The sequence below is a fragment of the Panthera leo genome, chromosome A1 (assembly GCF_018350215.1).
Source record: "Panthera leo isolate Ple1 chromosome A1, P.leo_Ple1_pat1.1, whole genome shotgun sequence".
Lineage (NCBI taxonomy): Eukaryota > Metazoa > Chordata > Mammalia > Carnivora > Felidae > Panthera > Panthera leo.
This window is the reverse complement of record NC_056679.1, coordinates 80,029,157-80,317,514: the sequence shown is the minus strand read 5'-3', so window position 1 is coordinate 80,317,514 and position 288,358 is coordinate 80,029,157. Positions and strand designations below refer to the sequence as shown.

General features: G+C 50.8%; 3 protein-coding genes and 3 long non-coding RNA genes across 11 annotated transcripts; 2 read left to right on the top strand and 4 right to left on the bottom strand.

Annotated features, from left to right (window-relative positions):
• Positions 1 to 21,795: 21,795 nt before the first annotated feature.
• LOC122215263 lies at positions 21,796 to 27,075 on the bottom strand. The gene is made up of 3 exons (XR_006200310.1): positions 26,920 to 27,075; positions 23,560 to 23,640; positions 21,796 to 21,964 (listed from the first exon to the last, which is right to left on the bottom strand). It is a non-coding gene; the product is annotated as an uncharacterized LOC122215263 (long non-coding RNA).
• Positions 27,076 to 61,625: 34,550 nt separating this feature from the next.
• Positions 61,626 to 80,114, bottom strand: TEX29 (testis expressed 29). Of its 2 annotated transcripts, none has more exons than XM_042930311.1 (6): positions 79,972 to 80,114; positions 78,084 to 78,176; positions 74,398 to 74,508; positions 63,320 to 63,389; positions 62,464 to 62,633; positions 61,626 to 61,795 (listed from the first exon to the last, which is right to left on the bottom strand). In XM_042930311.1, the coding sequence occupies exons 2-6, from the start codon at positions 78,139 to 78,141 to the stop codon at positions 61,755 to 61,757; spliced, it is 450 nt and encodes a 149-aa protein (XP_042786245.1). In that variant the 5' UTR covers positions 78,142 to 78,176; positions 79,972 to 80,114; the 3' UTR covers positions 61,626 to 61,754. The 2 variants fall into 2 exon arrangements, with proteins under 2 accessions (XP_042786245.1, XP_042786238.1); XM_042930304.1 differs by lacking the exon at positions 79,972 to 80,114 and adding an exon at positions 78,284 to 78,442.
• On the top strand, positions 78,469 to 81,835 carry LOC122215207. Its single transcript, XR_006200307.1, has 2 exons — positions 78,469 to 78,795; positions 80,962 to 81,835. It is a non-coding gene; the product is annotated as an uncharacterized LOC122215207 (long non-coding RNA).
• Positions 81,836 to 83,418: 1,583 nt separating this feature from the next.
• On the bottom strand, positions 83,419 to 217,779 carry ARHGEF7 (Rho guanine nucleotide exchange factor 7). 5 transcript variants are annotated; one of them, XM_042930302.1, is made up of 22 exons: positions 217,343 to 217,779; positions 188,524 to 188,610; positions 160,170 to 160,254; positions 156,483 to 156,613; positions 147,177 to 147,378; positions 136,613 to 136,701; positions 123,849 to 123,943; positions 123,539 to 123,634; positions 120,922 to 121,044; positions 111,999 to 112,137; positions 110,965 to 111,024; positions 110,185 to 110,331; positions 109,258 to 109,344; positions 107,492 to 107,570; positions 107,161 to 107,300; positions 103,922 to 104,146; positions 101,760 to 101,853; positions 98,432 to 98,521; positions 95,411 to 95,587; positions 87,307 to 87,406; positions 86,992 to 87,046; positions 83,419 to 85,948 (listed from the first exon to the last, which is right to left on the bottom strand). In XM_042930302.1, the coding sequence occupies exons 1-22, from the start codon at positions 217,505 to 217,507 to the stop codon at positions 85,826 to 85,828; spliced, it is 2,589 nt and encodes an 862-aa protein (XP_042786236.1). In that variant the 5' UTR covers positions 217,508 to 217,779; the 3' UTR covers positions 83,419 to 85,825. The 5 variants fall into 5 exon arrangements, with proteins under 5 accessions (XP_042786236.1, XP_042786223.1, XP_042786230.1 ...); XM_042930289.1 differs by lacking the exon at positions 95,411 to 95,587 and having other exon boundaries at positions 217,343 to 217,602; XM_042930296.1 differs by lacking the exons at positions 95,411 to 95,587; positions 188,524 to 188,610; positions 217,343 to 217,779 and adding an exon at positions 162,425 to 162,510.
• A 34,048-nt stretch (positions 217,780 to 251,827) lies between these two features.
• Positions 251,828 to 267,867, bottom strand: LOC122215140. Its single transcript, XR_006200262.1, has 3 exons — positions 267,816 to 267,867; positions 256,051 to 256,242; positions 251,828 to 251,894 (listed from the first exon to the last, which is right to left on the bottom strand). It is a non-coding gene; the product is annotated as an uncharacterized LOC122215140 (long non-coding RNA).
• Positions 267,850 to 286,962, top strand: LOC122215128 (sperm acrosome-associated protein 7-like). The gene is made up of 6 exons (XM_042930281.1): positions 267,850 to 268,049; positions 271,548 to 271,610; positions 273,019 to 273,117; positions 273,993 to 274,088; positions 284,228 to 284,308; positions 286,741 to 286,962. The coding sequence occupies exons 1-6, from the start codon at positions 267,890 to 267,892 to the stop codon at positions 286,812 to 286,814; spliced, it is 573 nt and encodes a 190-aa protein (XP_042786215.1). The 5' UTR covers positions 267,850 to 267,889; the 3' UTR covers positions 286,815 to 286,962.
• Positions 286,963 to 288,358: the final 1,396 nt, after the last annotated feature.

Here is a 288,358-nt window from a genome sequence, read left to right as displayed (position 1 = left end):
AAATGGGGAATTTGTTCATAATTGACAATTAATACAGGCTTGTGATGCTAATCCAAAGTTAGGAGGTGACCAGAATTGCCTCTAATGACTTGTAATTGGGTTAATTTGAGGCTGTTGGTTCACGTCCCATAGAGCAGGATGCCATCGGTGGGGGTAGTGCGCGTTGCACACACGTTAGGGACCTGCCACCTTAGGGACAGAGGACAGGAGAGGGGGATGGGCTCACGCTATCGTGACTTCGGCCAACAGTTCAGTGGCCCTCTCAGAGCTAGGGCTCAGCTCAGGACAGAGCCTCCACCACTCCGCTTGCAGCAACAGCCCACAGAGCCCACCACGTGTCAGGGGCAAACGGGCTTGGAATCACAAGACCGCAGACAGGTAATTACGTGAGAGGCACCGGGGACTGCAGGTAAGCGTTGTCATTTTCTGCAAACCACCTCTCATGGTGTCGAGTTCACTGAAGTCATTGGTTCAACTGACTAACATCTGCAGGTGTCCCAAACACACCTGCACAGGTGCCTGCACAGACCGTCCACACAGATGTCAACAGCATGTAGCCTTCACTCTGGGCTGACTGCGCCAAGCATTCAGTGACCCCTCACGTACCCACCTTACCATCTGCTCAGCAGCCCTACGGAGGCGGCCTGCAGTTCTCACCTTTGGAACATGAGGGAGACAAGGTCTGCCCAGTCTCAGAGCTGGTCAGTGTCTGAGCCAGGATGGCCTAGCACTTGACCTTTGAGCCTCCCCTACCTAGAAAGCAACCACCTCCAGCAGGTGGCACCGTGGTCCCCCTCTATTTGTGTTGCAACAGCAGGCTTCGGAGGAATCAGGGCATCAAAGAATGAAGTTAAGTCACACTCAGCTCAGACTGCAGGTTTCAGAACGTTCTGCTGAACAGCCAGAAGGCAGTAGGAATACAGATCTAAGCATAGCAAAGAAGGAAGTCCAGTACTAAAGGTTTCAGGGTGAACTAAGGTACAAATTGTAGTTGAAGACACAAGAATGTAAAGAAAAAATGAAGAAGACTGAAGACAGAACGTGAATGCTTGTTTAAATGCTCGCCATAGTCCCACCCCAAGGTCAACTGGTCCCTGAATAAACTAACCTGTGCGCTCTTTCTTCTAGTAATACAGATCCTTGTGTTTGCAGTCCTAGAGAAGTGGCATTTTTCCTGCTCAAATCCCAGATTTTGAAAAGAAAATAATGGGAGGAAGGCAAATTGTCATCTTTATTTTTTTTCTTTTTTAAATTTATTTATTTAAATTCAAGTTAGCTAACATACTGTGTAGTATTGGTTTCCAGAGTAGAACCCAGTGATTCATCACTTACATATAACACCCAGCGCTCATCCCAACAAGTGACCTTAGTATCCATCACCCATTTAGCCCATCCCCCCCCATCCATCTCCCCTCCAGCAACCCTCAGTTTGTTCTCTGTATTCAAGAATCTCTCATGGTTCGCCTCCCTCTCTATTTTTATCTTATTTTTCCTTCCCTTCCCCTCATTTTGTTTCTTCAATTCCACGAGTGAAATCATATGATATTTATCCTTCTCTGACACACTAGCTCCATCCATGTTGTTGCAAATGGCAAGATTTCATTCTTTTTAATCACCGAGTAATATTCCTGTGTGTGTGTGTGTGTGTGTGTGTGTGTGTGTGTGTGTGTGTGTGTACACCATATCTTCTTTATCCATTAGTCAGTCAATGGACATTTGGGCTCTTTCCATAATTTGGCTATTGTGGATAGCACTGCTCTAAACATTGGGGTGCATGTGCCCCTTCAAATCAGCATTTTTTAGTCATTTGGATAAATACCTAGTAGTGTAATTGCTGGGTTGTAGGGTAGTTTTCTATTTTTAATTTTTTGAGGAACCTCCATACTGTTTTCCAGAGTGGCTGCAGCAGTTTGCATTCCCACCAACAGTGCAAAAGTGTTCCCCTTTCTCTGCATCCTCCCCAACATCCATTGTTGCCTGAGTTGTTAATTTTCACCATTCTGACAGGTGTGAGGTGGTATCTCATTATGGTTTTAATTTGTATTTCCCTGATGATGAGTGATGTTGAGCCTCTTTTCATGTGTCAGTTAGCTATCTGGATGTCTTCTTTGGAAAAGTTCTGTTCATGTCTTCTGCCCATTTCTTAACTGGACTTGTTTTTGGGGTGTTGAGTTTGAGACGTTCTTTATAGATTTTGGATACTAACCCCTCATGCAATATGTCATTTCCAAATATCTTCTCCCATTCCATCAGTTGCCTTGTAGTTTTGTTGATTGTTTCCTCTGCTGTGCAGAAACTTTTTATCTTGATGAGGTCCCAACAATTCATTTTTGCTTTTGTTTCCCTTGCCTCTGGAGATGAGTCTAGTAAGAAGTTGTTATGGCCAAAGTCAAAAAGGTTGCTGCCTGTTTTCTCCTGTAGGATTTTGATGATTTCCTGTCTCACATCTAGGTCTTTCACCATTTTGAATTTATTTTTGTGTCTGGTGTAAGAAAGTGGTCCAGTTTTATTCTGCATGTCGCTGTCCAGTTTTTGCAGCACCACTTACTGAAAGAGACTATCTTTTTTCCATTGGATACTCTTTCCTGCTTTGTCAAAGATTAGTTGGCCATACGTTTGTGGGTCCATTTCTGGGTTGTCTATTCTCTTCCACTGATCTACATGTCTGCTTTTGTGCCAGTACCATACTGTCATCTTTAAAACAAGAACTTTTAGAATCTAGGATTATGTTTTAAAAAAAAAAAAAAAAGCAATGGTATACTTATAACATCTCCTCTGGGATCACTGGAAAAGATCAAATAAAGACTTCCAGGCAAACAGAGAGAAGGCACAAAGGACACCACCACAGCTCACCTGCCACTGGACAGGAAGTGATGCCAATCTCACACCCCGTCCACATGGTGATCAGCAGACATCGTGTACTAGGAGTTAGGGGAGGAGCCCCAGCATGGAAAATGAGGTCACAATGCCTGAGCATTTAAGAAAAAGGGAGAACTCCAAGCTGTTAACTCCCTGCCACAAACATTAGATGTCACAAAAGTCACGGCTAGAGTCACCAACAGTCCCCTTGCCATTACAGCCAGCAGCCTCTCTGCAGACCCAGCCCGGCTCCCAACAGCGTTTCACACTTCATGTGTCTCTTCAGTTCTGGCTGCTCCTGTCACCTCCCACCTCCACACTGGTGTCCACAGGGCTTGTTACACATTGTCTCATATTCTCACTCCTCATGCCCTCCCTGGCTGAGGAAGCTGCTCCTGACTCTGCCTCCATCACTCGGTCTCCCCCACACTCAGCCAATCACCACATCCTGTCAATTTTGGTTCCTAAACATTCCCAAATATCCCTTTTCCCCATCCCAACTGTTCGCCCACATCAGATCACCAACATACCTTATCTGATTCTGCAGAAGACTCCTCACTAATCTTCTCCTCCATCCTGGAGGCACCATACCCCACCTCACTGTCCCTCCATCCAAGTATGCATCCACCCATCCACCCATCCACCCACTTGCCCTTCTACCCACCCACCCCCCCCCATCCATCCACCAGCCTATCCACCCACCCACCCATCCCTCCATCCATCTATTCTGTTGGAGAACAAGAAGCCGGAGGCACCAAAAGAATGTCCTGAAAGAAAGGGACAGAGCAGCGAGAAACTGAAAGAAGCTTCATTCCCAGGACAGAAGACCACCAGGACTGCTCGTTCTTTCCAGAAGGACATCATACGGGTGCCAGGCCTGGGGATAAGAACGTTTTGTCTGGGGCCAGATGTACTCATGACCCAGTCAGTATGGAATACGCTGCAGGTGCAAGACCTGTCAAGATGCCAAATACTATGTTGCACGTGCTTGCTGTCATCAATTTGCAAAAATAAAAGAGTCTTGAGCCAGGGGACTGATGCTTTAGCTCCTGGAGAGTCTCGGCCCCCTGCTTTCCAGTGTCTCATCACCACACCTTTAGGACCTGTCTCTCTACACTATTCCCCCATCCATCTGTCACCCACCCATCCACCCACCTATCCACACACCCATCCATCTATCCACGATCCGTCCACCCATCCAACCACCCACCCATAGATCCACCCGCCCATACACTTTTCCATCAATCTACCTATCCCTCAGTCCATTCACCTATCCACCCACCCACACATCCATCTCCCTATCTACACATCCCCCTACCCATCCACCAATCCTTCCATATGATGGTCATACCACAGTCACTGTGCGCCACCTAAAGAGAAGTCTTATCTTTTCCTACAGTGGCTCCTCACTGCTCATGAAGTAAAAACTTCTCAAAGTGATAGACAAGGTCCTTCATTATCACTTCTTGCTTACTGTCCTGACAGCATTTCTTGCTATCTTCCACCCTTGCTCTCCAAGCGCTGCACAAGGAGTTCATCTCATTCTCAAGCAGGTGCTCCAAGTCTCTCACTTTTGTCCAGTGCTCAGCACAACCTGTCACAAGGTGCTGTCTTGACCACTCTAGGCCCTTCCAAGTCAGCTTTCAGGTCTTAGCCAAGCTGTGACTTTCTTGGAGAACACCCACCCCTCCCGACCCTACTCCAAGTCTAGAGCAGTAACAGTGTCAACCTCAGAGCATTTTTGTGGGCATCAAATGAGATTATGCCTGTCAAGCACTCAACACAGGTCAAAACCTGGGAATGTTCAAAACCTGCCAGCTACCGTAACTGTGCTTTGAGTTCCTCCATGAAACCAAATATCCCACCGATGCAACCTCTCCTAAACCCACAAGATGGGCTTCCTTAGAATCTATTCATACCCCTGCCACAGGTCCTCTCACACTACAGATGTTTTATCTCTTTTTAATCTGCATCTCCCTCCCACTAACTTGAGTCCCTCAAGAACAAGGGCTGGCGCAACTCCTGCCTGGAACGTAGGCGTCAATGCACATGATGAGAACCCATCTGCGTACTGTTACCACCGTCTCCTTCCAGAGGCGGCAACAGGCTTGGAAAAGTTACGAAACTAACCCAAACTCACCTTGTAATTAAATAAAATTCACCTTCTGACAAACTGCAGTGCACAATGCACTTCCCACGAGTAAGAGTTTGCTAAAATAGAAAGAATAAAGGGGTATTCCAGCCCCCAAAAAGGCACGTGAAAAGTGCAGAGCCTTGAAAGGGCAGGGTGGGGGGGACACAGGGTGAAAGTGCACAGCTGGAGTGAAGAGAGCACCTGGGTGAGGTGAGGGAGGCAAGCCCAGGAGTGGCGTGGCATCTGAGTGAAGGGTCTTTGTCCACTGGCTTCTTCCTGCATACAACTGGGGGCCAACAGAGCCACGAAGAAGAAACTGGAAAGAGGAGGGTCTTGCAGGGAGACCAGTGGCTGACAGGGTTGACTGTGATGAGGAGCTAGCGCGGGGGTGATGCGGCATCTGATTTAGAGACACAGAGATGTGGGCTGCGGGAGGGGAGGGCAAAGCTGGTGGAATCAAGGGCAACGTGACGCCACAGGGTGGGAGAGGCGACGAAAAGACACCATCAGATGGAAACGACCAGAGTGGGAGACAGAGGACGAGGACAGCTCTCCTACGTCAGGTCTGAGTGCCGGGAAAACTCCCAAGCAGAGGTACCTAGCAGGACGTAGGTTCTGGGCCTCGAGAGGTGTCTGGCTCGGTGTCCGTCTCAGGAGTCACCAGTGCCTGGATGGACAAACATCCTCCAACAACAATGTGAACCAGAGGAGGGAAAGAGCAGAGGAGGTGGGGCTCACGCAGGGCACGTGTGTGCATAAGGAGCTGGTCGGCAAATAGCAAGAAAGGGAGAGAGGGAGAGAAATCTCAAGGTCAGACTGAAGATGTCCTTGAATGTTAAACTCAGGAAGTTGTATCATTTTTAAGTGAGCTACCTAAACCTTATTTTTGTCATTCCAGACATCTATGCTGCTTTTTCTGATAAGGAACAGTTTGTTAGAATGAGGGTACACACGACAACTTTCAACATATACACTGGTGTCAAGTGCGTTTGTGTGGAGCGATGGCACATATACAAGGAGGAAGTTCGGGAAGTTTATGGCCACTCATTTCTGACCAGCTTTGGAAGCTTCCCGGATCATGACGCAAGGCACCATGGAAGATGCACCTGTTCAGAGGAGTGAGTGAACGAATAAAAGCACTTCCATCTGTGCCAGATGCTCTTTTGCACAAAATTTCACCCAGGAACACAATAAAGAGAACACCAGCTACACGCTTTTTCCTTTTTGACATTCCCAAAGCAGAACTCACTTGCACATCCTGACTGTAGTGTGACGTCAAAATGTGTGGTGTTGCCACTGGCAGAGAGTGATGACGAATGTGCTCTGTCTGGACAGATGCGAGACCTAACAGAGGTCAGAATCAAAGTGTAATCAAAGGTTTGGGGAGAGGGCAGAAAGGGCAGAGAGCAGTGGCTGGTTCACAGAAAGGAAAAGCTTGGCCTAGGGGTGGCTGTTGGGCAATGGGAATGCCAGGCAGAAGGGGGCGGGGGAGCCCTGGACGGCAGCCCAAAAAGAAGCAGTAAGCGGGCAGGGTATGCTACATGGGGGACGGTAAATACTGGAAGGTGACAGATCATGGGGGCATTTGAAAGAGCAAAAGCGATGGGGCTGCCAGGACCAGTGGGGAGTCATGGATGTCAACCCAAACAAGCCAGCACGCACCAGGTGGAAAGACACTAAACAGTTCCCAAGAGAGGCACAGAGTAGGCAGGTTTACGTTGGCTGCAGTCACGCTGGGGTCGGTGAGGGCTGCATACCAGGCTCAGCGACACAACCCAGGAGACCAGTGGAACTGCCTCAGCTAGAGGGCAGCTCTTCCCACAGGATGGGGACAGCTGTGAAACACAGTGACAACACAGGGAATGGATGGGGTGCAGCTAACCTTGACTTTGGTTTTTAACAGAACTAGTCTGCAAAAGCCACAAGGTTTTGTGTTGCAAAGAGGTGCTTAAGGATAAGGGGCGACAAGATCATGATACACAAAAGAGAAACAGAGAGAGGCTTGGGGGAACCAAAACTATTGCGTTAATTATCCCAATGTAGATCAGTAAAATCTAGCTCTGATAAAGGTAATCTTTAATTAAAATAACTCTATTTCTACAATAAAGATTTTAAGAAAAATAGACTTCTAAATGGAACATTTTTCTCCAGGTTACACCTCAGCATTTTATAACTAGTAAAACAGGACTTTCAACAACTGTAGGAAAATACTTGCTCTTCTTCCTAAACACAGTGATAAACTCAGCTTCATGATAAAAGATACACAATGCATACAATTTTAACTTGGATTTTTAAAGTAATGGTCCTGTAAATATTCACTGGCTTATTCTTTATCTCCCTAACAAGACACAATGGCTATCCCAAGATTTGTTCTCTCAGAGCAATGGTTTTCTGTTGTTTCAAACTTCAATTTAGAATTATAACTTCTATTCGGCACTGCATTAAAGATTCTGGGACTTTTGGTTACTAGACTATAATGATATGCCTACAATATTAGACAACAGTTGAAGGAAAGGAAAGCACCTGGGGTGACTCTGGCTTGGGTAACAGGCAAATGGCAGCAGCATTATCTGTGACAGCAGGTCAAAGAGGAACATTAAGTTGGGCAGAGAACAATCAGGTTAGGTGCTCATGGACACTGCAGTGGAGGTAGGTAAGCCGCTCTGACATCCAGCCTGGAGTTTGGGAAATTGTGCTTATAATTCTTTGGAAGATATGAACCTCGCAGCAGCAACCAAAGTCATGGACGTTAACGAGGGAGCCAGGGTGTAGGCACTATGGGAACAGAGAGGGCTCACTTATCCAGGACTTTAAACAGGGGCCAGCTGTTCAAGGGACATCCCTAAGGAGAGCAGGAAAGCAGCAGTGAGAAGTAGAACCAGAGGAAGTGGTACCACGGAGGCCAAGGGGGTAGGGGGAGTTTCAAGGAGGGTGTTGTCAATGGGGTTGAATGCTCTAGAGGGGCACAAGCAAGGGAAATAGAAAGTCTCCGTCGGATATAGCGGTTAGGGGGACGTTTGTGACCACAGCAACACACTTATAGTTTTAGTCACCAAAATATCCTTTCCTGAGGTCAAGTTCCAGGATTGTGGGGAGGTGATCAAAACTTTCAGAACCTCAGCCTCTCATGACCACAAGGTCATACAACAATAATGTAAGTTTCATGCTCCCACCCCCCCCCCCGCCCCCAGTGACTGGTCAACTCTGGAACATCATTTTGAACAAGATAAAAAATGATGGTGATGGGTTATAACCCACTGAATAAATAAAAATTAAAGAATCTGTACAGATATAAATAAATAATAAATGGGGTAGGGGGAGAGAAAGCTCTTCCTTACAGTGGAATGCCCATGTTTGTCTCTGCAAGACATACGTTTTGTCATGTTGTGTTATATCACATTACATCAATAAAAAATACCTAAGTAATAAACCTACAAGAAATGAGGGGTTAGAAAATCACCAAAAGGTGCTAAAATTGTGGATAAAAGTTGAATGAGGTACAGAGTATGTCCAAATGTATGTGTCAACAAATTACTAATATGGTAAAATGTAACTGCACAGTAACGAATCCTGAGAGGCACCACCTTAACCAAATGCTCAGAGCCAACATGCCCAGGGTTAGAGCAACCAACCTCAGGCCTCCCGGAGGGAGACAAGGTGCTTGAACAACAGCCCTGCCCCATGGCAGAAGCACCTGACAAATCCAAAAAATGGGCTATCTTCGAAAACATCAAGGTCAAGAAAGCCCAGGAAAAGCTACAGAACTGTTCTGGATTGAAGAACACGAAAGAAACAAGCCACCTATATCCACTTACTGGCCGTGGGTCAGAGCTGGATAGGAGAAATAGCTGTATTCGATGTTCCTGGGCCAAGTAGTGGCATCTGAACGTTGCCTGTGCGTTAGACTTATGGTACTAAATCCCTCGCCATGTCTGAATCCCAGGAAAGCCTGGCAAAGCTTGCTGACCAGCTCCCTCCCCCCAGAGTTTCTGATTCAGCAGGTCTGGGGTGGGGGGTGGGTGCAAATACACATTTCCAACATGTTCCTAGGAGATGGTGACGCTGCTGACCCAGGGACCTCACCTGGTGAACCACTGATAAACGTTAAGTTTCCCAGTGTTGCTAAGTACAGTCTGTGTGTGTGGAGGAATGTCTCGTTCATAGTAAGTGCACACTGGGGTAGCGGGGCTTGACTTAATCTCAAATGGTTCCAATTGTGCATGTGTGTGTGGAGAGAAAATGATGAGTGGTACAAAACATAAAGGATGAACCTAGCTAAAGGGCATATGCAAGGCTACTGGACTGGTGCAGGTTTTAAGTCTGCAACTACATCCGAATTGGCCAAAATTATCTAAAAGTAAAATTCACCCCTTCTACAGTTCTTCCCAATCATGACAGCTGAATGCTCTCTCTGATTCCACTAACAGGAATTCCAATGCCTGCAAGGGAGAGAACAGAATGTGCTCTTGCATTTCTCAGCACCGCAGCTCAAGTGTTCCATGGTACGGAAGAACCCCAGTGAGTCTAAGAACGCCTCAATTTGTAAGCTCTGGGGTGTGTGCGTACCTTTTTCTGGAGAGAGGATCGCTAGTTTTCAATGAAGAATACTAACTATAGTATATACCAAAAAAAATGGTTTAATGCAGAACATAAGATACCGGGGACTCAAAGCAAAAAGAAAGCCCCTCTTGCACTCTCAACTCGATTCAGCGAACCCTGGCTGCAAAGCTGACAATGACCCAGGAAACCGCTGTACAGATGCTCACCGTGGCCATCCTTCCTGGCCAGTGGGTTCCCAGGCCCTACTGGTTGTGAAAAATTTAGACTAACAACCCATCATATAACGTGTAACTGTACGCCCGAGGAAAAGAGCAAAGGACTTCCTCTCTGTACAAGAAAGTCTAAGTAACTCAGCAAACGTTGGTTCATTACAAGTACACAGACACAAAGCGGGACTCTGCTGACCCAGTGGACTTAGGTGGCTGCAAAGTCTGAACACAAGGATGGTTTTCAAAGTCCTCTCTCTGAGGTTATCTTGGCCATAGCTTGGACAGGAAAGGACAAACCTGTCACTAGTGCCTCTGTGTTCACATGTCCTCAGGCAGATGCGTAGAGCAGACCGTCCTGTAATCGCTGAGACCTGCCCAAAAGACTCCGTTCTCCAACACCTCCCTCAACCCCCAGCGCAGCATGTTATAAAAGCGCTCACAAAACACAAAGCCCTTCTGTGTAAAGAATTGCACATCACAGCGGCTGCCTTCCTGACTGGGCACCTGCAGGCACAGGTAACACAAGGAGGCGTGGAGCAGTCCCATTTCCACAGTGAGGCCATGGTCAGCCGGGAGTGCCTGGTGGCTTGAAAGCAGGTGGAGTGGACCCTTGGGGAGCAGGGGGGTAGTTCTCAGTCTAGCATCGACTTCCACATTAACTCCCTGTAATCACATGACACCGTTAATTACCTGCTCCCTTATTCTGCTGGCAACACATGAGGAGAAATCTTGCTACTGTCCTGTGAACACACTGCCGGGTCCCCATTCCCCACAGGGCAGTAAATTCTGCCACTTTCTGCTACGAATATCAAAGAGGCCCGGAGCAGCCTGAGACAGACCTTTAATTCACCAAGGGGAGATTTATGGCAGTAATGGCGGCATGGCGAACTCTGTACGAACACCAGGTGGAATGAAAGCTGGGGGTGAGTGGCAGCCAAGGGCTGCAGGGTCCGGGCTGGAAGCTTCCAGGCATTGCCATCCTTAGAAAACCTGAGGGATGTTCTAAGGCCTTCTCCATCTTGAGCAGGGCCGCCCTCCAACAATGCAGCCGTCCTTGGTCGGGTTCTCTGAGCCCTGCCTCCAGCACCCACAGGTTACGTGTCACAGGGTCTTCTCGTGGACACTTTTCCACAGCTTGTTAGATTGACGACGGAAGAGAAAGTCTGGAGTTGAGAAAACTTTTTTTCCAAAATGTCTCCTTCCTATGACGGTGGGGGGAATACAAGCTTTAAGAAAGTATGATTTTGGAGCCCGAAGGGGAGCCACTGGCTAGAGCACATCACACTCACTTTAATCGGAAGACCCCATGGGACCCGGTGTCACACCTGATGGTGGAACCGCAGCCAACTTTGGGGTCTCCCTCGGCCACCGTCTCCTCACCCACAAAACAAGGTGACCACAGCACCTTCTTCCCCGGTCACTTGTACAGATCAAAGGAAACAGTATTTAGCAAAGCACCAGGTGCACACGAAACATTCAGTAAATGCCAGCCATCTTCTCTCATACGCCAGGCAAGACCGCTCACACAGCTCTCTATCCCTTACCGACCGCGGCCACATCTCCTTCCATGGAGCAGCCAGGTGACATGCCCCACGGCAACCAGAAGGCTGTCTACCTACAACGCCCACCTCTGATGGAGTCTCTACTTCCCTTGGTCAAAAAGTCTCCAATCTTGGGGCACTTGGGGGGCTCAGTCGGTTGAGCGTCTGACTTCAGCTCAGGTCATGATCTCACACTCCGTGAGTTCGAGCCCCGCGTCGGGCTCTGTGCCAACAGCTCAGAGCCTGGAGCCTGCTTCAGATTCTGTGATTCCCCCTCTGTCTGCCCCTCCCCTGCTCATGCTCTGTCTCTCTCTGTCTCAAAAATAAATTTAAGGGGCGCCTGGGTGGCGCAGTCGGTTAAGCGTCCGACTTCAGCCAGGTCACGATCTCGCGGTCCGTGAGTTCGAGCCCCGCATCAGGCTCTGGGCTGATGGCTCGGAGCCTGGAGCCTGTTTCCGATTCTGTGTCTCCCTCTCTCTCTGCCCCTCCCCCGTTCATGCTCTGTCTCTCTCTGTCCCAAAAATAAATAAAAAATGTTGAAAAAAAAATTAAAAAAAAAAAAAAAAATAAATAAATAAATAAATAAATTTAAAAAAAAATTTTTTTAAAGTCTCTAATCTTAACAACAGAGGCTCCATTTGGAGTACAAGAGTTCATTTTCAAATGCCACTGTAGGGAGCGAGGTGCCTGTGGGTTCTGAGTGGTCTTGGGGCAGGGAGGACGTGGACCCCGGGGGCTGCAGGACTTGAGAGGGGGGCCCAGAAGAAAATGCCCATCAGCGGGTACCACGGACATTCAGATGCCTGAGCCTCCTTGGGAACTATGGGAAAGAGTCGTTGGGTGTCAGAGAAAATTGTTGAACAATTGGGGACACTCCTCACACACTGAACCTCCACCGTACTCTCCCATCCGTGAGGAGTCCCGCCTGGCTCCCACTTGTTCTGAGTCCATAACCCACCATTTGTGTTAGGTCACACAGTCTCGGGAGGTTTGGGATGAGTGACTGAGGCCCACAATGCAAGGTAACCAGAGAACCTTTGCCAAGGACTAGACCTTCCCAATATGGCAGCCACCAGCCAGGTGTGGCAAGTTAAACTTGAATTGAAATTAAAAATTCAGCTCCTTGGTCACACTAGCCACATTGCAAGTGCCTGACAGCCAGCACCAGACAGCAGTCGGCACATATAAGACCATCTTCATCAGCACAGAAAGTTCTATCAGATAGCACTCCTCCAAATCCATAAAATTACACAAAACCGTGTGTGAAATGGTGCCCACCTAGAGCGACTGGGGGTAACTGCCAAAATTAGGAGATATGGAAGCAGAGTAACGGTTGTTTCAACTTTTCTTTTCCTTTTTCTTCTTTTCCCAGCTCTTCTCCCCTCAGAATATAATTTGATTCTACACGTTTATTTCTGTAAGATCAGAAAAATAGTGGAACATAAAGGAATCTTTGAAGGGTCTACCACAGGTCAGGAGCTGGTGCTGATTGTCATTTGCAGTAGCTCTGTGGGTGTGTGTTTAACGTTTATTCATTTTTGAGAAAGAGAGAGAGACAGAGTGTGAGCCGGGAAGGGGCAGAGAGAGAGGGAGACATAGGATCCGAAGCAGGTGCGAGGCTCCAAGCTGTCAGCACAGAGCTGGACGGGAGGCCTGAACCCACGAACCGTGAGATCATGACCTGAGCTGAAGTCAGACACTCAGCCGACGGAGCCACCCGGACGCCCCATGGTAGCTGTGTTCTATGAAGCTGCCCTGAAAACTGAATTAGTGAATGCTATACCACTACCCCTGGGGCAGCACAGGGTTGGGTTCCTGAGAACCTCAGGTCACAACATTTTGGTCAGGATATCAATAGGTGACCATCCTTTATGTGTGTTTCTGTTTAAAGACACTGTGATGATTAACTTCATGTGCCAACTTGACTGGGCCACCAAGCAGGCAGATATGTGGCCCGACATTACTCCGGTTGCGTCTGCCAGAGCATTTCTGAGTGAGGTTAACATGTGGGCTGGTGGGCTGAGTAAAGCGGCTCATGCTCCCTGGGGTGGGTGGGCCACGCCTCATCAGATGAAGGCCTGCACAGCACGAAAAGGCTGGGAGAGAGGGAAGCCCTCCCCGGCTGCCTGACGAGCTGGGAGGCTGGTGTTTTGCAGGCTTCAAACGCGAACCGGAATACCGGCTCATCCTGGGTGCCTGTGCTCTCACAGCGGAACACGCCACGGGTGCGCCTGTGCCTCAACCCGCTGCCCAGAAATCCTGGGGCTTCTCGGCCTCCACCCGGCGGCGAGCGGATGTCTCTGCTGACACGTGCAGGCTACGCGCGCTGCTTCTCCGCCACCCGGCCGCTCCTGACACGCCGCGCCTGCGCGAGGCTCGCCGACACTTTTCTCGTGGACGCTCGGCCGGCTCCGCGGGCTTGGAGACCCCTCGGGGACGCGAGGCCCGGGGCCAAGTGAGTGTCCGAGTCCCAGAGAAAATCGCACCCTCGTGCATGTGAACCCCGCGTCCTTCCCTCCGCTGATGCCGACACAATCGTTTGCCCTTTTTAATGCTGATTTATTTTGGGAGAGACACAGAGCATTGGGGGGGAAGGGGAGGAGGAGGCGCAGAGAGGCGGGGAGAGGATCCCAAGCAGGCTCCACTCCCAGCGCAGAGCCCGATGCCGGGGCTCGACCCCCCCCCGAACCCCAAAATCGGGGCCTGAGCCGAGATCAAGAGTCCACGCTCACGGACCGTGCCCCCCGGCAGCCCGTCCGCTCTTTCCCTGCCCGGACGGGGAACTTCACTCTGGGTCACCCGTCTGCCGAGTGGCCCCGCTTCCGGAAAAGTCCCGCCAACGGGGGCACCCCGCGCACACCCCGCGCCTCACCCGCCGCGCCTTTCCCGCCACGTGCACCGGCGCCACCATGCCCACCTGCGCCCGCCGTCCTCCCCGCGCCCCGGGACTGGCGTCCGTCTGCCCACACGTGCCCCCCGCCGCGCGCGCGGCCCCTCCTCACGGCCTGTCCTACTCACCCCTCTCCGCACACCGTGCGGGTCCCACGCACGGCAGCGTGCTCCCGCCTGGCAAGCCTGCTCAGCCCGCCTCCCCGACGCCAGCCCTCGGGACACCTGCCTCCTCTGGTCTCAAGTTCGCCCCCACGGCCCCGCCCCCTCACGCCCTCACGCACAGCCTCCCACGCCCGCCTCCTCACGCTGACATCTCCGTACCCGTCACGCCCTCCGCCTCGCGCCCACTGCAAAGGCCCGCCGTGGTGGGGACCTGAGGGACTCCACGAGGCTGTCCTCAAACAGGGCCCCCAGGTGGGAGAGGGAAGCCGCGTGAGAGGCTTCTGGCTGAGGCAGCTCCTGGGTCAGCCGGGGTCACGACCTCTCGGTGACCTCCACCACCACCCACCACCCCCCCCCCCCGCCCCCAGCCGCAGGTCCCCCTCGCTCACCCCTTACCCCAGAGCTGCTCCTGCCGCGAGCAGGTGAGCGTCACAAGGCCAACACAAGCTCTAGCAACTTGGACGCGGAGTGGCAGTGTTGTGCCAAAGGAGTAAAGCTCTAAATGTGGAATTTCAGCTCGGCAGAAAAGGCGAGAGGACGCGTTTCCCGATGCACCGGGAAGGGAAGGGTCCCTGCGTCAGAAGCCCCCGCCGGGGACAGTCCGCTCGCCGAGGACGGTCCCCTGTGTATCGCACACCAGCGCCTCAAGACATCCGGGCGGGAGGACATCCAAACCCGCTACCTACCGAACCTTTTTGTTTTTCTCCTGCGAACGCAGAGACTTTGGGCCAAAACCTTCCCGTAGATGGCGAGAAGAGTACAAAGACGGCAAGGATTAAAAGCAGACCTGGAGAGCATGACACCGAGTGAAGTAAGTCAGAAACGGGAACGCCTTAGGACTGCATTACATGTGGCATCTAAGAGAACGGTGGCCGGGGGTGAGGGCGGATGGGTGACACAGGTAAGGGAGTTAGGGTACAGATTTGCAGGGATAAAACAGGTAAGTCAGGGGGGTAGAGAGTAAGCATGGGACACAGTCAATACTGTCACAGTAACTGTGCAGTGACAGATGGGAACCACGCTTGTGAATATTTCATAATGTGTATAATTATGAAACCGCCATGCTGCACGCCTGAAACTAACCTATTATGTTACTGTCCTTCATCTAAAAATGTTTTAAAAAGTAATTTTAAAAGCAAAATAAGGTTGGGGCGCCTGGGTGACTCAGTGGGTTAAGCATCTGACTTTGGCTCAGGTCATGATCTCACAGTTTGTGGGTCCGAGCCCCACGTCGGGTTCTGTGCTGACAGCTCGGAGCCTGGAGCCTGCTTCGGATTCTATGTCTCCGTCTCTCTCTCTCTCTCTCTCTCTCTCTCTCTCTGCCCCTCCCCTGCTTATGCTCTGTCTCAAAAATAAACATTAAAAAATAAATTAAAAAAAAAAATAAGATTGATTCAAATGGCTGTAAATCTACCTATGAAGTGAAAAAAAAAAAAAAAAACAGTTGCCTTTGGGTGATTTTTACTTTCTTTTTAGCATTTTTACATTTATTCTAATCAGCTTAGAGAAAACTAAACTTTTGAAATTTAATGATTACAAGGTGGATTTTATATAAGCAACGAAAGTTTTAATGGCAGTTTCAAAGCATATAGAAACAGTAAGGTAACCGCTAACTTAAAAAAAGGCCATCACAATGAAACTGCTGATTTTACTTTTTTTTTTTTTTTTGCTTGGGTCCAAACCTGAATTGTTTTCTTATTACGTTGGTAATTTGATTTGAATAAATACCCGTTTCTGTAGAGGTGAGTCAATTATGTGTCTGAGAAGATCTAACAGGAACTTTCAGAATGCCATCAGCTCCAGATGACAGACCCTGTCTACATTTGATCTTGGATAGAATTGCCAGGTGGGGGGTGGGGGTTCTCAGAACTTCCCCAGCCCCCGCCATCTGCTCGTACCTCCCCCCCACCCCCCAGAATGGCTTGCAGTGCATAGAGGGAACAGGGCCCGGCCCTTTCTGTGTTTGTTCAGCTGACATCAGACACAGTTGTTGCTTTTCTTAATTTTTTTTAATCTTTATTTTTGAAAGAGAGAGACACAGAGCGTGAGCAGGGAAGGAACAGGGAGAGACGGAGACAGAATCCGAAGCAGGCTCCAGGCTCTGAGCTGTCAGCACAGAGCCCAATGCGGGGCTCGAACCCACAAACCGTGAGATCATGACCTGAGCCAAAGTCGGAGGCTCAACCGACTGAGCCACCCAGGTGCCCCACAGACACAGTTTATTAAGCCCTAAATCTATTCTATTTGAATTCACTTTACTTCATCTTTTGTTACCTGTTTTGGAGGGTTGTTTTTAATGAGCCGCATGCTGGGTGTCCTCTCCCCTCTGTCTGGGCCCCTGGAGAAGCTGCTGGCCATACCCTCCACCACCTGGTTCTCCTGTTGCTGTTGGTTCTTGCCCATGAGAGACATTCACAGAAAATTAGAACATTCCAGAATTTATTAAGACCACAGTTTCTGGCAGTCCACAACTGCTCCCCCCACCCCGTGGCCCTCAGGTCCTCAGTGCCACCAGCCCTGGGGGTGCCTTCCCATCACTCCTCAGGCCCCTGGGCACTGCCCACCTCTGTCCAGAAAATTATTTTCCTAAAATCTCTCTCACCTGTCCCTTTTGAACGTGCTGTTTCCTGCCAGGACCCTGTCGTCTAAATGTGCACCGTCCATTAAAACAGCAATACCTGGGGCGCCTGGGTGGCTCAGTCGGTTAAGCGCCCAACTTAGGCCCAGGTCATGATCTCGCGGTCTGTGAGTTTGAGCCCCGTGTCGGGCCCTGTGCTGACAGCTCAGAGCCTGGAGCCTGCTTCAGATTCTGTGTCTCCCTCTTTCTCTCTCCTCCCCCGCTCATGCTCTCTCTCTCTCTCTCTTCTCAAAAATAAATAAATGTTTTAAAAAAATTTGTTTTTAATTTAGAACAGCAATACCTGAGTTATTTATAAGATAAATGTGCGTATGTCGGGACAGCATGCAAATCCTTCTCCTGCTGAGACCACTGCTCCTTCTCAATCGGTATTAACGGAAGTGCCCCTCTGAGGGTTTCCTGACCAAGTGACCCCGAAAGCTTTCTACGTATGTGAAAATAAGAAAGAACGGGAGAGCACACAGACAACCTGGGGTGCAGGGAAGAGGTGGAGAAGTAAACAGTCTGCCCACGTCCTCCAGGTGACCTTCCCAACATCCGAGAGCCTTGGGTGTCCCCAGCCTCCGCCTTTCACATCGGATACGGCCCCAGCAAGGAGCAGCCCCGCGGCCTAGCCAGCATCCCAGGCCACACCATCTCCCCCAGTATTAATAAGGTGGCACCGTTCTCTTTTCTCAGGTACTGGTCGCAAAGCACCCATTCATTATTTTCTGCAAAACTCATCTTTTGGAGCCTCATCAGTACAGAACCTGGATCTTTGGAGGGAAGGAGCCAGGTTCCCGGACGGTGCCAGGGGGGCAGGAGCAGAAACCAGATGGGCCGTGTAAGGTGTGAACGCGGCACTTCTAGTCACGCCGAGGAAGAGCCTGCGGGCCGTGGGAGTGCTGCTTTGAAGGATTTAGCACTCGGGGAGCCCTCACACAAAATGAGGTGCACGTGAAAGGCTGCCCTGCAGGTGTGGCCTGGGCTGTCAGTGTGTTTGGAAGTGACTCAGGACACAAGGCCTCTTACAAAACACTAATGGGAAAGGAGATGCTTCTGAGCCAGATCAGAATACAGCTGACCTCCTTCTGAGAGAAGAGTGGAAGATTTCAAGTCAATTATCTTCTTTTCTGTAAAGTCTGTTTGTGCCTGGGATGTAAGACAAAACGATTTGTCCCTTTCAAAATAGAGCAATTTGTGTCTTTCTGAACATCAAATGTTCTGGTGACGATTGTGTGGCTTAATGCTTCAAGATGCTGTTTGTTCTACGTCTCAGTTCTAAAGACTGACCATTGTAAATCTCGGCATTAACTCTGGTTCCTCTTTACCTGAGAATTTGAGGGAAATGGATTCCAGAAGACAGACTTTCAACAATAACTAATTCATATATCCTTCCCTTCTCAGATTAAGGAAGTCATTCATCGTGGAAGTCTCTGTCCGACTGATTACTGCACTTCACCAAACCTAAGCTATTACAGTAGAGATATCCCAATTTCAAAGACATTAAAATGTAAGAAAGGTCATGCTAGAATCGATGAGCTACAACCATGACAATGGTCAACATTTATTGAGAGCTTATCGCAGGCTGTGATGCCAAGTACTTTGCAGGTCTCCTCTGATCTCCCCCCTAGCACAGCCCTGTAAGTTAGATCTTATTACCCTCCCAATTGCACACATGTGGGAAGCTGAGCTCAGAGGTGAAGGTGGTAGAGCCAGGAGAGATCCAGGCAGCTGGCCTCCAGGTGCACCTGTCCATTAGCCCCGCTGCCAACTGAAGGGATGTCGCTCTCTAGGGGCAGCGTTCATGCTCAAATTCCAGCATCTAGTTAAGCTTGAACAAAGTCCAATTGTCTGCTAAATGAAACAAATACCATTTTAAAGACAAATAGCCTTTAATGATAACAGTACTTGCCAAGAGTTGAGTAAATACACTATAATATTAAGACCTCATTGCCCAGGAGAGATGCCGCCCATGGGTTCTATAATCTGAACCATTTTCTGGAAAATCGCACAACCAGAGACCACAGATTACTCTGTCCATAGACCAGGGGCAGAGAGCGGTTCCCACTCTGCCCCCCACCACACCCCACCCCAACGGACAGGAGACCAACCAACCAAGGAGACATGCTCACCGTTTGCGTCCCCATGCCACACGAGAGGTGCCAGGACCTCTGTATTCTCTGTGCACATGGACAAAAGCCCCCTTCCTGGACCTGCACAGACCATTTCCCAAACTCATCTTCCCAGTGAGGGATTCGGAGGCAGCTGCATATGGCCACAGACATAGCCTGTGCCAAGTCCTGGAAGGTGGAATTCGACATTTAGGCCCTTGGGTTATCATGGAGGCTTGAGTCAAGGTAAGAGGGGAAGCCCACATGTTTTGCTTGGTTTGTGTCTGATACTGAGACAAGACATCAGCTCTAAAGGATATTCAGAACCAGGATGTAGGAAACAGATATTTTCCGTGTTGGAAATACACACTATTTCTAGAATGATAGCAGTCCTACAACGAAATCCTTTCTCCTAGGGATCAGGAATTTCAATGTCACAGTTACATCCTAAAACATCATTTTAACCTTTCAAAAAGAAAAGACATGACACACACACAAAGAAATGATATTTTGAGAATATCAAAATATCTCCATTACCTCCCTAAGAATGCTAGCATAATTTTTTTTTCACTTTTTGAGATAAAACATCCCAGATACAAAAGTAAAACTGAGGTATAATTTATAATTGTGTGTTTTCCGGCTTGTGTTCCAGTAACCTGTAATTTTTCAGAAACAGTTGAAGGAAGATTCAGCCATTAGATTTATGAAATGTGTGCCTGGGGTGAAATACAAAATAAGGTGAGATTCGCAAACCTTATGGGCTGGCGGGTGCAGGAAGCAACCTTCTGTAAATAAACTCTTAATTTCAGCGGCTCAGGGCCCAAGGAAGTGGTCAAAGTCATGGCAGGCTTTGAACTGGATCTCTGCACTTTGGAGATTCGATTTGCACACAGCAGTAGAAAAGCATTTAACCTGACCCCCAGTTTCAGGAGAGTCCGTCAAGTGGTGCAGGTTAAAACAGAAATAAACACAGAAACACAGTGAGCCAATTTTTGACAGATAATTATCTGCATAACATCCTTTGCAGTTGTTGACATGTGCTTTTATTTTAAAAACTGCCTATTTTGTACCCAATTTTTATATCGAAATTTTTTCTAATAATCAAAAAGTCTGTAGTTTTAATCTATGTTCTGATTCCCTAAAAAGTAAAAAATATGCATTCAAACATCCCTGTTACGTTGTTAACGTACTTCCCTGTCTTGAAGAAAACCTAGCCAAGCCAAGCTAACCACAGATCACTTGGTAATCAAGGTGAAGATTGAAATGACTTTAATGGGAGGATAGAGGTTCTGTAAAACGAAATAATGAAGAGTCTTTGACCTCACTGACATTCGTCTTAGCATAAAGTCCTGCTCTTTGCCCTTTGGGTTACAAAGGGTCTGGTTCACCTTGTGTCTGCCATATGAGTAAGGCCAGAAGAGTCACAATGGAATATTTCAGTGTTTTCCTGTGTGGATTTTTACCCCTTTTTCTTTATTTCCCCCTCCTTCACCTTGATAGTCCATGTTACAGTTAAACCATTAGAGGACACTAAGCCAGTCATGACCCATCTGCCGGAAGCCTCAGGAGCAGGGCCCTGGCCAGCCCTTACCGCCTGGGGCACCTGCCACAGTGCACCTGCCGGACTCACAGGTGGGTCTGTCTCCCTGACTCCACAGGACCCAGACAGTGCGGGCTCCTGCGGGACCAGCGGAACAGGCCCCCGGCTGGAGCTCACGCCTGCCCATCCTGTGGCCACCATGATGCACAGCGGTAGGTTCTGGAGGAGTGCTTCACTTGGATCACCCTGCACCTGCTCCCCAGACCCCGCTTGGTCCTGGTGTCCACCCCACCACCCACCAGAGGCCCCGAGCCCCTGGCGTCCCACCCTTGCCTGCCCATCCTCCCTCCCCAAGTCTTCAGAAAGAAAAGAGCAACTCCTCTTGCAAGGAGGTGGCCACCCATTGCGGGTAGGGAGGACACGAGGGCGCACAGAGTCTGCCTGTGGGGGGTTGGTGGAGAGGGGAGGGTGCCGTTCCGTCCTCCTGTCTGCCTCAGGACACTCGGTAGACAATCTGGGCGGCAGGAGACTTGCCTCCCATACAACACCCAGTCTTGGGTTCCAGCCTGAAGGCTGCTTGGGTGGCAGGCCCCGCGCTCCTAAATGCCTGCCATGCTCTGCGCCAGACAGAGGGCCGCTTGTGACCAGTAGTGCCTCGCCTGTAACCCCCTAGGCCATGACACGGCCCCACTGCTGAGTGGCATGCAGGAGAAAAGGCAGTTGGCCCTCTAAATTAGGGGACAGTAAGTGCAGCTTGCTTTTATCTTTTTTTCAGTAACTAGAGAGGAAAACCAGGCACAAGACCAGAGTCCCAAGCACCCACCTTCTTCTTTCCAATCACCTGTCCCCCACCTGGGCTGGTGCTCCCGGGATCGCCCAGTGCCACCCACCCAACAGAACCCTGTGTTCCTCCCTCTCTTTGCCCTACACATCGCAGGTGCCAAGAGGCAAAGCCACTGCACTTTAAAACAGGAAGTATTAAGAGGAGAACTTTTCATCGAGACCACCAAATAGCTACAGAAAATTACAATTTTCTGGTTGGAAGTGTGCTGTGATACCTGTCCATGGTTTCCACAGCGAACGAAGTCTATTTCCCCATCGTTTCCTCCACAGTGAAAACTCTCCAGAACTTTGTTTACCATTTCCTTTACAGGAAGTTGAAAAGCTAATTCTCTGACAATTAGCAATCTTTTCTTTCACGTTGATTCAACCTTAGCATAAGAATAAAGCCTCCAGCAATGCAGCTCTGTCAGCAGGAAAAGGAAGAACTTGTCGGGGGGCTTTTCTGACAAAGTACATAATGAAAGCCAACAGAATCCTGGCTTTTATTTTTCACCTGAAAATGAATATGAAATAGATTTTAAAATCGGAATTTGAGGTGCTCGCGATATTGAAAGCACAGACTAACTGCAGCAGAGTAAAATATATACAATTAGAATCCTAGTTCTGAAAGACTTCAGTGGAAGTAACATTCGTTGGCATTGAAAACACACAGAGGTGTGTTAAGTAAAGCATAAAAACATACACTGGTGTAAACTAATTGGATAATGACATATAATACCACAACTGTCAGCTTCCACTGTGCCTTAAAAGTTCTTTTGTGAAGCACGCAATTTCATTGTTAAAATTCCAAAACAACACACAGAAATACCTGCTGGCCAGCATCAGCCCCGCACACACCCCTGCCACATCTGGGTGCAGGTAAACACTGCTGCTACCCCCTCACCCCTGCTTTCTCAGGTCCACGGTGGGGGGAGGGGGGGGAGGGGGCGAGCTGTCAACGGATTCAGCGTCTCTGAAACTGTCCAAGTTCGCTGGTTTAAAATTGCACACTCTGGTCTTCATCTCAAGTTCATTCTCCAATTCTGAACCGAGGACAGGTTTTGCAAAGCCCTGAGCGTAAGCCAGGAGAGCACATTATTCCGTGGGACCTTTACAAAAAAGGTACCCCTGAGTGAGACTACCAGTGACGATGAAAGGACCGAGTCCGCCAAACAATCAAAATCCAGCAGGAATGACATTCTTCCGACCGGTGCTAACACTGCCCACGCCATCCTCTACATTTCTCAGCAGGCAAAAGGGTTTTCCTTTCTCCACCGCCCCCCCTTCTTGCTTCCTTTCTTTCTTTCCTTCCTTCCTTGCTTCCTTCCTTTCTTTTCCATTGAATGATGTTCAGAGCCAAGAAAATGGAACTTCAAAGGCAGCCAAAACTGATTCCCAAACAGCTAGAGCATTCTATCAGAAAGAACCTTCTTTCTATGTTTGCAATCTCAATAATCTAGACAGATTAGAGCTTCATTCTTTCAACTCTGTGTTTGATGCAACAGAAAGTGACCTTTATCTCAGTGGCCCTGGCCCCTCGATCTGGGTCCAGGAACACCACGGCTATTTTCACAATCCAACATGAAGGTAGAGCTGCCACACATTTTTGCGATTGCCAAAACATAACTTTTTACCAACTTGAGAGAGAGAACAAAAGTCACTGTTGCCCAAGTAGCAACAGTCGGGGAAACATCGTTAGTGGCAGTTCCAGCCCCATCTGACTCCCAACGGCATCACTCCTGCACAGGCAGCTGCCAAGCTCAGGTCAGCACACACACGTCTCAGCAGGACAGACAGTCTTTCCACCTATGGGTCACACAGTACCCTGCACCCAGGTGCCACCAGGTCCTAGAGGACGGCCGGGTGGCCGCACACACACACCCCCTCAAAAGGGTCCTGCACCGGCTCGAGGGCAGAGCCGCCTGTGGGCTCCACCTGTGATCCGGTTGGAAGTCACCACAATTCAGACGACCAGACGCTCTCCCCCTGCGGACCTCCGACCACTTAGCAGAAAAAGCACAGCAGGCTGTGCCCCCACCACCTCACCCCTCTCCCCTAAGGGAGACCAAGGACGCCCCCTCCTCCTGCAGGGGACACCCAGCAGCCTACCTCCTGTGCCCCGCGTGCAGCTGCCTGTCGGGTCCAGGGCTCCGGGACGCTCCTGTCCTCGTGGGCGCCGAGAGCCTGCTCCTGTGAATGACAACGTCCTGTGGCAGCCGGCTGGGGCTCCGGCAGCCGCGGCGGCCGTGGCAGTGACGAGCACAGCTTGAGACCATCGCAATTAACCAAATATCGTAGGGCAGCGACAAATCAACAACGAAAACCAGAGCACAGATCCAGGCAAAGTCCCATTTCAGAGGGATGCTGAAAGCCAAAGTCACCGAACGCCACGTTTCTTCTTCAAGATCATTCCAGCCAGCCCCTTCAGCTATTTTTACTGTACCATAATGCACTAGGTCTGGCTTTTACCCTATTGAAAGAACATGAATATATTATTACCCACACAAAAGAGCGGGTTATTGTTTATGAATTACCAGCCTTCCCAGCAACAAAGGCTATTTTCATAAGAAAACTCAATTTCATTTTAGCTCCAATTTGATTACCAGCTGAAGAAAAGAAGCCCTGCCCTAACCCTCAAAGGATTTTTATTCATACCATTGAATGGGCTTTATTGCTTCCTTTTCAAAACTGACGTAGAAAGCTTTTAGAGTAAAACATTGACAAAAAATTATTGCGCTGCTATTTTGTGCAATAACAGAGCTGAAGAGGGCAATGATTTCTCCGCCATCCTTCACTGTACTTCAGAATAGCGAGGGCTGGAATTAATGACAGACCGGAGGGAGGGCGCAAGCTAGGGTCTCACAATGCACGTCAAATCTAAATGATCACTATACATTGAAAAGCCCCCAAAAAAGCCCACAGCTGATTGATTCGCGGCTTTCACAAGAAAGACAGGCTTGAAGAGCTTACTGCTCTACAATTTACTCGGAATTATCATAAAAATGAATGTAGAGGCTGAATGTCACCCGGGCAAGCTCCAAAACACACACCCAGGGACAAAGTTCACGCAGGAGCCGACACCTCTCGCGGCCACATCTGAGGGCTATCAGGTGCCTGTGGTCGGGTTTGGCTCGCCGTTGTCACACGGGCCAGGCTTGACACAGGCTCCACGGAGGAGAATCTTCCCCCACGCTGGAATAGCCTTCCATTGGAAGTGGGAAAATCCACAGCTGCAAACAATGGCCCGGTGTCCCGGATGCTGGCCCAGCTAGCCTTGCACCTGCACCGGCTGTCCCGGACCCGCCCTGAGGCTGCGTGCCTGTGGCTTGTTCGTTGTCATTTGCCCAAGGGAGCCATAAGTTTGCAACGACTGGATTGCTCACAAAACCAGCTTGGGGGTAAATATTTAAATGATACAGGTGGCCGTCGCTAAAATGGCTTTCCCCGCATGCATGGTACTTCTCTTGTCATTAATATTTGAGCAAGAATGGGTAAGCTAGCAGGGTTGCCAAAGAAACCCGCACTTGATATTATGCAAATAGGGTCTACGGTGTAATAACTTGGCTTTCCAGGTGCCCCCGCCAATGGCCTGCTCACGTAGATGCCTCAGGCAAGATGGGACCAACCAAGACTTCCGGGAGGATGCCCTTAAAAATCTCCTTATTAGTGGGGCAATGCCTCTCCTATCTTACCAAATGGCACCACTGGGATTTATAAGTGAAGAATGAGTCATCTTCAACGTTTCAGTAGGAAAGCAGTATTTATACTTGAAAACAAACAGACCAAAGATCGGTGAAGCTACTTTGGTTGGCCATTACACTTCATAAAGGGTGTCAAATTCAAATGTCAAATGCTGGTGTTTCCTGGCATCTCTGTCAGTCAGGCAATCGGAGTGTCACTGTTTAGTAGGAAACAAGATGATGTCTGGTCGTAATAGGTCATTTCCAATGATGTGACCCCTCTTTGCTCCGGAGCAGACCCACCATCCTGTAACCACCAACACCACATGTTGACAATGTCAAAGCTGATATTTAAAAAGCCAAACTCCCCCCCAAGCATTCACATGCTTACAGTTAAGCATTCGGCATTGGGTAGATAACAATAAGCCAACTAAAGCACGTCTCTTACATCTGAGGGCTTCTCAGCATTCTGGAAACTGCCTGTTCAATTCATAAAATACAGACCATTCCACATTTGAATATCCTTCAAATACTTATGGCAGTGATGTTTTATAAAGTCACCGTGAACACTGAATTAGCAAACACCAAGCCATTGTTCTCAGGGGAAACGCAGGGGTAGGTGACTACAAGCCTCTGGTTATGACATTTTCAACCAACCGATCAATCGGTAGTTTTGTTTTATGTGTGTTTCCGTCTAAAGATGCTTTAATGTATATTGTTTTGTTAACATTGAACTCATGGCCAACAGCACATAACTTAGAGCTGAACGAGGCTTCTCTGACCCGCACATTTTCTCCATGAGGCTCATCACCACTTTGTACTTAGGAGCACCAGGCAGCGCTTCAGCACTATGCGTGGGGCCCGCTTAAAACAGCAAAACCACACCAAAAAAGCGCAAAAAGCTGAAAACGTGGCACTAAGCCCATAAAAAGGATGTGTTTTTAAAGCACAAGGACCGGGGCGCCTGGGTGGTTCAGTCAGTTGAGCGTCTGACATCAGCTCAGGTCATGATCTCACGATTCGTGAGTTCCAGCCCTGCGTCGGGCTCTGCTCTGACAGCTCGGAGCCTGGAGCCTGCTTCGGATTCTGTGTCTCCTTCTCTCTCTGACCCTCCCCAGCTCGTGCACTTTGTCTCTCGAACATAAATAAAAATTAAAAAAAAAAAAGCAGAAGGACAAAAACAAGAAGTAGGGGTACCGTATTGTTCTACCTTAGCCAGGAATGGGCACAGCACTCGACTCAATTTTTTGACGCACTGTGAAAAACTTGGGGTTACAAATAAATTTTAGTAAGCAGGAGAATTCACAGATACGGGAGCTGGGAACAATGAGAATCAACCTCTTTTTCGGACTTATGGCACCCGCAGTTGTGCCCAGAACGCCCTTATGGACAGAACTGTGGCCTCCCGTAAAGCACACATTGAAGCCCTAACCAGCAGCATGACTCTTCATGGAGACACGGACTTCCAGGGGCAACGGAGGTCAAAAGAAGTCCTAAGGGTGAGGTCCTCATCTCACAGGATTAGCAGCCTTCCACAAAGAAGAGCACCTCTCTCCGCACCAAGGAAAGGCTGTGCGCAGGCCACAAGTAGGGCTCTCACTAGACACCAGCCTTGCTGGCGCCTTGGTCTCGGACTTCCAGCCTCCAGAACCATGAGCATTAAAGTCTGTTACGTCAGCTGCCCTGCCTGTGGTATTATGGCGGCCCACGCTTAGGCAGAAGCAAAGAGTGGAACGGAGATGTGGCTCCATCAACCAGTAAACACGAGTCAACACCTACTGCCTATCACCTGGCATCTGTGAGGCACAGGGCAGGAGCTGACGGGAAGGTTGCAGAAAGAGCCCACGCGTGGCTTCATCCGTGGGGAACACGAGCTTGCATCCCAGGGAAAGCTGACCCGCGAGGCTGGTGGAGGAGGCAGCACCGAGTCAGGAGGGACAGCAGTTCCCAGGTGGCAGGTAGGCCTGGCGAAGCAGGGGGCGGGGACACCAGGCTGCAGGTGTCGCTGGGCGCCCGCCAAACAGAGGGGCAAGTGTTCCAAACATGGGCCTTGCTCACATCACAATCACCTGGGGAGTTTATGAGAAGCAGAAGTCTCTGGGTCCGCCTGGTTGTGAGGCCCTAGAAACCTGCTTTCTAACACACCGCCCCCCGCGGCCCCGAATCCTCCTCAAGCTAGAAAAGCACTGCTATCAGTTGAGCGGGTAAGAGCCACCCAACCTAGAGAAGTTGACCAGGATTGAACGAAACCACCACACCCGACAGGTAAGCTGTGGGGGCTTGAAACCAGCCTCCCCCCAGAGAGTAGCCGCTCGTCCCTCACCTGGCGGTGGCGACCGCCCCCCAGTGGTGGCCGACCTGCAGCCAGGTGGCGTCTCAGCTACCTCAGTGTGTGTGGTGCGGGCTTACGAAGCAAGGGCCTGCTTGGCCTTTAAGACATCTTAACTTGAGGGGACGCAGCAATGCACAAACTAGGTGAGAAGCGCACCTCTCATCATGACTTTACGTTCACAATAAGTACACAGGGAAAGCCAAAAAGGAAAGGGAGCCTTCCTGCAAACCATTGTGGTGTCCACAGAGCCACAAAGTTCTGCCCCGCGGGACTTGCGACTTGCCTGTAGGTAGATCAGAGCCTCCTGGTTAAATATGAGCTCCTGGAGGACGGGGAGCCCCACTCACTTGTCTCTGGATTTACAGAGCCTGGCACATAATAGCTGCTCAATAAAACTATTAGCATGAAATGTCTTCAGACAGTACAGACTAGCCATCTAAGAAAGCTAAAACTCTGAATGTGGCACAATTAACAAAATTAGGCAACATGAGCATGAATGCAAATGTTACGAATTTGTTTATGTTAAAAAAAAGAAAACAAAGCGATCTTTAAAACCACGAGGTTTGGGGGCACCTGGGTGGCTCAGTTGGTTGAGCCTCCGACTTTGGCTCAGGTCATGATCTCATGGTTTGTGGGTTCAAGCCCCACGTCGGGCTCTGTGCTGACAGCTTGGAGCCTGGAGCCTGCTTCAGATCCTGTGTCTTCCTCTCTCTCTGCCCCTCCCCCACTCATGCTCTGTCTCCCTCTGTCTCAAAAATAAACAAACATTAAAAATAAAAATAAAACCAGGTTTCACTTACATTTTCAGACAATTCAGAACTTCTTTCGGTCCCCCTGAGGTGGTCTCCCTGTCCCGGCCCAGATCCCAGGCGGCTGAGAACTGTCACTTGCCTTTCAGCATCCGGAAGCGAAGGAGCAGAAGCATTGATCAACAAAGAAAACCTTTTATTCCATCAGTAGTTCCTCAACCGTCTGAAATCAGGAACCATATAACCTGGGCTCCTAAAAGTCCGATCAGGTCATCAGGAGGCTCAGAATGTCTTACACTTTTGTCCTGATGTTTCAGCCCTCCGTGCAAATTGAGCCCCCATGACACATCTCACCGTGTCCTCCGAGCAGCCGGGCTGCCTTGGAGGACGTGATACGAGGCACTCAACAGTCACAAGACATTTGTGAGGCACGTGACTCTGTCCTTAAACTTGTTACTCATCTGCTGTCTGAGCGGCACATCTCAAAATTACACCAGGATAAAATCACTTCCAATTTTTTATTCATTGTCCAGTTTTATCTCTGTCTTTCAAAACTCTGCCTTGACGCTTTGACTCTGTGATTTGATTGAGTACCTGCTTCTTCTCCATTCTCTTCTCTTACCCCCGAGAGAGAGAACGCTGGCCCCTTGCAGCTGACTCACAGGCTCCTGAAATAAGTGCACATCTGGAAGCTGGGGTCCAGACAGGACCGCATACGCAGCAGGAAGAAATGAGCCACACTCAACCCAAAGTATAAAGAACCTCCCTTAGAAGATTTCTATTTCAAATCCTTCTTCTGGATTTCGACAAGCTCATCCCGAATGGGCCCAGTGATGTGGTTCCGGTGACAGGAGCTCTGTCTCCCGAGCCTTCAGGCGGTACTTGGGACAAGGCACGGCCATCGGACCCAGCACCTGTGTACATCCTGAAGGGAGACCCATGCCGCAAACGTGCCCCAGACCTGCCCTTGTGCTCCCTCCCCCTGGAAAATGCATCCAAACCACCTAGAGGATGGCACTAAGTGACCCCCCCCCCCCACCACCACTCACACCACCAGCAGCCTCCCCGCTGTGAGCTAACACCTGGCTGGACCTGCCTAGGGGTTCGGGGCAGACCTGTTCATATGGGCAGACCCATATAATGAACACACATGGCTTTGGGACGAGAAGCACAGGCTATTCAGGAGCCCGGGGGGCAGGTGGACCTTTCCCCATATGCTGTCCCCTAGTTTTCAGCTGCCGAATCCCTGTCTTCTCATTCGATCCATTTCTGACACTAACTTCCCAGTTGGCTCAGTCCCACAAGACAGCTAGCCCTTTCCGAGGCTAGTCCCAAGGTCCGGGTCCCTAGACCTCCAGCACTGTGCTCCACTAGGGACAAATTTGGGAGTCCGTTCAGGTTCGGTGACCCACTAGAACAGCTCCTGTAACTCGGGAAAACACTGTTTAGGATTACTGCGTTGTTATAAAGGATACAAATAAATAGCCAGATGAAAATGCACCCTCAGTGGCAAGGTCAGGGGACAGTGGGCACGCGTGCTGTTGCCGGGCAGGCCGCCCTCCCGAACCATCAACACATCCACTGCCAGGCAGCTCTCAGAACTTCAGGTCCAGGGTTTCTATCTGGAGTTTGATCGACTGGCCTCAATCTCCAACCCCGTCCCCTCCCAGGAGTTCAGGGGGGAAGCTGAAGTCCCAACCCTTCCACAGGCCAGTTGCTTCCAGGGGACAGGAATCAGCTCATAAACTCAAGTGTGGCGAGGGCTCGTAATGAATAACAAACGACCTCCGGGGGAAATTCTAGCGTGTTAGGATTTCTATGCCAGGCCCTGGGGGCAAAGACCAAATGCGTACCCACTATACCCCACTAGGGCAGCATGCCCGGCACCGCCCACCAGTCACAGGGTTGCTTTGCAGCCTCTCTGCGATGTTGGCAAGGCTGGCCTCGCCTGGAACTTTCAGGAGTGTGAGGCTGAGGGCGGGAGGAGCAGAGGTAGCTCAAGCAGACGAGTCAGGGGAGGAGCCGCTTTGCGTTGGGGTTATTTCTCACGGCCTGTCCTCTCCTGTGTGGGGGCCTGCCTCGTCACCACCTCCAGACCCAGTATGGCTGACCCAGGGCCACCTGCCTACGTCCCTCTTCCAGGTCACACCGTGGTCGTCACGATGAGGCCTGGCCTGTATGATAAGTATGGGGCCTGAGACTAGATCCCCTCTAAATGCAAACACTGGCTGGCACGTCCCCCACTTGGTGGTCATTCCCATCACATATTGGCTGGAAAGGACTGAGGCGCCCCGGCTGGGCAGGTGAGTGGGAGCTAAGGCCACGGTGGTAGTGCCCATCACGTGCAGAGGTGAGCCCTAGCAAGTACCGGTCGAGTTTCTCCAGAACCAACAGGACAGAGACAGAGACTTGTCCCAAGGTCTCAGCTCACACCACTATGGAGGCTGAGGTCCGCCCCCGACCCGCCTTCTGCAGGCTGGAGCCCCGGGAGAGCCCGCAGTGCAGGTCTGAGGCCTGGGAGGAAGCAGGGCTGAGGCAGGGGGAGACACATGTCCTGGCTCCACCGTCAGCAGAGGGAAGGTGCGAGCTGCCGTCCTATTGGCGCCAGGCAGACCCCGTATAGCTGCCTCACTCGCGCAGTCCCAACGCTCCCATCCTGTCAGGATGTCCAGAAACACCCTCCCGGGCGCACTCAGAGCACCGTCACCGGGGATCTTGGCACCCTATGCTGTGGGAGCTGTTTGTGTCTCAGCCCTTGGCTCCCACAGCGACTCTGCAGAGTCGGGGCCACCGTTCCCCCATTTCAGAGAAGGGGGTCTGAGCAAGGAGGGCTTGCGTGGCCACTGAAATGTGGCAGCCGGGAGATTCCCGAGAGAGTCACCCCAAAACCTGCCCGGGTGCAGGCTCTGCCTTAGAAATCCCCAGCCTTGGCAGCCAGGTCGCTCCCTCCCCTCCCCTTTCCTCCCCTCCTCCCACCGCACTAACCTCTGATGCCTGGGCAGGCACTCCCCACACTCACACCTGAGGAAGCTGAGAGGGAGACCCGGCTCCCCACTGCCCAGACCTTCCGGTGCGTGATGCTATCACTCCACGCAGATGGGACCACAGTCTAGCTCGGGATAAGCGAACTGTCCTGACAAGGCCTCTTCTGGTAAGCGTGGGAGCCCAGAGTCGTGGACCAGGACTGTCACCAAGCCACATGCTCCCTCCGGACGTGGAGGTACCTAAGTTGCCTTTGTACATTTATACCTGTTTGAACCGTGCAGACCAGACCCCTAAGTGGAATGCGTTATTTCAGGAAAGGGCCTGGAGACCTCACACTCCTTCCAGTAAAGTCCTCCGAGGATTTGTATCCTGCACGGTCTCGAGCCTTCCAGAGTGTGCCCAGATCATCGGTGGAGCTTCACTGGGCCTCCAGAGGGGGGAGCAGGGCAGGTGTGGCAATGTGACCTCACCTTGGGTCCACCTGGCCCTGTGAGTCACACCTGAGTGCAGATTCTGCCTGAATGCGAGTCCACTGTGCCTGCTGGGCCAGTACACCAGGAGCGGCACGGGCATTCGGAAGGAGAAGGGCAAAGGGAAATAAAGGTCCGATATAAGAAAGCGAGAGAACCAGAGCTTCCCTGAAGGCCAGAGAAAGACCGAGGGGCTCCCGGCGGCTGAGGGCCAAGGAGAGCGGCCGAAGTCAGCTGAGCACATAGCATGCTGGTCCCTTAAAGGACGTGTGTGGTACAAAAAGTCCAGCCAGCAGAGAAGACAGGGCTCCAAAATGAAAACATCTTTCCTCTTATAGAAATCAAAGTATTACCCCCCAAAGTCAAAGCCACCCTCATAAGCCAGACTTGGCACAAGAAATGCCGTGAGTTAACTGTTAGCTGGTGCAGAATCGCTAGAACGACGTGTGGACACCAAGTTCATTTTCGTCACGCACGCACACACACGCACCCACCTGCCCTCACACGCGGTTAGGAAGGAAGTCTCAGAGCTGTTCTGTGTTCTGTGTTCGTGCCCAAATCAAGGCAAGCGAATCAATAGTGCTGAAGGGTTTTCGATGGGAAGGCAGAGCTCTCAGCTAGAGTGCAAGGTCGGGAAGCCCCTTCACAACGTGGACAAAAGAGACGCCGTCAGAGGGAGGAATATTCTAGAGGGAAAACAGGGAAGAAAACAGCAAAGGGCAGTTGGCTCACAGGAAGGCTGCAGCCGGGGACTGTCTGAAGGGGGTGGGCACCATGGACAGCGCCTCCAGGAGTAAGGACAGAAGATGTCTGGCTTCCCCAGAGTCTGGCCTCAAAGCAGCGGTAGAGAGGACGCCACGGAGCCCACCCACAGGTGCGGTTCTGGACAGCTGGGAGAGAACCAAACGGTCGGCCAACGCATCTCACGGTCTCCTCCGTCCACAGAGACATCAGGGCTGAGCCCAGGTCCCAGCCCAGGCCTCCCTCTGTGCCATTCAGCAGGAGCGGAGCATCTACCAGCTGAGCCCAGCACCCCAGTCACGAGTCACTGAACCATCATCCCCATTTCACAGGCGAGGAAACCGAGGACTCCCACACGCAAGCCAGCAGCGTGACTCCGACTGGGATGTCCAAACCCCACGCCCAACCCAAGAGACCTCCCGTGAAGCCCTGTCCTGCACCCTCCTGGCCCCACTAGATTTGAGAGGCTTTCTCTAGGGCATGGTGACCACGTCCTTGTCTCCCGAGTAGGAGACTACTAATAATCATATCAGGTTACAGGTATGAGCCAGGATTGGCCTGGGGACAGGACCTGTGTTGACCCCACCCGGCCCAGCTGCCTCAGCCCCAACAGAAACAGGCATTTCCCTCACTGGCCTCTACGAAGTGCTGAGCTCGTGTTCCACCGGGCTTGGGAAGCAGGGTGATGGGGCTTGGGAGGCGCCAGAGGCTGAGGGCACAGCCCAGCGGTCCACAATGGCGGGGGCGATGCTCAGAATACTTAACAAGGGCACAGACCAATCAAATCAGGGAGACGATGGGCCCAATGTGGGGCCTGGGAGCCTGCTCTCTGGTTCTTACTCCTCCAGCTGCCCCAGGAGGTCCTAGGTGGTATGATGGCAGACCAGTGGGGACCCATTACCCGCCTCCATGGGAGCATGTCAGCGAACCCCACTCACTGTCCCCGGTAAACCAAGCACACAGAGGGCGGCCTGTCACCCTCAGGTTCTGCTGAATAACAAAGCCCGCCCGACACAACATCTGCCTTTTAGGCTCTGCTTCTGTGGGTCCGCGGCCCGAGCGAGGCAGGGCCCCACGACACCTGCAGTCCGAGGCCACCAGCGAGCTCTGGCGTGCAGGTTGGCTGCTCGAGGCAGGGCCCCGCGTCTCAGGCTCCAGCGGGCGAGCCTGGGCCTGTTCCCAGGGCCAGCCGTGTCCTGGGAGGGGAGGACGGCCATGACTCCCTGAGGCAGGGACTCAGGGCGGGGACAGGGATGGCCCCACCTGGTTCTGGCAGCCACAGCAAACCACGGGCACAGCCCAGGTGCACACCACAGACAGAGCCGCGCACCGGCTCTGGTTAAAAGGGTGTTGCAGCGGGAGGAGAAGACCCCTTTTCAATCTGCCACGAATGCTGTAAACGGAGGACCCCCACAGCCTCTAGGCTGAGTGGGGCTGCAGGGAGGGCGGAGGGCAGGGCCCGGTGTGGAGAGCTGCTCGACGGGCAGTGTGCGGTGATGGAGGCAGCAGAGAGGAGGTGGGGGTCTCTTCTGGATGTTCTTGCCTATAAACCGGGAATAAAAGCTCAGGCCAGTGGGGTCGATTTTTGTTTTATGCATTTAAGTTATTTTTTTTTCTTTTACTTATTTATGAAATCAACAGAGTCTGGGAGTAATTTTCCTCCGGGTTTTCAAAGAAGGCTTTAAAAGGTTGGCTTTGCATTTTCCTGGCAGAGCCGCTGAGCACAGCTTTGTAGACAATTGAGGGAGGATGTATTTATATTTAATGCAGTCGCATTTGATGGGTATTTGGGTGAAGGTTTTTTAAATAGAAAAAAGGGACTGGGTATACAAAAGATCAGAAGGGACATGCCAGCAAAGGCTGAGTGAGGCACAAAGGAGGCTCGGGACCCCACGTTTATTCTTCAAGTGCATTAAGCCCATTATGGCAGAAGGAAGGGGTTTTACAGCTTTCTGTCCAAACTAATGAAACCAGAAACTCTCAACAGTAGACAAAGCTTTTTTTTTTTTCCTCAGATAAAACAAAAGTTCTTCCATTAAATCTCTTTTGCATTAAAACTGAATACATCAGATATTTTAGAATGCATCTGGTATGACGAAAGGTTCACTGTTTTGCAGAGAGAAAAGTCGAGGGCAGCCAGGATCCTGTTCGCACTCCAGAGATGAGGGGTTTTAGTTGCATCTGAGTGATACTCATGAAAGACTACGGCACCTCCAAATCGCAAAGCAGAGTGAGAATACCAGAGAAGTCCCCGAAGCCCAGAAAACACCCTGGCTGGTGCAGCCCGCAGGCAGGACCCACGCACGCCGTACCTGCTCCCGTCAGCTCTCCGCCCGCTTCCCGGGTGACTTCAGACGCGGCATCTGCAACCAGCATGGTAAATACAACCACGGTTCACTTGGGCAAAGTGCCCCAAGCACAGTCTGGTTCCATGAGATGATGTCACGAGTTCCATCTGGGCTGGTTATGTGTGGACAGACGGCGTTCTGCCCAGAAAGGGGGAGTGTGTGCCGGCCGCTGGGCCCAGGAGCCTACACTTGAGGGAGGGACCCTGCTGCAGGCCAGCACCCAGCAGACGTGGCTCCCAGCGTTCTCCAGCCTTGCCAAGGACACGCTGCAGATCCAGTTCAGAGGAAGTCATGGCCTTGATCGGATGGGCCCACAGTCTTGATCGGATGAGGAACCAGCAGAAAACTCGCTCTCAATCCCATTGCCCCACCATTCTCCTCCCAGGACACCAGTGCCCATCTTGACCCCCTTCTTGCAAAATCATTAGACATAGTCAAACACAGTCACAGCTCTCTAAGGGCTTGTCTTAGACTCCAGAGCTGACAGGGAAATGGCTGGGTCCAGCACCCACTCCCATCTGGGCGGGGGCTCTGCTCAGACCTCCTTCTCGGTTTCTCGAGCACGTGTCCCCCACAGAACACTGCGTCCACTTGCCTCGGCCACCAGCCCCACCCCCAACTGGGGGGATTCAGAGACACACACCCAGTGGTGTCTTTCCGACCAGTCTGGCCTCAGGCAGAGCGGCAGAGAGGGTGGGTCATGGAGACGGTGGAATAGGAATCCTGAACTGTGTGGCCGTGGTGAACTGTGTGGCCGTGGGGAAGTCTCTTAGCCTCTCTGTTCCTTCTGGTTCACACTGGGAGGTGAGGGTGACAGGCTGTACTATCTCGGGGGCTGGTCAGAGGATTAATGAAATAATAAAGGGGTCTGGCATCGAGGCCACGCTGGTCCGGTCTCAGCTGCCAACAAGGAAGTCGGTGAAGCTCACGCGGGGCCTTCGGTCTCCCCGCCCACACGTCCTCTGTGACCTCACCGCTGCATTCATCAGGAATCACCGTCCTGTTCAGCTTCTTTTGCACCCAAGTCACATGGCACAGCTTCAGTCCAGCCGGTGCTGGATGTCCTGTGTCCAATTCTGATGCAGCCACAGAGGCGAGCGGAACGCATCCTAACTTCATGTCCCGAATTTTCCATCTGTGAAAGCAGCATGACTCCTGCCAAATACCTCTCCTCTCAGGGACCGGGCCAGAGTGACACGTGTCTGGTGTCATACAGCAGCTCGACATTTGGGAAGGAAGAGAGCCACAGAGGCAGAAAGGATTGTTTTCACATGTGATGGGCATGTTCATTCTCCCCAGGACGGATGTAACCTGCAGCGACAGTGAGAACGGCAGCCTTTTCGCACCACCTTGTCCCCAGGGGAGAGCCCTAGCCCGACCCTAGCCTCATGCGCCTTCTGTGGTCCGGGCTGGGGCGCCCCCTGTCCTGCCGACTGGAGCCTGGCCCTGGCCCTGCCAGCGGCTCTCGGCAGAGAGGCAGGTGGAGTGACACAAGGAAGGCGGTCCAAGTACCACCCCACCGTCAGCAACCCTGAAGCGTCTCTCTCTCTCTCTCACACACACACACACACACACACACACAGCACAGCCACATTTCAGCATCTCGCACAGCACACACCCTGAAATCCACAGTCCTGGGCATTTCCTATTACAGACTCAGCGCTGAGCATATTGCAAACTCGTCTTCTGAGAGGCAGAAAAGGTCAAGTGAGCAGCCTCGGTTCTCTAGAGATAGAAACACATTGGGGGGGGGGGGGGTGGGCGCTGGCATCTGGGTTTAGCAAGAGCAAGGCAATTTCCAATTTGAGAGCCTCTGCCTTCACCAGGCACCCTCTCAAAATGCATGCAGATTCAGGGCACCTGGGTGGCTCAGTCGGTTAAGCATCTGACTTCGGCTCAGGTCATGATCTCACAGTTCGTGGGTTCGAGCCCCGCATTGGGCTCCGTAATGACAGCTCAGAGCCTGGAGCCGGCTTCAGACTCTGCCCCTCCCCTGCTCTCTCTCAAAAATAAAACATTAAAAAAACTTTTTAATGCATGCAGATTCTAGGTGCTGGAGAATGTCTCTCCAGGACACCTGCTCCGCTGTCTGCAATCACCTGTCGTTCTTCCTGCACAGAAGGCAGCTGCTTTAAGCAGGCCACAAGCAGGATGAGCAAGCCTCCAACAAGCCCCTTCCTCGCTTTTCATCGACGTGCAGCTCCCTGGGCAATGCCCCTGGGCCCCGGGAAAGTGGAGAAGGCTCACTCCCATTTGTAAAGCACCGCCACCACGGTGCTCCACGGCTGTCAGTCCTGCAACGACCACACTATCACACTTGAATGAAAACCGATTCATCAGTGCTTCCGTGGGTCAGCATGATCGTACAAAGAAAAGGCTAAACTGCTTTCCAGGGACCTTCCCAGGAGCAGGCACAGAACACAGAGAGGCGCACCCTGGTTTCTGGAGCCACAGCACCTGCCCTGCCCAGCGGCGCCCCAGCGGACAGCCTGGCGACCTTGGGCTTCTATTAGCTTGTGCAGTGCTGTCCGCCAGCAGGGAGCCCTCACGCACATTCCCGGAGGGAGTATTAACCCGGTTTTCCCTTCTCCACTTACACTCGTCCTGAATAAAATACTAGGACAAGGAAGGAAGCAGACAGGACGAGGCTTCTCCCCCGACCTGGGGCTGACACGTTCCCATTTCTGTACAAAGCAGCAGCCCTGTCCCCACAGAGCTGCCTGGCTCCACACTGGCCACTGGGCTGTCTCATGTGGCTGTCACTGTCCCTCAGGGGCACAGGGGCTCCTCACTGGGGCCTGGGCAGCCTGTCCCCTTATACCCAGCGTGCTGCCCTTCCTGCCCACCGGGTCCAGAGTCTGACCCCAGAGCGCGGCCACCATGGGGAGCTCCGGGGGGGTGGGAGTGCACCTCCCTCTCTGTACTCGAACTGCGTCCTTACGAGGCAGCTGCCGGCCACACCCCCTTCTGCCCCAGCTCTTAGAAGCTGGGTTCCCCAAGCGGGCTGGGCTGTCTGGTCTACCCTCTTCCTGGGAGCCGGGCTCCCCGCCCCATCTAGAGGGAGTAGGCTGCTTCTCGGGCTTTCCCAGCCTGGCACATCTGTAGCTCTGCCAGGAACACGTCACAGAGCACTGGCCTCACCTGCTCCAGATGTGACATCCAGCGACAGGACGAGGCAGAAGCCAGGGGGCCAGCACTGGGGACCACTGGTGGCTCACATGTGCGGAACCTGGCACATTGGGTGTCCTGCTCTGCTCCTGGTGACTCTCCCACACCTCCTGTGGAAACGAGGACTGAGCACTGTCTTCCACTCAGGACGCCTCCCCTGCTGTCCTCCCGGGGGGGAACAGGTGCCCGGAACAGGTGCACAGACACCAAGGCCTCCTGTGGCCGGCTCAGCTTTCCGAGAGAAACCAGCTCTCGCACCGGGAAAACCGTATCCTGCACCAGAGCGAGCAGAGAAGGAACCCAGGGCCTCGAGGGCACCCGGCCCCCAGCAGACCTCCCGACTGCACCCCCCCACAACCCACTCACCTCTCCTCCAACTGGGCCACAGACCTCCCTCCGCAGTGTCCCGTCTGTGCCTGCGTCCTGGGTCCTCGTGCTCCTGCTGGGCCGGGCCTGACCCCGTGAGTGACTCCTTCCTGCACACATGCGCTGCCCCCCCCGACACGCTCACACTGGTGCACACACATACACACTCACGTGCACGCTCGGACACACGTACACACACACACCGACACTCAAAGACCCACGTACACGTGTGCTCACACTGCTACACATGCACACACGCTCAGGCACACACACACACACACGCTCTCCTCACGGGCACCTCAGGGTAAATGACGGCCTCGCACAGAAGAGAACACCTTCTGCATGTCTGTCTGCAACATCAAGGTAATGGATGGAGGGCGTGCGGGGAGCCGCGAGGGACGGTCCCTCCGCGTGAGGTGTGTTCACACAGGAGAGGGATGGAATGACCTCAGTCCCCTAGGGGAGGCGCTGCGACCGAGAGAGAAGCGTGAGGCAGCCTTTTGGTTCCCGTGCCCACTGCATTCACGTGACCGGCACCCACTGTGTGTGGCAGACCCGGGCTGGGTGTGGGGACAGAAAGGAGGCCAGGCAGGGGGATGCCTGTGGTGGGGCACTAAACAATCGTCACAAGCCGTGACGTGTGCACAGCCTCTGAGCGACGAAGAAAAACCAAGAGCAGCTACAAGTGTGCAACGGAACCCGACCCAACCTCGGGTCAGGACCTGTGGTCCCTGATCGAGCAGACTGATCTCCACTGCACCCGGGACAGGGGTGTCTGAGGCCGCGTGAGGAGTGCGGTGGAGATGGGCAGCAGAAGTAATCCAGACCCCACAAGGGGGCCTCGACAATCCAGCCAGTGATGAGGCCCTCTTGGGTCAGGACCTGGGGGCAGAGGTGGAAGGAAGCAGGGGGCCCCAGAGCTTCTTTCTCCACTGCAAATACGGACAAAGGAAAGTAGGAAACACACGGTCTCCTAAGAAAACTGAGGACACACGTGTAGTGTTTCTGGTTGTTCTAAAACAGAACTGTGGAATCGGAGTGTTTTATGGAACGTCTGGGTGGCTCTCCGCCAACTGACCGAAGTGGCAGCGGCCCCTGTACTGTTCCAAAGCGAAAGGTATGGACGCAGCGTCTTTCTACTTCTAAGTTTCAACATGCAGAGAACGGTAACTACAACGTAAATCAGAAATACGAGCAACGCACAGTAAGGTAACGTGTACGCCCAGACCCAGTGCGCAGAAGACGCGAGGCGATCGCAGCGAGCCCGCGTGGAAGGACGGTGTGCCCACGCGGCCAGGCCCCGCTCACGTTCTGCAGCGGGTCCCGGGAAATCCCAGACGCGAGCAAGGACACAGTCTCCTCAGTCTCCTTTGCAGCTTCACCCTCAGGGAGAAAATAAGTGACACTGATGGTGTGCAGAAACGCACCGCGTGCGCACGGAGGCTGGGGCAGCCTCAGGACCCACCATCTTCCCGCCTACGTGGATGTCCAGCAGGACGCTCAAAAGGCGTGAGGGACGCAGACCGGATCTGGTTTTCAGTACAACTCCACACGCCGTGCGGGGCTTGGCACCACGGAGCTCAACCCGCCTGACGCCAGTTCAGTTCACCCCACCATCATCAGGACCCTCAAACGCTCCCTCTCTTCACACCTCCACTGACGCGTGAGGACGTGGACGCCCAGAAAGTGAGTGGTGTGTCTAGGGATGGGACACATGATGTCAGTGGCAGAGCTGGGACAGGGAAGCAGATCGGCCTCCCCCAGACTCCAGGAGACTCCAGCATCTCCGCGATGGTGCTCCAGCAAGCGCGCTGCGGACAGGAGGAGCTCCCCAATGGCAAAAGGGAAAACGTCCAGCGCCCAAACGTATCACCGCTGAACACGATCCCGGAGGTACCAAGAGTCGGGTGGTTTTCACACAGATTTGGAACTCAAGGTTTTTAAAAAACATATTTTGTTGTATTATTTCTCCATTGAAAAATACAGCATGTTCATTGAAAAAACAATTAGGAAATGTAAATATACAGAAAAGAAAAATCACACAGAAATAAGCATTGCTGTATTTCCTTTCAGTCGTACATATATAGTGATAATTTCACGTGTCAATTTGGCTAGGCCAAGGGGCCCAGATGTTTGGTCAAAAGTCAGTCTGGAAATCTCAATGAAATTACTTTTTAGGTGTGGTTAACATTTAAATCAGTGACTGAGTGAAGGAGATTACCCTCCGTAATTGGGGGGGGGGGGGGGCTCATCCAATCAGGCAAAGGCTAAGACTGAGGTCTCCCTAAGAAGAGGGGATTGTGCCCGACGGCCTTTGGCATTGAACCACAACACTAGTTCGTCAGAATCTCCAGGCTGCCTGTGCATCTGAGACTCACCAGCCCCACAGTCATGTGAGCAAATTCCTTAAATCTGTCTCTCAAACACACATATATAATATACATATATGTCTATTTAACTGTAGACACACATGCCTTCTGTTGGTTCTGTTTTCTTCAGGAAACTAGAGAAAATGAGTCCAACCCATATATACACATTTTTAATAAAAATAAGATTTTCTTTTCATCCTGGAGTAGAACGTGCTTTATTCGTGAGAGTAAAGCAGGCACATGTGTCCATCGGGAGAGGCTCTCACATTCTGCCTGGCCAGCGGCTGCACGGAATTCGACCGTACAGGTATGCCAGTTGTTCAGCCGCAGATTTGCCAAGTTTCCCGATGAGGCTGCTCTCCTGCTCTTGTCCAGCATTTCTTACAAACTTGTCCCAAAGGTGACAGAGAACCACCCTCGGCCCCGGGTGAATCAGCCTCCGTGCCTCCTGGTGCCGAGGGTCACGGGGTCCCGGGGCTCCCGGACCTTCATGGGCTTTGGGGGCACACGACATGGAGGGGGGGGTCTGTTGGGCCCCGGGCTGCCCCTCACGAAGCCCTTAGGGACCACAGCCTGATGCAGCCTCGCAGGTGAGCGGTGTGTGTCCCGACCGCCGTCTACACCTGGGCTGCTCCCTCATCGATAATGTAATTATCAGGAGAGTCATATTGCTACACACACAGCGTTTTCAACCATTTATCACAATGTTGATCTTTATTTTAAATATAAATCAGGCCATCATTTATGTCTTTTATATTCTTTGTATTTATTCAAGAATATTTAACTGTAGACAAAAGGTGACTTATTCATTATTCATCCTGAACAAGGCAAGTATGGTAATTTGAAAAGGCTGACATTTGAGCTTTTTGCCAACACTAGCAAAATTATATCCTTCCCATTGTAAATCAATGAAGTAGAATCATCGTGCACAAAGGAATTAAATCGCCTTGTCACTTTAATAAGGCCACCTTATATACAACCTTCAACCAACGCCATTGTGCAGAGAATGCTTCCTCCCCGTCCTCAGCCGCCTCAGATCTCAGCTGGCTTTCCAATTACACGGGCGTCCTCTGTGTCCTTCCCTTTCCTGAGAGACAGTGTCAGAATGCCACGGGCCCAACTTGCTATCGGTGGCCTGCACGCATCGCGGCAAATTAGCACTCCCGCTCCAGCCTTGTTGGCGTTTTGTAAACCTGTTTAGTGGGTCTCCCTCCACGTGGAGCCCTCCCCTCTCATTCTGTCTCTTGCTTCTCGTGCCCACCCACCCCCCCCACACACACACACTCGCACGCACACACACGTGGTCACATGTGCACGAGCGGTCACACGCACCTTAATTCTGTTAACTCATGTTTGCTTTCATTGAGAGAGTTCCACATTCTCCAGGCAGGAAGCATCTTTGTAACAAGAAGTGACAATCTTTCACATTTAGCCCTCTTAGGTAGACATCAAGAAAGGAACAGGTTGGGTTGGGGAGCAAACTCTAACACGAAGAAACAGCTTAACAGCAGCACAGAAGGCAGTTTTCGCTTACATCAGCAGGTTGAACACCGCTCTCCCTGGCGTTACATTCGTCACAACAGGGAAGATGTGCCCCACGGGATGCAGCCAACAAGCCTCCTCTATGCAAACAGAGCATCCTGACAGATGTCCAGGGCCAAGAATCTCCAGGTAGTGCACAAAATCCCCAACAAGAAACCCAGAGGTGGAAAGATAGGAAAGAAAAGAAATTAACAAAGAGGAAAGAGAAAGAATAAAGCAGCAGAGGGAACTTGCTTAGGAAGTTAGTTATCAATGGGATAATAGATGCTGGTTTTATCCACAAGAGGAGGATGCCACAAAAGACCTATCCTTCATTCAGAAAACACAAAATAGGAGCCTTTTTTCCGATTTGATCAGCAGGATGTAGAGAAAGTCATCCGGAAAGGGAAACGAAGACAGTGATGGAAATTCAGAGAAAGAAGTTTCAAGGATTAATCCAGCAATTTTGAAAATAGATTTCCAATGGAATTTCAGACATTGTCGCTGTCCCAGAGAGGCCAGTTGTGCCCTGCGACCCCCATGTGGTGGCCCGAGGCATCTGCATTCCTCCTCTGGGCCCTGGGTGTCTCATGTTGAGGCCGGGGGCAGAGTGCAGCTCTCGCTCCCTCCAGGGGGGCAGCCACACACCCTGGAGAGAACCTTACCCTAGAGCAGCAGAGGGCACAGAACAGTTTCCTTGGAGAACCGGGCCACCCAGGTGTGGGGGAAGGGTCGAGTTACATCTGCCGTTCAGGTGAGCTTGCTCTGGGACACAAAGTGACTTGCCCACATGACCCAGTAGGCCTCCCCGTAAAGAACTGGATTCAGACCCAGGTCTGCTGGACTCCAAGCCTCAACTCTGTCTCTCCTGCACTTCAGAGATGGCTGCTGGCTCTGTGCAGGTGTGTGAGGTCTGCTTCTTGATGGGCCACACGTTCCCTGCTCTGCAATGATGGCTTTGCTACTGGAAAGGGGCAGGAGGCCCTGGGGCCCCCTCACTTGCAAGTGCCCCCCTCATTTCTTCTACCGGTAAGTGTTCATGGAGTTGATGCCTACTGTGTGCGGGGCCAGCTGCCCACACACACCTGCACCTGTATCACTGCAGCTTGGCTGGTCATTTCACCAAATTCGACACTCACAGCCATGTTCCAGTAAGAGAGCTGGCCAAGGAGTGAGTGGGTGCTTGCAAGACACCCTCGTGGGTTTTCCTGGGCAGGACCCTGCCGGTGTTCGAGCCCCCTGCGAGAGCCGTCAGCAGGCTGGCATACTATGCAGTTTGGAAAAACCAACAAAAGACCTCAGTCTTTTAAATCTCCCCTGAATTCCTCTTGCCATGAGATGCTTGAATGAGGAAACCAAGATGAAAATCACTAAAAAGGATCCACAGCCAACTTTCATGGCAGCTAAATGAGAAAATAGCACCACGTTTTTTTGTTCACTGACAGACGCTGTGCCAAGTTTTCATTTCTTTTTCAGTTCTTTGAGTCTTCTAATAGCATGTATTTAGTAAATATATATTTAAAGAGGAAAAAGGGAAGTGAGATTATCCAAAAAATAATACAAGAAAACTTGCTAGAACTGAAAGATGGGACTTTCCAGATTAACAGACCCCCGTGAAGTGGCCAGCACGGTAACCACACAAGGGCTGGGACCCCATTACTTCTCTGTGAAGCCAAGGGCACACCACGTCCCTCCACCATGACCTGGAGACAGAACAAACGTGCAAAACCCAGGAGCCACACCAGGAGCACGACCAGAGCAGCTCCACTCTGCCAGGCAGGGGAAGGGGAGCTCTGAGCAAGAACAGACAAAACCATGACAGAAACAGGCCCACCTTCCCAAAGGGAAACCTAGTGGATCAAAAAAATAGCTCCCGGGGGTGCTGGACACCCCACAGCAGGAGCACATCCAGCCCCAGCCCCTGGCTTCTGAATCATCCCCAGGAAACGGAGCCGGGACTCCCTGGAGAAGCCTCCAGGCCAGGCAGGGAAACTATAAGATGTACCTCGACTGTCTCGTGGAAACACAAAGTGAGAAACTGCTCAAAATATGAACAAACAGGATGCATGCATGTCAGGAGGGCATGGCAATCAACCAGAGGCACCCATACAAGTCAAGTGTGGGGCAGTATGAGCAACCTAACAAATTATGAGTGTGGGATCACAACCCTCAAAGTAAGATAAATATTCATGAGCCCATACTGATGGAAATAAATAACTGAATATGGAAGACAACAAAAATTCCACTTAATACTTATAGAAATACCAAGAGCAATAGAAAAGCATCATTAGGGGCGCCTGGGTGGCTCAGTCGGTTAAGCGGCCGACTTCAGCTCAGGTCACGATCTTGCGGTCCATGAGTTCGAGCCCCGCGTCGGGCTCTGGGCTGATGGCTCAGAGCCTGGAGCCTGCTTCCGATTCTGTGTCTCCCTCTCTCTCTCTGCCCCTCCCCCATTCATGCTCTGTCTCTCTCTATCTCAAAAATAAATAAAAACGTTAAAAAAAAATTAAAAAAAAAAAAAAGAAAATCATCATTAGAATACCAGAAGAATAATACCTGCAGAAAGATTTGTAGATAAATGCCAGATGTACATGGCAAAACTTGAATGAGAAACAAAATGCTTGATTGGCCTCCACGGCTCTCCCCTAAAATGTACCAATCACTGTAATGATTTTCATGTGTGCCCAAATTCTTCGATGCCCTCCCCAGAAGGTGGCACCAGACTCCCCTCTGCTTGAGAGTGGGCAAGACATACTCTCTCACTTCTGAAGAACAGAGCATGAGGAGAGGAAAGCGGTAACTTCACAGCGGAGAGGTCGGCAGACACCACCTTGACCCAGTGATCGCGGTCAGCCTTGACAGCCATATTGACACCACGCACCCTGATACGATCTGACGAGAAGGCACATTACCTCTGTAGTATCATTCTCCAAAATCAACCACCTCAGTCTAGTCGTGAGAATCAGCAAACAAACCCAAACCAGAGGGATGCTCTACAAGATACCTGACCAGTACCCTCCAAAAGTGCCACAGTCATAAAAACAAGGGAAGATGAAAAAACTGTCCTAAACTGCAGAGACAGAGAGCTGAGGGTTAGTGTGTGCTATCCTGGATTGGATCCTGGGATAGAGAGGGGATACTGGCAGAGAAACTGGGGCAATCCTAACAAAGTGATGGCAGGGTAGACACGTTGTCCCAAAGTTAGGGCCTTAGTTTTGATAAACGCACACGGTGGCGTAAGGTGTTCATGAGGGGTGGCTGAGGAAAGGCACGCACGGGGACACTGCACGACCTTCACAACTCTTCCAGAAGTCTACAATGATTTTATAACATGTTTTTAAGTTTATTTATTTTGAGACAGAGAAAAAGCAAGCAGGAAAGGGGAAGAGAGAGAGGAAGAGAGAGAATGCTAAGCAAGTTCCACACGGTCAGCGAAGAGTCCAACGCGGGGCTTGAACTCACGAACGGTGAGATCATGACCTGAGCAAAACCAGGAGTCAGACATTTAAGTGACTGAGCTGCCCAAGTGCCCCTAAAATTATTCTAAAGTACAAGGTCCTTAAAAGGAAGTGTCATGACAGTGTGTGGGGATGTCTAACAATCTTGGGAGACAATGGTAGTGGGAGCTTAGTGGTATCAATTAAGAATCCTCCAGAAACAGAGAAAGAGTCACACCCTGAACTGAACCAAACCCCATGCTGTTGCCTACACAGTGCCCTCCATTAGTACCACTCTAGTAAGATATTTCTAAAGGAACACAAAGTGACAGGCACCTCAGCTGGTGAAAGTGCTCCATGCAAAAAAACAAAAACAAAGAAACAAAAAAAAAACCCAAAATGAAAAACAAACAAACAAACAACAACAACAACAACAAACCCACCACGGAGAACTGTAATACCCCAACCAGAAGTAAATACTATAAAACATTTTTTTCTTTAAAATGTTAAAAACTCCACATCAAAAATCCAAAAGATGAAAACAAAACAGAAAGAATTAATATCAAAATAGGTGAATGAGAATTTGCTGAATTCAGGGAAGAAACTGAAGAAAAAGAACTAAAAAGTAAACTGTTTGGTGCCCCCAAGGGATAATATACTCAACTAGATATATAACAAGGGACACTGGGGACAGGAATAAAAACAGCCAGAAAAAATGGAAATAAGAAAGAAAGGTTTTTAAAGGATCAAAGGGAAAACCACTCATATAGAAGACGGACAAAGATCTGATATTAAGGTGATCAGAAGTCCAAAAGGAAAATCACGTGACAATGAGAAGCTAATATCGGGGCATCTGGGGGGCTCCGTGGGTTAAATGTCTGACTCTTAATTTCGGCTCAGGTCGTGATCTCACGGTTGGTGAGTTCGAGCCCCGCGTCAGGCTCCATGCTGACAGCTCAGAGCCTGGAGCCTGCTTCAGATTCTCCCCCTCTTTCTACCCCTCCCCTGCTCATGCTATGTGTCTCTCTGTCTCTCAATAATAAATAAAAACGTTAAAAAAATTTTTTTAAATAAAACTCAAGATTTTCATATTGGTTCACAAAGTGAAACCCAGCTGCTGCTGTATAGAAGAGACACATCCAGGACAAAGTGCTTTATGCTGAATAGGCGAACAGGTGCCAGCCAACACAACCAATAGGGAAGCAGGAATATGAAAGTCAGCAAGGTACAAGCACAGGAAAGGCATTTAAAAAGACAACAACAACACTTTTGATACCTAAAGCAACAGTTCACAATGAAGACATACCTATCATGAATACCTATCTACATAACAGCACAGAATCCACTTTCTTGATGTGGGAACTTCACAAGAGGCAAGGAGAAGAAAACCCCACTAAAAGTCCAGGAGATAACATTCACTTTATGGGAAAGCACATCTACTCTCAGTTCAAGACAGGTCAAAAAGACACACACACACACACACACACACAGAAAGGAAATGGAATAATCCAGAAAGTAGATATTATGATAAATTATTAACTTTGCCTCTGAAAATCAAGAACATGGTCCTCCTCAAATGCCCATGGAACATTCACAGAGATTTAACACTTATCAATACAAATAAAATTTAATAATAAAATACAAACATAAATCCCCAATAGAAATACAAAAAAGTTAGCAATGAATACAGAATTGAAACACCAAAAGTTCTTTTCTCTTGAAAATTAAAAAAAAAATTGTAATAAACAATAATTGACTGAAAAAAAAGTACAAATAAAAAGTGCAGAATTACCAACAATTAGTGTGATAAAATCACTATGTATCAGAATCCATAGAATACAATCAAAATAGTGATCAGCAGAAATTTTATAACTTTAAATAATTATACCAAATATAATAAGTTAATTTAAAAAAGGAATTAAGTTCCTGACTCAAAAAGCTGGAAAAATAACAATACAATAAACAAAGAGAAAGCAGAAAAAATAACATAGTAAGTGTAAGAGCACATGTGATACAGAATAGAAACCAAGTAATATATAATATTTATTACATATCACTATGTGGAACTATTAACGGGCTATGATAAAATAATAAAGAGAAAGACTAAATCAAAATGCTGTTTCTTTTAAAAGAAATGAACAGACAGCTCTATAATTTGCCTAATCAAGAAAATAAAGGGGGTGTTTGGGTGGGTCAGTTGGATGAGTATCTAATCCTTGATTTCAACTCAGGTCATGATCCCAGAGTTGCGGTATCAAGCCCCACATCAGGCCCTGTGCTGAGTGTGGAGACTGCTGGGGATTCTCCCTCCCCCACTGTTCCCTCCCTGCTTATGCTCTTTCTCTCTCTCTAAAATAAAAAATAAATAAAAAGAAAAAAAAAGAAGTGATGAAAGAAACAACCATGATACAAATGAGCATAAAAATATAGTAAGATTTTGTACAATTCTATGCAAATTCATTTAAAAACCCACACAAAATGAGGATTTCCTAGGAGAATACAATTTGCTAAACTTGACCCAAATAAATATGGAAAGCTTGAACAGACCTACTTCTACAGACAAAACACATGAAGTTATCAAAGAACCATCTCAGGCAAAAGGACAAGGCCTAGGTGGTTTCACAGGGGACGTCCTCAGCAAATACAAGACAATCTCAGCATCATTAAACTGCTCTAGAGCACAGAGTATAACATTGACATCGAAAGCAATAAAGATAGTGCCAAAAAGAAAGCTACAGATCCACATTTCTTATAAATATCAGTGCAAAAAATCCTAAAGAAAATATGAGCACGAACAATCCACAACACACTAAAAAACAGTACATCATGTCCAAGTAGGACTTACTCTTTCCAGGACTATAAGGTTGGATCAATGTCAGAAAATCCATTAATATAATCGCCATACTAAGAAAAGTTGTAAGGAAAAGATTACACGATTTTCTCCATAATATGAAAAAAAAAAATCCTGATGAGAAAAACACCCAGTAAGAATGTATGCTGCTCTACACACACTCACATATATGTATATCCATACCTGTACACATGCACACACGTGTGTACATTCATGTACATGTATGCAGATAGATACATGCATGTATGTGTATATAGACTCAGCCTTGAATTCATCATCTGTCTTCATAGGAAATGATAGATGAATTTCCCATTAAGGTCAGAAACAAGGCAAGAATACCCACTCTCTGCACTATCTAACAATCAATTGGAAATAAAATGAATATAGTTAGATAAGGAAAATGAATTAAAGGATTAGAAATTTGGAAAGAAATAAAACTTCACTTGCAGATGATGTAATAATATTCCCAGAAAACCGAAGAGACTCAATACCAGAAATTACAAAAACAATAAAAGAAACAAATAGAAGAATGTAAAATGAATCTATAAAAATCAACAGCGTGTGTATGTACACACCCAAACAATGAACAATATAATGGAGAAGAAACTCACCATTACAAAAGCAACAGAAAGGATAAAGTACTTAGGAATTAACTTATCAAAAAAGATACAAATATGAAAATAATTTTAAACCAGCTTTAAAAACACGAAAATGGGGTGCCTGGGTGGTTCAGTTGGTTAAGTGTCAACTTTAGCTCAGGTCATGATCTCATCATTCATGGGTTCGAGCCCCGCGTTGGACTCTGTGCTGACAGCTCAGGTCCTGAAGCCTGCTTTGGATTCTGTGTCTCCCTCTCACTTTCTGCCCCTCCTCCACTCATGCTTGTGCGTGCTCACACTCTCTCTCTCTCTCTCTCTCAAATAAATAAAAACACAAAAACAACTTTAGCAAATGCAAAAACATCCCTTGTTCTCAGATGGGATAATGCAATATTATAAAAATATCAATCCTCCTGGAGATAGTACGTAAATTTAACAACACTGAAATAAAACTCCCAGTAAGTTTTTATTTTGGATTTACACAAGTTGATTCTAAAGTTTAAATGAAAAATTAAGCAGACAGTAACAACTAGAAAAACTCTAAAAGAAGAGCGAGGAGGGAGGATTCGTCCTACCAGATATTAAAACATACTAAAAAGGGGCACCTGGGTGGTTCAGTCGGTTAAGCATCTGACTTCGGCTCAGGTCATGATCTCAAGGTTTATGGGTTCGAGCCCCGCGTCAGACTCTGTGCCGACAGCTCAGAGCCTGGAGCCTGCTTCGGAGTCTGTGTCTCCCTCTCTCTCTCTGCCCCTCCCCCACTCACACTCTGTCTCTCAACAATAATAAACATTAAGAAAAAAATTTTTTAAAAACATACTAAAAACCCTCAGTAATTACAACTATGGTATTGGTATTGACCAGTGGAAAAGTCCAGGCATGGACTCAAAGGTATATGGGAAGATGGCACATGAGAAAGGGATGTCGCAGCTTGCTGGGAAAAGACAGACTTTGTAGTGACAAAGGACATCGTGATCACTGGGTGGCCCATCTGAAAGAAGGCAGAAATGGGTCCCTAGTTCACATCACATGCCAGAATAAAGACCAAATGAATGGATCAGGGGTTGAACGGACAAACATCTAGCAAAACAAATGGGTGAATTCTTTTACAATATGGATATGAAGGGTGTGAGGAAAGATTTTTAAACTCTAACTTATAGTTAATATGTAATAAAAGCACAGATGGATTGAGTATAAAAACTTTTTAAGTTTCTGTGAGACACCATAAATCAAGTCAAATTGATAGACAAATTGGGAGAAGTCTCTGCCACGTTGCTCCCAGATAAAGGGCTAGTCCCCCTAACCAATAAAGTGATCTCAGAAATAGAGGAAAAGATCAAAATTCCAATGGAAAGATGGACAAAACACATAAGCAGTTCACAAAAAAACCCAACATATATAAGGCCCTTAACATATGAAAAGATGCCCAATTTCACTCATAAATCCAAGAATGCAGAATTAAATCCCAGATGCACTGGGATACCATATCCCCGTATTGTGTGGACAAAACCTCAAAAGTGTGACCACACACCCTGTTGGCAAGCAGGCACTGTGGGCATTGCTGGTGCCTGCGGTCATGCCTATAGTCATACCTAAGAACACCGTGCACTTACCCTTCACCCAGAAATCCCACCTCCAGGAACCAGCCCCAAGAACTACATCTCCACAAACACACACACAAGGTTATCCACATTGCTGGTATTTCTAATTGTAATATATAATTACCTAAGTGCCCATCTACAAGCAACCAGCTATATAATCTGTAGCATAGCCACATGATGTATTATGCAGCTACAAACAGGAAAATATTGTAAACTAATGTAGGGTGAGTTCCAGGACATGTATTAAGTTCAATAAGGAAAATACAAAAGAGTGTATATAGTGTGCCAATTTCGTATACCAGAGAAGGTTCACTGGGACACCTGGGTGGCTCAGTCGGCTGAGTGTCTGAGTCTTGATTTCAGCTCAGGTCAAGATCTCAGGGTCGTAAGATCGAGCCCCGTGTTGGGCTCTGTGCTGAGTGTGGAGCTTAAGATTCTCTGTTTCCCTCTGCCCCTCTCCCCCGCTCTGCGCTTTCTCTCTAAAATTAAAAAAAAAAAAAAAAAGGTTAACTAAGAATTGAACTACTGACTACAAGTTCTCAGACTATTCACACCTTGTGCAATGCATTCTAAGGACAAAAATCACTGCAAAGAAATCTTGAGTTTTTCTTAAGTTTGCTTTCGCCAGTGCTGTTGGTGTAATGATTCTGAAGTGAGTTGGGGAGTGCTATAGTACAGAGCAAGGAGTTGAAATATATTACTCTTTGGGAAAGCCAGGGTCTCACCGCAAGAGAAGGGGAACACAGATATGGACAACCCTGTGCTGTTGGACCTGAGCTGGAGCATGAGTGTGAATATGGGACTCCTGGTTCTGTCCACTCCAAGGGCCACAGACAGTGACTCCCCTGTAGCGACAGGCATACCCACTCCCCGGGTCATGGTTTATAAACGCCACTCCTCACGAAAAGAAATCATGGCTTCTTAAGAAAGTCAGGTCATTCAAGGCCTTAGGCAGAGAAAGAACTGAGTGAGCTTGGACCATCTCTTGTCAGAAGGCAGACAAGTACTTAGAGACAAATGAGGAGTGTCAGAAAGATACAAGAACCTGATCGAGAGGCTCCTGCAGGCCAGACTTGGAACAATTTGATCTTCAAAAAGAATTATGATGGTAATCGATTATAATACGTTGGATTCAAAAGAATAGTCGAATCTACAGTGAATTATTTTCCAAAGGCTAGAGAGAGAAATTCTTCTTCACAAAAGCAAGCCGGTTAATAAACGTGGCAGGTGTGACAGAGCTGGAGTGTCACCGTCCTGCACCCACACTTGACAGAAGCAGAAGTCACTGGATAAAGGTCCTTGGGGAACAGACACTCTCGCCACTTCAATTTATCATCCCCCAGGCTTCTCGCCCACTTCCGAAAGGACAAAGTTATTCACGCGTGACGGGGCCGGTAGTCCTCTCAACCACGTGGTTCAATAAGTCGTATGTTCTCCTGCTCCAGCGAAGCAGGAAGAACACCGCACCTGTCACCTCTGCAGTGGCCACACTGAAAGGTGTGACCTGAATCGACCCACGAGGAAAAAGCCAGACAATCCGTACCGTGGAAGTCACGTGACACAACTCACCTGGACTCCAAGGTGCTGAGGTACTAAAAGAAAAAAAAGGGGCCGTGGGAGGACCGAGTGACTCTTGGTTTTGGCTCAGGTCATAATCTCACGGCTCATGAGTTCAAGCCCCATGCCGGGCTCTGCACTGATAGCTCAAAGCCTGCTTGGATTTTCTCTCTCCCTCTCTCTCCAAATAAATAAATAAACTTAAAAAAAAAAAAAAGGCCATGAATACTGTTGTGAACTAAAGGAAATTAGGGAGACATTATAAACTACTGCAATGTGTGGTCTTTAATAGTCCCTAGATTGAAAAAAATACATCCAAGACATTTGGGAGACAATTAGGTAAATGGGAATATGGGGCCTCCATGATTTCTTGGGGGTAACAATAGCTCTGTGAGGCTGAGTAATACCCTTGTTCCTAGGAGACAGTGAGGTACTTTTAAACGATTCAATAGTGTGTGTGCACACATGTGTTTTTGATTGTAAACTACAAAGCATTATTTGCATGTTAGAACGTGCTTGTGTGTGAATTTGATGAAGGGTAATTTTCTTTTAAGATTTATTTATTTATTTATTTGAGAGAGAGCACGCGTGAGTAGGGAAGGGATAGAGATAGAGACTCCCAACCAGGCTCCATGCTGTCAGTGCAGAGCCCAATACAGGCCTTGACCCCACACACCATGAGATCGTGACCTGAGCCGAGATCAAGAGTCGGCCACCCAACTGACTGAGCTCCCCCGGGTGCCCCAATGGTGGGTAATTCTTGAGGAAGAGGAGGCACAGGTGCAGACATGTGACTTCTCAGGTCATCTGGAGAGAAGTGAGCGTTGAGACCTAGGCACCCCTGTGTGTCCACTTCTTCCCCTGCAAGACACAAGGGGTGAAATTGCCGGGGACCAGAACACAGCCCAAGTGGTTTTTATTCCAAGAAATAAAGCCTCCCAGCTAATGAGAGATTATATAAAAATCTTGAGGTTGAGTGGAAGACAACAACAAAAATGTGTCCCATTGTCTGGTCCACCCCAGGCTCTGTTATGACCCCCAAGCTGGTGAGTCTGTGCGCCTGGGCCCAGCGGGCCGCTATGTGGAGATCGGCAGGTGCCCCTCGCAGTCCCAACCCACACCCGGTACAGAGAGACGGGAAAACGTCACCATTGGGAGCCAGGAAAGCTTGCCCTGCAACCACGGGGACCAAAATAAACATCTGCCTTCCAATTACAGGCAGGAGCACACACACTGTAGCATTAGAACTCCTTCCACTCTCCAGATTTAGTCCTCATTTGAGAGTTTCCTGAAATCACACAACTAAAAACACGCACACGCGGAAGAACACGCGGTGACGATGTTCTGAGCTCTGCTTACATTGCTGGTTTTAGTTGGAAAACATTAGCACCGAATGACCTTTTTCTGAAGGGTATTTAAGGAGACAAAGCAATTTTCTGTACTGTGGTTGCCATAGTGATGGGCCCTTTGAAAGGCTCGGGGAGAAATGATGTATGTCTGTAACCCATGGCCACGGCCACAATAAATGGCTCAGGAAAGCAACATTTGGGGATTCATTTGAAGCAGAATAGAGAAACAGGTTTTTAAAAACTCAACCAGGAAAGAAGGGGAAGGAGGACTGTGTGGTGCTGCACAAGCAGAGCGGTGGTGACAGGCAGGGCACCAATCCTGCGGGGGAGGACACCAGGGCCCTGGGAGGGGCTGGTCAGCTCATGGAGCCCAGTGGGTCTCCACGGCTGGGGGCGGTGGCTGGTGTGCAGGGGATACTCTAGCAGCCTCCTCCGAGGCCCCTGCCCCCTCTCTCAGCCCAAAACTGGCACTTGGGTTTCAGAACAAGGGAGGCCCCATCAAACAGAGCCAATACTCTTGGGAGGAATGGCTGACCCCAAGGCTGGGGCAAAGAAGGCACCAGATGACCTGGAAAATTGCGTTGTGTCAGAAAGCAGAAAAGTTATTGAAGAATGACAGTGACATGCCAGAGACATGGGAGCCCCTTGCAGGGGCTTCCTCTGGCCAAACTTGAAAGGATTCAAACATCACAATAAATAATGGTAGTTAACAGACAGCAGCCCATTAAACCACTGGACCATGAGTCCATACGGATATGAGTGAACGAGTGAATATGTAAACAGGAAGTTTAATCAGGACACTTACCTAATTTCAAAGTGCCCACACATGAGATTGTAATCAAGCAGAAAAGAGTGACATACAGCAGATAAGACTGAGATATGTCATGGTAACAGCATCATAACAGTGATAAAGATGGCCCCACTAGCAATGGGGGCCATGACACCTGATACATGCGAGGATTAGACACAGCACTGCCTCTCTGATGTCCATGCTAAGATGCATGTATTCACAATGAAGCATCATGGGGCACCTGGGTGGCTCAGCAGGTTGAGCATCCGACTTCGGCTCAGGTCATGATCTCACAGTTCATGAGTTCGAGCCCCACATCAGGCTCACTGCTGTCAGCCTGTCAGCACAGAGCCCACTTCACATCCTCTGTCCCCCTCTCTCTGCCCCTCCCCTACTTGTGCCCTCCCCCGACCAAAAAAAACAACAAAAAAACCACACTATCAGATGAACCCCATATAAGGAAATTTCTACTAAGCAACTGCCCTGTAATCTTCTACAGTGACTTTTCTGTGATAGCCCAGGGAAGCCTGAGGAATGTTCCAGACTGAAGAAGATGAAAGGCACCTGACAGCTAAATGTAAGATGAGCTGAACCAGACCCTTTGAATACAAAAGGCATTAGTGGGAGAATTGGCAAAATTTGAATGGGGTCCAAGGATTAGATGGTAAAGTCAATATTAATTTCCTAATATTGAGAGTTGGATTGTGATTATGAAAGAGAATATCTTTGTTTACTGGAAACATGCATTAGAACATATGGGAGAAGGGTATGATGTCAGCAATTTATTCTGAGATGGTTCAGTAGAGAAAAAAATTTTTGTACCATAACTTGCAACTTTTCTGTTAGTTTGAGAGGATTTCAAAAAATAGGTTTAAAAAAGGCAAATTACTAACATCAGAAATGAAAGCTGGGACATCACTACAGATCCCACAGGCATTAGAAGGATAAAAGAGGAAAACTGAACAACTTTACGCCTACGGATTTGATAATTTGTGTGAAACAGACCAATTCCTTGAAAGATACAATTTGCCAAAACTCACATAAGAAGAAACAGACAATAACGTTCCAAGACAGAAAGCACCAGACCCCAGACCCAGACAGGTTTACTGGTGAATCTGACCAAACACTTGAGGAAGAAATTATACTAATTTCCTACCATCTCTTCCACAGGACAGAAGCAGCGGGAGCAACCATTATCCTTGTGTTGGTTGCAGACAGGGCTTTGCGAAGTGTTTGGGTGAGAAAATGCAGGCCCAAAAGGTGGAGGGTTTTTCTCCCTTTTTGGTACCAAGAGCCAGTTTACCCAGAAATGGAAGTCAGCACGTCACTGCACCCACGAGACAGATTCGTGGCCGTGGGTGGGATCCCACCTTCCAAGCTACTCAGAAAGACAAGTCTTGTCAGTTGGAACCACACGACCAGACACAAAGCTACATGGTCCTTAAGTGGTGAAGTCCTGGGGGCAGATTTCACAGTGCTGCCAGCAAGACCCTGCACTAAGGGAAGCCTGTTTCTAGCCTAAACCCACCCAGGAAGCCAGCACCGCGGTCTTGTTCTTGACCTTGCCAAAACCAGTCACCTCTGCTTTGCACACTTGGCCCCCCACCTCTCCCCTTTGAGCTGACCCCTCACTTCTCCCATCCCCACCCGTGTCCTCTGTGTCTCTTCACCCAGCTTACTTTCCAAGGTCCTCCTACTAGAACTTCCCTCTAGACACCCTTAACCCTTCTCCCCTCCCCTCTCAGCATGCTCCATTGGCTAAACTACAAGCCTGCTTACTCCAGTTCTCCATCTTGTCTACACCTGCACCCCCAAGGCTGAAGGACAAGAGGAAGCCTGCAACTGTGCTGTGCTCACCATGAACCATGACCACTCACCTCGTGGGTGCCCAGAGCCCCCTGCCTGCCTCTATCTACCTGCTCCTGACTGTGAGGCCCGGCTGGCAGCAGCCTGCATGCCCTGATACAGGTGGTCTGCTGTGGGCACAGGCTGTGCGGTCCTAACAACATCCTTAGGGTGCTGGAGTATCTATAACCAGCAGCACTCTTGCTACCCCGCGGTCCTAGACAAAGGCTCACAGCAGCCCCGTCTCCGCTTTCTGCTGCCGCCGTGACAAAGCTCCACGCACTCAGCGGCATGATACAGCACAGATGTGTTAGTTCTGCTGGTCGGTGGGGGGCACAGTGAAGTTGTCGGGGAGACTCCGTTCCTTGCCTTTATCCAGCTTCTAGGAGTGCTCGTTTCTGGGCTCATGGCCACTCCACAATGCCTCCTCCGCCTTCCCAGGGCTCACCTCCCTCCTACCGCTGCGGCGAGGGCCCACTTCTCAGGACCCGGGTCACCAGCCAGGCCGGCCTCCAGGACCCCGAGTGTGTCACATCTGCAAAGCAACTCACACATGCACAGGTTCTGGGGATCAGGACGTGGGCATCTCGGGGGCTGGCTTTCTGCCTCTTGCCCATCCTCTCTCTCCCAGCTGAGGACAGAGCTTTGTCTGAAGACTGTAGCAGTTTTGCTGCCATGTACCTCCGTGTACCTGGGTGTGCACCGTTTCACGGATCACAGCGGCACCTGCCACTGCTTGGGGGAAGCTGGTTCCTGGCTGGCTCATCCCGAAGGACCGATTTCGTGCTACTCTCAGGCAGGCTGACACACTGGGATGGGTGGGGCCAGAGGAAAGGCCGGCCCCACCTCCGTCCCCTCGTCGTCATCCCGCACACCCCACCCATGGGCCACCAAGGTCCCAGGCCACACCACACCCAGCGTCCCCAGGAACTGCCCCCCACCCCCCGCCCCCGGCCCCACACCTGGCCAATTGCTCTGGAGCCCTCCTCCCACTTGCAGAGATTTTCACAGACCTGAAGATGTAAACGTGCTCATTCTACTGCTAGCCGCACTCCGGAAAGCCACTTTGGGGGGAATTTATTCTACGCGCCTGCATTTAATTTCTAAAATCAGTCTGGGAAAGCAAGAGATTGAGGTTCGTTTTTAAAATCTATTTACTTGCAACCTAGAAACAAGCACAAAGAGACAGACTGTGGATCATCCTGGGAGGGAAGGGAGAGTTGTGAGCTAAAGGCTATGCTCAGACTTTCTTTTTCTTGTGAACAATCAGCAGCAGCCTCTATGTGGACTGGACCCGGGAAGTGTCGTGTCCTGTGGGTGACATACCAACACACCACGGAGTGGGGGACGTGCCGAATGGTACTAGGCAGTTAAATACACGGGATCCAAATCGAGACTTAACGGCAAGTTCATTATCTAAAAATCAATCAGCTTTTCTTTACTTCATCAAAAGATCAGATGATAGTGCATGCCACCTTACTTTCAGAATAAAATGTTTTTATTCTCAGACAAGTGAGAACAATGAGAATTATTCCATAATCTGTCAGGTACTGCACGGGCTGATCGAGGAGGGCTTGTGTCTCTGTGAGGGCAGGCTCGTGGCATGCCCGTCGCAGACGTGCAACAAGCTTCAGCAGCCAAGAATGAGACGATCCCGGAACGCAGCGTGGACAGAAAACACTGCGAGCGGTTCAAACGGGACATTCCTGGCCAGGACTGCCGGCCTCCTTCAGGCCCAGATGACCTGGCCTCCACTTCCCCCAGACCAGATGGGCCTCCCCGACCTTCTGCAGGACCTGGTGAGGACTCTTTGTCCTTCTGGGCACTGACAAGACTGACATGACCCTTCGCAGGCCCATCCCCTCCCAGCATGATGAGGGTAAAGAGAACGTGGGTTCTAGCCTCCCTTGGTGCGGGCAGCCAGCAGTGGGGCCAGGGGCAAAATCAAGGCAGTGAGGAAGAGGGTACCAGGCAGTTTAGCCACACCGCACAGTCCGAGGTACCAGTTTCCACACGACTGCTCTCGCTCCAGAACCGGCCTCAGGTCTGGGGCCCCCGCACCACCCACACTCCAGCTGGCTGCAAAACTGGGGGTCTGCACAACCACCCTTGCATACCACAATTTGCCAGAGCCACCCACAGGACTCAAGGAAGGAGTATACTTAGGATTCAAGTTTCATTGTATCAAGAGGATACAGATCGGAACAGCCAAAGGAAGAGACGCACAGGACGAGGTGGAGGGTCCCACAGGTGCTGCTTCTGTGCCCTCGGGACGCACCACCCTCCAGGCACATCCATGTTGGTCAGCAACCAGGGGCACTTAGCCCAGCCCGGTGCCCAGCATTTCCTGGGGCTTCATTATATAGACACAAGACACGACTGATTACACTGCTGTCCGTGTGGTTGAACTCAACCTGCTGCCCTCTTCTCTCCAAGGGGTTGGGCTGACAGCCCATGGCCCGTGTGCCTGGTGCAGCTGACTCCGTCCTGAGTCACATTGTTAGCAGCAACTGTCTAGGGGCCCACCCTGAGTCCCAGAGACATTTCTAGCCCTTGGAAAACTCCCAGGCACCAGGGACAGAGACCAGACCTCTCCTTGGGCTGAGGCCACCTTCTTCATTACACTGAGGGGTATTGGTCAGCATTCTCCAGAGAAACAGGAGGCAATAGGAGGCTGATTCTAAAGAAGTGGCTCATGCAGTTATGGAGGCTGACAGGTCCCCAGGTGTGCAGTCAGCAACCTGGACACAAGGAGAGCCAATGCTCTGAGCTCCAACCCAAAGTCAGGCATGCTCAAGACCCAGGAAAGCCCATCTTTCAGTTCAGATCAAAGGCAGGAAAAACAATGTTTCTGTTCAAAGGCAATCAGGCAGGAGGAGTCCCTCTTACTCAGAGGACAATCAGCCTTCTTATTCTGTTCAGGCCTTCAACTGACTGGATGAGACTCACCCACACTAGGGAGAGCCATCTGATTTCCTCAGTCTACTTGATTCAAATGTCAATCTCATCCAGAAACCTCTTCACAGATGCATCGAGAATTATGTTCGAGTAAACATCTGGGCACCTTGTGGCCCAGTCAGGTCGACACATAAACATCACAGGAGAAAAGACCAGCGTCCATTACTGTCCCAAGCACAGGCTGGACTCAAAATACTGTGTTAGAGAAGAAATGTGAAGAAAATAGCATCTATGATCAAGTACTAACTATGGTCATTTGTGGTCATGGGGACACGAACGGTTTATTTCTACTTTTCTGAATGTTTTGTGTTTTCTGTAATAGAACTAAGGAAGTAAAAACATAAGCAGCCATTTAGTCCCATAAATGGAGTGTCTTGTACTCAGCTTCAACTGGCTGATGCTCCTTCCCAACCCCGGTGAGGGTTAAACTGTCCACTCCACGAAGGGGAGGGGGCTAGGCCAAGCCAGCGCCATCCAGGGAGGCTCACAGCCACCTGCTGGACACGCTGCTACCCCGGACAGTGAGCAAGGCGGGGTGGGCTGGACTCGGATGCACCTATCCCCCTTCCCGCCTCCAGAACCACACCGTCCAACACGCAGCCCCTTGCCACATGCAGCCACTTGCAAACGGGGCCAGTCTGGACTGAGAAGCTCTCAAAATGTAAAACTCAGAGAGTTGTAAAAGGGCATGGTTAGTGTGTTATACAAACTCGTGTTTCCACACCGACTGTGTGTTGAGAGGACATTTGGGGATCTGGGGTTACAGAGAACGTGCTACTGCACCTCATCTCAGCCGTGTTACTTTCTCAAGACCATGCAAAACGGCACACGTGTCCCCTGCCCTTTCCGAGTACAGCGGGCAGATTTGCTCCCAGCCTGCGGGGAGCCATAACAAGCTCTTCTTTGGGGGCACAACTCCTTCCAGTCCCCTAAATAAACCTGAGGCTCATTGGAGTAGATGAACTTCGACCCAAGGTAGCTCTGACAAGGAAGCCCTTAGAGCAGGAACCAGGTGGGAATCGCCATCGGGACCCCCAGAGCCAACAACGCCAGGCCCTGCCCACCCGCCCACTGGGCTTGACCTGTTGCCCTGACGTTCGGTGCTGAGTGCTCACCCCTTTAAGCAGAATGTATGCTCAACTTGATATATATATTATATATATATATATATACATATATATATATATATATGTCACACGTACACACACACACATATTATATTATATATATGTATTATATATATATTATGATATATATTATATATTATATATATCACACGTATACACACACACATATACACACACATGTATATGCACACATGTGCACACAGATATACACATGCATGCCTGCATGTGCAGTGTGTACAGGCATACGTACACTGTGCATGTGCACACATATGTATGTGTATACATCCACACACATGCATACACACAAGTGTATGTACACATACATGTGTACACATACACATATGTGCACACAAGCATACATATGTGTGCACACACGTGCATACACATATACATGCACACATGGGTACACGCGAACATACACATGTGTACATGTCTACATGCACACACATGTGTACACATACACACATGTGCACACAAGCATACATATGTGTGCACACACGTGCATACACATATACATGCACACATGGGTACACGTGAACATACACATGTGTACATGTCTACATGCACACACATGTGTACACATACACATATGCATGTGCATGTACATATGTACTCATACATATGCATATACACAAGTATACATATATATACATATGCACACATATACGTATACATATATATGTGCACACACATAAGATCATGCACAAATACAGATACACATGCACACACGGGCACGCATACATACGTGTGCACACGCATACATGTAGACACATGTGTGCGCAGATATGCATGCACCCGTACGCATACACACATGCACACATATACATGTATGCACATATGTACACACATTTGAATGCAGGTGCATGCACACACACATGCTCACACACACATTAAGCCCACAATGTCCGGATGAATGAGCCACACCTGCTCTGGAGAACACAAGTTTCCAAGGTAGAGGGCAGAGATTCTCCAAGACTAGGGGCTCGGTGGGCTGTAACCCCCACGGTTAGCACCCACTAGTCGTGTTCTGTCACAGAAGAGGGGCTGTGAGGAAGCTGTAGCAGACCACCCGGGGCCTCCCAGAAATGGGTGCCACACCCCTCCTGGGCAGGTCCTGAGGCCCCGTGCGTCGGAGCGACAAGCCCACCCTGTCTTCTGAGAAAGGGCGCGGTGGCCTCACCTGGCGAGGTGCTGTGAGGTGCCTGGACTCCGGCAGCGCTAACAAGCGGCACCACTGAGCGCTGGAAGCTTCCAGCGAATGTCTGCGCACTTCCCAGGTTGTCTCTGTCCGAAGGTAGAATGACAGCACTGACTACAATGACACAGAACAAGAAGCATTTAAAATACCTTTATTGTCTCATCATTGATGCTGTTTCCATCACACACTTCACAGCGGTTCGCCAGCTGGACCATTTCACTTGGGTGTTTCTGCCAACCTTCACTCTGCCTCCGTCGTGCACCTCAGTCCTCGGTTTCTTCATCTTCCATTATTGTCAGTGTTGCTGGATTTAAGATAAAGAAAGAGTGGATCTTTTGAATGGAATACTCAGCCACGTCATGAGGTCTGTGAACACGCCAATTATATGCCATGTAAACAATGATTTACTCAAAGGCCAGTTTGGTCAGTGGGTCTGTGCTGCCTGCTCTGTTACCCAAGGAGAGCGTGGCTTCTGGTGGCTTCACTCTGCAGAAAGTGCCCTGAGAAGGTGACGCCCTGCCCTGCGGGAAAGACCACAGCTCAGACACGGCTCAGTCAGGGGCAAGGATCTGAATCCTAAAAGATGTTTCAGAAGACCTCTTCTCCCCGCCCTTCTGCTTCCCAACTGCTCCAGTAAAAACCAAGTCTCCATGACTGACGGGTTAAGGAGAGACCCAGAGAGGGCGTGTCCCTGCAGATGCCACCTCAGGCAGAACTGACCATTTGGGACGCTTCCTTCTCTAACCCGGCCAGGTGCTCGCCTGTGAAAAGCAACGATGGCCAGAGCCCCGGGAGAGACTTAATACATATACCAATGCCTGTGCTTCCTGCAGAACACCCCCCTGGGACCAGCAGCAGCAGACCATCAGGCCGTCACGGTAGCGGCCGGGTCCCCACACCACCGCCAGGACGTGCCCGGCACAGACGAGCTCCCTCAGTTGCACCCTGTGCGGGGACAGCCCTCCACCTCACCATCCTCTTCCTCCTCCTTGCTGTCCTTGCTCCTGTTCAACGGCTCCGCACTCCCAGCCTTGGACCCCACCTGCTCGCCGGAGAGCGTCAATTCCACTTGATTGCTGGACATGGGTGACGGAAGCAGTTCCGTGCGGACTTCCTTTTCTCTCCTACTCTCCTGAACAACTCTAACGGGAAGAGACTCTTTGTTACAATCAGGGAAATTAAAGATGGAAAACTGAATGGGCCACTCAGTCCTCCACCAGGACGTCCCCCTCAAACAGGGTTCAGGGTTCAGGATCACGCTTTGCCTTAATAGCTCCCAGGTTAGTTTCCTATACAGGCTGCAAACACACAATCGTGTGTGGCATTCAGATTCCGGAGGGTGAGAACAGGGACCGGGCAGTATGACTGTGCAGAAAGGCCACTCAGGATGTCACCGGGCACCAGAGGAGTTCCCACAGGAGGGGACTGGTTTTCCTTGCTGCGGGACAAAGTGACTTGACTAGTCTCACTGGCTTTTCTCCACGTCACAAGGGGGCTTGTGGTGGGGGTACCTTGGCCCCGAGTGGCAGTGAGGAATCCAGGCCTGCCTGTGGGCAGCTGCCAGTGGCCATGGCCTCGTGTCCTCCCCACCGAAAGGAGAGGGCAGATTCTCATCTACACCGTAACAGCAGACACCGGACAGGGTTCTCACGGGCAAACGGGGGCCGGCAGGGGGCTGACAGTGTGGGTGCTCCTTAAACGTTGGCATGGGCCGGGGGTGGGGGCTGCTGTTAGGAGCTCAGGCTCTGAGAGGATCCCCCACCTGCTCCCTAGCGCCCTGCGTCCTGCACCTTTTGCGGGTGAGTTCAGACAGGGAGAGACAACTGACCTGTAAATGATAGTGATGACAAAGGCCCCAGCAATGATCACGATCAAGGCAGAAAACACCTGCACGTAGACTGGAAAACAGTTTGTTACAAGTCAGTCCTGTCTCCGAGGTGGGCAGTATCCCTGCCCCTGCCCAGGCGGCCTCTCCTCTCCTCCAATCCTTCCCTGAGGACACTGCCACAGGCTCCACGCGGGCCATGAAGAGGACAGCTGAGGGCCGCCCATAAGACAGTGGTGCGGGCAGCTCCCTGGTCTCCTCCAGAAAAGCCCCTTTGCCGCCCATGATCTGGGCCTCCCTCCTCCAACTCCCAGGAACCTGTTTCTCCATCTTCAGGCGAGTTATCCCAAGGCTGCCGTACTAACAAGGGGCTCCACTGTCCCCACGCTGCCCATGTCTTCCCTAGATGAGTCCACCGGAAGAGCCAAGGCCTCAAGGTGACTCTCGGAGGGGGCAGGCGGCCCCTGTGGCCATGGTCCCCAGCGCAGGAAAGCTCTGGGCCCCTTTTCACCCCCGTGGAAGCAGGCGCAGGTGAGGCCCAGCCTTCCCTTGGGGACCCTCCACCGCAGGACCCTCTCCCACCCAGCTGGGATGGACGTGTGGGTCTCCGTGTCCCACAGAGCGGTCTCAGGCAGAGCGAGGCACTGTATCCGGGAGCCCTGGTGCCCACGAGCATGCCCCGGCGGGAGCCCTCCACCCAAAACAGTCTCCGACGGGCAGAGGGAAGGGTCCAGGGGACTGGAGGGCAGAGCTGAGCTGAGCTGCCAGCAGGTAGCACACACACTGTTGTCACCACTGCCGCTTCTCTCGCTACTTTCACTCTTAAGGGACAGAGACCAGCCTCCTTGCAAACCCCACCCTGAGTGACAAGATGTGCTTCAAGTCTCTTACCTCCTCCCATAAACCGTTTTCACCCATCCTTAACTGGCAGGAATACTGCTGGACGCTGTGTCCTTGGGAGCGGCCTTCGTGTCCCGAGGCAGCTAGAAGAAAGCACCACTAACCAGTGGCTTAACGCAATAGCGAAGTACAGTGTCTGGGTTATGGAGGTGGAAATCCAAACTGGAGGTATCCCTCGAAGACTCTGGGAGGTCCTGCCTGCTTCTTCCATCTCCTGGTGGGCCCGGCGCCCCCGGGTGTCCTTGTCCTTGTAGATGCGTCCCCCGCTCTCTGCCTCGTCATCTTGGGGCATCTTCCCCACGTGACCCTGTCTTCATGTGGTGCTCCCCTGTGTGCGCTGCGTCTAACTCAGGCTCCTCTTGGAAGGACACCAGTCGTACTGGAATCAGGGCCTCTACTCCAGCGTGACCTCATCTTCACTGATCACATCTGCAAAGACCCTGTTTCTATGCAAGGTCACATTCACAGGTACCGGAGGTTTGAACTTCGGCAGATCACTTAGGGGAACACAGTTCAACCCACGACAGAAGGTTAAGCAGTAACTGCAGAGAAAGCTGCTTCCCAGGCGTGGGAGGGTGACTCCAGTGGGAATTCTATTCTCTGGACTGAGCCAGAGGATCTCTGAGAACGGACGGGGCCTCCGGGATCCTTTCCATGGGGGCTGAAGTCAGAAAACTGAAGGGGGCTGAAGCCAAATGCTTAATTTTCTCATATTGATATGAGCTCAGTAGGGGATGGTCAGACATAGGAAGGGTGCTCCGTGGTCAAGCGTGCATCAGAAAGAGGACGGAGGGGGTGGGGGGCTGGCCTGTGTGGTCACCAGCACACCACAGCACTGAACCAACTGGCGAGCTGCTTGTTGGAGGCTCTGTTCTAATCAGCCGGGGCTTCTCTCAGGGATGCCTTTCCCAGGGCAATGTGTTCACCTGAGTTCACCTCTCCATCCCCAGGGCTAGAACCACCAGCCTCTAAGATGGCCTGCAGGAGGGCTTGCCTCCTGTTATTCACACGCAGGTCAGTACAGACACCTCCATGGGGCAGAGATAGCATTACCTCTGAACCAGGGTGTAACTTCTAAGGCTAGGTCAGAGTGTCACTGTGGCTTCTACCCAGCTTTCTCAGGTCACTCACTCTGGAAAGAGACAGTCATGTCATAAGGACAGGGAAGCAGACCTCATGGCATGGGAAAGGGGTTCCTGTTAACCGTCAGAACCACATGCCCGCAAAGGGAGCCACTTTGGAGACCTTTCAGTTCCGGTCGGGCCCTCGGATGGATGAGTGGCCAAGCCCCACACCATCCAACTAAGCTTCTAAGCCGTCACTTTAGATCATTTAGACACAATTTAGGAATTGTGTCCCCCCACCCCCCAAGTGATCTGTTGGTCCAAACCTCTGGTACCTATGAATGTGACCTTATTTAGCTAAACTTTGAGCAATTTGTTCTGCAACAATAACTAATACAAGCGTGTAGTCAAAGGGCTTGGCTCAGAGAAAGTATACTTTGAGTGATGCGGAATGAACTGAACGCAAGGACCCAAGTGAACGAGTGAACCAGGACCTTTTAAGGGACAAGAAAGGAGCCCTCAAATTCTTGAATTCCAGGGAATATATGCTCCTCAGTGGATCCCTTACTTCATGGTGTAAATTTAGAATTTACGTGAGTGAAGCCATTGAAGAGACACACGCACATGGACCATGTGTGAGTATTCAAGTCTCAGTATAGCTTCCGCATCTTTACAGGTGCAAGTATTTTTGGTCCTTGGCGTCAAGTTCCTGGAGGCAGAGACTGCATCTCCGTGACTCTCTCTGCACAGGAGCTGGCCAGCACACAATCTGTTATAAATGATATGTATGGTGTATCATAAACAAGATACTGTGATTGGTCACAGAGAAATGGCAGCAACTGAAGAAAGTATAATTTTCTTTCAGAAATCTCTTGGTAAGTTCGCCCCCAGATGCAGTTTAAAGTTTTGAAATCATCTGCATGATTCCCGTGAAGAAACAGAAGTCAAACACTTGGAAAAAAGTGACGTGTTAAATAACGTGCCCTAAAGACTAAAGAATGACAATAAGTCCTTCTCTCTGGATTCCCAATTTGTTCTCAAAGATCTGATGCTAATTTCCCAAGTTCATATTCTTAATAATACAGATTATGCCACAACACAATGTGCACTTCAAACCAGCCAATTTAAGAAGCTGGTGAAAGGTTTTCCTAACATAGAATTATGCGCACAAAGAACTCCCAATACCCTGTCACCGAATACTACAACTTACGCAGCACAAAGGCTCACTTGCCGTCTTGAATGAGAAAGATGTCAAGGAAATGAAAAATATCTTGAGGGCTCAGTGAGAACCCAGATGCAGGGCTCACTGCCCAGACTCTTCCCACAGACGGCCCAGCCTCTCGAGCCTGAAACAAGTTAGAAGTTAAGAAAAAGCCTCGCCCACGCAACTCCTGTATGAACAGTGCAAGGATGGAGAGAGGATGAACCCTTGCCTCCATGCAGAAACGATATCCTCACTTGTAGAACAGTGACGCCTCTTCCAGGACAAAAAATTCTTGAGACTTTGTGTTCTTTTCTGGGTTCCTTACAGACACTGGTAAATCAGGTGCTGTCAAGAACAAGGCTCATTCTGGGGCGCCTGGGTGGCTCAGTCGGTTAAGCGGCCGACTTCGGCTCAGGTCATGATCTCGCAGTCAGTGAGTTCAAGCCCTGCATCCGGTTCTGTGCTGACAGCTCAGAGCCTGGAGCCTGTTTCAGATTCTGTGTCTCCCTCTCTCTGACTCTCCCCCTTTTATGCTCTGTCTCTATCTCAAAAATAAATAAATAAACGAAAAAAAAAAAACAAAAAAACAAAAAAAAGAACAAGGCTCATTCTTCCTTCCCTTCTCCCGTGGCCTTCTGTTAAGTTTCTCAGGATCCACATAAGAGAGAAAACACGGGGTATCTGTCTTTCTCTGTATGACTTATTTCACTTAGCATCACGCTCTCCAGTTCCATCCACATTGCTACAAAAGGCCAGATTTCATTCTTTCTCATTGCCATGTAGCATAAAAAAAGTTAGAGCGGGAGAGAACCAAACCATAAGAAACTCTTAAAAACTGAGAATAAACTGAGGGTTGATGGGGGTCGGGGGGGGATGGGCACTGAGGAGGGCACCTGTTGGGATGAGCACTGCGTGTTGTATGGAAACCAATTTGACAATAAATTTCATATAAAAAAAATTAAAAAAATGGGAAATAAAAAAAAGAATAAGGCTCATTCTTCATATGAGTTATGGGCATAAGTAATAATGTTAACATAAGCAACGGCTCAATTGCATACTAACAAGTACAAAATGGCCAACTCCTGCATAAAATGCTCCTGACAAGATGCTCAGGGGAGGGACAGATGGAAACAGAAGCGGCAGCAGCTTGAATCTATGTGCCCTTGCCAGCTGCAATCTCCCTTGAAGGATCCATTTCACCACCTTCTGCTGTTGGGGCCGTCTCCCTGGGGCAGGAGTGAACCAGGGTGACCACCAAAGACCATGACCGTGTGCGTGACCTCATCAGGGAACCAAACAGCTTCTGCACCTTCATACATAGAAGACTGAAAGAACACATTCAAATGCCCTTTGGATGGGAAGGTCTCCTGCTTTTAGAAGCCCCAAATGGTAAACATCTCTGAAAAACCTCAGGAAGACATCAGAGCCTTCCAGGAAAGAGAACTCCACGATGGAAATGGAAGTGAGCCGGACCCTACTCGTCTGTGGCCCCCAGTAGTGAGATGTGTGAGGCAGGCCACTGAGGCCACAGAAAGACAAAAAGATAACAAATGCAAACAGCAGCAGATGACAGCCAGACCGCCACCAGGGCTGTGGACTCTGCTCAGAGCAAGCCGCCGGACGGCAGGCCATCCCACGCTGGAAGACTGGGGCCCAGGCAGGGTTCTGCCCAAAGGTTGTGGGTTTATGATGAAAAGGCGGAGGGCAAACCCCTTTAGAGACAAAGTGCCGTGACTCCCTGCAGCTCTCACCACCTGCTTGTGTATGACTGGACCGGAGGTTCACCGAAGTCCAGAATTTCCAGTGTGACCTCAGGAATTAAAAAAAAAAAAAACATGGCAGAAAAGAACCCCCCTCCCCCACCAGATCCTTCCTCCATAAAAACCAGTGAGAACATTGGCACCATTTGTCAGAATCTACTTTTTCGGAACTCGGAAACTTAACCAATCAAAAGCTTGCAGATGAACAGATGACGGTCACTAAGAACAGTGACCTGTGGACATTTTAACTTGCCCTATTCCCACTCTTGCTCACCTCTAATTCCATGCGAGTCTTGAACCAATAGCCCACAGTCATGGCAACCACTAGCAGCCTGGCATCCCTGGAGGGAGCAGAGCAGGGCTGAAGATCCTTCAAAGTCCCAGGCCCAGAGCACCGTCATTACTTTGTCCACCTGCCACTTCACTAGAAGATCCCAATTGCAAGGTTGTCTTTGTTTGACCTGACTTGGAGCTAATTTAGTGTGAACAGCTTTCTCTCAGGCATTTGTTGAAAACAGAGGCAACTGTGGAAAATCATGGCAGCTAAAGTGGCCGAAAGCACTTGGGGGTAGACAATAGGTGGACCAGAAAGCTTAAAAGGAAAACCGGGGGAATTATCTGTCTGAAGGGGATTTGAAAAGCTGCGACATATTCCCTGGAATCTAGAAGGCAATGGGCATACTCAAGGCTGTGTACCTATGGAGGAAATACCAGAGAAGGTCCTAGGCTCTCACTTCTGGCTGAACTCAAGGCTCTGTGTAAGCGTGGAGTAAAGATTAAGGCACAGTTGAAAACTGGCTGACGGCTGAAGGTATGTCCCCAACACACACATAGAGCCCCTAAGTGAAGACTGTGAGACATTGTTTCCAAGCATCTCGGCAGATTTCTGTCATTAGCTGACCAGCAGACTAACAAGCAGTGTCTTCAATGGCTGCAGACCACAAAGAATACAGACTTTACTGAATTCATTCAGAAAAGTCATTAAACAACGCCAACAACTTTGGGGAGGTAGCAGAACACAGTTTTCAGAGGTGCCACATATTTCTAAATGTCTAGTTTTCAACAAAAAACATTAGATATGCAAAGAAACAAGTATGGCCACACACACACACCATCAGTAGAAACTGTCCTTGAGGAAGACCAGATGTTGGAATCACCAAACAAAGACTTTAAATTAGCCCCTTTAAATATGGTCAAAAGAGGGGCGCCTGGGTGGCTCAGTTGGTTGAGGGTCTGACTTCAGCTCAGGTCATGATCTCACAGTTCGTGAGTTTGAGCCCCGCTGTCTGTGCTGACAGCTCGGAGCCTGGAGCCTGCTTCAGATTCTGTGTCTCCCTCTCTCTCTGCCCTACCCCACTCATGGTCTGTCTGTCTCTCTCTCAAAAATAAATAAACATAAAAAAAATTTAAATATGGTCAAAAGACTGAAGGAAACCATATTTGAAGAGCTAAAGTATGAGAACGGTATCTCACCAAGTAGAAAGTACCAATACAGACACAGAAATTATTTTTTTAGAAAAGAACAAAACAGAAATTCTGGAATTGAGAATATGATACCAGAAATGAAAACATCACTAGAGGAGCTCAACAGATTGGGGTGGGCTAAAGAAAGAATCTGCAGACTTGAAGATAAATGAGTTGAGATTATCCAGTCCGAGTAACAGAAAACAGGATCAAGAAAAGCTCACAGAGCCTCAGAGACCTGTGGGGTGGACCAAATATGCACAATGAGAGGCCCAGAGGGAGTGGACAGACAGGAGAATGTCTGAAGAAATGGCAAAGTTTCCCACATTTGATGATGAGGATAAATTCAAAGACACATGGCAAACAGTCAAAAGAGAATCTTGGAAACAGCAGAAGAAACGTGCTTTATATAAAGAAGCCTCAAGACTAAAAGCAGATTCCTTGTCAGAAACCATGGAGGTCAGAAGGCTAAAAGATGAGATACTCTAAGTGTTGACACAGAAGGACTGCCAGTTAGGAATTTTATACACTGCAACTCTATCCTTCAAAAATGAAGGACAGATTAATACATCCCCAGATACACAAAAACAGAGATTTCATCACTAGCAGACCTGTCTTACAAAAAATGCTGAAGGGAGTCCTTCCAGATGAAAGGATAGGATACTAGACAGTAACTCAAATCCACAGTTGTCATCAAGAGCACCACTAGATGCAGAAAAAGAATTTTATAAAATCCACCACCTTTCGTAATAAAAACCCTCCAGAGAGTAGGAAGAGAAGGGAACTTACTTGACCTGAAAAATGGCCTCTAGTAAAACCCACGGCTACCAGCACATGTAATGAATGAGAGGCTGAAAACTCTTTCAAGATCAGGAACCAGAGAAGGATGTCCATTCTCACTGATGAATGGAATCAGTGAGTTTCTAGCCAGGGCAATTAAGCAAGAAAGTGAAATGAAACCAACTGTATTGAAAGAAAGAAGTGAAATGATCTCTATTTGCAGATGATATACTCTTATATCTAGAAGATCCTAAGTAATCAACTAAAAATGGGAAGTCATAAATGAACCCAAAAGGTTGCAGGATACAAGATCAATATACAAAAGTCAATTATATTTCTGTATTCTAGCAAACTTTCGATTTTCCTGTGTATATTCCTACGGTTCTATATACAATCTGAAAACCAAACTAAGGAGATATATCCATTTACAACAACATCAGAGAGAATAAGATGCTTAGGAATAAATTTAACAAAAGAAACACAACTAGAAACTATAAAATACTGTTGAAAGAAAAGATCTAAATAAGTGGAAAGACATCCTTGTTCATGGATCAAAATTAACATTATTAAAATGGTAATACCCACCCCCAAGTTATCTATAGATTCAACACAAATATCCCTATCAAAATGTCAGATGGCATTTTTTTCAGAAATTGACAAGCTGATCCTAAATTAATATGGAAATACAAAGAATCCACAGTAACCAAAACAACCTTGAAAAAGAACAAAGTTGGAAGACTCATGCTTTTCAATTTCAACATTTATTATAAAGCTACATTAATCAAAATGGTGTGATACCGGCTTAGTGGAATAAAACAATAGTCCAGAAATAAACCCTCACATTTACAGGCAATTGATTTTCAACAAGGATGCCAAGCAATTCAACGGGGGAAAGAATGGTCTTTTCAACAAATGATGCTGGGACACCAGGATATCTATATGCAAAAGAATGAAGTTGGATCCCTGCCTCACAACACGTAAAAAAAATTAAAACTCAAAATGGACCAGAAACATGGATGCATAAGCTAAAACTATAAACTTCTTAGAAAATACCAGAGATGTAAATCTTTGTGACCTTGGATTAGACACTAGTTTCTTAGCTAGGACACCAAAAGCACAAACAGCCAAAGAACAAACAAACAAACTAGGCATCGTCAAAACTAAGAAAGTTTGTGCTTCAAAGAGGCACTATCAAGAAGGTAAAAAGACCAAACAGATTGGGAGGAAGTAGGTGCAAATCACGTATCTGTTAAGGGTCTACTATCCAGAATATACAAAGAGCTCTTACAACCCCACAATAAACAGACAATCAACCCAGTTAAAAATCGGGCAAGGAGTCTGAATGGACTTTTCTTCAGAGAAGATATACAAATGGCCATAATAATGCATATGCAAACACACTCACCATGGTACTCATCAGGGAAACACCAATGAAAACCCCAGTGACCTACAACTCCACATCTACCATGATGGCTATAATCAAAAAGACAGACAACTAGTGCCGGCGAGGATGGGGAGAAACTGGAATCCTCGCGTACTGCTCTTGAGACTATCAAACAGTGCAGCACTTGGGAAAGTAGTTTGGCAGTTCCTTAACAAATGTTTTAAATATAGTTAACATAGGATCCAGCAATTCTGGTTCTAGGTAAACACACAAGGGAAGTGGAAACAGGTTCATGCAAAAACCTACACACAAATGTTCATAGTGGCATTATCCATAATAGCTAAAAAGTGTAAGCCACCCAAATGTCCATTAAGTGATACAGGGGTAAACGAAATGTGACATGTCCATATACCGGAATGTTATTCAACCATACAAAAGCATAAAATGCTGACATGTGCTACAACACGGATGTGTTTCGAAAACATTGTGTGAAAGAAGCCAGATACACAAGGCACACACTGTAGGATTCCATTAATAGGAAATGTCTAGAAGAGGAAAACCCATAGAGGCCAATCGGTGGTTGCTGGGGGTTGGAGGTGGGGTGGGGAACGGGGAATGGGGATTGTCCAGCTGATGAGTACAGGGTTTCTTCTGGGGATAATAAAAATGTTCTGGACGGGATAGTGGGGATTCAACTCTGTGAATATACCAAAAGCCAACGAACTGTGTACTTTAAAAGGGTAAATTTTATAGGAATTTGGTCTCAGCAAAGATAACAACCAAAAAAGAGATAACTTCCAGTTGTTTCTATCTACAGGTTCAGGGGAAGGTGTGGGATCCTAGAGATGCCTGGGTCTCCCAGAGGCAGAGATCAGTAGTGAGGGTCTGGACCCAAGTCTTCCCAAGTCAAGATCTGGAAGATACATTGTCATCAGAAAATCTTCCCAGCTATTGATGGTGTTTCTCATGGTCTCTGACTGCGCCTCTTTCTGAGAAGGCAAACTTCCTCTTCTTTTGCCCCAAGTGCCAAATCTTCACCATAAAGCAAGACACAGGCTTCCCCTTGGCAAGCCAGGATCCCCCAGTGGCTTTTGTTCTTGAATCCTTTTGTCCAAAAGGTCACTTTCTTTTTGAAGGCGCTGGCTAGGCGGGATCCAGGTGGCCCCAGTGGGTCACTCTTTGGTAACAGTTACCAGTCACAATTGTTCCTGACTTGCTAGGCCTTCCCGTGTCCAGGAATGAGAGGAAAGTCCCCATGTCTGTCTCCAAGGGCTCAGCCTACCTGGGGCTCAGAGGAGGAAACAAGAAGAAACCTTCCCAGTTGTGTGGCACGAGTGTGCCTTTATCCACTGAGGACGGGGGACAGAGCAGAGTGGCCTGGGACACGCTGTCTCACAGCACCGGAGCTGCTGGGCGACCACGGCCGGCTGCCAGCTCCTCCTGCCTGCCGGCCCCTCCCCCTCTCCGACAGAGCCCTGAGCAGGCTGCCTCATTGCAGAGACTTGCTTGTCCATTCCCAGACACTCCTAGAGCCAAGCATCCTCATTGCTGAAAGGGCCACAAACAGGGCAAGAAGACACATCAGTCGTCAAGTGGAATTTCTTGATGGGTTTGCAACTATTTAGAAAATTCTAGGGGCGGGGGTACCTGGGTGGCTCAGTCGGTTGAGTGTCCAAGTCCTGATTTCAGCTCAGGTCATGATCTCACGGCTCTCGAGTTTGAGGTCCATGCCGGGCCCTGCACTGACAGCACGGAGCCTGCTTGGGATCCTTTCTCTCTCCCTCTCTCTCTGTCCCTCCCCCGCTTGTGCTTGTTCTCGCACTCTCTCAAAACAAATAGTAGAAACAAAGAAGAAGAAAATTCTTGAGGCACAGAAGACCAAAGCTGTGAAGTGTGAGTAAACACCCAGACTGTATCACTAGAGAGCCCTTCCCACAGGGGCCCTGCTATCACCCCCTCCACACCTGCCTCTCCCACCCAACTGTGACTCTCCCGTTTCCTTCCACCGTGTGCCTCCCTCACCACCTCCGGGAAGCGGGCCCTGCCGAGGGTGGCGGCCTCTCCCTGCCCCCTCATCCCTGGACCCCCTGCCGGCCTGGTCTCCCCAGACACATCCCAGGCCCCAGGGGTCAGGATACACACCTCAGTGGGAGTCTGGTTTTGTTCTGACGGTGACAAGCCTGAGGAGAAGCCCCATCGGGGCTCGTCCTTGGCCCTCGTGCCCCGGCTGCAGGGCTCCAGCGCCCACGCTCAGCGGGTCTGATCTTGTGCACAGCTGGTGACCAGCACGCCCGGAACCAGCTGCTTCTGCACCCCCAGCGTGCCCAGGGTCCCAGAAGTACCCTCCCTAGTATCAGGTGGATTCCATCCGGGAGTGAATTTCCTCTGGTGGCTTTTCCCTCACTCACAGACCCTAAAACTGCTCTTCCCACCAAGGTGCCAAGCAGAGTGATGGGACCAGGGAACAACAGAGGCCCGTCCAGCAGGAGGCGCCCGGGAGGGAGGCGGGCTTCCTGGGTACTTACTGGGAACCGCTTTTTCATAGCACACGCCTTTGTAGAAACAGCACCCGAGTTCCTTGCACCGGTCTCTGGTGATGTTGTAGTCACATATGTTGTAGAGAGGAATGTCACACACTGCAAAGCACAGACGCACACAGCCGTTAGCACCAAGAACACAGCCGCAGCGGAGTTCTAAATACTCGTGCCTGGGAGGGGGCACCCGTGGGCTTGCACTGTGGGGTTTTGTTATGCTTTTAATTATGCATCCGACGAATCTCACTTTTACGCGAGGATCTAGAATGAGTTAGATTTCTGAACAAAACAATGTCAAGCTAACTGCACAGAATAATGCAGAGTCCCCTGCTGATTAAGGAGACAGAGCATCTCAGCAGAGTGCTCGCACACATCGGCACTCTGCAAAGCAAACAGAAAACAAAGATCTGATACAGCCAACGGATGTGGGGGGTTCAGGTTATAATGCGTAATTAATGCACATTTAAGCACATGTGAGTTAAAATTATCAACACAGGCTAAGGGGTGGTTCGGCATTTTAAAGTTGAATCAAAAGGACCAAGTGAAATGACAGTTTTGACCAAAAAAAAAAGAAAAAACTCAGAAGTGAACACACTGAACGTGCATGAGCAGATGGTGGGGACAGTGCTCAGCACAGCTCTGGCACCAATGGCTAACGCGTGTCCAGCTAGGAGGACGAGTGAGTCCCCTAACCGGCAGTCAGCAACATCTGCCCCAGACCCTGCTGGGGCTTCCAGTCCCGAGGGAAAGGGAGGAAGGGTCTCCGGCTGCTCCCTTGGGGCTGGTAAGCCTTTCAGGTGCAGGGGCTCCAGGGAAACCCACCGTCCCTCCTGCTCTTTTCTGAGACGTGCGTTTGGAATGTCACTGCGGACACAGCAGCACAGCCCAGACTTGTGGCAGGACCGGCAACACGAGGCCAGGCAGGGTCAGAGATGAGGAAGTCTGGCTGTCACCCTCCTGCCCCACTGCCCCCCACTACAGCCAGGCTTGCTGGGCGGGTGGGGCCGGCCTCCCCCGCCGCCTGCGGTCACCCAGCCCTCAGTCACCTGCCCAGGTCCACCTCAGATGGGGCCTGGGCTGCAGAGGGCCTGCCAGGAGCTCAGGCTGGCCACACGGTGCCCGCTGGTGGCTCCCACAGAATAGTCAGGGTGGCAGCAAACACCGGCTCCAGAGAGTTCCAGGAGACCCAAGACCGCACAGCTGCCAGGCAGAGCCCAGATCTCCCCTTTCCCACTGTCTCCATAGGACCCATTCGGCGGGTGCCCTTCACAGAGCCTAGGGGACATTCTCCACATAGCTCCATGACAGTGGAAGTTTATCTTGGTAAAAAGCACGGGGAGGGGAAACAATCCGTTCAGGCGTAACTTTGTTCATGACTGTCTCTTCAATGTTACTCCCCAGGTGAGAAAACACAGGTATGTGAGTTCCCATGCTGACCACTCGAATGGGATCGTTTGCCACAGCAGCTGGCCCCCCAGCGCACCTGCGCGGAAGCTCAGTGCCCCATTACGCCTGAGACCTCTGTGCCCACCCCCTCCTCCCCAGGACTGTTTTCTCTGCCTGCACCTCCCACAAGGTCCTGATGTGTTTCTGCAAAGGCGCCCAACACAAAGAGCTCATCCACATCTCCATCCCTGGCGTGACCCCTCCGCCCAGCCCACAACCCCCAAGAGACGGGGCAGGGGGTGGGTTAGTGAGGCTTTACTGAAGACATCCTGTAGCCCCGGACTGGCCAGCTAAAAGCATCAAAGGACAACCTGCAGTCATGTGACCATTGGGCACCAGAAGCGGTGCCTTCAGCTGCCCCACCACACGCTGCTCGCTGGGAATGGTACCTGACACCTGACCTAGGGATGGGGCGGAAGCCAGACGGTTGGCATCTCCTTGGGCAGGGCCTGGATGCTAGGGCTGCACCCCGTGCTGCCCATGACATCCAGGGAACGCCAGGGCCCAGGTGAGAAAGGCAACGAGGAAGAGGGAGACGGCAGCCCTTGTGACGGCCAGGCCACTGGGCACCTCCGGTTTTGGAGAAACAGAGACTGGGGCAAAATAAAACACAAGGGAAGGGGGCCCAACATCCCTGGGGGAAGTGCCCTGTGCTTCATGAGGACCAGGTGCCTTGGGTCACAGCCAGGGAGGCGGGTCTGGCTTGGTTCTCCAAGCGTCCTCATGGGTCTTTCCTCTGCCATGCTTACGTGTCCTCTCACACACGCCCTCGTGCAGACGCGTCCTTGCCCGTGGTAACGCAAGGTGCCACCTGCCCACCTGCCTTCCCTCTCCGCCAGCCCAGCCCCCATGCCTGCCCACCCCACCGGCCCATCTCCTACCTGCCCACTCCCTCTACCTGTTCACCTCCCACACCTCAGAGTAACACTTAACAGCCACGTCAATGTCCACAGAGGACGACAGAGACACTTGCATTCACCCCCAAAACTGGTGGAAGGGCAGTTTATGGTCAAAACGCAGGTGGATCACTGTGACCCAGGAGAGCAGGCCCCTCTTTCAGACTAGTGAGGACAGGGACGATGACCTCCCGCCCCCGAACGGCCAAGCCGCTCCAGCCACGCCTAGAGAAGGGGCACCTGGCCAGCCTCAGAACCGGGTGGGCACCAGGGCCCCCGGTCTCACCGCCCTGAATAGAGGCGAGATGGGCCACCCATGCCCCAGGCCCTGAGAGCGGACTGTCCTCCACACAGGCGCTTCCACCAGGAGACTCGGGGGGTACTCCAGGCCAGCCATCTCTGCCACCCACTCGGTGCCCCAGGTGCAGGCCACCTGCCTCCTCTGCACGGAGCCATGTTGATCAGAAACCACAGCCCCTCCCGTGAGCCCCCTTGGCCTGGTTTGGAGCCTGGGCCTGGACCCTGGGGCCTCGAGTGAGACCCACTGACCTTTGTCTCCCAGCTGCCCTGTGTGATGCAGCCCACCCGAGACCGGCCCCCAAGGGCATCCTGAGGGCTTGGTCCTCAGTGGATTCCTTTCAGATGACAGGAGAAATGTGTCTCAAGGAAGCTTGGCCGGCCCGGGACCCTCCCTCGTCAGGCCTGACCCCAAGCCAAATTAAAAAAAAAGAAGAAGAAAACCAAATTTCTTTTCCTTCCACTTTCCTATCTTCTGTTTGTCACTAAAGCAATGCACGGAGAAGGGTTACCTGAGAAGTCAGCACGAGCGTGCACAGCAGGAACGGCCGTTCCCTCTCCTCACGTGGTCCCCCAGGGTCTCAGGCTTCCAGGACACCTACCTTGGGGCTCCCACTGACCGCAAGCCTTGCAGAAAGCCACATTTTAGCAGACTCCTTCAGCACCCAGTACCAGGGGTCCGAATGCAGACCCCAGGCACCAGGGAAGGGGGAGGAGGGCTTTACCGCGGAGAAACGTGTTCCCCTCATGAAAAAGTCACTCTCACCATAACCACTTTGAGACAGAAGGTAAGTCTGACACCTCACAGTGAACCGGGTTTGACCCTAGAGCCCCGGGAGTTAAATGCGTTTCTTGTGAATGCCTCAGGTCCAGGAGCTTTCTTCTGCACGGAGAATTTTGAGAGAGGAGGCTGCACAGCCTTTTCCTGCGTTATTTTTGAAAGCACACGTTCCTTTGCCCCCTTCCCTGGCTCAAGCCGGTGACTAACCGCCATCACCTTGGGGTGGACCAGCCCCCACGGCGGTCTTGCCCTGTTACCTGCAAATTTCTTCAGGAGGTGAGAAGGGTATTTCTTTAATTCTGGTGCATATCTCATCGTAGCAGCTGACGGAGACGCGGGGTCGAGGGAACCTGGGGGAGACAACAGGTCAGCCCAGGTGGGACCTCGCCGGGGGGCTGGCGGCCGTGGTCAGTCTAGTGACAGGGGTGGGGCTGGGCAGAGCGGACCCCAGTCTCACCTGGCAACCACGTCCCCCGCTGAGCCCGCTCAGCCACACGGTCCCACAGTTCCACTTCAAGTGGACAACTTTGGATCCAACAAACTTGCACCTCCTCCCTCCACCGCTCCCACCAGTGGGACCTAGCTCCACTGGTGGGCCCGCCCTGCCCGCTGTGATGTCACACAGACCCATGACATCACAGAGGGAGCACGGTGGCGATGCTGGCAGCTGTAAGGTGGAGGGACTCTCACATGGTCGAGGAGTGCAAGGACCCCAAGTGCAAGGGGTGGGGCTTTGAACACCACCAAGACCCCCTTCTGCGTGACACCCAGGCCTGGCTTCTGAACCACGGGTTTGCATCCTGCCGGCACTCCTGGATCCTCCTTCTTGGGGTGTCCACATTTGCTGAGATAAACCCCCCACCTCTGGGATGTGTAGCCCATGGAAGGAGACAGACCACGTCAGATCAGACGTGTTACAGAGAAAAAGACAGCAGAGCGCAGTCAGGACTGATTTTCTGCTTACACAGGGTAAGCGGGTGGCCTCGGGCTTATGTGGTGTCTGAAGAGTTTTGGGAGAAGTGAGGGAGAGTGTGCAAAAGCTTGAAGAAGCAGCAAGTGAAGTCCACGGGGTGAGGCACCCCTGGCCAATCTGAGAAACCAGGAGGCTGTGCACTTAGGGACCTAAAGACCCAAATGGACAAATCTAGCTGGGGCTGAGGTCCCATGGTGGGGTGGAAAGCCATCTGAGTGCCTTGGAGAAGGAACCTGCTGGGGCCACAGGACCTCCATGAGGCCCGGGAGGTGGGAGTTCGGGAAGAGTGGGAGAGAAGGGGAGGCCTGTGCCCAGCCCAGAGAAGTGAGACCAGCGATGAGGCCCAGGTGACCGTCCTGTCCCTGTCCCACACCTGGAGTGAGGAGCAGGGACCCACTGGGGAGGGCTGGGTGCTAGCAGATGGCAGGTGGGAAGGAAGCCCTAGGACATGGCAGGAGGGTCATGGAGGCCACAAACAGCCAGCCCTGTGAGGTTAGGGAGCCGTGCTGGCTGAGCCCGGGGCAGTGAACCAGAAGGGAGGGGGTCAGGGAAGCATCGTGCTGGGACCTGTCCCATTGTGACCCCAAGAGCAGTGGCTAGGGAGTGTCAAGGCCCCAGCCGGAGGGAGACCTGGGAGAGGGCAAACCATGACCACCAGGCCGCCACAGAGCATGGGATGGACCTAGGAGCACGAGGGCGGCAGGGAGAAGGCCTCAGCAAGGAGACCAGCCCCCCAGTGAGAGCAGCCTGGAGAGCAGGGGGTCTGTGGTGAGGCCGTGGGGTTACACCAGGCGGGTGCAGGCTTTGGTCCCCCTCCTTAAGTTTCCTCATCTGTAACACGAGGGTCAGGACCCAGTGACCGATGCGTAGCTGTTGCCCAGTGAACAGTAGTGCCCACATCTGGGGTCCTGAGGGTCAGGCAGGGCTTCTGGCAGCCCACACGCTAGCCCATCACCCCCCACGTGTAATTCACGTACCGCACGCTTCACCCACTTGCAGTGGGCGTATTCACAGTTTGCAACCATCACCACCCACGTGAGAATGGTTCCATCAGCTCAGGAAGGCTCCCTCTCCCCCCAGGCTCCACCTCCTGTCTGCAAGGTCTGCCTCTGCAGGTTTCCTACCGACAGAAGCACAGAGCACATGGTTGTGGGTGTGTGTCTTTCACTCACAGGGTTTCAAGCTTCATCCAGGGAACGGTGTGCCTCAGCACTTGGTCCTCTGGCGGCTGAACAGTGTGGATGGAGCTCATTTGCTTAGCCGAGTATCGGCTACGACATGTGCGGCCGTGGAGGGCACAGGCTGGGCAAAGGGAGCAGCCAGCATGGCCTGCGTTGCCCGTTACCCCGAGTCCTGTTTCCCCGGGATAAGTAGTGACCGCCCTTAACAGATTTTATTCTAGTTAAGAGAAAGACACTTGCTGTTGTCAACTGTGAGGTCTTCCCGTGGGACAATGTGGGTGTTGTCCTGGGTTTTCTGACATAGGAAAAGTACTGTGGGGGCCCATTATGACTTCCACAAGAACTTCAACTACTAGCCTTTTACAAACGCTCTAATGGGATTTGGTTAACCTACGACAGCAGCATCACTCCAGCCCCACCTCTGAAGAGGCCAGTGCCTCAGACAGATGCCACCAACCTGGGGGGGCGTAAAGACTGGGCAGGGGAGGTGTGTAGCACTGTGGGAATGGGGCGGGGGGGGGGGTGGTTAGGACAGGATCCAAGTCAGCTCAGCTGGGTGGGCACGGGCACTCTGGGAATCCTCCTCGAGGGCAGGGGGAGCCAGGACCACTGAGGGAGCAGCAGCCCTGCCACATTGTGCATCACTTGTGGGCAAGGACAGGGAGTGGGGACAGAGCCCATCAGGATCTCCTGAGAGGTCTATCCGCCCAGGGGAAAGAGAAACAGGCTGGTGGCCAAAAAGGAAACTGCACAACTAAAGCAGCTCTGTAAAAGCATGTGTAAAACACAAACGATGCAATTGGCTGTGTTTACGAGGGAAGCAGGGCTTCCCTGGGGACTGAAGGGCCAGAAGGGAGGGTCCCCTGGCCTCTCCTCCCAACTGCTCTCCAGACACGATGACGGCAAGGCCAGGGGACCACGGTACAGGGAATGGCAAGTAGTCTCAGGGGGCCCTGACTGTTGACTCTCCTCTTCTGTAAGCTTGACTGGCTCCATACGAGAAAGCCTCAGGCACAGCAATCAATGTGTGTCTCGTGACTGACAGCACCGAGCTGAGACCAGTTCTCCCCTGCTACTGGACATGAAGCAGATGCCAGACACCCACAGAACCACGCACGGGGCCACCAGCCTGCTGGCTACCTGCACCCCCACCCCAGGCACTACACTCCAAGACTTGGGGCCCTCAGAGCACCAACCAGTGCCCGGAGCACTGCCTCAGCAATTGTCCCCTCTGCCCAGAGCCGGGCTGGACGCCTCGCACCAGCACCCAGGAGCTGGAGAGACAGGCAGCCTGCCCGACCCAGTCGGGGCCAGGCACCTTTGCTTTGCGGAATTGCAGGGGGAAAGCAGAGCCAGAGAGGAGGTCCTGGGGGGACACTGAGGCCAGCTCCACTTGCTTTATGAGCCAGTGGCCAGCGGGTGTGCACTGCCACAACTGCCTTTCTGAGGAGTCCATGGGGAGTCCACGGCATGGGTGTGTGCACACCAGTACCGAGGGAAAGGCTGCAGGCAGCATTCAGACCGAGACTCCTTTTTTCGAAAAACTAGAAGTGCAGTATCGTTAAGAACGTTACTTCTAAAATGTTTTCTGGGACTCTGGCAAATTCCATCAAAATTAAAACACACATTTCTAGAAATAAATCGTACAGCAATACCTACCTGGTTGCATACAGGATACTCGCCGGAGCCTCTGCAATACCAACTGCCCGCCCCCCCAGCACTGAAATAACCTGATGCTTTCCACCAGTGGGATATTATGCGGCTGCCTGTACTCCCCAAAATGGACAGATACTGGGGATTCGTTACCCACAAAAGGCAGTCCCAGCAAAAGGCATAAAAGTTCTGTACTCTGAAAGTTTCGAGTTTTCTTTTTCCTACCTAGGTCTTTACTACACCTGCAAGTTTTTATGATGTGGTACCAGAAGCCACTATTTTCCCACATGGATTTAAGAAAAAGGCCAGTTAGAGAACACAACGTGCTCTCATTGCAGGGAACAAAATCGCACAAACACCACAGGTTTGCCTCTGCCCAAAAGAACCCATCACACTGGTTACCTTCGTGGAAGCAGGTGAGAGTATCGGGAGAGGGGCTGCGCACTTCTTACCTCGTGCCCCCTGCGTCTCTCCCCACGCAGGGACTTCATAAAGACCAGCAAGTATATACAAGTGCGCCGGGAAGAAAAACTTCAATTAGAGATACCAGCGCAGCTCATTTACAATGCAAATCAACACAAGGGACTTTCTCAAGGTCCCATCTCAGCCTGAAAAACTGGAAATCCTCCAAACTCGACACCACGTTGGTGGCCGGGCACCCCAGGGGGCCGTGGCCGTGTGCCTCGCCCGGCGCACGGACCCCCCTGGGCGGTGGCTACTTCACCTAGTCCTCACACCCCATGTCCAGTGCAGATGGCCAGGCTCCCGGCCACCGCTCTTGGCTGCAGTGTGTCAGGTTCAGGGCTGCGGTGGTGGCCTGCCCTCTGAGGGGCCGGGGGAGTATCAGAGCGCCAAAGAAATTGGGAGCTAACAGGCGATGCAAGTTACACCAGCACCAAGAAAAACCGGTCTTTCTGCAGGACACGTGCCATCACTGGTCTCCCTAGAACCTGGGAGAAAGAGGACAAAGTAGGGTTTACCAAGTCACCTGACAAAGTTTTCACAGACCGTGGTGATGGAGATGTGCACGGCTCACCTCCTCGGATTAAGGGTAGGAGCTCAGAGAGGGAGCCAGCAGCATCAGGGGGCGTTCGACCTGCTCCCGGAGTGGCTGTCTTCCTGGAACATGGGCTCCAGCCACTCGCCTGGACGGAGTGGCCACCAGGATGAAGGGTCTGGGCAGGGCAAGACTCACAAGCACACGAGCAACTTGCTTCTGTTGCCTTTGTCCACAGGCCACCAGTGTGAGGACCCCCAGGAACCCCGAGACACACTTCCACCCACGAGAGGGGATCACCGAGCCCCTTCCAGGATGAAAAGTCCTTCTACAGACAGAAAGGCCGTGCTTCATGGTGCTTTTCCTTCCCCTTCCTTCCCCACAACCTTCCTTTTCCTAACAGGACTTTTCTTCAAATATTCCCAAGCCACCAGTTTTAAGACAAACATGGTTTTTCCAACATCAAAAATTTACACCAGGATTTATTTTATTTTAAGTCAGAAGAGGTGTGCTTGGGTGGCTCCAGTCGATTAAGCACCTGACTCCTGATTTTGGCTCAGGACATGATCTCACAGTTTGTGAGTTCAAGCCCCATGTCCAGCTCTGTGCTGGAAGTGTGGAGCCTGCTTGGGATTCTCTCTCTCTCTGTTTCTCTCTCTCTCTCTCTCAATCTCTGCCCCTCCCCTGCTCACGAGGGCTCTCTCTCGAAATAAACTTAAAAAAAATTTAAGTCAGAAGAAAGCATAAAGGTAACATGCACCAAAAAACAAAACACAAAACACATCATGGAAGATAAAGTGATATTGTAACTTAAGGAAAGTCAGTTTAATAATTACAACGATGTAGAAGGAATAGTCAATGCCAGGACACTCTGTGGCATTTACAGGACATGGCCCCACAATAGTCACCAGGGATGCTGTGTGTCCTAGAGAAATGGGGCGGGAGGGCAGCGGGAAGTGCACACACAGCCGGAGGCGCCCAACGTCCCAGCGCCTGGTGCGCGTGGAGGCAGACGCCACGAGCACAAAGGACGGTGTCTGACCCACATCTCAACATCGTGCAGAACTTAAGTGTGTCGTGTCCTCGCCCTTGGGGTAAATAGGGCGCCTTTCAACCCCTAGCCCCTTGGAAGGTCAGAGAAACGTAAACAACCTATTTACAATAAGGAAGGTCTGTAGAAAGAACTGCTCTCAGATGCATTTTCTCTGCTCCCTAAAAAGCTTAGTGAAATCATGGATCTGCGAGAAGAGGAGAGAATGGGCCTCTCCCCTCAGGGCAGGGATGGGGAAGAAACAGGTGTCACTCAAGGCTTCGGTGAGGCTAAGGCAGGCGAGAGACCCCTCCTGGGATGCTGCCAGCAACATCGCCCATCAGAAACAGGTGGAGAGAGCAGGGGACAGAGGCCGTCCCTGAGTTCAAGGCTGCACACTTGGGCACACTCCAACGTGTCTCCCACTGCAAGAAAGGTCTTCTGCGTCACCAAAAACTCCTGTGAAATAGAGCCTACCAAAAAACAGGCTCTCCCTGCTAGTCCTAGCTCTGGTGAACAAAATGCTAAGTGCAAGAAGTTGGCAATTCTACTGGAAAGGCCACACATGGGCAGGTCAATGCTGAGCCACAGACACACCTGCTGGGCACGAAGCCAGGAGGGCCAAGCTCAAGCCACTGCCCTCCAGCAGGAGATGGGGGTGGAGGGGGGCACAGTGCTCAGCAGGAGCCTGGAGGAGCAGAAAGCCAGGTTCCAAAGCCACCCAGTTCAAAGGCATCAGAAGATCCCGAAGCCCTTACAGGGTGGCTTGACCCACAGATCGCGAGGCCCAAGTCACTCCTGAGGCCACACAGGTATTTCTGAGAAGTCTGTAATGCACAGAGATACTGCTGTTTTGAAAGACCTAACACTGGTTCTGTGAAAAAGTTTCTCTCGATTAAAGCTGACCTCTTGAGAAGAGGGGAGCAGAGAGCCATTGCCATAATGTGGGCATCCTGCCTCCACGGCCACGGTTCCTGCCCAGGGGCTCTGAGGCTCCCGCGTCCCTGCCCAGAGAGGCCAGCAGAGCTGGGGCTGGGCAGGCTGCCTGTCTCCTCTGCTGTGGAGGTACAGGGGGAAATGGACCCACATTTAAACTTTCATCGCTTTGGCGGGATTTATATTGCTTTATTCTCACTGAAAGGGGGAAACATTTCTTTTTCCCAGTGAGCACTGAAGGCTCGTTGCATGCTGCTGGTGAACAGAGCTCAAAGTGGCCTGACAACTCCCAACCGCCACCTGCCATGTCAGCCCACAGCATCCCTGGTGTGCCTTCATCGGCCTCAGAGATACGTAATAAATAATAGTTTATTTACAGGTTCTTGTGAAGCTTTCTCTCGTGGGCAAGACACAACAGTGCACTTTTTCATGTTATTAAACCAGCCTATATAAGAAAGTCTGCTCTCCCCAGCGCAGTGAATGCACGCTGACGGGCCGCCGTTCTCCAGAGGCAGAAAGGCGCGGACACCAGCAGCTGGACATGGAAGTGTGTGGGGACCTCCTGGGATCTGTGGTTGAAGCTGGCGTCTCTCTCACTCAGCCCGGGCACCTCACTCAGGCCCACCACATGTCAGTGACACAAAACGGCTTTAACAGAAGACTTTCGAGGGTATTAAGGTATCTTTGCAGACACAAATAAGGTTAATTACTTAGGCCTACCAAAGCAGAAGGTCTTTTTAGAGCACGTGGGGACTATAGAGAGCAAACCAGGCATCCAGCAAAGTACCAGGCACCTTTAACGCCCCTGCTTTCCATGAGCACATCTTGTTCACAGGACCAGAAAGGTTAGTGGGAAGGGAATTCTAGCGCAGGTGATCAGCCCAGATGGAACCACCATGGATGTGCATTCAAAATGGAGTATTTACAAGAAACACGTGTAATTATATATACTCAATAAAAGCCTGAAACACCAGGATTTGTAGTCACTGCACTTATTGCAAAATGAGGTAATTGAGATGTTAACAGAGTAAAATTACTGCAGTTCCGCCCTCAGGGTCTACACCTCACGTGTGGATTCTTCAGGAACAGTGCAACCGTTTCTATTTGTGTGATCAATTCCAGCTTTCCTGTGCACAGAAAGCAAGATGACTTTTGTCCAGCCCTGCCCCCGCGGTCCCGTGTGTTCACCCGGGCCTGGTCTCCTCGCTGGGAAGAGGCAAGGATGCTCCTCAGAGGTTGGTCTCATCCCAGGCAGGGTCGTTCATGTTCTTCAGAACTTTCCTCACCAGCTTTTCCAGGTCCTTGCGGGCTCTCTGCTCTTCCTCCAGAGATTTCTTCATCTTTTTGTTATCCTGTAAATGAAGCAGACCACAGGAGACTGGCGGTCTCGGGCACACAAGAGGGCAATCCCGGGCTGGAATCCACCAGGCTCAACAGCACCGCCCGAACGCCTGCACAGACACCCCTGTGATGGGTCTCCAAGACCCATCGCAGAAGGAAGAACGGTCCTAACTATCCATCCAGACAACCTCCACCTGACAGACCACGAGACAACGGCTGAAAGTAACAAGAGGAATGTGCGTCTTCCCACATCTGTAATGATCTCACAACCTTTTACTAGAAAAACGACAGCAGCGGCAGCCCCTGCGTTCCTGCACCCTGACCCCATCACTCCTAGACACACGCGCAGGTGGACCGCTGCCGGGCCTCCCTTCCAACTCAGGGAAGAAGCACCTGGGCACCCCAGCCCCCACCCACACGCAGGGCTCAACGCGCTCCTCGGAGACCAGAGCCATCGTGCAGTGAACCTTCTCCACAAATACACAAAATATACTTGGATCACTTAGCCAAGTTCACCTGACTTCTTAAGAACAAGGACCATGTGTCACACCAGCAAGTGGCAAAGAATAATCACAGTAGGAATTTTAGGTATTTTAAACAATTATTCCAATAGAACTTGAGATGACTTATGATGGAAATTGTACAGTAAAACCTTTAAACAGGTCACTTTAAGAATTCATCTCCTTGGGCACCTGGACGGCTCAGTCCGTTAAGCGTCCAACTTCGGCTCAGGTGGTAACCCCATGGTTTGTGAGTTTGAGCCCCATGTCTGGCTCTGCATTGACAGTGTGGCTCTCTCCCCTCCTCTCTCTGCCTCTCCCCTGCTCTTTCCCAAAATAAACAAACATTAAAAAAAAAAAAAATACTTGAAAAAAATTCAGTTTTCCTGGTCTGTGCCAGGCACAGAAGACCAAACTGATCTGCTGGAATTCTGAGAGAAAGGACCTCTCTCTTCTTTATTACTTCACGTTCAGACAAACGGCCTTAATTTGGAGGTGGTGGTTTCCCCTTCTCCTCCTTTAAAAACAAGGTCAACAGGCTGGCTATGACTCACCTGTCTTAACTCTTGGACTTCGTCCTTTAACGCGTAGACAGTATCCACAAGACTCCTGAAGCAGAGAACAGGATGAACACCCAAACGAGGGTGGGAGCAAGGACACAGACGCACTTTACCGGGAGGCACGACAGGACCCTCCTCAGCAAATACCCAACTCCGTCCACTTTACAACAGCCTGCTTAGAGTTAATGCCACTCTGTCAACGACACCAGGAGGGCCAGCCCTCAAAGGTCTCCGGCTCCAGGGCTCCTCGCCATCCGCCCCCTCCCCACACCCGCGTGGCCCACTTTAAAGTGCTGGAACGTGGCTTACTTTTCTTCTATCACTGTCTGACCATTACTCTTAGTTTCTTCAACTATGATTTTCTCTTCCTCTGGAAGCAAAACTTGTGGAGCAGATTCTTTGCGTGAGCCTAGATCATTAAAAACACAAAAAACAAAAGCAAAACCCACAGGTGAGCACACGGCAGAACTTGACACCTGACTCTACAGCACTATGTCAACATTTACATGAAATTCCAGAGACCGTACATTAAAAATCCTCTACGTAAAACAGGGAATGGCAACTTTTGCCAATTTTCTCCACTTCTGTCTAGCAAACCCAGTCCTTCTCGTGCTGAAAGCATCGCAGAGGAAAGGAAGCAGTAGCCTTCTGGCGATTTATTAAGCTTCGGTTCCTGAATCAGGATTATGGATCTTTTAAATCTCCAAATCTTCCACAGGTAGTAAGTTAAAGGTTCTGACCATAGTGCCCTGGACATTTCGGAATAAATATCAAAATGAATTTGGGGGGGAGGGAGGGAATATCCAAATCAACCTGATTGTGAGCCATCTCATTCTGGGCATTTTAGAAAGATGGGTCAGATGATACATGCACACAGGGTGTTTATAAATGCAAATAACTGGTGAAACATTTAACTCTACAGTGACAGTTAAAAATAAAGATTAGGGCACATGGTTTAGAAAAAGTGAGATTTATTACTTCTTGCATGAAAACTTATTCTCCATTCCCTGGCACATAAACATTTTTCCAAACAAAAGGTGGTAAACCACAGACGATGCTGGAGGGAAGCTGGCACCATTTAACCAGTGCCCAGCAGTGCAGCTTGCCTGGACCCTGTCTCAATACACGCATGCTACAAAATGGGTACTTCAGAAATTGGGAAACCCAGCTTTTGAACAGGTAGGAAAAGGAGACTCAGATCTTTAAGGACGCAAAAAAAAAAAAAAAAAAAAAAAAAAAAAAAAAATCTTGAAATAGTATTTTCTTATCTATAACAAGCACTGTAACATTTATATATATTTTTGAAAAATACTGGTACAAATATTTGAGGAAAGAACACAGAACACAAACACCTGCAAAACCTCTTCAATAAAAACAATACGCTTGGGGCGCTTGGGTGGCTCAGTCGGTTGAGCATCCGACTCTTGGTTTCGGCTCAGGTCATGATCTCATGGTTTGTGGGTTTGAGCCCCAAGTCAGGCTCTGTGCTGATGGCACGGAGCCTGCTTGGAATTCTCTCTCTCCCTCTCTCTCTGCCCCTCCCCTGCTCACATGGTCGCTGTCTCTCTCAGAAATAAAAAATAAACTTAAAAAAAAATATGAAAACAATACACTTGATATTTGCTATGTGCTAATTACAGAGATGCTGGCACAACTTGCTTCTTCCTGGTTCACCTTTAGCCCACCTTCCTGAAAGTTCGTCAAACCGTGGGATGGCTGGCTGTGTGCCCTTCTGTCACGGGAACGTTCAGGAGAATACCCACGTGTGCAGGACGGGGTTTAAGGAATAGTCCACCAGCATTTCAGTGTCAGCTTACGCTCCTCGGAGCAGGAATTATTACCATGAGAGCTTGACAGCAAGAGTGCTCACAAGAGGATCCCACCGTCCAGGGGGTTCCCGTATCGTTTCTGCTGCGGCACGCCACAGGAAGGAGGGCGGAAGTTTCCCAGCCATGGGGCGGTGGCCTAGACTCTCCCTGCCACCATCTGTACGTTGGTCCCCATCGCCCAGACTGGGAAGGGTGTCGAATCCAAGCACACGGTGAAACCGTGACAGCAGGAACTGAACTAAACTAGGATGCAGACCTCTTCCTCCTCGGTCATCTCAAGCATGAGAAGACTGAACTCCAGGCAGGCAGGTACCATCTTGGGTTACACAGCACGAGCTTCAACACGCATACCGTTTTTATACCAATAAAGGGCGGCCCTTCGGGGGAGTCAAGCACTTCAGTATTCTAGCCAGAGTGCGGAAAATTTGGGCACAAGCCACAGCAGGCGTCTGTACTATTTCACGACTGTCCGCTATGCCTCCCTGCAAACCCTGAGCCTGCACCCCCATGGCTATGTCGTACCCCTCACCGATGGGCCACCCGCCACCCCGTCGCAGTCCCCCACCCACAAAGGGGGTTACTCTTCAGAGAGGGTGACATCCTTCGAGACACGGTCCCTGAAAGGGTCGCCCTGTCACAGACAGCGCCATGCTGACGACAATCCACCTCCTGGGGTCTTGCCTGCTCCCGGCGCCATGGCTCTGAGGGGCTGCGGGCATATCTTCTAGGCCGTTCTGGGCCGCATGGGAAAATACAGGCTTATCTTCTTAAAGGCCGTTCCTAGGCCGCACAGGAGCTGAGCGGCACCAGCCGAGGGGCAGATTCTGAAGGCCGCCGTGTGCCATCCCGCGCTTCGGACACAGCTGCAGCAGGACCCACGTGAGCATCGGGAAGGCTAGTTCACGTGCCATTTCCCCACAAAAACAGGAAAGGGTTCACAAAAAGCCGAGTGTGCGTACCACACACGTGGAAAACCGATGGTTTCAGTGAATTTCGCCGTGAAGAGACGTCATCGGAAAACTCAGTCGCCTGCCAAGTGTCCCCACTGCCACCTGCCCTGTGCCACGGTCCAATCAAAACAGGTAGCGGCTGGGTGCCGTCACACCGGCTGGAAGCACGTTTCCGCACGTGGACAAGCTAATGACACACGTGGCAGCACTCTGGGAAGCCCGACTCTTGTGTGCTTCTCCCCAGGCGTTTGGATCTCCCAGCTTCCTGGGCACTGCTCCGTGAGGCATACGCGGCACTCCAGGTTCAAACGGCAGGGAAAACCAGAGGCATCTGTGTCGTAAGGACATGGGCTGGACAGCGGGCACTGTCCCGTCCGCACGAGTACCAGGACAAGTGTAACTTCCGTTACAGAACGACACTACATCAGAGGACCAAGCCCGTGAGAACTGGTACGAGACTCACATGTATGTGATGGTTATTTTTGGAAATATGCTGAGAGCACACCAGAATTTATTATAAAAACTTACATTGGAGAATGTGTTATCGGCAGAACGTACTAACTGCTTGATTCCTGAAAGAGGCTAGTGTGAAAAATGCCATGTATGGATCTGACAGTGAGCCGGGAGCCATAAAGACATAATAAGGTTATTTACTGGCCTACAAAGAAATCCAGGGATGCCAACAATGTGCCTGGTTTCAATGTAGCATTTTTCTCAAAGGACAGAAAATTCAGTCTTTCAGAAAGTTAAACAATAAATATTCCCCAGCCAGGTTTATAACTAAGTCTGTTCTATAGCAATAGCCAAATTTTACAAAGTAGATTTAATATCTCAAAGATTACTGAAGTATTTTTACATGTATCACAACATGTTTTCCCTGAATTACTTAGTCTGGAAAAACAACAACTCACAAAGACCGTTCTGTCACTTTGTTTAAAACCCTCTCAGGGGCTGAGACCCAGGCAAATGTGCTCACGATGGCTCCGCACATTCAAGATCCCTATTTCCCAAACTCTGTGTTTCCAGGAGGTTAACAGGGTACGGGCACAGACGGTACTATCTCATCCGTGTCCACGCATGACCTCCCCCTAGGCTACTGTGCCGGGCCAGGTCCCCGGGGGTGATTCGTGCCCTGACCAAAGTGGACAAGCTTCTCCCAGCCCACACCCGCCCCTGTCGGGCACACAGGTGGTGGCACCAGGACCTCTGGTCTATACGACCTGTGGACAGAGGCATGGATTCCTCGGAGTAGCCGTGCAGCACCCCGTCAGTAAGGGCCCCTCCCCAAAGAGCGCTCTGTGGAAACAGTGTGGAGTCGCCTGCTTCCTCTTCCGGCCTCAAAGTGCCTTCTCAGTTTGGGGAATACTTTGCCACCCCTCCTCCACTGGCTAATGCAGGGGTTCTGCCACATGTCATTTTGGAAACTGCTGACTGCTACAGCCCCTTCTTCAAAGGTCCACAGGGCACAGGCAGCACGGTGAAGGTTTTCAGAAGGTCTGCAGTAAAAATACCCACTTTAATTCAGCACTTCCTAACGTCATCGGAGTGCGGAACCACTGCAGTTCTCCGTGTCGCTCTTTACGAGTGGTGCTGGCCTAGCTTCTGGCCCTGTCTGCCTCTATAATCACACGCACACGAGTGCCGGTTGGCTTTGCTGCTGTTCAGTAAAGGCGTGAAGACAATAAGATGACAATTTATACTTGGCACCAACCCAGCGTTTCCCCAACCGGAGGACTCCCAAAAACACGTCTGCAGCTGCCTGGGCTCTGGCCGCCGCCGCCCACAGACATGCCACGGCAGCTGCACACTGCCCCCAGCAGGGGTCGCCCTGCGCCACGCAGCTGGAGATGGGCGGGAGCTTGCTCACTGAGAGGCATGACTGAGAAGCTGGAGACAACTTGAACCCTGCCCCCTGCAACATTTACAGATCCTCCTTTGAGAAGCACTCGCGCTGACAGAGGATCTGCCCGGGGCACAGAGCGGGTGGGGTGGGGGTGGGGGGCTCAAAGCCCAGGGTACCTCTTGGTTGTTGGAGAGCCACCTGCTGGGACACAAGGCTGGGTCAACTCCAGGACGCACGGTGGGGTGTGTGTGTGTGTGCACGCGTGGCTGGGCCGGCCTTCATCACAAGCCTAAAAACAGCGTTAAGTTCGCCAGAAAAGAGACCACGTGCCCATCTGGCCAGATGTCTGGTACGTTTGTGGCCAAACTCCCGTAACTTCTTAAATTCATAATCTTTCTAAAAATCTGTATCTAATTATACTCCACTGGAATTGATCTTTCAGAATGAAGGAAAATATTACAGGTTTTCAAAACCTATTTAATAAAATCTTTCCAAAAAGTCACTTTGTGATTTACTGGCTACCAAAGGGTTCTAATTTTTTTTCTTGGGAAGATGTGAGGCATCTTTTTAGGGAACAATTTACAGGTGTTCACCATCTGTGCCTTGCTCTAGCCTCTCACGACACTTCCTCTCTCTGCTTAGCCAGCTGGGCATACGCTTTACAAAACCAACGTTAAAACTGATCTTAGTCCTAAGGAAAAAAGGAGTAAGAAACCAAGCAAAAGCAAAAAAACACTAATGAAGTTAGGTGGGGGTTTTCCCCCCATTTGTGCATAAAAAACCAAGAGTGCTTCTTTCTGAAGACAAACCCTCCAGTGACAGAAAACTTGTTGGAAAAAGTTGAAATAAAAATGTGTTAAGGAGTGACCCTGTTTTGTCTGGAACGTATTTAATCTAAGAAAGTGCACATTTCTCTCTCAAAGCAGAAGCAAAGAGTCCCATTACCTGGCCTTCCTCTGGAAGACAACTTACAGGAAAACAGCCCTGTCACACACTGAGTCACAAGCTAGGCTACTCCCCCGCCCTCCCCCAGGTAACAAATATTAAAAGCCACAGGCTAGCAAATGCAAAATTTATTTCAACTGTACATAACAGACGTCTTTTTTCATATATATAAAACAAACACTTCATTGCCATATGCAACCACAAACAATAATATGCATACTGTACAATACAATGCAACATCAGGTTTACATCCAACTGAGTCTTCAAATGGCAGTCGTCCACCAGAAATGGCTTTCCCATTCACAGAGAAAAAGCACAATATATAGATTTTTTTTTCAAGGTCTCATACCACTATTTACACATTACTGTGTTTTGGCAACCTCACGCAAAACACATAATTAATATAGCTTATATACTGTGGCAAGCGTAAGTTCAATGGCAACACCACGGAGGCCCCCGCACAAGGCCCGAGGCAGCGCTCACCTACCTGTGGGTTCAGGGTCTTCACCCTCACGCTAGAGCACTGACTGCGCACGCAGCCAGGACAGAGCCACACAAACGAGACTCCCTCTCCGCACGACTGAAGCTCCGCAGGGGAAAGGAGAGTCCCGGCCCCCGGGGAGCCACGTCGCCACTGCCACCCAGGGGCCACCTCCAGCCTGTGGCACGGACACTTCCAACCAGGTCACGAGAGCTAATGGTGCCAGACACTCACAACAAGCCCGAACAACAAACAGCCAGGGTGTTGTTCTGCAGTGACCTCAACGTCAGCAGAATCCCTGCCCACGTGGCTTTACTAGTACGAGAGGACAGATGAGGAAGGGTGAAACCCTGGCGTACAGGAAAGGAAATGGCTCAGGAAGATGACCCCGATGATACTTGGCAATGCAGAAAAATCCAAGTGCAACGACTAACGGCGTCTCACCGCTGTGCTGTGCGCAGCCCACAACACGGGCAGCCCGCGGTCACTAAGGCCTGGCAAAGGCGTCTCAGCCAACGCACAATGACACAGCCTCAAAGCAATAAAAGGACACTCTAACGTGATGATCAGAAGAGGGAACTGCTGTACGTACACAAAATAAAACCACTGCTTCTAAGTTCACTCATGAACTTCGTAGTTCTGTTTCTTCCAAAATTCCATCTGCTATCTGGCTGACCACACAGAAACCCCATCTCTCCCGTGGGCTAATACTGGGCTGTAATTTGAAGATTGCTCAACTTCTTTATATTAATTGATATAAAACTAGGAAATCTCCAGATGGCATGAGCAGCCCAACAGCTATCTGGGAACAGACATGCTTGGAATTCTCTTTCTCACGACCTCACCGCACGCGGTCCCCGAGCCGTCTGACTCTCTAAGCACCGCGCCGCTGCAGGGGGCCACCAGCCCCTCTGGGCGCATGAGCAACAGGACCCGGCGCCCCGCCAGCAGCGGCACGGTGCAAGCAAGGGCGGGCACTGTATACGTGGTGTGGTGAGGTAGGGGACAGGGGAGACGGCCCGGCCACCCCGAGGAGAGGAAAACCGGCCATTCCCGGCTCCTCACGGCATCTGGCTTCCTGAAGTCGGTCTGACTTCACACGCGACCACGAGGCTCCCTGTCCACACCAAGCACAGCATGCGTGGGGGAGGGTGCTTCTCCACTCTGGCAATGACCAAACGTGGTTCCGGTGCCACCACTGAACGCGACACATCACATTCAGTTTTCTGAAGCCGAGATTCATCTGAGGGAGGCCAGTGAAACCTCCTCACAACAAATCCCAGGGAAGCGGGGGAGTCCCCTCCAAATCGGAGATTTTCTTCTAAGTGAGTTACGTGGCAGCTTAGGTCTTTGGAGGACTCAGGTGGCCCCAAGACACGCAAAGGAGGAGGATCACACAGGATGGGATGCCGTAAACGGAGTTTCACTGCAGCTACTCGCTGAAAACCACGCGTCCATTGCAGGCAACGTAATGTGGAGGTTGGGGCGCAGCCAGGCTGGGACCGAAGCCAAGCACTCACCTTTCAGGGTACAGCCAACGCCTCTCTGAACGGAGTCTCACGTACACCTTCAGAGGCTGCGTGCATCAGAGTTTGCATTTAATCTTCAGCGGGGAGGGACTCCAAACAAGGGGAGCGTGGCGTCGTGACGCGGGGGAGGGTCTGAGCTCTGACAGTACCTGGCCCTTGGACAACCCCCACCCCACAGGCAAACGGGGACGTGGGACAGCCATCTGTGGTGCACGGACGAGCACAGAGCCCTTGCCGGCCACACCGACACAAGGCTCCCCGTGGCCGCCAAGTGCCCCGAGGACTCTTCAGAGAGCGGTGTCCAAACTGCACTCAGCCCTCTTACTGAGCGCTTCCTTCTCCTGTCTCCTCAACTACTTGGTCAGTGGGTCCATCATACATAAAAGATGTGGATCCCCATACAAGGCCAGAGCCACCTCTGTGTTGTCTGTTGATCACAAACCTGTATGGTTTCAGTATAAAATATAAAAGTGTTCATACAGCTGTATCCAAAAAGAAATGAGACAGGTGCTACACTGAGAATAAAAACCCAGACCCCTTGGAGCTGCAAAACCGCCACTACCCACGGAGAAAAGCCCCGGGCACGGGCCGCGTGAGCACACCATCTCCTTCAACAGCAGCGACTCGAACGGAGGGTCAAATTGGCAATTGGGCCTCCGCAAAATACAATGGGAAGTATCAGAAACGCTCTCAAAAGTTGTTAAAATATCACATAAAAGACAAGGAACAGCAAGAAAACATCTAAGAAAAGCAGGCTGCGATACAACAAGCATTTGTTAAGAAAAGCTCAGAAGTGCATTAGTTCTGGTGAGAGATATATGAGCAACAGCTCTTACGAGATGTAGAACCCATTCTGTAACTATGGGCTGTCCATATACTGTCATAGTCAGAGTCTTCCGAGAGGTCTGAGGGCTCCAAACGGGAAAGGCTACTGCGACGACCCAAGGAGTCTAGACTTGATTGGTCGTCGTCAGCCAAGACGTGATTATGCATCAGGTCAGTGCCTTGCCATGCTACGACGGGAGGGACGGAGTGACAGGCAGAGGTGGGAGGGGACGGACAGGAAGAGCCACAACCAAAAACATGAAAACAAAAGCAAAAGGTGATGGGAAGAGAAGGAAAAGAGAAAATATTGTTAAAAAATGGCAACAATGTTCATTTCTCCTTATTTACGGTGGGTTTTAATAGCACAACCCTTAGAATAAAAGTAGACTTAAATAAATCTCACAGTATTGTTTGCAAACTGTCTCTTTTTACAGATCTTGCTACGAGCCCTCACATAAGCCCATGTCCACAGATCATTCTACAGACATTTCACAAGTAAACTATTCCATTAGCAAATAGTCTCATTTATGACATTTGTAAAAGAAACCATTTAGGTGTTAAATTAGAAATTGTTTCCTATTCTTTAGGTGGATATGTTGAAGCAAAAGAGTTTCCAAGGATTTTTGACTTTTTCAGTTCATCTTTAGGATGGGGTCTACACTTACCTTATCAAACCACCACCACCACCGTAAAAGTTTCAGAGTGGAGTAGGGGTTAAATAGGGTCCACGTCCCTGGGGGCCCTTCCTTGTCGCTGCACCACCCACGATTGCAGCGCCCCGCAGAGCTCAGCCAGGGGACAGGGGAAGGGGGACGCCTGCTCAAACGTTCTCAACCCCAATGCAGACCCTTTACTGGTGGGACAAGAGACACGATGAACCGAGAGCCACTGTGTTAACAGGAGGGCAACAGAAGACAAAGGGCACCAGATGGGAGAACAGCAATCAGCCAGAGAGGAGCCACACCTGGGAGCGAGGGACCCGGCCAGGGAGCTGTGCAGGGGCATGCAGGCTGCAGGGACACCACGTGACAGACGATGGCACACCATGGCAACCATGGCCTCCGTCCTATTCCTGCTCCTGGTCAAAGCCGAGTCCATTCCCAAACCTTAACAAGCAGGGGCGGCTACTCTGCATTCCTTCAACTAAATCCCTGGAGTCTACGAGGGTCACTACTTCCTCGAGACAGAAATCGATTCCAAAGACGTCTGGTTTATAATGTCTTGTTGGCATCCAAATGGACACTGGAAGGAGCTGAATTTGCCTGTTTTGGCTAAGCAGTTAACACGAGAAGAATCGCCTCCACTGTAACCCCGCACTGCCTTTCCAGCATAAAGGATCAATTTCCCCCTACCTTACCTGGTCACAAGAGTATTAGGGTTACGGCCATATAGGAGTGTGCACACGAGGCCCCAGAGTGATTAGCCCATAGTATCAGCTGAAAACAAAAACCAACGTATCGTGCAACGCCTTCCTTGCACAAGAGAAATGGAAACATGTAATACAGAGGACAAATAATCTGCATGACCTATGGGCCATCCCTTCAAGGCAGCCAAAGCAGGGACCACAGGCACATCGTGGGGCACAGTCTCCTGGATGGACAAACGAGGCTCTCACAAACGAACTAACGAACGAACACACACACACACACACACACACACACACCCTCCTATTACCCGGTCTGTTCACCTGAGACTACTAGGTTAAAATTTTATTTCAAGGAATTCAAGTTGAGAGAGTTTTTTAAAATCTCAAATTCAAAACCCAAAACACTATGTCCACATCTTATATACCCTATTACTTAAAACAGTCTCTTATCAAATACAGAAAACCAATGTATCAAAAGACAACAAACTAGATTTACAAATGATCACTTGACTTGACTTCCACCCCATCTTCAGGCCTTTGCATTTCGCCCCCATCCTGCTGACCAGTCACTATGAAGAGGTGTTCTCACCAGGGCAAATATGGACAAGAGTCTCCATGTGGCCATCAGGCCACAGGGAAGTTTCTAGGTGATCTGCAGACACTCCCTGGGGTTTAATCCTACCAGCACTACCTTCTTAGCTGTCATCATCTTAAAAAAAAAAAAAAAAAAAGCTAAAGGAGGTAAAAATTCCTTTTCCCACCTGTCCTTTTTTCACAATTAGTCTAATACCAGCCAGGACAAGATTTGAGTCGCCACAGCGAGGTGGTGGGAATGAAGCCGAGGTAGCAATGTGTCCCAAGTGAGTGTGAAAACAAAATCCAAAACACAAGATCCAACAGAAACCAGTTTCTATGCCAGAAGACACGAATCTAGTCTCCAACAAAACAAAAATGAAACCCAAAAGCCCACCTAGAAATGACAGTGCAGGACAGACACCCTGCGGTGCCGCGGCCCTGCTCTGGAGAGAGGGCAAGTCAGACCACGCGCACCGTCCCATCTGTACCCCCTGCCGCACTCCACCACCAAATGCCGGCAAGGAAGAGACGACAGAGCCCACCCATTTCCTGCCTGAGCAGATGAAGATTTCCTTACTACAACCCTGTGCATAAAGATACAGGAAAATGCAGTGGCTGGTGCTAAAACCTACCAATAAATTAATTGAGGTCTACTTCCAAAAAATTTTTTAATGCGGCATTTAAAAAAACGGGGCAGGGGGGAGCTAAAAAAGCCTCACTCTTCGTTTATATTTTTGACAATTCTAAGAATCTTAAGTCCCACTATCACACCAATAGAATAGTTGAAACAGCTTAAAGTAACTGAACCAATCTTTGGTCTTCTAAGCCCATCTGCTTGAAGCAGCAGAAAGCTCTATATATTCTGGCAGCACCTAATACTTAAAGTTTCCCTGGCAGGGTGTTCTGCAGAAACCTGGTCTCCCCCTGACAGCTCTGACCCCGTGCAGAGACCCAGGGACAGGGATCCCCGCAGCCTCTACAGGGTGAACTAGCAGAGTGTCACTCCGAGGGCCGCCCCCACACGCCAGCGAGCCGATGGTGACCAACCCCGGCCAGTCCTGCCCCGGCAGCCGGCTAGCGTGAAACTTACTCGAATTGAGCGTTTGCCGCGTTTTGGCGCTTGTGCAATAAGCTTCGATGACTTTCAGGATCTGCGCGTCTTCTTCCAAAGCAGCTGTGCCTGTCAAGACACAGCATGTCACAACTGAGCTAACAACAAGTACGTGATACAGTCTAAAAACACATTTTCTTGTCAGATAATGGTTTTCCAAAATTTATGAAGTTTATATTCAAAAGGTTTGTTTTCTTTCAAGTATTTTTTTACCTGCAACATACCTAGCAAAAGGTTAATATCCTAAATCTATAAAAACTGCCTTACTAATAATCCCTAAGAAAAACCATATCCCTCCCACCCCGGAGTTGAAAACAGGCCAAGGAACAAGCAATTCACACAAGAACACCATGAGAAAAGAACTTTATTCTAAGAAGTAAAACGTTAAAACAAAGCATCAGGTTTTCACATAAGCCTGACAAAAAAAGTCAGACCGTCCCCAGTGCTGACAGGGACAGCGGGAAGGAAAGATCTGGAAGGAAAGCTTCCCACCACCCACAGCTGACAGCTACGTAGATAGGTACAACCTTGGAAAGCTTTGGAAAGCGCATTTCCTCCAATCTCCGAGTTTGTGATCGAGATTTCATCTATAACACTTATAAGGCACAACCCAGACCTTGAAGGAGTCACTCCAGACCTCTTCCTTCCCCAAAGGATCACTCCAGACACCGGCTTCACCTATACTCAGACCAAAGGCATGGAGGAGGATAGATCCTTCCAGACTAACAGCATCTACTGCTATCAGTCCCGGATACTTCCTACTTCACATGACCCTATAGTTGAACTATTTCTCTTTCCTGAACTACTAAGTTTCCAATATTTTTTTGTATATGGTATTACATGTGGACATACACTTTAAAAGGTTCACCTACTCTGGCAAAAATGCAGAAGAATGGAAGACTTAAGTATTTGTAAGCTGTAGAAAGCCTCACCATTTTATGATAGTGCATACATGCAAAGCAAGCCAAATGTACTCTACCAAAAAATAGAGGTTCAATACCTTCTAGAAGTTTTACGGTTTCAGGTCTCACGTTTAGGTTCTTTAACCCATTCTGAGTTCATTTTTGTGTGGGGTTTAAGTGGCCCAGTTTCATACTCCTGCATGTAGCTGAGCAGTATTCCCAACACCACTTGTTGGAGAGACAGTCGTTTTCCCAATCGTATACTGCCTCCTCTGTCAGAGAGCGGCTGACCATAGACGTGTGGGTTTATTGTGGGAATCTCTTCTGTTCCACTGATTTAGGTGTCTGTTTTTGTGCCAGTACTATACTGTTTTGATCACTACAGCTTTGTAATATACCTTGAAATCTGGAATTATGATACCTCCAGCTTTGTTTTTCTTTCTCAAGATACTATATGAGCCACTAATTCCACTACTGGGGATTTACCCCAAGAAAACAAAACCACTAATTTGAAAATATCTAATGCATCCATATGTTTACTGCAGCATTATTTACAATAGCCAAGATATGAAATCAACCCAAGTGTCCACCAATAGAATGGATAAGGAAGATGTGGTACGTACGTACATACACACACACACACACACACAGGAATATTATATATGCATCCATAAAAAGGATGAGAGCGTGACATTTGTGACAAGGTGAATGGACCTGGAGGGTATTGTGCTAAGTGAAAGAAGACTGAGGAAGACAAAATACCAGAAGATGGCACTCAGAATCCAAGATAAAAGCAAACAAGTACACAGAAAGCAAAGTCAGACGTGTAAATGCAGACAGCAGATGGGCCGGGGGGTGGGCAAAGTGGGTGAAGGGGAGTGGGAGGTCCAGGCTTCTGGTTACAGAGTGACTAAGTCGTGGGGACGAAACGCACAGCCCACGGCGCAATGCCAGCGTTTACGGTGACCGACGGCAGCTGCACTTGTGGACAGCACAGCAGAACGTACAGACTTGTCAAATCACCACGTTGTACACCTGAAACTAAGACGGCCTTGCACATCAACCACACTAAGAAGAACAGAAACAAACCTCAGCACCGAGAGTTTCAGCGCTGAGAAACAAACTTAAACGTCACCTACTGGAACCGATCCTTTCATGACGAGCTCCTCCCTCAGGAGAAGAGAAGGTTTCACCCCCTGGGGACCAGCTTAACCTCATGGGCAGGTCACCCCTCTCCGCCCAGAGAAGAGTGGCCTCCGAGCATGGTTACCTATCCGCACAGCGGATCAGATCACTCCTGCTAGACGTCACCCGGCACCCAGAGAAAGCACGGATGCCAGAACGGGCGCAGGCTCCCCCAGGACGTAGCATGAACGGCTGTCACCGATCCTCCCTTCCTCACAAATGTTACAGGAGGTAAATGAGCAGGACAGCACACATTTTCGGGGTGGCATGGGCCCTCCCACGGACAAGAAAACTCTTAGGATTCGGAATGTAACAAGGAGCCTGGTAACTTTGGCACACGGAACATGACACGAAAGCAGCTGCTCACCGAGCAGGCAGACAGCAGCTGGAGGCCCAGCTCTCCTTTTACCTCCAGTCCCTCCAAGCTCCTGGTGCAGGCTCCGCCCTCCCAACACCCGGACCCCATCTTCGTCTCTGCACCCCCTCTCATGGGGAGATCCCAAGATCTCACCCCTGGCCGGGGCCTCACCACCGCTGCGCCACATGGCCGGCCTGCGGCATCCCTGGCCGTCACCCCTGTAATGGCGGCAGTTCCACACCCAGTTGTGACAACCTAAAAGGTCTCCAGAGGAGAGTATCCCCCACAGTCCCTCCCCCAGGGGAGAAAGCACAGCTGCAGGCTCCCTCTTCAAAAACATCTGAACCCAGGCACCTGGGGGCTCAGTCGGCTAACTGACATCAGCTCAGGGCACAATCTCAGTTTGCGAGTTTGAGCCCTGCATCCGGCTCTGGGCCTCACAAGCGTCCACTGGGGCCCTGAGGCTTGTGCAAGCGCAGGGGAGGATCAAGAGCTGTAGCCGCATGCCTCCAACAGGTGCAAACCACAGGGCAAAGGGAGTAGGAAGACCAGGTGGTCCCAGGTCGACCCTGCACCCTAGCCCAGCTTCCCCAGAACAAGGGATCGGCACGGAGGCCAAGAGACCACGAGCAGCCCCATCGAGGGGAGAATCACGCGTGCGCTGCACCGCAGGTGCCAGCTAGCTCTCCTGCTGGTGCAGGGCTCTGCTATCGCTCCTCAATTTCCTCTAGACGTGACATTAAGGCTCAGACCCCCGCGTCTGTCTCAAGTCTTTGAAAAGCCATCAGCCATCTCTCTACCCAACGAATGCTGTGCCCAAGACAGACCTGCATCCTCACCGACACACGCCACACGTACTCACTTTTCCTCAGGGCGAACTCTTCATCTGAAGGCTTCCGCTCAGGCTTGCGCTTAGGTAGCAACTTTTTCATGGTCTTGGGACTCTTACTAAGATCCTAGGGAAAGAAAAAGGAAAAAAAATTATTCTGACAAATTCCAAAGACACTAGTTTTTCCTGGAGCATCAGCAAGGGTGACAGCGTGAAATACTAAGTCACTTCAGCCGCTCGTGCCAAAGAGCTTCCTACTGTACTCCCACTGTGGTGTCCTAGCCAGCTGCCGGGCGTTAATGGAAAATCGAGAGGGTGCGGGCTCTGAGGAAAACCCTCCTGTTACTCGGACCAGTCACAGCATGGTGACAACACACCAAGGAGGTGTCACGGGCTCGCGGGCAGCGTCTGGAGAGGAGACGGCCGGCTGACGCGTGCAGAGATCCACACGTACAGATTCCAGAGCAGACCCACCTGTTGCAGCCGAGCAGAAAGAGACCAGGAAAACCAAGGCTAGTTTTAGATGAAAGGTAAGATCAAGTCCCTCAGGACAATACTTGAAGCCTCAGGACAGAAGGAAAGGGAACAAGTTCAGTCCATCGGCCTTGAGCGCAGATGCAGGCAGGCAACAGAATGCGGGCTGTGCCCCTGACGGGTCCACACGCCAGCGCACGGCTCGGTCACAACACAATGGCCTGCAGCAGGACAGAGACAGCAGGCCAGAGTCCAAGGGGACAGGCGGGGGCTTCACTGCCGAGTGTGTGTTAAGTTACAGAAACCGTTCATGACTCTTACAACATGACACCGATGCGACACGGACTATGGGAGGAACCAGACTGGAAGCACAGAAGGAACACAGCTTGGTTTTCAAAGGCAGCGCTTCAAAATCTCTTCTGCTAAACCGTACAGCCTCTTAAAAAAGCAGGAAAAACGCGCTCCCAAAGACATACCGCCCTCCCTGCATGTGTCCTATGGCTTCCGCACTTCACGGTGAACAGAGAGGGGGCCCCAGGAGCACACACACGCACGGGTTGCGTCCCGACCATGGACACAGCAGCCCCATGTGCATGCTCTGCGAGAGGACTTCCACTGAGCGTCTGGAAGCACTCAGTGACACGAGGTGACAATTGCAGATCCTAACGTCAGGTCTGGCAAAGCTAGTGCAGCAACACAGCAAATTGTGAAGCCCAGGCTCACTGCCCCCTCTTCCCTCACCCTTTCTACCCCCTGGCTGGACACACTCAGTCCACTGGTTCCTCCCTAGCAATGAGGTCGCCACCAGCACTGCCCGAGCAATCCGCAAAGACTAAACGAGCAACAGACACCAACATCAGTCACGTAACCGCCCGCGGCAAGGACACCTCGTACCTGGGCCTACGACCACTGGCAAGACGCAGGTCCTCAACAACAAAATTAACAAAAACCTGCAAAGGACAGGTTATAATTTACATAGTATTTCTGTGGGTCATAAAACACTTAGGGCTACTAGCAAGGACGGAGGGTCTAGGTCCCTGGGCAAAAGGGACCTCAACTGGACGTGGAGAGGTGTACCGGGACACGCCACCTCACTCCCACACTCAGGCTCCCCATGCTTACACTCACAACCACACCCAGCGCCGCAATCATCAGATTCCTCAAGTTCAAGTATTTCTTTTTCTCAAGATGCTTCCTTTCCTGAAAGCAGGTTCAGCAGAAACAGCCTGGTGTTCAAGCACAGGGCACAGCCCGCCAACACGGGAGCAGAGGACATAGGTATGGGACAAACCACACTCTGCCACTTTTATTTGTGCATGCACTCTGTCTGCAACAGCTTTTGGTGACAAATGCAGGGTCCCCGGGTGGCTCTCACTGAGGCCTAGAAAAGGGTCCTACGGCCTAGCAGAGCAGCACAGAGGTAAGCAAGACTCAGCATGACAAGACGTGCACAGTAACTGCAGGCTGAGCGGGAGGCCAGCCCCAGGGAGCCCTCTGGCCCCGTGGGTCCAGGAGGCAGGAAGCCAGGGCCGTTCGTGAAGGGCACAGCAAGGTAAGGCTGCAGTTCCCCAGTGATCAGTACTTTTCTCATGTCACAGAATCAGACAGAAACGCGGGATTCTCCAGATTTCTGAATGCACCAGAATGAAGCACAGAACAGCTGGCCTAACACGCGGAGATGTCAACGTCAAATTCTTGTTCGTCTGCGCTCAAGACCTCACCTCCTTGTAGCAGAGAGCAGCGGAAGGCCGCAGGGGCGGGGCAGGTCGCAGGCAGCTGAGGCTCCATGGCTTGGGGGTCTTCGGAGGCTCCAGAGGCCCCCAGTTGATGGTGGTGTGCGGAGTGCCGTGATGGGAGGGGTGGGGCAGCGTGTGGTAGGCAGGCGTCAGGGGTGCCGGCTTGCTGTCTGCGTGCTTGCCGGATGGCGCGATCGGATGAGAGGGGAGCTGGGGGGGGGGGGGGGGGGGCGGGAGACAGAGGGAGCAGAACACGACAGCTGCCATCAGGGGCCAGGGGCCTCTCAACCAGACCCATGAGGTTCTGCCCACTCCTCAAACACTCCCACTGAAAAACCCCCAAGCCGTCATCATTTCTTTACTCTCCAACCCCAAGCAGTCAACTTCTAGGACAGCTATCTATTCTGCATCAGGTCAGCATTGGGGAGCAGGCAGGTGGCAGGATGTGGGGGCCCAGATCCTGGCACCCCACCACCACCTTTATTTGTCATGGACGAACACCGCATAAAGGTGTTCCACGTAGCATAGATCACAATTTTGTACAAGAACAGGCATTTCTTATCCTGGGAAATGTGGTGAAGGGGAGAGTAATTCTCCCCAGTCACATACTTACTGCCTGGTGATTATGGGTAGGCAAAAAACTAGGGCCAAATGTCTGTTTTCATTAACAAAAAAAAAAAAAAAAAAAAGTTTTCCCGGGACGCAGCCAGGCCCATTTCTGTTGATGGGTGTAAAACCAAAAGTACAACTGCAACAAAAACCATACTGCCTATAAAGCTGAAAATATTTTACTGTCTCTTTACAGAAAAATTTTGCCAATCCCTAGTGTAAAACAAGTTACAAGCTGTTTTCTCAGAAAAATCAGCTCTAATCAAAATAAAATTATATGAAGTCTAATTTTTTGGAAGAATAATAGGGCTTATTTTCCTGGAAAACCTGTAAATATTCCATCATACTGATAATTAAATGCAAAAATGTTCAATAATACTCAAAGCCAGCCCATGACCTCAAATCACCCCAAACAATAAAGCCATGCTTAATAAAGAACGAAGTGTTCTGTGAGCTGGAAATCACAGAGTGAGGTCATCACTCAGAAGAAATCCCTTCTTGAAACACACCAAATGAGAAGCCTGGCACTGGCTGATGCCATGGCGCTCTGGGACCAGCGCAACACACTTCCTGCAGGAACCACGTGCCCACCCTGGTTCATGGGTGCGTGGGCGCCTCCCGTGTTGTCACAGGCTACATGGCCACCACACAACTCACAAGCGGAGAAAACGAGGTACAACAGCCCTTCTAGCAACAGCACCACAGTAATATTTGGATTGGTTTCTCCTTAAGGAAGTCAGAAGAGGTCATGGTCTTTGCTACAATGAGATTCTTCTTCAAGGAGGACCCTGCTGAGTATGGGGGAGGACACCCAACACCGCCAAGAGGAAACTCCCTCAGAAGAACGCCTAACACTTGCAAAGCCTGTGCGTGGCGCGCACTGGCGGGGTTCAGCTGGAGCACGAAGTCTTCCCTGACGTGGACTCGTACTGTTTGCTTTCAGGGTGTTGCTGACAACGTGAAGCAGCACTGCCACTTCTCAGGCACACACACACCTGCACACAGAGTAGCTCTGGAATCAATTCAGTTCCAGGGAAGCTAAGCATTGTTAGCATTTTTTTTTTCCAAGTATGGAGAAACTACAAATGGCAAAGCCACTCAAAATGCGACCTCAGCTAAAGCCAACCAGCAGTTTCCACCTGTAAGCTGTTGAGAGAAATCTAGTACAATAAAACTCATCGGAAAGCTATGCTACAGGGGCACCTGGGTGCCTCAGTCGGTTAAGCACCCGATTCTTGGTTTCGGCTCAGCTCACGATCTCACAGTTTTGTGAGTTTGGGTCCTGCATCAGGCTCCATGCTGACAGCTCGGAGCCCGCTTGGGATTCTCTCTCTCCCTCTCTCTTTGCCCCTCCCCTGCTTGTGCACCTGTTCTCTCAAAGTAAGTAAATAAGCATTTAAAAAAATGCTATGCTACAGTCACTCTTCCTGAGCAAACACTGCAACGGTAGGGATGTGGATGCAGAAGTGAGCCACATGGTGGAAAGTGCAAATAAAGATCACAACAACCGAAAGCGTACGTGAGAAAAAAGCACCACCTGGAAATGCCGTGCACTCACAGGTCATTTGTGAAAAGGGGCGTGTACTTTTGTTTGAGAAAGAGGAGAACATGAAAATGATTCCACACCAGTATCTTAAGCATAAAACACCAGTAACGACAAGTTTTAAACATGGATACTGTGTGCTGAGGTACTTCAAAACATTTAAGTTTTTAAAAAGTCAAAGAGCTGGTTAGCTCCTCTACGAGGATAAATGGATTTCTTAAAACAGTGAGGCAAAAGCCACATTTTAAAGCCTTCAACATGAATCTGGACCTTTAGTTATGTTTTTATTTTAGAGAGAGAGCAAGAGGGGGAGAGGGGCAGAAGGGGAGAATCTCCAGAAGGCTCCATGCTCAGTGTGGAGGGTCCGATCCCATGATCCCGGGATCATGACCTGAAATCAAGAGTGGATGCCCAACTGACTGAGCCACCCAGGTGCCCCCAGCCCTGTTTTTGTTTTTTTTTTTAATGTTTATTTATGTTTGAGACAGAGAGAAACAGAGCATGAACGGGGGAGGAGCAGAGAGAGAGAGAGAGAGACACAGAATCCGAAGCAGGCTCCAGGCTCTGAGCTGTCAGCACAGAGCCCGACGTGGGGCTGGAACTCACGGACCGTGAGATCGTGACCTGAGCCAAAGTCGGACGCTTAACCGACTGAGCCACCCAGGTGCCCCACCCCAGCCCTTTGGATCACCATAAATACTTCTGTTTTTTGATACAACAGAACACAGTTAAGATTCTCAGGAAAAAACAAAAACACATATGGATGGTGGCTCTTGAGGTTTTAGGTGAAAACCCCCTGAAAGTTAGTCTCCTAGGTCCCCCCTGAGCAGAAACAGCTTCCAAGCCAACTGCCATCAAACCACGTGCAAGGAGGTACAACCTAGGCACCATCGGTGTGAGGCGACAAGCTGTGTGACAGGGACTCTCCAGGACCCCCAGAGAAACACAGGCATGAATTTATACTATTGAGCCACACAAGGATTATGCTTCAAAACACCTGCTCATTTGCTGCCCCCACCCGTCCGCCCCCAGAGGCCGACCCCACAGCATGGAGAGGTACAGGGGTCCTTACGGTGTGAGACGGCACAGAATGGGGCTTGATGGTGGGGTTGCCGACAGAGGTGACCTTTGTCTGCTTCTGGAGATGGTCCACCCACTCGTGCAGATCCTGCTGGTTGTTGCAGGACACCAGGATCCGCTCAATCATGCTCCCTGGAAGGGAGAAGAGACACACTGAGGCGGGAAGATGGGCAGAAAGCACACGCGTGCGCACACACACCCACGGAGAGGGCAGCAGCGCTCCAACACAGCCCTCCGGACGGTCCAGCCACAACGTGCACACACACCGTGAGCTGCCACTCATCACCGTGACAGACAGCGGCCAGAGAGTCTGTGCCTATCACCTGATATTTCAAATGCATTTCTATGATTTTCACTGTCCTCAAGCTTTGTGATTGTCATTCCTGTCGTTGGTAGCTTTCCCTAAAAAAGACCCCCCCCACAAAAAAAAACAATTAGTGCTTTTCTAGTAAAGAACGTACCATTATCAAAACAAGTATTAATAATTTTAGGAATGGCAGAAGCAGCACCCTGTAAAGCGAACCAGCTGACCGTTGCCATAAGCATGCACAGTACAGACTTTTCCGTCAAATAAGAAACCATAACACTGTAATAAAAGGAAAATGGAGTCCGCAGTAAGGTCCAGAACGAAAGTAAATTCCATCTGACACATTTCTCTGAACGTGAACACTAGGTCCCAAGAACGTGACCTATCAGGATCAAAAACCAAAGGAGGCGCTGATTCGCCTCACGAAGAGGCTCAGAGGAAGTTCACGTTTGAAGGCAACATAGGAAGCTGGGACGAGAACAACTGTCCGGGGGCCACACTTGGCTGTCCGCCAGAGGGGAGGTGGGGAGTTGTGCTGAGCACCACATGGAAGGCACAAAGATGGGGACCAGCACGGGCGGGGCCGGCGGATAGAAGGCATTCGAGTCCGGCTGCACAGACCACGGTCACAGCACTCAGACGCCCTTCCCAGGCCACCATGCACAGAAGAGGAAAGCAGGGTCCCATTGGTGGCGTGAGGCTCTCACTGGCACGTTGACACCAACACCGAGGGCGAATGTGGCACGGGCCTCGAGCCTGCCCCGAACGGCCACCTCTGCTCCCTCAGGTCACAGCAGAGCTGGTCCCAGCCTCTCGCGGTACAAACCACAAAGCCAGAGTGCGCTGGCAGAAAGGACTCAGCTTTGTGTTTAGTGGGGCCACCTGACAATGGGGGGCGGGACTGCTGATTCAGGGGAACCGGGGTAGGTACCCGCCCAACAGCACACTCACGAACTCTGAGGCACGGGTTTTCTGGGTTTACCAGACACATCAGCTTTATCAATTTTAAAGTGCTCCTTCTGGAGAAAGTGTGTGACTCCTCCTCCTCTTTGGGGACCAAGCTCTCTGTGGAGGCACACACACGCCACAGACACCTGGAACTCAGGATCCACCCGTGCACGTGTCCGGGACGACACAGAACAACGTGCCACGTGGGGACTCCTGCTGATGCAGGACTGAGGACTGGCCAGGCCCGGAAACAAGCCATGGGAGAGAGCACGCTGCTCTAAGTCACAGAGAATAGGCAGTGAGGACAGAAGCAGCTATTAAGAGAAAAAGAAGCTACTTGACACCATAGGTTACGTTTCTGCAGAGACACCAGACCTCTCCTTTTGCATTTTCTTCTCACGTCGGCTCGCACGTCTTCTCAGTGTCAGCAAAACAACCGACTAGAGAAAGGTTCCATGATCACTCACCACTAGGTACATCACCTGGCCTCAGCCAGGGTCCCTGGCTCTGTGCCCACCCGCCACCGCACCCACCGGGCACCATTGTGGCCAGGAAAGAAGGGGCAACTGAGACAGGACTCGGGCAGGTCACCTCAAGCAGTCGGTGCCCTTAGGAGGCAGCCCTACAGAGGTCACTGGGGTTCCCCCCCCCCCGTGTTTGCTCAGGACCAATGCGGGGACATCTGCAGTCATGCGGAAACAGGCTAAGTGTGACATACTCGACTAGGTGACACTATCTATACACACAGCACCACACCCAAAATCCAAAATAAGCCTGGAACGGATTCTGAGATCCACAGCAAACAGTAACGTGTAAACCGAAAATGTACTTTACCTGATAGATAAAACCACTCATCCTAGGACTGGCAGATAACATCAGCAAACTATTCGGGAAGAGCAGAAGGTATCTCTCATTCTTTTCCTAACGTTAAAGAACAAACAAATCCAAGTAATTTGTTTCAAAACACACAGATGTGAGAACAAGTATTTACATTAAGCCTTATGAAACATACTGAACGTCCTTCCAACAAATTTTATCAGCTAAATTAAATGCAAACAGAATTATGATAAAGTCTCAGACTCACTGGCAGCCCACGTAGCATCTTTTAAAAACAACTGGGTTAAGGAGTTCAGCTTTGCCATTAACTCTTTTTCATCTAAAATTTTCTTTTTATGGTTGAGAGAACAGAACTTGTCGAGTTTGGGTGCTGTGGGGAAGAACAGGTGGGCCTTTCAAGCTCGAGGGGAGGGTAGGATAAAATGTTAAAATCAACTGAATGATTCCTGGCACTTCCCTTAAAGCCCAATCAATTCAATATTGTTTTTGTCCATGCTGTAAACCTTACCTAGTTTACATGAAAGATTTAAAAGCATCTATATTAAAAACCATTTGCTTCAATGGGGGGGGTGGGGAGGATGCCCCAGAGAGACCACAATAAAGGACGCAAGTTTCCAGGAACGTAAAGGAGACCAAAACGAGGAACGCAGACGGCCCTTTCCCAAGCTGCCATTTCCACGCTGCCCACAGAAGCCCAGGGGTCAGGACGCAGGGTCCTCAGGCAGACTCCTCAGACTCCAGCCGCATGCCAAGTGCGCTGGAAACCGGTCCTGCACTGTGAGCCTGTCTAGGGGGACTTCTCACACTCTGTTCCCGAAGACGCCCCACACACTTGTGGGGCTCAGAGCACAGGCTCGAGTCCCTCGTGTCCCCAGCCACTCTGCACAGCAGAGCACGTGGCCGTGGCGCTCCTGCCCTGCATACCTCACTCCCGGCACACTGGACCATGACCTGGGACATGTAAACGACGCTGCCCAGGGTCGTGATGTCATCTCCCTCCCAGCTCCGGATGGCTTCTGTCAGGATCTGCAACTCCAGCTCCTTCCTTTTCCGCACCTCCTGACACTGCGCCTGGGACACACACCACCACGGTCAGGAGGTACGCGAGCCCCCAGAACCTCAACTACCGGCCACGCGACTTTGACACACATCATCTGCTGAATGAGAAAGCGTTCAATTCACAGGCACAGAAGTAAGAGCTCTGGAACGAGAGACACGGCTTTAGAACAATACAGCAGATCTTGCTACTTCTGGAAGAAAAAATGCAGACTGGACAAGAAGAGACTTTCTGGCTTTACTGGTCTCTGCTGGCACAAGGACTGAGCAGGGGCCAGGAGTGCATGCTGCACGTGAGGTAAGTCAGGCATGTTCCAGAAACACCGGGGGCATGGCAGCAGGGTGAAGGAGCAGGACCACCTGGTCCTCACCGAAGACACAGCCCACAGAGCAAGACCTTCATAAGGAACTATCATGTCGTGACTTTTTAAAGGTTAAACGATCATTTTCTGGTGTCGACAGCCCAGTAAAGCATGCAAATTTACCACCACGGTAAATAAACTACCGCGATTATTTTGTATTTGAATACACCCAAATTCTCGCTCTCATTTTCTTTCATCACCTAACTTTTTTAGGGAATAAATTTTTCTACATTCATCTGTCATAATAATGCTGAGGGAAAAAATCATAATATGCCTAGTCACTTACTGAGAGGTTTTTGAAGGCAGTCATGGATTTTTGAATATCTTGTCTATCTGGATGATAATCCTTTGAATAAAAGAAAACACTATTAGCTTTCATGAGGCAAATTGTTTTCTTCAAAAGGCACTCTAGAGACTAGCTTGAAACTTTCCCAACCCTTTCAACCCACAATAGGTCTTATTCTTCTCAGCACTGAAGTGTTATTCGTACTCTTGTGGGCCCAGTAGACTTTGGGGAAACTGTGGTCTAGAAGACAAAAGCCCAGGGGCAGCTGGGTGGCCCAGTCAGTTAAGCCTCTGACTCTTGATTTTGGCTCAAGTCATGATCTCATGGTTCGTGGGATTGAGCCCATGTTGGGCTCTGTGCTGGCGGTGTGGGGCCTACTTGAGATTCTCTTCTCCCTCTCGCTCTCTGTCATGCTGTCTCGGTCTCTAAATAAATAAACGTTAAAAAAAAAAAAAAAAAAAAAAAAAAAAGACAAAAACCCATGGCAGGACTCAGCACCTCCTCCCAGCACTGGCCTTGCTGAGGCTCTAAACCACAACAGCAGAGGGGGCTGGCAAGGAAGGGGGCCAGCAGGCCCACCCTTCATAGAGAAAGTTCGCCAACCTGCACCCATACACAGCAACTTAAACCCAAGTTTCTGCCAAGCCTGCGGTCTGCTTTTCAAAACTAAGATAAATACCCATCACGAACGGATTGATTCTTTCACTCTTATTACTGTATAAACGCTGCGCTTACCATTTGTAACCAAGTGTTCCTAACAGGGCACCTCAACGCTACTTAAATCTGAGCTTAATGTTTCGTAGCTTTTGGAGACTTTTCTAACAGCAGCCGTGGGTGACAGAGATCAAGGAGGACATGTAATTTTGTAGAGGGAGGGGAAGGAGAAAACACCATTTAACAAAATCGTTTTGAAAATCCTTCAAGTTAAAAACCTTTGCAAAAACACTTCTGTCGGTTCCCGCCTCTGACACAGACGGCGAGCTTCCCTGATGGGGGCGGAGGGCCCCCGAGCGGCAGCGCGCGACAAGCAGTACCTCCATGTGTCTCTCCAGCTCCTTGAGCAACGTGGGGTACTTGTCCAGGCGCATGAACGGTCTGCTGAGGCCGGTGGTCAGCACCAGGATCCCCGGGCTGCTGGCGCCTCTGGTCTCCATGAATTCTCCCAGCTGCTCGCTGAGCAGAGAGAGTGGACGGCGTAGCGGTTAGAGCCCGCACACAGACAGAGGAAAGGCCCGCCCTGCCGGCAGCACCGGGTTGGGCAGCTAACGGGTGCTTAGAGCTCTCTGTGCTTAGAGCCACACTGGCGCCGGCTACATTGAGACACCAAATGTGAACACCCCCAGAAGGCTCATGCCATCGCTCTCGTTACGGGCAAACCCAGCTGGGCATAACCCGGCACGGGCGGTCCGCTAAGCAAACCCACACCTTCCATTCACGGAGGCCACCTGAGCAAGCCTAGTTCACAGCTGAGCTAGAAGATGGCCATCCTCTGGGTCCCTCGAGCTGGTGACACGAAGTAAGAGATGCTTTACGGCCACAGTGAAGTGAACCGGGGCGCAGATGCCCTGGCCACGCAGGAGGCCGCCCAACAGCCCCGAAGCATTCTGTGCAAGCAGCAGGCACGAGGCAACACCATCAAGTAACGGACTCTTCCACTTAGGCTTTAAGATGTCAAAAGCACGGTCACATCACCACCTCGCTTAGCCTCATGGTAGAGCGCGACCACACTTGTAGATAAGGAGACTGAACGCATATCTGGAAATCCAAAAGCTGAAAGCCGTGCCTGCCTATCTCCCCACTCCTGCCACTTTCACCACACTGCTCATCTAACCTGGTGACCAGCAAGGCCCTCGTGAGGCCTCCATGCTCACGCACTCCAGGTTGGCCCCAAATGCTCCAGTTCAACAGCCACGGCATCCGGAATGACCCATGAAGGTCCAGCGTGCAGCTGTGAGCATCATGCTTGGTCACCCGCATCAGGACTCATGCCGGGGACTGAAGGTCTGGCACCTGCGTCCCTAGTGCACACGACGTTCGGGGTCCAGGCTAGAAGCCCCACCTGTGTTCCTCACTGTTGCCCCTGTGCACCACTCGAGACGGGGGGAGTGAGGGGCAGACAGGCTGGGAGAGGAGCAGGCAGCAGCTCAGGTCACCCCTGTGAAGAGCAGGGTGACCGCTGAGCCCCCACGTCGCACTGCAAAGGACATTATACATGAAGCCAAAAAATGTGAGAATCCCTAAGAATATCAGAGCACATCAGTCCTCAGTGCAGGTTGCCTGATCTGACCTCAGGGACCCAGCCACTGCCTCACCTCCTCCATCCCTTCCTCCCCAACTCCGCTACACCTGCCCACCACTCAAGCTTCTTGGGAACACCAGTCACACTCAGTGCTCCTGGTGAAAACATGTACAGTACTTAGGCTAAAGCACTTGAAACTGCTAGTTCAAAAGTAACAAGCAAGAATAGTTTCCTAAAGTTCAACTAAACAGAGCTCACGTTGGAAACGTCAAGACAAGAATCGGTGTTGGCACAGCCTGCCTCTTACCCAACCACAAGTGACCTCACGTCAACTCTGCGACCACACCTACCAGGGAAAGCAGTTCACTTAACTGAACCAACTCAAAAATAAATGGTTTCAAACTTCAGGTTGAAAACCAATCAATCACTATGAAGCTAGTCTTACGTTTCCTACACATGCAAGACTTCTTTAGAAAGCTACTGCTCCCTAAAATTGGGTTAACAAAAATTAGGAGGCCTGGTTAAGCACGGGATGCTGCACTGCAGTGAGAGCGCACGACTGGGCTGTGTGAACACAGCAACGGTGTGGTTAGCAGTACCTGCCAGCTGCCTGCCTACCCACCTATTCAACCACCGATACACACACACACCCCCATGTACATCCATACACACACACACATACACATGCATACACACATACATCCACACACACATATACATCCATATACACACATACATGCATACACATACATATACATCCACACACACATGCACATACACACAAATATACATCCATACACACAAATAAACACACATATACTTCCACACACCATATACATGCATACATATACATACATACACACACATCCATATACATCCATACATACACCCATACACACATATACATCCATACACACACACACACACACACATCCATACACACACATATATACACACACCCATACACATATACACACACATACATATACATCCACACACACACATACACACACACCCATATGCATCCATACACACACATACACACATATGTGCATACACCCATACACACATATGTACATATACATCCATACACACATGCATATACACATACACACACACATATACAACCATATGCACACATGCATACGTATACATACATACATACACACATCCATATACATCCATACACATATACACCCATACACACACACCCATACATCCATATCCACACATACACCCATACACATACACCCATACACACATACACACACACACCCATACATACATACCCCCATACATACACCCATCCATCTACATCCATCCATACACACACACACAGACATATACATGCATACATACATACATTTACAGGTTTTTAAATCAACCTTTTAAAGAAACATATATACATATTTTGAAGGTATTATCAAAGTCAAAGCAAATTATAAAAAAGGGAGGTTTCACCTAATCCTAATTATAAAAACAACACTCTTACAAGGACAAGAAAATGATTTTCATCCCTATAGCTCAGCCCTTCATGGTGATACAACTTAAAACCAAAGAAGTTGTTGAGCCTTCTCTGGTGTCGTGTCGGTGTGTGTGCGTGCGCACAAGACATGAGACAACATATCTGTGTTCAGAACTCCAGGTCTTCAGAGGATGGTTCTGTCAGGAAAATCCTGGGACTTCGAGGATGGAAACCTGGCACGGTGGTGGCCCAGGGTCTACGCCAGGGACCATGGGGCTCTGTTAGCCATGAGCAGCACCCGGGAGCACCTGTGCCTCCTCCCTTCTTCCACACAGACTTCTCTCCTCTAGGAGGGGCAGGTAGCCGAGGAGTGCCCCTAGGAGGATCCTCCCAGCCACTCCCCTGTGCTCAGCTTAAATGGAGGGACAACTACAGAAAGGCCTAGGAAGGACAGAGGAAAGGGGACTACGGCTGGGCATCCGAATCCCCAGCAACGGTACCTTGGCCTGCCACATGGCGTCATTAGCGCACACACCCACACGGGAGGGCACCCAGTGGGTGTGGAGGTCTCCATCGTCCTTGCCAACAGGTGGGGGCTGACCCCAAGTAGGGCCTGGGAGCCCAGGGTCTGGCCCCTCTGGCTGTAACTGCTTTGTGTCTCACAGACACGGAGCCTGTGCTACTCTCCTCACTTCTCATTCCTCAGCAATGGCCGTCTCCTCCAATCACCCTACCCGTCCCTACACAGGAGGGTGAAATGACAGCTTTACAGGGGAGAAATGCATGTGTTACCAGCATTTCTCTAAGTGTTGGAAAACTGATCAAGCACAGTCCCATAGAATCAAAACTTTACAGTACTAGGAGTATATTTCGACTGCTTTACTTTTTTTAAGAGACCTAGAGACTGCATGGGGGGGGGGGGGGGAAGAGGGTGAGAGACGGGGGGGGAGGGGGAAGAGGGTGAGGGACGGGGGGGAGGGGGAAGAGGGGGAGGGACGGGGGGAGGGGGAAGAGGGGGAGGGACGGGGGAAGAGGGGGAGGGACGGGGGAAGAGGGGGAGGGACGGGGGAAGAGGGGGAGGGACGGGGGGAAGAGGGGGAGGGACGGGGGAAGAGGGGGAGGGACGGGGGAAGGGGGGGAGGGACGGGGGAAGAGGGGGGGAGGGGGGGAGGGGGGAGGGAGGTAGTGGGGGGGAGGGGGGAGGGGGGGGAGGGAGGTAGTGGGGGGGAGGGGGGAGGGGGGGAGGGGGGGAGGGGGGGAGGGGGGGAGGGGGGAGGGGGGGAGGGGGGAGAGGAGGGGGGAGGGGGGAGGGGGGAGGGGGGGAGGGGGGAGGGGGGAGAGGAGGGGGGGGAGGGGGGAGAGGAGGGGGGGAGGGGGGGGGGAGGGGGGAGGGGGGAGGGGGGAGGGGGGGAGGGGGGAGGGGGGGAGGGGGGGAGGGGGGAGGGGGGAGGGGGGAGGGGGGAGGGGGGAGGGGGGGGAGGGGGGAGGGGGGAAGGGGGAGGATAAAGAGAGGGAAGGATGGGGCGAGAGAGAGAGAGAGAGAGAGAGAGAGAGAGAGAGAGAGAGGGAGGGAGGGAGGGAGAGAAAGAGAGAAACCCCTAGCAGGCTCCATGCTCAGAGCCTGACACAGGGCTCAAACCCACCAACCAGGAGATCATAACCTGAGCCAAGATCAGGAATTGGACACTCAACCAACTGAGCCACCCAGGTGCCCCTCAACTCCTTTAACTATAATCCATGCAGGGCCTTTCCAACCACAAGAAAAACCAGAAAAAAGTCTATTCAGAATAGTCATGTTTGATATTACGGGATATGAAATTTTCTAACTGTATTTATGGCAGAGAAAAAGTACCAGAACTAAGTTCTATTCCTCACCCCTCCAGAAACTAAGAATTTAAGAGAAATTTATGCAAACCAAAGTAACTTCTTCCAACATCCATGATCTTAGAAGGCCACAACATGTGCAGTTCAGTCTTTACAGATCATGTTCTATTTTAAATCTAGCACGATAAAACAAAACAGCTGGTTCCTGCCGCTTCGGCAAAACAATGGCTCTTTCAGCTTAATTTCTACTGATGCTGGTAACCTTACACAGCACATCTCCCCTGCAGTTACTGAAAGGACACTGTGGACTCCAACAAAAGGAACACGCACGCAGAGAACTACCATGCAGCCAAGCAAAAAGTTAACAATTACAGTGCTGGGAAAAAAACAAAACTCATTTTACAGACTGCATTATGAAACCTAACTCATTCAAAATAGGCAGCCAGGAACATACATCTACTATTGCGATAACGTGAAGGGTACCTGTAAGTTCTTACTCCAAAGCATGGGCAGTTCTGTGCAGGCATTCCCAAGATTCACACTCAGACTTTAAGCACAATAAACAATCCTACGATTGCAAACAAAGACCGTACAACTTCAGATCAGTACACTGAATCAATCCTTCAAAAATATACTGAAGCACAAAATAGATTAACCCGTAAGCGTGGCAGCTTTAAGACGTCAACATGCATAGGAAGCAGGACAGAGGTTACAGGTTAAGACGCCAGATGAAACGTGGTGAAAGGGGCCAACCGCAATCCCGTCTCAAGTCACCAACTTACGCTTGGGAAGCAGGGTCTGACTGGCGGGCAGAGCGGGGCCCCTCACTGCCCAGAGACCTCAGGAGGGCACACAGGCAGCGCATCCTGCCCCACCAGGCGCCCACAGGCCCGAGGCTGGCCCTCCCAGAGCAGGCCTTGTTCCCCCACCCCGCGACATGCCGTGGGTAGGTGGCACAGAGCTTGCCCCGTCATCGTGAGGACAGGCGGCACCGACATTCCAGTGGGGACGCAAAGGGTCACTGCCGTAATAGCACATGAGAGGGATAAACAACACCTACGCGCAGGCGTCTCCCTTCAAAGTCTGAACGTTTTTGGAAACTAACAGTCTGAATCATTTTAAATGTGGTCTTCCGGACTCACTTCTACAGGGGAAAATATTTAGCATCAGCCCCAACACTGCCCACCCTACCCACACTCTCTATACTCCCAGCCTGAACCACACCCCCAAAAAAGGAGGGAGAATGACAATTTTACCCTAACATCCTGTTTGCTTTCTATAGATCTCCCCCACTGCCACGTCACTAATTCCTAATCCCTAATTGTGATTCTCACAAACACAAAGGTAATCCTTGCATTTAACTTCTGTGGACATCCTAATTCCCAGGAGGAGGTGGCAGAACACTCACGGGCACACAGGCTTCGTGGTTTTAGGAAGGTGTACACCCACACAGCCACCCCCCGGCACAAAGGTGAGGAGGCAGACTTAACAGGAGAGCGCGCCACAGTCCTCCGGGGTTCCCTTCTGTGAACCCTGTACATCCTGACCTCCCTTTCTTTGGCCCCCCAGCAGAGTACGTGTACTCCTTCGTTTTAGTGCACACGGAGACCCTGCGGTATCTGAGCACGCCCAGAAAGTCAACACACAGGGTCCTCCACAGGGGTGCAGATGGGACCACAATTAGCATTCATGCTGGAGCACTCACCTCGCTCACCTGGATCCGGTCTACACGTTTTGCTTACTGCTTACAATAACCCTACCAATCGGCACTCAGAGAAGGGATCTAAAACCCAGGGAAAGCAGGGGACTTACCCACAGCTCACCAGCTGAGTTTGAGGCAGGGCTCAAACCAGGCCAAAACAAGCCAGAGGCCCTCTCTCCACTGCCACCGAACCAGCCACACTCACAGGATGGTACACTTGAGCTTCAGCTCAGTTTACAAAGAGCCCAGCCATGTCTGCTTACCAACAGTCCTTAAGTTTTAAGTTGAAATACTTCATTAACTATTTAACTATAACTGGGGCGCCTGCGTAGCTCAGTCAGTTAAGCATCTGACTCTTGATTTTGGCTCAGGTCATCATCTCACGGTTGTGGGTTTGAGTCCCACCTCGGGCTGTGACTGACAGTACCGAGTCAGCTTGGGATCCTCTCTCCCTGCCCCTTCCCCACTTGCACTGTATCTCTCTCAAAACTAAATCAACTTAAAAAACATATACTTGGGGCACCTGGGTGGCTCAGTCAGTTAAGCGCCCGACTTTGGCTCAGGTCATGATCTTGTGGTTTGTGAGTTTGAGCCCCTCATTGGGCTCTATGCTGACAGCTCACAGCTTGGGGCCTGCTTCAGATTCTGTGTCTCCCTCTCTCTGCCCCACCCATGCTCATGCTCTGTCCCTCAATAATAAACGTTAAAAAAACTTTTAACTAAAATTAAAATTACATATGTATGTATGTATATACATACATACATACACACACACACACACACTTAACTAGGGACACGTGGGTGGCTCAGTCGGTTGAGCAACCGATTTCAGCTCAGGTCACGATCTTACCAGTTGTGAGTTTGAGCCCTGCGTCAGGCTCTGTGCTGACTGCTGACAGCTGGCAGCCTGGAGCCTGCTTCAGGTTCTGTGTCTCCTTCTCCCTCTCCACCCTCCCCCACTCACTCTCTCCCTCTCAAAAATAAACATTAGAAAAAAAATCTGTAATATGTATGTTTAACTTACCCTTCATGCTACTAAAATTTTTTTTCATTTATGGTTTAAAAAAATTTTTAAACTGCTGTTTTCAAAAGTCACTGTGAAAATTTTCCTAACACACTTAACTAAAAGTTCATGCCTGAGAAGCAGAAACAGAATCTCCGCGCTCAGAGCAGCCCTGGCCAGTGACTCAGCCACTCTTCTAGCACCTTCCGGTTCTTGGGAAAAGACATGGGCTTTTCTCGCCAAACCAGCAGGAATCTGTACAGTCTGTTTCACTTGTTTTAATTTTGTTCCAGGTTGAAAAGCTGAAGCCAATGGTCTCCAATTTAAGGTTGTACCTGTAAGACCCAGCCCTAATTCTATTTTTTTACAGTTCTCTTTACATAATACACCCGAAGTACAGGAGTATTGTACGGATGAGCTAATAAGCTCCTCTAACACAACACAGGAATATCTAACATGTGCAAAGCAGAATGCAAGGTGACACTCAGTTCTGTGCTCATGACAGGTAATTTTCATATAGGCTACAATTCATTCCAAACCACACATGGTTGCTCACACGTGTGTTCAGACTACCGTTAAGCAATGAAAGTTCCTATGATAAATTTATTCTATGCACTGCTCTCAGGCCAGGCCCGTACGACTACTGAGTGCATGAAATGTGGCTAATCGAACTGAATTTTTAATTATTTTTTAATTAATGCTTAAATGAATTTAAATCTAAATTTACACAGCTACGTCATTAGGTAGCAAAGCCCTAGAGATATGGCCTTGCAATTTTTGGGCATAGAATAATGTAGTTTGAAGAGCACACTCAGCATTACCAAAATATTTTCTCTGCCAGGCATTTTACATTTTTATACACACACACACACACACACACACACACACACACACACACACACACACACACACCACACACACACCACACACACACACACCACACACCACACACACTGAAACCTTGAATCGCAAGTAACTTGCTGTGCGAGTATTCTGCAAGAGAAGCAAACATTTCTAATAAATTTTAACTTGATAAACGAGCAATGTCTTGCAATACGAGTCATATCGGATGCCAAATGTCACATGATCACAACCAAGTCAGTGGTTCCTGAAACTCGCTTTGATGTATGAGTGCTCTGGGCTACAAAAGCATGTTTTCCAAACAAATTATGCTCATAAACCGAGGTTCTACTACATAAAAACAATTTATGTATACAGATAAATATATATGTGTATACACACACACACACACACACACACACACACACACACACACACACAGTAAAACCTTGGCATATGTGTAATTATGTATACTGGCCCTAATTTTCAATCCAGCATTTTCTCTCACAGCCAATCTAATTACACTCCATACTTCCACTCTTAGGAACTAAGAGAAATGGGATCTAGCATCCTGGATTTAGCCTACAGCTCCATTCCAGAACCCTACCAGCTCCTCAAATCCACTTTCCCAAGGGCTCCAGGCTGAAGGGAGACTTTGGAAACACCGTTTTCTACTCCAAGAATGCTACTCAGAACCTGAGACCCCATACCAATGCTTCTCAGGCACTCAGCTTAAGAGGTAATTAAAACACAATAATCGTTGAACAAACAAGTGAATACCAGCACTGTATTTCATGTAACGTGTGGCCCACACAAGCCAACGTGGAGGGAACCCCTTGCCAAGAAGTCCCTGCCCTCCAGGTAAGGGTGTCTGGCAAGTGCACCTGTGCTCCGTGAGAACGTTCACTGCAGATGGGTGGTTGGCACAATACGCGAGGTACAAGGTTTTCATCTGTGGCATCAGATTTAAAAAGCATCCTCCAACTCTCTGCTGAGCTTCTGGCAACCTAGAGATACACAACACAAAGGAAATAATCCTAAGTTTCATAGAAAGAAAATTGCCAAGTAATGAACACAAAATCTGAGACCTCCTTGTAGACCACCTCCGTGAAAACAAAATCTACAAATCCCAGAACCTAAGTGTTCACACCAGCAGTCCAGCAGGGAGAGGTATCTACCTCGAAAGCGGCTCTGCTAGGAAGCACCAAACTAACGCCCTTCCTTTTCTCCAGCATCCAGCCTCCACAACCCACCTGCACACAGCACAGCCAAAGCCCCACAAGTCCGACTTTGGATGGTGAGAGAAATGCAGATCATGAACCTTTAAGTTTTGTACAAAAGGAGAATTATAAAACATGACTACTTGTTGGCAAGGTTTCTACTTAAGCAGCATCAAGACGCGTGCATGCGCGTGCGCACACACACACTACAGCCCGCCTTCCCTTCAGGTAAAAGTTGGAGACAGAGCACAGCCACAGACCCATCTCCTCCCAGGTCTAGGCCGGGGCAGTTGCTGAGCCTGGAAAGGCCGTGAGCTCACAGTAACAGGAAGAACAGAAAGCGATCAGTACCACCAGTGGAAGCAGAAATGCGCACGTGGGGCCATCCTAACCAGACAGGCACGGCCAACTCCAAGATGGAGGCCAAGCCCTCAGCTGGGCGCAATCATCTACAACGTTCCACCTCCGGCTACAGCCTCACCATTCCTATCAAACGGACTTCTCTCTCCTGCAGATACACAAACCTTGAACAAAATATAAAACCAACCTCTGCAGGTGGTAGAGAACCAGGGAGGAAGATTCTGGAGACGTCTGGCATTTGGAGAAGGAAAGGACACAGGGTGTGTCTCCGGTTCTCTGTACCTCGGGGCCAATGGTGGCTGAGGCTGGCTTGCGTAGGGCAGCTAAACCCCAAGAGAAAACCACAGGATCTGGCTGAACGTGAGCTGATGGGACGTGGGCAGGGGACGACGACACCTCGGACTGTGAACCTGAGCTCTGCTCCGATCTGAGGACTTTCAGAACACTCACGATCAAAGATAAGGGGAGCAGTTGATCAGGAAAGCTCATCTCCGACCCTCCGCTCTCCTGTTCCACCATGGCAAATCCAACATCTCATGCCAACGCACCGTGCCCTTGAGGAACTCAACCGAAACAACACCTAAGTCCTACTGAGTAAAGAGCCAACACAGGCCTGACTAGGTGCTGGACTCTCAGCTCATGTTCCCTCCCTGAATTTCAGCATTCAGATCCGTACATCTGCGGTGCAGACGGGGAGATCCACGTGCTTTCACAAGCCTGAGGGGAGGCCCAGAAGAGGCGCCGCAAACGTACTGTAAAAATATGAACTCCTTCAGTCCAAGTTCTCGACAGCCGGTGGGGGAAGCAGGGGCAAACGCCGACTTCCACTTGCACACCCCGGGGCTGGCCTCCTGCAAAGACCCCAAACTGAGGGCCAATCACCTTCATTTACCAAAAGGAAAGCAGTGATTGCCAAACTCCTCTCTTCATGGCCACCTAAGTCAGGCCACTCACATGAACCAAACCGCTCCAGGAGGAAGCAACGTGAATTTGTCTGAAGGCCAGCACTCACTCTGCGCTTCCCCTGCACACCTTCCGGGATGAAGGGCCTGGAGGGGCCTGGAACCTACTCCGAGCACAGCCAGCTGTGCGCCTGGGGCCCAGGGGGCAGAGCACCCCTCGCCACTTCCCAGACTAAGACAAGAAACTACAGGAAGGACAAACCAGAGACCAACCAGATCCCAAGAGAAAAAGTTACCTCATCCTTCTGTCGGCTAAAGAAATAGAAATTGCAATAACAAGTGCCCCCCTCTTGCATCAAGTCCACAGGTAAACAAACCTCAAATGTCACATGGTGACTTACAACCTACAAAGTTCTCACATATGTCAAGACTTCAAGTCCTCCAACACCCAGCAGGCACTTGGTCAACTAAGTGAACTACACTACTGAGATCAGTAAACTGACCCTAACCCTTAAATGTTTCACATTAACCAAGAACAAAAGAGTCGCACACACACACACACAAAAAAAGCCAATCTGGTGGCCAATCAATTCAGAACATGCCTCCCCACCCCAAAAACACCTTGGAAAGAAAACCAAGCCGGGTATGTGCGGGCAGCACGTTCCAGACACCGCATTTCACTATCCTTGGATTTCCGGCGGCCAGGAGCAACCCTCGCACAGAGCCTCTTCCTCCTCAGGCTCCTCACCCCTGCCTCCCCCATCCGCCCAACACTGTAAACTTCACTGCTCCCCGCAAGACGCTCTCCTTTCTCATCAGGAGACCTCGCCTTCAAAGACCCCAACTAGAAAAACCAGACGTCAGAAACACAGCTTCTACTAGAAGAGTTGATAACTCAAAAGATTCAAAATAAAGGTTTCCATCTTCGGAAATAGGAGTTCTAGAATCAGATCAAAGCACATTCTATACCTACCCGTTGTACTAATCTGAATTTCACAGATTTTTAGCGTCGTACTTACTTGGTGCATTCTTCTAAAGACTGTACAAGCATTTGCTGGAAAGAACATATCTCTTCTAGATTTCCCATTAAATATGAAATGTTTGCTGAACTTAACCTAGAGCCAAGAAAAAGAACAGTGAGACTATTATGTACTGTCACTCTCCTGTCCCACCCCAGGGCCCTATTTGAGTCTCTAACCCACTAAAATCCTTACTTCTACAGCAAACTGGTACAGTGGGTTCCGTTCCACCCTCCATTCTGTGAAAACCTGAGCAAACAGCCTAGGCAATGACAATGCTGCAATTAACACAGTTTATCATCCAACTTACTTCTCGCTGGTCTGCAAAGGCCGCAGGTAGGTAGAAAGCACAGTCTGAAGTTCTTTAGAATACTCATTTTCAGTTTCCAAAATATTCTGTAGCACCTACAACAAATGGTGAATAGCATTATTCGCCACTAAAACTCATGAGCTTTGACAAGTGCATCAGCATCATTCACTTTACAGGTTGCTTCTACATTAATACTAGTGTGCTTAATATCATCACTTCCTGTGACTTAACTACCAAAACCCACGTACCGAATTCTTACTATAGCTACATAACAGACTTCATCTCATTGCCACACACATAACACAGGCACACCTAGAACGAGGCTGGGAGCACCAGGGTAGCCCGGTCAGCTGAGCATCCGACTCCTGATTTCAACTCAGGTCATGATCTCACGGTTCATTGGATTGAAGAGCTTCAGACTCCATGCTGAGTATGGAGCCTGCTTGGGACTCTCTCTTCGCCTCTCTCTTTCCCTCCTCCCACCTCAAAATAAATAAACTTTAAACAAAACGAAGAATGAGTGGGGCACCTGGGTGGCTCAGTCAGTTGAGCGTTGGACTTTGGCTCGGGTCATGATCTCACGGTGGTGGGTTCGAGCCCCGCGTCAGGCTCTGTGCTGACAGCTCAGAGCCTGGAGCGTGCCTCAGATTCTGTGTCTCCTCCTCTGCCCCTTCCCCACTCATGCTCTCTCTCAGTCTCTCAAAAATGAATAACCGTCAAAAAAATTTTAATTAAAAAAAAAAAAAAAAAGAGTGACGCTGGAACCAACTCCATCATCAGAAAGTACTGCAGTACTGCCCTATCTGTTCAGATGCAAAGAAGAAACCACAGGTAATCATAACAGCAAGGACACAAGGATCAATCTCTGACACTGCGTCGTGCATAAGCAGCCAGCCACTCACAAAAAGGATATCCTGCACATCCCACTTATAGTAAGTCCAAGAACAGGCAAAACTAATCTAGGAGGGCAGAAATCAGAAGGGGGGAGAAGTGACCATGGGGAAAGGGGCCAAAGTTTCCAGGGTGATGGACATGTTCTATATTGTAATTTGAGTAGTTGTTATAGACCTTGTCCAAGCTCCATGAACTGTACAGTTAAGATCCATGTATTTTAACATATGTAAAATATATTTCAACTAAAAACATCTAGTTTGCTCTTCAGATTGCACTTAGCAAATCTAAATCAATTTCATTAGAGAACAGTCTCAGATCTTATACACATTTATTAAATATCAAAGGTCCACCAGTAGAAAATCCTTAAGAAGCCACTACTTTAAAGACGGAACAATGATGAATCAACCTTAAAATGTTTCCTGATACCCTAATGTTAGTACAGCAAATTCAATGAAAACAACTTTATAATTCCTAAAAACAGGTTTTAAAAAAATGCAAAACAGCTGGGCTGAAAAATACGCCTCAGGTCGCTTGCGTGGCTCAATCAGTTGAGGGTCCAGCTCCTGATCTCAGCTCAGGTCATGATGTCAGGGTTGTGGGATCGAGCCCTGTATCAGGAGGTCTGTGCTGAACATAGGGCCTGCTCGGGACTCTCTCCTCCTTCCCCCACCCTTCTGCCCTTCTCCCCAACTTGCCCTCTAACAATACAAACGTTATCTATGAAAAATAAAAAATAAGCCTCTTGGCATCAGTAACTGCCAAGAGCAAAGGCCCTCCCCAGGCAGGGTGGGAAGGTGCCTGGACGAGGGCAGGCAGGAGACTCCTCACCGAGGCCGAGCACACCCCCGGAGCCCAGCAAGGTGCTCTATGCTAGCATCTCTAATCCTCAAAGTCTTCCTCTTGAGGAGGCCAAGATTCAAGTGGAGAGGGTAAGTATCCCCCCAAATCAGACAGCCAGCCAAGAGCGGGGCCGGCATGTGCATCTTGATCTGCGGCCGCACGGCCCCCTCACCGCCTCTCCGGCTGCCAGGACGAGGGCAGTGGGACTTGACAGAAGCAAGGAACGTAACCCCTTCCTCAACCACTTTCCATCCCCCTCTGGCCACAGACCAGCATCTTCTTTCCTCACATAATCACGTCACACATATCTTCTGAGCATCCACTAGAGTCCTACAACGCGTGATTTCGTCTTCCAAAACAAGTTGCCTAGGTCCCGCAGAAAAGCCGTGCAGAATAAAGACAAACGTGGTCCGGCTTCCCCCCCAACTTGGTAATTAAAATACGTGCTTAAACAAGTAGAAGTGATCAGTAAGCCCAGTTTAGATTTCCACACCAGTAACACACACCACGGATTCTCCACCTGTTCGGTACGTTTTCTGTGCGCTGACCAAAGAGCACGGTCCCTCACGAGGAAACGCAAACCCGAGTGAGTAACTTCCACACTACGCTGTGTGCGATGAAGACAATCGGCTGCTTTCACGGAGACTTCGGCTCTGGTTTCGCCCCTGAATGGGTCTATTCATGCAGGAGTGGGGGAGAGGGCCACAGGGAGGGGGCGGCGCTCCAGGAGCTCATGCCTTTGTGGGGAAATCTGGGTGTCGATCCCAGGATTACAATGTCTTCCTTCGAAGAAATGGTCATTGGGCACGAATGTCAAAGGAACAGTGGGCAGAGAACATACTGTGACACCAGCCACTGTAGCAGAAAATCAGACGTTCAACCAGATCTTGTCCTTCTAAAGTGACATGAAGTCAACCAAGTAGAATATTCCTTGAACTAAAAACAAAAACTCTGTCACAGTAAAGATGAAAAGTCTTCAGTGTTCCAACAAAAATTAAATGAGGATCTCATGTCAGGAGTACAAACACTACAAAGCAGCAGCAGAGCACATGTGAAAACCTGCACACCTTTTATAGGAGGAGGGAGACAAGTGCAAGAACACCTCCCCAGCGTGTGACGATAGTAAGACGGCATTTCCCCCATCACAGCACCAAGCACAGTATGCGGATATAGAAGCCTCCCGTAAGAATGTACCAGAAACAATGCCAAAGAAACCTCTGCCAAAAAGTGACATCAAGGCAGTCAAGTTAGTTAATGTCAACCACCAGTTAGAAACATGCTCTTCCGGTGTGTGCTAAGGACAAGTTCCGTAATCCTCCCGTCCCAACACTCCCCGTCACACTCAGCTGTCCCACCAAACACTCGCCCCAGACCAGACAGGGCTGACCTGACCGAGTCCCGCTGACGCCAGGAGCCACCCCCTCCCCGCCCCCTCCCCAGCTCCAGAGCACCTGTCTCCCCCTCCGGGACTTGCGCGCGCTCTGGCTGCTGCAGGACCCCATGTGACTCCCCCGCCAGGCTCCAGCGCTCCATGCCACGAAGGCTGGTCCCACACGTCTCACAGCAGAGCAGCCTCTGCTCCACAGCTGGGGAGGGAGGCCGGCCTCCGCCTCAGCGAGCTCTCCCTCAGGCGTGAGGCGTGGAGAGCCCCCGCCAAACAATGGGGCCACACAGGAGGAGGACATCAGGCAAACCACACAGACAATCCCAGAGCTGTCAGCCGTTACAGCAACACAAAACAAAAGGACTGACTTCATTACCCGCAGACGCACAGAAACTCACTTCATTACCACCATTAAAAGAGTGCTCAGTATCGCAGATTTTACACGGGAGTTGCAAATTTCACCGCAAATTTTGGTAGGTTTCATATTTTAGGTCATTGAATCTTTTAAAAATAACTTATTTACATATAAGAAACAAGTTTTCTTAGAGATTTGATCAAGATGGAAAGATCATCATTAACTAAAACCCAACTTCTAGAAACAACTTTGGTTTGGTCCTAAGCACGCCCTTGAAACAGTAACAGATTCAGACAACAGGAAATAAGCCACCCGCCCCTCCCTACACAAGGGAAAAATCATCCTTGCACGTTTCCTTTCAACCCAGTCTACTTAAACTGTACTTACATTCTCAGAACACAGATTCGAAGACCAGACTTGAGCCTCTGGGGAATGACAGGAAGGAACAGCCTGGCCTCGCTGCTGCAGGAAGCAGTTCCAAACCCCCTCCCCGGCTCCACAATCCACCCCCTACCCCGACCCCCCAGTCTCCCACCGGCAGGTACTGACTGAACAGAGCTCTCTCGTCTCCACAGGTTCCCAGAAGAGTCTGGAAGGGCCATGCAAAGGTTTTAAGTTATTGTGTCTTTTGAAAAAAACGTTACAATATTTCTAAATTTCGGGGATTCAGGAGGCCTTGGGATAGATTTCTTCCAAACGCTAAAGGCTCACTACGCAAAAGCTCCAGCAGAAGCCTTGGTTCCACTGGGCTACAGATTGCTGCAAGAAGCCGGCCTCAGCAGACAGATGTCCACGACCGCACGGTGATACACCAGGGGCCAGCCCCGGGCACCCAGCAGACCTGGGCACAAATCCTGGCTCTGCACAAGTCTATGTGTCTGTTTAAAAAAGGCAGTATTGGGGGAACAGGGTTATTTTTTACAGGGTGGGGACACTCAAGAGTATCAGCTACCTGACACAAACCTCGTAACACAGTCTTCAAACCCAAACCCAGAATCCTTCATGGTGCTCCTTCTTACACGACTCCATTAGCCAGGAGGTATGGACTAAAAAGCAATCTTGGTTAAGGTGTTAGTTAACCTTGGGAAGCAAAGGGAGAAGGAAAAACAGCACAAGTAGGGCTTGGGGCCAGTGCAGGTCTCTGTGTACAGAGGCTGGGCCAGCTGTCTCGGTCTCTCCCTTGGTCCAGGATGCAGAGGCTCCAAGCAACTCAAGGAGCCAAGAGGAAAGACACGCACTATTTCTCCAGAGCACAGCAAAAGTCCATGGAAGCTGCTGTAATGTTCTATGAAAAAATGCACGCCTATCCCTTGTGTTTATTAAAACTAGTCATTGCTGGGGCGCCTGGGTAGCTCAGTCGGTTGAGCATCCGACTTTCAGCTCAGGTCATGATCTCACAGCTCGTGAGTTCGAGCCCCGCGTTGGGCTCTGTGCAGACAGCTCAGAGCCTGGAGCCTGCTTCTGCTTCTGTGTCTCCCTCTCTCTCTGCCCCTAACCCACTCGCATTCTGTCTGTTTCTCTCAAAAATAAACATTAAAAAAAAATGTAAAAAAACTAGTCATTGCTACCTATCATAACCTCAACATTTCACAGGCAAAAGCTGCCCTGCCTTTTCATTACACTCGGCACAAGCAGAAGTTCCCCGCTCCCTGTTCCCATAGATAAAGAGTTCTGACACAATGCCCTAGATAAAAGTGTTCAATAGAACCTAAAAACTAAGCCAGTACCACTAAAAGTGTCAGGTGGTAAGGACTGGTCTTCCCAGATGGACATACTTAAAAAACCTCCCTCTCTGATGATGACTGAGGAACCCCCTTCATCTCCTAAAAGAAGGAAACTCCAGATCTCTCACTCTGTCTGGGGGCATCAGCTTACACAACAGAAATGCCTTCTCTAAGCTCTCTCTACGGGACAGGTCTTACCATCCTGCAGGTGCACTCATGTTCTTCCGCTGTTAAAATCCAGCAAGCTCAAGCAGGCCACAAACGACAGATTCCTGTCACCCTCGACTGCAGCTCTCCCAGGTAACCCCCAAACAGGATGCCCATTTGCAAAGAGAACAGTGATGCCTGATGCCCCAAGTGTTTCCACATGCTCGTCCTTGCTAATAACCCTGAAAACCTCAAGGCAAACACTTCACCAGGCTCCTTAAAGCCAACACTACAAAAGGCCAAAGCCAGGATCACCAAGCCATCTGACAATTTAGTGCCTGTGCAAGCAGCTGGGGAGCTCCCTCAGGCCTACCCACAGACAGGGCACCCCCCCCCACCCCCCACCCCACCCCCGCTCCAGCAGCCGAAGCCAGGGATCTCCTGATCATTCACTGATCTAGGACCCTAAAAGCAGGTTTCCATTTTCCCATTTCAAAATAAAGGGAATGGCTGTGGCTGGCTTTGTCACAAAGACAGAGCAACTCCGTAGTTCAGGTGCGTGGATCTTCTGTCACTGCTGCTCTCAAGCCTGACATCCTGCACAGCCTGGTCTCCGGTGCCAGAGCAACCCCCCAAAGCCACTCCTACTCATGTCATCAAGCGAGCAAGTCTGCCACTCCGGAGAAGCTGTTCTCTCCGGCACCCTGGGTGTTTTGTTTTTTAATTTTATTTAAGAAATTTCTACACTCCATGTGGGGCTCAAACTCGCGGTCCAAAGACTGAGCCACCCCATAGCACAGTTCCTTCTATCTTCTATGCCAACATTTTTACATTATGAAATCGCATTACCTACATAATTTCGGATTCTGCTTATTGCACTCAAACATGTATTTTAGGTATTTTTAAAGCTTCGTGTGCATTTTCAATAATTATAAACATATGTGCCACCGGTTACTTAATCGTTCTTGTACTGCTACACGTTTAGGTTGCTTACTTTTATTATTATAATAATCCTATTAAAACATCTTTGCACCGACACCATTGAACACGCTTTAGGTAATTTCTCTGGGGAGGATTCCAAGTAGGAGAAGTGCCAGATTAAAGGGTTTGACTGTTTTCAGATTTTTATACGCAACCACCAGGCCACTCTCAAGAAGCCCTGTGTGGATGTACATCCCACTGTCCTTAGAACTGAGGATTCTCCTCACCTCTCTGCTCCTCACGACCACAATTTTATGGTAAGCTTACCCACACTGTCAGAGGGCTAGACATAACATTTGTGTCCTCCCCAAATGCCGGGGTTTTGGGCATCTCGAAATCCCCAGTGAGGGGTGCTGCAGGCAGGGCCCTTGGGACGAGGCGGCCAGACTTAAGAGAGACCTCTGCCACATGCAGACAGGACAGCAGGCGGCCCTCTGTAAACCAGGAAGAGGGAGTCCCCCAAGACCCGAGCGCGCCGGCACCCTGAGCTGACTTCCAGCCTCCAGAACCGTGAGGAGCCTTTGCTGAGGAGTCCACCCGGTCTGCGGTGCTAGTACAACAGCCCCAACAGACTACAGCACAGCTCCCACCCTCCCCCATTTTCTACTGCTCACATCCTTTCCTACTCACCCAGAATCTTCATGTATTTGCCTTAATGAGCTCCTCAGTCATTGAAGATCATCTTATCTTGTTGAAATTGTTACAAACGTTCCACTCAACTTGTAATTTGGTTTCTACTTTTATTAAACTTTTATGGAGCCTATCAATTTTGAGCTTTCCCTTTGTTTTCATTCATTGCTTTATGTTCTTTCTAAAAAGCCTCCTCCCACTCCAACGCATTAACTGACCACACACAGATCCACAGGCACAGAACGAAAGCCTGGTTATGCACAATCTTGCTTTGAGCAATCTTTGGCTACACACTCAAGTCTGCAGCTCTGAGTATGAATACCCGGAAGCCAGGCTTTAATGAAGCAAGCCCATCAGTGACCGTGGGAGAGATAAACTGCAATTAGTCAACAAAAGGAACAAGCAATCCTGAGAGTAGGAGACATCAGAATCCAGAATTACTAAGCTCCTCTAAAATGTCCAATTTTGAGGGGCACCTGGGTGGCTCAATCAGTTGGGCACCTGGGTGGCTCAATCAGTTAAGCACCTGATTCTTGATCCCGGCTCACGTCACAATCCCAGGGTTGGGGGATCGAGCCCCGAACTGTGCTCTGCGCTGACAGCATGGAATTGCTTGGGATTCGCACTCTCTCTGCCCCTCCCCTACCCGTGCACATGTGCGCTCACTTTCCCTAATAATTTTCCAGTGAAAAATTACAAGATGTTCAAAGAACCAAGAACACATGACCCGTGCACAAAAACAAGGCACTGAATGGAAATGGCCTGAGAGGCCCCGGTGCTGGCTTAGCAGATAAAGTCTTCAAAACAGCTACTCTAGGGGCACCTGGGTGGCTAGGTTGGGTAAGCGTCCGATTTTGGCTCAGGTCATGATCTCACAGTCTGTGAGTTCAAGCCCCACGTCGGGCTCTGTGCCGACAGCTGGGAGCCTGGAGCCTGCTTCGGATTCTGTGTCTCCCTCTCTCTCTGACCCTCCCCCATTCATGCTCTGTCTCAAAAATAAACATTTAAAAAAAAAAAGAATTAAAAAAAAAGCTGCTCTAAATATGTTCAAACAGGGACTTCTGCTTTTGCCTGTTTCTGTGTGGAAATCATACTCCATCCAACGAAGTCAAAAGCTGAACACACTGAAAAATCAACTCCTGCTGGACCCCTATGGTAGAGAGGACAGGACGCAAGGCAAACCCCCGCCCCCAAGTCTGGAGAGGCCAACACACCCTAGGAGCCCCACTTGCCGGAGCCCGGGCGCCCCAGAAGAAACCACACTATGAGCCAGCAACAGGGTGGGAAAACGTGAACCATCATGACGGACTGCTAGAGGCTCAGTGCAGACAAGTGTGAGTTCAAAACTCTGGCGGAGACCCAGTCGTAGAGAGGCCTCCTCAGTACTGGGAAATTATCATCTAGGAGTTTGACCAAATTCCCAAAGCCTCAGAGAAAAACACACTTGGGCTTTCAGCGGAGAAAAGAAGAACCACTGGAAGAGCCATTCAGAAATAACAGCTCAGCATCCTGGTACTTATGAGGCCTGCCCTCAGGGAAACTAGTTAACTCAGACTAGCCTGCTCAAACGCCCTGGCAAAGACCAACAGCCCAGCCCCCTTGGGCCACCTGATCTGCAGGCAGGAGGGAGGGAGGGGGGGCAGAATTTAAAACACACCAGTGGAGTTCATGGTCCAGAGGCATAGGCTCCCTGAGGGAGCACCCCCCTCCTCTCCCCGCACACCTCACCCCCTCAGTGAGCACTTCCTTTTTTACATGATACACGATGTTCAATTATCGCCAAAAACTTACAAGACTCAGCAAAAGGCAAAACACACAGTCTGAAAAGAAAAGCAAGCATCGGAAGAAGACATGGTGGGGACACTGGAATTATCCCACCAGGAACTAAGAACAACGAAGATTAAGATGCTAAGGGTTCTAACGCAGAAAGCAGACGGCATGCAAGAAAAGACCGGCAAGGAGGTGGAAATCCCAAGAACTGAAAACCGGGAGAAACACTAACAGAAATGAAGAATGCCCAGAATGGTGTCGATAGCAGATCGCACACGGCTGCAGAGAGAATCCCAGCGCTACAGGCCTTAACAGCATCCCTCAAGGCTGAAAAGACAGAGAAGACACAACACAACATCCAAGGATGGTGGGGACTGCACAAGGTGTAAATACACACGGTGGAAGTACCAGAAGGAGAAGAAACACAAGAAAGAGTTCAAGCCATGATGACAGAGAATTTCCCCTAATTAATGTCAGACACCAAAACCACAGATCCCGGGAGGCTCGGAGGACACCAAGCAGCATAAATGCCAAAACACCACATCCGTGCACATCGCCCTCAAACTATAGTCAAAGTTAAACTTACAGCTCCCTAAGAGAGCCCAAATTTAAAAGTGGATAGCAGAACTGAACAGACACCTTACAGGTGGCAGTAAGCACGTGGACACACGTCATCCGCGAACTGCTGACTGAGACACTGAGGCGGCACCACACACCTCGTCCATCAGCGAAACCCGATCAGACACCAGCAGGCGTGGCAGAAGATGCCCCACAGGGGTCCTCCCTGGGGGACCATGTGCGGTTTCTTACAGAACTGAGAACACGCTCCCCACACCACCCAACAATCACAGTCCTTCGCATTCACCCAAACGAGCTGAAATCACGTCCACGAGAAAACCTACGCACGCGAGTTCACAGCTGCTTCGTTCACAATCACCAACACCCGGAAGCAAGCGAGAAGTCCTCCAGTGGGTGATGGACAAACTGGTCGGTCCAGACAGCAGGGGACTATCCCGCATGAAGAGGAGAGCCAGCAAGCCTGAGAGGTGCTGATCATGGGGCCTTGGCAAAGCTCCACCCTCTCCAATGTCAACCTCAAGCTGCTCTAAAATAAGTCGAGTCTTTTTAAAAACGTCCAAAGAACTAAAACAGGTATGCCTAAAGAATTAACATACATAAACAATGACACAAATACACTATTTGACCATAAAAATAACCAAATGGTGATTGTGAACTGAAAGGTGTGATAAAGTGAAAAATCCACTCGAGGGGCCCAACACTAGATGCAGATGTACAACAATCGGCCAACAGAAAGGACAATAGAGACCCTTCAGTCTGAAGAACAGAAACAAGTGAAGAAAAACTCACAGCAGCTCCGAGACCCATGGACACCATGACACTTCGCACACACAGCATGCGTCCCAGGACTGTCCCAGGACAGTCCTAAGCCACCCAGAAGCACTAGCTACGTGCCAGCGTCGGTGGGCGGTCTCGACCATCACTCAGGAGCCACAGGACGCCCATCCATCCCGTCCTGCCCGCCTCCGGTCTCGTACCTCCACCCACAACTCTCCCCACTGCTTTCCGCTGAGCCCAAGCGGAGACTCAGTCTCTCACCAACAGTCTTCCTCTTGGAGAACCTTCTCCCATCAGCAGGGTTAAAAATACCTAAACTTCCAGTTTGCTGTGAAAACAAAGCCACGCCAGGCAGTGTGAAAAAGCTCTTCTTCTTTACTTTACATGTTGTATTCTGCTCTACAGTTTACTTTTCTACATCGTTTATAAATACAGAATTCAAAAAAGAGGAATTCATTCCTGGCTTAGTCACCAAAGAGTGGCAGACCCTGGGCAAGGCCTTTAACAGCTAGAGCTATGTTCTCCCTGTAAAAGGGGTGCTACACCCAAAGAGGGTTTCCATGGATTCTGAGTTATGTCCATAACAAGTACAATTTTAACATGTGCTATTTACCAACACAGCTTTATGAAAACAACAATTTGGATGTGATTCTGAGGTCAAGGTGTTTTCCCATCCTTCTCAATGAAAGAGTGGCTGACTCAGAACAGCACCTGTGATATAAAGGCACTTCCCTGCCCCCCCCACATACAAGAATAGTTCAAAGAAAGAAATCCAAAAAAGCACTGATGATGCTTCAAGCTGAAGAGGGTTACAGAACATAAAATGCAAAGGACAACAACTTACCAGGACTTCTGGAAAAGCATGGTTGCCTACATCCGCAAAATCCCTAATGGAGGCAAGACTACTGCAAAGACCAGAGAGATGACGTGGGCTCCAGGGGCGGGGCCCTGCCTTGCTTCCTCTAACAGTTAGGGTTAAGTGGACACAACCTCAGAGAGGAGCAGCAGCCCCCTCTCCAGAGCAGCACTGTGGATCCGGACTGGTACTCCGCCCAGGACACCTTCCCCTGGGCGGAACCCCGGATCTCACAGAGGAACACGAGGAAGAGGCTGCTCCCCAAGCTCGCCTCCTGTGAGGCCCTCAAGCACCCCAGACCACTCTCACTGTGCTTTGGACACAGAGCCACACACGTAACACATCGTATACTAACGAGCAAAGCAGAGGAAGAGCCACGTCATGTGGACGAACATCCACGACGAACATCCGACAGAGACGCAAAGAGGGTGTGGACAGCAGAGCAGAACCAGGAGAGGCAGGCGGCCCCTCGGGTACGGGCCATGCTGGGGAGCCCCGCACAGCTGGGCTGAAGTCTGCACCCAGATGAAGTCAGAGAAGCAGAGGCTGGGACTCAAGGACTGCTCGGGAAGAGGGCCTGGTGTCGACCACACGTAGAAATCCAGTCTGAGGCAGCAAGCTGAGTCCACAGGACAAGAAGAGTGGAAGTGAAAGGAGGCAGAGGCAGCATGGGGATGGGGGAGTGGGGGGGTAGGGGGACAGGTGCTGGCTGCCACATCCTGCTGCCTTCACCAGGGCCTGGCACAGAGCAGGGGTCCTATCACCGCGCGTCAGAGCAAGGAGCCCTCCCGACGTCACCCTGCTCTGGAAGGTCGGGGGCCAGTGGGAAGTGAATGGTCGGCATGCCGAACACACAAACTCACAGCAGAGGCTGTGGCAACAGGTCAGCGCAGCAGAACAGACTTCCGTCCATCACGCGTCCTCTCCTTTTCCTACAGGAGCACAGGAAGTGAAACACTCAGATGCTCAAAGCAGCACCGATCCGTAGTGGTTTCACTTCAAGGACACACAGGTGTCACGGACTCAAGTGGACACTGCTTCTCAGGAAGCGTCCTGTGCAAGACCAGGAGCAGGGAAGAAACCCAAAATGCACACTTTCCACGGAATGGAAGACAGAGCCACACTCACAAAGTGTACTACGCTGGTTTATCACACCAATATATGCCAGCCATTTCGAAGGTGATCCAAATAATACCATTTCCTATTTCTGCAGTCCATGCAAGGGTTTAGGGACCAGGAAAGAGTAGACTATACACTAGACCTAGCATCACGGGTCTTTTTTAAGCCCACATTATTGCTCACGTTAAGTTTCATAACGTCGTGTTCCATTCTGAAGCACTTGTCTTCACTGAGTGCGACGTATAGATGCTCTCCTGTAATTGCACACTACCCGATGCACGGATCCATCAATCCCGGAAGAGACTTTATGTCAAGAAACAAGTAAACTAGAAACAGTACTGATCTGAAGTACTTACAATCCACCCAAAGCACAAGTAAAACGCCACGTGGCGCCTATAAATCACATCGTGCGCTTTTTTACAATCTCGCTTTTGAGGACTTGAAACAGTAGGAGGGAATACTACGTTATGTGACAACAGAAGGGTATAAGTCTACTTAAGTAGTAAACAAAAATGTAAGATCGTGGAAGATTAGAAGAAAATACACCAGAACGTTAACGGTGGTTGTAACTGTGCAGCCCACAACAGATGATTTCTATCTCCTCCTTCATACTCCACACCATTTACCTACAGTCTACACTGCAGAGTTTTAGAGACATTCAAAAAAAAAAAATAAGTTATTCTTAAAATGGGTTTTGCAGGTACTCACCACGTTGTAATAGCTCTTGTTAATGGCAGTAGTATCAAATCCTTTGGGAGGGCTCTTCAACGTTCCTGATTTAGGAGACACAGGCTTTTCTGAAATGAAAACGTAACGCAATTTTACTGACCAGTACTGGAGACCACACACACCAGCCCCCACAGCCCAGAGCTACTGGTCCAGGGACCTCCCGTGAGAGCACCAGCCAACAAGGGTAGCTGCCAGAGGCCCGCGCCTCCCTCGTGCTCATGCCCTGAGGTCAGGGAGCCGGCGTCCCCCCCAGCCCGTACGTGGCTCACCCCGTACTCCCTGCTCGGGCTCGGCGTCTGACAGGCCATGCTCCCTGACTGTCAGCAGAAGAAAGAGCACGAGCATGAGCTATGCTAACAGATCACAAGTGCAGTCAAGATAAAATACCAGCCGATGCAGGCAGATACGTAACGATGTTAAAACACCAAGACGCAGGTCTGGGCTACACGTCCAATTCAGAGCACTCACAACGCAGGTCTCTCCAAACAAGTAGGATCTGGCTCAGCGTGATAAGCCAAGGAGGAGGAAATCCATCCCGAGCAGGGGCAGAAAACAAGAAAAACCCACGGAGCCTTAAGAACCTCCACCCCAGAAACCGTAGTGCGAGCAATTGTGATTACTCGAGGGTTCAAGTATCTGTACGCTGCCCAGCGTTCATTCAACACCTGTTCAGGAGATTCGCCAGCAAAAAAGGGATCAAGGAAGCATATGCCGACTGCCAGTGTGGCCCTCAGGGTGGGTGGGCGTGTCAGTCACTGGCTACCGGGGCTGGAGAGCAAACTGGGGTGGTTGGGGTGGGGGTGGGGGGAAGGGCAAGGGCATTCGAGGAGCAGGTCACACACCCGCCTCACCTGAGTCAGTCAACGCTCTGTCCCTCTGGTGTGCTGTGCTCAGCACCCTTCCACCCACCTGCCCCAAGTCTCTGCTAGCTCCCTCAACAGTGCCCTCAATCCCAAACACTGCCAAAGTCTCGGGTCCCCACTTCCAACTGGCTGCTCAGTATTGCCGTTATCTGCCTTGCAACAGAAACCCAGAAACGCCTGAAATCACATGCACTAACTGTAGGCCTTCACCTTCCTATGGAATGAATGGTCTGTCTAAACCATCCTTCAATGCCTCACTTGCTTTTCCAAAAGGTTGACAATAAAGCACAAAACAGGTGTTGTTCCTAGTTGAAAGAACTCTCCGCTCACAGGATGAAAACAGAACTCCGTGAGAAATGAACCACTTCTGAGCCCTTAAGAAATATCAATGTGTTCTGGCTAACACACATTCCTTCCCAGTCTCGCACCTACAGGTAGGAATTTAACTGTAGAAGAAAAAATTGACATGCTTTTACCTTAAGAAAAACGATGCCTTTCACCTTTGGAACCCATCATTTAGGGGACAAATACAGATAAAAATAAAGGTGAGCACTGAAGCCTGAAAGACGGTCGCCGGACCACAAACACCAACGTGTGTGCTATTACCTTGGACTGGATTTATTTTAAGTTGTTTCTTATTTCTGAGAGAGAGAATATGTGGGGGAGGGGCAGAGAGTGAATCCCAAGCAGGCTCCACGTTGTCAGCGCAGAGCATGACACAGGGTTCAAACCCATGATCTGTGAGATCGTGACCTGAGCTGAAGTCAGCCGTTTAACCAACTGAGCCACCCAGGTGCCCCTGATTTATTTTTTATTTTTTATTTGAGAGAGAGAGCAAGCGCACAAGCAAATGCACATGCGTGCATGAGCTGGGGAGGGCAGAGGAAGAGAGAGAAGGCTCCACGCTCAGCACAGAGCCCGACCCAGAACTCCAACCCACGACCCTGGAATCATGACCTGAGCCAGAATCAAGAGTCAGACACACAACCGACTGAGCCCCCAGGTGCCCCAGCTTTAAATTTTAAAAGCAAATAATCTGTCAAGTGCCTCATTTAAGACACACCTCCCAACGGCACAGATAACATTCAACTAACTTACTGGGAGAACCAGGAGAAAAGGCTTTTTCACAAGAAGTAGCGCCAGGCTACGGCACCGTGTAAAAACAGAGGGCAGGCAGAAGACAGCCACCCAGTGCAGGCGGAGCCCAAACACGCGGTCTCCTCTCCCGTGGAAAAGGGAGTCCACAACTCTGCCGACGGCTACAGGGGAATCACTGCCACGGGAGGGCCGGGAACATCTCCCCAAACCCCGTGGGCCCTTCCCGACAGAGGGCTCCAAGGTAAGAAACCCCGGCACCGAGCGGTCAGAGAGGAGCCGTGTCTGCCTGTGGTGCCACCAACCGCAAGGCACCTCCGTGGCAGGAGGCCCCGAGGGAGGGAGACCGCTGCCCTCCCACAGCTAAGGCGGCGGGGTGAGGCCAGGGCTCCGCAGCTCCCCCGCCGACAGCCACAGCAGGGCCCGCTCCGCACTCATCCCGGGGCCCCGGCCCTCAGTCACACGGGGAGGGGACGCTCGGTCAACACGCCGGGCAGGAGGGGCCCAGGATGCCAGGTTTGCCTCAGGAACCTCTGTGCAGCCCGAGGGAGCCCTCCAGCACCTACTCCCCACCCGCCCCCTCCCCCTAAAATAACACCACCACCACCCCACCCACACAACTTAGACCATAATATACCAGAAGGGAAGTAATGGCCAATTTTAACAAAAGTTGCGCCCAGGAAACGTTAGAAAACACTCAGCCTTCCCAGTATCTTAAGAAAAATAAACCATTTTTGGCCCATCCGATAGCTAAAGATTGATACAATTCACTGGGACTGCGAGGAAACCACGAGAACATAATTTAGTGCTGTCCTACCAGGCGCCGGAAGATACAGATCTTCCCTTTCTTCCAATAAACTAAGAATGCCAAAAACAAGAGAATTTAACCATGAATATGCTAAGTGAATAAAGGAGGAGGGCACTGCAGAGACCAGACACAGCCCTGAGTGACAAACAGGAGGAGCTCTTGGGGACCCTTCGGGCAGGCTGACAACGAGAAGCCTATCCTGCTCGCCAACCCAGACAAACAGCGTCTCGCAAGGACGCGGGCTGGGAGACACAGCCCAGGAGAAATCCAAACCCTGAGCCCGCCCCTGCGGAGGCATATGGTCCAAACCCACTCCAGCCCCCAAAGGGCCCCAGGGTGTTTGCCCAGGGCAAGAAAATCTCTGGGAGCCCCCGAGGAAACAAATGTCCCTCCTCTCTGTAGGAATGTTTCCACAGCCCAGGGCACAGAGGTACCCCCAACCAAACCCCCAAAGACACAACTATAGCAAAGTTACAGCTCACGAAGAACTGAACCCAGTATAAACAGATACAACATACAAAGGAAATGGAACACCCAAGATGTTGAAACAAGGGGAAAATTTAGGAGACCATGGAGTAAGTATATTTAAAACGCCTGGAAAGAGGGGCACCTGAGCGGCTCAGTCGGTTAAGCGTCTGACTCTTGATTCTGGCTCAGGTCATAATCCCACGGTTCATGAGTTCGAGCCCTATACTGGGGTCTGTGCTGAGACCTGACAGTGCGGAGCCTGCTCGGAATTCTCTTTCCCTCTCTCTATCCTGCTCGCCCCCTCTCTACTTAAGTATTAAAAAAGAAAAGAAAAGAAAACCCCACCTGGAAAGAAAAGAGCCATAATGAATAAACAGTGCACCACAAAAATTAAAAACACCTGAAAAAGAACGAAACCATTTCTGGAAATGAAAACTCTGGTCACCATCACAAGTAAGAGGAGACAGTGAACTCAAAGATCTGAGGAGTGGACTCCAAATGAATGAAATCCAGCGAAACAAAAAATACAAAAACCAGATTAAAAGCCAAAGAAGGCAAAACAAGACAGCTAATAGGATTTTCAGGAGAAAGCAAAAGGAACGAGCAACATTACTGGAAAAGACACTTTCCAGAAAAGACATCTTGCGCCCTGGGCTAGAGCACCACACTACATCCCCCACAAAATCAGAACCATCCTGCACAGAGGGAATGGCGCCTCTAGGCAGCACTGAAGGTGGGGGCCCTTGAGGAAGCCCACACAGGAGACACCCCCCTTATCCGTGAGGTCTATGTTCCCAGAACCCGGGAAATGCCCCAAACCGAGCATACCAAACCCTACGTGCACACCTGTGATAAAGTTTAATCTGCAAGTTAGGCACAGAAAGAGATTAACCAGAACCCAACAATATGCTCCAATAAAAGGTACGTGAACGTGCTCTCTCAACGTACCTTGTCCTGTACTCTCCCACTCGTGAGGTCTTGAGGGGATCAAATGTCCACCGAGGAAGGGAGCTACGTGGCACGGTGTCAGGCTGCTGACCTCCCGACGCACGCCGCTGCTCCTGGACCTCGGCTGACCCGGGGTAAAGGCCCGCGAAAAGCAGGTCCGTGAATGTGCCTGTGCCCACAGCCCTCACCCCTGGCCTGACTTGACTATCACAGGCTCTTCCCTGCTGCCTACTTTGGGAGAAGGCAAGCTTGGGGAAGACGAAACATGAATAACTGGTTCAAAGGCTCCACATCCCCTACTGCCCCTGGCTTTGAGGGGTGTCAGTGACCCAACAGAGCCTGCTGCCAGCCCCGAGAACCACTAGTTCCAACTTTCTCCTACTGTCCTCTGGACAACAGCTGTCACCTCGCTCACGAGCCCCACGCCGGTCATGTCACCAGCTTCCTAGCAGCCACAGTGCCCTCGACCCTTTCCGTGGTCGTGGGGATGTTGTGCTAGCGACACATGCTCAGGAGCCCCTGCGTGGGGACCGTACTGGCCCTGCTCTGCAACTTGATTACCCAAACTCGCCAACACGAAAGCCGAGAGGGTCACTGTCTCTGCTCATACCGAGCTTGGACAGTGAACACTCAGATCCCTCCTTTCCTCTTCCGGAAGCCTTACACGGTGGATCCCAAACATGGGCATCTTAGCCCCTGACACTTCAGTGCCCGTCAGACTGGGACTGATGACAATCCAAACATCAGGCCACGATCACACCTGACAAAGATAGGAATTCCTCGTTATCACCTAGCACCCAGTCTGTATTTACATCTCCCTGGACTCAAACCTGTCACAACATGACTTTGTGAGGCTGGCGTATCTGACGCAGGAACCAAGTGAGACCCACACAGTGTGTGCGCAGTCACGCCTCTCAGGCTTTTATTTAGTGCCAGCGGGGAGCCTAGCAGACCTTCACCTTCTCAACTGTCTACCACATTTTCTATTTCGGGAACCTCAGGTAAGCTTCGTGATTTCTGGAAAGACACCTTGGTTTTGGTTTTTCACTCCCCCCCCCACCCCCTCCGGTCCCCACAACAGAGTTCACTCAAGTATTTGCTGAATGGATGCTGCCTGTGGTTTCGGAACCAAGGGCAATCATAACAATCCTGATGATGTACATGGAAAACACAGCTGACTGGAGGCAGGATGGAAGGGTGGAGAAAGGTCAAGGCAGGTCCTCGTGTTACAAAGCGGGGCCCCAAGGGATAACCGCGGCATGCACACCAGGTCCATGGTGAGGCATTACCCACGAAGGGAAGCAACAGAACAAAACGTAAAGCCCAAGCTGAGGAGGAAGCGAGGGGACCAGGAAAACCAGGAGCCCCGGGGGAGGGTGTCTGTGGGACCCACGTCCATGCAGAGCAGCCCCGCAGACGGGCAGGGGCAGTCAGGCAGCTGCAGGGCAGATGTGGAGGCCGGGGGTGCTCTTGTCATCCCAGCTGTGTCCTCACAGGCTCCCACCACCTACCAGGGTCTCATCCCTGATACCGGGGGATATCACCCCTGACCCCTGACTGCTGTCAGTCAGCTGACCTAGGGGATAGGTCCTTCAAACAGGATGTTGAAGCACAGTCCCCAGAGAGTGGAACATCCCCTAGAGCGCCCACCAGCACAGCTGTTTGGGAAGAGCACGCGGTGTTCATCTGGAGGAACACTCACCCCCACGTCCCAGAAGAATCCCAAAGCATCTCACCCCAGAGCCCTCCACCCGTCTTTCTGGGTTCCCCCCCACCACTGCCGCCCCTACAGGCCTGAGGTGCAATCTTACATTTGAGGCTCTTTCCGCCTATTATCAAGTGTGCATCTGGAAGAAACCGTACAGACAGGCCTACCCTCTAATGCAGCCTTATCCTGGGTGCTTTCAGAAACCTCCCATCACACGTGCATGTGCACATACTTTTCCAGCAATACGGAAATCAGTTGCTACCTCTGTCCCTTTCCCTACATGGGTTATATTCGTAAAACTTCTTCCTTCCATAGCCGATCGATCATCGCACCTAAAACCCAGGTCGCTTTTTGATGCCAGATGTAAACATGGCCCCCTCCACCCCAGCGGCACATGGGTTCTAAATGCACAGTCTGGTGCGAGGCCTACCACCCACAGAGCGTCCATGCTGACTTAACGGTAGCAGCGACCAGCAGCCCTCTCCCCACCCCACCCCCAACCACTGGCCTCATCGCCTCTTTCCTGAGGTCTCCCTTCAATTGAAGAAATTCTCCAGAGAGTGTGGCCTGAAACATGCACGTGTGTATACAACACAGAAATCCGTGGGTTTTAAGTTTGATTTTGAGAGCACATGCTCGAGCAGGAGAGGGGCACAGAGAAAGGGAGGCATAATCTCAAGCAAGCTCCACATGGTCAGTGCACAGCCCGACATGGGGCTTGAACCTATGACCCTTAGGATCACGACCTGAGCTGAAGAGTCAGATGCTAACCGACTGACCACCCAGGTGCCCCAGAAATCCATGGTTTTGCACATCAGAACAATGTGCATGGCAACTAAATGCGGAGCAACGAGGGTGTCTGCTGTGAGGTAGCAGAGATTCAGGGAGGACAGGGCACATGCGGCAAGCAGTGGAAATCCCTTAAGTGTATTCTTGGAGGACACCAGCCTGCAAAGAGGACTATCCGAAACAAGAAAGCACACACAGGTCAAGGCACACACACACACACAACAGCGAAGCCTGACAGCCACACTGCCATCTGTAGCTGCCAGAGGGCAAATGATCATGGCTACCAACACCTGCAGGAAGTGTGAGATCAAGTGGACATTCTTGAGAACTTACCTGGAAAAAAGCAGCCCAAAAGGGGTCAACTCAGGGAGGGTGGTTTTGTTTATTCAACAAATACATTCGTAAATCAAAAACTTTAACAAAGAGAAACTCACAATTTAGAGGAAGTCAGTGTTTGTTTCACAAGTAAACGATCCTGACATGATCACCAGTTAGGATCGGGCACACTCTGTTTACAGAAAATGAAGAATTACACTGTAAATGACAATGCTTATCTTAAATACACCCTTCTAGAAGGGAATCCTATTCCAACATCGGAGTCACAGAAATTACTCAGAAGTTACAATACTAACATGTTACTGTGACCGTGGACTTCCATTCTTCACTGCTGTAAGATGATACTGTAAAAATACGATCTCACATCTTTCGGTCTCAAATGCCCACATCAAAAATCAGACAGGAACAGGTTTCCTTAGAATATGCACAGATAATCTGTGAACACAGGATGGGAAGTTATTTCCAAAAGGTTATCCCCTTGGCCCCACTGTCAGCTAAAGAGGAAAGTGGCATGACAGACCACCAATCTGAGCAAGTCTGTTATCATTTGCACTTTACAGATAAACTGAAAGATGTGAAAATTCCCAGTTTCTTGGTCTCCATTCAGTACAAAAACTATGGATCCCATGGGACCCAATGCAGTTACAAGCATGTTTAAAGGGGTCTCTCTCACGCCCGTGCAGACAGAAACATGGGGTAAGACACAAAACTTGGCAGACAGTGATGCAGTTGCCCTGACACAAGTCCACACCGACAGACATGGAAGTTTTTTTGGTTTTTTTTTTTTTTAAGGATTTCTAATAATCTATACACCCAACATGGGACTCAAACTCACAACCCCAAGATCAAGAGTCGCACACTCTGCTGACAGAGCCGGCCGGGTGCCCCTTACACATACTGCTGCTGTTGTTGTTAAGCAAACTCCACCACCAGGAATGGCCGGTTCTTCTTAGAGCTGCATCTGTCTACACCCAGCACCTCTCTGGCTGCATACTCCACTCCGAAAGTGGGGCCCCACAGCAAGACATTCATGCCGCACTGCCAGACTCTCTAAGGGGGGCAGCACACCATGGAACCACCTACCGCCAAGAGCAGTCCTGAGCCTGCTCAGATTCTTTTAGAAGCGACTCCCCAAAGTCACCTGAAGAGGACCCTGAGACCCACAAAGTATCCTTTCAGTGCAATTTTCAAAGGGTAAAACTTTGAAAACTCCCTGAGGAGAAACGTGCACTCTTACTATTACAACTCAAAGTCAGACCAAACTTCCCATTTGAATGTGTCATTCGTAGCAGAACCCGGGACCTGGAGTCAGCAGACATGGGCCCAGTCAGGCTCCACGCCAATGGCAGGTCCCAGGCACCAGCACTCGGTGCCCCCTCGCCCCTCGTCCTCCCAGAGAGGGCCAGGGCAGCACTCTCAGCCCAGGACACCAGGGGACCATAGGACTGGCCAGGCTCTTAGCCCAGACTCGACCTGTCCCAGCCTCATGCTCACAGGCCAGTGCCGGGGCCAACCAGTGACTACTGGCAAGTCCGATGAGCCATACGCTAAGCTCCATTTCCCAGCAGCTGAGTCCAAGATTGAGACCACACTTCCGTCCCCATCAGCCGGACACCGGTGCGGTGAGGACAGCTGGCATTAGAAGGAGGATTCATACTTGCGCCCCGAATATCCCGATGTCTCCTGGGGCTGTGTGAGGACTGAATGAAGCACTTCAGACAGTAACCAGAACACAAGCAGCCAGAACACAAGCAGCCCAGGCACTTACTGTCAACTTTACCATATGAGAAAAATACAAACAGCGAGGTACCATTTCACACCCAACAGTTATCATGGGGGAAAAAAAAAGTGGTGCCAAGGACGTGGACACACTGGAACCCTGGCATACTGCTGGTGGAAAGCACGACAGGGCAGCTGCCACGCAGGCGGCATGGCAGTTCCCCACACGCTGACCACCATCGCCCTGTGAGCCAGCAATTCCACCCCTAGGTATAGGCCCAAGAGGATGGACAGGACTCAGATCTCACCCAGGACCACAGAAACCTTACTCCCAACAGCAGAAGGTGAAAAACAACCAAAATGTCCAGCAACAGATGAATGGATGAGCAAACTGTGGTTCTGAAACAGAAAACAGATACGGCCAGGGGTCTGCGCCTGGTCTGGGCCACAGGAAATGACAAAGGTCCTGGGAGCTCTGTATCAGGAACCGTGACCAGAGAGCAAGTACTGGAACAGAACAGAAGATGTTCCCAGCACTCTGATCCCTTAGGAAGTTACGAGGGTTTCAGAAGCTCTACGTGAGGTCACTGGATTGCTCGGTACAGAAAACTCACACATCTGGTGACAGAAGGGCTGGGAGAGCAGCGCTCAATGACAAGCTCCACAAAACACAAGGATTTTATACACGGCTGACCCTCCAACAACAGAGTTTGAGCTGCACGAGTCCACTTTTACATGGATATTCATCAATACACTGCAGTACTGTAAATGTGCTGGCTCTCTCATTTTCTTTTTCTTTTTTTTTTTTTTTCTTGAGACAGAGACAGAGCATGAGCAGGGCAGGGGCAGAGAGAGAGAGGGAGACACAGGATCCGAAGCAGGCTCCAGGCTCCAAGCTGTCAGCACAGAGCCTGATGCGGGGCTCGAACTCAGACTGTGAGATCATGAACTGAGCTGAAGTCGGATGCTTAACCGACTGAGCCACCCAGGTGCCCCGGCTCTCTCATTTTCTTAGCAATGCCTTAACTTTATCGTAAGAGTGTGGTACATGGGGAGCCTGGGTGGTTCAGTCGGTTAAGCAGCCGACTCTTGATTTTGGCTCAGGTCATGATCTCATGGTTCATGAGTTTGAGCCCTGCCATCAGGCTCTGCGCTGACAGTGAGGAACCTGCTTGAGATTCTTTCTCTCTCCCTCTCTGCCCCTCTCCGGCTCTTTCACTCCCTCAAAATAAAAAATAACATAAAATAATTATCACAAATACAGAAAAAGACAAATAATACATCATCAGCAAAAGCACCCAGAGTGATACAAATTAACAGCCTGAGGCACCTGGGTGGCTCACTTGGTTAAGCATCCGACTTCAGCCCAGGTCATGATCTCACGGTTTGTGAAGTCAAGCCCCACATCGGGCTCTGTGCTGACAGCTTGGAGCCTGGAGCCTGCTTCCGATTCTGTGTCTCCCTCTGTCTCTGCTCTCCCCAGCTCACTTGCTCTCTCTCAAAAACAAACATTAAAATAATTTCTTTTTTATTAACAGCCTGTATGATAGAGCAAACTCCCAAGTCCTAATTTTAAACTGTTACCATAACTGACTGAAATGCTACTTTTAACTACGGATCCTTCATGCCGGCACCCCAAGGCAGGGGTAAAGTAAAAATCACTCTCCTTGAAGAACAACTAGAGAAGAAGGAGAACCCTCAGCCCAGGGCCATCTACACAAGCTTAGCCAGGGAGGGAGAAGCCCTCGCATGAGTGCAGTCACCTGTCCTGGAGGACAAGCGGCATCCCTCTGCCCGCACGCCACTTACCACTGGGCTTGACCTCCCGCACGTAGTTGCTGGGAAACCAGCCGGTCCTGCCATTGTGCGTGCCCTCCCACCAGCCGCCCTCCTCGACCCGCGTGACGTGGATGATGTCGCCTTTCGTAAAGGAGAGCTCGTCTTCATTGGTCTGCTGGAAGTTAAACTTCGCTCTCACCACCAGTTGGCTGTTGCTATTATCAGTCATGTCCTAAAAAGGGAAGAGGGAGAGAAAAATTTCATGTGGTCTGCCTCATTACAAAGTGAGATGTTTTACTAGTATAAGCAGAGTGCAGCTGCCCCATTCCAACAGCAGAGCACTTTTTTTTTTTTTTTAATTTTTTTTTTTTTTCAACGTTTTTTTTTTTTTTTTATTTATTTTTGGGACAGAGAGAGACAGAGCATGAACGGGGGAGGGGCAGAGAGAGAGGGAGACACAGAATCGGAAGCAGGCTCCAGGCTCCGAGCCATCAGCCCAGAGCCTGACGCGGGGCTCGAACTCACGGACCGCGAGATCGTGACCTGGCTGAAGTCGGACGCTTAACCGACTGCGCCACCCAGGCGCCCCGCAGCAGAGCACTTTTTAAGGTAGACAAGCAGGTTTCCGACCTCCCTGCAGTGCCCTGACCACCACCACCTCGTTCCAGTCCCAGAGGAAACTCTCTTAGTGGTTTTAAAGGTCTTTTTCTGGCCACAGTTACACTTACATAAACATGACATACTTTCATGTACACTTACATCAAATTATACAGTACATCCTTCAATACAATGTACAAAAAGTTAACACACTGCGGTGATTTCTAGAATTATTTTAATCTCAACTGTGTAACTTAGCTGTATGGCTGCGCCAGTAATTCTGTTACTAGATTTAAGGTTATTTCTAGTATTTTTCTACTGCAAGACAAGGCTGCATTAAAACCATATGCACATCTTTGAACACACCTGTAAATAAACGTATACCTTAAATTCAGGTCAGAAAACATGCGACATATTTTAAATTTTAGTACCTATTCCTAACTGCCCTCCAGAAAGTTTCTCCTCACACTAAACTACATTCCCACCAACAGTAATTCAGGGCTATTTCTTTACACGCTCACCAGCACTGAATATCACCAAGCATTTTTATTTTTGCCAAACTGCTGGGAAGAAATGGTACCTCCTTTCAGTTTGAATTTTTCTCAGAGATTAAGCCTGTGTGCCCACTCTGAAAGGTGGGAAGAGGAGGCAGCCCGGCTAGTTTCTTTCTATTTCCATCTATCCCAGACTAGGTGCTGGAGAGGCTTGTAACCGGGAACCACCAACAGAAGCAAACTAAACACATCCCCAAGAAAAGCCTGATCTCCCGGTGAAAGGAGAAGAGGGGCAGAGGACAGGCCCACCCACCGACAGGGGGCGTGCCCTCAGTCTGCACCTGGGCGTCCACGGGGATGGGGAAGAGACATGTCCCATGTCCCACCGAGCACCCGCTTGCACTGGTGACATCAGCAAAGATCAGGCCGGGAGTCCCTGCTCCACCCTTACCAGGTAGCAGCATGTGGCCCCATCTACCCGCCAGCGTCTCAAAGAACTAGGCTCAAAAAGGAAAAAGAACTTACAAAATTTACTCAAAATAACAGTGAAAAAAGAGCCCCAGGAACATGTGGAAAATGACGGACCTGAGACTGGCGTCACCGGTGTCGTGGAGGAGAAAGCAGTGCTGAAAGGCAGTATGAGGAATGCAGCTGAAAACGTCCCCAACCTGAAGACAAAGCCACAGAGCCAGGAAGCCGCATGGACCCCACAGGGAAGGAGCCTAGAGAAACCCGGCTCAAGTCACATGGTAAAGACACTTCGGAAAACAAAAGAGAATTTTCACATTGGAATAAAAATACGGCTGTAGTTACGCGAGCTCTCCAGCACTTCCCGGCCCATGCGCCCTCTCTCTGAGAAGCTCCTATAAGATGCACTCCTCCTCAACAGGGGGGTCGGTCAAGAAAAAGCAGAAGAGGGGGAGATGGGCTTGGGTCAAAGGGAGGGTGGGGTGACACAGGAGGACGGCTCAGGCAGCATCTGGCAGGAGCCTGGCTACAACCAGGAGACTCAAGTGGCCACAAGACGTCAGGGCAGTTCCCTGGGAAGAAGTGAGAAATCCTAATGGGTCTGAATGTACAAGAGATTCTTAGAAACCGGCAAAAGATGAGGGCTGCAGTCTGCAAAGGGCGCACAGAAAACTCCAACAGGCAATGATTATTTACTCCAGAAAACACCACGCTTTCAGGAAAGGAAGCACAGTGATCACACACACTCTGGCCATCCTGTGGGTCTGGGACATGGTGAGGGGACACTGACCGGACCCAACAGAAGCCATAGGGGCACTTGGCCAGGAGGAAGGTACGGGCCAGGATGCAGAGCGAGACCCCGACCCCGCTCCATGACAGGGAATCCACACTGACCACACTGCAGGCTTAAATCCAGCTTCACAGAGGCGTTCACGGAGACAATACAGGCAAACACCCGGGGGCCCGATGAGCAAGCGGGACCTCCTGCACCAAGTCCGGAAGGACCCGAGTCTAACCAGCTGCGCACGTCACCAAACCAGAAGACAGACAAAGTGCAGTGGTGATAGAGCTTCAAGAGGAGCAGACAGTTCTTAGAATGTTTATTCTTTATTTAAATGTGTATTTTACATTAACTTATAAAAAGTTAATTTAAGTACATGCGTTAAGTGTCTTATCTAACCAATTTAACACTTCATACATACTGAATGTTTAATGCTTAGAATATCCTAAGTATTAACATGAAAAAAAGCTCCCTTCAGCACTGGGCAAACTGAATGAAAGCTCTGGCTGACATGCTGCTTGCTTGGCGCACTTGAATGGCGAGGGACAGCTTAAAGGTCACCAGCCCCGCGGAGGCTCCCTGCCCCCCACTCCCCAGCGATGGCACAGGTCACAGCCCTGGTTAAGGAAACCGGATCAGGCTGCCACATGGCATCAGCTCATCTCTGCAAACCATGGTCACCCTGCATCAGCTGTCCACCACGATCTTCACCCCCTCTCCTTCCTGAGACCCACCCTGGGCAAGCTGGCTTTGTGTACAACCCGCACAGAGCCAATCCCAGGGATCCGTTAACATGTAACCAAGAGCAGGGGCAGAGCGGGCCCCAAGGAGGTCGAAGTACCCCCTAGGAGCGACCCTCCAGCCAGCCCAGCTGTGTGAGCTCAGCCACCAGTGCACAGGCCCTCTCCAGGCACAACACCAACCTGAACGTTACAAATTAAGGCGACTACACTCTCCCCCCACGTCACCAATTCTCTGCACTCAGGCACAGGTCAGGTGAACACCACTGCCGCGTCTTCCGCACAGAAATAGCCACTCCACAAGGACAGGGATGTCCCAGGACAGGTAGGAAGAAAGACACAGAGGACAGGCAGCCAGCCTAGATCTCTAGAAGTTTAGATCTACCTAAACTTCTGATGCCACAAGTGTCCAAGGATTCAGCAAAGATGTAAGCTTAAGATGTTGTTCTAAGGAGTGTTACGACCACAAGATGCCAGAGACAGGGTGCGAGAGGGTGCCCCAGACAGGATGCCGCAATGGCTCCACACCATCGTCCAGCCTCAGATCCCAACACCCAACAGCGGCGTTCAAGTCACTGCCGCTGATGTCGGCAAACTGGAGAGCAGGTATTTAACCGCTCTCCTCTTTGGGATTTCTCTCCTTCCCCTATTTAAAGGCTCTCCTGCAACTGAAACTCATCAGCTACCTGGGTTCAACCTGACACCCCACAATAGTCCACAACACAACGGGCTGAGCCAAGAGCAGCCAGTCACGGAACGAGTGCACGCTGTGCAATTCCGTTTATGTCCAACACAAAACAGGCGAAGTTCATCTTTACAGTCAGAAATCAGGACAGCAGATGCCTTTTGGGAAAAGCAGACACAACAAAGGTGACACCGGTCAGGTTCTGCTTCTCGATCTTACACAGGAATGTCTGACTTGTAGAAATTCATCTAGCTGTTTTCTAGATGTAGGTTTCAGGTCACTAAGTCAGTGATGGGTGGACACTGTGGGGCCCACTTACTGTACCTCGTCTGGGAGCAGTAACCTGTACCCACCACACTTGCCCCTCACAGCTGCCCTCTGAGGCCTACAAAGGCCCACCTGTCAATATCATGCACACCCAGAAATGCATCAAGTGTTTTATCCCACGTTCTGAAGTCACCCTAACAACCCAAAACCATGATGTCCTGGAATACTACCTTCACACAAGCCCCATCCTCCCCGTTCCCTGGACGGGGTAATCTCATTCACAGAAGAAAAGCTGGTCAAGGAAACACCCAACTTCTCTTCCAATAGCTAGTATTTCCCTGTCTTGCAAGCTTAGGTAAATACTGTAACTTCTCTACACTTGCTTGCTCATAATGTATTTCATCAAATAGAACATGCCAGAAATTAGACAATACCTTTTATATACTCCAAATGCTGTCGATTATGACATACCATCAACTTTAGGACACATGCTACTTTTGAACCTGTGAGAAGGTTTCAAAAAAAGGTCTCAGAATTGCTGAAATGCGGTACAGTGAAGCGGCAGAGGTGGTGGAGACGTGACCAGCGTGGAATGCGTGGACACACGGAGGTGCAGGTCTGAGAAACAGTCCTGGGAGCGCAGGGACCAGGGCTGGCCCAGTCCCAGGTGGCAGTGGGGACCACAGGCACAGGCAGTGCTTGAGGGGCTCAAGGCAGGACTCCCACAAATGAAGGGTGGAGGCAGCAAGCACCTGACCTCACCACTCCCCGCCAACAGGGAGGGAAACTTGGGAACCCAAGGTCATACTTCTCAGGAGTCAATGGATGAAGACCCTGGCCACAGAGGGACAAGAGGAGTCCCAAGAGCAGTCAGTACAGTTTATTCACCAGTGAAGGGTGAAGTCAGCCCCAGACCAGAGTAAAAACAAGCCCCAAGTCAACACCCTGAGCCCCCCTCCCCTCCAAGGAGCCGTAGTCACTCGGTCCGGGGGAGGGCACAGCATGAGCACAGGAAGAGCTCAGTTTAGCAGAGGGTGTGGGCGGGGGTAAGGGGATCACCCCCAGAAATGAACAATGAGGAAGTAACAGGGAAGAAAGGAAGTTAGAACTTCCATGTCAGTGCAGACCGAACACCAGAACTGCTCAATCTGGCCTCCATCACAAGCAAGAAACCCATCCTGGAGTCAAGGGGTTCAGTGACACAGAAGCGATCGTGCTGACAGCAAGCACTGAGGTGGTGGTCAGGCAACGCGTGCTTAACAGAGGTGCGTGTGAACACGTGTGACCAGGGGCTTTCAGAGAGCACCCTGAGAACACCCGTCCTCACCCTGGGAACGGCAGCACCTCACACGATTTCAGGCTATCGTTTGCTTTAACAAAGACCACAAAATTTACATCCAAGCAATCACCTACTGTTTTAGCTTAATTTTTTATTATGGAGAATTTCAAACACGAAGTAGAAGACAATGGGTAGGTGGAGGTTCACCTATCACCTACTTTTCTCCCTCTCCCCATATTATATTGCCCCTACCCCACCACCCCTCTGGCCACCATCAGTTTATTCTCTATGGGTCTGTTTTCACTTTTCGTTTATTCATTTTCTTTTCGCAGATTCCACATACAAGCGGAATAACGTCGTATTCCACATTCCACCATCCACATTACTGCCAATGGCAGGATTTTATTCTTGATGGCCGAGTAGACTGCGTGTGTATGTGTGTATACACACACGTTTCTCTCACACACACATCTTTATTAACCTGTCTGTGGACACAAGTTGCTTCTGTATCTTGGCTGTTGTAAATAATGCACCTCTGAATTTATTGTAGCATTTATCTTTTTAAATTAGTGTTGGTTTTCTTTGGGCAGATACCCAACAGAATTGCTGGATCATATAGTATTTCTACATACCATTTGAAGAACCTTGATATGGTTTTCCACAGTGGCCGCACCAGTTTCCATTCCCACAACTGTGCCAAGGTCTCGTTTTCCTCCACGTCCTCGCCAACACTTGTCATTTGTCTTCTTGACCCCAGCTATTCTGACAGAGGTGAGGTATTCTCTCTGGTTCTGCTTTGCATTTCTGTGACAGTCGGTGAGGAGCACCTTTTCATGGGTCTCTTGGCCATCTGCAGGTCTTTGGAAAAAGGTGTATTCAGGTCCTCTGCCCATTTTTTAATTGGGTTTTTTGGTGTTGATTTGTGTAAGTTCTTACTAGATTTTGGATAATAACCCCTTCTCGGAGAGGTCGTTTACAAGTATCTTCCCTCACTCAGCAGGCTGTCTTCCCCATTTGTTAATGGCTTCCTTGGCTGTGACAAAGCTTTTTATTTTGGTGTAGCCCTAATAGTAATTTTTGTCTTACTTGCCTTAGGAGACATACCTAGAAAAATGTTTCTATAGCTGATGTGAAAGACATCACTACCTTTGTTTTCTTCTACGAGTTTATGGTTTCAAGTCTCACGTTTAGGTCTTTAATTCATTTTTTTTGTTTATTTTTGTGTATGCTGAAAGAAACCAAGTGGTCCAGTTTCACACTTTTGCAAGTTGCTGTCCAGTTTTCCCGCCACCATTTGCTGGAAAGATGGTCTTTCCCCATTGTATTTCCTTGCCCCCTCTGTCGGAGCCAGACATGTAGTTGTGGGTTTCCTTCTGGGTTCTCCATTTTGTTCCACTATCTACAGGTCTATTCTTGTGCCCTTACCATACACTTTTGATTGTTGTGGCTTTGTAGTGCACCTTGAAAACTGGGATTGTGATACCTCCAGGTTTGTTCTTTCTCAAGATTACCTTGGTTATTTGAAGTGTGTGTGGTCCCATACAAATTTTAGTATTATTTGTTCTGGTTCTGTGACAAGCACTCTCTTATTTTCACAGGGATTGCATCAAATCTGCAGACTGCTTTGGGTAGTGTGGACATTTTACCAGTATGGACTCCTCCAATCCATGAGCATGTTTCCATTTGTTTGTGTCATCTTCAGTTTCTTGCACTGTTTTATAGTGGAGTACAGGTCTTTCACTTCCTTCATTAAATTGATTGCTTTTTTATTCGTTTTGGTACAACTGTAAATGAAATTAACAATTTCTCTTTCTGCTGCCTATCACACAGCTTTAAATAAACATTTGTGCCATTCTTGGGGCACGTGGGTGGCTCAGTCGGTTAAGCGTCCAGCTTTGGCTCAGGTCACGATCTCGTGGCCTGTGAGTTCGAGCCCCGCGTCGGGCTCTGTGCTGACAGCTCAGAGCCTGGAGCCTGCTTTGGATCCTGTGTCTCCCTCTCTCTCTCTCTCTGCCCCTTCCCTGGCTTGTGCTCTCTCTCAAAAATAAACTTTAAAAAAAAATTTTGCCATTCTTGTTTCATTGTAATTTTTAATCCAAGAATTTTCCCTCAAAGTACTATCAGTAACTCCTGCAGAAAAACCGAAGGGCACAGGAAGTCATTGTCGCACAGCAAAAGGGCAGCAGCCAGCAGGGTCTTCCAAACATAGCGGGTGGCAGAGGGCTTTTTATTTCTGCCATTACTTAAAATTTCCCAAGCTCATTATACATTAATCCTATGCTTACTGTGATCTTAGTAACGTGCACCCTTCAACACTACACTTACCCACATTTTACTTAAAATTCTCCATCTGCAATCTAGCCTTCACTTCTCAAAAACCAGTAGTTACAAGTTGGCCCTGGTAAACGGGTGAGGCAACATATTTCTCTACCCAGAGTCTGCAGACTTCTTACATTTTCCCCTACGAGTTTTATAAAAGCTAATTTTAAAACTTTTCCAGGGGCACCTGAGGGGCGCAGTGGGTTAAGCGTCTGACTGCATACTGATTTCAGCTCAGGTCACAATCTCACAATTTGTGGGATAGAGCCCCATGTCGGGCTCTGTGCTGACAGTGTGGAGCCCGTCTGGGATCCTCTCTTCCCTCTCTCTCTGCCCCTCCCCTGCATGTATATGCTCTCACTCTCTCTCACAAATTTTTAAGAAATATAAATATCATCCAAGTGGTTTGGTATTTTTTCCTCAATGTGGATTAAAAACATTCCCAACAGAGCTCTGCAAAATTCACCTAGTATTAAGCCCTTGCTTCATGGGGCCACTGCGGGGGACAGGGGGCCGGGGACAGGAGCGGGGGGCGGGAATGTCATCTGCAAGAGTCCGGGAACAGCTCCTAGAACAGGGCAGACACAGCAGTGGCACCAAGTGCATCGTACATAAGGTCAGAAACAGTAACGAGGCTTCTCTAAGGAAAAGCAGGTAAACAGCAAGGAGTTAGCTTGTGTTCAAAAAGTTCAGGAACATGTAAAACTCTCATTTCCCTTTTGCAGCTTCCTTTTTAACCCTCCTTGAATGAAATTCAAATTCCCTCCACAAAATGCAACTCTAACCGATTTATTTAAGCTAACCGTTAGCTTAACAATACTCCTCTCTGTGTCGAAGCAGGTAGGACATCGGTGATCCCCAAACACCCACAAGTCAGGCTCTCCTTCGGCTCATGCTGCAAGACCACTTGTCTCGAAAACAAGTTTATTAAAACAGGACGTGAAAGCAAAGTCCCACAACTAGCTAATCTAAGTAAGTGCCATCATCCGCTAGCTCACAAGAGGGCTCGGAGCGTTTCCAGAATGACACCTGGGGCAGCCTCCCTGCACACGGCCCCCGTTCCACACCATACCACATCTCTCTCCAGCCTCGCATGGTCAGCTTCACGGCTGCACCCCACGTGCTCTGCTCATGGCCCGGATCCTAACAACTTCCACGTGGATTTTTCCTCACTTCCCAGCACAGTCATGCACCCCCTTCCTTACCCACTTCACCAGCACCCATGACCAGGGAGCCCCTCCTTCACAAGTCACACCCTGACCCAGGAAGGCACGCTAAGCCACACTTCCGGAAGGAGAAAGACCACCTTTCGATTCTTTAGCTGTTAGCCATTTCATCACACGTCTAAGCACTTTTATATTTATTCCCATACTTCCGTACATGTGCACAAAGCAGAAAAAAATACCATCTTACAAGGGACCAGGGAAACACTTTAAAGCACACACATCTCTCTAGATTAACAGATTTAGGAGTCTTAAAATATAACCCCCAAAATACACAAGTCTCTCAAAAGCGGTCACGTGTAAACATCTGGAGAACCCGGTGATGAGCACATACCACACCCCAATGAAGGAACAGCGGGAACAGAGCCAAAGCGCCCGCTGGCTGTGCAGCGCCCTGTTCAGAGGCACGAGCACCTTTCTGGATACACCTGCACAGGCTCCTCTCCCCCAACATATTCCAAAAACCAGCTCTCTCCAACTTACCAAACTTCGATACTGGCCCTGGAACAATTTTGAAGTCCGACTGTGCGAAGGCTGGGCTCCCAGGGAGTCAAAAGACTTTATCCGATGAGATGAGGGCCGGGCACACACGGAGTCACTTCCCAGGCCGATGTCTGAAAAGGTCGTGCACAGAGAAGAGCGAGCTGAGACGCTGGACACCACGCACTCTCGTAGCACACCAGACTCTAAACTGGGGCAGCCCCCGGGGGACGCACGGCCAAAGCAACAAAGCGGGCCATTTATGCAGAGCAGTCCGTCTGCTACCCAGACAAGGTGCGCGCGCTCCAGGAAGTAACTCGAGAGAACTACTCATCCGTCCCTCTCCAGTACAATCTTCACATTTCTTAAAGGTTTTGTAACTGGTTTTAATACTTTCCCTTCCCATGGAAAAAACAAGCCTCTCAAAGTAAGTCAGAGCACCAGCCAGGACTCAACCCCAACACATCACCCCCGCCCACCCACTCCTCCAGGATTAAGCCTCAAAAAGGGCCATAAGCAGCAGGAATCCTCTTGCAACAAAAGACTCCGACTTTAAACCAAGAGAAAAATCCCCTGACAGCTTTTAGCTAGAAACCTGTCTGAGCAGGACGTCCTCAAAATGAAGACAGCCACGCCTTCCTTCCAAGTCACAGGAAGGATGGATGGAAACAGGTACTAAGGGGCCTAGCACTCTCCCCGAGTCTCTTCAGGAGCAGAGACTTAGGCCAACCAACAAGTAAATGTTAGCAACCCGCTTCTTAGAAGTCAGTTGACCAAAAAACAAGGCCATGAAGAGGTTTTCTAAGGAAATCGCCAGAGCAAGATCCACACAGCTAGCATTCTCTCAAAGGCACTACATACGCAGGGAGCCATCTATAAAAATATCCTTAAACGTGATCTCCAGTTCCTATTTTTCTGAAGGATCTGTTGGGGTTGGCTTACACAGGGTCTTACAAAATTTTCTGCTGTCAACTGCAGGTCTGAAGTTATCACAGGAAGGCCCTGATTTCCAGCTGCTGTTGAGGTACACGGGCTGCGGCTCCAGGCTCCAGTTTTCCGAGAGCCGAGCAGGGCTGCGCGCACGGACAGCGGCCGCTTCCCTGGGCTTCCGCCTGGCTCCATGGACACTGGTGTCTGGAAACCCAGTCCTACAACAGCCTCGACAGCCCAGTCCTGAATCCCTACCAGGGCACCTCCAAAGGCCCCTACAATTCTCAGGTCCTGCTTCAGGCTGTGCATAATTGTCAGTGTTTTCTACTACGGGTGGGCACAGGCCTTGGGAATCTCAAGAACAAAACCAGCTCCTCAAGGGCATTTCATGGAGATTCCATGAATCTCCATGAACCCAGCGGCTGCACACTTGTCCTCCTCACCCCCGCCCCGCTGTTGCCGGACTCCACCTTTCAAGGGAACATTTAGTGCAATGAAGGAGTCCCACGACATCCCTTACACTTCCTGTCAGCTGTCTTTCTTCTGTCCAGTTAAAAGGCAAGTATTTATCAATACATCTGGAGACAAGGGTCTTCAAGTGGCAGAAGTGAAAATAGTAACAGACTTTTCTCATTCATTTAAAAGTGAATCTAAAAGGGAGTTAAAAAGACAGGGTCACTTGCAGCACACGGGCCTCAGGAACAAAATTTAAAATCAAGTAGCCCAATATAAGAGCGAAAATTCCTTCCAGCTGAGAGACCATGTCAATGCTGAAGAGCCCCACTGATTCCCTAACTTCCAAGCATGTTTCCAGAAAGGACATCTTACTACATGTCCAATGCTGTCAGGGCACAGGAGCACCACTGCTGCACAAGGAGGAGGGGGAAGCGACAGTAACAAGCCCGGGAGCGATGGGACCCAGGCCACGTTCTATTACAAGGAGCACACGCCCAAGGGCACGGATCACAGCCGGCCCCATCGCCTCCCCTCTCGTCCTCCCCAACTTGGCACCTGTCCCTCAACTGCAGCGAGACCCAGCATGCAGGAGCAAAGCCAAAGTGGCCCTCTTGTCCCCTACCAGCCACCAGAGAAGGATGCCCTGGGAGCAGCAGGGTCACAGTAAAAAAACGACATGTACTTGTCACATCTGCCATTCTTGTCCCGCCTGCCATGGAGCCCTCCATCAGCCCTCAGATGCTCCCGTGAAACTCTGAGGCACAGATGGTTATTAGAAGCAGCTGGCACACAGGCCCCACATGGTGAAGAAACACAACCATGCCTCTCTGCACCAGTTTCTTCTTCCGTTAAATTCCGGGGATCTGATCTACAGGTTTCCATCATTGTATTACCCCCACCGCTACATAATCTTTCTAATCGGCTTGTTCGCCGTCAAGCTAGCATTTTTACAATGTGGGACTAGAGAAGGCAGCTTCACTGCCTAATAACCTTCACAAAATGCCACGAAGTTCTGTTTGCAGAACATCACGTGGGAGGATAATACTAACTACATTTATCTTTGTACCTCCCCCCCCCCCCCACCTTCTCCATCCTGGTCGCTCTCCCTCCTCCTAGAGTCAGAACCTCAACAACAATCCCACACTTGATCACAGAAGGTCCTATCTTATCAATGGAGCGAATTCCCCAGATAATCCATCTCAACAGCCCTAGGAGGTTTTCAACTTCAAACCGCACAGATAGGCTGGGAAAACGCAGCCACATCAAAAGCCCTGCCTGGGGCTGGGGGGGCAGAGGCAGGTGCTCTGGGTAGTGCCTCCCGCGCCCCTCCCCCATCCCCCACCTCCGTGCAGACAGCCATCCCAGCAAGTAAGTTCTAGGAGGGGGCTACCTGACCCTGAGCAGAGAGCACCGCCGAGCTGGGACTACAGCTTGCGATGCTTTGCCTCTGCTCCTCCCCACACCCCCTCTGAAGGGCCAGGAAAACAGGGACAAGAACCCCTCAGAAAACCACTTGAGGTTCTTATCAAAAGACCCCAAGGTCAACATTCCCCCGTAAACCTGAAACTAAAACTGCGTAGAGGGAAATGGAAAAATAAAAATGACTTTAAGACAGAAGCGCCACTAAGTCCTTTTAGATCCACACAGCTCTCCAAAGACAGAGCTTCTTGGTGCTCAGGGACAGGCAGTGCCTCCCTCCAAGAAATGTGCACAGAAGCTCTCCTGTCCTCCCTGTACCTGGGAGCCCAGAAGAGCAGCACAGGGTGTCCTCAGCTCCACTCACCCCTTCACTGAAGGAGGGCCCGGGCTCCCAACACGGCAGAACCCATACCCTGGGCACCGTCACAGCCCGCAGAAAGCCTGGCCGTGGCAGGGGGTTACTTTAGGGCTACCTCGCTGGCTGCCTCCTTGTCATGGTCACACCTCTCAAACTGGCACTACACCTGCTCCCTAAATGTAAGCTTTCATCAAAAGAAATAAAAACCCAGAGAAAGGTGCTTCTAGCTCCAAGACAGCCTGGGAGTCCACCCACACAAAACACCTTTCTCCTCTGCTAAGGTGGCAGGCAGCAAGCTTTCTGCCCACAGAAAGGAAAACACCTGCTATCCACCAGAGGCCCGAACAGCAAGACTCTGATCTAAGAAGAAAATATCACAGCAAAAATTAAAGCCAAAAATGTAACAGGATAGGTTTGTTGTTTTTTTTTTTAATTCTATAATGCTCATGTCTGCCTTGCCAACCAAAACGCACATGTTTTTGCCCTTTGGTCTTCCCACCCCCTCAAGTTCAATAAAAAGTTCTTACCTGCTGTTACTTTGTTTAGAGTCACTAAGGAACTGAGGACCTTGTTAAAATTCTGCCCCTGATACAAATCATTTGCATCAAATGTCTGAAAGGAAAAATTAAACAAGTTAGTAGGGTCTCCTCTGTCGGGTACAGGACAAACGAAGTTCTCACAGCAACGGGAGGACCACAGCAGGATTCGCTGAGCAAGTCCTTAAGAGGCAGCCCAGCCTGCAGGAGCAGACCGGTGGCCTCAGCTTCCAGCAGAGGGCAGGGGCCAGTCAGAGCTCCCGGTGCAGGCACACTCCGATGTGGGGCAGGAGACCAACGTCCTCACTGCCAACTCCCCACCTGGCCCAACCCCCTCGGCAACAGGGGGTGGAGCCCCGTGAGCTACTGGGCTTGCTTCTAGATCCTGTCCCAGCCCCAAGTCCACTCCACAGCCAAGCACAGCAAGAGAAACACATGCTGACAGCAGGAGGAAGGGAAGACAGAAGTGGATTCCGGAAGAGGGACAGACCAGTAGCTCCGGGGACACCTCCGCTCTCCAGGCACCGCACTGAGGCCTGACCGGGACGGGCTAGTCTACACCTCCTCCAACCTCAGCCACCTACAGACCCGGCACACAGGAGAGTCCATCCCGGCACGCAGGTGCACGTACGTGTACACACACACACACACACACACACACACACACACACACAGAAGCTGAGAGAACACGTCAGCTTGCCTAGATACCTTACAGCTGGTCTGCAAGTGTGCGCACAGGCACACACACAGATCTCACTCCCAAATACTGCCTGGAGGACACACATGGCTTTTGATCGTCAGGTAACCACCACAAAAGATTGTAACAGTAAAATCACCTACAACTGTGCCAGAAAAATTATGAAAATATTTCTTTCAGGATGTCGATAACAAAGGTGTATTTAGAGACCCAAACGTAAACTGTGTTAACAGCCTTAAGTTTCTCGTACCAGGGCAAAAATGAACAGACCGGCCACTCCAGGAAGGAGGGTCAGGAGGAGGAGGGCCCGGCCACCTCTCCCCTCCTCCCTCCCCTCCTCCACTTCACATCCTGCCAGGAACCCTCTTCTTCCTGCCTCCCAGCCCCCACCCCCTAAGTCCTCACAGGACTCCTGGCCACACTTCCACACCAGACTAGGTCAGGCGCCCTAATCAAGCTCTCCCAGCACACTCACCTCAAGGACAACCTCACATGTATAGCCACCCTACACTGGAAAACCCACGAAACCAGAGTTTACAACTCCCAACATCTAGCAAAACAGCCAGCACACAGTACAAAAGGCCCAACATCTGCTGAATGGATAAATGCACCAGTCGACCCATCCGTCCACCCTGCGGTGCTAAATGTCACCATGCGGGACATTCACACACAGAGCAGCTAAGGGGAGCCTTTCCAAATCTAATTGCTGCCTTCCTCAAAATTCTTCAGTTAATGGCCTTCTGCCTTTAATTTCTGAAATGAGTAAAAACCATGAGGTAGGTTTATTTAAACATGAGCAAACAGGGGCCCCTGGGTGGCTCAACTGGTTAAGCGTCCGACTTCGGCTCAGGTCATGATCTCACAGCTCGTGGGTTCGAGCCCCGCGTCGGGCTCTGTGCTGACGGCTCGGAGCCTGGAGCCTGCTTCGGATTCTGTGTCTCCCTCTCTCTGCCCCTCCCCCGCTCACTCATAAAAAACACCAACAAACAAAAGAAAAACTGAAGAACTTCAAGAAAGGAGGCCATCAAATCATGGAGTCAAGGGAGGAGCTGGACACACAGCTTGCTTTTTCTAAAAGTTGGAAGAAACTGAACAGAGCCTAACGCCTACGTGTGACCGCATCTAAGCATTCCGGACAGTCACTGGTGCCATTTCTCACACAGCTGATGTACAAAATGAATCAATTTCACTCCAGACCCTTCCTGTAAAAGGCACCCCTTCCAACAGAGCGTCTTTAGAATCAGTTTATACAACACAGAATCTAATTCATTTGTGAGATTTCAGAAACGAGTCAAATGAGCATTATCTAGGCGGACACATCTACCTACGTTTTGTTTAACGTGTTAGTTGCATTTTTTAGGAGCACCATGAAGAGCATTAACTTTGACAGGCCTCCGCTTCCTTATGTGTCGAACATCAACGTTCCTTTGTAAAACGCAGGAGCAGCTAATCTGCCCATCTTTCAGCTCTGAAGTTCCAGTTTTAGAGAGAGGAAAATTAAATACGCAGTACCCTATGAGAAGAATTCAACATAAAAAGGTCTACTAACCTTCATTGTGGTGAGGCAGCAAGTCACAAAACCCAGAAAAACAGGATGCTGAAAGCTGCAGCTTCCTGTTATTCCAGAACTATATATCTTTCTTACTTGGATACCAGGAAGTGTCTGGTTGGCCGAACCTGCCCACCGACGGGCTTCCATGTGACCCCACAACTTAAGTGGATTCACATCTGTGCTACACTTCTTCACAGGAAACTACACAACGAGAGGAGACAAACGCTTGCCGCCGAGAAACACACATTCTGAATCCATGAAATGTTCTGACTAAAGCCCAGCTCTAAAAAAAGACTATTTCCCGAATTAGGAAACTATTCAACAAAAAGAAAAAGAAAACCAGAAAACTCTTGAGTAAAGAGTCTGCACTAGGGGAAAAGTCTCATTAGAACTTCTGTTTTAGTGTCTCGGCACAAGTCAGCCCACACGCGGGAGAACGACCAGGACACGGGCACACTCCGCCGTCCAGGGCACTCCGCGCTTAAGGACACCGGCCCCACCTCAGGGCCTACCCATGTCGCCCAAAGAGCAGCACCGCCCACCCTGGCTGGGGTCAGGAGCCAGCGGGAGGAAGGAAGCCAACACTGGGGTCCGCTTTGCCTCCGGTGGCGACGGAGCAGATGTTCTCGGGAGAGGCTGCATCTCCAGGGATTCAGAAAACCAAAACACTCCGGCCAAACCCCAGGCCAGTTAAATTAGCATCTCTGAGGAACCCTGGCCCCATGTGATTCCAGGCAGCAGGGTGAGAAAAGCCCTGGAGGGACAAGGAAGGTGTGAATCCTCTCCCCAGGAGGGCTCCACTCTGGACCAAAACCAAACTCACGGTGAGGAGGGACCACTCTGTGGCCCAGAGATATTGGAAAAGCAGATCCCCAAACACTCACCCTCACTTTCGCATTTACGTGAATTAAATGTATACAGCAGAATCCAATATTCTTGAAGTAAAATGGTCCTGTTCCCCCCTCAAAATACTAAATTTGTTGACATTTAGTATTTTACTAATCAAAAGCAACAATACTATAGTGACAGGGAGCAAACACGACCCCCAGAGAGAGCAGGACAGAGGTGAGCAGCGTGTTCCAAGTGACAACACAGCACTGTCCAAGGAGCCAGAGCCCTGAGCAGCCGGCCCTTTCCTGCGTGGAGGCTGCCCCCGCTTGTTATAGCCTCACAATGTACGGAAGCCCTCCCAGGCTTCTGCTTTCTCATCCTTAAAATGGGAAGGAAAAACATACTGACAAGGACAGAAAGCAACATGCAAATGTCTCACATGTTGGAGAAGGAACAGATTTTAAGAACTGAAGTCTTGCTCACCAAGCTTCAGGTTTCCTGTAATACTGACCCATCAATAACCACATTCTACCATAGAAAACGGTTTTCTAAAACACAGTTACCAAGAAAAAAGCTTTCTCGATGCCTGGGGGGTACACAGAAGCAGAGGCCTCACGGGACCAGAGAAGGGAGTACAGGCATCCATACCACGCGCCCTGGAGCGCGACACTGCACCTCTCTGCATCCTGAAGGACCCTACTCCATCAAAGTGCTCAGGTTCCCACCCAAAACTCCCACCCCTGAAGCTGCTGCTTCTGACAGCCCAGCCCTCCCTCCCACTCACCTGTCCACCCTGACAGTGTGGACACCGCGGCACCCCAAGGCTCATGGGGGAAATACACCAGCACGCAAGAGGAAGGGCGGCCCCGCAGCCTGCACGCGGGTCTGCTCAAGGCTCTGGTGTACCTGCTGCCTGGCTCCCCGCCCTCGCTGGCCCGGATGGCTAGCACTATGTGGGAACACTTCCGCAGAATGGCCATTCCCTGCGCGGTCTGCCCAACACTGAACTATCCACTGCCTTGTCACACAGTCAACTCTCAGGAGGGGAAACCACGGTCAGCTTCACCTGAGCCCATTCTTAACACAGTGGGAAACAATCGCAAACTCCAAGCAGCACGGGAGGCCAAGACTGGGAGGGGTGCAGGCAGCGTGAGCCTCAAGGGCAGCTGCTGTTAGCAGGGCTCACGCAGAGCAGACAGATGCCCTCGGCAGCAGGGGAGTGCCGCCCAATAAGGCCACCACAGCACCCCAGCGAAAGGTCCTGCCTGGGGAAACAGACCTCCTTGCAACAGAAAGGAAAGGATATTAAATCGAGGCTCTGGGTCCGGGAGTCCCGCCTCCCCAGCCCAGAAGGGACTTCTAAGAACCTGCTGACACACTATGCAGTCTGAAGAGGGCCCACCCTCCCCAGCCTGGACTTGGGTCCACCGAGGCAGCAGCATCGCTAAACACGGCTCTCCTCTACACCTCGGGTCCCCAACTGGGCACCTGCCAGATGCCCCAAGAAACCTGGGGCTCCCTTCTGGCTGCAGCCCCCATTATGAGCTCACATGGGACCACACATCTACCAACCACCACCACATCAAGGAAGGAGGCTGCAGTTTTCTCCACCACAAAAAGCAGTAAATGAAACTATTTCATTAGATAACGATAATTAAGATAATCATCTCCTCCTTTAGCAGGGAAAAATGCCAAATACCAAAAAGATTCTACCCCCAAATACATCATTCTCCTCGATTCGGCCAAAGCAGGGCACTGCTGGAATCCTCCTGAAAGTATCAGCATAAATAGCATCCCCACCCCAAGGCAGGCAGCACAGGACATCACAGACAGGCCAGCCACAGGGGCCAGCAGCACCAGCAGGGCAGAACCAGGCTCTCAGGTCCTCTGGTGGGACCCGCCCCCCCATCTCCACTGGGGGGGCGCCCACACGGGGTTAAACTCAACAAAAGAGCACACGGCTATGCCAGGGGACACCAAAAGCTACCAAGGAAGTCTCCAGGCTGTTTCTTTACAACTCCGGCCAGTCCCAGGTGTCCCTAAACAAGGTACAACCTGCAGAGAACCTTGAAAGAAAGGGAAGGCTGAGCGGAAGAGCTCTGAACAAAGCAGCACAAGCGAGACATGAGGTGGGGAGTGGACAGAGAGCGAGGCACAAGGCGGGGAGCGGCAGTGTCTGCAGGACACACACAACCACCACGCCAGTCGCTCTGCACAAACAGGAGCTCGAGGGGAAGTCAGTTCGGGACAACACATGTACACCGGGGCCACCTCAGACCAACCAGGCCCTGTGGCCCCCCACACCTAGGAGCGTCCAGTCCAAACCAGGAGGAAGGGCACGGAGGGCCGGCACAGGAGCACAGGCCTGCCGAGGGCCCCTGTGGAAGGTCACTGCATGGCCCTGGAGCCAGCTTCCCCACCTGAGGAGGGAGAGAAACGCCACTGGCCAACCTGCAAGGCCCCCCCGCCCCCGCCCCCCGACACAGGACACCACTTAGAGGAGGACCATCAACTGGGAGGAAAGGAGAACCAGGGTCAAGAGAGCCAGCCTTCCCAGGACACCTCGTGAAGGCTGAAGGAGGAAAGCAGGGGAAGGAGTTACGAGGCCACAGAGGAGGGTTAGGGTGCTCCCCTGCACCAGAGCCACGCCCCTGCACCAGGTTCCAGGTGGATGACGAGACACGGGAAAGGAGAAGTCAGCAGGACCCCAGCCCACCAGTGGGCAAGAGAATCACATGGCTCAGGACAGGTGGGGGCAGGGCAAAGCCCCATTCCACCAGCACCTGCTCCAAGAGGTCAGGAGGGGTTTTTTCAAAAGGAGGGACAAGCATGCGTGTTCACAGATGTGGAGCTCTAAACCAACAGCAGAGGGAGGAGGGCGCACCATCTGTGTCAGGAGGTCACGGTCAGGCCTGAGAGGCCGCCTGCCCAGCAGAGGCCCAAACAAACCAACCCCTCAGAGCACCCACCCCACCCCCCGACCACTAACCCCAGAAATCTTGCCCGTGATGTCACCAGAAGGGCTAACACATACCACCAAAGACAGGGCGATCTGGCCAGGTTCACCCTCCCAGCCCGAACTTCCTCTAGTCCTCTTAACGTCTTCTATTTTGACTTACATGGTCACATGCACTACCAAGTTTAGCTCCTGAACACACACCAGAAATCAGGAAGACTCACCTATACAGGAAGACGGGGCTGTGCCACACAAGTGAAGCAGACATCACCAGCATCCACCCGGCAGGGCAGTAACAGGAGGGTGACACCCCCGCCACGCCCCCCCCCCCCCCCCAACGAGAGCTCCCCGAACGCACGAACCTCAATCTGACAGAGGAGGGCTGCATGAGGAGAAGCCGCCGTGGTTCTCAGGAAAGCCTTAAGCAACAGAAGACTGCTCTGAAGTAAACGGGTTTCCAAGGCACAAGTTCTAAGAGCAGATGCGGACCCGATCTAGAACCGTCCCATTCATCACACCATTTTCCGACTTTTTGGTCTAACTCCAATTCACCACAGCTGGTCAGTTAGCGCCAGCATCCGCTCCCCACCCTCCCCACGCCTCCCCATGGGCTCGGTCCACGCACCCACGCGCACCAGCTCCGAGCAGGATGATGCATGCCAGCCCTGAGCAGAAGCTGTAGGAGCCTTTGGGGGTATCCACCCATCTGAAGGAGACAGGCAGGCCCAGGCCGGAACTGCAGCATCAAGATGACCCTGAGAGCACAGCAACACCCTATCCGTAGCTAACACGCAGCCAGGAGGATAAACCTCTGGGCTTCAGAGTCTCGGAGACGTGGGGGCTGAATGACAGCATCTGGCAAGAACTGGCAATACACCCACATGCCACATTTTCCACAACAGAAGGGATTCTTGAAGGGGACAGAGTACATCTTCGAAAAAAAAAAAAAAAAAAAAGAAAAACAAAGAAGACATGAAGTGAAACAGGTCATTTAGACTCAGGCCAAGTTAACACTAAAGGGTCAAAGTTAAAACCTCTTCGCTGGATAAAACAACCCTCAGCTATTCAAAACAGGAAAAACTGTTCCCCACAAAGCACTTCTTATTGCAGAGCAAACGAGGTTTTCCCTTCCTTCCCAAACTCTGGATGCAGTCGTCACGTAACTGCTCGGGAGCGACGGCTTCACGTAGCCTCCAAGAAGAAAAGACACCATGTGTTCACAGGCTGGCCCTGCAAGCACTCGATCTTTCTCACACACCCTCGACTGGTCCGCCACCCTACACCAGGTACCCTAGGAGCCAGAAGGTAGGCAGGGCCAGCAGAGCGACAGAGGGCTTCACCACCTTCAACCTCCACCGCCTAGACCGCCGCTCGGCATCTAAGTAACAGGTCCCTCAGCCTCAGGGCCCTGGACAACCTACCTCGCAGGTCCTGGGGTGTCAGCAGTTCCCAGCGGCTCCACCGGGGGACACAGCTCTGGTCTCTCGGAGGCGGCCTGAAAGCATCCCCAGGGCTGGGTCTCAACCAGGCTGCCCACCACAGCCATGTGCTCAAGTCCTCACAGCAGCGACGTGGGCACTCGACAGGAAGGCCAGCACAGTGCCTGCGACTCAGGACTGCAGACCTGCATGCCATGCTGTCCCTAAGGAGGCCCCTGTGCGGCCCACTAGAGGGAAGGGGCCCCGGCCCCAACTTGAGAAACGAGTGCCCAGAAGTGTGAGCATGGCGCTTGAAACCCAGCACCATGTCCACCGCCACGGGAGACCCAACGCACGTACACCTCTCCCCTCAAATCAGGTGCCCACACCTCTTCCCTGGATGGCTCAGCTGTCACAGAATGTCACTCCGCATTCTGTGGAGTGCAGACACACCTCACAACGAAGTGGGACAGGGTTCCCAAAAAATGTAACTAAAGGATGCCTAAGGCAGTAAGGCCTGAAAGGCTCTCCCCACCACCACCCCCCCCCCCGCACTGCCCAGCTCACAATGGGGGCCTTGCTTCACCCTGACTTCCAAATGTCACTGATAATACTGGAAATCAGAACGTCTCCCACACAATAAAATAGAAAAGCAAACCACAGCACTAAGTTGATGGTGTCACTCATCATATAACAAAGACCCCGTCAGTCAAATCTTTCGACTAGAAATAAAATCCGAACCGGCTTAAACGAAACAGCACTGTTCAGGTAACAAGTCGAAAAAGTAAGAGCCACAGTGCAGAAGTCATCAGTTCTGGGCCATCTTTTTGTCTACTGTCTCCGGCATGGCCTGCAGTTTCAGGAACATTACTCCTACTGAGGTTACGCAGCCCCAGGCAACAGCAACGAGCCTGCCATCCCAGCAGCAAATGGCTGGCCCCAGCCACCGGTCACAACCCCACAGCCAGAGAGGCAGAGCGGCCCTGGGAGCCAAGGTGACACACACATCCTCCCAGCATCTTGTGCACGACCCCAGTGTGCAGGGTGGGGACCCCCTACAGCACTGGGGCTACACAGAATCTGAGAAACAGGGTAGTGGAGATCTGTGGGCTGCCTCGGCTGCCCTCTGCACGTTCCCCGGGGCTCGACGACCACCCACTGACTGCAGACCACCAACCACAGCCACTGAAGAGAACGCATGCCTAAGTTATGCCCCTGGCTGAGGACACCCTGGGTACATGCGACAAGAAAATCACAGGGAACGTACGGACATTCTTTCTACCATCTCAGGGCTAAAGGAGAGACCCCCACAAGGGAAGGCCAGCCAAGCACGTTCAACTCTTGTAGCTTTAATGTTCCAAATGCAAGGAGCCAGGTCAGCTCCTCCAGGGAGTTTATGAGGAAGCTATTTCTGACGCAAGAAACTTACTTTTGGCACGGTTCTGGAGTGTAGTTCGCCAAGTTAAAAATATAATTTTGTCCTATCACATTGTCAAGAGAAATTGGATTTTGTGGCAAGAGGAGTAGAAAGGAGTCTTGAAGTCCTGCTATTTCAGTTTACTGCAAATGGTCCATACTGATGGGGACACGGGAGGAACAGGACTCTGCAGTGATTTCGCCCCCTTGGCTTCTGCAGGTTTGTTCTTAGTCCTGCCTACTCCTCCACTCCAGGGATAAAACTAGCTTGGCGATGGCTTCTATCAATACCTACCAGTCACCCGGTGTGCCCCCAAACAACTTTCCACTTTAAAATGAGAATTAAAGCATATTCAACGCTGTGCATTTGACTGTATCAACACCCACATACGAACAAGGGCAGGGACAACCCAGATCAAAAGAAACCCCAGCCCCATGTTTTAGGTGGTCTACAGGAAGGGGCGGCGGGGGACGGGGGGGGGTTGGGAGTGATAAAACCCTGAGAAGTGGGGAAGACCACCGGAGCAAAGAAAGCACCAGCCGGCCTTCAGCCTCCACAAACAGAAAGCAGCAGAGAGGCCGAAGCCCCACCAGGCAGGGAGGGAGGCTCCAGCATCCACAGAGGCCTCTGGGCGCTGTGCTCAAGACTTCACGCCAACCTTATTTTACAAAGAAGACCCGGCCCCCAGGACGACGGTGTGATGGTCCGGGAGAACAAGACAGGAAGCCGGTGAACCACTGCGTTCTCCTGCAGGCGTACAAGGGGGTCCACAGCAAGCGGGGCAGTGGGCTCAGACACCCATGCATGCACAAACACAGCGCCCCACCAGCCTGCAGCAGGCCCCCAGGCTGTCTGCAGTGCCAATGGGGTGAGTCTGAAAAGAGCAGCCCTCCGGTGTCAAACAGGGGTCTGGGCAGAAGGGCTCAAATAAGTTAGGTGCTAACGTTTAGAGCCAGGAAGGTAACAAGTACACTGCATTAACTTTAAAAGTTAGCATGAATAGTTACAAAAGTTAAACTATGAGAAACATCTCAAAGATGGTAAAGTGCAAGGGTGCCTGGGTGGCTCAGTCGGTTAAGCATCCGACTTCAGCTCAGGTCATGATCTCACAGCTCATGAGTTTGAGCCCCGCATCGGGCTGTATGCTGACAGCTCAGAGCCTGGAGCCTGCTTCAGATTCCGTGTCTCCCTCTCTCTCTGCCCCTCTGCTGCTCACACTCTGTGTGTGTCTCTCTCTCAAAGATAAACAGACATTAAAAAATATATATTAAAAAAAAAAAAAAAGCTGGGAAACTGCAAATGCGAACTACCTCTCCTCTCTCCCAAAGTTCCACTGAAAATGACAAAAGAGGCTTTAAGTAATAAAGAAGGAATTTACTGCAGCGCTAAATGGGGCAGGGGGCAGGGGCCATGAGCAATCTAAGCAAGGCCTCAGGGGATTCCACAGCACAGGAAAGGATGGGCCATACTTCTAAGGGGACCCAGGAGCACCTCGGTGACTGCTCCAGCAGGAGGATAGGAAGCAGCGCTTCTCCAGGAGGAGGCCAAGCACTCAGACCTCTGCCCGTAAGGAAAGCTGGCTGCCTACACCAGATCCCTAACAAGTCACTAAGTCCAGGTAATACTGGACCCACTAACAGACACAGAAGACAAAAAAGGAGACAATTCTACCTAAAATGAAATACCCTAAGAGCCCCGCCATAAACTTCAAGCAGGGGTCGCCCTCTAGCTGGAGTGAGACACGGGAACTGGGGTACAGAGAAGGCTCATCCCTCTACCCTGCTCAGGGAGAGCATCCAGACCCTTCCCCCCAGATTTCCCACACCTATTCCCAGCCTCGCCCCTTACAGGGCCCCTCTCGTCTCACCTACACAGCTGTGCATTCGTGTCAGCTATAGGGGCCTTTATTCATAGAACAGGAACCGCAAAGTCCAGCTTTTTAAAAGCCCTGGACGTTACATACAGAACAGAGGTGAACAGAACTCAGACCGGGAGCAGCAGCCTGGCTACAGGCCTCAGGGCCCAAGAAGCACAGCAGAGGGTTGTCTGGGTTCTGTGGGGGTTTTTGTTTTGCTTCAGATGCAGCCCAGATGCACCAAAAAAAAATACAAAAACAGCCCCAGAAAAAGCTTGTCCTCTCTGGCTGGAGCACCAAGAAAGGGGCAACACAGCAAAAAGGAAATTTCTAGACACTAGCCCTGCCCACCGAATACCGAGGGGGAACACGGCCAATCCCACCACTCACGGCCATCACAAAGTGCCCCTCATCCAGTCTGCCCCCCAAGTCCCATGGAGTCACACTGTGGGTTCCTCCTCTTCCACACAGGGGTGAGCTCCAAGAGGAAAGATCAAGAAATACAGGTTTCTTGGGGCACCTGGGTGGCTCAGTTGGTTAAGTGTCCAACTTCGGCTCAGGACATGATCTCACGGTCCATGGGATTGAGCCCCGCGTTGGGCTCTGTGCTGACAGCTCAGAGCCTGGAGCCTGCTTCGGATTCTGTGTCTCCCTCTCTCTACCCCTCCCACTCAAAACGAATAAACTGTTTAAAAGAAAAAAAAAAAAAAAGAAATACAGGTTTCTGGTACAGCATTTAAATGTGTAAAAGTACTGAAAAACTAAGAATTACTAGACAATGCAATTAGTGAAAACCAAGATACAGAGATGTTTCAAGGAGCTGGGAGGCAGGACAAGCGCACTAAATCCATCCCATTCTCGGGGATCCAAAGGAAGGGAGCCACGGTGGGACCACAGAAGCGGATCAGGACTTTTAAAGGTGAAAATCCAAAGGTCTTCGTGACAATTAGCTATCACGACAAACTGAGAAAGTACTCTCTAAACTGCTCAACCCTGTACAGACAGAACTCTCAGTAGACAAGCAGTTCCAGTTTTGAGTGAGCAGAGAAGATAGACAGTACTTGGTACCCGACAGGAGACTTGAATAGATGCCGTCCACATGCCCAGACAGACGTTCAGGTCAGTGTTATTTCAAGGTACGTACATTTAACAGAGCCTGTTAGCAGGCACACAATGACATAACAGGACTACAACGTGACTGCTGGCACAATGCCTCCCTAGAGCAGTCTACAGCCTCCTGGTCTCAGGTCTAACCTTGGCAGGGCTATGCTGAGAGTCCTGAGGGCTGGGCCCAACTGCTTAAAAAACAAACAAACAAACAAAAGCAACCACCACCAAAAGCAGCAGCTTTCCAAAAATGCTAAAATGCTTGGGTACCTGTCTGTGCCTATTATAATCTTCCACACTGAAACGTTCCCCTCAAGTTCAAGGGTATGACATATCCCAAGGAAGGAAGACCCCAAATGCCACAATTCAGATTCTCTTTCAATTCCTATTCGGGACAGCTCATCAAATCCACGATGTTTTGTTGGTTCAGCTCAACCAAGGCCAACCAGGGAGCTGCTGGCTTTACCCACCCAGGTATCCGCCCACTCACCTTCTCAAGTCTGGCCACGTGAAGCATCTCTCTCCGCACCCCAACCCCATGTGCTCCACTCCAGCAGGACTCCAGCCTCAGCCCTGGATCCCACCTGCATGCTTCCACCCTACTTGCCACACATGGCTGAGGCTCCAGAGACACATGTTGTGCATGGATATTTTCCCCAGGGCAAAGCAGGGTTCCAGAAGGTCCTCATCAACTGTGTGCAGACTGACCACCACCTGGAGAAACACTTCCCCATTCTCCACTTGCAATGAAATACAAACTTGCTCCTCAAGATCTTTGAACCTGTCCTATCCAATAAATGGTCAAAGGATCCCCTTCTACCCCAGCGGTGTTACAGCAGGCTCCCCGGGAATGCTGCCCCATCACGGGACGTTCCCTGCTACCCCACTATGAGCCCAACGAGATGCTCAAAGACACCCTGAAGACGTTAAGTTTCATCTCAGAAGATGGGAAGTTTCCAGGTCTCGTCAGGGTGAAGACAGGTCAGAGCCGGGGCAGTTGTGAAACCTCCACACCTGCTTCCCAGCCCCTAAGCAGCCTTGCCTGGTCCTCGAAATAGGACATCTGACACGGTAGTGAGACTCCCGATGATGATCCAGAACAGACACGCACACTTTGTTTTACATTACAACCAGTATACAAACACAAAACCCACATAATAAACATGCAATTTAATAACCTCACACTGAAAGAATTAGCAAATGCAGCTAGGAAGGCATTTACTCAAGCTTTAAATAAAGTTGCTAATGATCACTGGTTCAAAGTCCTTCCTAGGTTATAAATCCTTCACTACGCTGAAAGGCTTCAGGGAGTTACACGTCATACCCATCATGACGGGGGACACACAGAACACAAAGATTCTGCAGGTAAACTTGCTAAGTCACATGTAAATCCTCCCCTCAGCTGCATGGTACAGGCTGCTGGTCTCTACGTGAACACATTTACCAACAAGACACTGCATCGCACCGCACCTCAAAATGCACCTCTCCTCTTCCCTTTCATGGGGCATCCAACTAACTGCACTGACCCGGTGCCCTTGCTGCAGCAGACGGTTATTCTAAACTTACAAGGTGTGGACTCTCCCTAAACCTGGAGTCAAATACCAGCACTGCCCCTTGGTAAACATTAGACACCGGACATCTCGTGGACCCACTCCCCATCTTGGTCTCCCTTCCCTGGACCGGGGCTCCCCGCGCCCCCCTCACAGCACCGCCTTGTGGCTGACTCGGCACCGAGGGGCCACACGGCAAGTAGTCAGTATTGCTACGAAGCCGCTGGTACACAACTCTAAGAACTTATTTCCACCTCTCTGCATTTCTACCATTTCTCCTCATACACAAATGTTGTATCTGTACTCCTTCCTTCCTCTTAACTTTTTCCTATATGCTCCTGAGGCCCACGTGGATGAAATGCAGCTCCCGGCGTCAGCAAGAGTCGGGGACTAATATTTGCTGGATGGACAATGGAAAGCTGGCACAAAAGGTAAACAGAGCTCAGAAGTGAATGGCCAGGTTCACAAAGGACACCATATGACCTTCACACAGATTCTTGAAAACACAGGTAAGCTCTTCCACCGGCCAAAACACACACAACTTTCTAACTTACATGCCAAACACCACCGCCAAACGTTCTTGCCCAGAACCAAGATCTCAAAGGCAGTGTGCACCAAAAGGCCCCAGTACCACGCAGCTACCACCACGACACCAATCAATTCAGCAAGGGTCATCACAGGATGCTAAGTGCATCAGATGAAAGGCTGTGGGGCACCACCCCACAGATTATGTACTAAGCACAAAGACAAAGACCACCTTTACAATGCAGAGACCTGGCGGATGTCACCTTAGCCAAGGGATGGAACTCCGTGCCAGCGGTATGAAGTGTCAACATGAAGCACTTCTGATAGGACCCATGGAAATATAGATCACCAGTGTGTAGAATTCTTACCTAAAATGTCTAACCTGAACCAGACTCTACGGGGTTAACAACGCTGGACTCCCCAAAAACATAAGAGTCCTAATAAATGTGAAAGGTAGAAGAACGGTGTGGGGAAACTAAGGAAGAATATTCTCATCTTAAAGACGTACATACGGGGTGTTCAGAGGCAGGCATGTGGAGGCCTACCACGTGGTTTAAGTGGCTAGAGAATATCTGAACACTCAGAGCCAGGCGGCAAAGTGTCTGTATGGTGACCTAAGTGACGGCACAGGACGTCACACTACCTTCTAATGTGTTAGCTTAAGTTTTTCCAAGAAAAGGGCAAGGGGCAGGTCAGGAGGTTTGTTTGAGCTCCCCAACACTACCCCCAGCATCTTTTAAGTAGAAAATGAAAGCATTCCCTCACCATCCACAGACCAGATCAGCCCCGTGTCACTTCAGGATCTCAGTCGCTGCCTCAAAAACCCCCGCCCCAGCTCAGCCGACTGGCTGCTTCTGCCAGAAGAAGGCCTGAGGAAAGTACACTTCCCACTGTGCCTGTCCTAAGCTGGGCAGGATTCTTGGCCTTTCTGTAAGTTTGAGGGAAACTGCCACAATTCTCCCCACCTCACCAAACCCTAATTTGAGGGACCCAACTGGGTCAGCTTTAAAAACCAAGCTAATTAAGTCAGGTTCTCCAGGGGGACTCTGGAATGTTTTAAAAGCTCCACAACTCTGCAACCCAAGGGGACCCCATCCGTTCTAACCTACAAGTCCTCCCTGAAGGGATGGAAGGGGACGCACCCCCCTCAGCCTGGAGGAAGGTGGGAAGAGCCACAGCATGTCCTGTCCTAGCACTTCAAGTACAGACCAGTGAGTTTCCCTCAACTACCCGAGAAAACACCCAATGCAGACTAATATCAAATAGATTGGAAATACATATTCTGGTTAGAAAACTGTTTTTTACAAAAACATACGAAGGGCAGATTTCACATCCAAATGTGGCCTGAGAGGCCTCGGACTTTGTTTTGCTTGGTCATCACTCACTGGGAACTGGCCCTCTCGCTGGTTCCCAGGACCTACAGGAACTCCTCAGGGACGCAAACTGCTTCGGGCAACTACCTGCCAGGAAAAGGTCTCCCCTTCCCAGGCGGCCAGCGGGGATTCTGCTGGTTTTTAAAGCCCAAGTAGAGAAGTGAGGACTAAGACATCCTGAGAAGCCTCAAACAAGGTGGGAAAAAGGACAGAGGTGGGAAGGCACCACGCTAAGTGACCAGCATCTTTTCTGGGCAAAGAAAGCACTCAGGATTCTGCAGACTGTACGTGCTCAAGCTCTAGATTCATGCCGCTCCCACTCATCAGTCCTGACATTTTTAACCAAGAGGCCTTACTGGAGAATAAAAGATAGTCCTTCAATAAAGCACTTCCCCTTCAACTGGCCAACACTGACCATCCTATTCAACCGCAAAGCAGAAAGAACACACGTGCAGCCTAGTGCTGTTCAGGAGAATACACTCCTACCCAGGAACCCTACCCAGGGCTCCTACCCAGAAACCCTTTCCCCACTGCGCGAGGCCATGAGGATGCACCGGAGGCTGGGGGAAAGCCTTGCCAGCGACCCCCGGCCAGGCGTGCGGTCGGCCGGGCTGGCCCACACAAGCTGCGCCCCGCCCCCCCGCCCCCGCCCCGGTCCAGCACCTAAAGGGACAGATGCAAGCGCACCACAGGCTGGGGGTCCCAGCACAGGGCAGGCCTGCCCCCCTCCTCAGCCGGCACAGCCCTGCCTACACGCCACACGCATCCAGAACGCATGTCCAACCCAACCCGCCTCCGCTCCATCAGTGATTCTACCTGACCCGTCTCCAAAGTCACCCAAGGACAAGGACCAGCCTGCAACAGGAATCTGGGCCCTTTTTAGATTAGGGAACAAAAGGTCAAGAGTTACGTGGGTTTCTTCAATATGCACCTGCCCACCCTTCCCTGCACCCTCCTAGAGACCGGTCTCCCCAGTGAGGGGCTGAGGACAATTCCTATCTCCATATAGGGGCAGAGACCAGTCTGGACCCCACACAGGGCTCTAGCACTGGTCTGCTGCTCTCCACAGGACACCTGCACAGCTCCTCAGAGCACAGCTACACATGCTCGCCCAATACAAGTTTCTAACCAGTTTCAAGCCCTTTTTTCTTTTTTCCTTAAGTGAGAGAGACAGACAGACGGGAAGGGACAGAGGGAGAGAGAGAATCCCAAGCAGACTCCACACTCCGCTCGGAGCCCAACGCAGGGCTGGATCTCATCACCGCGGGATCATGACCTGAGCCAAAATCAAGAGTCGGAAACACTCAACCGACTGAGCCACACACATCGTGTTCTCCCGGCCCCACCTGGCACCCCAGCTCCAGGTCCTTTCTGATTCTAGAAGTCTGTGTGGTCGATATCCTAAGAGCCTCCCCTGAAGAGCAGAGCCACCGGGTCCCCAGGCAGCCCCTACTGTGCTCCTGTGCACGCACAGCTGGCCACCTGGCCCCTCAGGCCGACCCTCACCACCAGGACAGGCAGCCACTGCTGACGGAGAAAAGGGGGCTCCCTTTTCAGTTACATCTCAGCCATAAGTCCTTCAGGGAAGCCAGGCCCTGAAGGGAAGAAAACAAAAATTGAAGGAGTGACTGGACCGGAAGGAACAGTGAAGGTGTGAACAGGGGTGGGGAGAAGGGCGAGCAGAGACACCAGACGGGGCTCTACAGACATGCCGAGCCCCTTCACCAGCAGGCTAGCGAGGGCACCTCGGGTGTTTTTACCAAGTCAACCAACATCTACTCCGTGCCTCGTAAGTGACAGACACCAAAAACTCAAGCTTAGAAGCAGGCTGAGGAGTCCACAGTCCGAGCAAGGACACGGCGTTGAACGTGCCACAGAGGGAAATGGCAGGGACCGGGATGGTGGAGGAGATGTGCAGATGGGGGGCAGAGGCCACGGGGGGGGCTCCGAGCACAGACAGAATGGGGCACAGGAAGGACCCCCTCCGGGGACACCCTGCTTGAACCTGGCCCCAACACTCATAGCCGAGTGACTGTGGCCGTGTTCCTCAACCTCTCCAGCTCAGGGTCTCAGCTCAAGGGAGTCATCACAAGGTTTCAACGTTAACACGTGAAGCCACTCGCACAGCGCCTAGCACGGCACACACGCTTTGTGAGCATAGTACTCACACTACTACTTTGATGAGCGTAGTACTCCGGACATCTCCAGGAACTTGACATGCCTGGGACAGGAAGTCCAAGAGCAGGGGCAAGGACAGAAGTGGACAAGGGTCAAGTCACAAGAAGTCCCACCCATACAGTAAAGCTCCTGGACGTGACCATCTGAGTAAGGGGGGGCATGTACAGGGGTGGTTTCAGCAGGGCAGTGCCACGGTCAGGACAGAGGACAGGCCGGAGGCCCCCGGGGCCACCCCCCAGGCAGCAGCACATGAGGATCAAGGAACGGAGAGCAAATCAGGCTGTGTACGGGCCTGCCACGGATAGAGGGCAGCCAGACGCAAGCTGACAACATGCCCCTGGCTTCCTCCACACTCCTTCCTCTAGACTGGACAGCGCCCTCGCACGACAACCGGTTACCACTGCACGCCTGGCTGGGCCTCCCGGGGAGGAGCGGGCCCACCTGGGTCCAGGCTGTGGCACAAGCGACATGGACATACCTGACTGCAGAAGGAGCCAACCATGCAGAGCACAAGCGTGTCGGCTCAGTCAGAAAACCGGGGACCTTACCAGGAGTGCTGGAGGCTAGAACGTTACAGGACTAAGCCCCCACCGTCCTGCCACGCCGAGACCTGCTCTTCCGTCCCAGAGGCACGACCATCTTCCTGCCGCCTTCGGTCCTCATCCCCCCCCCCCCCCCCCCCCGGTGCCAGTGCCTGTCCCTATCGTGTGCACATCAGCACAAAGAGCCCCCAGCACTGAGAGAGGATGCTTGGTCACCCCCGGCACACCATTTCAATTAACCCTGAGCACAACTGGGGTCGGGGGCTGCTGGTCCCTTCTCCCCCAGTTTGTTTCGTCCGGCTCGGCTAAAGGTGGGAAAGGAGACTGGGGCCACCACTATCGGTGCAGCACCAGGATTACACCCTGCTCGCCAGATACCACAGTCCTGTTCTCGATCCGCTCAGGGCTCAGAACGTGACACGACGGCATTGCAGGCGTGCTGTTACAAGCCACAGCAGACAGGGTTTTGCAGAGGTCCCTCAGGGTTGACCCTGAGCAAATTCAAAGGGAGACTGGCTGGGTGGGTGCGATCTAGCCCTTTGCCAGCAGCTTCCTGCCATCGGAGCAGGGAGAAGTCAGAGGTGTGTGTGCAGCAAGACCGGACACAGGTGAACTGATGCCACTTTGAAGACAAAGGCCCACGGCTGGGACCGGAGAGGCCCCAGGACCAAAGAGCGACACCCAGCCAATGGCACCAGGAAACCGGGCCTTCGGTCCCAACCACTAAGAAGTGAATTCTGCCAACCACCTCAGGAGTTTGGAAACCAACGTTCCCCCTCGAGGTCCCCGCTAAGAGCCCCGTCATCCACCACCTGGTCTGTGAGACCCTGAGCACAGAGCCCTGCCAAGCTCCCCAGACCAGTAGCCTCAATGCTAAACAGAGGTGGTAAACAGCGTTGTTTTCAGCCACTCCATCTGTGGTAACTGGTTTCACAGCAAGAGAAAACCAACATGCTACACTGTCTCACAAAGTGCAAGAACCAGAGATCAATTTTACTGAACAGCTATGTACTCGCTAAAACCAAAACTTCTGTTAAGAGACCTAAGGGCTCAAATGATCTCTCCCTTTGGCAGATACAGGAATGTCTCACTTCATTTGATGGATTTAGTGTAACACAGAAGACTATAATTAACAAATTAGTTTTACTGACCATGAAAAAAACATAACCTATTTTTTAAAAACTTACATAAGCAGCATTTCCTGTTCTGGAAAAAGTAACCAGAAGGCTACCAGAAGTAACTTCTAGGACCAATTCTCCCCTCAGCTTAGGACGGTCAGCAGTGGGTTCTTGCAGCCTAGAACTGGGCCAGCAACAGAACTTTGTGGCACACGACACAGTGTCTGCGATACATTTCCCAAGGATGCAGGTAACGAATGGTACTCTACAGATTGGAACCAGTCTTCAGACCCAAGTGAAGTCACCAAGTGAAAGGGAACAGGCCATCTAATGCTGTGCCATGATCCTGCAGGTCCTACTCAACCAAGCAGGGCCTCATTCCAAAAGCACCATGTCTGAACTGGCCTGGCCACATGTCTGGAAAATCTCCAGGCTACCCTTCTTACAGAAGCACCTTAAAAGTTTCTTCAAAGCATGAAAAAGCTCTGAGAAGAAGGTCTGACAAAACCGGACAGCTATGAAAGGACGAAATAGCTAGAATTTTAAAGATTTTTTTTTCATGTTTGTTAGAAAGACAGTGAGACTGCAGAGGAGGGGCGGAGAGAGGAAAACAGAGGATCCGAAGCAGGCGCCACCCTGACAGCAGTGAGCCCAATATGGTGCTCAAACCCACGAACCAGGAGATCATGATCTGAGCTGAAGTCGGACGCCCAACTGAGCCACCCAGGTGTCCTGAAACCACCAGCGTCTTAAAAACAAGTGCCTTTTGAGAGCAACAAGCAAACGTTATCAACACGATAAACTGATGTAGAAATATTACAATATCCCATCCTCTGCCTCTCAGAGGACCACACAGACAGGTCCCAAGACCTAGGGATGCTCTTGAAACCTAGATCTCACAGAGAAGGAAAAGGAGTCCCAAAGGCCCGGACATCCTCTATTGTTCTTGAACATTCCCGCAAGTTTTCTGGCAGTCTACCTTCATACAGGCCCAATTCATCAGTCCCCGTGTTGAGGTCTGGCCTAAGAGGAGAGGAAGTCCACCCTCAAAGCACAACTGAGCCGTCCTAAATTCATCGGTGCTACACGTGATCACAGTCCTGCACACAGACACCTCTCCAGCAGCTTGTCATGGCTGAGACCAGGCTTCCTGCAGAAGCACCAGCCATCATTCCGAGGAAGCTGTCCGAGTGGCCCACCAGACCACTGTGACAGGAGCTAGAGAAGATGGGGCCAGCCATCACTTTAAGTGCTTAAAGCTGAACACTGATGAATTCAATTTTAGGACTTCTCCTACCCTTCCTCCTTAGTCTTGGGCATTCAACACTTTCAGCGAGAGCCTACTTCATGCCAGCACGGGGGACAGAAGTACAAGACGACCCAGTGCATGGATGCTGCCCTCCACGTTGACACTCCAGCGAGAAGAGCAGTGTGTATACACACACACACACACACACACACACACACACACACACACACAGCACGCACTGAATACGGCCTTGTCCGCAGCCACGGAGTAGGGTCACCTGATCCAGCATCATGAGGAGACCTCCTGAAGTTGGTCTAAGGCGGCACTTCCTGCAGTGGAAGGAGCTCGTGCACGCACAAGCTCCAAGTTGACATCACGGCCCGTGTCCAATCAGACCCACGCTGATCACTGGCAAAGCGAAGCGGACAGGTCTACTGCAGGATGTCGGGCACAGAGCACCACACTGGACTGCAGCAGACTCCCCGTCCAACGGCCATGGTTTCTGCTCAGGCCAGAGCCTCGTCCTCTCGGACTCTGTTTTCACACCCCTCTGTGGTCCGTGAGAAAATCATCCCTACGCTTTGCATGAAACCAAAGTATGCAACTCCTGCCACGGAAACTATTCTAACTGCGGGTCAAGGGTCATCAACTCTTCCCTGGATTTTCGCCCTCTCCTCTTCTGGTTTTCTTGCCTTTGCCCTAGACTCCCTGTGGTCTACGCCCCAAAGAGCAGCCAAGATGATTCCCCAGACTCTGGTCACATTACCTCATGGGTCTGCCCCAGCAGCCCCAACTCACGGAGGGCAGCCCAACGTCCTCGGGTGATCTACAAGACCCCCTATGTCATCTGGCCCAACAGCACCTTGGTCTCCTGCTCTGCTCTCCCCTCAGGTCCAAGGAGTCTGGATTTCAGCCTAAGACCCAAAGCAGAATCAGAGTCACGAAAACGGAAGTCAGATTTGCATTTGAGGGAAACCAGCCTAGAGAAGGACAAGAGAGGAGTTGGATTGCCACAGGGCCGCCACAGTAATCTAGGCAGGGGGTATCAGTGGCCAGCGCGGAGCGAGAGAAGAGCACCATAGCATCCGGGGAGAGTGGGCTGGGGAGACGTCAGGAGCAGCTCCCTGCAGAGGCTCACAGGCCACCCTGGACCTGCCCACCACCCGGGCACACCTGAGGGATGCTCGGACCACTCCCTTGTGGCAGTCTCCCAGGGACATACGCGTGTCCCACACACATCTGTGGGTCTCCATCTGCTCAAAGGTGGGAAACGAGGCCACAGGGACCTCCTCGGGTCCCCTCCTGCTCCCACGTGTTACAAGCGCAAAGACCCAGCTGTGCTACTGAAGATCCTCTGCCTTCTGCCTCCACCCAGGCTGTGGGGAGTTGGCTCAACAGACTACAGCCAACGAAGCCAAGTGCCACCACCCAGCCTAGGGAGGCGAGCAGATGGCCAGGGGCAGCAGGGAGGGAGGGAAGCAGAACTACGCCCTCACAGTAGCAAAAAGCCACAGGATGCGCACACCCATGGTAGTGGTGCCAGTACCTGCTGAGCAGCCAGTTAAGACACGGTCCTACAAGTCTCACGTGAGCCTGGTCGACCAGCCACACTCAAACTACTTTCGACAGTTGTCCACAGAGGCCCAGCAGGGGCCAGGTCCCCAAGCTGGTGGCTTGTTGAAGAGACAGAACACGGCAGTGAAAACTGCGATCCAAGCCGCGCAGTAACCTCCTGAGTGTGCGGCCCGGTGCCCGCCTGTGGCCTAGTCCCCTTCCTGGGGGCAGAGACCCGTCCTCGCTCCTCACCCCATGTTCTCCTGCACCACCCATCCACAGGAGCCTTCAAAACACAAAACCTGGGTCCACGGTAGGTCCTGCCATTACCAAGGTCAGGCAGGGGGACGAACGCACCTGGGAAGCTAGGACAGCTCTCAGCGCACCCGAGAGGGTGCTGCTCCGACTGCGTAGCAGAAGCGGCACCCCACGGCAGGTCTCTCACAGCAAGGTGGACACGGGCCAAGGTCCAAAACTGGGTCTCACCGTTCTGCCTCCCATCACCAGGACCAGGGACGCAGCTCACCTGGCTAGGCCAGGCTGCCTGGGCCTGTACCCGAGACTTTATCTCGCCTGAGACTAACAGGACTGGTGACAGAAATGTACGACATGAACCACCCTCACTCCTCCCCTCCCTACACTCGGCTCAGCTCACTGTCCCTGCCTCTCTGCAGGGGCTGCACAAGGACGGTCCCCATGCAGGAGTCTTGTGGCAAGCCAGGACGCTACAGAGTCCTCTGACACAAGCTCTGGACTGTAGGCAGATGCCCATCTCCCAGGGCCTCAGGCTCCTGGCCATGCTGCGGGGTCACGAAGGGTGCGACCGGTCACAGCTGGTTCAAGATCGAGGGGGTTTGGGGGCGCCCAGGGGGCTCAGTCGGTTAAATGTCGGACTTGATTTCGGCTCAGATCATGATCTTACAGTTCTTGAGTTCAAGCCCCACATTGGGCTCTGTGCCGACAGCTGGGAACCTGGAGCCTGCTTCAGATTTCTGTGTCTCCCTCTCTCTCTCTACCCCTCCCCTGCTTGTGCTCTGTCCCCCTCTTAAAAATAAACATACACACAAAAGAAAGATCTAGTGGGTTAGTACACGTTTTACCACAGGGTCTGGAGCTGCTTGTTCCTGTCTGCTGCAGGCCTCCCAGAGCCACCGCCAGGGCGGACCAGCCGTCCAACCCTACGATCCAGCACTAACAGAATGCGGTCCTCCCGATTCAAAGTTCCTCAGAATTTCAGCCGGTGCCAGCAGAGCATTAAGCCAAATCCAGAGCCCTAGGAGACCTCAGGGTGCCCAGCCCCGCCACCAGCTCAACTCGGAGGACTAACCTGTGGCCCTTGCCACGAGTCAGTTGGACAGTGTCACGTTAGCACCATCCCACAGCTTAACTTGCACTCCAGGCCTCAGCATGCTCACAGGAGCTCTGTAGAACCGCCAGCGTGGAGTACAAATCCTGCCCGTTGACCTGTCGGGCCGGGCCCCAAGACCCGCCCGCCACCCCAGGTCTATCGCCCCCTCTGCGGGATAGTCACAAGTACACAGTACATACAAAATGCACGGGCACGTTACTTGTATTCAACAAATGTCAGTCCCCTTCATTTCAAAGATGACAGCCTCTTAATGTAGACTGACACCGTCCAACACAGACCAGCCCCCACATGGGCTGCTGAGACCCTGAAATGTGACCAAACCAGAACGGGAGGAGCTTGTGCCAAATACAAACCAAACTATAAAGACCTGATGTGCAAAAAACATTATCTCAACAAGCAGATGTTGAGACATTAGGAATACTCTAGGTTAAAAAGCTTATTAAACCGAGCTTCACGTTTTTTACTTCATGTAGTTACTGCAGTTTTGAACTACAAAGGAGGTTCACACTGCATGTGCAGGACTGCACCATCTATGCGACAGCCACCCCACAGATCTCAAGTTGGGGGAAGGCCTAACCGGTTTTCTACACAGGAAAATCAACCTGGGTGCACAGGGACTAATCGTTCACCCTACAAGACACCTTGGCAAGACACAAATACCGAAGACAGAGGGTCAACTTTGACACTTTTTGCCAGGAAAAGGTAAAGATAGCTATAACATCTGAGGAGAATTTTTCTTTGCTTTTAGTACCCACCAGATGTTCACAGGATAATCATCTCCCAAATTTAACTCAACTTCCTCAAAGGCAAGTTCTGACAAAGGCATGATGAATGAACTTCAAGAGTTTCTTCAATAAAACCAGTCAAGTACTAGGTCATGACACCAGCCATTTCCAGCTCACTACCGTGCCAACCGTGACGAGGACGAAGGAAAACACCCTGCTGTGTGACCTCAACTACACCTTCGTACACAGTTGTAGTGAGGCTCAACCACCCAGCTGCCCAGATCTAAGACAAAGGTAACCCCTGGGGGGCATCCCTCCCTAGGGAAAGGACTAGAAATCCACTTTTGACTTTGCTTTAATTCTGAAGCCTTTGTCAACAAGTTTTAACTTTCCAAGTAAGCCAATTTTAACTTTAGTAGTATTTTTAAATATTCTTTTGGACAAAATTTCAATCATAATCTTGATTAAAAATCTCAAAGAGCATCAAATACTATACATGGTAGCATAACAGAAGAACCTATCCTTCAAAAACACAGCCAAGAGTGTTTTTGGAAACATGCAGGGCGATGTTTTCCAAAACCTCCCCGCTGACCTACTAACTCCATCAGTCCGGCCGATTCCAATGCTACAGAGGCCACCCAAAGGCCTCCTCATTCTCTGGACATCAGAGCAAAGGAAAGCATCCCCCCTCACACAGAGGGCGACGGGCACCGTCAGCAACAGGCCCGTGACGTGCCTGCAGCCAGAGCACCTGCCTGCGCAGGGCAGCCCCTCCCACTGGCACAAAGCAAAGTGGCAGAGACGAGTGACAAGCTAGGAGGAAACGCTCAGAGGTTGGCGACTTCGGTTGCCTCTTCCAGCAGCCTTCTTTGTCGCCCTGTCCTTCTCATGCAAGCGCAGTGCGGGGAATCTGCAGCGCCCCACATCTGCTTCACCATCTACCCAGAAATAGGCACACCGAGGAGGACACAAAAGAGAAAAGCCAAAACATTTGGCCCAAGGGGCTTCCATCCCCCAGAGATCAAGAAAACACCCAACAGGAACAAGTAGTGCCTGCCTGTTGCTGCTGGAAAGGCAAAGGGAGAAAAACGTCTCCGGAGACAACCTGGCAGGTGTTCATGGCATTTAAAAGCCCCTACACCTTTGGCCTAGCAGCACCCCATTGGACGATCAGGGAACACACATGCACGGCCCCAACAGCAGTTGGTGGCCAATGCAGAGCACGGAGAGGTTGTGCTCTGCCTGCTCACTGCCAGACCACGGCTGTGAGAACTCAAGACCGAGGAGCGAAGTAAGTAACACGTCAAAGTCCTTTAAAAATGTTACCAATAAAGACATGATTGAGAACTGAAACCAGAGACCAAATGGAGAATAGGGAAAACTATACAAGGCAGCACTTATCATGAGCAAGATTCTCTCCCTCACCCAGGTGGCATGTACTTAGGACAATTCTGTCCCTGCCACATATACCAGGCAAACCAGGGTTTCTCCACACATTCTCCAAGGTAACTGGACCACAGTACCAGCTCCTCAGTCAGGAAGTTTAAGAGAACTATCAACTGTAATTACCCATAGTTCTAAATGAGGTCAGCTCTCATCAGATCTTGCTTTACTACGCTATTAGAAACATGGAAAAAAAAAACTTGAATTCTTATCAAACTACACACTACTCCAGGATATGAAAGATTCAAATAAGATGCATGATAGGCAGCAAAGAAAAACTGAGAAATAGGAAAAGTTCAAAGCCATATATGTGGTTTTCCTACAGGTTTTATTCCCCCCCCCACCCCCGCCAAATTTAAAAAATGTTTTCCAACTTAAAATGTAAACGGTCTCTCAAACTTTAATAAATACAAAATTTACAAACTTTCTTTAAATTTAAAACTCTTTTCACGATCAGAACCACCCACTGGGGGAAATACCTCATTTTCTGCAGCTAATTAAGATGCGGACCAAAACGACGGATACAGTAACCACAGCGCTTGGTTCCTCTGCTCCTGGAAGAAATCCTGGCATAGCTTAAGACGCTAGTAAAACATTCCCAGAATAATCTGTTACAAACACGCTTCGGTCTCAACTCTTGGAAAAAGGCACCTTGACAGATACCAGAACAGAAGGTAACCTGGAGTTCAAGCGATTAGTTTCAGGGTCTGTGTTTGTAATTTCCAACAGTTTCTCTCATCATTCAGAAGGTCGTAAAAATGAAACATGTCAAGCCAAGAACACGTTTCAGAAGTGCAAAGTCCTTCCCTTTCCATTCCCTTTCTATGTATCTCTCTTTAAAAACCCTGGGAGGGGTGCCTGGGTGGCTCAGTCGGTTGAGCGTCCGACTTTGGCTCAGGTCATGATCTCGCAGTCCATGAGTTTGAGCCCCATGTCGGGCTCTGTGCTGACAGCTCAGAGCCTGGAGCCTGTTTCAGATTCTGTGTCTCCCTCTCTCTGACCCTCCCCTGTTCATGCTGTCTCAAAAATAAATAAAGGTTAAAAAAAAATTAAAAATTAAAAAAAAAAAAAAAAAAAAAACCCTGGGAAACTGCTGCAAGTGGTCCACATGCAAGGCCACCTTTCAGGGAATAGGCCAGTCCCTTCACACCACAGATCAGAACGAGTCTGGAAGCCCAAGTAGGGTTCACACCATATAGAACTCATTGTTCAGGGTAACTTCCTACAACAAAACAAAAACCAGAGTGACTCAACAATGTGAGAGTTTTGATGTGTTTTGTTATTTTCATTATCCTAGGCAATTAGGAGTTTGAAGTGTGACTTACTATGGAGACTGAAAGTATGCTAACAAAACGTGCCCCTCAAATTTATTTATCGAATTTAAAATTTAAAACACTCTTTAAAAACTAGCCACAGGTTTCTTTATAAACAAAAAAATTAATTATTTGCTATCAACTGCAGATTTATTGAAGGCCTACTATAATGCCAAGAACTGTTCTAGATGCTTGGGATAAGTTAGTGACCTCTCCTAGAGCATCATTAAACTCTTTGTTATAAAGATAGACAGGATATGAAATTTCAACAGCAGCCTCTGGAGAGCAAAGGGTAAAGGGTTTTTAAGACTCAACTTTAATACTTTCTTACAGAGTCCTACACTGAACACTGAAGTTGTGAGGTTGTAAATTTAATGTTTAATGTGCAAACTGAATTTCAAATTTACTATCACAACCAAAACTGAGTAGTTTGATGAAAACAGTCTCACAACAAAGGTCAAGGAAAAGCAAACATTGCTACCAGGGACACATATTCTCACAGCCCAATAGGGGAGTCCAGGACAAGATGACAAAGCTTTTGTGAAACGTTGCCCCCTCCTAAACAGCCCTAGGGTCTCCGGGATCTCTACTAAGCCTTTCAGGTACCTGTAAGGGACTTCCTCACAGACCTCAAATACTACAAAAGAGATACCTTAATGTTCACAATCACGCAGAAGAACAGGATTTTGGTTTCTTGATGCCAGTGTAACTTCAACAAATGAGTTGCCATGAAACTTGCCCTCACCAACTGGACTTCTAGATTTCTCCCAAGAAACCCACACTAAGACTGTCCTAGGAGGGGAAAACTTTATGGAATCCTCTTACACAACAGGTTCCACCGGAGATGCATTCATATACTCTTCTCCGCCAGCCTGCTCAAACTCAGCTCAGCTCTGATAAGGAAACAGGTGGTAAAGCAGCAGCAGGAAACGATGGAAGCACAGACGTGACCACAACCACTTCGAGCTGGAGTTCCCAAATGAAACAATGTCTAGGTTTCCGGATCAAAAGCACTACCCCAAGGTTAGGAAAACTCATATGGTAAAATGAGCTGTAAAGGAGGTTTCCAGATAACTGCCGCTGAAAGACCGTATTTAGAACAGTGACAAAACCTTACACAGCAGACACACCCCGCCGGGTACACTCCCCAAGACGTAGGTTTACCTCCAACCTAAACACCGCCTACCTTCTGGCGGTAGGAAAAAAAAGCAGAGAAAGGAGTGAGGCTGGGAGGGCTTGGGGTCCTTTCATTTGTGCCCGGTTTTGCCCGCTTACCTGCTAGGAATTCTGAGGGGCTGACCCAGCCCTGAATGCGGGTCCCCCGAGGAACCCCTAAAAGCACAGGCTAAGGCAGGGAACAAGGAATCGACCGCACCCCTTAGGAATGGTTCTCGCAAACGCGTGACACCTACCCACGAGCTCCTGAGGCTCTTCTTCAGAGCGACGACAGCCCAGTTCGGGGCTGCACGCAGCGGCCCCTCCCCGCCCCGCGACCGCGCTCGCTCCCTGCCCCCGGGCCTCCGGGCGCCGCCAGCCCGGCCCGCCCCCCTCCTGGCGCCCCGCGCCCGCTCACCTCCAGCCGCAGGGAGGCCCCGCAGCCTCGCAGGAACTCGCGGATATTGCTCAGGCACTCGCTCTCGCTCCGGGGCTCCGGGTAAACCTGCAACACAGAGCACAGGCGCTGAGCGGCGGCGCGGAGGCCGCGGACGCGACCCAGGGCGGCGCCAGCAAGCGGCCCCGGGCGAGAGGACGCGGACGGGCGGCCCCGGCGGCCCGGAGGGACCCCGGCCGCCCCTGACGCCCGCCCGCTGGGCCGCCGCCGCAGCTCACCGTCTTTCCTTCCTCTGGGCTGCACCAATCTCAGGCCCCAGCCCTCTCCAGGAAGTGGGCCGCCACCGGAAGTGACGTCTTCAGACCGCGCCCCGGCCGGCCAGCGCACCGCCTTTTCCGGCCTCGCCCTCGCGCCGGCAGACGCGGTGCACCTGGCCCCACGCGCGGCCGCCTCTCCCCTGCACCTGGCCCCACCCACGGCCTCCTCCTCCTCTTCTCCCCACAGCACTTTGTCCTTGTCCTCGGACGCGGCGCACCTGGCCCCACCCGCGGCCCCAGTCTCGGGCTCCTCCTCCACCTCCTCCTCCTCCATCCTCCCCCGCGCCCAGCACCAGGTCCTTGTCCTCCGACACACGGCGCACCTGCGCACCTGGTCCCACGCGCGGCCTCCTCCACCCAGCGCGTGGTTCTCATCCTCCGACACGGCCCACCTGACCCAGCCCACGCGCAGACTCCTCCTCCCGGCACTTGGCCCTCATCCTCGCCTGGCCCCAGCGGACACAGCCCGCCCTGCCCAGAGGGTCCCGGAGAGCAGGGCCTCAGCGGTGAGCAACCCTGAAGGGGCTGGAGGGAACCCTATCTTCAGTTCTTCCCAGCCACCGGCTTGGGAGAGTGGAACCGGTATTCTATTACGAGGATTTAGAATAATTGGCAACATAAATTATGCATGTTGGGATTGAAGTGCAATGTTTTCCTTCCTGAATACACACCACGTGCTTCATTAATGATTAACCAGAATAGCCAGTTACACATCAGTGAGCAAGTCAGCTAGGAAGCAATTGTCTGCGGCCTCCACCACGGGCGGAGAGCGTCGAGGAGGGCCCGGTGCAGGCTGCCAAGAGAGAACTTTGAGGGCCACCTGCCACACGTGTGAGGAGTTACTAACAGCCTCCTGGACCAGAAAGGTCAAGAAAACCGAGAGCAATCAAGAGAGAAGCCGGAGACATGAGAAGGGCCCTTTGTCGTTCTGACACATAAGAAGACTAAGTTTTGGGAGCTACACTACAGCATCTTCCAGAACTCTAGCATCTGAGGACATTCAGGGCACTTTTGTCCTTGTATGGGGATATCACAGCATTCCATCAGGCCTTACAGGAATACTTTGGTTTCATTTCAAGCTTGGGTCTTTTAAAGTTATGAATCAAAACGAAAAACAAGGGTGTTAAGAAGTACAAAGAGGACAAAAATCAGACCCTTTTTTTCCTACAATTTAAAAATCCTTAGAAGAAATTGCCAACATATTTCCTCCAAATTGAACGGATTTTTTTTTTTCTGTGAACAGATAAACCAAAGCTGCTTCCTGATCCATTTGCTCCTCTCCATAAAAGAATTTTGAAAAAGTATGCACCAAATACGCATGCTTAATAATTTTAAGTAGTTGCAAAGCTTTAATTTCTGATGTCTTGAGGACATTTTGAAAGTGTTAAATATGCTTTAAAATTATGTCCAGTAGCACAAAAAAACAATAGAAATAGCCATTCTCCATCTTAAAAAATTATGAACAAATTCCTTGTTTAAAAGTCAGACATTTTACATTCTTTTCTCCTTCAGCGTCTTTCCATTCCACTTCCTGCAACAAAACAGTTTGCTAAAGTAAGACATTTTTATACTAAACCATTTTTACTGATCACTGTTTTTGTTTGGTTGGGTTTTTTGTTTTGGCAAGAGACCCATACAAATACAGTCCACGTCCTCCTTCATTCACGGATTCTGTGCAAATTCATCCACTCGATAAAATTTGTTTGTAACCCCAAAATCAATACTGGCAGCACTTTCCCAGTCATTCATAGACACGTGCAGAGCAGTGACAAATTTGAACAGCCTTTATGCACACATTCCCAGCTAAACTTGAACAAGACTGCGTTCTGCCCTCTTGCTTCAGCTCCTAAGGTAAGCAGATGTCCTTTTCACCGTCTACTGGCATCACGTTTTTCACATTTTTGTGGTTCTTCTTGGTGACTTTGCTGTTTTAAATGGCCCCCAAGCGTAGCGCTAAAGCACTGTCTAATGTTCCTAAGCGCAAGAAGGCTGTGATGTGCCTTACAGAGAAAATACGTGTGTTAGATAAGCTTCGTTCAGGCCTGAGTTACAGTGCTGTTGGCCGTGAGTTCAACGTTAATGAATCAACAATACGGTACATCCAGAAAAAGGAAGACGATATTCGCCGATCTGTACGTGAGGCTGCTCCAGAAAGTGCTAAAGTAACATCTATAGTGCGTGATGCGGCTATGGAAAAGATGGAAAAGCAGCTAAATTTGTGGATTCAGGAGATGACAACCAATAAAAAGAGCATGGTAGACAGTGTTGTTGTGAGGTTGAAAGCCAAGGAAATTTACAGTCATGTTACCCAGGGTCAGGAAAAGGTTAAACCCTTCTCAGCTAGTGCAGGCTGGCTTGCACGTTTCAAAAGGCGATACCACATGAAAAACATTAAACTTGGACGTAAGGCAGGTCCTGCAGATGAGGAGGCTGCAGAAGAATTTAAAAAGTATCTGCTAAGCATTATACATGAAAAGGGTTATATGGAAGAGCAGGTTTTCAACGCTGATGAGACAGGCTTGTTTTACAAGAATGTTGGCAGACGAACCTATATAATGCAAATGGCCTCCAAGGCTCCTGGCTTTAAATCATTCAAAGACCGTGCAACCTTGCTATTATGTGCCAATGCCAAGGGTGACTTTAAGTGCAAACCCCTCATGGTACACAGAGCACAAAACCCTCGAGCACTTCGAGGAAAAAATCTGAACCGTATGCCAGTCCATTGGAGGTGGAACAAAAAGGCGTGGATGGCGTCTGAAATATTCTGGGATTGGTTCCACAACTGCTTCATCCCAGAAGCTGAACGCTACCTCCATAGCAAAAACCTTGCCTTCCGGATTTTACTGATTTTGGATAGTGCCCCAGTTCATTGCCATGAAGAACTTGAAAATGCCCACCCTGACATAGAAGTTCTCTTCATGCCCCCAAACACTGCTTCTCTCATCCAACCCCTCAGTCAGGGGATAATAAAAGCTTTCAAGGCCCACTACACCAGGGAGCTTTATAGCAAGGCTTTTGAGGCTCTTGATGCCAACGAGGAAACCACCATGATGGACTACTGGAATTCTGTCACGATACGCAACGTTATAGATTATATCAGCACAGCCTGGGACAGCATCAGGCAGGCTACTATTAATAACTGTTGGGCAAATGTTTGGCCAGACTGCGTGAAAAGTTTTGAAGGCTTTGAAGGTGTTAGAGAAAACATAAAGAACAGTGTGGAAAACATAATGCATATTGCGCAGCAAATAAGTGGAGAAGGCTTCAGAGACATGAGGGAGGGAGATGTGGAGGACATTTTGGCAGAAATGGCAGTAGAACCCACCAACAAAGACCTGGATGAGATAGCAAAGTATGGCACTGGCGTCAGCGATGATGATGGCAGTGATGAAGGTCAGCCTAAGACTCCAAGAATTGTCCCTCTCACAGCAGCCAAAATAGCAGAATGGAATTCTGCTCTGGAAAAAATTTTCCATGACATGGAAGAGTGTGACCCTGTGCTCGAACGGAGCCTCACATTTAAGCGCCTCACCTCCACTGCATTCGTCCCTTATGCAGAAACACTTAAAGATTTGAGGCGAAAAGCCAAGCAGACAAGGCTGAAGGAATTTTTCAAGCCAGTTTGGGAGGGAGAGTTGCCGACACCATCAACACGTTGTGAAAGCCGAACTCCTGAGGTAGAGCTGTCAGATCTCACGTGTCACCCTCACTGACTTCTTCTTCTTCTGCCGAGTACATCACCTACTCTGTCTTGGTTTTTGTGGGGCAAGCCAAGGTCTAGAGATTTAACCACACTGCCCACTGCCTCATCACAAAGCCCACAGCTCCACCACAAGTAAGGTTTTAATGTTTTCACAAAATTTCAAGCGTTCAAGCTTCGCATAATGCTGTGTTCAGGGCTGGCTTTCTTACATTACCGTACTATGCAGCATACAGTATGTGTTTGCTGAGTGTGCACCGTGTGCAACTGAACTGAAGAGGTAAACAGTTCATGGTGCTATAACTGAAATTGTGTTGTACTATGAAGAAACCCTGCATGCAACTAATTATTTGTAAGGAACGTGTATTAAATAAGCCGTCTCCAAGTGGAAATACACCTAAAACAAGATTATGTGTTGACTGGTTGATAAAACCTTGCAATGTCTATCTGGAAGGAAATTAACCGGGTATTTGCCCTAGGAAGAGTGGTTCAGTAGTTGCTAATTCAGTGTTCACAGTGACTTTGTAGGACACAACTACCACAAGTAAGGAGAATCAACTCTACCTTTAAGGTTAGTAAAGATCTAATTGTTAAAATTGTTCTTCTAAATTAAACACAGCTATTATGAGCACACAAACAATGGGAACAATACCTTCAAGTTTCTGAGGAAAATTTATCAAATGTAAAAGTAAAACTTTATTTGGAAATGTATGTCCTAATGAAATGTATAGCATTGTGGTGGTGGTGGTGTTGTTCTAATTAGCTCATTTACCCATGGACAACTATCACTTATTGCTAGAAGGAGGTACAGTCCAGCATTAGTTCTGGTCCTGTCTTGGGCGGGGGTTGTATGCAAACACTGAGAAACCTTGTTCCTAAAAATAAGTAAATAAGAAATGGAAAGGGTTTTGTTATGTAACTGGATTTTTTGATGCCTTCTGAATGACATAGCCAAAGTCTAGACATAATCTATCCTAAATAAAATTTTGAAATCCTCAGTTAACGGCATGATTCGGGTCTCCTGCTATCTCTATGAAAGCTAGCAAGTAGAAACCCCTGAGCTGCACAATTCCAGACGTTAGTGTCATTCATGTCTCAACACCATGGATACCTACTGGTTACACAGCTGGGAGGTTTTCCACCTTGCAGCAGTGTGCCTCAGGGAGACAACAAATGAGTGTACGGTCTGCCTTTCTTATGTGAACTGGGAGAAGCGGGTGTTGGGACAGCTGAGCCCACTCATTGCATTCCCAGACCTCAGGCACCTTCTCAGACAAGTCAGTTACAAGTGAGTGCATGTGCAAGCCGAGGAACTGAACTCCTTTAAAAGTCTCCACTTGCATGCATGTGGGTGCATGGAGCTGGCTCATTCAAAGAATACTGTACAGACAACACACGTTTGGAAAACGATAGTAAGTACTGCCTGACACTGTAACATACATACTGACCTTGGACACGACACTTGACCCCTCTGGGTCTATGCCCTCATCGTCCCAATTTGAGGCTCAGCCTTTCTCACAGAACTGATGGTAGGATCAAATGGATACCAAGTTAGTTCAACAACACGGACCTGGACCCCATGCCAGAGCACGTGATAAGCACTGTGACTGCAAAGGAGAGAGAGACAAGGCCCTGCCCTCAGGGAGGGAGGGAGGAACCGCACACAACATGGCAAGGGGCCATGGAAGCACAGAGAAAAGAAACGGGAGTTCTATAGGGGACACAGGGGAGGCCAGAGGCCTAACCAACAAAAAGGACTTCTGAGTTAGAGCTATAAGGGTGAAGAGACAGATGGAACTGCATTTTCAAAGGCGTGACATTTGAGAAGCCCATGGTGTTTTCGAGGATGATGAGCCCTCAGGGGCAGCTGAGGTCATGGGGGAGCCTGCAGTGGAAGGGCTACATATGAGATGATGATGTAAAAGACATTTAAGGTCCCCTGCGTATTTCAGTAAAGAAGCTACGTGAACAGTGAGCGTCATCAGGTAAATGCAAATTAAAACCTCAGAGAACACTACACACCCACCAAAATGGATACTGTGGAAAAGGTCAACAGTATCAAGTGTTGGTGAGGATGGAAAGCAGCTGGCACCCAACACGTGACTGATGGGAGTGTAAAATCATACACTTGGAAAATTGGCAGCTTCTCAAAAAGTTAAGCATACCTAAGCCCAGCAATTCCTCTCCTAGGTACTTACCTGAGAGAGATGAAAACACATCCACAAAAAGCCATGTATAAGAACATTCACAGGAGCCTTACATAAAATTGCCAATGCCTCACAACCCAAAGGCGAACACTCCTCAGGGCAATCACTAGTGACCGCCTTCCGATGACCAACAATAGCCCAATTCACTCCCCAGAAATCCTGTCCCAAATTCCCCACAGTAATTAGCTCCAGGCTTTCCAATCAAGAACTCTAATCAGTCAAAGGCTCAGAGTCCCAAAACCATTGTGATCTTCCTTTTGAAATACGGCTTTTGTACTCCATATTTGATAAAGGATGTGTCAGATGCTCTGAGAACTGGCAATAAACTAAATCACAGCAATGTCACAGTCACACTTCAGGGACCTCCACAGCTGTCCAGTTTCCCTTTCAACTCTTCTCTACCACCCACTCCACGCTGGGAACAACCAGCTCCACCCTTGGTCCAAGCAAAGTGCCAACTGAGGCAGCTAGCTGCCTTCTCTCCAACTGAAAGTGTTTCGAGAGTCTGAGTTCACAAAACTTCCTAGGAAAGAATAGGCACTTGTAGCAACACATCTAATTTAAGCAGGTTCCACGCACCACAACAATTAAGATCAAGAGTATAGAAAACTGTCACAGCGTATGCTATCTGGGAAATGCTTAACTGCCCAGGATTGTACTTCCCAGAGATTCTGATTGAGTAGGTTTCAAGTATATTCCAGAAGTTGAGGGCAGGGTGGGTGTCTGAAATTCCCCATCTGCCTGATTTTCACCCAAGTCTGGAACACTGGTATGGTATAATTCAGTGTTTCTCAAACAAACACATGCATCAGAATCATCTAGAGTGACATTACTACATCCTGCCAGAGTTCCATCCGTAGATCTGGAGTGAAACCCAAGGACGTGGCTTTCTGACATTCCTAGGAGATGCTGATGGTAGCAGGACCATACGCAGAGAACTAGTGGCAGATGTAGATTAAACCATTAATCAAGAAATCTTTATTCCCCCCGCTGGGAAAACAAATTCCCAGCCACAGAACATCAACAGCCTCATGACCACAGCTACCAAGAATCACTTCCTCTGAACACCTGTGGCTCTGTCTGCAGCCCCCACCCTGTAGCCAGATTTGCTTGTGCAGATCTCTCCCATTAGACATGAGCTCCCTATTAAATAGCATACTGCCCGCTTAGGTCACTAAACTCACTGGTCTGTGAGAGGACCTCAGCGTAGAAAGTCAGAGAACATGAGGCAGTTCCATTCTTCAGAGACGAGGAAGCAGAGGCTGAGAAGAAATGACCTGCCCGAGTTTATGCAGCCCACGTACTTCACCAGCCTGCTCGAGGAGGCAGACCTCTGACGACTGCAGGAACCCGGCTCCCCTGCCCTCACTTGCAGGGATTTGGCCAACCAGAAGCTCTGCGGGAGCCAGGTGGCAGCTGCCTGACAGCCACAGTGACATGCTGGAGCTGCTCCCAAAAGGGCCTATGCACCCCCACCCCCAGCCCCGCCAGCTCTGTGTTCAGTAACATCGTATCTGTCGCTGGACTCGGCCACGGTACAAGTATTCACACCGCAGAAATTGGCAGATACTACAAATGAGGGCTCCACACCACAGGAAGCCCATTGTTAAGTCTTTACCAACACACCACTGGCTGCAGACCACGGCTCCCACTGGGAGCTCTCACCAGCTCCAGTAACACACTTCCCCCACTGTTCCCTTCAGCCTTAGGGGGAGTCGTGGCTTCCTGGGGTGCTTCCACGTCTCTTACTGGTTGTCCTTACCCCTGCCCACACTCTGTCAACAGCTTCTTCATTAAACTCTTCAACCACCTCTACTACTGCACCATCCCTTTGCTGCTGGGACCCTAACCCAGTGAACTGCCTGGCAGTAGAGTTAAAAATAGAACAGCGTGGGACAGCAGAAGATGGGAACCAATTTGGAGAAAGGATTCAGTCCCTTATGGTACGGTACTTCCACAGAGCACCACCCACCACAGAGCCTTTAAAAAGATGGCAGCTTTAATTAATTACCGATACACTACAATCTCCTAGTGATAATCAGTGGGGGAAAGGAACGTGGGGAATGGTATGCATAACATGCTACCTTCAGTGTTAAAAAAAAGAGAAGGACGAGAAGAAAACATGCATGGGTGTTTAGAAATGCGTGGTACCTCTCTGGAAGTACATGCCAGGTACTTTTAACAGGAGTTGCCTCCTGCAAAAGGAATGGGGGCCTGGAGGAGAGGGAAAGAAAGGGGACTTGCTTTTCACTTTGTATGTTTTTGTGCCCTGTGAGTTTTATACAACATGTAAGTATTATAAATATACATTTTTTTAAAAAAGAAGACGAAAGAGGAATGCTCCAATCTAGTGTTCTCCTCAGGCCAAGACATCGTCCCCAATACAAAACAGTCCTTGGAGAGCCCATCTGCCAGCGGGTTGGGGTCCTTGTAGAACCCTCCGCCCCATACACCCTGTGCCAAGATGCAATGCTATGATTAAAGTCCTAAGGTCATCTTAATTAGCACTTCATGATTCCTCCAACTTCTAATTACCTGATAGCCACCGTTTTATTATAATTAAACTGCAGTTGTCTGCTGATCAGGGATTGTGCTCCTCCTCAGCACTCTGTGCTCATTCTACTGTGAATGACAGTCAGTGGACTGAAAATATAGGTCGATAGAGCTCACTTGGCAGTCTACCGGGCATCTCTCCTCCAAACCCACTGGAAGACAAATGAAGCATCCAGCAGAAATTATGGACTTGGTTGCCAAATACCAGATAAGTAAATTATCTCCCAAAAATGTATAGCCTGTATTAGAAGTAGTTTACTGGAAAAAAAAAAAAAATAAGCCTTTAATAAGGTATTTTTCTTTTGCTCTCCTTCTTTAACATATTCCAAAGCCCAACTCTTGTATGGATGCTACAATCATCTGGGGAAAAGGAAAATGTGCTCCCTTAGTATGGAACCACCCAAATTAGAAAAGGCAAAAACAAATCTGAATGTCCAAAATCTCCAGTTCCCGAACCAAATTCATATACCCAAGACATGTGGAATGTCAAGGGGAGGACCAGCAAGACTGCAAGGCTTAAATTAACTCATGTGTCCCCTAAGGCTTACTTCCCACCAACTCCAGAAGCACATTTTTAGGACACAGAGATGGTGGCAACCATCCAAAATTCATGCCAAAAATGGATTTTAAAAAGTATGAACAAAAAACATTCATCAGACAGCCTGGAATAAATTTCTCCACTGAGGTACTTTCTTCCCTCAATAATGTTAGATCAAAACAGGTGGGTGTGTATTAATCGTCAGGGGAGAGCAATACAGAAAACAGCATGTGCTCCGCCTGGCTGTGATTCGGACACCAGAGAAGCAGAGGTGCATGGGACGGGCCATTGTTAATTTCATGTCTCATTACATGCTGTAAGCGGATGCCATTTTTTTATGCCTTTGAAGGCTCTTGATACAGGAAAACAGAAAAGGACAAATCCCTAAGACAACTCAAACTGGGCCTTATGGTCCAACAATTGTTCTTATCTAAGGTTTTCCTCAGTTCATATGGAAGAATCATCCTTCCCTTGTTCTCACGCTTGCGACCTGATGAAAACCACCTGTGAATTATGGCACAGCATTTTGCACACCTGAGCCACTGCTTGCTTTTTTTCTTAAGCTTCCTCCCTATGTTGTTTCCGACCTTTGACATCTATTTCCGCTCCTACTGAACATGTTTCAGAATTGTTCAGGATACCTCCTCCTGTTGTCCATCGGTAGAAAAGCCTGTGGAGAAGGTTTGTGGTCCCTGCCAGAAAGAGGCTAAATAAATCCCAAGTGGATACTTGCTGTGCCTCTTTGCAGCATCAGTGCAGCAAACAGGGCTGAAAACCTGCTGGGACAGCAGGATTCTGTTTCCCCGAGAGCCCATGCACTCTGCTCCCTGAATGGGGCACTAGTGGCAGCTTGGTCTCACGGGTCTGCTCCTGGCCGCACAGACAACACAAGGGCCTACCTTTGACCAAGACACCTCAGGCTGAAATGTCCTCTCCTGTCCCTGCAGCCACCAATGGCATTCCACTGTTTAAATCTGTGTCCTCTGATGTCTCAGAGGGGTTTTTTATTTGCCCTGCCGCTCCCCATTTGTTTACCTTAGCTACTCATTCTTGCTTCCAAAGTAGTCTTGCGAATGTCCCTTCCCACACACAGGGAAATTGAAGGGCCATAGTGGGAGCTACAGAGCCGTGCACTGCCCTTTGCCCATCCCTCCAGCTGCAGAAACTTTCATTTTTAAACTGCTGGAGAAGCTGCATTGAAGGCAAGTCAAAGCCTCAGAGTCAGGAGACTGGACAGTGACCACCTGAGAACACATTCTATTTTAATCCATTTGATAGCATGTGGGAGGTTTAAGGCATGCAGAGAGAGAGAGCCAGATGATTTTGGAGAGAGAGACTGCAAAGCAAAAGGGAGCCTTCATCAGAGGAAGAAACCTGACTAAAGGGATAGAAAACAGCTGAGGACCTTCACTGGTGAGCACGCGTCTCTATAAATAGCAGCTGAGACCCTTCCTAGAGGGAAAGGCATCGGGTGGGGGAAGGAGGCAATCACAGCCTGGAATGCTCACAGAACTCCATAGCCAGTTGAGAGTTTCCTGTTAACTACAAATAATAAAAAGGTGATAGACAGGTTGCTACTTATCTCCTGAAACCCTTAATCAGAGTATGGGCCACAGCTGCTAATAAGATGTGTCATGTCTGTTGTTGGGAAATATATTTTCAAAACCTCACTTAGAAAAAGTGACCTTCATTAGTCACTGCCTAAGGCCGCCAATGTATACTCAGAAATTCTATTTCTTCCATATTACTATAACTAGAATATCTCCCTGCATATTTATAAAGTGCCTGTCGCATGACTCCTCTGTTCAAAACCCTCAAAAGCTCCCAGCTTCACTCAGAGTAAAAGCCAAAGTCCTTTAGGATAATGAAAGACAAGAAAAAAAGACTAGAAGAAAGTATTTGCAAAGAATATATATACAATCAAGGACTTGTCCCCAAAATATACAAAATGCTCCTAAAACTCAACAGTAAGTAAACAGACAACCTAATTTAAAAATGAGCAAAAGACCTGAACAGACACCTCACCAAAGATACACAGATGGCAAGTAAGCATGTGAAAAGATGTTCCACATCATATGTCATCAGGGAAATGCAAATTAAAAAAAAGGAGATACCACTAAACACCTATTAGAACGGCCAGTACCCAACACTGACAACACCATTTGCTGATCAGGATGCAGAGCAACAGAAATTCTCATTCACTGCTGGTGGGAATGCAACAGGGCACAGCTGCTTTGGAAGACATTTGGTGGTTTCTTACCAAACTTATTTTATACATATATATGTATACATATGTATACATATACATATATATACATATATACATATATATACATATGTATACATATATACATTATATATAGATATATATACACACACACACTTATACACATATATATGTGTATATATATGTGTATGTGTATATATATCTATATATAATGTTTGTTTACATTTGAGAGAGAGAGAGACAGCTCACGTGAGCAGGGGAAGGACACAGAGAGGGAGACAGAGGATCCAAAGTGGACTGTGCACTGACAGCAGTGAGCCCAATGCGGGGCTCAAACCCACAAACTGAGATCATGACCTGAGCCGAAATCAGACACTCAACCGACTGAGCCACCCAGGCACCCCTAGCAATCTTGTTGGGTTTTTTTTAACATTTTATTTATTTTTGCAAGACAAAAAGAGAGAGATGGGGCATGAGCAGGGAAGGGGCAGAGAGAGAGAGGGAGACACAGAATCCAGAGCAGGATCCAGGCTCTGAGCTGTCAGCACAGAGCCCGACGCAGGGCTCGAACTCACGACCATGAGATCATGACCTGAGCCAAAGTCAGACGCTTAACTGACTGAGCCACCCAGGTGCCCCTCAATCTTGCTTCTTGAATGTGCTTCACCCAAGAGCTAAAAACACGTCCATGAAAACACCTGAACACAAATGTCTACAAGAATCTCTTTGCAAAAACCTGGAAGTAATCAAGATGACCTTCAGTCGTGAATGCATAAATAGACTGTGGTCCATCTAGACAGTGGGAAATCATTCAGTGATGAAGAGGAGTGATTAAGCCACAAAAAGACACGGAGGAGAAACTTAAATGCATATTTCTAAGCGAAAGAAGCCAATCCTGTATGATCCTAACTATATGGCATTCTGGAAAAGGCAAAACTATAAAGACTGTAAGATCAGTGGTTGCCTGGGGTTGGCAACCCCTAAAAGATGGAGAATTTTTAGGGCAGTGAAAGCAATCTGCATGACACTGTAATGGGGGAGACATGTCATTATACATTTGTCCAAACCCACAGAGTGCACAACGAAGTGAACCCTAATGTACACTGTTGACTTTAGTTACTATTGTATCGGTGCTGGTCCATCGATTGTGACAAGTATACCACACTAATGCAAAATGTTAAAAGGGGAGGGTGGGGGTGTATGGGGTTCTCTGTACTTTCTGCCCAGTTTTCTGGAAACCTTAACTGCTCTAGAAAATAAAGCCTATTAATCTGTTTTCAAGTCAAAATCCTTATGATGGTTAAGCAGGCCCTGCACAAGGCTCCCTTGTTCTGTCCTTGAACCCATCAGCCAACTACTCTCCCCCAGCTCACTGTGGCCTCTGCTGTTCCCCAAACTTGCCAGGCAAGTTTGCACAGGCTATTCAGGGACCTCGGGACCTTTGCACAAGCTATTCCCATCACCTGAAATTCCATCTCCCAGATATTCACATCACTCCTTTGCTTATATTCATGGAGTCTTTATTGAAATGTCACCCCTCAGTAACGCCTGCCCTAAGTACCAGATATAAAACTGCAGTATTGCCCTAACTGCTGGCACTCCCCATCCCTTCTCATCACTGTCTAATATACTATCTGCTGTACTAAGTGTACTTAGTACTAAGTAAGTTCATGGAATATCTTCCTGCACCATGGAAGAGACGTTCAGTGTGCAGAGTATTTGGTCTAGAGAAGAGCTGTGTCAGCACCCGGCAGACACAAGCACCCAATGTATTATTTGTTCCGTAAAAGGGATGTTGACTAATGCTCACAGAGCACCTAGAACCAACAAGTAAACATAACTGGTCAAATATGGGAATCGAACTTTTGAGACAGGAGCCATTCTAGAAAACACTTGGAAGCATAATCCCCATAGACAGAGAAATGCAAAACAGCCTTGGGTGTATCTGTAAGCCTTCACCTTAACCCCTTCTGTCACGCCTCTCTCCAGGGCTGCCCACGCTCAGTGACCGGGGCTCCGCTTTCTCCAGTGCGGTCAGCCGGGAGCTGCCGAGAGCCAGCACTCTGGTTTCAGCCCTCGGTCTCTATCACGAAGCAAAATCACTGGCTCCGCCCTGGGCTCCCCTAACCAGCTGGCCTGCTCCCTCAGGCCTCTTCAGGCTCCCACTGCCCAGCACTTTCCGCGGTCATCCACAGACGTTTAGTAGGGTCGCCTTACTCTAGTTTCCTAACTGTCACAAAGGGGCCAAAAGAAGCCAACGGTGAGGTGGTGTGACCCAGACATTTCAGAGCTGAAGGGGACAGGCAGCGGGGACAGAGGCTCACACAGGAGGAGGGGAGGGAGGGAATGGATGCGGGCAGCCGCCCACCTGCAGCTGTGACTCTCTGAGTGCGTCTGCAGCCTGCTCTGTGACAGGCCCGCGGCTTCCTCCCAGCTCCGTCAGGCAGGCTCCCCAGGCCTAGAAGACTCCGCTGGTGTGGCCTCGCATTCACTGCCTCTGTCTTCTGTCTCCCCTCAGCTTTTGAGCCTGTCCAGTGAGTTTTGTTATTGCAGTTTTCATTCCTGCAATTCCCATTTCTTTTTCATGAGTCCTATTTCTTTGCTGAGATTTCCTATTTTCTCGTTTGTTTCAAGAGAAAGTGTCCTTGCCTTCTGAAGCCTTTTCGTGGTGGCTGCTTGAAAAATGGTTGCCAGCCACCCCCACAGCCTTCGCTGGAAGGAGAGATGGCCACCGAAGGTCACCTGAGCAATGGCGTCTAGAAAAGCAGCTTCCTGCCGCCAGCCTTGGGGTGGGGAGGGGGTGGCAAGCACTGTCACTGTTCTCTCCATATTCAGTAACAAAATGATTAACTGGCTACTGAATGGAAAAGCTTAAGTTGGAATGAAATCAAGGTGTGCGTCCTCAGTGTTAGTGGAAAGCCAGTGTGTCCAGACCTTCAGAGAACACGTGGTCCCCAGTTTAAGGACCACAGATCCACACCCCCAGAAGCAGCGTTAGGACGAGTCACAGCTCGGTGGAGCTCCCTCACTAAGGAACAGCGGCTGTGCTGCCGTTTGGACCCAGCACCACCCCCTCCCAGAGGCGACTCCCTGACCCCACAACCCAACTCGGGGACTTACTTCCCCTTAAAAGCCTGTGTCACAGAGAAGCCTGCCTGAGGCATCCGTGACTTTCATTAGCTTTTCGTGACTTGGAGTCCTGCTTAGACACAGTCCCTCTATGTGGGGCTCATGTCACTATTCCGAGGATGTCTCCCCGAGCACCTCAATTTAAGTAGCAATTCCATCAGATGTCACACGGACCTCCTGAGCTTGGTCTCTTCACAGAGATTCTGTTTCTCTTCCATTTTATGCAGGGATTTCCTGGACACACAGAAACAGGTGAGGGATTCCATTTTTGAGATATATTCCAACTGCCCCTTCCAACCCAAGCCAGGATTTCTTTCCAACCTCCCTCTACCTCCACGTTTCAAAAGCCCATTGGAAAGCAGCATGGGGTCTGTTCTGTATTGAACTAAAAGGCACCAGTTAGGAAACTTTCCAAGCATGAGGGGGGGGGGGGGGGGGGGTGGTCTGTAAGCCAAGGGAGGCAAGCAGCCAGTGCCCACCTGTGGGAAAGTCCCCAGGTGATCACATCTTGGTCTCCTGTCTTCTTAAAGGGCCTTGCATACAATCTGGCTGGTCCAGGCTATGGTGTTGCTGGGCAGATGAGCCCAGGGGGCTGTGGTTCTCAAATGTGGTCCCTGGACCAGCAGCATTGGCATGACCTGAGAACCTGTCAGAAATGCAAATTCTCACCTCCAATGGAGACCTACAAAATCAGAAACTCTGAAGTGGAGCCTGGCAATCTATTTTCACAAGCCATCAGGTGATTCTGATGACACTTCCCTGCAAGGCCCACATCGCCACCTCAACCAAAGACACATACGACAGGAAGCCCTGCATCACTTGGAGACAACCTGAGATGCTAACATTTTGGGTTTTTTTGTTTTTTGTTTTGCTAACATTTTTGGTTTTTTGTGTTTTGTTGTTTTGCTCACTAACATTTTGGGGGTTTTGTTTTGTTTTTTTTTTTTTGGTTTTGTTTTGTTTTGTTTTTTGCTCACTAACATTTTGGGGTTTTTTGTTTTTTTGTTTTGTTTTGTTTTGCTCACTAACATTTTGGTTTTGTTTTTTGTTTTGTTTTGCTCACTAACATTTTGGGTTTTTTGTTTTGTTTTGTTTTTTGCTAACATTTTGGTTTTTTTGTTTTGTTTTTTTGCTCACTAACATTTTCGGTTTTTTATTTTGTTTTTTTGTTTTGTTTTGCTAACATTTTGGGGGTTTGGGAGTTTTTGTTGTTTGTTTGTTTTTGCTAACATTTTGTGCCTGATGGACGAGAACCAGTGTCGGGCACTTGTGCCACCTCCAGCTGTGAGAGAAGAAAACCAGACCAACCCAGGAGCCGTCAGCCCAGAAGCTCCTCAGTGAGGGAGCACGTGTGTGCGCGCCACACTCCTTCCCTCCACACCCCCACCCCTGCATTTCCCAACATCCTCTCGAAGAAAAGGGATTAAGGAGAAAAAAATAATTGGTGGAATTGCTTCTCTCACACGTGGAGACAGACCTGAAAAGTACATGTTTTATTGCTGTGAATTGGAAAATTAATACCCGAATGCTAGACATTTGGTAACCAAATGGTTACATTTATTGTGGTTATTTAGGAATGAGATTCCCACTGAACAGCACTGATTTACTTTCATCTCCTCCACGTATGTATCATGACATGTAGTTTTCCAAAGGAGGAACAGCGAGTCCCAGGAGACACATGTATATTCACAACTTTGTAACAGAATAATACAGAAAGTCCTCAGCTTGGACACGAACTTTCTAAAAATTACATACAGACACCCCTAAAAGGCCTTAACTACATCAGATCTGGACTTTCACAGGTCAGCTGCAAAACGGACATGGCCGACAGCAGGTGGTTTCCAGCGGCTCGTCATAAAATGGATGGAGGGGGCGGGTCAAAGACCAGACATTAATACGTTATGGTAAGATGCAAATCTCGGGAGCACCCAGAGCGACAAACGGGCAGCCTCCACTCACTCACTGGATTCTTACAAACACCTGGGAAAACACGTTGGAAACGAAGGGGGAAACCCACGACAGCTGTACTTCCCTAAGCCACGGACAAGAACACAGTCTTCTAGAGGCAAAACCGGCTCAAAGTCAACTTCCTCCCACCAAACTCTGAAGAGAGTTGATGAGCACCACAGGCCCTGCTCAGCCCCCCGAACAATCTCGGGGAATCCACACACCCAGCACGCGGCGGGCCCCAGCCCAGCTTCCCTCTTGCTGAATCCAACCTCTCCCGCTCAGCTCTGCCCCCAACATCGCCTGCTCCCCTCCATCAGAGCCGCCCTCGCCCTGGCCACCTGCTCAGGGGCCGGCCACCGGGTGCGTGCTCTGCTGGCTCGCCTGGGACGGTCGCCGCATGCCTGCCACCTGGGGATGGGGAGTGACCGTGCCCCTACCCTCCCAGCACACCGCCAGAGCCCTCTGGTCCTCCGAGGCACATCTCTCGCCCCTGCAGCGTACTAGCCGTGCCCTTCCCCTGCCAGTCACCAGGCTCTCTCCTGACCTGATCTAACCGCCTGCTGCCAGCCTCCTGAGCCTCGCTGCTGCTGCTGCTGCTGCTGCGGCCGCCAGGAAGCTCACCACTCCTACACCTCAGCTCCCATCTCTCTTGGGTGACTCCCAAATTTATCTTACAGCCCAGCATCCTGTCTGAGCCCTGACTCCTCACACTCACCACAGCATCCCTTCCAGACCTGATACCGAGCCTCAGGCAGCCCCCGGGCCCCCTCTCGCACCGGGACACCCCATCTACCCTGTGTGTGGCCAGCACCCCGGGAGCGGTCTCCCCAACCCCGTCCCAGACCCAGTTCCCAGCAGCTCTCAGCCGGGCGAGGCTGAGAGCTTAATAACCACCTCCCCAGGCCACATCCAGTCTGTTTCCACACTGTGCCTGGAATATTGTTTTCCAAATCCGCACCCAACCAAGAGTTCCCTTGAAAACATCACAAACTTTCCCTGTTCCCCTCTCTAATTAACAGTGCACTGGTCCATCAACACGCAACTCAAGTAGCGCTTCCAGAAGAAGAGCCTTCCCCAAGACGTGACCTGACCCACCTGCCAAGTGGAAACCAGGTCCCTCTGCTAAAACCCGTTCCTCACCCCCAGAGCACATGTCTCAATCTGTAAAACAAATTCATACGACGTCTTTAATGCTCTCCCCACGGGACAGTATGCGAGTGTATTTTGGCTAATCATTAAATCTCCAGAGCCCAGCATAATCTGTGTAATAGATACCCAGTAAGGATCTGATGAGAAAACAAACACGTGAATAAATGAGGTCTGGCAGCGAATCCCTTCCCCCCACCCACATAAAATGTAAGTTCACTATTTACACCGTTATACATTGAAATTCCATACATGTTTTCTGGGTTCACAATTAGGTTCAAAAGTAAGGGACTGCTGGTAAAATGAACTAAAGCTCCAGTACGCACAACAAAATCTTAATCACCCTCAGAGTGAATACTGCCGCAATCTTAATCACCCGCAAAGTGAATACTGCCGCGTAAGACTTACTGGGACGTAACAGACGTGCTATGCGCATATTTGAAGTGTACAATTTGACAAGTTTTGACACGTGTACCCTTGTGAAACAATCACCAGAATCAAGACGAATGCCCCCTCACCCCCAAAAGTCTCCTTGTGCCCCATGAAGCATCCCTAAGCCAGCACTGATGTGCCTTCTGTCACTGTAGACCACGCCGCATTTTCTAGAATTTTATGTTCGCAAAGTACCATGTGTACTTTGGCTTCTTTCCTCAGCATAATTTTCATTCCTGTCACAGAGTAGTCACTTTTATTGCTTAGTATTCCGTGGATATACCACACTTTATCCATTCACCAGTTGAAAGACATCTGGGTTGTGTTCAGTTTGTGGCTACCGAATATAAAGTTGCAAAGAATGAATGAATGAATGAATGAATAAAGTTGCTATGAACACATGTGCACAAGACACGCTAAGGGCATACTTCCATTTCCGAGTCAACACTTAGAAATGGGATGGCTCAGCCAGTTCGTGGATGTTCACTAGTTCAAGAAACTGACAAGCTGCTCAGTCACATCGTTTTCGGTTCCCACCAGCAGTGGATGGGGGCTCTGGCCCCTCCACATCCTCATCCACATGCGGTACAACCAGGCTTAAATTCTGACCATTCTAACACGTGCACAGCGGCACCTCGCGGTGGCTTGTTTGCATGTCCCTCCTGCCAAGTGCATCCAGCGTCTCTCCTGTGCCTGTCACTCACACACCTTCTTCCGTGAAGCGTCTGCTCAAGCCGTTTGTCCATTTTTCAGGTTGGACTCTTTGTGACCTTATTATTGAGTGTTGAGAGTTCTTTATGTATTCTGGACAGAAGTCCTGAATTCTTTGGTAAAGTTCGCCCATGAGGCCTGGAATTTTCTTTATGAGAAGCTTTTTTTTTTTTTTTTTTTTTTTTTTTAATGTTTGCTTACTTTTGAGACAGAGAGAGACAGAGCACGAGCGGGGGACGGGCAGAGAGAGAGGGAGACACAGAATCCGAAGCAGGCTCCAGGCTTTGAGCTGTCAGCACAGCTGACACGGGGCTCGAACTCATGAACCACGAGATCATGACCCGAGCTGAAGTCGGATGCTTAAATGACTGAGCACCCCATGTGCCCCCTCTATGAGAAGCTTTTTAACTAGTTTGAATTCTATACATATAGGGCTGGGAAGGTCCTCCATGAAAATTATGCATTTCATCTAGAGTGTAGAATATACTAGCATAAAAACGTTCATACTATCCCATTATGGTCATTTTAGTGTCTGTGGAACCCGTAGTGATTCCTCATATTGGCCATTTTCCTGGCCAGTTTAAGAGGCTTACCAATCTCATTGATTTTCCCAAAGAACCAGATTTTGGTTTTGTTGATTTTCTCTAGTAAATTTGTTTTCTGTCACTGATTCCCATTAAGTTCTTTATTTTCTTTCACCTACTACTTAGAGTTGCATTTGCCGTTATCTTTCTTTTTTAAATTTCTTTTAATTTCATTTCAGTCCAAGTTAGTTAATATCTAGTGTAATAATGACTTCAGGAGAATTTAGTGATTCACCACTTACATGTAACATCCAGTGCTCTTATTTTTCTAGCTTCCTAGGAAGACATTTCATTACAGACAACAGAAGAATTATGGGTAGGGTGAGTAGCTCGCTCCCGTATTATTATTTTAACAATTCATAAACAGATAATCAAGACTCACACCCACTGAAGTAGTTACTATTGTCATTTGAAGAATCAACCTTGGATCGCCAACATGGCAGCTATTTTAGATCGTCAACGTGGCAGCTATTCTGGCTCCGTCTGAGTAACTGCTCTGTCAGAGGCATGATATGTGAACCCTGACTCTTCTCCATCTGTCATCAGTCAATAAAGTGTGGAAGACACTCAACTCCAGTCTCTTGTCACTTAAAAGCATGGCTTCTGCAGTACTTTCTGGAAGTTTACACTCCATCGCAAATCTGTCCAGAATTTGACCACATCCTATTTATAGTGCTTGTTTTCAACAGAAACAAAAATGCATTAACAAACAGGAAGACTCTGACCAGAAAATGTCATGCTTCCACGAGAAGAAATCTCCTTACCAGCACCAGTGTTTATGATTCCCTGAACAAGGCAATTTCTGCAGCACCACAGAGATTACAATGAGGCGACTCAAGAAATAAAGGCCTGGAATAAAACTCTCTATGTCCTGAGAGTCTCTTACTCCTCCTGGAGCACCAGCAGAGGCGATGAGGACCAGGAATACTTCTCTGAACCTAATTCTCTGTCAAAAGCACTGTAACATTCCTCCTTAACGTGAAGAACAAAGTCATCATCTTTTGGCATGCGTTCAGAAAGCAACAGGCTTTTTCAGAAAACCAGTGTTCCTGACAAAAGACTTCTGAATGAATTTGCTAACTGCAGATGGGTACTAAAACATCTCTTGTAAACAAAGTACTTTATGGACAGGAAATAGGTTGGGCACACATCTTCTTGGCACAGGAACTTAGTAGTGAGTCACTCAGAATTGAGGGAGAAAGGCCATCACAGGCCTGAGTATTTACAAATAATCCAGAACTAGACTGTTTTAAATAAGGTGTTGCTAACAAAAATCATCCTGCCACAACAAGACTGCATTGTAAGAAACTACACAAAGCCAAAGCAAACTTGGAACTGTGGATTCCCATCTTAAGCTAAAGCAATTTAATATAAACTGGAGAGGTTTAAGTTGCTACCCTTTTTTTGGTCCTTCTTTGAAGACTATTGGGTGGCTCAGTCGGTTAAACGTCCGACTTTGGCTCAGGTCATGATCTCGTGGTCCGTGGGTTCGAGCCCCACGTCGGGCTCTGTGCTGACGGCTCAGAGCCTGGAGCCTGTTTCAGATTCTGTGTCTCCCTCTTTCTCTGACCCTCCCCTGTCCATGCTCTCTCTCTGTCTCAAAAATAAATAAATGTTAAAAATAATTAAAAAAAAAAAGAATATTATTGGGGCACCTGGGTGGCTCAATGGTTTGAGCATCTTACTCTTGATTTCGGCTCAGGTCATGATCCCAGGGTCATGGTATGGAGCCCCACATCGGGCTCCACACCCAGCATGGAGCCTGCTTGAGATTCTCTCTCTCCCAGTGCCCCTCTCCCCAATCATGCTCACTCTCTCGAAAATAAAATTTTTAAAAAGGGGTATTATTGGGGCGCCTGGGTGGCTCAGTCAGTTAAGCATCCGACTTCGGCCCAGGTCATGATCTCACAGTCCATGAGTTCGAGCCCCGTGTCAGGCTCTGTGCTGACAGCTCAGAGCCTGGAGCCTGCTTCTGATTCTGTGTCTCCCTCTCTCTCTGACCCTCCCCTGCTCACACTGTCTCTCTCTCTCAAAAATAAACATTAAAAAAGGGGGGGGGGTATTATGGACCCTTTGTAAAAAGCTGCTCCAAGTGTAATAAAAGGTAAAATTACGTACAAAATAATAGCTGCATTCCCTAGCCTTGTACCTGCCATCTACTGCCACAGTGAGGCTGCATTAACAAACAGCCACGGAACCTCAGTGGCGGGCAGAAGGAAGCATCTACTTTGGTCCGTGGGCTACGGGTCAGCTGGGCGGTCCTTCGGGTCACGACTGGGCTTGCTCACGCAGCAGTGGTCATCTGTGTTGGGCGGCAGCGCTGCTGATCTGCGCGCGGCTCTCTCCGGTGTGAGCAGGCAGGAGGGGAGTCCAGGAGGCCTCAGCAGGGACAGTCAAGCTCTCTGCCACGTGCTCTCCAATCCCTCAGCATCCAGGGCCTGGGCCTGTCCTCAGAGTAGAGGCAGGTCTGAGAGAGTGCAGAAACACGCAAAACCTCTTGAAGCCTCAGCCAGTACTAACACCTGTCACTTCCGCCACATCCCATTGGCCAACACGAGTCGAGGCCAGCCTCAGACTCAAGAAGTGAGAAAACAGGCTCCCTCTTTGAAGGCAGGTCTAAGGGGAGTGAAGAGCTGGGGCCACTTCTGTAATCTACCACAACCCGTCTCTAATTTGCCTTGTACCCTAGGAGGCTGACCTCTGAGGACGCTGACCTCTGTGGAGGCTGACTTCTATGCATCATTGCCCCAGAGCCCCTGCCCAGCACAGTCTTAAGACACCATTCATGTACACTATGAGTGACCTTCCCTAGACTGTGCAGTACACAACCTTACACAACCGTATGCAGCTATCTTCAGTTAACCCATCTGTAAAATGATGAGTTTGGGTTGGATAACCTCTTGAGAATTCCTTCACACTGAGAATTCACAAATGCGCTACACTTAAGACCCCATGGTTTCCCTTATGACCTGCCTAAAAAGGTGATATGGAACAGGTGCATGTGTGTGCATGTGTTCCTGTATGATGTGGACAGTAGCACACACATAGTAGGAACCCAAAACTACAGTGGTTTAAATAATTGTGACATATGTGTTTGAAATGTACTTCCACACATCCCATTTAAACATCCCCACCTTGCTCCTTGGCCCTTAGACTACAGCAGACACAGCACTGTCTACAAAAATAGGGCTGAGAACGACCAGTCTGGTTCATAGAACTTTTAAAATTCAGAGCTAAAGTTAGAAATGTGAAAACATCAGGAAATGCATTCTCCTAACCTAACTGGGTAGAACTGATGGAGGAAAAGGTCAGATGTCACACCCAGGGCCCAGGGCCAGCCCCAACACCCTCCCTCTGCGGACGCCCTTCCCATGCATGAAACTCTACAAATGTGAAACCCGAGCCCGCCGGCTCAGCCCTCCAGCAGCTGTGTGTGCTCTGCAGCTGCTGGGGGCCTGGCGCTGAGCAGAGGGTCCTGGAAGCCAAACTCAGTGGTCCCGCCGACCCAGACAGTGGTGGTCTGCCAGGGTGGGAAGGGAGGGGCCACCAGCCCCCTGGAGTTGCAAGACTCCAGCTGGTTGTGAGAATAAGGAAGTATTCCTGGATTGGCGTTGGCCTTGAGGTTCAAATCCTGGCTTGGAGTTTTCCCAGCAGAGAAAGTTTCCAGGGTCAGTCCGTAAAATAATAACAACTTCTGTGTCCCGAGGACCCTACTCTGTGCCCGACAACACAAGAAACCCCTCAGGGCTACCCATTTACCCTCTTAGCGACCCTTCTGCCCCAAGAGGCCATTCCCTCCAGGGGGCGGGGGGAATCATTAATCTCATTTTTTAGGAAGAAACTGAGACTCAGAGAAGTTGGAGAAGTTGCCACACGTCACACAGCAACTGGGTGACTCTGGAGCATATATGGGGACCGCCCCTTCTTAGGGTGGCTATGGGAGGGAACCAGTGGGTCTTGGGGACAACCGGTTGCCCCAGCTGGTGGCACCGCCCACGACAGAGTTGGGTGCCCGAGGATGGTGGGCTTCTGCCACCTTCTACCGACAATGACAAACACGTGGGCAGCTCCAGTTCAAGACCAGAGCAAAACCTCTCGAGAACTATTAGACACGTGCACGTGTATGTACGTACACAGACAGCACACTGTTCTACATCTTAGCACAGATGGACACCAGTAAGCGCAGAGTCAGGAAGGCCCTCGAGTCCCCCGGAGGACGATCCGATGCCAGAGCAACAGTTTGCCAGACTCCTCAGGGGTGTCCTCCAGGAGAGAGGAGGGAAAAGGGGCAGAGGAGCGTCCCGACCAGGGTCACAGCCCGAGCACAACACTCTCTAGAGCTACCTGTCCTGCTTCCAGCTATTTCTGAGCCCCCAGATAACCAGGCAGGCATGTGGCTCACATCCTAACGGCCCCCCTTCCCTCTTAGGACCCCTGGTGAATGGCAGTCTGTGCCCACGATGTAACCCTGGAGTCTGTCCTGTCACTGTGGTCACTCACATTGTCAGTGTGGTGTCCTGAGCTGGTCTGTAACTCCTGAAGGCAGGGACTGCCTACATCCTCCTGATCTAGCACACGTGAGCAGGCCCAGCCCGGACGGCAGGCACACCTGGGCTCTTCTGCCCCCGGGGCTCTAACTGGGTGACGTGGGCACGGCATGAGGCACTGCTGGGCCTCAGTGTTCTCACCTGGGAGATGGGGGCAACGGTGCTCGGCACGCTGCCTGCAACCTGGGGCACGCGCTATTTCTGTAAAAGACACGGACACAGGAGGGCAGTGCTTAAGGGAACCGGGAAAGGAAGCCACCGCGGGCATTGCTTCTATTAATAGAATGAGGTCTTGGGACAGCACCACCGCCAGACTCTGCTGGAGGACAAGGGGCAGCTGCCCGTGGGGAAGGCCCTCTTGCCCCCCCACACACGCACCCCCACGTCACACCTGCCGGAGCAAGCACACCACGCACGGCGCCAGCACACTCGCTAAAGCGAGCCACTCTGGGCGTCCCCCATCTAAACTGCCGGGAGGCTGCCTGACTGCGAATCAGCCAGCAAATGCAGTGGGCTTCCCCCTCCTTGGGGCCTGAAACCCCCAACATGAATCCCCCTCGTGCAGGGCTGAGACAGGACTTCAAAATCATATGCTTCAAAAGCAGATGTTTGTCATTACATTTTAACTCCTCTGAAAGCTTCGTTTCATTACAAGGAATTTGCTCAGTTTGCAAAGTTTAAAGAAGTCTCCCGAAACACACAGTCGGGATGTAACGTGCCCTGAGACTTCTCTCAGAATGCTTTCCCACGAGACCGCCAAGTATGTACCAACAGCTGCGGGGCATGGGCCTCCGAGTCTTGACCCGGTGTGAGCGAGACCCTCGCCATCACACCACACTGCCATCGCTGACCTCATCCTCAGCGCGAGCTGCTCACGGTGGGCCCTCAGAGCTGCTGTCCAGGGGCCACTGACACCTCACTTCTCTCCCGCAACCGGCCCCAGAAATCCTAGGACTGACCAGAAACGCAAGCCACAAATCAACCAGGAAAAAGCAACTTTTTCCTCCTATGTTATATCCAAACTCGCTGATTGCCCGCAAGCCTGCAGAGAACCAGCTAAGGGCTGCCCGAGGATAGTCTGAGGAAACACAAACCATGTTCTAATCCACGTGTCAGGAAAATCATCAGAGGCTGGCCTGCTCAGACGCTGGTTGCCTGGAACCCCTTAATTCCTGTTCCTTTTCCTCCATAGCTGACTTTATTTCCTCACACTGCTCCTGTTTTGACAGTTTTCTCCTGCACTAAAACCTCTAAGAACAGTTACTCTTTTTATCTCCCGTAGCACCTGGCATCCTCCAAGCAGGTATGTACTCAATAAGTTGACTGGATTCAAATTCATTATGTAACCCGTTATGTGTTGGGTTGTGTTCCCCAAAATGTGTATGTCCAAGCCCTGACCCCCAGAACCACAGGACGTGACCTTATTCGGAAACAGGGTTGCTGCAGATGTAATTGGTTAAGTTGAGGTCATACAGGGGTCGGGTGGCCCTAATCCAGGGACGGTGTCCTCATAAAAGGGGAGGTCTGGGCACAGCCGAGACTGGGGGAACTTCATGGGGACTCTGGGCATGTGCGGGTCCCCCTTCCCCAGCACCTTCAGAGTGAGCACGGCCCAGCCCGTACCCCAGTCCCAGGCCTGCACCCCAATCCCCGGCCCATACCCCTATCCCAGGCCTGCACCTCCAGGCCTGGGAGAGAACGTCTTCAGTGCAGCCAGCCAGGGGTGGGGCTCTGTCACCGCCCCAGGACACAGGAACCCAGCCCAGCAGCTTAACCCCATCTCAACTCACATGCACGCCCAGGACATCCAGCAAGGCCAGAAGAGTAGCAGGACTTTCTCAACTGTGATCCACAAATGTGGATCGATGGGAGCGTCCCCAGGGAAGCACTTTACCGATTCCAGTGTGTTCTGTTCTCCTGGCTTGGGGAAGACAGAACCAGGCTCCAGGAGATTCTCACGCTGGATCCAGCAGCTCCGTGGGCCGCACCAACAAGGAAAACTGAAGCAGCATTTCATGACCCCTGCCACTTCTGTGTGCTCATTAAAGGTGCTCCTCCTTCTAGAACATCTGAATCTTCATTTCACCCCTGTGACTAAACAGTCCAGACGTGCTTCAAGTGTGAGTTCACGAGCTCAGGGTGGCAGGGGCCCCTGGATTCGGGGCCTCTGCCCGCTCCCATCCCAGGAAGGGTGAGCAGGCCAGCAAACCACCAGGGCCATTGCTGGAGAAAATCAAAGCGGAAGTGCCTCACACACGAAGGTCCAGGAAACCGCGTAATCCCCACTCTGTCTCCCCGACAGCAGGCGATAATGAAAAGTGTCTCTTTTCTGAGATGCTCACGGAGGTGTATGATCCCCGCCCCCACCCCCGCCTTGCGAAGGGCAGCCTGCATCCAGGGGAACCTGGGCAAAAACGTCTACAGTCTGAGAGTCCCCGTGGTTCTCCGCCCTTTCACTGGCTCCAACTAGAACAAATAACAGAATACAAGGAACACACCGGCACGTGTCTTCTCGACCAAAGGCATGTGGGAAACCCGAGCCACCTCTGCGCTTTCCCCAGCCTAACGGTCCATTTTGAGTCGTGGATCTGCACACGTGGCATGCTGCTTCCAGCACCCTACCCAGCTGCCAGCGTGTTCAGGTGGCCAACTAGGGTAAAGTTAAATCTCTTTGGGTTCCACATGAACGTTCGGTGAAGTTTCCAAACGCTCCTGTGTAAAAGAAACCCGTCCCCAGACCGACGTCCGCAGGGCCAAGTGAGAGCTGTCGCACACGTCTGCCTTGTGGCTCGCACTATGCGGTGTGGGAGCCCAAATCAATGCCTCTGCTAAAGAGACAGGAAAGCTCGGGAAACGCGGAAACCTGTGGTTTTTAGAGGCAGAGACTGGCTAATATTTTACTCCAAAAACCTACCTTTGAACCACACAGAACCGGTAGTGCTGTCTCTAATTTGTGCCACTTGCATTCTGGCAGTGTCAGCAGAAAACCAACCAGTTGGGGCCACAGGGGGGTCGGTGGTAGGGAAGGACAGTGGCAGCAGAGTACATTTCTGGGGGACCCTGGTTGCAGAACATGTTGGGCTTCAGTCCAGCTCCCACAAGCTAAACATTTCCTCTCTTTGTTTTAGGGATGGAAGGAGTGCTACAGTTTGGAAAGAAAACCTTTGGAGAATGTAAAAGAAAATGATTATTCAAGTCTGCCAATCACATGAATGCAGCTAATATGCCAAATAGCACGCTTCGATAGTGACATGATTTTATCCAGACAGCGCAGGGAGTTTCCTAAAACTTCACTCTTAGTCACGGAACAACGTTTTATAGAAGCCTGTGTTGGTGAACTTAGCATGCATTTGCACTGCTTTCCAACATCTGACTTTTATTACCATAGGTCCTCGTATCCAGATGACAACAAACTGTTCCGAGGGCCTTGAAAGTTAGATTCTGCTCCTTAATCCTGTCTTAAACCATAATTTTATTGTGACACAGGTTGGTTTACAAGCAACGTTTTTATTTCCTGGCCAGGCAGACAGCCCTTCAGCCTCATCCAGATTCTGTTTTCATACATACGTTCTAAGTAAGAAAAAATACCTAAAACTAGCAGGCATGCAAATTCATATGAAACAAAACCTTTTCTGACCTTTAAAATGCAGCACCAAAACATGCACAAACTTGTAAGATTAAACGTTTTACTTTTTCAAGTGACCTAATTAACATTTGATTAGCAAATCGTCACTGTACATTAGGGCTAAAACAACCCCGTTTAAAAAATTAAACAGTTTTTTCCTAACTACGGTGTGCTTCAGCTTCTACACTTAACACCTTTTAAGTAACTGTTTGAGCTTAAGATTCTACGCTGACAAGAAAGAAAGAAAGAAAGAAAGAAAGAAAGAAAGAAAGAAAAAAGGATAAAATTGCAGTGTTTTTGAAACACAGGGTCACATCGTTTTTAAAAGCACTTCTACCCCCGGCCCCGGCTTTGTCAGCCTGTGTGGGAGGAAAGCAAACTTTAATCACTGGCAGAGATGCGGGTCAGGGTTCACACCCCCGCCCCGGGGAAACCACCGGCCACCAACACAGAAGCAGGCAGGGTCTGTGGGCCCGGCGATTGTGCTCAGAATCAGGCACGGACCCGAAAATGAAATCGAGAATTTTAAGCCAGCCTCGGAGAGTGCCTTGGCTTCGTGGGGTCGGCCATCCTCGGGGCTTGGAGACACGAGGAATTCTCTGGCGGGGAGGGCAGTCGGTCATCTTACAGCCCGGCCATCGGCTATCGATCAATGCCTTTGAAAAACGCCCAACAATTGGTCGACTAAGCAGAGGTGAAACTCTCCTACGATACCACCAACAAAAACTGTTCAAACAAAGCCTCGAGGAGGCTGTGCGCGGCGCTGGAGCGCGGCTCTCCGCTCGGGTCACCGACAGGGGCGACTCCACCTTGGGGCGGAGCGGAGCCGCCGCTTCCCTTCCCTGCGGCCTCCCCGGGGCCGGTCCCCTCGGACACGGCCGGGCCACCCCCACACCCCCACCCCGGGCCCCGCCGCAGCGCACACAATGGCGCCCCCAGCTCCCGCCGCCCGGGCCTCGCGCCGCCTGCGCGCCCCCCGCGCGGGCCGCGTTCCCGGGTCCGCGCACAAAGGAGGCGCGTGGGCTCCTCCGCGCCCCGCGCGGCCGCCAGGTGCCGGCGCCTGCGACCCCCCGCCCGCACGTCTCCGCGCATCCCGGGCCGCGGCGGGAACGAGGCGGGGCGCCCGCCGCCCGGGCCTGTGCGCCGTGGGGGCGCGGGCCGGGGCGGCACTTACTTTCTCGATGGTCCCAGGGAGCAGGCGCTCCAGCAGCCTGCAGAGGACCACCCCATCCTTCAGAGACGCCTGCAGGAAGCCCTCCGGGTCCGAGATGGTTTTCTTGGGCGACTCCAGCACCCCCAAGGTGATGAGCCACGTAACGGTCTGCTCGGCGGAATTCATAGCGGCGGCGCGCCCGGCCTCCCCGCGCCGCGAGCCCGTCTGGGCGCCGTTCACCTCGGAGCGGCCGCGGCCCGGCCGGCTGCGCCCCCCGCCCCCTCCGGCTCGCCCATGGAGAGGCCGGCCCCGCGATTGGCTCGGGCGGCGCCGCGGTCCGGCCGGCTCGCGCTCCCTCGCGTGCGTCCTGGCCGACTGTCAAGTGCCTTTTCATTAGATGCACATGAACCTGCGGCGGCCGCCCGGCGCCGCCCCCGCCGCCGCCTCCCGGCTCCCAGCCGCCGCCGCCGATGACATCACCGCGAGGAGAAGAAAAGACGCGGCGCTAGAGCAGCCCCGCGCCGGCCGGCCGCACACGCACCCCGCGCTCGGGCCCGCCGTGCGCCCCGCCGCGCGCCCCCGCCCCGGCCCGGCCGTGCGCGCCCACCTGCGCCGCCGTGACCTCCGGAGGCGCCGGCCGCCTTAACCGTTTGCGCCCCGCGGGCCCCCGCGCACGCCCCGCGGACGCCGGAGCGCGCGGCGCTGCCCTCGCGCCGGCCCCTCCTCAGAGGGCTAGGAGCTCGTCATTGATTTTCTGAATTCACCAGCGTTGCAACTATTAAGTGCTTCCCAGAATGCTCTTTTGATTTTTGCCAGTTTTATTTCGGGCGGGGGTGGGGGGTGGGGGGTGCTGAAAACGAGACGCTTGCTTCTCCCCGCCACTTTGCAAGCCAGCAATTACAGAACACAAATCATCATTAAATCTGTGAGCAGATGGGCCTAATTCGGGGAGGAATTGATTTCCCCGGCGCTGCTGAGATCCTTGGGGACGTGGACGCCAGCACCCCAACCCCCAGCGTGGCGCGCGGGTGTCAGGTGTGCCCCCTGCCGGGAGGCCAGCTCCAGCGCGTGACCTCCCCACCCGTCAGGCCGGCCGGCTCTGCAGGACCAGAAACCTTGGAGCGACTCCACTTTAACTGATGGTGACGTTTCAGAAACCATGGGTATCAGGAAAGCAGCAGAGCCTGAACTGGGTCTGTGTCGGTGACGACGATGGGGAAGGAAGGACGGAGAACGGCCCCAACCAAACCGACCTCTCAGCCCCCATCGCACTTGGGCAGAACATGGTCGGTTGGCAATGGCCCTGGCAATGCGCAGGCCGGACTTGAAGAACTCGGACTTCCAAGTGTCCCGCAATGAACAAGCTTCTCCGAACATGGAATGACATTGACACATGCATCTAACCAAGGAAGAGAGCCCCTTCTTACAAAAGCACTGTGTAAAGGAGAGTCCCTTGAACACATGTGTCCCTTTACTCCCTCCACAGCCCCCAAGTGCTTTCCCTGCTGGCTTGCATGGTGGCCTGTGGCAGTTTACAACAGCTTAGTAGTCACCTACAGAGAGCTGACGGTATGCCAGGCACGTATTTAGTCCAGTTAATGACAAAAGCTAGAAGCCATATAAAACTTTAAAAAAAATAGAGGCTTAAGGGGTGCCTGGGTGGCTCAGTCAGTTAAGCCTCTGACTTCCGCACAGGTCATGATCTCACAGTTCAGGAGTTGGATCCCGGCATGGGGCTCTGTGCTGACAGCTCAGAGCCTGGAACCTGCTTCAGATTGTGTCTCCCTCTCTCTGCCCCTTCCCTACTTTTGCCCTCTCTCTTTCTCTCTCTCTCTCTCTCTCTCTCTCTCTCTCTCTCTCTCTCTCAAAAATAAATAAGCATTTAAAATTTTTTTAAAAAATAGAAGCTTAACTCCCTTTTCCTCTGCCTTCATCCGGCATACTTCTGTGTCAATCATGAATTGCAGCTATTTCCAGCTTTGAGTTAAGCAGTTACATTTTCTTCTCAAATGCAAACACACAGTCATGGAAAGGACAGCATGGAGTCTAGACACGAGGGCCACATACTTGGTCATAGCTACCACTTCTGGAGCTCACCCGTCTCTGCCGGAACTCCCTCCCTGTGTTGCATCACACCATCACTATCACAGTCTTACCAAGTCTATCCCCTTGTTCCCACGGTCACACACCCAGGTGGTGGAAAAGCGACTGAAGCCTGGACTTTGGGTCTCCAGGACCCACACATAACCAGCTTTCCAGACTACTTCTCTATGCTTTCTAGGGAACAGAGCAGTTAAGACTTCCATTAAGGTTTGTGCCCAAAGACCCTTGATCAACAGAAGGGTATTGACCTAAGGGTAGTTTTTCACTGAGATTTCTGTTTATGCTCATTACTGCTGAATTGAAGAAATCAGAATACAGCCATTACAATTTCAGATTCTATTATTATATTCAGATTAGGTCTGGTGCTTACAATCTGGTAAACAAGAGTAAGAACTTGACTCAATCAAATGACCCTAAAGAAAGGCAGCTCTAGTGAGCGGCCTGAGGTGACCAATCACTGGACAGTCAATTACCGTCAGGAGGGAGGCCCACAGGCCACCTACCATAACTAATCTTAGCAGTCTCTGACCATTTCAGGGGCGCTGGGTGGCTCAGCCGGTTAAGTGTCCAACTCTTGGTTTCGGCTCAAATCATGATCTCACAGTTTGTAGGTTTGAGCCCTGTGTTGGGCCCTGCAGTGCTAGCTCAGAGCCTGCTTGGGATTCTCTCTCTCTCTCTCTCTCTCTCTCTGCCTCTCCCCTCCCCTGCTCATGCTCTCTCTGTCTCTCTCAAAATAAAGAAAGAAACATTTAAAAATTTTAAAAATGGGGGTGCCTGGGTGGCTCAGTTGGTTGAGCATCTGATTTCGGCTCAGGCCATGATCTTGCGGTTTGTGAGTTCGAGCCCCGCGACGGGCTCTGTGCTGACAGCTCAGAGCCTAGAGCCTGCTTCAGATTCTGTGTTCCCACCCCAACACTGCTTGTGCTCTGTCTCTCTTTCAAAAGTGAATAAACATAAAAAAAATTTTTTTAATAAAAAAAAAAGAAGTCCCTGAACATTTCAATGCTTTGTGACTACTAGTGGCATTCTTTTACCTTGGATGCACATTAATTTCAAAAAACTTTATTTGGAAGGGATTCATTCTAGAAAGTAACACTGTTCACAGCTAGGTGTTTTTAGGTGTTTACCCGACCGACTTTAGTATCCAAGGTGGGCATATGGTTAAACTTTCCAGTTTTCCAAGTTCCTATTACAGAAGACATGAGCCATGGGGAAGAACTCACCGTTCTATTGGGTCGGAGCCAGGCCGTTGTCAACAGAGGATTTGAGTCCTGTCTGCGGATGCCCTTTGACTCACCTCAGAAAAATGTGGAACAGCTCTCGATGCAGGCGCGTGGCCTCCGGCGGCCTCATTTCCCATGACAGGGTTGCAGCTTCACGTCCCGCTTGGCTCCCTGTTAAGGCCTCAGTGCCACATCCCTGTCGCTGCTGGGGCGGGCCCCCAGACAGCTGCCATCGGTGATTCCCCCGAGCTCTGCTGAACTGTGCTGATTCAGCCGCTTAGCTTGTTGCTGCTTGGAGGATGGTCCTACAAACAAGGTAAACTCCACCCCAACCTGAAGCTGGACAGGCAGATGACTGTCGACCTAGCAGTTACAGCGATCACTCCCTGTGGGGGTGCTTTTATTGAACTAGACCAACATCTACAGTGAAAAATGTACTAAGGAGCAGCTCATTGGAGCCACTGTTAAGTATGTTCTTAAAGGCATTCATTTTATCAAGCAGTGTCCTATTTATTTGGTATAAATATGCTCAAATGCTAAACGCTGAGGGCACGAGGCAGGAAAAAAGAGTTTGTAAACATACATAGCTGAAAATTGCTCAGGATTGGAAGACATTTTACCAATACAGTGTTTTATGAAACGTGACGTCAACCAGAAACTTAGCCCAGTTTGGGATCCCCCAGAAACAGGTCCCAAGCCAACAACTGGGATCAAGCAATGTGTTTGGGACGCAGTCCCAGAAAGAACAAATGAAGAAAGGGAGAGTCAAATGGGGTAAGAGGGGACAAAAATTGAGAATCAGAGGTGTGAAAGGGGGCGGGGCAGCTCCCCTGGGGGCCTCTGAGAAGCCACATGGGGCAGGTCTCGGAGTCCTCTGACAGGGGCGCCATCGGGCTAAGACTTGTCCCTCCACCCCCGACTCCCGTGATTGCGGGTCTCCCCCGGGGAGCGGCCCCCAGCTCAGCAGAGCCTCCAGCTGTCGGGGCAGGAAGCACACAGGCCCTGTGTGGACCACTGGCAGTGGCAGGAAGCAGTGCCAATGCTGCTTGTGCCTCTCGGTGCGGGAACTGCTTCTCAGACACTGGGGACGCACCTCATAGGAGCCACTGGTCCCACGTACATGCCGCATCTTGAAGGACAGACCGCTACCTGGCCGGAAGTCACCAGCAAGCGGGCTTCCTGCTAGGCCCAGCCGGTGAGGTGAACTGCCTCTCCCTCCAGGACTACAGGGCCCCGATGTCATCAACGTGGCCACCAAGCAGTGGGTGTTAACAATTAGCGGGTTGGAATCCTCCTCGACCGTGGGCAGCTAGGGAGCGCTGGTGAGAGGGAGCCCACGCCGCAGGTCCCCTGCACAGCTCTGTCTCTGTCACCACAGCTGTGCTGGCCACGGCCTCTTGTACAGGTGCTGGGGCGGGGGAGGGGGGTGCTGCAGAACTACAGGTGCCAGTGGCCGCCCGCCGGAGACCAACCTAGGACTCGAGACACACGGCACCCCTCCGCCTCCCCTCCACCCATCCCACCCGCCCTTCCCAGGCTCCCGGACCAGGGGCCCTGCTGCCCACCACCAACCAAGCACCTGAAGCAGAAGACAGGGGACAGGCTCGAAGCTTCGCTGACTACAGAGCTTCTCCCCTGTCCTGCAGCCTGCCCTGGGGCTGGGCTGTACCGTGGCAGCGGCCCATGTGTCCTTTTGTGGTTCACACCAAATTAGCAATGTCGCAGGTGCAAGCTGAGTGGCACTGGGAACCCGGCCAGTGGAGGCAGGTGACTTGGAGGTCTGGGCCATTTGTGTCAAGCAGCTCACCTGGGCCCTGCAGACCAGCTCGTGCCCGGCCCTGAGCCACTGCGCCCAGCAGGGTGGATGGCTACAGTGCCAGCTCCCTGTCACTCAGCGCTCCTTCTGGGGCCACTGCCTTTCACCCCGAACCCAGAATGTCTTCTGGACACCCCTCGCTAGGGCACTCCAGCTGCTGTAGAGAAGAGCGCTCTCTGGTGCTCCAGCATGGGCCCTTTCACAGCCGCCCACCCTCTCTCAGACCCTCCACCCTGCCCAGGCTGCCCCCTCACTGAGGCCCAGCTGAAGGAGCCATCCCTGTGGGGACTAAGGCCTGCCTCTGAGCACCAGGATGTTAGTCCTGAGATAGGAGCACCATTGTAGGCCAGACTCTCAGCCTCATTTGCCTCTCCCACCCTGTCCAGCGACCCACTGTCAGATGAGTGGTGGCTTCAGCATACGCCCGAGGCTCCTCTGATGAATGGGCCTTCCTCCTGCAGCCACTGTGGTATGCCCTCCAGGCCTGCTGAGGCTCACCCAGCTGTTGGTCTAGAGGCCTTGAGCGGCGACGGCCCACACCCCACACCACAGGGCATTTGCACATCCCCAGGCAATGGAAGGCTGTGCATCCCTAGCAAAGGAGAAGGACCATTTCTCTTGGCTTGGAGAGCCAGGGAACCAGGAGTCCAAGTCTCTCAAAATCTCTACCCAGTGCCCCCCTTCCAGGTTTCAGGGGCTCTTTCCCCTCAGCCCAGCCCTGGACTCAGCCAAGGAGGCCTGCCCACATGGTGAGCTCCACTGCTTTGCAAACTGGCCATATCTACACCGAGAGCTGAACCTCCTCACTACAGGGGGTGGATGATTCCACACACCTGCCGTGGAGGCTTCAGCTGGTGAGCTTCTCAGGCAGTGAGCGAGAGTCAGCTGACCCCACAGCCTTTACACTTGCCATCGCTCCACACCCTTCAGGCATGAGAGTTGTTTCATAAACTAACACTTCCTTTGCACCTGCTCTGCATTCCATTCAGCACAGGTGGGAGCATGATCGTGGTGAGGGCCAGAAGAGGAGGGAGGAGTTAGCAGCCCATCATGTGACACCCACGAAAACATCTGTGACAGTTATGTGCCAACTCAACTGGGCCACAGGGCGCCCAAATACTTGGTCAAACATGATTCTAGGTGCTTTTGGCTGAGATTAATACTTGAGTCTCAGTATTAATCCTTGAGATTAATACTTTACTCGGTGGACTGAGTAAAGCAGATTGCTCTCCCCCAGTGTGGGTGGGCCTCGCCCAATCAGTCGAAGGCCTCAGTAGACCACAAATACCAACCTTCTCCCCTGAGTTAAGGGAGATTTCTTCAGCAGATGCCTTTGAACTGGAACATGGATTCCACCTGGGTGACCAGCCTGCAGGCCCACCCTGCAGATCAGACTCCCCAGCCTCCATAATCATATGAGCCAATTCTCACTATAAATCTCTTTACACATGTCCTATTGGTTGTGTTTGTCTGCAGAACCCTGCCTGACACAGCATCTGTGGCTGGGCAGTCTGGCTGGTGAGAGACGTGAGTGTAGATTCCCTGCCTGTGTGTTGTCTGCTTCCCAAGGTCATTTTTTAAACCTACTTTTTAAACCCAAATGCAGACTCGGAGACCGGGCCTCAGTGCAGGAGGCGTTTTTGGGGGTTGGTGACAAGAAACACAAAGGAGAAAGTGGGGAAGATGAGGCAGTGAGGGAGGAAGTCTGTGATAAAAGGTACACTAGTGGGTGGGGGCCACAGTAGGAGCTGAGGTTGGGTCCCTCTGGGGCCCTGTAGTAGCTTCCTGTGCTGACCTAACACAGCACCACCACCTGGGGGACTTGTATGCCACAGACATTTCTCTCTCAGTCTGGAGGCCAGAAGTCTGAGATCAAGGGGGACGGGAGAGGGGAGGAGAGAGGGTCAGTTCCTTCTGAGGTGGCAGGAGAATTTGTTCCAGGCCTTTCTCCCAGACCCCCAGGGGTGGCTGGCAACCCTTGACATGCCTTCCTCAGCTTACAGGTGCATTGCTTCAATCTCTGTGTCTGCCTTCACATGGCCTTGTCTTCCTTTCTGCCAGTACCCAAATTTCCCTGTTCATAAGGACACCAGACCCTGGATCAGGGCCCATCCTACTCCAGAATGACCTCATCTTAACTTGATTACATCCGCAAAGACCCCATTTCCAAATAAGTTCGCATCCACGGGTCCTGGGAGTGAGGACTTGAGCATATCTTTCTGGGGGACACAACTCAACCCACAACAGGGACTTCTGAGAAACCACCAGGACCCTCCCTGCCTCAGAAATATCCCACAGAGGAAGGGGCACCAGCGGCCCACCACATGGCGTGAGAACAGGTGTGAAGTCTCCGTGTCTCTCTCTTCGTGGGCTCAGACCCATCAGTGGCTCTGGTGGTGCCATCCTGGCCCATTGTCATCTGTGGGTTTCAGCAGCTATCAGCCTTGATGTCCCGCTTGGAATTGCTGGAGGCTGACAGTCCCTATGGTGCCTGTCAGCTGGAGTTCTGCAGAAAGTTCTTATCGACACATGGGTGCCTGGACACAGAGCTCCCCCAGGACGGGGAGACAGACGTGCACACATCTTCCGTGTTTACCGGCATCTGGCAGCACGAGTTGGTGCTCCGGCATCCTCCAAAGGAGACCGGGCAGTTTTCTAAGTGCCGTTATGAATTCATGGGTTTGGAAATAGTCTCTCACGTTTCTGAATATCTAGCAGAGGTAAGATGACAGAGTGTTTGGAGCCAACAGTCGTCAAAGGTAGGGCTATCATCCCCTCCTGGGCAGAGGACAAATTTGCTCACTGACCTACAGATTAAAAATAATGTCTCCTGTGGGACAAAGTTTGGGTCGGTTGGCTTGCAGTCCCTTTAAAGATTGGGGTTTGCTAATCTTCGGGCTCCTCATGTGTGACACAGATCCACTGTGCGTGCAGCACCCCCGACCCCCCACCCAGGGTCCACCCCTGCGTGGCCTTGGATTTGGGAGCAAGGAGCACTGGTGGGAAACAAGCTTATGCTGCCTGCTCGGCCATGAGTCACACGGTCCCTGGTGTCCACGCCGGCCTGTGTCCTCTGCCAGCTCCCACGACCTCTGGCTGACGCCCTTAGCTTCCCAGTAGGTGAGCCTCCATGAGGCCCACACTAGCTTCCCCAGAAGAGCGATCAATTACTTTCTTCTTCCTGAACACAGTTTTCACTGTGTCCCGGGAGTTTTATTAGGAAGTGCTTCTTTTTCATCGCCTCCAAGGAGATTTGCAATCTCCCTTTTGATTTCCTCTTCCATCAAATATTTATCAAGGAATATGTTTCCTAATTACCAAGAAACTGAGACTTTGTTGGCCATTGAATGTGATTAGGCAACTGAGCCCAGAAATCTCAGCGTTTTGAAATTTCTAAGACGTTGAATGTTCCACGATCATACGTATGAAAGAATGCACGTATCCTGCTCAAGAGGTTATATACTTATATTTATTACGTGCAGGTTTTGTGCTTTCTTTTAAAAAAAGAACGCTTTATTCCAAAATAATTTTAGAACCACAATGGGTTTCAAAAATAGTACAGAGAGCTCCCATGTAGACTTTGTGCAGCCTCCTTCGGTGACGATGGCCCACATAAGCAGAACGCATCTCAAAGCAAGGGCACTGACACGGGTGTGGTGTTGTTCACTGACCCACAGATGCTGTTCAGGTTCACCAGAAACATACATCTGTACAGTTCACCACACGTGTGCACTGTGTCACCAGCACGGTCAGGCCACACACGGCTCCTTCCCGTTGTCACTGCTCTGCGGTCACAGCCTCCACCCCCTCTCCCCCCCGAGCTTCTGAATCCTGTCCCACCTTTGTGTCACTTAGATGCGTCTGCTTCTCAGAGACATAAATGGTAAATGAAGCTTCCCTAGAATTTGAATCACGTCAACATGTTATATATGATGTTCAATGAATGCACAGGTTAGTGAAGACTTTTATCTTTTTCACAAATTGTGCTGTAAGTTAACTCGTAATGTTCATCTTTCTCCTGATTTCTCCGGATTACTTCTTTTATCCCGAATTTCCGCTTGTCTGGATGGAAACGAGTATTTTCCATTCCTGTTTTCTGTTTAAGAAACCCTTTCACTTAAAAAGTACTCCTTTTGGGGCACCTGGGTGGCTCAGTCGGTTAAATGTCCGACTTCGGCTCAGGTCATGATCTCACGGTCCGTGAGTTCAAGCCCCGCGTCGGGCTCTGTGCTGACAGCTCAGAGCCTGGAGCTTGCTTCAGATTCTGTGTCTCCCTCTCTCTGACCCTCCCCTGTTCATGCTCTGTCTCTCCCTGTCTCAAAAATAAATAAAACCGTTAAAAAAATTTAATAAAAAAATAAAAAAAAATTAAAAAAAAATAAAAAGTACTCCTTTTACTTTAAATAAATTTTTATTTGTTTTACATTGATGTTTTCTATTTTCCTTTTCTGGTTTTCAAATTGATTTGTCTTGAAAAAAAATGTTCAAATCACTCTGCGTTCCATTTTTGGTCCCTTTTTAACATTTAAAAACTGAATCGTAGTCTTCCATTTAATAAATGGTCGTCTTTCCTTCCTTAGCTTATAGCCGGACACAAATCCTACGCTCAAAGGTGAGATATGCCATGACAACTCCCCACCAGCGTGTACCATCACCTGCTGCTGGCTGGGGCTGAGTGAAGCTTCCGGAAGGTGCTGGCCTCTTCTCACCGGCCCACAGGCCCACATCTCCAGATCCTCATCAGTGGGCCTTGCTCCCACCCCTTTCTTACCCCAAACTCCTACACTTTGCAATCAGTTAGGTATTTTAGTTTTCAACCATTATTAGTATCTGATTTGCAGAATGTACCTTCTTCCCCAGGAGTTTTCATGTGGCACTTCTACTGCGTGTACATGTGTGTGTGGTTGTCTATACACCTTGCTCCCCACCATTTCCCCGGGAAAGAAGATATTTACCTGCGATGCGGCACGTAGTGGTGTGTGTGGGGGGGGGGTAAACTATTTTCTTTCTCCCATGCTTGTAAAAACAATGTCATCACCCCCACCAGTGAACAGTGTGCTGGCGGGGCAGAGAATTAGCAGGCTGCAACCCCCCTTCCCGCCAGGTGGGAGTGTCCCCCATTGTCCCCCAGCTGCAGGTATACAGATGGGGAGTCCCAGGATAATGTGGTGCTTTTATTCTTTGCAGATAACTTGGGGTTTTTTTATTTATTTATTGTTTAATTTACATCCAGGTTAGTTAGCATACAGCGCAACAATGATTTCAGGAGTAGATTCCTTAGTGCCCCTCCCCCATTTAGCCCATTCCCCCCTCCCACAACCCCTCCTATAACCCTGTTTGCTCTCCTTATTTAAGAGTCTCTTATGTTTTGTCCCCCTCCCTGTTTTTTAATCCTTTTTGCTTCCCTTCCTTTATGTTCATCTGTTTTATATCTTAAATTCCTCATGAGCGAAGTCATATGATATTTGTCTTTCTTTGACTAATTTCACTTAGCTTAATACCCTCTAGTTCCATCCATGTAGTTGCAAATGGCAAGATTTCATTCTTTTTGATTGCCGAGTAATACTCCATTGTATATATAGACCACATCTTGTTTATCCATTCATCCATCGATGGACATTTGGTCTCTTTCCATACTTTGGCTATTGTTGATAGTGCTGCCATAAACATGGGTGCATGTGTCCCTTCAAATCAGCATTTTTGTATCATTTGGATAAATACCTACTGGTACAATTGCTGGGTCATAAGGTAGATCTATTTTTAATTTTATTAGGAACCTCCACACAGTTTCCCAGAGTGGCTGCACCAGTTAGCATTCCCACCAACAGTGCAAGAGGGTTCCCGTTTCTCCGCACCCTCGCCAGCATCTGTTGTTGCCTGAGTTGTTAATGTGAGCCACTCTGACAGGTGTGAGGTGGTATCTCATAGTGGTTTTGATGTGCATTTCCCTGATGATGAGTGATGTTAGCATTTTTTCATGTGTCTATTTGCCATGTGGATGTGCAGATAACTTGTTCTTTTGGTCGAGAGACTTGTAGAATTTTTTCCTTATTGTTAGAGATCAGCACTTTCATCAGGGTATGATCATGATGTGTTTGTGTGTGCACGTATATGTGACTGTGTGACTGTGTGTGTACACATGCATGTGCCCATATGTGCATTGTGCACATGTGTGTGAGCATGTGCCCTTGTGTGTGCATTGCATGCACATGTGTCAGTGTGTGGCTTATGTGTGCTCGTGTGTGTGCACGAATGTGCGCAAGTCTGCCTGTATGCATGTGTGCACGCGTGTGTGTGATCTGTATGTGTGTACATACACGTGCACATCTCTGAGTGTGTATGCATGCACATGTGTGACTTGTCCATGTGTGCACGTGTGTGACTGTGTGCACACGTGTGCATATGACCCTTATGTGCGTGCATGTGCATGTGCACCTGTTACTGTGTGTGTGTGCATGTGTGTGTAACACACATGTACGCATGTGTGACTGTGTGCCGATGTGCTTGTGCGTGCATGTGTGTGACGGTGTATGCACACATATGCGTGTGTGTGTGCATGTGTTCAGCTTTGTCATCATCCTTGCCTGGGACTTGATGAGCCTCTCCAAACTCCTGGCTCCTGTCTCTCTTCAGTTGAGGGAAGTCTTCAACGTCTTGGATTTAATACTTCTCCGTCTCTTCTTTTCTTAACATCCTGGAACCTGTGTTATTTTCCTGTGAATTCTTCTTTACGTTGCTTTGTTCCCCTCGTGATATCTCTGTATTTTTACTCTGTGCTTTGAGGTAGGGCTTCCAGGGTATATTCTAGTCCAGATCAGCAAGTACAGTTTTCTTTTAGCTGCAGAAAGCCTTCTCTTGTGTTGCACCTAAATCCTAAGTGTGTTTATAATTTTAGGGAAGAAAGTGTATTTTGAGAGGAAAACTGCTCCCCTTCACAGTGAGGGGTTTGGTGGAGGTTAAAACGGCTGTCCCACTGTTTTACGCCCTGACAGGGAGGTGCATGGGCACCTGTGAAAACCCGGGCCTGGCAGGCTTCCTGCTCATGTCACAGCCATTCAGACCTTCATTCTGCAGTCATTGCTTTCCAGAACACACGTGCTCTGCCTGATTCCCGTTCGGTCAGTTTATTGCAGCAGAACTCCTGCCCCATCCTCCAATGGCTTTCTGCTGCCCGCTCTGTCCTCTCCTCTGCCCCTACTCTGCTCACAAATTCCCACGTCCCCCGCTTCCCCTGCTCACCCCAGCCCCAGCTCCCACAGCCCTGTTTTCTCCTGCAGTCCCTGTCCCACCAGCTCCTCACCCAGTCACTCCTGCACCAAGTAAAACTCTGCCGCTTGCCTATGGAAACACACCTCTGAACTGGGAGCAAAGCAGACTTACATGCAGCTATGTTATAGTGACTGGCCCGACCTGGCCCCATCTGGCCTTAACTGGCCTCACCTGGCCCCATCTGGCCTTACCTGACCCCACCTGGCCCCATCTGGCCTTAACTGGCCCCACCTGGCCCCATCTGGCCTTACCTGACCCCACCTGGCCCCATCTGGCCTTACCTGGCCTCACCTGGCCCCATCTGGCCTTACCTGACCCCACCTGCCCCATCTGGCCTTACCTGACCCCACCTGGCCCCATCTGGCCTTACCTGGCCCCACCTGGCCCCATCTGGCCTTACCTGACCCCACCTGACCCCATCTGGCCTTACCTGACCCCACCTGGCCCCATCTGGCCTTATCTGACCCCACCTGGCCCCATCTGGCCTTACCTGGCCCCACCTGGCCCCATCTGGCCTTACCTGACCCCACCTGACCCCATCTGGCCTTACCTGACCCCACCTGGCCCCATCTGGCCTTACCTGACCCCACCTGGCCCCATCTGGCCTTACCTGGCCCCACCTGGCCCCACCTGGCCTTACCTGACCCCACCTGGCCCCATCTGGCCTTACCTGGCCTCACCTGACCCCATCTGGCTGCTACCACAACCACAGCAGGGCTGCCTGGGAAAGACTCCCACGCTTTTTTTTATTTCCGGCAAGGGCATGAATAGGAAGTTCTGAGGCAGGCTTTTCACACTGTTCTTTCCAGTGTTGGGCTAAGAAACCCTTTGAGAATCTGCTGGAAGTTAAGAAAATCCTCCTCGGAGGCACTGATTTCCAGAGGCTCCTAGACTCCCCAGAGTGTATCCATAGGCAGGCGTTGGAGTTAGACCCTGCCAGGTCAGGAGCAAGCGTGAGCAGGAGATACACAAACCTAACATGTTCTAGGGTCACATAAAGCTGCTTTTAAAAAGCAATAGGCATTGGAAGAGTAAACTCTTTCAGTGAGTTTGGTTTGTGTAAGTCATAACAAGGCATGAGACAAGGCTTCCAGGAACAAAATTTCTTACAAATGTGTGTTCTCCTGCATGTGTGTTTACCTTGGGGGATACCACCGAGTGTTATTCTCAGTGCCCTTGCCTGCACGTTATATAAAATAACAGATAGCAGGGGCGCCTGGGTGGCTCAGTCAGTTAAGCGTCCGACTTCAGCTCAGGTCATGATCTCGCGGTCTGTGGGTTCGAGCCCCGCATCGGGCTCTGGGCTGATGGCTCAGAGCCTGCAGCCTGCTTCCAATTCTGTGTCTCCCTCTCTCTGCCCCTCCCCCGTTCACTCTCTGTTTCTCTCTGTCTCAAAAATAAATAAACGTTTAAAAAAAAAATTAAAAAAAAAATAACAGATAGCAATAGAACTCTGTTGATCTGCAGTAAAGCCTGAAATAAACGTTGGCTTTAAAAGTGGGAGGCACTTTTCTTCTTCTTTAAAAATACCCACTATATTTTTTTTTACCTATATTCCCTTCAAAACTTAAAAAAAAATTCTGTTGGGGAAGTACTTTTTTAAAAACAACAGAGGCAGATATCAACAAATAAATATTTGTTGATGTAATTATGCCCTGCCATATCTCATATGGGGGCAGCAGAATCAATCATCCATGATATTTTTTGCTTTATAAACAGCTTTATCCATTTGGATATAAAGTCTACTTCCAAAGGGAAACATTTTTAGCGGCCTCGTTTTCTGTTCTTTTGATTTACTCCGGAAACCAGCACATCAAATGAATTATGGAGCCTAATCTTTGGAAGCCACAAATTACTGGAAATGGAGATGTCCCTTGGGAACAAGGCCTTGTGATCTTGTCCAAGGACTACATTTCATTATTATTCTGCCTGGACTGTGAGCCCATTTGTCAGGCGTGAAAAGCCTCTCTCCCACAGAACAGTTACTAGCAGAGGGGAAACTGAGCAGAGATGAAGGTGACCAAGTAAAATGTGGGTTCCAAGAAAAGTTAAAGAAATGAGTGCTGGAATAGCGAACCCAGTAGAAAGCAGTCGGTCATAAGGGTTAACAAGGGAGGCGGAAAGCCTAGGAAGGCAGAGAGCAGGCTGGGCGGGGATGGCCTGTGAAAAGTGCATGTGGGAGACCAAGCGTGTGCAGTGTAGGGCTGAAGGTGATCTAGAAGCGTAAAGAAGTACATCAGGGGCTCCCGGGTGGCTCAGGCGGTTAAGCAGCTGACTTCTGCTCAGGTCACGATCTCGCAGTTTGGGAGTTCAAGCCCCTCGTCGGGCTCTGTGCTGACATCTCAGAACCTGCTTGGGATTCTTTTTCTCCCTCTCTCTCTGCCCCTCCTCCCCCTCCCCGAAAAATAAATAAACATTAAAAAAAGAGTAGTACATCAAATGAAGAAAAATAATATGCATATGTGTTTCCATAGCAATGTTATTTATTATTGTGGGAAACGGGGACATTTTCATATCTTTGGGAAAGAGCTTGGTAAGTTAGAACAGCAACATCGTGAACTCCGTGAGCTGGCACACATGAAGAGTGTGAAGCTAGTAGAGGTAAAATAGAGCCAGAATTTGCATACAACCATCCCCGGACACCGGCAGAAGGGCAGAAGGGGCCGTGAGGGCAGGGCCGAATGGAGAGGGACTTTGTTCCCTAAGCTATAGCTTTCCAAGGTGAGATGACAATGCAGGTGTTTACCGCAGAGGGACGCTGACCACCCTGACCTGCAGGCCTGAGCTGCACAAATTCTACCACCGCGATCCCCCCCTGCTTGGTGCGCTGGGACCCAAGCCCCACACATCTCAGCTCTCACCTGCTGCACCTGGCTGCCTGCACACATGGGGGCCCGGAGGCAGGAGGGGAGGCTTGCCATCCCCGTCACCCCTCTGCCTGGCTGCTCACTCCGTCCTCAGCCTGTCCCCACACCCCCGAAGCAAGCCCTCTGCGGACGCCAGCAGGCTCCAGCACCCCCTGGGCAGACCCCTCCAGAGGGCCGAGCCCCAGGTTCGGAGCAGCGTCCTTGGAGCCCCTGAGCTGCCAGCAGCCTGGCGCCCCCTCCCTGTGGCAGTCTGGGCCCCATTCATCGAGGCCGTCCCCCACTTTCCATCCTGAGAGCCCAGCCTCTCCCTTGCTTTTCCCAGGCCTGGCAGCAGACCTTTGTACAGGACAGACCCAAAACCTCAGCACCCCTTTGCCTTGGTGGCCCCCCAATACCTCAGATTCAACAATGGCCCGTCTGTTCAAACAACCAGTGCGGCTGACACAGGACCCCGTAGAGCCGCACGGCTGGTCATTGTCGGGTGGAGCCGGGTGAAAGAAGGGGCAGGTGCCCAGAGCGGAGGAAAATCCGGTTCACATTAGGGGGTGAGAATGGGGGACGGGATAATCAGCCGGCTGCAAAAGTCATTAAACAAAAGGCAGAAACAATAGAGCAGAAAGGGGGTTAAACAGAGAAGCTATCCGCGCACTTGTTAAAGACAGAAGGAAGATAGTGTTTGGGGGAGGTTACCAGAGGGGATGCAGAGCAGAACAGAGGTCAGGCCCAACTCCAAATGCGGCAAGGACGGATGGAGATCCCTACCAAGGAGCAGGTGTGGCCAGTGGGTGCACAGTCCCTGGGAGGACACACCGGGGGCACAGGGGCCAGAGCAGCCAACAGGGCATGGTGGCCAGGGAGGAGGGATTCCATCCGACATCAAGGTAGGGACTCTCCCTAAACTGACCTCACAGGATTCTTGTTAAAACTGGACTAAACAGACCAAGGGCAGAGCCCAAAGTCGGGGAAGGCAGAAAGAGGCCTCGGCGCTGGTCAAAGGAGAGGGCCCTCATCAAGGACAGCAGGTGCACAGCCAGGAGATGCCACAAAGGGTAACAAGTACTGGCCCGTCAGCGACACCGAGGAAGCAGAGAGTGACCGACTCAAACCGTTCTCAAGAATGTGGTATAAAGTCTAAAATGCCCTGCACACACAGCATCTGCCCGTCCTGTGCCCGACGCGTTAGTCCTGCCACAGGTCAGCGGCACCACCGGGCCGGGTGTTTCCATCGTGATGGGAGGACTGACAGAGCAGCGATTGGCTGTTATCCCCAAGGAGGGCCTGGGGGAGGAGCAGGCATCAGCCAGCCCCTACTCTTCTTACCTGGGAGGGCACGACACTCAGGCTTTTCTTTGGGGTCCCGGTGGGCAGTCTGGCCTCTGGGGGCCATGCAGAGAGGCAGAGGAGGCCGTCCCCCGGCCCCAAGTTAAGGAAAACTACCTTTGCAACACCCCCTTCTGGAAGTGGACGTAAGTGGGAATGTTTTGGGTGCGCTTGCATCTCTGGCTGTCGGTGCCCCTAAACACCCTGGGTTGGGGTGCTGATAGAAGACACAGGTGGAGGATGGAGTCTGACACAGCGTTTGTGTGAACCAAGTCAAATCCCAACACCTCCAAGCAATTGTGTTGATGACACCGGCTGGGGGCTTGCGGCCCTGCCCTCAGGGAACAGTCACAAAAGCAGAACCCCATGTGCCCCTGCGGGGCGGCTACAGACACTCTGCCTGCCTCCAGTTATGCTAATGAAGAGAGAGGCTGAGGGAGCCCACGCTGTAAAAGAAGGTGCTGGGGTGCCCCCAAGCTAAGGTTCTGCCAGCTTGTCCCCATCACCCAGCTCCAGGCCAAACGAGAGAAGGTAGGGAATCTGCTGGGGGTAGACGGGGGGCTCGTTTGGAAGGGGTCCCACCACAGAGCAGGGGGCGTGTGCTTCACCCCCCCCCAAGTAAGAGGGGAGCTCGGGGGACCCCCTCAGAGCATCATGTGCTCCCCGGGCTGGTGGGGCACAGAGACAGGTTCCTGGCAGCCTGCAGCGGCCTCGGGGATGGCTGGCACCCTGAGTGTGGAGGACAGGGAGCGTTCACAGTTCCCCACAGCTGGACAAGGACCCTGAATCCAGACACCCCCGCAAGGGCCCCTCAGGAGCAGGCTCCTGGAGAGGGGGTGTGACACCTAAAGCAGGGTGCATGGAGGTCCCCTGTTGCTCAGGGCCCGTCATGGCTGCAGGAGGCTCTGTGCACACCAGCGAGCCACAGCCGGGAGGCCCCGTGGGGCTGATTCAGAAGGGACACACAAGCACAGGCCGTGACCCTGACCCTGCCGTCCCCGCCAGTCACCTCCCCACTCTCCATGCTGGAGGAGCTGGGCCAGCACATGACCTCGGGGCCAGGAGAGGGTCCAGGTGGGAGCCAGCAGGATGCCCACCAGCCTCGTCGCGTCCTAGGTCACGGTTGGGACTGGGCTGGGCACCAGAGGAGTGTAAAACCGACCGAGAAATGAAGGTTTCAAACGACAATGCACTAGGACCTTTTTTGCCCCAAAACGCGCCTCTCTGTTAAAACCTGAAAACGACCAGAAAAGCCTCCCCTTCTGCCCTAGATCTCCTCCACCACTCTTCTGGGACGCCTGCAAAGAGAGTGTGGACAGGGGTGTTCAAAGCGGCCTGTGGACAGAGGGAATAAAGATGCTTTCTGTGTTCAGCCTGCCGAGGCCGGCTTATTAATAAACTGGAGGCACCTTTCTGTGACAAGAACGTTCTGGCACGTGGGGCAGTCAGCGTGAAGCCAGAACACGGGGCCCAGGGGCGGGAAGCAGCCTGGACCCCGGAGATGGGGAGGGGAGAGAGGCCAGGTGAACAGACTCAGCCCTCGGCAGGCTTGGTGGTAGGGGCTCCGGGCTGTCAGAGCGGGCGGACCACCCCGAGGTCAAGGCCGGGCTTCCCTTGCGGAACCCCTGGGGGGCACGGGTGCTGGCTGAGAGACTCAGACACCCGGTCCCCTCACCTGCTGCCTTTCTCTGCCATCGTTGATGGGCTGGTGCCTGAGTCCAGACCAACGGCAGGCTTGTTTCACTTCAGCCCACCTCGGCCTCCCCACGGGCTGCCATCCCGCAAAGTCTGGGTCCAGACAGCAGGCAGCATTTCTACAGGAAAGTCACTACCTTCTGGTGGTGAAAGCTCCCCGCTCCGCCGGGGTCTGCGAAGGGCCTCCCTCCTCCTGTGTCTCCTCCCCATCAGTTCAATGTCGACACAGGTTTTGTGGGTCGACCACAGGCCAGACCACACGCACACCTGTGGCTGGGACAGTGAAGAGAGCCAAGTTCCCATCACCTGCCACCTCGGGGCTGGTGCTTTGGGAGGGCAGGTGGCAACTGGAGATGAGGTCTCAGAGGCAGGCGTGGGACTCGCAGGTCGCAATGCAACAGAACTGAGTTTCAGTCCCTCTGGCTTCCTAGTTTATTGTGCACATCATTATTACCGCAGCTCTGAACGGACCGATCAGATGTGTAAAGGCGTGACCTGCTCCTCAGCTCGAGAGTTTTTTGGTAGAAGAAACTCAAGCTCTGTGGACCGTTTCCGCAATGAGGACTTAGCCGAGTTAAGGCATTTCACACCCGTTTTTACGTAAGGACTTTATCAGCAACCCAGCTTTCCAAAACCCAGAAGAAGACTTTAAATTCATTCTTATTGGTGCATTAAAATTATTATTCACAGGACTGTGTATCGTACATCTTAATAATATTTAACATTCTGCCTTCCGGCCAATAGTCACCATTACCAAAGCAAACTATTAATACTACCAATAGAAAACTATTACGATAGAAGCATGCAGCCAGGTGTCTGAAGTATTTGATGCCGGCCCTGCTTCACCCCCAAAATGCACCACCCTGCCAGTTACACGCTTGCGGTTATGGCAGTGACTTTCAAGTATTTTTAGTCATGAAAAGCTATTCTAGCCTTGCATATTTTTAATTTGACATCTACAAGTTTTATTTGTAAGTTAAAATGGTTGCAAAGGATGTAATTTTCAGGGTACTAAATACACTGACCTAGAAACAAACCTGCATCACCCCTTAACGGTCTCCAGTGGGATCCATACCCCGTAACAATTTCACCCCACTGTTATCCCTTCAAAAATGCACTGACAAGCTCTTCTTTAAAAGCCTGTCATTTTAGGGGCACCTGGGGGGCTCAGTCGGTTAAGCGTCTGGCTTCGGCTCAGGTCACGATTTCACGGTTCTTGGGCTTGAGCCCCGCATCGGGCTCTGTGCTGACAGCTCAGAGCCTGGAGCCCGCTTCAGGTTCTGTGTCTCCCTCTCTCTGCCCCTCCCCTGCTCACACTCTGTCTCTCAAAAATGAATAAACGTTTTTTGAAAAAGCCTGTCATTTTACATTTTACTTCTTCCCCTTCAAATTGTATTTTTCATATAGTATCTCCACAGAATTTATCTAAACGTAGTGTTACTTTTATATTAGACGGACTTATTAATCATTTGAGCACACTTCTCTGCAGACAAAACACATATATAAATAGAAACGTGGACCTGTTTTTTCAGTGTGGTCATGAAGCTCTCAGCATCCAGAACATTCAGTGTGTGTGCTGCAAGCACCCGGGACTATGAGCTACTGATGTGCCCACCATCTCGGGCAGGAGGTCTTGTCCTCACCAGCAAGGTGTGCAGAAGAAAGCCAGAACAGCCTGGAAACTACTGCCAGCAGGTGTCAGAAGAAATAGCGATGCCTATTTGAAATTTTTTTTAACATTTATTTATTCTTGAGAGAGAGAGAGAGAGAGAGCATGAGTGGGGGAGAGGCAGAGAGAGAGGGAGACACAATCTGAAGCAGGCTCCAGGCTCTGAGCCATCAGCACAGAGCCCAACGTGGGGCTCGAACTCGTGAACCCCGAGATCATGAGCTGAGCCGAAGTTGGATACTTAGCCGACTGAGCCACCCAGGTGCCCCAGCAGCATTTATTTAGAACCTGGGTCTCCCATCAGGGGCTGCTCCACATCCCTACCTGTGTGAGTCTGGTTTCTTCATATTTGACCTGTCCCTGGGGATGCCAGGCCACGGTCCCCAAACCTCTGCATGGACTATGTTCCCATAAACAAAGTGCCAGCCTCTGCCCCATGGCAGGTTGTGTCCCCTGCCTGTGTCGTGGGTGCGGCCCAGGCACATTCATGAGTGGAAGCATGTCGTTGAGCCCAAGATGACCCCCTGTGAGCACTGCAAGCACAGAGTTCATCCCTTTTAAAGTTTTATCTATGTACGTGCTGTGAGACCTTGTTCACAGCCAGAGCCAGCAATGGAGGAGGTACGTGCCAGAAAGAACTTATATTACAGACAAAGTACTTGAAAGACTGAAACTAACAAAGCCCATTCGAGAAGAGATCATCCAAATAGGCTTATATCTATTAAATTGCATTTATAGTTAAAAACCTTCCGACGAAGAAAAAATTAGAATTCTCAGCACAGGAAGGGAAAACAGTGCAGCTGTCCTTGGGAGGCAGCATGGAGGTGCCCTGAAGAATGAAACACAGAATGACGGCCTGACCCAGCAAGTCTGTGACTGAACTTGTACCCCAGAGAACTTAGAGCAGGAACTCAGACATTGGTACACACGTGTTCATAGCAACTTTATTCATAACGGCTGAATGAAAGTGTCCATCAACCGATGACGGATAAACAAATATTACGTACAACAGAATACATACAACAGAATATTATTCAGCCTTAAAAAGGAAGGAACCTGGGGCACCTGGGTGGTACAGTCAGTTAAGGGTCCGACTCTTAATTTTGGCTCAGGTCATGACCTCACAGTTCATGGGTTTGAGCCTCATGTTGGGCTCTGTGCTGACAGCACAGAGCCTGCTTGGGATTCTTTGTCTCTCTGTCTCTCTCTGAAGATAAATAAACGTTAAAAAGAAAAAAAAAAAAAAAACAGGGACACCTGGGTGTCTACGTCGGTTAAGCATCCAGCTCTTGGTTACAGCTCAGCTCACAGTTTGTGGGTTTGAGCCCCACATTGGGTTCTCCGCCGACAGCTCGGAGCCTGCTGGAATTCTCTCTCTCCCTCTCTCTGCCCCTGCCCCCCCATCAAAATAAATAAATAAACTTTAAGAAGAAAAAAAAGGAAGGAGATTCTAATACATGCTCAACATGAATGCACCAAGACATTATGTTGGTTGAAATAAGCCAGACACAAAAGGACCAATACCGTGTGATTCCAGTCATATGAGCTCATGGGAGTCACCAAATTTGGTTTCTATTCACCAAATAGAAACAGGAATCAAAATGTAGGTCACCAGGGCTGGGGGAGGGGAGGGGAGCTGGTGACTAGGTGGACCAGAGCTCCCACTGAGAAGATGAGAATGTTCTGGAGATGGACGGTGGGGGTGTCTGCACAGCGCTAGGAACGTGCTGGATGCCACTGGCCGCACACTCATGAATAGCTACGGTGCTAAGTTTTATGTTTTATGTTTTCTGAGGATAGATAAACACTTCTTCATTACAACTAACATTTTGAAAATAGGAAAAACCTGTGTTTTGGTTCCAAAAAGCAAGCTCTGTGTCCAGTCAGCTCATTAGGAGGGACCTGCTCCTAATAGACGGGGTCTCTGTGGAGCCAGCAGCTCTGTCCCATGGCCACAGTCCGCCCCTCACCTCTGCGCTGGGAACCCTGTGAACTTGGCTGTGGCCTCAAGGTGCATCTGAGAAGCACAACTTACCCCAGGAAAGCGGCCTCGGGCCCCTGGGGAGTCACGGGTGCTGCTGGGCTTACCCGCCGGCTTCCAAGCTCCAGAAAGGTAGGGGCAAGCAGCCCTTGTGTCCCTCAGAGGCCTGGGCAGGTGTGCTTCCTGCGCCAGAGAGCACCCAGAATCCCCCAGGAAGATGGTTTGTGGAAGAAGCGTTTGTCTCCTGAAGTCCAGAAAAGAAGAGTGGGTGCCGCGATTCTGCTCACTCTGGAAGCATCTGCGACTCATCGACGCTCACGGAGTAAACGGCCTCCCGTGTTCACACCCTCAGTGCAAAGGTCTGAAGAAAAGGCAGAGTCAGTTCTGCTTACATGCTGTTAACCTCTGTGCTCTCCCCTTCCCGTTTTCATCACCCTCTTATTTCATATATATTCTTAAGTTTATTTATTTTGAGAGAGAGAGAGAATCCCAAGCAGGTAGAGAGCTCAACGCGGGGCTTGAACTCACGAACCATGAGGTCGTGACCTGAGCCGAAACCGACAGTCGGATGCTTACCTGACTGAGCCCCCCAGGTGCCACTGATTTCATCTTCAAACAGCATTGAAAAGATGTTGCCGTTGGTACCACGCTGGTCGCCCCTGGGCCGGTGAGGCGGGACGGAAACGTTGCAGAGCTTTGAGAAGGCACCTCCTGGGTCCCAGGAAGAGTGACCTCCGCCGTGGGGGGTTAGGCTACCTCTGTGGTCCCAACACTGACGTGCGGTTAGGGCCTGGAGATCGCTCAGTGCGGCGGTCTAAATGTACCGTGGCTTTGAGATGTGCAAGACCGAAGAACTTCATCCACGACACCTTTCATCCGTCAAGGAGAGACTCCCAAACTCGAGAAGCATCTGACTGTTTGCATCAGAACAGTCTGCGTGCTAAGTGCGCCCAAGTGCTTGCAATGCACACTGGCCTCGTACCTTTACTCCTCTTCCCCCAGCATCCAGCTAACGTGATGCTGTTTGGCACTACCCTTGAGAACCTGAACACCAAGCACCATAATGCCTCAGACAACAAGAAACAAGTTAATGCTATCCAATCACATGACGTGAGGTTGTGAAGCGACGGAAACTCTCCCATTCGGCCAGGGGAATGTAAGTTGCTACAACTGTCCAGAAACCTGTTTGGCGGTATTTCCCGGAGCTCACCCCGTGTACGCCCCATGACCCAGCAATCCCACTTCTGAATACGCACCTATCAGAAGTGCCCACACGTGTGCACCGCACACGCGGACGAGGACGTTCAAAACCGCATCGGTCATCATAGACGTGCACGGGGAGCCACCCCGAGGCCCGCTGGCAAGAGTCGGAGACGTTTACTGAGGGGCGCCGTGTGGCAGTGACGCACTGCCCGTGTACCGTGCTTCCTGCCAAACATGAACAATCTCATGAACTAATATCGAGCCCGGGAATGCAGACGCGTGGGTATAACTGGATACTGGAAACGTTAAAAAACAGCAAGACAAACTCATGATGGAACAAGCCAGGGGGAGCACTTCCTCTGAGGGGTCAGGGACTGGAAAGAGGAGGAGGGAATCTCCTGGGAATATTCTAGATTGTGCCCCAGGGCATGGTCCTACACACATGTTGCCGTGGTAAGAACTCTTCTAGCCGCACATTTATGATTTGTGAATTAGGCTAGGCTTCAGCTTAAAAGCGGACTTAAAAATATACAGAGAGAGGTGCCTGGGGGGCGCAATTAAGCATCTGACTCTTGATTTCGACTCAGGTCATGACCTCACGGCCATGAGATTGAGCCCCAGGATGGGCTGTGTGCTGAGCGTGGAGCCTGCTTAAGATTCTCTCCCTCCCTCTGTCTCTCTACCCCTCCCCCTCTTGTTCTCCCTCTCTCTCAAAATAAATAAATACATATGTTTTTAAATATGTAAGTTGAAATTTGAGACCTTAGGACTTGTGGAGGCATCAAGGAGAACAGTAATAAAGCTGTTGGTTAGCACCCCCTACTGGCCACCAGCAGTAACTGCAGGGCAGAATCGACCTCAGGCCAGGGGTTGCGGGCTCCGTCGCTCCTGTTGGCTCACCTGCCTTACGAAAGGCGTTCGGTTCAGTAGAAGAGTGGGAAAGAGGCTGGAGCTGTAATCACTGCGTCCCATAGCGGGCACAGCCATGGTGACTGCGGCTTTGTTTCTGAGCATCTCTGTACCCCGTCCGTCCATCGGTTAGCCCTCCGGGTGCTCAGGGACCGGACCCCTCCGTCTCAGTGCACAGCTCCTGAGAGGGGTGCAGTGTGAGGCAGAGCCTCAGGCCGCACCCCACTCTATCCCGGATCCGCTTCTGCATTCGTAATGCTCGGTACAAAACAGGCGCTCCCAGGAAGGGGCGGCCGTTGCCAAAACAGGCCAGCGGGGGTGTCTCTGGAAGGATACACGTGGCTCCTCCTGCACACATCTTCTCAGAAGGCCCTGGCATGCCAGATGTCCTTCCAACATCTGGATTCTGGCTTCTCCTTCGTCCTGTCATTGTGGGCACAACCCAGGGGCCTGTGGGTCATGGGCATGTGTGTGTGGGTGTGCACGCATGAGTATGTGTGTGCATGTGTGTGTGCGTGTGGATGAGGGTGCCTGTATGACAGTGTACCCCCAGTTGTATGTGTTTGTGTGCATGTGCGGGGGGGGAATGCATGTGTGAGAGTGTATACCTGTGTGAGTGGGTGCGTGTGTGAAAAGGTGCATGTATGTGTGCATGTGCGGGAGTGGATGTGTGTATAAGAGTGTGTGCTTGTGTGTGCATGTGTGGGAGTGGATGTATGTTTGAGTGTGTGCGTGCCTGGGTGCACAGGAACCCCCAGGAGCGTGAGGAAGGAGCTGGACCACTGTGAGCCTGTGCCACAGAAACTGAGGTGCCACAGGGAGAAACTCCTGTTTCCCTCTCCTCTGACGCCAGCAGCCAGTTCCGGTGGCCTGGTTCACGGCCGGAGTGGACGGGACCAGGGGCGGGTCTTTCAGGGCATCCCTGCAGGCGGGGACAGAGCCATGGCAGCTGGTGACCAGGCTCTCCAGCGGGTGGTGACCATCCATGGCTCTCTGTAGGAGAGTGGTTTGGGGCCGTCACAGGAGTAGGAGCCCTGAGAGGAGAGTCAGATGTTCCTAGAGCTGAGCAACAGGGGCTCAGGCCACCCTTACTTAGGAGGAAGAGGACGGTGGCCTGGTACGCAACCCACCTGGCTAGCAGGGCCAGCAGGTGAATGGCCCGTGGCAGAAACTGAGCCCCCCGTCCCCCGCGTGTCTCCCACCTGCACTGAGCAGGTTCTGGACAGAGGACGCTCCTGGCCTCACTGCCAGCCCACAGCAGGCATGTTGGCCCCTCCCGGCGGCGGGCACGTCTCTTAAGTGGGTGAACTTGGAGTCTGGAAGAAAGGGAAACACCAGAGGGCGCCCGGGCGTAATTGCATTCTCCCCCAGTTCTGCAAACAGGTGCCAGAGCCCGCCTGGGGCAGGACGTCAACTGTGCACTTAGAACTCCAGAGCAGTGACTCCCCGGCCCCGCCACCTCCCCGCCCCAGCTCTGGGCCCTTCCCCTTAATGCCCTCCAGTTTCTCCCGTGAGCTCAGCCTCTCCGCACACATGTACACACACATGTGCACACACCCAGCACCCCTACTCCAACACAGACACGCGTGTGCACACACCCACGCCCCCAGTACTATGCATGTGTACATGCATGTGTACAGCATGAAGACCCATGCACACACAGGCATGCTCCACATACCCCCTGCACCCCCACTCCACACACATACACACACACACATACACATGTGCACACACACATGCCGGCACACACCTCAGCACCCCCACTCCACACACATACACACATGCACACAGACAGGCACAGGCACAAACATACTCCTGAAACCCTGTCCTTCCCTTTAAAAAAAATTTTTTTAATGTTTATTTATTTTTGAGAGAAAGAGAGACAGAGAGAGACAGAGTGCAAGTGGGGAGGGGCAGAGAGAGAAGGAGACACAGAACCCGAAGCAGCCTCCAGGCTCCAAGCTGTCAGCACAGAGCCCGACGCAGGGCTCGAACCCACGAATTGTGAGATCATGACCCAAGCCGAAGTCCGATGCTTAACCGACTGAGCTCCCCAGGCGCCCCGCTGTCCTTCCCTTTTAAACCCTACGGGATCTTGTGTGGAAAGTGAGTTCAGGTTCCCCCCCACCATGTATATTGAGGTTTAAATTGTATTCCCAGCAAAGAGATAAAGCTAAAGACTTTTTAGAAACTCCTGTCTTAAACAGCAAAGCAGGGAAGACGTATACGAAGAGCTCCAGATCATCTTGCTGTACTTTGCATTTTCTCACCTCATACTTCTATTTATGCAACCAAGTTATGGCAATGAATTGGCATTTTCTTGTGGACGAAATATGATCTTCTATTTTACAGAGTCAACTCTTACATGAGCAAAAGCAGCTGAGGCGGTGACTGGGCTGTTTCTCTCTTCAAGTAGAAATTTAACAAATCTTGCTTGAGCACCTACTGTGTGTCAGGCATGGGGCCAAGAGCTGGGAGCATCCTGACAGACAAGACCCATGTGGCCTGTGCCCGTGCAGAGCTCACTTTACTCACAGTGCATTTGTCTTTATTTCCTACGTAAACTGAGTGCTTTAAAAATTATGGGGCGCCTGGGTGGCTCAGTCGGTTGAGTGTCTGACTGCAGCTCAGGTCATGATCTCACGGTTTGTGGGTTCAAGCCCCACATAGGGCTCTGCGTTGACAGTGTGGAGCCTGCGTGGGATTCTTTCTTGCCCTCTCTCGGCCTCTTCTCACTCTCTCTCTCTCTCAAAAATAAACATTTAATAAATGTAAAAAAAATTAATGGTCTTACGTCACATCTAATTAATGGTCTAATTAATGGTCTTACACCATGTTTTACATAATCTTAGACAAGTTACCCTCTTCCAGTTTTCAATTTATCATAAGACGAGAGTTGGTCCGATGCTTACTGGTTTTGACGGCAAGATTGAGAGCATCTTGGAGATATTACCCCCAAATGTTAATTCATATTTGATTTCTAATGAAGGTCTATAACTAGTTATAGATGATTGGAAAAGTATGCCCATGATAAGAGATAAAATGTGATGACTTCCATTTTATGGACTAAGCAAGAAATATAAATAAACTGTTAAACTTGTCTTCTTTCAGCTTAAAACCTGTTTATTCCTTTCAAGAGGAGGCAATGACGCTAGAGAACATGACCTCGGTCTCAGTCCAGTGCCAGCACGAGAGGAGCTCAAAGCGGGGTGAGTCACTGTCGTGCAGACCGGGACCCGAGAGCACTGGGTGGCACCCCACGCAGAGACAGAGGGAGCCAGTAAACAGGGAAAGTAGGGTCCAAGCGAGGTCATTGCCTCAGAACCTTTCCCAGCAAATCGTGGAGAAAGAGCACCGAATGTTCTATGGTGACCTGATTTGACCGGGGGCGTTTGGGGACTTGGTGACAAATCCTAAAATATGAACAAAGGGTGATGAGCCACAGACGCGGCAGCAGGGGCAGCAGCTGTGACAGCCGCCACGCTGAGCACGGAGTGGCCTCGCCACGGCCTGGGCCACCGAGGCGCCAGGAGCCCTCCCGCCGCGTGTGGGACGCTCAGTGAGGGAAGGCGCCAAGGTCAGCAAGACAAGGCAGAACCAAAGCCAGGACAATTCCAGCCACAGGCAGAGCCCAGCAGCAGCAGGTCCCTGGGCGCCCGTCCTTCTCAGGAGCATCGCAGGCTCCGGGGTCACCTTCTACCCCGGCGTGTGCGTGTAGGCGTGCGGGGCGCTCCCAGCTGCCGGCTGTGTAGCTGCGGACTCTGCTGGCAGTGGCTTCGCAGCCGGGACCAGGGGCGCAGCCACAGACCCGCACCGAGAGGGAGCTGAGCCGAAGCCCCACTGACCGCCCACCTTCACGAGCCCTTCCCTGATGGGTGATCGCAGTGAGGTCCGGGTCTCCCGGAATCAGTGTCAGCTCAGAGCCGCGAGTCCCCGATGCGTCTATTTCTTTTCCCCAGGACACGGTCGCCCTGGGAGGAGGCCAGGAGGAGGGTGGCCAGCGGACATTTCCGGCGTGGACCAGGGAGGGACCCGGCGTCCCCTTCGTTCAAGGGGTTCTGTGAACGGGCAAGTGTGGGAAGACCTGTTCAAGTCTGGGAAGTGACTGAGAGGCCGTGACTCTGGTGTCGGGATTCAGGTTAGGCTTCCGTTCATGGATCTGGAGCGCTTGTGCTCACTCAGACCGAGGAGGCCTCCCTCCCGTTCCACGTTGGGAACGCTGCGATCAGCCGGCCCACACCCCAGGTGTCAGACTGTTCTGGTTTCCGCCTTGACTCTGCTGTCCACCGCGGTGACCGTATCCACTCTGCCTTTGGTGGCGGAGTGTCTCCAAGTGGCCCCGAGCCCCAGAATCCAGTGAGGTCTGACTTTCGCAAGAACGACGTTGGGGCTCTCCAGCTGGCTGTGCCCCTTCACAGATCGATCTCCCCCAGTCACGGTGACGCCCGCAGGACGAGCGGGTCTTACACGGTGAAGCCACTTAACGGTCCAGACTCCCCAAGCCGTCAGACACCTTCTAGAGCACACCAAGGCAGTTCTGGCATTGTGACCTCATTAAGTACAGGCCACTGTGTGGTCCGTCGTCACCAACCAACCACACAAGCCCCTGCTGACCTCTCGAACTAAGACATCAAACAATCCCCACTTAGCGGGCCCATATCCATATATTCAACCTGATCCAACGTTATGTTCCTTCCACCACCATCCCATACCCTTAATAGCCATGTCCACATATAGTCCCCGAATTCCTGTCCGTATACATGGGGAAAACCACACGGTTCTTCCACCAATATTCTTCTGTGTATTCCATTCACTCCTCTGGCAGTGGCACATCTCCTTCTGGTCACTTGGTTCCCTCAGGTCCTTCGGAGACTCGAGCCCAGTTTAGGTCTGGAAGCCAAGAGGGGTGGGAGAGAGTCAGCGGTACCCTGCACAGCCTCTCAGGGAACAATGTTTTCAGAACCGAGAGGTTGGTTGGACGTGGAGAGGAAGGAAAGGAGGTTGGAATTGGGTGGCCAGTAAATGGCGGTGTCAGTAGGAGGGGTTGACAGCGTGCTCTGGGCTGGGGGTGGGGGCATCTCGTGTATTTTTCCGGAAGACTTAATTTTGTGTGTATATTTACTGATTTGAACAACTCAGTCCCTTGCTTACAGCCATTAAAACACTTTTTCCCTTCCTTAATGATGGTGAGCTGAAAGTATTATAGCTGTTGGCTGTAGTTCCCAAATGTGATAAACACCAGGCTTGTAGTCATGCATACATATGCATATTTGGTCAGTTTTACTGACGTATAATTTACATATATACACCGTATTTAAGTATGTATAATTTTTTAAGCTTATTTATTGATTTTGAGAGAGCGAGAAAGAGAGAGAGAGAGAGCATGCCAGCAGGGGAGGGACAGAGAGAGGAAGAGAGAGAATCCCAGGCAGACTCCACACCGTCCGTGCAGACCCTGACGTGGGGCTCGAACCCACGAACCGTGAGATCGTGACCTGAGCCGCAGTGGGGCGCTCACCTGACTGAGCCCGCCGAGCGCCCCCTTGAGGATATAATTTGATGAGTGCCCACTGATGTTCATCTGCTACACTGACTTTCTCACACTCCCATCTCTGACATCCTCAGTCCCAATGTGCCCCCGACCAGGGATGCAAAATGTCTGACAGTGTTAGTTCCAAACCCATGAAACAAACATTGATGGAATTAAAAGGAGACGAATCCACTTTTGTGGTTGTAGATTTTCACATCCCCTCTCAGTAATTGGTGGCCCCATTAGACAACTCATCCATGAGGACACAGAAGATCGGAATAACACGACTAGCCACCTTGACCTTACTGGAGTAGAACCCTGCACCTACCAACTGCCAAATACACATTCATTTAAAGTACACATGGAGGGGCGCCTGGGGGGCTCAGTCAGTGGGTGTCCAACTCTTGATCTCGGCTCAGGTCTTGATCTCACGGTTCACGGGGTCGAGCCCCACATCGGGCTCTGTGCTGACAGTGCAGAGCCTGCTTGGGATTCTCTCCCTCTCTCTCCCTACCCCTTCCCCCCTCAAAACAAATAAATAAACTTAAAAAAAAAAAGTAAAGTACACAGGGAATGTTCTCCAAGATAGACCACATGCTGGGACATGAAGTAACTCTCAATAAATTTCAAAAGATCCAACTCTTACAAAAGTATGTTCTCTGACTACAATGGAATTAAATTGGAAATCATTAACAATGAGGCTAGTTAATGTGTACATACTGAGAGTAAACTTTTGTTTTACGGGGCTCACACTTCTTTCATGGAATTTACTGTAGTTCTGTTTTGTGTTCATAGTCTTGTGAGTAACTTCCTGTAGGTGACCATACATTAATTAAAAGCAAGCCTGTGATTTAATCATCTGCGTCGGCGTCTGTCACTGTGCTCTGTGCAAACAAGACCTCAGTAAGTGCTTGATGGGGAGCAGGTGAGCAATGCTTTCCAGGAATATAGGGACAGCTCCACCAGAGAAGAAATCACTTTGGGCAAAGATGTCAGGGATTGTCAACAGGCTAGTGAAGGGAAATAGGTAGGGAACTATAGGTAGGGAAAAAAGACTTTTTTTTTTTTGTGACCTTGAAATGAAAGGTCATAGGAACACACAAGGGCTCACACACACATTCCTGGGCACACAGGTTGCTGGCAGGGCTGAGAACCACTGGCTTACACCTCCCGCTTTGGGCAAATGCATCTGGGGAGTCGGCCTCCCCTGCACCTTCACATTTGGAGATTGAATCTGTATCCAGCACGGAGGGTGTCAAACAGGCAAGTGTGGGCCCAGGAGGCCGTGCCTTGGCCTGGGCAACACTCCCAACTCTCGGCCAAACCAGATGCTCGATCGCTCCTGGGGATCCCAAGCCTCTAGTCTCTGTGCCCACAGCCCCCTGCACCAGGAACACGGCACCGTCCAGATCACAGAGACCCAGCGGCTGTCCTCACTCTTTTAGACCCCACCTAGAGTTTACTCTTGCTGTAAACTAGACAGAAGCAAACCACTCCAGCGATAGAGCCCAGAGGAACCCATCTGTCCGTAAGATTCATGTTTGCTGTCTTCGTCAGGGACACAAGGCCAGTGACCTGTAGTGGGACTTTCATGGTGAGCTAGAGTGTCTCCTATCTCCCGGTACCTGGAGTGAGTGTTGCAAATTCTCCGAAACACAGATCATTTGAATTAGTCTTGTTGAAAGGTCAAACTGCCCTGTTTGAGTGCTTTGTGAAATGTTTTTAGGAAATCAAACAACTGATGGCCTAGTATCACCATTGCAAGAACCGCTCGGAGTTACTGACCCAGGGAGGAGGACTGGGTTTCTCTTACATGCGGCTTATAATCACACTGCTTGTTGTGACTGAACTGTGCCCCCTGATGCCTCAACTAAAGTCCTGATCCCCAGGACCTCAGAACAGAAGCTTGTGCAGAAGAGCAGGGCCAGTGCAGATAGAACCGGGTAGGGCGACGTCGCGCTGGAACAGGCTGGGCCTAAGCCGGTGTGACCGGCGCCTGGCCAAAAGGGGACGTTGGGACGAGGACATGGGGAGAACTCCGCGTGAAGAGGAAAACACGGGTGGGGCAGTGGAAGCCAACGAGACCAACGGTGCCCAGCAACACGGGAGGCGGGAGGGAGGCCATGGACGAAGCAACCCGGCCTCGGGCTTCAGGCCTCCAGTCGGCAAGCCACCCAGCATGTGCTACTTGGTGCAGCCACCCCAGGAAACTAACCACTGTTCATCACGGCCTTTGTCTATCGCGTGTTTGCTGTGTCGACCGCTGAGCTTAGCTGTTACATGAGTGACCACACTTAACCCTCCTAGAACCCTGTGGGAAGGTGCCAACGTTATCCCTACTTTAGGCATGTGGGTGAAGGGGGGCCTCCGGGGGGCTCAGGAACTTGTCCAGAGGCACACTACGAGCGAGCCGTGGAGCAAGCCGAGTCCCGGCGCGCCAGGCCGACGCTCTGCCGGCTCTCCCGCACGGCGCCGCCACACGCCGAGGCCTCGATTTGTTCCAAGACTATTTTCACTTTGATTCTGAAGCAAGTTCAAGCTTACAGAAAAGTTGCACAAAGAGCCCAAAGGGCTCCTGCTGACGCTTCACCCGAGAGCCCGTCCACGCGTCCCCACCGCACCTGCCTGTCCAGATGTCGTCCTCACCACGCCGGCCCATCCACACGTCCTCGCCGCACCAACCAACGTGATCAGAACCCACCCAACTCCCAGCCGAGGTTAGGAACCAGCTCCAGGTTGCTGGGTGTTGTGTATACTCCTTTCCTCTCTGAAGATCTCGAGGTGTGAGTTTGAATGCGATCATCACTTAAGCGTGATGTCAATACCAGCTAATAAGCTGTAGTTCTCCTTTCGAGGAACTCGGGAAGCAGCCAGACTAAGAAGGGGTCAGCCCGCGGCAGGTCCATCCGGCTGCAGCTTTCCTCCGCCTCAGGCCTGGAACCGGGGCTGCCCTCGAGTTAGGCTTCCATTTCCAGTCGCACCAGATCAACAGCGCTAGGCTCTGGTGGCGGGTACGCTCGCTGACCCCGCTGGTGGCAGAGATCCCCGGAAGTTCCATCTGCAGGGCAGACAGGTAGACCTGTCTCAGTTCGCAGTTAAAGCGAACTCAAGCCTGCCTGCCTCTCCGTGAGCTCCACGGGGGAGCCGGGCAGAGTCCACGGTGCGCCGTGGGGGTCGGGACCTGTCCAGCAGCGGGGTCTGCACCGGTCCCCTTTAGAGAAGCGGAGTTTGCGGTCGTCCGAAGTCTGATTTGGCAAGAGGCCACCACACCTGGATGCCGAGCATTTCCATCTGGAGGGCTGCTAACAGGTGTCGACAGAAAGTGCACTTAGGTCTCCTCCAAACACATGGGGCCAACACACCTGGCGCGACTCAGACCGGCCCCAGGCAAGGTTTTGTTTGAATGACAGCGTGTTTTTTTTTGTTTTTTTTTTTTCAACGTTTTTTATTTATTTTTTTTGGGACAGAGAGAGACAGAGCACGAACGGGGGAGGGGCAGAGAGAGAGGGAGACACAGAATCGGAAACAGGCTCCAGGCTCCGAGCCATCAGCCCAGAGCCTGACGCGGGGCTCGAACTCACGGACCGCGAGATCGTGACCTGGCTGAAGTCGGATGACAGCGTGTTTTTAATCTCTTTTCAATTGGTTTGGTTCGACACATTTAGAATAGGAAGAGCCCACATAAGATAGAGATTTCTGACGTGTCCTAAAAAAATGGAGCCACCAGGCCATCCCGGGCTGGCACACGTGTGAAAATTCCACTGTCACCAAAGCTGTCCCTAAGTCCCTGACCTTCCCACCTCACCTCACCTCACCTCACTGGTCCTTAGAGCCACTGAATTTGCACCCCTGTCCGCAAGCCTTTATCGTCTCCTTTTAAATCGATAACAACACATGAAGGCTGGAGGGGAAAATACAGTAAAATAACAAGACAATAAAATTCCACGCAGGAGTGTATCCGCAGGTGGAAACCACGTTCAGAGCAAGCCTTTTAGGGTAGACAGGTTGCTTTTCGCAAAGCCCTTTACATGATCACGTGAGGAAGTTTATCGGAGTAAGACATTGAAAAGGGGGGCCTCACCGAACGGAAGGTTATGGTCTGACATCTCTGGAGGGTCCTCTCTCTCTGTCCAGTCTGGGCCTCGCGCACGAGAGACGTCAGTACGTGTGGGCAGGTCCTCGTCCATCACACCACGTACACGTCCTGTCTTTAATCGTTCTTTTTAAATCGAGGGAAGGGTCACTGTTTCAGCTGCGTTTCAAGTTAAAACCAAGACTAAGTGATGTCTGTCTGGGCTTTTAAAGAAGTCGCTGAGGTTTTTTTGTTTTGTGTTTTTTATTTTTTTACTGTTTATTTATTTTTGACAGAGACAGCGTGTGAGTGGGGGAGGAGCAGAGAGAGAGGGAGACACAGAATCCGAAGCAGGCTCCAAGCTCTGAGCTGTCAGCACAGAGCCCAACACGGGGCTCGAACTCACAGACTGCGAGATCATGACCTGAGCCGAAGCAGGACACTTAGCCAACTGAGCCACCCAGGCGCCCCAAGAAGTCACTGAGTTTTAAATTTGCAAGAAAACTTTTTGCAAGAAAAATCTTGCATTTTTAACACTGTAAGTAAATGATGGTGACCTCATTTTATCATGATAGCCTGGAATATATTTCCCACACACATGGTCAGCAGGGCTCCATCTGGCTCTACACACGTAGCATCCTGTGTGTTGTGTGTGCATGCAGACAGAAATACTATGGAATTAGGGTGATTTTGAAAACAGAATGCAAGCCGGGCAGAGGTGGGTCCTTATGCTTCTTTATTTACCAGAAGCAGTGCTCCTTCCAGAGCAGTGGCCTCAACCAAGGGCAACACGTGGCAGTGTCTGGAAACATCCTTTGTTGTCAAACTAGTCTCACGGTGCTGCCTGCACCCCACAGTGCCCAGGACAGCCCCACGACAGACAAAGACCCTGCAAAAATCCTCTAGACGCCCTGTTCTGGAAACATAAGGGGTGGAGAGTTAATTATGTTAGAATCTGAAGCAAATCGCTCGTTTGCATAACATACGTGAAGAAAATCGTCCTTGTTCAGAACTATTCAAAACAGCCAAGCTCAAGATCACCTGCTAGTTGCCCACCTTCTACAGAGAGCCTCAGGAATAATGGACAGGGGCTCTAGAGCCACGTTGTTGTCCACTTAGAAGAAGCATCCAGCAGAGAGGGTAATCCAAGAAGGGGGGGAGGGTAATCCAGGAGAGAGGATACTACAGGAGAGAGGGCTAACTCAGGAGAGAGGGATACTCCAGGAAAGAGGGGTGCTAAAGGAGAGAGAGCTGCTTCAGGAGAGAAAGCTATTCCAGGAGAGAGGGATACTCCAGGAGAGAAGATACTACAGGAGAGAGGCTACTCCAGCAGAGAGAGCTACTCTAAGAGAAAAGAAACTCCAGGAGAGAGGGCTAGTCCAGGAGAGAGGCTACTACAGGATAGAGTGATAGCCCAGAAGAGAGGATCCTCCAGAAGAAATGGATAGTCCAGGAGAGAAGGATACTCCAGGAGAAAGGGATACTCCAGGACAGACGATACTACAAGAAAGAGGCTCGTCCAGGAGAGACAACTACTCCAGGAGAGAGGGATACTCCAGGAAAAAGGATACTTCAGGGGAGAGGAATTCTCCAGGAGAGAGGGTACTCTAGGAGAGAGGCTATTCTGGGACAGACAACTACTCCAGGAGAGACAGCTACTCCAGGAAGAGAAGGATACTCTAGGAGAGAGGGATACTCCAGGACAGATGGTTACTCCAGGAGAGAGGCTATTCCAGGACAGACAACTACTCCAGGAGAGAGGGATACTCCATGAGAGAGCCTACTCCAGAAGAGAGAGCAATTCCAGGAGAGAGAATACTCCAGGAGAGAGGGATACTTCAAGAGAGAGGAATACTCTAGCACAGAGGATACTATCAGAAAGAGGCTACTCCTGGAGAGACAGCTACTCCAGGAGAGAGGGATACTCCAGGAGAGAGGGACACTCTGGGTTCTGTTCTTGAGAGACAGTGGGAGGGACAGAAGAGTGCACAGGTAAATGCAAGCAAGGGCGCCTGGGTGGCTCAGTCGGTTAAGTGTCCAACTTCAGCTCAGGTCACGATCTCGTGGCCTGTGAGTTTGAGCCCCACGTCGGGCTCTGGGCTGATGGCTCAGAGCCTGGAGCCTGCTTCCGATTCTGTGTCTCCCTCGCTCTCTGCCCCTCCCCCATTCATGCTCTGTCTCTCTCTGTCTCAAAAATAAATAAATGTTAAAAAAACATTAATGCAAGCATATTCATCATATAAGTGATTTTGTAATCAAACACGTATGGAATCTTTCATTAACATTTCAGTCAAATAAAAATACCCCCCACGTTAACAAAGCTCACAGTTTTAAATTATTTTAAAACATCATGAAACTCATTCACGGACATTGGACTGTTGCTTACCGACTGGCTCGTCTCTCTCCCCTGGGCACCTCCCCTAGGCCAAAGCCCCTTCCCTTCCTGCACCCCCTTCAGGGAGCAGCTTCCCACCTGCTCTGGGCAAGGGGGTGGATTTGATGGAAACCAGGAAATACTTCCCAGAAAAAGTTGTGCTCCCTGAGTTTTTGGTTTTTCTTTTCAATACAGAAGTAAATCTCCTCTAGGTGCTGATAACATGGTATTGGATCTCGGTTCTTACAGTGGAAAAAACGCCGAATCCACTCTAAGACTGGATTTGTAAACTTTTGAATACTTTGGAATCGGTATTGTAACTTCAATAAACTTCGTGACCCTATTGTGACAATTTGCAGGGAAAGCAGTTTCCTGGAACAGGTGCTAGACGGTTCTGAGAGCGTTGCACCCTCGCCGATTGGTGAATGAGCACCCTCCCGAGGGAGCTCTTCCGCGTCCAGTCCGGAACCCTCTGCAGAGCCACCCTTTCCGAGAGGGGCGGTGTGGGCACTAGACTCACTCCCCCCCACCACCGAGGGCCCCACACGATGTGCGTGTGCATGCACGCAGGCTGCCCCCCCCCCCAGGGCCCCACGAGGTGCGTGTGCGTCCACAGGGGCTGGAGGAGCTCAGCGAGGCAGTAGCTTCTTGAGGTTTTGCAAAGTTCTCCCCATGTCTCTGTCTGTCTGCCACACTGGGGAGCTTAGAACTGCAGAAATGTATCCCCTCGAAGTTCTGGAGGCAAAAGTCTGGAATCAAAGTGCTGACAGGGCTGCTTCCTTCCGAAGGCTCTGGGGAAGGACCCTCCCTGCCTGGTCCAGCTTCTGGTGTCCCCAGGCTCCCAGGTTTGTGGCAGCAGCCAGATCACAGCAAGGAGAGTGTGGCAAGGACCAGCAAGGAGCCCTCTCCCAAGTCCCTTCGGACGGCGGGGGAGGCAGGGTAGAGCAGGGATCACATATCACATAGGCCCAGCTGGGGAAGAGTGGAGGTGGGGGTCGAAGGGCAGCTACCCTTGACCCTTGACCCTCTCCAGACCTCTGCCCTGCTGGCCTTTGGGTGGAGGCCTGTGATATGGATGAGGCCTGCTGGGGGCTAATCCCGTCAAGCTGAGCAGTCACTCTCCCCTGATGTTGATAAAAAGTGAGGACCACAGGAAACTCTAGATCTTTCTGCAGTCGATGCTCTCCCGCCCACCTGACTGCAGCGAGGGCGTCTGACGGTGCAGGACTCTGTAAGGGGAGCCGAGGTTTTAAAATAAAAATAACATGTGACAGGGTGTTTCAACAGGTTGGGTTCCGAGGTCACTGGTTCAGGCCGGGACCAGGGACAGCTGGACGGCGGGGCATGAGCCCGTCAGAGGAGCCCAGCTGACACATCAACGCCTGGGATTTCTGCTGCTTCCTGTGGGGCAGGTGTCTCCCCATGTGTCACTGTCACAGCTGAAACGGCCTGAGGAAGAACCACTCCACCCTTTCCAACAGGGCGGGTACCCGGCATCCCTGCAGTGAGGTGCCATTACTGAAGGATTTGTCATTTGCCGAAGAGATGCACATCAGAGAAACAGCTGTTGATGGTGAACAAATCTGTTTTAGGAGCGCAAGGAGGAAGCCAGGGGGCAACAACATGTACAATACAAGCAGCTCCCGGGGCGACTGGGGGGCTCAGGGAGTGAGCATCCGACTTCGGCTCACGTCACGATCTCACAGCTCATGAGTTCGAGCCCCGTGTCGGGCTATGTGCTGACAGCTCAGAATCTGCTTCAGATTCTGTGTCTCCCTCTCTCTCTGTCCCTCCCCACCTCGTGCCCTGTCTCTCTCTCTCTCTCTCTCTCTCTCTCAAAAATAAACGAACATTAAAAAAAAGAGAGAGAAAATGCAAATTCTACATAAACTTAAAAAAAAAAAAAGTAGCCACCTAAATGATCATTCTCTTCATGGAGCCAGGATTTGAGAAGTGGGGCTTCATTGCAAGAAAATCAAGACTTAGTCACAACGCAGCCCTCCTGAGAAAGCCATGCCTGGAGCAGAGCACGGTGCAGACATGTAGCGCTCAATAAACAGCACCCGAGACAACGGCAGAGAGCGGCAGCAGCTGGGGGACAGGACGGAGTCTGAGCGAGGACGCTCAGAGCCTCAGATGACTTGCTAGAGGTCACCACCAAAGCTCACCTCCATTCCCAAAGCACATGTCACTCATCGGGGGGAGGAAGCCCAAAGCATTTGGTGCTCACTCTGGGATTTTTTTTAAAACAGACACACAGAATTTAAAACCTGAGCCATAGGGGCGCCTGGCTGGCTCAGTCGGTTGAGCGTCTGACTTCAGCTCCGGTCATAATCTCACGGTTCGTGGGTTTAAGCCCCACGTCGGGCCCTGCGCTGACGGCTCGGAGCCTGGAGCCTGCTTCGGATTCTGTGTCTCCCTCTCTCTCTGCCCTTCCCCTGCTCATGCTCTGTCTCTCTCACTCTCAAAAATGAATAAATGTTAAAAAAAAATTAAAAAACAAAACAAAACAAACCTGAGCCGTCAAAAGATGACCAGAGACATAAAATAAAACCCTCCTGGAAAATTAAGCCTAATGTCAAGGTGATCGATTTAAATTCATTTGGTCTATTCCATGATTCATTCCAGAGGTCTGATTTCTGCTAGTTTCCAGATGGCCAAAACCAGTTACTTGCTTTATTCACGAGCAGGACTTTACCTTTTGACCATAGTTGTCATTTGTGTTGGAGGTGGGGGGCAGAGTCGAGAGGCAAGGATTTAGGAGCTACATCTGCAAAAACATCTCAAATGTGACAGCCGTATCCACTGAGAGGACTTTGGAAATCGCTCTGAGGCTCGGCATGAGTTCTGAAAGTCATCCACACGGGCGTTGGATCAGTTCATCTTTCTGCTGTGAGACAAACAGGAAGAGGTAGAGATGAGGGGCTGCCCTAACGAAGACTGATGCTGTCTTTCCTCAAGGGTCCCCCTGGCGGCCTGGGCCCCTGTCAAGCGAGAGGCCACGGTGCCCACAGAAATCCCGGTCAACCCTGCAGCCTGGGAGCCAGGCAAGGAAGGACACGGGGCTTCTCACTGGGCCAGTGGACCGCTCCCAGTCACACCATTACAATTCGATTTCACAGAGGGGACGAGTCCGCGGAGCCCTCGGCGGAGAACACACGGAGATGTATCCTGGAAACGGCAGAGGAGGTGTGGGGGCGGCACAGAGTGACCGTCCGGACAGCTGAATGCAGCCGGGGCCTGGGGCAGCAGCTGTGCTGGGCTTATGTGCCAGGGGACAGCAGCAGGGACCCACGGTGCCACCAGGGAGGCGCGGGACACAGACACACAGACCGCGTACCGGTGTGCAGACTCACACCTCAGAGCACAGGAGGACTCAAACACACGCTGGGACTGCAGCCAGAATTTCGCTTAGGAAACCCCAGCGTGCTAGCCAGCGTAAGCGCTCTGAGTGGGAGAGCCGCTCTTCCTCGGGCGGTGCAGGGAAGGGGCTGGCAGAGCGGGCCACAAAGCGCTTGTCAAAGAAAATGAAGAGCCGCGAAGAGAAGCGGCGGCGTGAACGGGGGCTTTGCTGGTGGGGAAGCGCCCCTGAGCCCGGGAAGAGCGAGAACAGTGGGAACCCGTAGCCTGAACGCGATTCAGACCCGAGACGCGGGCACAGCTGAGCGCGTCCGGCCCGGAGGCCTGTGGTGTCCCCGGAGCGCTCTTCCTCTGTGCCATTACACACTGTATGACCCGGCCACGCGTGCAGCGGTCACATCCGATGTGGCATTTAGACTGTGATCTTGTTTTTACCTATCAAGAACCAAACCCAGATTGTAAACGATACAGGCTGGTACTTCTTCGCTGCTTTTCTATCTGGCGACCGGGGTGAGCTCTGTCCGCCTCTCGGGCCCCAGCAAGAAGCCGGCCCCGTATGGTCCCAGCTGCAGATATACAACATTGTCTTTATAGCCCCACAACTTTTTTGACACGTTTTGTAACATCTACGGAGGGGAGTTAGCCACGGAACTATAACTGATGACTTCTTTGGTTTGATTTTGTTCCGTTTTGAGTTTAGCCTCTCTCTCCAGGCAAATAAAACAGTCTGGCTCACATTAGACTTGCCCCCAAAGCACCTCACTCCTCTTTCCCTCCTGTGCTGATGGCTCGTGATTATCCTCACCACACAGATAGCTCTTAAATCTATCTTCCTGTAGGTTCTTTTTTTTTTAAAAAATATTTATTTATTTTGAGAAAAAGAGCAAGAGTGTGATTCAAGGAGGGGCAAAGAGGGAGGGAGAGAGAGAATCCAAAGCCAACTCTGAGCTGTCAGCACAGAGTCTGACGCGGGGCTCGAACTCATGAACCGTGAGATCATGACCGGAGCCAAAATCAAGAGCCAGACGCTCAACTGACTGAGCCACCCAGGCACCCCAGTTCTTAAATCTGTCTTCCTAGACCCCAATTCTTTCCTGAGCTCAAGCACTGCAATTTCTACTTGCTTTCCTGTGAGTCCAGGTTCGCTGATCAAAGAACACTCTCGAGTACTTCCCATGCTTCCCTGCAGTGGAGAAGTGAGCGACACGGAAAGTCCTGAAGCCCACAGAACGTAAACGGCCTGCGTGCAAACTCAACACGTCCAGTCAGGCAGGCAGAAACCACACCGACTGTTTCGGTTCGGGGACCCAATTCCACAGGCGACGGAGGCCGGAAAGGCAAATGAGCAGAAGGTAAGATTAGTAGTTGCGGGAAGTGTCTGCCACCCCCAGGAGCTGGGGACCCAGGAGAGGGGGGGCAGTGACCCAGCAGCCTGGTAGCATGAAGGGTGACTGACATGTGGCCAGACCAGGACAGGGGACGGATGGGGAAGCCACAGCTGCTGGCTAAGGGGGCCTGAGAGAACCAGAAGCAAGCCCCCCCTCCCTCCTCCTGCCTTCCGACCCCTCCCCTGTCAGGAGAACCCAACAAGACCGTGTATACCTGGGATGTGACTCAGCCGTCCAGCCCCGTCGCCACAAAGCAGGGAAGAAAGGGGTGAACAGAGAGGCTGAGCGACAGTGGGTATGTAACGCCTGCCCGACCAGCTCTTCCCTACGACTTCCTATTTCAGTTCCTGGCACCACAGTCCTCTAAGCAGTGAAGGGATCGGTGTCTTCATTCACACGCAATCAGCGGTCCAACCCCAGACAGCCCCTGCAATTTCCCTCCTCTCCGGGCTCAATCGGGGGACTGAGAAGCACGATTCTGAGTTAGCACACATTTCCGCTCAAAGCAAAGAAAGAAACTTCTAGTTATACTTCAGTCACAGTTATGTCCAATCAATGTACAACATTGCAAAACTAAAAATCGCCAGGAGACCCTTATTACTCACATCAAAGACCTCAACGGGACGCATACGCACTGTCCTAGATGACCCTGTCTACTAAGTTAGCAAATTACTACATGTCGGGTGAAACGCCCGTGATTCCTGACGCATGTCCCAAAGGAGGATCTGGTGTCTCCCGTTTCCCGTGAAGCCAGGTGTCGGCAAGGTTTGCGAGTGCCTTTTGCACGTGGCTTGGTCCCAGGGGGTGATTTCCAAAGACGGCTACAACCGTGTCTCCCGTTGCACGTGGTTTTTTTTTTTTTTCTCCCTTAAACCAGGTGACAGTGACACCTCTTCTATCAAACCAGTAGTTCCCGCCACTGGACTCCAGGCAGACTTTGCAACAGTCTTGACCAAAAGAGTGTGGCTGAGCTGACGCCATGTGACCTCTGAGGCTGGATGATGCCGGAAGCAAGTCATGCGTCTCTACCTGGCTCTTTGGGGACGCTTGCTCTGGGAACGCGGCCACCATGTTGTGACGAATCCCAAACAAGCCCACCAGTTTCTAAACTTCTGTCAAAGTGCCTTTGCACGCGGCCCTCACCTTTATCTGAGCTATCGATTGTTTTGGACATGGATGTGGCTGTAATTATATCCCCAGTTAAAAGAGGATTCTTTCCTATGGCTCTTATTTAACAGCTTCAGATCATGATTGTCTCCAGCTTCTGTAAGTTGAAGTCAGTTGAAGACACAGACAGGAAAAGAATCATGATTCTTGATTGTCAGATCAAGATTGTCTCCAGCTTCTGTAAGTTGAAGTCAGTTGAAGACACAGACAGGAAAAGAACTCAGCCTGGTCTGATCTCTTTTGTTTGACAACAGAAGACAGACTCCAGTAATACTTTAAGTTAGGTTTTTTTTCATCAAATTTTAGTTAAATAAGCGATACGGAGGCATTTTAAAGCAATTCCAGGGGTGCCTGGCTCAGTTGGTTAAGCCTCCAGCTCTTGATTTCGGCTCAGGTCATGATCTCACGGTTCACGGGATCGAGCCCCACGTTGGGAGCCTGCTTGGATTCTCTCTCTCTCTCCCTCTGCTCCTTCCCCACTCTCTCTCTCTCTCTCTCTCTCTCAAAATAAATAAACATTTAAAAAAAAAAAAGGCAATTCCAAAACACACTAAAACATCCTAGATACACCAGCGTTCCCCTTGGATACCGCCCCATCCCTGCTCTCTTATAGACCGGACATGATCTCTTCAGGTCTTTTATGCCTGAGTCTCTCCTCTCATAGAAAACACAGGTGGTAGTTAAACCACGTAGTGCCAGGGCGCCTGGGTGGCTCAGTTGGTTGAGCACCCGACTTCAGCTCAGGTCACGATCTCATGGTTTGTGGGATGAAGCCCCATGTCGGGGAGGGGAAGGGAAGGGGAACCCGCCTAGAATCTTCCCTCTCCCTATCTCTGTCTGCCTCTCCCCACTTGTGCTCTCTGTCTCTCAAAAATAAACAAAAAAAGGTAGTTTTTGCTATAACACGAAGAATATCTTTTATCACATCCTATAGTTGGTTATTACTAACAGATAGAAAAGCTACGTATTTGAGTCTATTAATTTTATATCCATCATCTTGCTAAATTTGGGGGTAAGGATTAATGCTATTGGAATATGAAGATTAGATAGTGGTAATCTTTTGGAATGTTTTATTACATAAGGTACAATGCACCCATATTGTGTTCTTGATTTTGGTAGATATTTCATACTTGTGTAGGAGGAAGCCATTGTTTGCAAAAACTACATACTGAAATATTTGGGGGAGGGGGGGTCAAGCCCTCAACTTACTCTAAAACGGTTCAGGAAAAATGTTTTGTCGTATGTACAGTTACTTGCAATTTTATATAAGCTTACGAGTTTTTTTAGTTTATTAGAAAGCATTTGGACATGCCTGCTTCCAACGAAGTGAAGACTGAAACAGAAGGTAGCAATGAAATCTTTCAGCCGAGAGGTTTTCAAATCCATGTAACGGTGCTAGTTGCCAATTCAGAAAAGTGAAGATGCCTGCAGGTGAGGGGGCCACTAGCTAACTCAACGCCGTCTCCCCCAGCCTGTTGGTCAGGTAGTGATGGCTCCAGAACAGCCCTGTGTGCACTCAGCCCCACCAGGCACGGCTTCTTGTCTGCTGCTTTCATGGCTGCCTTTTGCACTTGACTTTGCTGGCAGCTTGAATCCCATGATCAGCTGCCAAGTAAGATTATTGTGTCCTGGTCTCAGCTGAACTTTTTCAAAAACAATTGAGAAATGCTCGTCCAGGGCAGGGCTGGACCAGTGACTTTATGAGCCCCTTCCATCTCTGCGATTCTGGATATAAAAATTAGGTAATGAGTGTCTTGGGGATATTAATTCCTGTCAGCTGCTTCCCCTCCCCCGTCCACCTGCTCCAAACAAGGAAGGGGCTGGAAAGAGAGCTCCACACTTGACCCAGCTCAGCTTTCCGGGCAGTGGATTTAAGGGAAGCCTTTAAACAGGAGCTCCTGTCGCCTCCTCCGGCAGTTTCTGCGGAATTGTCTACTCGGTTCAAGTCAGATTTTGGGGTTTTCCTTAGGACTACCCTCTTAAGAAACACCGAACGCTAGTCTCATAAATCAGTTCGGTCACATTCAGAATTTGATGTCTTTCGTACACATAGAGAAATGGAATATACAAATGGAAGTGGCCAGAACGTATATAAAAATAGAACTTTGACCCACAACCTGCAGCAGCCTGCCCAGGAAACCAACCCATTAACTACAATAAACACCCCCGGAAGCCAGCATGCTGTGAGTCAGACCTGAAGGGGCCAGATGGCCATCTCTAGTGACAATCCAGGAAGGTATACAGTAACTTCTGGAACGATCAGCCCCAAATGGCCAGGGCTTGATCAATAACTGACAGCTTCCAGGGCGCCTGGGGGGCTCAGTCGGTTGAGCGACCGACTTCAGCTCAGGTCATGATCTCCCAGTCTGTGAGTTCGAGCCCCATGTCAGGCCCTGTGCTGACAGCTCAGAGCCTGGAGCCTGCTTCAGATTCTGTGTCTCCCTCTCTCTCTCTGCCCCTCCCCCACCTGCACATGTGCTCTCTCTCTCTCTCTCAAAAATAAAAATAAAGATTAAAAAATTAAAATAAATACAAAAGTAAATAATAACTGGGGCGCCTGGGTGGCTCAGTCGGTTAAGCGGCCGACTTCAGCTCAGGTCATGATCTCGCAGTCCGTGAGTTCGAGCCCCATGTCAGGCTCTGTGCTAACAGCTCAGAGCCTGGAGCCTGTTTCAGATTCTGTGTCTCCCTCTCTCTGACCCTCCCCTGTTCATGCTCTGTCTCTCCCTGTCTCAAAAATAAATAAAATGTTAAAAAAAATTTTTAAAAAAAGTAAATAATAACTGACAGCCTCCCTGACTTGTGGTCCCTGTTTCAACTCAGGACCAACCAGGGAAAGCCAGATACGATCCCCTAACCAGTCACATGGCACGCCTGCTCCTACATACCACGTCCGAGGTCTCCGGGCCAGCACCTGCCTCCATCAGAGCACACCAGGGCTGTCCCCTGGTCCACTGCAAGCCCTCCCCTCCCTGCCCGCCTTCAGTCTGTCCCCCGTGCAGGTGATGATGGCCAATGCCCTCCTCTGTAGCCGCTTCTGAATAAACAGCCTTTGCTTTTCTCATCTGGGTAGAGTTTATTTCCACAATATTTGAAGATATTTAAGCTTTGACCCCCCCCCTCCACACACACACACACACAGAAGCCACAAGGAGTGTGGGGCAGGCACCCCTCTGTGTCCTGAAAGACACAAAACTTCAAAGGACCCACCTGACGATCAGGATCAACACCAGAATTAGGTCATGTGAGTTTCCACCCTGGGTCCTTTCCAAGACACTCCTTGATGTACGTTATAACTTACTATTGTTAACTTATATCCTGAGGCTACACTGAAAATCAAGATTCTTGAAGACAATTTAGCAGGTGATTTTTGAAGTTTCCGTTGAATTTCATACAGGGTCTTTAACTCTATCAAAAATCCCTTCCTGACACTGTGCCAGTGGAATAACCCTAACCTCCATCTCTCTGAGTGTCAGGGAAACACGAGTTAAGACCACCCAGAAATGCGGAGAAGGACTTGTTGACAAGACTCCCCTGCAGTGAGGTGCAGCCTGGCGTCACTGGAGTCCCGCCTGCCACCAAGCCCTGAAGTTCACCTGCACGCTTTCACCAGCGTGCGCACTCTGGCCTCCAACTTGGCCATGGAGCTCCACCATCCATCACCCGCCACCCTCCACCCACCACCCACCAATCACCATTCACCACGAGCCCGGCCTGCAGAGAAAGCTGTCCTGTCATTCAGGTGAGCGCACCTGCTGAGTGGCCACTATGCTAGCCTCCGCAAGGGACACTCAAATGTGTGAGCTGTCACTCCTGCCACTTGTCATCAGCTCACGGGTGAAAAAGCATAATCACTGTAGCACGTTAGACGGAGGCATCTCAGCCTGCCCTCTGAGAACAGACAGGGTCCCACAGATGGGCTTACGGGGCTGTAAACCCCTAAACTGCGTGCAGTACCAGCTGTCAATGTGCATTTTCTGGGAAGAAATCCTAGTATGTTTGCTAAAGGACAATTTTTTAAAAGTAAAAGCATGACTCGCATAGAAAGTATCAAATGAACACATGACACATATTCTATTTAATTCGTTAATTAATGAGGGAACCAGTAAGATGTTGAGGAGAAATTTAAGGAGGAATTTAACAAAAATTTCAAGTACAACACATTTATGGTAATAAAGGAATACTGAGAAGTAGTCACAAATAGATGCAAAACTAGCAAAACCGTCCAATATCTACAGGGCAATAATTGATGGCACCCCACCTAACAGAATATGCATTTCTACTGGTAAGAATTATCTGCATTCTCTCAGTTTTCTGTATAAGTTACAGAGTTGCAAAATAGCTCAAAGCCAGTAAAACAGCGAGATCGCCTGAATGGCGAACTAGACAGGCACCACCAATCCCGCTTTTATTTTTAACCCATGTCAAAGTCTTTCTGAATCTTTCCCTACAGTCTTCCTTGTGATCATAATAATATCACCAAAGATTACTACCAGTCACAAGGTCAGGTTGGTCTCATTAGGCTTGGCCTGACTGTTTATATAGTTGCAGCAAGAGTGTTAATTTGCCTTGTCAACGGGCCATGATAAAATTGAATCAGAAATTAGCAACCCACCACAGAAGACAACACCAGGTCCAGACGGTTTCACGGACAGATTCTATCACAATTTAAGAAAGAAATGATAGCATTTCTGCACAATCTCTTCCAGAAAATGGAACCGATTCTAGAAGGTCAGCGTCACCATAAGACCAAAGCCAGGTAGAGACATTTTAAGAAAGGAAAGCTACAGACCAACATTTCTCATGAACACAGATACACAAATCCCCAACAAAATATTAGCAAACCAAATCTAACTATGTTTGAAAAGAACAATATGGGGCACCTGGGTGGCTCAGTCGGTTAAGCATCAGACTTCGGTTCAGGTCATGATCTCACAATCTGTGAGTTCAAGCCCCGAGTCGGGCTTTGTGCTGACAGCTCAGAGCCTGGAGCCTGCTTCGGATTCTTTGTCTCCCTCTCTCTCTGCTTCTCCCCCCACTCACACTCTGTCTTTCTTTCTCTCTCTCTCAAAAATAAACACTAAAAAAATATTAGGGGCAACTAGGTGGCTCAGTTGGTTAAACATTTGACTTCAGCTCAGGTCTTGATCTCACAGTCTGTGGGTTCAAGCCCTACATCAGGTTCTGTGCTGTCGGCCCAGAGGCTGGAGCTGCTTCAGATTCTGTGTCACCCTCTCTCTCTGCCCCTCCCCCACTCATGCTCTCTGTCTCTCAAAAATGAATAAACGTTAAAAAAATTATTTAAAAATTTTTTTTAAATTTTTTAAAAGAACTGTATACCATGGGCAAGTAGGATTTACCCCAGGTATGCAAGGCTGATTCAACATTCAAAAATCTATTCATACAATCTGTCACATCAACAGGCTAAAGAAGAAAAATCATACGATTCTATCAATTAATGCAGAAAAAACCCTCCATTTTTTAAGTCTCATGTGCCTCTTGCATTGAAGGCCACTGACTTAGAAGATGCTGGGTTTAAATTAAAGACTGTGGCCCATCAACATTTGAGATGATGCCTGAAACTCGGCTGAGAACAGCAGACTGCTGTCGCCTGATAGCCCAGAACTCCAACCATTCATTAAAACCGGGCAGTGTTAGAGGACACTGTGGTTGGCGAGGTCCTGACAGATGCTCAGGGACTGCCCACAGAGACTTCCAGTTCTGCAATATGTGTATATTAATTAATTACATTTCAGGTACACGAATTTAACCTAGGCAAGGCTGAACATCTCTTCTGCTCTGACCACTCTTCCCTTGAAACTGAGAGACTCTCAGGGTACAATGTCACCGGAGGGAGGAAGTGGAGAATCTCACACCTGCGCCCTCAGGAAACCGAAGCTTGAGAACTGACATACTGATTCCCCAAAAACACGGGACTTTCGGAAAACCGCAGTCACCTCCTGACCGATGAGCGCCACCAAGAGTCTCTGCCCATCCCGGAGCCGGGGAACTCACTGCTGGGACTCGGGCTGGACGCCCCCTCTTGGCGCTCCTGCCCATCCGTGACCATCACCACCCCAGACCTTCCACGGGGTCGTTGCCACCTGCTACCGTGTGTGTGTCCCCAGCTGCTGCTCCTGAATGAACACAGTTTCTGGTCACTTGAACCTGCCTCAGTTTCCCTCCGTATTTAAGTTGACAAAACTTTACAATGGTGGTGACTCTGGAGAGAAAAACATTTCATTGGAAAACTGTGGCACACCCTGTGCACACCCAGGACTGGTTCTGTTCATTTTCGTCAAGGTTTCGTTAAGTCCCTGTCACCTGGACTGTGTACATATATAAAAATCACTACACTGTGTACCTTAGATGCACACGATGTTATATGTCGATTATATCTCCATAAAACTGGACTGGATCCTGAATTCTAATTTCCTCCCAATATCCAACCACCACTCTCCAAACCAAAGTTTCCGATTTTTCCCCTGCTCCTCTGTCTCAGAACTGCTAAAAATTAAACCTGTCCTTTTCCGGAAGCCCTGCAAATAAAAACAGGACAGCTCGATACAAACTTCAGAGAAATGACTGACACAGCTCATGTCTGGACAGCCTTCCCATCTGCTGCTGTGGGGACCACTCAGAAAGTTCATGTTCACTGGGGCATCTGATGACATCACCAGAGACGATTAAAAACTACAAGCCAGGAAAATCCGTCAGATTCCCGGCAGCTGCCATCACTCCTTCTGAAGATGCTTTGAGCCCGAAGCCTAGAAATCTCCAACGACTGCCCACTGGACTCCGAAACTGCCTGTAGTTTGTTCTAACCATTAACCTTTGTTTTTATTTGTTTCCATTCAAATACCCAGGACTTGGTTCAATGGGTATGTGACAATCTTCTCTGGACGTGAACCTTGGGAAAGTTTCAGACGGGAGAAAGATGAGGCTCCAGACAAACCACTCCAAACTATGTCACTGTGGCACACTAACTTAAGCTGAAGGAGTTTGAGAAAATGTCCAAGGCAGGTAGGTCAGTCAGACCTCTACCTGCCTCACCCTTGCCCCCTAAAACAGGTCATAAGAATGTCATATGAGAAGCATCCTCCTTACACCCAGAGGAAAGGAGTGTCTCTATCTCTGAAGACAAAGGTAAGCCCAACAAGAACCCCAACAAGCATGCCTCACTGTTTCCCAGGGGTCACTGCTCTCCCATGCCTACACCTGTCCTGTTCTTCCCGCACTGCCCACTCCTCATCCAACCCAGCATAAAACACTCAGCAAACTGTGGGACCCAAGGAATTTAACAAAAATCCCCTACCCCTGGACAAGCAGAGCAAGACTAACTCCATTTTGTGCTACACCCACCATCTCATGTATAACCCCCACATGACCTACTTATTGCTTAAGACACTCCCCGACCCTAGTCAAGCCGCTGAGCACACCCTTACTGGAAACCGGCTCATATAGGAATGCGGAACCCCTAACCGCCAAAGAATGGAAACCCCGCCTTTTGCCCGCCAAACTTGCACGCCAATTCTTAAACCCCGCCTTTTGCCCGCCAAACTTGCGTGCCAATTCTGACCAGAGTGATAGGCTAGTTCAAACAGTTACTATAGGGTAAATTGTAATTCAATTGGCCACCTGCGTGTGGACTGACATGACTATGCAACTTTCTATGTGTGTTACAATCTCATTGGCCACTGGCCCCTATAAATCTGCTACGCCTCTTAACCTAGGGGTCCAAGTCCCTGCTCTGCTGTGTCGGGTATATTTGGGCCCAAGCTCGAGCTTGCAAATAAACCCTTGTGCTTTTGCATCGGTATCGGCTCCTTGGTGGTCTCTCGGATTTGAAATCGGGGGCATTACAAAACTGTCTTCTTGACTTCATTTCCATATGCCATCTTCTGTGTCTTTGTGTCTTCACACGAAATCTATCTTGAATAAATCTTTCTCCTATTAACCTGTGACTGTCGGTTTCATTTTCAGACACAGCCAGGAACCACAAAAGAGTCAAGGAATACTTTCTTCCACCTACAAGGGCCAGAGTGACCACCGCTGTAGCCCAGGGCTTCCCAAATTTCTTGTGCACAGGTATCTTCCTGGGATCTGGGGCAGATTCAGATTCTAATTCAGGAGATCAGAGCTGGGTGCAGAGAATGCGTTCCTAACAGGCGTCCAGGGGCGAGGTGGACACAGATGAAGGATATGCAGGACTGGAGAAGGAAGCGGAGCCCAAAACAGGTGTAAGTAGATGGGCTCCCCAAGGCCCAGACAATCTCCCATGCCTTCCCCGGGCACAGACCCTGAGCATGACACTCCCTTCCCCGCACACGTGGCAGGATCTGGTTCACTTCCCGCAGTAGCATCCCAGGTCCATGGACACCACCCTCTCTGTACACAGGAGAGCCTAGCTCACTTCCTGCCGTGACGTCACACGTCCCACGGACATGGCCCTCCCCGCACAGGGGTCAGGACCCCGCTCACTTCCTGCCGTGACGTCACACGTCCCCGGACACGGCCCTCCCCGCACACGGGGCAGTTCGCCACTCACTTCCTGCGTGACGTCACAGGACCCTGGACACCACCGTCCCTTCATAAGGGGCGGGACCCTGTGCACTTCCTGCCATGATGTCACAGGACCCTGGACATTCTAGGGTATCCTGGAGACCAAGGTCTTCAGGGCATGCCGGAGGGAACATGGCAGGAGACAGAGGAGTGACCCTGTTTGTCCTGCTGCTGTCCTGCTGGCGCCACGCGGAGCCCCAGCCCATCAACACGATTTCAGGTACAGTCACAGGTGGATGGCTGTTGGGCGCGTGGGAAACGCATGTCTCCCTGGGGCTGAGTCAGGCCCCTCCTCACCTCCCCAGTTTCCCATCCATTTCTGGGAGAGAGTGAAGCGAGTTGAACACTTTTTCTACCTTGAAAGTCCTTTTCAAACTCCAGAACCCCATGGGGAAGGAGCGTATGCGATGTATTTTCACTTTTTATCATAGATGATTTCTAGGGTGCCTGGTGGTTCAGTCGGTTGAGCGGCCGACTCTTGATTTGGGCCCAGGTCTTGACCCCAGGGTCATGGGATCCAGCCCCGCATTGGGGTCCGTGCTGAGTGTGGAGCCTGCTAGGGGTTTTCTCTCTCTCCCCTCTCTGCCCCTCTCCCCTGACCATGCACATGCTTACTCTCTCTCTCTCTCCCTCTCCCCCTGAACTAAGGAAACAAAGACAATTTCTAACCTCCTGAAAGTCGAGGGGCAGCACAGAGACCCTGTCGCCCCCCACCGTCCACCACCCTGCACTTCCGGCACACACACACTGCTGCTGTCCCGGGACCTTGTAGTCCTGTCCAAATGGTCTTACTGCTTCATGTAAACCTTTTCTTGCTAACGTGAGGCGGTTGTCCCTTGCATGCCAGTGTCATGAAGACCCGGACAAAATTAACGGAAGCCTGCACAGCAGCTCATCCCGGCTGCACCCGATCCGCCGTGGTCCCCGAATGCCCTTGTCAGGGAGGGTGCCGATCACACCCAGGATGGCCCCCACGTGCCTCTGGCCCCGGCCCTCCCATGCTGGCCCCTTCCTTGTGGAGGATCCGAGCAGGGACAGGCCGGTCGGGACGGGATGGGACTCTGTGACTCCCCAGCAAAGGATGGCAGGGAGGGGGTGCTCTGTGACCCCCCCACCCGACTTCCTGCCAGGAAGCTCTATTCTCAGGCCACCCGGCCACTCTTACACCTGCCGCACAGGTCACCACAGATGGAAGGAATGGGGCCGAGATGGTCCTCCAGCCCCAGCTCCCAAGGATGGCCGAGTGGACCCTGAAGGCTCACCCACAGGGTTTGAGAGGCTCCTCTGAGAGCAGGACCATGGGTGCTGCCCGAGCCAGCTCTGTGTCCCCTCCTGCCCTTGCCACGCCCACACGTCCGGGGGGGGGGGCGGCGAGGGGGGGACGGGCCAGCTGGCCGCAGTCGGGCCAGAAGTCAGGTGGTCCTGAAAGGACTGAACATCCCCAACTTCCTTTTCTTCAGCAAACTGAGCTCTGAGACGCTTCCCAAGGACAGTGTCCTTTGCGACTCCGTGGGTGCGGAAGGGGCTGTAACAGGTGGGGGCCGTGTGTCCCCCATGGGAGGGCGTGTCCCTCCAGGCTGCTCCTTCCTGCTCAGACTGTCACATGCCAGTGCCCTCAGGAGGTGCTCCCAGTGCCCAGTGACGGAGCACTCCTCCAGCCCTAAGCCAGCCCGCCCCTCCCCGACCTGGTCTCCTGTCCAGACAGGGACACCATTAGGTGACCGTCATGGTCTTCCCGGCTTGAAAGACCGGTTAAGGGCAGTCCCTAAATCATTTTCTGAAAGGAAACAGTGGGTTTCCTTATGGGCTTGCGGCTGGGGCGCAGGGGCGCGGGAGTACCCGTCTCCGGGGGTCCCAAACAGACCAGCTCCGGCTGCTGACAAAATCCAAAGGTAGAGACAGTGGTGGTGACACGAGAAAGGAGTTCATTTCGGTGAGGCCAACAGCCAGAAGACAGCGCGGACTGGCGTCTCCAAGACTGTCTCCAAATGCAAAGACCCTTCCAGGTTTATCTGCAGAAATGTGGGACAGAGGCCAAGGCACAGGCAGATGGACAGGAAGGGTCATGTGCATCATTGTCATGGGGTCCATCACGTGTGGGCTCCGGCCGGCTCAGGCAGTTTCCATTCCCATCAGAGGAGGCTTTGCCCTCTGAGTCTTGCTTGAGTTAAGGGAGAAACTGGAAATGAGAACTTCATCTATTAGAAAGTTTGCAGTCAAAATGGGGATGGTTGAAGTCCCCCCTCTCTGGGGGCTTACTGCCTCCGAGGGCACTGGTGCCATTGGCCAACGTGAGCCGCCCTGACCACGAGGAGAGACGGGAATGGCAGCCATGGGCCTGGTTTGCCTTGTTTTCCCCAAATTAACCAGAGCACAGCCGCAGAGGTCAGCAGCGAGCCCTTCCCGGTGTCCGGGATGCGCACTGTGCAAATATGGAGGAGTAGTCAGGGATCCTGGTAACTCCGGCGCCCGGCGGTTTGAAGCCGAGAGACTGTCAGTCGGAGGTGACAACAGGCGAAACACGCCACAGCCGCCACCGTTGACAATGCACTTTGAAAACCGTGCGGGTATTCTAGAGCATAAATATTTTTCTGCACACGCTTGCTGCCTGACTGGCACAATACTCCCATTATAATCACGGGACAGACACAGAATGAAAAGAGTATTTTTGACAAAGTGCTCGCTCGACGCAGCTGTGCCCATTCTTAATGACTCATTAATGCCTCATCCTCTGCGAACTGTACTTTTGTTTGCCTCGTTGCCGGGAGGTCAGCACACTGGGAAGCGATTGTCATCTCCGTGCAGACCTCCTTGCAGAGATTTCCGCATTGTTCTAAGCCCCGCGTGCAGATGAGGCCATTGGTATGCAGATTGTCCGTCATTAAAACCATTTGAAAATCAGCGTCGTCACTGGTTTACTGTTGGAACGAGAGTCTGCAGACGCCTGCGAGCTCTGTGCAGCCGGGCAAGGTGGCGCTGCCCAGCGGGTCCCGGGCGTGCCCTCTCCCCTCCCCGGGGGCGGGAGGGGAGGCTGACCTTGACCCTGAGTCGAGGAAATGGACGAGGACACCCAGCTCTGAGCAAAAGGAGTAGTAGGGAGCCCCCGGCTGGCGCCGCTGTGCGGAAACCCTCACTCCATGCACTGTCAGGCCCCCAGCGAGGCCAGGGAGGCTGGGGGTCGGGCGTCCAGGGATCCCACGGAAGTCTGCCGTCTGGCCCGGCCGGCTCACCCCTGAGACCCCGTGCCTTCCCTGTAAACAGACCACCTGGAATCACTCTGCTTCTGAAGGGGAGAGAGCCGGTGGCCAGTCTCTCTGGGACCCCCTCCCGACCAGAGAACCCCCACCGTTCCCCAAATCACGTCCCTAAGCTCCCAGAGGCACCGGCCTCTGGAGCCCTTCAGAAAGGATGTGCGCGTCCCTCTTGGTTGGCTGTCCGTGGAGCACGTGCAAGGGCAGTCATCCCTGGTGCCAGGACGCATGTTCCCTTCTGAGGGACGGTGCCAGCGAGCACTGCCCCACACGGCAGGAGTCAGAGCACAGGGCACGTCCCTCTACCACACGGCCACCTTGCCCGCCACTTTCCGGATGAGAACCCAGTCCTGGGAACCCCTTGCAGGCCTCTCCCCCCTGCAGCAGGCTGGTGGGTGACGCAGAGAGAGAGATCAGTGCAAATTCAATGAATTGTTAAAATGTTAACTTTTCTATTTCTTTTCTAGGTCCACGTACGGTACTGCCACCAAATTTAAAAAATTTTGATGACAACGTGGCTGCACTATTTGGTAAGGAAACTCCTTGTATCAAATGTCTGGTCTGTATTTGGAGGGGTGGCTCGTCACACAAGGTGGAGACATGCGATTTGGTTTGAAGCTAGAATCACATGCCTGTGGCCCCACACAGGTGTGAACTTAGCCAGACTTGGAAGGGCGAGGCCTCGTCAGGTGAACTTTCCAGCAAGAACGGGGCACCAGCAAGTCCGAGAGCGGTGGAGACAAATGCTCCCAAGTTTCCTGGGGGCTCTGACCGTCCCGGGCCCCGCAGGACGATAGTCCTGACACCAGCACCCCCTTCATCCCATGGGCCGACCCCCCAAAGTCCCAGCCACTGTGGAGAAAGAAAGGATGAGTCACTGGGATTTCTGATCAACTAAGCCCAGAAGGGGAGCTGAGGCTCCCACTCTACCCACCCACACTTCTCCCGAGTGGGGACGGGAGAGTAAGACATCCGTGTCTCTGGAAATAAGTGAGGCCACCGCGTGAGAACAGCAGGGGCTGCCCATTCAGAGCTCCCTGTAGCAGGGCGTCTGCCAGGCCACCACCATGTGCATGTGGCAGAGACTCAGGTGAGTGGGGCGGGGAGAGCTCAAGGTAGAAAGGAGGTGGCTGGGGGCGGGGACCGTGGGGGAGGTGCTGGCCCAGGACAGCTTGGGGGGTGGAGGGGGTGGGGAGGGTTGGGAGAGGGCCTGGGGGAGGTGCTGGCCCAGGACAGCTGCGGGGAGGTGCTTGCAGGGGGACAGACAGCTTAGGGGAGCCCTGAGGGAGGCCTCCACCTCAGTCCCCAACTGTACTAAGGGCTTTCCACATACACGGCTTTATGTGACCCTCGTAACATGCCTGATGAGATAAGACAGACCCATTTTACAGAGGAGAAAACTGAGGGTCCAAGTAGAAGCTGCCTGCGTCGTGATCCAGTGAGAGTGAAACCAGGACGTGGGTCCCGTCTGTCTGACGCAAAGCCCAGCGCGCTTACGTTAGAAGCTTCCTGGGAGCTGTCAGGGAGGCGTAGAGGGAGAGAGAAAACAATGCTGCATTCTGTAGAAATCGGGAAAGACCGTGTGCCTCCAAGGGGACGGCTTGGGGAAAGTCTCAGAGGGGACAGAAGGACAGAGGGGCAGAGAGTAGAGGTGGGACGGCATCTGGACCAGGCTTTCTAGCCTCGTGTCTTTGGGGAACAAAGTTTATTGTCCAGGGCATCTGGACGCCCTCAGGTTTTCAGGAGTTGTTGAGGGGGGCAGTGGTCTCCCACCCCAGACAGAGCTCTTTAGAGACCCCAACCCTGTCCGTCTCCACGGTGCCCCTTGAGTTCCGGTTTCTAGTCCCGCTTCACAGAGTGCCTTCGGTCCAGGTAGAACAAGAGGGTACCTGTCCTGCTCTGCTGGTTCTGACATGTCCTTATGTGCTTTTTCCCAAGATGAAATTCTAGTCCAAGAGATATTGGATCCAAGTAATTCATCATTGCTTATGACACAAAGACCACTACCAAAATCAACAACGATTATGAAGAAAAAAAGCAAGTATACATTTTTTAAACCTGTGATGGCGTGTACTCCTAGAGGTCTGTGGTTGTGAAGACACAATCCTACCAGTTTACATTCTTTAAGGCCAGCTTACTTCTGGGGCAAAAGCAAATGGCGGTATGCAAGAAACAGGTGTCCGGAACCTTCTCTGTAACCTTCCCGAGATTGAGGCGGCCAAGCTGAGGCTGGTGGAGACAAGTTCCTCTCATTTTGGGGTGGTCTCGGGGGTGCACACGCAAGCAGGCTCTTGTGCTCAGGATGCAAAGGCAGCTTAGCCACTGCGGGACACATGGAAACGGGGACTTGTGACCACCCGCTCACTGACATGTACCTAAGCATTCTGAGAGCGCGGGCAGTGACATTGACCCCATTGCACGCGGGACAGAACAAAGGTCTGAAGAACCTACCGAGGCCACACTGCTAGTAGTGAACGTGGAGAGAGAAGGTGCTTTTCCAAAGGGCAGTTCCATGGTGTCCGGGGTGCGTGTCAATCAGTGAAACAGCTCGCTGAGAACCAAGACCCAGTATTTGGCTGACAGTTGCCAAGGGGAGGCCGGGAGCAGAAACCCACAAGAAGTGCGTGAACTGCATTCAGCAGCCGGGAAGTTCAGCACTTTCTTGCAATTGTGCGCCCAGATGTGAATTCCGGTTCCTGGGACGAACACCACCCAGCATCTGCTGGGGCCCAAACTGCTGGGTTCAAGGCGGTCAAATGACGCTTGACTCTGGTACATCTCAACTTTCCAAGGCACGTTTTCAGTAGACCTTGACAACTGTTAGCGTTCCGTAAGATACAGTGTGGACCCAAATGTTCACGTGTATGTAACCAAAAAATCTTTTCCTTATTTTTTCATGGTCTTCATCAAAGAAACCTATACTCAAACGGATTATAAGATGGATATTAGTAAGAAGCATCATAAAAAGAAATTCTCTTCTGGGAAAGAAAAAAGGCCTTTCTTTGATGGTAAATGCAACCCGGTAATGCCCCTGCCTTAGGAGAAGGTGGTGGGGAGGACAGAGGAGCCAGGCAGATGTACACGGGGATGTCCCCGTCACGGAGGATGAAAGCGTGGCTGGAGAGAGATTGAGGCTGCTTCACCCCAGTGGGGCTGATTTCCCGTCTCCGTAGAGGAACCGCCTGCCCACCACCCCTGCCCGTGGTCCTGACCCTGGAGAAGCAGAGCCTGGCAGGAAGGTCCCGGCAGGCAGGTGGCCACTAGCCGGGAGGAAGGGCCGCCACACTGCCCGCCCCTCCCACATGTCAGCTGGGTACCTGCCCCTCCCTGGGGGTCAGGGGTTGGGCAGGGAGAGCCAGTGTCGCCCCCGCCACCAGGGAGGTTCCCCCGGAGTGAGGGAATGTGTCCCTCCAACGGCCAAGGTTGCTGAAATTAACTCCATGTTCAGGCTCTGAGGCTGAGGAGCTAGCCCCCCACGGGGTGACAGATCTTTTCCTCACCCTAAAGATGATGCAAAAGAAAGGTGCCCATGTAGCTCGCGGGACGCCTGGCCCGTGAAGGGTTGTGGCGGGCCCTAGAGGAGGGACCAGGTCCTTTGTACCAGGCACAGTGGAGGGGAGCTGAGCATATCTGCAGGCCGGGCCCTGGAACCTACATTTCAGTCCATTCCACAGAGACTCGTCCCCAGGGAACCAGCCTCTGGTGTTTGGAAGGATAGAATGAGAGTAGGATTTTCATGGCAAGGAACATTTCTAGCCCCTCTGGGGTTGTCCCACCCACTGACTGACTCAAAGTGCCTAATGGGCATGAATACAGCCAGAAGCCTTTGTTGCAGGGGGGCTGCAAATAGGAGAAGTTAAGGAAGGGTCTATACTGAAGGATGGGTGTGTCTCCACTGAAGGACCACGGTGACCTAGAGCGGCTTCAGGGACACACTCTCCCTGCATCACACCCATCAGGCTCACTGGAGAAGCAGGAGGAAATAAGAATGGACAGGAAAACCTGAGCCAGTGAGAATGAGAGCCAGGGGGAAGGGACTGAGTCTGGGGTGGGGGCATCAGAGAAGCCATCAGCCCTCCAGGGTCCTGGGGCCCAGGCCCAGCCTCAGAGGGACCGTGCAATTCCCAGACCCATGGTGCATGCATGGACAGCTGCAGACGACGCTGCAGGCCACCCCTGTGCCCATCCCCATCCTGGGCTGCACCCTGAAACTCGCCTGAGGGCTCGGCAGAGCACCCCACCCTCCCCACACGGCCCCTCTGCTGCTGGGACGCACCCTAGCCTTCCCCGGGTTCCAGGCAAACGCCACCGTTTAACATAAAGGCCTCCTCTCTGTGTCAGCAACAGCTTCGTGCGGCAGAAGTTGTCTGTGCCCCCCTTAGCTCGAGAGTGCTGTTCCGATGGAGAAACTGAGGCACGGCTCGGCTCAGGGACTGCCCGTATCAGGTGGCAGGCTGAAGGTAGATTGGGAGCCAGCCCCAGGCAGGACTGACAGGGGGCAAGAAGGCGTGGTGCCGGACCCGCCAGTCAGCCTGGGAGGGACATTTCCACTGGGTGCAGAAGAGTCTCTGAGCCAGCTGTCCCTGGAGGAGCACCGTCCTCTTTGAGGGGGGGGGCACCATAGCTGTCTCCCCCCACCCACCCCCACCCCGGACCTAAGGCGCCCTCACTACCCACCCAGGGGACAAGACCCAAACCACTGAGCACACGGAGTGCCATGTTCTCAGCAAACTTAATGATGGTCCACCTCAATAAAGATCTCTGTTTGCAAACTGGTACAGACGGGCGGACTGTCTCTGGCGACTTGTACAGGGAGGCAGGTGCTGCCGTGGCATGTGCGGGAGCGAGGTTCATGTGTCTGGTAACAGGAAAGCGACGGGATGGGTGAAACGTGCAGGATGCAACGTCTAAAACAGCTCCATTGTGAAACCAGTTTAGACTTACAACCTAGGAAAGTGGTAGAGTTTCCCGTGTTCCTTCCACCCAGCTTTCCCCAGTGGTAACGTCTTACGTAACTCGAGTACAATTACTAAAACCGGGAAGTCCACGCTGATGCAGTCCTGCCTGGTAACCTACAGACCTGGTCCAAATTTTGTCAATTATCTTCCCAATGCCATTTTTTGGCTCCAGGATCCATTCAGATTCCTCATGGCAGCTACCGGTGACGTCACATCTGTCGTTCCCGCCTGGGGGGTTACCTGGTCTGTCTTTCATGACTTTGGGGAGTACTGGCCAGCTACTTAATACAATCTCTTTCAATTTGGGTTTGTCTGAATTCTCCCCACGACTAGATTCAGGTTGCCTTCGGGGCAAGAATGTTAAAGAAGTGATGCTATGTCTTCCTTCATGTGTCCCATGAGGATGTGCATGATGTAGACTATCTCAATACCCGGGGTGGGGGGTGTTCACTTCACTTCGATCACTTATTCAAGGTACTGTATACCCGGTGTCTCCATAATCAACTTGATTTTTTTTCCATGTGTAAACAATTAGTATTTTGGGGGGAGATACTTTCAGACTGTAAAAATACCCTGCTTTTCACCATATTTTCACCACTAATTTAGCATCCATTGTTCCTTTTTAAAAATCGTTTATTTATTTTGAGAGAGAGAGAGCACACACTCATGCATACATGTGTGTGGACGGGGGAGGGAGAGAGAGAGAGAATCCCAAGCAGGTTCCATCCTCAGAGCAGAGCCCAACATGGGGCTCAATCCCATGAAACATGAGATCATGACATGAGCCAAAATCAAGAGGCAGCCATTGAACCGACTGAGCCCCCCAGGCGCCCCAGCATCCATCACCTCTTAACTGCAAGAATTACCACTATAGTATTTGCCAAAAGGTGATTTTCTAGTTCTACCATTCCTTCTACATTTGCAAGGAAGAGCTGTACTTTCTTAAAAGGACTTTATCTACTTGTTGATTCCATTATGTTTAGATCCGTGTAACATACTGGTCTTCACTTTATTCAGTGGGTTACAAACCACTACTATTGTGCATTTTGCTTCTTTGGTTTTCTTATTTGGAGCTCAACACATTGGCATTGCTCTTGCACACTTTCCCTGCCCCAGCCCTGGGAGCAGCCAGGTCTGCACAGAGCCCTGCTCCCCCATGCTGGAGAGGGGTAGTTAGAAGCCAAAGTCAGGGTTGGATGTGTTTGCTGCTCTGGTGGGGTGTTGTTTCCAGGCCCCCCGGTGGACAGAGCCAAGACAGATGTGTGTGGGCACAGATCTGTGTTTCCACACCTATCTGCTCAGATGTTGGGCATCATGAATTCAGACTCATTCCACTGGTCCCAGACCTGCCCGTGAGGCTCATCCTGCCTCCTTCCTTTTGTCTGTGAGAATCCTGGGCCTCCTGCCCCACTAGAGTCCGTGCATTTGCTCAGTCCCAGAAAACACAGAAGTAGCCCAAGAATTGCTGGTGTAGCCCCACCCTGCGAAAAAACAGATTTACTAACTAGCAGGCAAGATTTGTGTACTGCCTTTCATGTTAAGCCTTAGAATATGTCGTCAGGTACTTCCTTCCAAACTTCCTCGTCAGGCTCTTTTCTTCCCGCCCTCCTAGTTACTGACTTGTACTATTCTGCTTTGGGTCCCTTTTCATTGTGGTTGATGTCACTTCCTTCTTTTGAAGTATATAGCCATGATTCTAATACAAAAAGTCTTGCATCTAAGAATTCCACTTCCGCTGTGCCCCTAACATTGGTGCCACCCTGCTTCTGTCCACCCGCTGCCTCACGTCCCACAGGGACCAGCCTCATCATCCTGCCTTATCCTTCCCATGCTTCCTTGGGCACAAATGAGCAGGTACATGTTTATGACCCTTTTTTGGTACAAGATTACTCAGTTTACTGTTTTATATCGTATGTCTTCTTAAATGTTTTTAAGCCACTTCACTGAAGTCTGATCGTGTGTATTTTCTTATAACTCTTTTTCTGTGCATGAAAGGTAGCACAGTATGGATATCTGGCACTTCCCTCTCTTAACCTAACAATCTGTGCTATAAATTATTCCACATCTGTTTACAGAAGCTTCCTCATTACTGATTTTTACACTTGTCTAGATCTGCATCGTGTGGACAGAGTACAGCTTATCTAACTGCTCTCCCGCCCGTGGGCTTTCAGGTTGTTTCCAACACTTCGCCAACAGTGCTGCATTGGGTACCTTCGCACATGTCTTTTCATGTTGTTGGATGTGCATCTTCAGGGTAGACGTCTACACATGGTCTGCTGAGTGAAATCAGGAGTGTGTATGTGGTCACATTTGAACCACCAATAACCCACAGAAGGCTGTGCCCGTTTGTGCTCCCACCTGCGGTGTGTGTGAGGGCCTGTTCCCCTGCAGCCTTGGTGACAGTAAGTCTTCCTACTTTTACAGCTTTGACGATCAGATAAATGAGTTGGAACAGCTTCTCAAATGTTTATGGGTTATTTTTAAAAAATATTTATTTTTGAGAGAGAGAGAGACAGCGTGAGTAGGGGAGGGACAGAGAAAGAGGGAGACACAGAATCCAAAGCAGGCTCCAGGCTTTGAGTTGTTAGCACAGGGTCTGATGTGGGGCTTAAACCCCAGACCATGAGATCTTGACCTGAGCCAAAGTCCAATGCTTAACCAACTGAGCCCAGGTGCCCCTGTTTATGGGTCATTTTAATGTATTTTTGTGATCTGCTAATACCTTTTTCTCATTTTTCTATACCTTAATTTTTTAAATGTTTATTTATTTTTGAGAGAGAAAGAGCAGAGGAGGGGCAGAGAGAGAGGGAGAGAGAGAATCCCAAGCAGGTTCCACACTGTCAGCACAAAGCCCGACACGAGGCTCGAACTCACAAACTGTGAGATCATGACCTGAGTTGAAGTTGGACCCTTAACCAACTGAGCCACCCAGGTGGCCCTATATCTTAGTTTTTAAGAATTCTTTATATGTTAAGGATATTAGTCTTTTGTCTGCGATGTATGTCACTAATATATATCTTCCTCCTGTTAGTCAACTGCCTGTTGATATTGCCTGAAAATTTACAAACACAGGCTCATGGGGAGTTATGGTTTGAATCAGTCCTTTCCGCACATCAGGCTGAGAAACACAGTTTTAGGCATTGTCTGGCATTGACACTGCTGAGACGCTTGGTAGAAGCAAAGGAACATACCCTCCACCGGGCTGCACGTGATGTTCTTAGCCCACTGCCCTCCCAGAGGTGAGCCTCCGGTTCACCTGTGGAACGTGTGAGGTGACACACACACTAAAAATAGCACGTAACAGAACAACCTCAAAGTATAGAATAAGCACACATTAGGACTTTTCTATTTAGGAAGAAAGCTGCCAAGAACATTGGTCACACCCTAACAATGACAAAAAGGCAAATAACCAACAAAACCACGACTTCTCTTGAGCCCAGCAGAGAGCCGAAGTCAAAAGGCAACCAGGTGGGCTGAATTCCCACAAGGGATGAGCATCTCCATGGAGGGACGGGACACAGGTCCGTGTCAGCTTTGACGGAGCATGGGAAAGACAGGTGGCCACCAAGCAAGTGGGTAAGAAGAAACCAGCCAATGTTTTGCTAATTCTTAAAGGCCAAGTGTGGGCTGTAGGTCAGTTTTGCGTAGCTGGGCCCCAGACTCAGGATCTTAATTCTATTCTTCAGCTCTTTTCCACAGGGCTCACCTGGGACAGGGAGCAGGACAGAAGACCAGAGCAAGCGCTTGCTCTGGGGGCAGGTGGAGGTGTGTATGTGATGACCGGCTTCTGCTGGGGGCCACGCAGAAATGAACTAGAAACTGTCTTGGACCCCTGACTCACACCGATACTATAGGAGTAAGGTCTTAAAAAGAAGTGGAGAAAGGGAGCGCCTTCACCTTGCAGGCCTCAGTAGGAAGCAGTTCAGTCCTTTCTCATTAAGAATGAGGTTGGCTGTAGGTTTCTTGTAAATGCACTTCATCTGCCTGAGAAAGTTTCTCACTTCTTATTTTGCTGAGGGGTTTTATTATGGCTTTTGTCCAATGCTTTTTCTGCATATATTTAAATGGACACTTCTTTTTCTTTATTATGTTACAATCGTGAATTACATTGATTTTTAGATGCTAAACCAACCTTGCATTCCTGGGATAAGACCTACTTGGTCATGACGTATTATCCTTTTCAGTTTTGTGCTACTTAACTTGCAAATATTTGCTCAGTATTTTTCACCTATGTCCAAATATCGCTAAGGGTTTTGCATCTATATTCATAAGAAATATTGGTTTGTAATTTTTTCATTTATTTTTTTTGTAACATTACTGTCAAATTTTGGTTAAAGTTAAGCTAACCTCATTTAATGAGTCAGGCAGTAATGCCTCTTATTTCCTGTAAAAGTTTGAGTAAGGTTGGTATCATTTCTTCCTTGTATGTTTGATAGAAGTCACCAGTAAAACCATTACTTTGCATCTTTTGGAAAAGTTTCTGATAAATTAAAAAATTTAAATATCTTAGGGGTGCCTGGGTGGCTCAGTCGGTTAAGTGGCCGACTTCGGCTCAGGTCACGATCTCGCGGTCCGTGAGTTCAAGCCCCGCGTCAGGCTCTGTGCTGACAGCTCAGAGCCTGGAGCCTGTTTCAGATTCTGTGTCTCCCTCTCTCTGACCCTCCCCCGTTCATGCTTTGTCTCTCTCTGTCTCAAAAATAAAAACGTTAAAAAAAAAAAAATCTATGTGACTATTTGGATATTTTTCTTTAAATATTTTTTCTGCTCCAAAATTTTTCTCTTATTCTTCCAGGACTCAAATTACACACATGCATTATACCTTGTGATGTTGTCCCGTGGGTCTTTGAGACTCTGTTCATTTTTTACATATTTTCCTTTCCATTTCCATTTGTATAACTTCTCTCTCTCGCTCCTCCACAGTATCTCTGTCTACTGTTGAGCCCATCAGTAAAATTTTCATTTCAGGTGTTGTATATCTTAGCTCTGTAATTCTCCTTCGATTCTTGACCATAGTTATTTCCCTGCTATTCTCAGAGAATATCTTTTCACTCACTTCTAGTGCTTTTCTATACCTTATGGAGCATGTTTATAATAGCTGCTTTAAAGTCTTTGCCTAATAATTCTACATCTGAGTCATCTAGAAGCTGGTATTGTCAATTACATTTTCCCTTGAAATTTGGTGATATTTTTCTGATTCTCTATACATTGAATTATTGTGTGTTTATTCCTGGGCATTGTAAGTATTATGCTGTTTTCGATTGAACCCTCTGGAGAACATTAATGTTCTTATTTTAGCAAGCCATCCCCCCTGGTTAGGCTTCCACAGTGTACTTGATCTTGCCATTTGTGAGTGGTGGTTTGAGTCTGTCTCTTCTCTGCTGGTTTGAGGGTCCCGTGTATCCACCAGCTAAAGGAGGAGGCTGAGACGGGTGGGGTTTCACACCCCGAATCAGGAAAGCCATCTTTCTGGAGTTCTTCCCTCCTGAGCCCCCTCATGCACGCTCTGCTCCCAGGGGTTCCTCTCCCTGAGGCCAGAAACATGGAGTTTCTATCAGAGCTCCGGGGCCGTTGCCACTGCGTCGCAGCGCACCGGGCCGACACCCGGGTCGAAGCCAGGAAGGCAACAAACACAGACGCGTGAAATCCACACCTCCACAGCCTCCTGCGTGTGATCTCTTTCCAGGAGCCTCAGGTGGCTCCCGTGTGACTTCGTGCAGAGGTTTGGGTTGGGTGGGGGGCTCACGCTAGCAAGAGGCCGCCAGAATTCCCACGTAGCGTTTTTGTTTTTTTAAATTCCATGAAATGCAGACCTTCCAGCCACGAGAAAATGCTAACAGAAATGCAGCCTGAGGCAGGATAAAGTGACCCTTCCTCCCCGGTGACCTCCCACCTGACCCTTACCGCCTCACCTCGAGCTCCTCTGTCCTCAGGCCTGAGCCATCTGCTTGATCTGGGAAAGCCGACCTGGAGGGTTAGGCAGCCCCTGTCCCAGCGCACGACAGTGGAGGTGGACCAGGTGGAGGCGGCGGCCTGTTCAGGCTCAGGCTGCCTGTCCTGGGCCGTGCCCACCTCCTGAAATCTGTCATCGGCTCTGGGATAACATCAACTGCCTTAACGTCCTTTTCGTGTGTGTGCCCTCCTTTCCTTGGGGCCCTCCTCTTCCCTTTTCCCCTTTCAACCAACGACCTCACTGGGACACTTAGGTACTTCAGTTGTCTCCTCCCCGGGGAATAAGGAACACACGGAATCATTCTGAGTCTGATTGTCAGGTCAGTGGTGTGTCCCACAATGGCCTAGGATGGCTGCCATTGGCCCCCAACATGTCAGGGGGCTGTTCTGTTGCTGCTTATTAGTGTTTGAGCAGGCAAAGTTTGGCAAGGGGAATCTTTCAAAGGAATGGATCTCTAATGGTGGAGCTCCGGCCCTTTGGGCAGAGGGCTGCGCCGGGGCCCAGGTCGGGTGGGGCTGACTCTCAGGTCCACCAGCCACACTTGGCAGGTGGTTTGAAAATTTGCAGCCACGACACCTCCCAGGAAACGAACCAGCCTCGGGGGCCCTTTGGCTGCACGCCCAGAGTCCACCCCATGGCCCAGGAGCAGGACGAAGGCCACCTGCCCGCCCGGGAGCCATAGCACCCTCGGGCCCAGGCAGGGCTCCTGCTCTGGGTCCCCACTTAGAGGACCCACATGTTACAAACATCAGAATCCATCTGATTTCTCTTCCTCCCTGTAGGAAATTTTCTTAAGACGTTGGCAACCAATGGGACAGAGGGAATGAAGGAGAGGGAAGCATACGGGCACCAGGGCCCCCAGCAGGGAAGGCTGGGAGTGGGGGTGAGGGTGGGTGAGAGGGGAGCCCCACCACTCATCCTGGGAAACCAGAGAGAGGGGGGACTCCGAAAGTCTCCTTCAAATCACAGTAACAACACCTGCATAGACGGGCTACGCAAGGTCGCTGTGCCCCCAACCCCTCTGCCTAGGGGCATCACTGGGACGCAAGGAGCTGGAAGAGGAAGGGGACCTGGGACAACCCGGGTTCTGCCCCACCTGCCCCAGCTGGCCTGCGGCTGTGGTCTCCTTCACCCTGCTGTCTCAGCGAGGAGCAGGCTGAGGGTCCCATGCAGGAAGGTGGGGACATGCCTTGTAACTCCCACAGTGGGACACATGGCAGGTGGTCTCCACGAGCCTCTGGGGCCCTGCCACGCTGGGGTGGCCCCTCCAGGAGCATGTGTGACAGCGTCCTATCAGAACACCTCCCTGAGGACTAGGGTCTTAGGCTGAGCCACTAGAAATGACCGTGCAGATCAAAGACGGTCCGATACCCGCTCCCAGGAACCTTTCGGGGCCCCTGTGGCTCAGCGTAGCTGGGCACCCCCAGGCGTCCCTTCTCTCCGAGCCCACGCAACACGCAGGCCCCTCTGGGAGCAGGTGTGCATCCTGGGCCTGTGGCCACAGGTGGGGCATTTCCCGGAGCTCCAGCCCCCGCCCCGACGGGCACATGGGTGGGCTCTCAGCGGGGCGGTCAAGCAACCCCACGTGTTGAGGACTCATTGCTCAGGGCTACGCTGAGCTCCACCACCGACTGCCCCAGAGACAAAAAAGTATAGACACCACAATGTCGTCCTCCTACGCCACACCTGGGGACAGCATGGCAAAGAGGGTTTAAAGTAGGCTCCAAGGAATGAATCTCTAATGTGAAATTCTGGCCGCCACAGCAGGGCACCTCTTGGAAACTGACGGGCTCTCCTTCCTGGGCTGGAGCCCTTCTCTCCCACTAAGCGCCATGGTGGGACTGCCAGTGGAATTTCTTCTCTTCCCAATGGCTGATCTTCTGTAGCACAGTCTTACGTTTGACTTCATGATGACACCTGTCACGTGCTAAGAGACATTGCACGGCATGGGGGATGGTATAGGAAAGCGGCACACGCAGCCCCATTGTGAACTGGTTGACGAACAGACAGAGTGTGTGTGTTGACCATCCCGGCCCCTTTCTGAGCTCACGGGAGGGAATGAAAGGTCCATGCAGGGCCACAAACCACGGGGCCATGAGCCCTGAGGAGGCAGTGCAGGGGACAGGCCCAGAGCCCCAGCTGAGCTCCAGACAGCCTGGTTGAAAGGAGAAACAGGAGTTTGGAATTAGACCACAGTTGTGTGTTAAAGCTTGATCATTGTGCTTAATTTTTCCCACAGAAGAGGAGAAAGAGACACTTTATCAGATTAAAAGCCTAGCAGTTCTGGAAAAAATCATTGACAACCTTCGAAGAGCTTTAGGTAAACGGAACTTGGGGCCATCTTGGTGACAGGTAAGCTGCTCCTGCCCCCGCCGTGGAGAGAAGTAAACCGTCTGCTCCAGGGGACAGCTCTCTGGAGGGGCAGGTGACTCAGTCCCTGGGCAGACTGGCAGGGAACCCCACGGATTTCCTGTGTTGTCATTGCGGGACTCCTGGCCCATTGAGTCCAAATTCCACGAGTCCTGGGCCACGTGTGGGTGTCCCCTCCCTTCTCAGCTGTCCCTGGGACCTGTGGGCCCACCACTACATACCACAGGACCAGGCCCACAAGGTCCCCAAGCCTCCCACCTGGGGAGTCCCACACCTTTGAGCGCCCCCGCCCTCCTCCCTTCCGTTCCTCCCACCCCTGCCCCTTCAGACAACTTCCTAATTGCTGAAGTTGGTCCACGAATTTCCCCTGGTGGCTTCTGCTGCGGCCCCATGCTTCTTCCTGGAACTTTCCAGAACACTCCTGAGCCTCTTCTCCAGGCCAGTCCTCCTCCTGGCCTCCCAGCCTCTCCCAGGTAGACTCTGTAGTCCTGTAGACGGTTCGAATCAGCACCTCCCGAGTTCTTTCTACCACACACCGGTCCACGCACCCTGAGACCACCGGGTTTGGGGCGCATCACGCCCACATTTCAAGCTAGTGTTAGCGAAGACTTCCGGGGGTTTGTAAACGGGCCTCGGTGCAGCCCCATTAGTTGGGTCCTCATAGAGCCAAGTGCAGGACCAAACACTTACACCTGGCCACCTTCATTCGCCTCCATCAGTGCTCACTGGGCACCTACCACGGGCCCACACCCTTCCCAGTTCTGGGGACTGAGCACCGTGGACAGGGACCCCTGCCCTCGAGGCGCCCACATTCCAGGGGAAGGTTAGATAGCCCTCCGCTCCAGCCTGCTGGGACACTTCTGGGTCCGGCGTCTTGCGGTCAGCCACTCCTTCAAACCGCAACCCCCCCCCCCCCCCCCCCCCGCCCCGGCATCCTCTATGAGGCCAGCCTGCTATTTTGTCCTTTGTTTAAATGCCCAGCAGGGTGGAACCGCAGACGGGTCACTAGAGACCTTGCATTGTGTGACTGGTCACCAAGCAGCCAGGAGCCACTCTGACTGTGCGGGGCCAGAGCCAGCCCTGGGACCCTGAAATTGCAGGCCCCCACGGTCTGCACCTCCCCCCAGTGGGACAGCCCAGTGCAGTCGGGGGTTGAAAGGGGGGTGAGCGGTTGCCCCGCCTGCCACAAACTTACCAACCGGTACTGACATCCAGCCACTTTCTGCTGCTTTAGTCAGATGTCAGGGAGACTTTGCCAAATCCCCAGTTCCTGGGTCCTGAGAGTTCTGTCGTGAGAACAGGAATGTCCCTATGGCTCCAGTGTCTGAGGCAGGGCCTTTCCACCTGCTGTGGCTCCTGCACGTTGGCCCTGGGCCTGCCTGTCTGGGGGATGGGTGGCGGGCACTCCTCTGGTGCCAGGGCTGGGGGCCCAGCGGTGCATGCACGGGAGGGACCGAGGTCCTTGACCTCCCAGAGCCTGACGTCACAGGACTGCGTCCACAGGGGGTGCCCCCGAGGGGAGGGGACACCCCCAGCCCAGCCCAGTAGTGTTCAGAGGGGCCCCCACCGGGTTTGGAGGCAGAAGGCCGTGGCAGTGAGGCATTAAAGGGTGCGGCCTGGCCCCCACCCGGTCCTCCCTCTGTGACCACCTCCCCACAGCTCCTCCCCTCTCTGCATCCTGGCCTGGGCTCCCCAAGATCCTGCCAGGGCTCTCCCCACCTGGCCCATTACCACCCTCACCCAAACCCACACCTTCCCCCTCTCCCTCATGCAAACAGTGCCTCCGAGTTCGCCCTGACCTCTCGGGGCTCCGGCTTGCCCCCTGCTGTCCTCTGCATCCCTGCAAGCCCACTCCCCCCACCCGGACTCCCTCCTCTCATGGCTCCTTTGGGAAAGTGAGGACAGTCCCCCTCACTCAGTGGCTCATCTATGTGCACACTCAGTGCACATAGGGTCAGGCTCCCTGCCACGGGCTGGACAGCGGCTCAGAGTGCAGGATTTGGAGTCGGCCTGACCTGGGTTCAGATCCCCAACTGACTCCCAAAAAGCTGTGTCGACTTGGGGTGACCCAGGGCAGGGGACAGCACATCCTAAGCCTCAGCTTCTTTGTTCTCTTAAGTGGGGTGCTCAGAGCACCTGCCCCACGGGGGTGCCGGGGGCAGACTGAGGTGCCCACACACATTCCCACCGCCCCGGACCTGGGGGAGGGCCACACCCGGGACGACCCCGAGGAAGTCTCTTGTGGTAGGTCAGGTGCCCCTCAGTCTCTCAGCCCAGGGCTCGTCCCAGTACACACCCGTGTGAGCGAACCACAGGAGGGTGTGAAACCAGCTTCCTAGGAACACAGAGGATTTCTCAAGAAAATCTCCTCTTTCCAAACAGGCAACACTCTCAAGCAAAGACTACAGAAGCACAGGCGTTTGTTCAAAGGAGCCAAACACCACAAGGGGAAATAGAGCCGGAACTGAGAAGCCAAGACTGCCTGAGGGGACATCCACTCACCCGGCCACTAGGAGGAAAAATAAAATAGAATCACTATTTTTTATAAAGAAGAATCTCTTTATTCAAGGAGTGCCAAATAAAATGAACACATTTAAATATTAACTTAGAGGTGATGTGGTTTTTTCCCTTATACTCCAACCAAACAATGAAAGTGTAATTGAGCCTGAAAAATGAGTGTCCAAACCTTACTGTTGTCTAACAGGATGAACTTTGAAGAAAAATAACCTCACAGCCTATGGACCCATCAGGATTCCCCAGAGAAACAGAACCCGCAGGACATACATGCCCAGGGTCCACCCCCCACAGGTGGCAGCCTGAGGTCAAGAGCGCGGGGAGGGCCGGTTAGCCCTGGCTGGGAGGGGAAGACCCCACGTCTTCTGAGTAACCAGTGAAGGAGGAGAGAAGGACGATACAGGCCTCTGGAGGAGGGTGAGGGTGAGAGTGAGGCTCCCACGTGCGATTCCACGATGGGGCTTCTGCCGCTTTGCCCCGTCCCGTTCTCTGCAGAGCGGAGGGGGCTGCTCCTGTTGTTCCAAACCAGTCTCGGTGCATCATTTCCTGGTTTGAAGCTGCATTTGGGACGTTAATTCTGCAAATTAAAATAAGTAGTCGTCATGTGTGTTTTGGGTGCAAGAGCCGTGGCTTGGGAAGGTGCACAACACGTCGGGTTTTATACAGCAGGCTCTTGGGGATAATCCCAACCGTCGTGTGCCTTCATTTATTCCTTTCTGCTCCTGGGAAGTTAGAATTTTTAGTTTTCCAGGACGTCGGTCGTTGTATTGCTATCTCTAAACGTTGTTGTGGACCGAGATCATCTATGTTGGGGAGAAAGGGAGTGGGTGGTGGTTGTTGAGATGTCCTCTCGGAACACAGACATGAGAGGGGGTCTGGCAAGCGGTGTGTTATGAAGCTACGGGCTCTAGACTTGTGGCTCAGGAACAGACAGAACCTCAGCGGAACGGAGTGGGGTGTCCAGAAATCCTGAGAGTCGTGATGTGTGGTGCACACGACAGACGGTCAATGCAGAGCCACACGGGAGGTTTGGGGACAGTGCACGAGCCCCCTGGGAAAGCACGAAGTCAGAGCTTTAACACACGCCGCCCAGGATGGGTTCAAGATGTAAATATCAAGGATATCAGCACCACAAAGCCTGGGAGAACACAGGAGGCAACGGTGCCGGTCTGGGTCCAGCCACTCATTTAAACAGAGGAACTTGAACTACAACAGTCCATGTGGTCGGGGAGCAAGGGTGAAGGTGGAGAGAGAGCAGTGAAGGGGACCCCGGGGCTGACGGAGGGTGCCCTCAGACTCAGAAGGGCCTGTCCCTGAGACCAGGGTCCCAGCTCGGTGGGGAAGGTGCCCAACCAGTCGGCCCCAGGTTCAGGGCGGCAGGAAAGATGGTCCGCGGGGGGCTGGGAGGAGCTGCGAGGCCGGCCTGTCCCTCTGTGCCCATCGTCCTACCGCCACAGACCCCGCAGAGCAAGGGTGGAGGAACAAA

Coding starts and splice junctions, on each gene's coding strand:
- TEX29 (XM_042930311.1), bottom strand. CDS start 78,141: ATGAGATATGCACCAGAATTAAAGAAATACCCTTCTCACCTCCTGAAG. Junction 63,390..74,397: donor CTATGAAAAAGCGGTTCCCA/GTAAGTACCCAG, acceptor ACTGTTTTCCAG/TCTACGTGCAGGTGTTTTCT. Junction 61,796..62,463: donor CAAGGAGGAGGAAGAGGATG/GTGAGGTGGAGG, acceptor TCTTAAATCCAG/CAACACTGACAATAATGGAA.
- ARHGEF7 (XM_042930302.1), bottom strand. CDS start 217,507: ATGAATTCCGCCGAGCAGACCGTTACGTGGCTCATCACCTTGGGGGTG. Junction 160,255..188,523: donor GGGCCTCCCTGCGGCTGGAG/GTGAGCGGGCGC, acceptor TTTTCCTTTCAG/ACATTTGATGCAAATGATTT. Junction 123,635..123,848: donor CCTTTGCAGACCAGCGAGAA/GTAAGTTGGATG, acceptor TCTTGGCTCTAG/GTTAAGTTCAGCAAACATTT.
- LOC122215128 (XM_042930281.1), top strand. CDS start 267,890: ATGATGTCACAGGACCCTGGACATTCTAGGGTATCCTGGAGACCAAGG. Junction 271,611..273,018: donor CAACGTGGCTGCACTATTTG/GTAAGGAAACTC, acceptor CTTTTTCCCAAG/ATGAAATTCTAGTCCAAGAG. Junction 274,089..284,227: donor AAAAAGGCCTTTCTTTGATG/GTAAATGCAACC, acceptor TTTTTCCCACAG/AAGAGGAGAAAGAGACACTT.